This window comes from Heteronotia binoei, chromosome 9, assembly GCF_032191835.1.
Source record: "Heteronotia binoei isolate CCM8104 ecotype False Entrance Well chromosome 9, APGP_CSIRO_Hbin_v1, whole genome shotgun sequence".
NCBI lineage: Eukaryota > Metazoa > Chordata > Lepidosauria > Squamata > Gekkonidae > Heteronotia > Heteronotia binoei.
In genome coordinates, this window is record NC_083231.1 from 96,243,413 (window position 1) to 96,463,260 (window position 219,848).

Consider the following 219,848-nt stretch of genomic DNA (forward strand, 5'->3'; position numbering starts at 1 on the left):
GAAAGAGTATAAGATTACATTTCTGAATATCTCCCCCAATAAATATTGAGATCTAAAAAAGTTTGGCTAATGCTATAAGAAATATGGCAGGAAAAGTTAAACTCTGCTGATGATAACTGTAAAATTCTCATGGTTTTGAGGAGGTATCTGGGATTCAATGGTGCCCATGTTTGTACTTCATGAGATTACGATGGCGTAACAGATTACAGATATTATTATTTTGATTTATTTACCGATGTTTGCTTACATGGAACACATTCAAGCATTTGGTTAGCCTGTTGTCTATATTGTCCTAGCAAGAGGTAAGAAGAATTCTCTATAATTCTTTACCTAAACTGTGTAAAAACTCTTCAGATCTTTTGGTTGTAGGCAGCACAGGTGACTAACATTCTGACTGATTACATGGACACTGGGTTATGTAATCACTGGCTCAGTAGTCACCTGTGTTCAGCTAAGAGCATCCCCAAGCAAACTACCAGGCTGGGGAAATAAGTGTGCCAGTACAACACGGTTAAACACAGGCACCTGCAGGTCAATTCTGGCCAAATAGTTTAAGTGCTATGTTTTTAAAATAACATTCATTCCATGCGTCTTAAATTGAAAAGATAGAATGTTTATACTTTATATATAGTTCAGGGGAGTATAGAAACAACAGAAGACTTTTTCAGTCTAGTTTTGTCAGAATGCTATATAACATTTACTCATTCATATAAGTTAGCAATTCTTTAAAAGTGTTTAAGAACAAAGGCAACATGGATACATTTCCCTGGTAGCCTCAGCGTAAAATAAAATAAAAAATGAACACTGTCCAATTAATCTTGTCCTGTCTACTGCTGCACATATTCTTCTGGGTCAAGTTTACATCCATCATCCATATAAAACACACAACACATGTAATATGGTTGCCTAGAATATGAACAAGGTCACAGAAATAATGATAATTGTTTCCTACATCAAGGGTGTCCAAACTGCAGCTCAGGAATCACATGTGGCTCTTTCACACATATTGTGTAACTCTTGAAGCCCCCAACACCCCATCAGGCAGCTTGGAGAAGACATTTCTCTCTTTAAAGCCAAGCCAGCTGGTGGGTGATGCATTTAAATGCATTTAAAGTTACTTTCTTTCCACCCCTTCCCCTCACACATCTATTTTCCTTCCTTCCTTCTGGCTCTCAAATATTTGATGTTCATGTCTTGCAGCTCTCAAACATCTGCCATTTATTTTATGTGGCTCTTACGTTAAGCAAGCTTGGCTGCCCTGGTCTATATAGAAAGATCAATCCCTCACTGGGTGGATAAACAAGATTTTCAGAAGAAATATTACATTATATACTCTTTCCTTTCTCTTTAAGATAAAACTCAGAAAAACAATGCATTCTGTGACAATGTAATTTTCCATTCCCTGGAGAAACCAAGGGCTGGAAATAAGATACAGCAGTACATATAAACAGCTCCTGTCAGGTAAGCAAGCAACACATCTATTCAAAAGACATGCCCACATCATTAACAATTTTATAACAAAGGCAACCATCACTAAGACCATATTAGGGAAGAAATAGTTTATTCATTGTGCAAGAATGCAGTATGATTTTTGCATCTAAGGCAGCTGAAATTATTTCTTTCCCACCATTCCCTTTTGCATTGGTTACCAAAAGTAGTATTAAATTGTGCACAAAGTAGATACAAATATGTGTAAGTTCAAGACTCCCCCCCACCCCCATCCTTTACAGTACTATACTATCGGCTATATTTTAGAAGTAGCTGAGTTGCATGTTCTTCTGGGACACTTAAAAAAAGCTCTTTTCCACATGGCCAAATATCTCATTAGTTGCAGTGCAGAAGCTGAGTCACTTTTTCTGCATCACTTACAAAACAACACAATGCAAAAAAAGGCAACATTTTCTATACCGTGGATTTTAAAAGAATCAGTTTTATGCGGCAATCTCTCAAAATCCAGAATTACTTCTATCACAGATCCTCATATCTATGTACAATGGTTTCAGGTTGTAAAGTTCTTGAAAAGTATGATACATACTAATTACATTATCCATTGTAGAACTCTCTTTTCTTTGTCCTGAGAAGAAGCAACAAACTCAGGTCTAGTTTTGTGATGTCCTTATTTAGGAATAATATTACCCATTTGTGACACTTAAAAGCACATTCAGATTATGCTACAAAATTGCATGACTGAAATAACATTTTCTTTTGTAAAAATGCAAGTGATCACAAAGGCATGCTATCAATAAAAAGCAATCTGACTCACTCTTTCTGATATTACTAACGTATATCACCCTAAATGCTCCCAGTTCTATTGCTCAGAAGGTCAATAGCCTGATTTTCCCTCATCCTATCTTTGCTTCACTACCATTTAAGAAGTCTACATAAATACTTTAGTAAGCCTATTGTGAACCAACACCTGATTGCTGTCCTTTCCTGTCATTATGATTGATTTAGGAACATTTAGTGTTTCAGATGTTCACTGAGTGGGCATGTTTCTTGCATAGGGGTTTGTCTTTCTTTGAGAAGAAAGTTTGACCCTCCAAACTCTCGCAGCATATCTGAAATGACACAAAAAAATCATTTAAGTTTCTCATTCTCATTAACATTCTCGTGTTAAGATACATTAAATTAATCTGACCTAGGGTTACCAACTTCAAAGTGGACACTGGCCTGGACCTCTACTGGGAGTCGGAACTCATCTCAAGACTACAGAGGATCATTTCTATGGAGAAAATGGCAGCTTTGGCAGACTCTATGTGGCATCACAGTCCTGCTGAGCTCCCTCCTGAAGCAACACTGCCACATCTCCAAAAATTTCCCAAGTCAGAGCTTGCAACCCTATAATACAGATTCTATGTGCTTTTGACTAACTGGACTCCTTTTTTGTTTGTAACTGTGATAGAAGACGACGACTGCGGATTTATACCCCACCCTTCTCTCTGAATCAGAGACTCAGAGCAGCTTACAATCTCCTATATCTTCTCCTCCCACAAAAGACACCCTGTGAAGTGGGTGGGGCTGAGAGGGCTCTCACAGCAGCTGCCCTTTCAAGGACAACTCCTGTGATAACTATGGTTAACCCAAGGACATTCCAGCAGCTGCAAGCAGGAGTGGGGAATCAAACCCGGTTCTCCCAGATAAGAGTCCGCCCACTTAACCATTACACCAAAATCTTGGTCTTAAAAGTGCCACTGGACTCTAACTTTATTCTATATCTCAATCTGATAGGACAAAGGCAAAGACAATTAAAGCATTGTATCATGGTCGGGGTGACTTCAGATATTCATCTCCAGTGGCAATAGAGGGAGTATGAGTGACTCGTCTGTCTACTTTACTTGTACAAAGAGACTAAGCAGGAGATGGGGATATCTCATCCGTATAAGGCAGAATAAACGTCATATGACATGTGGGATATACACCCCCACCCTTTCCACTGGACTTGGAAGAAGTGGCTTCAGAAATCCACCTAAAATAACTGCAGCTTCCTGGCTCTCAAAGGTTAGGAGGTACTGGCAGGAAGATTAATAATATTTTGAGAAGCTGGGAAAGAAGCAGTGCAGAGAAAGAAAACAGCACAATTGGTTTTCTGTGCCAACCTAGAAGACTTTTGCCACCTGCCCCAGACAAACTGGCCAATTCAAACTCCATTTGGTTGTGTCAGCAGCAACAACCTCAGCAAAGAAGGCTATGATTGACTGGATTTCACTTTCCTGTGTTTCTGCTTCAACTAGGTTACAAACTTCTGGTGTTTAGCAAGCATGTGTACTCTTCCCAGGGGGCACAAACATGACTGATTAAAGTATGTTAGAGAATACACTGCCATGGTCCATGCCAAGTAAATCTTCAAAGGAGCCAAACAATCTTACAATAGAGAGTGGCTGGCCAAACACCTGCAAAAAATTCTCTCTTGTGAGTGCCATGCCAATTCAAGGGCATTTCATCGCAACTCCCATCTTACTCAGGTTAGCACAAGCACTGCTGCCATGGATATGCCCTTTAAAAAAAGGCTTAATATACTTTTTATACTTACTGAGCACACAAAGCAAGTGTCATGCCAGGTGTGGCCCACGGCTTCAAGGAACCTGTCTCCAGCTTCAATGGGGAATTCACAGCCATGGCACATGGTACCAAAGAGGGCATAATAATCTAAACAACACAGATGTGGGTGATTAGCAAATGGATTTTACATGGAAAACAGAAAAATTCCCCAAGGCAGAAAAATTTCATCATTCAGCATATAACGAGAACATGGCAGAGATGAGCCATTGTCAAGATGCACCATGTGGGGCTGGATCCAGCTAGCTTTGTCACTCAACCTCGTCCCAACTGCTCATCTCTACTACAGCTCCTCTCCTCCACTGCTTTTATGCATTCAGGTCCCATTATCCCAAGCACTTTAGGTAGTAAAAAAGAACCCCTCTTTCCTTTTTCACCAATTGGATCCAACGCAAGATTAATGGTGTGATAATAAATCCTATCACCTCCATGCACCATACATGCCCCAAACTCCTCCACAATATGGCCTCCCAAATTTTTCAGTTAGCCTGTCCCTCATTTTCTATTTACAACTACAGGCTGCTAATGTTACAAGTTATTTCGTCTGATCCATCTAACAGGTTATGTACACTGATGATGTCTCATGTGAGGAACTGGCTATATTCATCTGTCACAAACCTGCCGTGTTACCATGGTTACATTTTTCCTTTCTGCTCACCTTATGCAGGGAGCACAATTGCAGGCTTCTTGTTTCTGAATGTTTTCAACACTCCCTTTGCGCTGTGATGTTTAAATAAAGGCATCTGGGCAAACTAATGTTTCAGGTTTTACCCTGAGACTAAGTTTGGATTTACAATGTTGGTTTGCTAAGAGGAAACAAACTGCAATTTCATCATGTTGGCCTCATGACAAATTGGAGGTTGACTAAGGATGTTCGAAACCAGGAAGCTTTCAATTTCAGCCCTAGACTGTCTGGCACCCTAGGCAAGGCTAACTTCTGGCACCCTCCCCCCCAACACTGATAACATCACTGAATTACATGGGGGTCCCCTATCTGGTGCCCCAGAAGGCTGGCACCCTAGGCAATTGCCTAGTTTACCCAATGGCAGGGCCAGCCCAGGGGAAGGAAAGACTAGAAACATATTTTTACCAGCTGAATGAGATCTGGACAAAGAATCTGTTTCAGTACATTAGCTTTCGTGCAAGCCCAAGGGCAAAACACCTCTAAACTCTTAGCCCATGGCTTGTCTCCTGTGGCTTTCTGTGAACCAGGCTGGCAAATTCAGCAGTAGCCAAGCATATGGTATATTATACTATTCGTTTTTTTTCTGTCCATTTAAATGGTATTTTTGCACTTAATAAGCTGCTTTGGATTCCCACTGGGAAGAACTAATGGAAAATGCTTAAAATAAAAGCATAGTCCATGCATAATGGAATGAGAGGAGAAGGAGGCAACATATAGAAGACCGTATTTGTTCATCATAAACAGCAGTTTGTTGCAACGTCTGACTGTAGTCATCAAGTTGGTGTCATCTTGTGAGAGCCTAGAGTTAGCCATGCATTTAATGGAAGCAACTCTCACCTATTTTATTACATATTTACTTCATTTATATTTCACCTTAGTCTCCAATTGAGGCCCAAGCTATTTACAACATTCTCCTCATCTCCCAACAACCTTATAAGGTAAAGAAGGCTGAAAATGTGTGACTAGTCCAAGGTCACCTATCAAGCTTCCATGGCAGAGTGGTGGATTTGAATCTGGGTCTACCAAATCCTAGTCCAGCATGCTAACTACTACAGACAACCATGGCTCTATGTATCTACATATCAATCATAAGTAATCCCACCTGCTCATATTCCTTCTACTATAGATTCTCTTCAAGAAAGTAAGTAAGCTGATTTAATAACACCTTATTCTACTGGGAGAATTCTGCTCAATGCAGTCCGTTATCTTAAATGCACATAAACATACAACGCTTCCTTACACTGAATGATAAAATTGCCTACTTTGATTAGCTGTGGCTCTGTGGGGGTCTCAGATAGAGGTACTTCATATAACTTATTACCTGATGATGCCAGGGATTGAACCTAGGACATTCCATGTGAAATGCAGATTCTGTGCTATTGAGCCCTGTCCCCTTGAATCTTCAGCGGTAGGTTACAGCAAAGTCTATCTTTACAATGTATTATATACTTACCCACTTCCACATGCAATGCTCTGTATAAACTTGAAGGATTATCTATGCAGAGGTGGGAAATGTAGCCACTGGCATTTGTGAGCCAGAGGGTGAAACCAGACAAGACATCATCCCTGAGCTTGACCAGGGAATGGGTTTATTTTTATTTATTTATTTGGTTTGATTTGTACCCCGCCCTCCCTGCCGAAGCAGGGTTGAAATTTCTGTAGAACTGGGGAACTCTTTGCAAAAGCCCAATTTTGGTCAGGTCTACAGCAACATGAGATGAAGAAGAGGCTCCTTCCTCTCCCACCCATGCCATTTTCCCAACCCATCTTGTCTAGTTTGGTCCTTAGTGTTAAAATTCTGAACATGATCACTCTTACTTTTCCTGCTGGAAATATTCACTCATGGTTTGCTTTTCTGATACAGGGAATTAAGGGTGACCAGTTCTTTGTACCAAACTGGCTGACACTGAATACTGTTACATTTAAATGACATGACAACCCCAGTCTAAAAGAGGATTATATTTTTGGTGGCACAACTTGTGGAGATATGTAGCTCATGAAGAAACAACTATGTATGCATACCAAACAGCTCCCAATTCTTTGCCATACCTTCCACAACAACATAGAATTTCCCTAAACCTTCAAGTGTACCTTTCTTTCCAAGCTACTGACTCAGTCCAGCATTCATAGAATTGGAAGGGATCTCCAGGGCCCCATCATGTGGAAGCTGCTTCCCGACTCAAAGACATTACCAAGCTTTGTGCATTAAGTCTGGTATTGCACAGTTTTCCCCAAAACATGTTTGTTTTAAATATAACAAAAGCCCTCCCCTCTCCATTTCATAGTATCGAATTGAAAATGGGTGTGTGCCTATTTAACTTGGCTGCCATTTACAGCTTCAATAAGTTTACAAGCTTTCCTACAGGAGACAGAAAACAGTAGCTGAGGCAGACAGAAAAGCTTCTGTTTTCTTTCCCTTTCAGCCCCAGACAACACAGTTAAAGAGATTTTTCTCTGCATTAACCATGGTAACAGCAGCCTGAAGTACACTGTGCATAAAAATTTACAAGAGACAGATCAGTGATGTGCTGTTCTCATATCCAGAGACCTAACTTGCAACATCTGACTCCACAAAAACTACCTGAAATTCAACTGAATAAAAACCTGAATGCTTTAGCAAGGGAAAGTCTACTGCTTATCTACTGTGTAGTTTCGTCACTGCTGCCATGCTGGATCACAAAGTTTATCCTCCCTTTGTATTAACTATGAACATTTAACTATTGCCATATCTCTAGAGTTACACAGCAGTGTGCTATCTCGAATCCAAAAGGTTGGCCCCATTGGCTTATCTATAAAGTTCCCTAGATAATTTGCCTTTATTTTTAATTCACATAAGAAAAATCACAGACTTAATGCTGCTGACTTGCACAACTAAGAAAAACACTGGATTGCATACAGAGATCATATATTCCTCTGCTGATGCTTCTTGCTCCACTCCCCACTCTCCCAGAATACTTTGATTTTCCAGAACAAGAACATTAAATTTACAGAAGGTGGCAAAACAAACAAAGCTGGTGCTTCTCTGTGTTAACAATCACATGCTTTGGGCCTCCTCCAAAATGGAAGCTTAGAGATACTTCTCCTGCTCCCTTCAGGTTTGAGCTAAATAATACCCTGCCCCATCATATTTGTTCTACTGTGTTTATTTGCCTGACATTTGCCATTATAATGAAACTATATACTAAAAGCAGAGTGCCTCTGCCACCCATGGACTTCTTACAAACAATCCTATAATAAAAAAACAGAAGTTGTAAAACGTTACAGAAACTTTTTATTTCAAATTTCTGCACTGTTTATAATAAAGCGTGTATGCACATGGAATATGAAGAGACTAATGCGAACCAGAACGCAAAGAATAATAAATAAAACTATTCCCTCTTAAAAGTAAACCCTGAAAAAATCATTTACATTTTGGATTTGCCAAATAATGTTTAATGTTTCTAAAGTTTTGGCTGAACTATTCACCTCACTAATCAAACACTTGGCTAATTAACTGCTTTTGGCATATTTGGATGTGGAGATAACAATGAAGAATATTGATTTGTTCAAAAATAATTATGAGAAGCTATGGCGTAAAATGGATGAAGATATGTTAAAGTGGAATAAACTTAATTTGTCACTGTTGGGTAGAATAGCCACAATTAAAATGAATATTCTACGAAGAATAATGTATTTAGGGTTTGTAGAATCTTTCGGGCTCAAGTGCCGTGTTCTACTGGAGAAAGTTTTCCTTCCAGACGTTTCGTTCTCAGAGAACGAAACGTCTGGAAGGAAAACTTTCTCCAGTAGAACATGGCACTTGAGCCCGAAAGATTCTACAAACCCTAATGATGTTACCAGCCGTGAAAACCTGAAATCTTTGATAATAATGTATTTGTTTCAAACTATTCCGATTGTGAAAGTCAGTAAACAATTTAATAGATGGCAAAGAAAAATTTCGGAGTTTGTGTGGGTGGGGAAGAAACCAAGAATTAAAATGAAAATTTTAACAGATGCAAAAGAGAGAGACGGATTTCAATTACCAGACTTAAAATTATATCATGAAGCAGTTTGCTTAGTATAAATAAAAGAATGGATAATGTTGTTAAACAAAAAACTCTTAGCATTGGAAGGTCATGGAAATAAATTTGGCTGGCATGCTTATATGTATTATGGGAGAAAAAAGATAGACGGCTTATTAAAAATACAAAGTGGCAAAATAGAATTGAAAACTGCTGAAGAGCTGAATAATAAATATGATTGGTTTCAAATGCAACAAATAAAGAGCTTGGTGGAGAATGACATTAAAACTGAAGGAATAAGAAAAGAGCAAACAGAAATGGAAAAAAGTTCTGCTTGGAGACAACGGAAAATTAATTTCAAAATTATATAAATTATTTTTAAAATGGTCTACGGAAGATGAAGTAGTGAAATCTCAAATGATTAAGTGGGCAATTAATGTAAATAAAGAAATACAGATGGAAACTTGGGAATATTTGTAGAAGAACTCTATGAAGTTTTTGACGTGTCATAGTATTAAAGATAACTGTTTTAAAATGATGTATAGATGGTATATGACTCCTAAGAAATTGGCAAAGATGAATAATAAGATGCCAGACAGATGCTGGAAATGTAAAAAACATGAAGGTTCTTTCTTAGAAAAAAGTTATGACATGGAGTGAAATGGACAAATTAACAAGAATTTTAAGAGACTATGATTTAGAAGTTTTTAAGTTTTTATTATTCATCAATAAAGATGAATAATAAGATGCCAGACAGATGCTGGAAATGTAAAAAACATAAGGTTCTTTCTACCATATGTGGTGGACTTGTGAAAGAGCAAAAAAGTATTGGCAGATGATTCAGCAAGAAATTTCTAGGATCTTGGGATATGAATTTAAGAAAGTTGCGGAGACTTTTCTGTTGGGATTACAAATGGGAAAATTTCCAAAAGAAGATAGAACTATAATTTGGTACTTGCTTTCAGCTGCTAGGACATTATATGTGCAGTTGTGGAAGAAAAAAAAATACCAGAGAAATGGGATTGGATTGTAAAAGTTATGACATGGAGTGAAATGGACAAATTAACAAGAATTTTAAGAGACTATGATTTAGAAGTTTTTAAGATGGAGTGGAAAAAGTTCAGAAGATATGTAGAAAAAGAGTGGAAAATAAAAGGACATTGGATAATTTTTGATAATTATTAAGTCTTAGAAAAAAGAATATTGATTGTTGTTTTTATTAGTTAAGGGTACCTTTAAACACTAGTACTTTAAGTAAATAACACCGGTGGGGGTCAAGTAACGGGGGGAGGGGTGGGTAGAAAGTAATATATGGGATAGATAAAAGAAGTTATTAATGATGCAAGAAATATAATTTGTTACCATATGTTACCAAATAAAATTGTTTTAACCAACTAATCAAACACTTGGCTAATTAACTGCTTTTGACACAATTTAAAATGAAAATTTCAATAAAAAGAAAGTTTCACTCATGCAACAACTGCACAAAAAAGACTAGATCTAGCATTCTGGAACAGTAGGATTGTTGGTCTTTCCCTTGTTTTCCTCCCCCAGCAGTTCTGAGTCTAAGGAAGCTGACTCTAAATTCTAGGGGTCATGGGACACATATGGACTAAGAGCCACGCATTCAGGGAGGCTACACAGAGAAGTGGAGGGGAGTGGGGGGGGGAGCTCCCTTTTGTATCACTGCCATTCTGCTGATGGAGGGGAAAGGAGACCTGATTTCTGCCCTGACACCAGCAGCCAGCTGTCCCAGGATTGTTAGGCAGAGGGGAACAAGGAAAACACCTGCAATCAGCAGGATCTTTCACTGACAGATTGCTTGATTCAGTCTAAAAATAAGTGACCTCTGTAGCAAGCTGTCTTCTGCACTACCAGAATGGGAACGTCTAGTTAACTTAACTGGGGAAGTTCCATTCTCCATATCCTCAAGATGCTGCCAACAGGATGGGATATCAATTTATAAACCAAATAGCAATAAAAACCAAAATTGAGGTCAGCAGAAACTCAAGTGAGATTAAAAAAAACCCAAACTAAGATTTTAAAAAAGAATCAACATCTTTCATTCCTCTGCTTTTACATCAATTTCGTGGGCTTTTATACCTAGGCTGTGAGCCACACCAGATGTTGGTATCAGGTAAAGTGACAAAACTTCTTTGCATTTTTGAAAGGTGTTTTGTTTTCATGTGGAAACCTAATCTGATTGGTAGATTAAGCTTTCTATGATGTCCTCAAGATGGCTCAAGTCAAATTCTCCTACCTTTTCTAATTTATCTATAACTCATGAGCCAAGTGACCAAATTTTAAAGCACTGTTCATAAGTTGATAAATTCCTCTACAAATAAGTACTGCCAATAATGCCTTTATCAATTACCATTTTCATGATAAAAAGGCAAAATCAAAGAAAGTCAATTTTTTCACATTTTATGTTTACAAAATACAGCGCTTTTACCTAATTTAGATAGTCACCTGAAGTATATTAGACAGCTGTAGCTTATTCTTTTGCCTTTCCAATGAGACACATCATTCATTTTGATATAGTATCAGTTACCTGATACTAATATGTCAATTTTTTGCTCTTGGCCTATGGACTAACCTGCTTATGTGATTATGGTAACACTTACCAGTCTCACAGTAGGGATCACCATCTTCCAAATGGAAAACATTGTTCCGAATGGGCTTGTGACAAGCCACACACAAAAAACAGGAAACATGCCAGGTTTGTTTCAAGGCATTTATTACTTCCTGGTGGAGAAGAGGAGAGGGTGAGAAAACACCGGTTATCATAGGATTCTGACAAGTGATTGTTCATTAAGAAACCTGCTTTACATTAACAAAGAAAACCTCTGCAATTAAAAACAGCTGTGTTGAAGATGCAAGTTGTGACCGTTAAACCTGTTCAGTTCTGAGAACTTTGCTCTACAGACTAAAATTCAGAAGAACCCTGTATTTCCGGGTGCTGGAGTATCTAAAAATTCAGCAGGAAAAGGAAAGGAAAGGTCCCTTGTGCAAACAAGTTACCCATTAATTTGCTTTTTTTTTTTTTTGTACAAAGCTGGCCTAGCTACTCAGCATCTGGGGCTTGGCCCTAGGAATTCCCATATGTTCTGTCAACCCTAGTAGAAGATTACCACCTGGAGTTCTTCAGTATCTGGGGACTTAATACTGAATGAGTTACTACTTAAGATATGCTGCAGATATAACAAGGGGAGCTGAATTTGCAATGGCCTCTTTGCGGTTATTTGGGCACTGTATTCCTTCCTAACAGTACAAAACAGTGTAAAAGGCTTTTAGCACCTGTTTTGAGTTTTACTCTCCACTTTTCATGCTGCACTACTGCTCAGCAAATAATTCTTTAAACAGGCAGTTAATTATACTCATAAATCAGATAAATCAGTCAATAAATATGTTTTTTTTAAAAAAAATCCTACCATTCAGTGTTTATCTAAGTACAGTAAATCCTCACCATTCATATGGGACCAAAATGAATGATGAAACCTGTGAATACTGGGAGGCAAGATTCTGCTGCCTCCTAGTCACTAAACACCCAAATTTCCTACAAAATGTAATTATGTAATGATGGTGTAGTACTACAGCCTAGAGCAGGGGTGGCCAATGGTAGCTCTCCAGACGTTTTTTGCATACAACTCCCATCAGCCCCAGCCATTGGCCATCCTGGCTGGGACTGATGGGAGTTGTAGGCAAAAAACACCTGGAGAGCTACCACTGGCCACCCCTGGTCTAGAGATTATACCATGTGATTAGACCACAAACTGTAAGCACATGACACCTTAATCAGGAATCCATGAATGGTGAGGGTCTACTGTAGCTGCCTTAAATCAGGAAGAAAGGTGTGGTATCAATGTTTTAATGAAATAAATAAAAATAGTCCTTAGTAATATTAATGGCTGCCAATCTGTTTTGGAAAAAAAACAGTGCAAACCTATTTGGGATGCATTTGAATCTTTGGAAACAAAACAGAACCGGTGATCAAGTTAATGTCCGATTGTCACAGTCAAACATCTCTCTCTCTCTCCCTCTCCCCCTCCCTCCCCCCCCTCTCTATTGGATTTGTATGCCACCCATCCCACCAAAGCAGGCTCAGAACGGGTAACAACAGAATAAAATACAATATATTAGTAAAACAGTAATATAAAAGATAAAAATTTCTCAGTATAAAAGTGTGTATATGACAATATAGAACAAAGATGGCGATAGCTCCTTAGTCTGCTCATCAATATATGGGATCTAATTCAGTTCAATTTACATCATTAGTGAGCAGTTAAAAGGCATCTCTGGGCTAATTTTGGCAGGAGGGGCCAATCTATCAAGTGTCCATGGCCTTAGCTAAAAGCCTGGCAGAAGAGCTCCATCTTAAAGGTCCTGCAGAACTGTAGTAGGTCCTACAGGGCCCTGATCTCTATGGGGAGCTCATTCCACCAGGTTGGGGCCAGAGTCAAGAAGGCCCTGGCCCTTGTAGAGGCCAAATGGACTTCTTATGGGCTGGGGACTACCAGCCAACCTTGATCAGTCAACCTTAAGGCCGTTCGTGGGACATATGGGGAGAGGCAGTCCCACATGTGTGTTGGTACCTGGCCATAAAGAGCTTTAAAGGTAAGAACCAAACCTTGAACCTGATTCAGAACTCTATTGGCAGCCAGTGCAGTTCACTGATTCCACTTAATTGTGTCTGATAGATTGGGTTTGCTTCTAAGACCTTGGGACTCTGTGCAAGTCTGAGAGGACCTTTAGGATTTGGAAGACCTAGTGGGGGGCATGCAAGGGTCGGGGATTCCAATCATTAATGGACATGGGAGATATAGCGGTGGGACAAGACTTAGGCTGAGAAGGAGATGGAGATGTGAGTATGCTCCGCCCTCTTCTTGTCTTTGTCCCACCCCGAGGAATGTAGGTTGTGGGGTTAGGGCAAAGTACCCTTCTCCGATATTGGTGCTGAGTAATGCCAGGTCCACAAATATCTTGTGGAGCAAAATATGGACCTGGCCTGTGTGACTGAAACCTGGGGGAGGAAGGGTCAAACTGTCATCTTGAACCAACTTGCCCTACCTGGGTTCTTAGTCCTCCACCAATCCCAGACATTAGGGAAGGGTGTATGGCAATTATCATCTGGGAGTCTTTCTCCCTTAGGACACTGCCCCCAAAATTGCCAGCCTTGATTGTGTAGACCTAGTGTTAGAGGTGAAGGAGAGCATGGCTATCTGGCTGGTGTACCAACCACCTAATGCACCACCAGATACCCTGGTGGGTCTGGTGGAGGCTGCCTCTGCCTAGGCATTGGGAGTACCCATGTTGATGAGGTGAACTCCTCTCAGACTAAGGACCTAATGTTATCCATGCAGCATTGGGGCTCTCCCAGTTTGTAGTAGCCCCCATACACAAAGCAGACCACACACTGGATCTTATTTTTGGGATGGGAACAGAAGTAGATACACACTGATGTAGTACCATGGTCTGACCACTATGCCCTTAAGGCTCAGATGGGTATTCCCAACCCGCCCTCATCTAAGCGGTGAGTGAATTTATGCTTGCCCATGGAGACTGATGGATCCAGATGGATTCCGGAATGCTCTGCAGGACCCGACACCCCCTGGAGATTCTCTCAATGAGCTGGTGGAAGACTGGAATAGTCAGCTTTCTGAAGCCATTGATGCAATCACTCCCCCAGCACCTTCTCCATCCCCACTCCAAATTGGCTTCATGGTACACCCCAGTGGTATGGAAGATGAAGCGGGAACTGTGACAGCTAGAATGGAGGTGGCAGAATGCTCATGACAAGGCAACAAGAGCATCCTATAGGTCGTTTATGCACACCTATGACATGGCAATGAAGGATGCAAAGAAGAACTATTATGTGGCTGTCATTGCATAAGCAAGTTCCTGCCCAGCAAACAAAACACTGAATTGGATATAGAATGTGAGGTTTTGTGAGCTACTTCCCTGACAAAGTCTTGTTGCTTCGCTGAAATCTTCTCAACTGCAATGACCCAACATATGTTTAAACAAACTAAAGGCTCTAGCATTAGATATTCTGAAACCTTAATTCAAAAACCTTTAGCAGTTTGCAGACTTAAGACATCAGTAAACTGGTTTGTCTTATGGTTTCTCAAGGCTCCCTTTTGTTTTTTCTTACCCCAAGTATCTTCCTCTGACATCGAGCACATTCAGGGGCGAAAAACTTTTCATAGCACCCTTCACAGTAAAGTACTCCTTTCTCCTCCACGAAGCCAATGTATGCCATGGAGGTTTTACAGTGGGCACAGTTAAATTCCTCTGGGTGCCAAGATTTCCCCAAAGCCACCAGAAAAGGTCCTCTGTTTTAAAATAAAAAGAAAGTTACCAAATGCTACAGAATGCAAAGTGGGAAAATATTAAAGGGATTCACTGCCACTAGCAGACATTTCCACTTTACTAGGGTGCTGTATGTACTTAATTGAAAACAAATTGGCTATTAAACAATACATAGAGAAAATGTTATAAAATGCAATGGGATTTAATTTTTAAAAATTAAGATTTGAAATTCTAAGTTAGCCTACTTTGATATGATTGTCTGAATCCCTGTTTCTCACAAAACCAATTTGCAAGTGGTGAGTCTGCTGAAGAAATTAAACACTGAAGATATGAGAGCATCATGTTGTACAGCAGGCAGCAAAGACAAGTCACTACAAGAAGATAAAATCAAAACCAATCTGAGAATGCAAGTTATTAAACACTCAGGAGTGAGGCAACCTATGCTGGAAACAAACTGCATTCAAAAACAAATACAGAATGGTCACATGCATATAATGTTAAGCCTCACCCTGAAGTAGATTTAACAAAGTTGTTCATAAAATTGAAACATTTTATTTTATTTTTCAGAACACAGAAAAAATTAACAGATCAAAAGCACATATATAACCAAAAATGCTGCAGTTTCTGATTCCAGTCAAAGACCTGCATGCCTAGTGGAGCATTCTTGGAACAGTTTGCTATGGTAGATAAATTTGTTTTTAGTGAATTTCAGCATCAACTTTATTTACAAGATTAGCTCTACCAAATTTAACGGGATGCTATTAAAATACAAGCCAGATCTGGCAAATCGAATGCAAATCTGATAAAGTAAAAATGACTGGAATCCTGCCCCCCCAATGGTACAATTGGCATCAGTCTGTGTCTGAACCTTTGACCAAGTCTTTAAAATGCAAGGGAGAGTATTATTTTTGAGATTCTTTCCTGCAACTTTAAAGAAATCAGTGCACTGAGACATCCTCCACCACTGTTGGTTATCTATAACACATCAAACACTAACCTGATATCACTTTGACCTCTATGCCAGCACCATTTTTATCAATGCTCTCTCAGTTATGCAGAGATCAAATGAGAGTTCTTATGTATAAAGTACTCACTACTCACTGACTACACCAGGGGTGTCAAGCATGCGGCCCATGGGCCACATCCATCCCACAGAGCACTTAAATATGGCACCTGAGCAACTTCCTTCTCTTGCTTGCTTACCCAGGGCTGCTCCTGCAGCTGCACAGTAGCTGGCTTTTCCTCAGCTCCCTCAGAGGTTCTTTGCTTCCTGCCTCTTGTCTCCCTTCCCCCTCCCTAAGTATCTCTCTCTCACAAACAAACACACATGCAGAGAGCTCCGTGGTTGCTCCCTGCTTGAGAAAAACAAAGACAAGCCTCTCTCTGTCACACATGTGTACACACACACAGAGCTTCTGGTTCCTTTTCCACAGCTGTTCCTCTTCTTTTTTTTGGTGGGGGTGGGGAGGAGAAAGAAAACAGCTTGAAGACCTACAATGTTTTATTTCCGGTATAAGCTTTTGTGTGCCAGCACACTTCTTCTTCTTTGGAGGGATGGGTGGGTTTTCTTTCTTCTTCTTTTAAAAGTGGGGGGGGGGGGGTCGCTAAAGTGATCGAATTTGATTCTGCTTTGAGGAATTTGATTCTGCTTTGAGGCTTCCATTTTTAACCCCTCTCCCCAATCCAACTGGGGAGAGCTCTGATTGAATGGACTAGGAAGCTTTCAGTTGCTGGCCTTTATAGCAGTTGTTGGCCCAGAGAGGGGAGGTGGATGAATGTGCAGAGAATCTATAAATCTCCCCTTGTACATTTTGCTCTGTAGTCCTCATCAAGAGGGCAAAACATAGAAGCATCTGGTTCTTCCCTTGCCCGCCCACCTCTCTCTTCCCTCTGCTGCATTTCTGAGCACGGGTGTTCACCTGAAACCTCCCTGGGCCATGGCTCCCATCTGCCCACTCTCCTTTGTTACAGGCTTTGGGAACATGCCACAAAATAAATCAGAGAGGATTAATGAATGGCTTTTACAAGGCTTTCAGTGTTTGTGAATTTACTGATGTAAAAAAAAGAAAGTGGGGGGAGTGGAGGAGAGAGAGAGAAATTCCCCCTTATCCGTTTCTTGCTCTTCAGCCATGCAACTTTCCCATTCACTTTGCACCTACTGAATTCTGTGCAACTGGAATAATGTTTTGAACAGGTCGTGGTTGGGGGGGGGGGAGTAAGATGTGTGTGTGTGGTTTGATTGGGGAGGGGGATAGGAAGCTTTTCCCCCTGGAGATTGCATTGCCTACAGTTAGAAATGCTGATTTTCCTTTGCTGGTGAAGTTACAATATCATGGAGGCAGTTTGGAGGAGTCTGAATTGCTTTCGCTTTGCAAGCCACAATATTTCATTTTGTGGGGTGGGAACAAGCTGGAGGAAGGAGGCTGTCCCCCCCACCCCTCAGCAGAGGAGCCAGAGTGTAAAAAGCTACAACTTTGGAGGAGAAAGTGGTAACTATAGAGTGGTGCTGATGGTAGAGAGAAAACTATTTATTATTGGAAGCATCACTCAACAATAGTTCCCCCCTAAATCTCACCTTCCACACAACTCTGTGCAAGTGTTCTCTTGCTCAATATCTATAAGTTTCTTAATGTAAATCCAGAAATAGGATGAGATGAAATAAACAAGCCATTTTTCACATATGATGCTCATATTTGAAAAATGGAAAATTAATTCTTAAATGGACATGTATCAAGTTTTGAATGACTGAAAGCCAAGAAAAGCTCTTTTTAAACATGCTTGTGCTAGGTTTCAACAAAAGGAAATCAGGTAGATATGCATTTGGTTGAGTGCAGGGGAATGAAATTCTCTCCTACTTCCTTCTCTGAAAAAAAAAAAAGGTAAAGGTAGTCCCCTGTGCAAGCACCAGTCGTTTTCGACTCTGGGGTGACGTTGCTTTCACAACGTTTTCACGGCAGACTTTTTATGGGGTGTTTTGCCATTCTCTGTATCAATACTTAATTCTTGTGGTGCCTTCTTACACACCCAGGGAAATGCCTATTGCCACTTTGGGGTCAGGAAACAATTTTCTCCAGGCCAGTTTAGCCAGGGATCCTGGAAGGTTTTTGCCATCTTCTGGGCATGGAGCAGGGGTCACTGGGGACGGAGGAGGGAAAGGTATTGGTGAATTTCCTGTATTGTGCAAGGGATTGGACTAGATGACCCTGGAGGTCAATTCCAACTCGATGATTCTCTGGCACCTCCTATCTCATTACCAATGCTGGTCTCTTCACTCCTACTACCCTTCTGCGTATCACACCCTGTCTAATCATGCTGCTATTGCCATTCAGCATCTGAAATCACCTTTATCAAGTTTATATCTCATGACCTGGCCGGACAAAGTGACATATATGTCAGATCCAGCCCTTGTAACAACTGAGTTTGGCACCTCTGGGCTACATAAGCACTGCTCTTTACACACTGAAGCACGCATATGACTGAAAAGTCTAGCAGTAGAACTGACCCCAAATATCCATTGATGACTACAGTTAACTATTGGTATGCCAAACATGGTCTAACAAGTCAACTTGCAATTTCCTTCTGATCCTAAGCTAGTTTACTCAGATGAAAGTCCAGCTGATGAATTTTTCTAGTTGCTGTCCCCAAGGAAACTGAGAGCTGTATCGGTCAGTTCTTAATTTTTTTTCAAGGCATCAGTACACATACCAGAGGTACTGAACACCACATGGGTAAAAGCAGTAGTCAGCTCTAGGTCTCAGATGTAAGAAAATGCTTTAAACACAGTGGTAAACCAGCTGAACTGTCGTGAATATTAGATATTGGAAGAAAAGTAATTTTCTTCTATGCTGGAACATCAATACTGCTTTTAAGCGGCTAGTCTCAAAATGTCAAAAACTGTAAAATGGCACAAAACCAAATGTAACAGATAAAAAGATACCTCACTGAAAATTGTAACAGGTAGTGTAAAAATATTTCCTCTTCCCATTTTTTTACTACCCATGTGTATCACCACAAAGCAGTGGACACGTCTTGAATTCTGGACTCATTTTTTAAAGGAGCAAAGTGGAAGTCTAAAAAGAAAGGCTAAGTCTCTCTTCTACATTCCTTTGTGTTTCCCACTTCCTCTGGCAGTTCAATTTTACTTCAATAATTTTGCTAGCATTGATACCGTGTGTGCATGTGTGTGTGGGAGAGAGAGATTTCCTTTTCCAGTAAAGTTTTCAACTTAGTAAAAAGATCACCTTGGGCACATAAGCCACATAAAAATTAATAATGATGCTTGGAATAAAATTATGAATTTCAAAATGACAGTCAGTTTAGTTATAAGAGTCCTTGAATGCTGGCAATTTACCCTGCAACAAATATCTCTGAGACATTTTATATACCAAGACACAAACTGCATCTTTGATGTGTTTGTCCAATGAAAAATGTATATAATGAGTTCCACAAAAATATGACAAAGCCCTTAGATGATAAACCTGTCAATAATACAGAATATAAATTTAAAAAGTTAGAAGATGGCTTCTTGTAATTTTTTTTTGTGGGGGGGGGGCTTACGTGTCATGGTTATTTTATGCCTTAGTGTAAAGTAACCAAGTCTACTATGCAGTTTGACTGCAAAACAGGTGTGCTGTGGAATGTCACTTGATCCGGCTCTTACCTTTTCATAGGTAATTCTGCCTCAAAGGGCATGAACTGTAATTATGCTAAAACCTCAACCCCTAAGGCTATCACAAGCCTTCAAAACCACTGTAGTGCAAGAGTATAAGGAGAACATGATATATTGATTAAAGTACTGTCAGGTAACTTTGACACACATCCTTATCATTTGATGTTCGCAGCTATCTTCCATTTCCTATATAAAGCAATGGGATAATGTATGATTGACCGCAATTACCCATCATTTGGAGATTACCAGAATCAATTACAGCCTGTTGATCCTCCTAAATCTTTCTGCAACTTTGATACAACTGATCATAAAGTGCTGGTGATTGCTGTAGACCCCTTTAGTAATTTGTGGGTTCCACTTCTTCCTGGTAGGGAGTCCTTAGCTACTGGTTAGATCAGTTGCTCATCGTTCCCATACAGTCTTCTCAGTGGAGTCATGCAGAACTCCAACCTGTATTTTTATAAAGTGTAGTAGCTGCTTATATATTTAGTATACACTGCTTTCCTCCTCAGTGAGAACACAAAATGCCTTGCAACATTGTTATCCCATCTTTCATTTTATCCTAATTACCATACAATGAAGAAGCTTAGGCTGAAAGACCTTCTGATCTGCTTACTTCATGTATCATTCACCTTCCTCATTGAGAATAAAGCCAGAGATCACTCACTGAGCTTCCGCAGCATACTGGGGATTTAAAAACTGGACTTCCCAGATCATAGTCCAAAGTCTCATCACTGGACCACACTAGCTTTTCGTCAGTGGCTTACAGCTATGCTTCCTACTCATCCACAGTCTTTCAGTTTTAATGCTTACTAAATCTAGATGAAGAACAAACTGACTGAAATTGACTCCAGACAGACTGAGGTAATGATGGTCAGGAGACCTAGTGACCTGCAGACCTGCCATTGACAGGGTAAATTACAGTAGTAACTCTTTCACTTACTTGACCCAGTTAAATTGCAGTAATCCTTTTTGTCAACCCATTATATCTATGTGGTTATGCCTGAAAATGTTGTTGTAATCTTCAGAACAGGGGAGCCTGGTTTCTAACAAGCCAGCATATGTGCATTTTATTTCTTGATATGTTGTACTGTTTTTTCAGAGTTTTGATTTCTAAAGCAGTATTTGTTACAGCCAGGGCTTTTTTTGTAGCAGGAACTCAGCACTGCTTGTTATTTCTAATTTGTCACACATATATAAATATACATACACGTAAGAAAGATACAAATTAGTTGTCCTTAACACAGGCAGAATTCTATAAACACTGATTACAGTCCATCTCAGGGACAGATGAGTAATTAGTAGAGCAGCTACTTATATCATATATAACACAAGGCAAATACAGGAGGGGGGAAAGTACCAACCTAATTACTTGATTGCAATGGGCACACATTGGCGTTCGCTTTCCTGCTGGAATGTGCTCTGCTCTTTGAACAAAAGAATCGTCATCTGTTAGTGGAGAAGGCATGGTGGATTTTTCACTTGGCACAGTTGCTCCAGGCTTGGTACTGTTGTTTGGGCTATAACCACTTCCAGATGCTTTAAAATACAATGCAAAGAAAACTTAGAAACTGTGCCTTCAATGATAAACACTATTAACATTAACAAGGTTGTCAAGACATAAAATGAGTTCTACAGTATTTTGATACATTGTATGTCCCCGTAGTGTTTTGATAACATTAATATCTATGATTATCACTGCAAACTAGATTATTCCAACATGGGGAATGTCAAACCTTTGTGGCTACTGAGCAACTCCGTAACAGCACTTCAGCTTGCTCTGAGATGCTATTCAAACTGGGCACGATGATTGTTCAATTGCAAATATACATGTTTAGGGAGAATGAATGAGAATGTCAAGGAATGTTGCTGTTTCATCAACTGTAAAGATTTCTTAGAAGAACAGAGCGGACTGGATTCAAAAAGTATTACAATCACCACAAAGAAATTTGAACTGCCAACTATAAAATAACCCATTATTTTAGGTCAACCGAAGATTCATTACTGAGGTAAATGGGATTCAGATGACATCTACAGTTATTACTGTTCCAGGTCTAATATTAGCAACTGCAAGCTAGTGTAAGATTACTTATGGTCTTGCTATTGCCACATCTACCATCTCTAAAAGACAAACCTTTAAAACACTTTGTTTGACAGAAACTGTGTTCATAAATCATTTCAACACCGGTGTTGCATGACTCAGTAGCAAAACATCAAAATATAATATAAATGTACACTTTGATCAAATAAACCTGAGGTGAATGATAAGCTCCTTTCTCACACATTTGCAGAAGCAGTGTAAACAGAAACCTATAAACTCCAGCAGACAAAAGCTCTCATGGAACATGCCAGGGCGTGTCCTATATTAAAAAAAATGGATGCTTCCTTCCTTTTGTTAGCCATTAGCAAAAATTAAGTAGAACAGAAGAGGCAGGTATGGCACTTGAAAATTGCTTAAATTCAGTATGAACTTTACAAATTTCTTTTCTTATTGATGCTAGATCAGTTGTCTTTTATTTTGAATTGCTATAATTATCTACCGCCAATGTAGTATAATGGTTAGAATGTCAGACTAGGAATTGGAGCACTGAGTTCAAATCATCATCATGCCATGAATTTCACTTTCTTTCAGCCTAACCTATCAAACCCAGTTGGAATAAAACAGGGAGGAAAGCCACACACAACACCTCAGTGGAAACGCAGGATAAAACTACACAGATGATACCTCTAAAGAAGCTGTTACATACATTTGGGGCATTTAAGATGCTATTCTTCCTGAGGGGAAACTGAGGATATAAGATTTTTTTTTGCAGGTCAGGCTTTGATCATTATTAGCTTGGTTTTTCGAAAAGGGAAAATTATGATTTGATTTCTAACCTGCCCTCCTTGCAAGGGGACTTAGGGTGGGTTACAACATAAGAAACTATAACAATAACCACATTTAAAATTTTGAAGCATTAAAATCATAACAATAAAGATGGCATTCTGTTTGAGTTCTGTTTCAGATTCTATTGCACATGGCCTGATCCATGAGTTCCCAAATGTTATGACTCCCTGCCAACAACAGCTGGAGAGCAGTTTGGCAGCCAGTTTGAGCAGGAGGAGCCTACAGTATTGAATGTCTACTGCCTCAACTAAAAGCCTGGCAGAACAGCTCCATTTTGCAGGCCCTGTGGAATCGTAAAAGATTTTGCAGGGCCCTGATCTCTAGTAGGAGCTCATTCCACCAGGTTGGGGCCAGAGTAAAAAATGCCCTGGCCCTAGCTGAAGCTAGATGGATGTCTTTCAGGCCGAGAATTACCAGTAGATATTGATTGGTCAATTGTAGGGGGAGAGGTGGTCCCTGGTCACTCAAGGTCTTAAAGGTAATTACTGTCCATCAGAGTTCAAATAAATTTGAACTCCTAATGGGTTAAGGATAGGGATGCTGTGAATTTCTTGGTGATTTTATTTGACAGCTGAACTTACCTGTTCAGTTCTTATGGTCAGACTTGTGAGCTATTCTGGGATGTGTTTAGATTGTATTGAACAACCTGCTGCTGAACTGAGTCATAGCTGATTAGGAGATCAGCTGAGAGCTGTGTTCTGATTCATCACCATCCAGTAAAATAGTTACACAGTGAAGTTGCCAAAGGGAGTGGAGTAAGTCTCATTTCTCATCACCCACCTCACCTCCATTTAAAAGACCCAAATACTGAACAAAAACTGGCCCGGGCTTTACTTTATTCGAGGTTTGGATAGTTCGGTTTGAAAGTCGCAATGTTCGGACCAGGAAGTCTCTGAATTTTCTGCCCGGTTCGGAACCTCTTGTGCACTCTTGGCAAAGAAACTCACCCATGGAGCTTTGTGCTGAAAAGTAGGTACCAATAGTGACAGTCTGAAGTTGACAGGCAAGTCTGATTTCCAATGACAGACATTGATCTGACTTCCTCAGGATGTGGGGCGGAGTATATAATCACTGTAGGTGCATTCCTATCTTCTGTTTGCATCTGTTTTTTGCAAGTCTTGTTCTTCTTGCGCATGAAAGAATATCTTTTGGTGGACTGGGGTGGGGAATTACTGGGGTGGGTGGAGAAACCTGTTGAATCTCCTGGCCTCTATACAAACTGTCAGAGTAAAAGCATCACCTCTCTTTTTTTTCTCCTTTCCTTGCATTCAGAGCTACATATCTCTCTCTCCCCCCCCCCGCCTTTTTCTTTGCTGTGAGGAGTGAAAAACATGGATAGTTTTTTCTTTTAAAACATGTTTTTGATTTGATTTGGGGGTGGACTGTTCACTTTTGTGGGTTCTAAAAACTGCCCTTTCTCTGCATGTTGGCTGTGGGGTCCCCTTTCTGCTTCTCCAAAAAGCACCCCGTTTCTTCCTGCGTTGCTTGAGTCCCTGCCTGGGGGGGTATCCTCTCTCCTCTCCCACTCAGGCACCCAAACTGCCTACAGATTTCTGGGGGGCTTGACTAATTGCCCTCTTCCCTGGCTGTGGGGTCCCCTTTCTGCTCCTCCAAAAAGCACCTCGTTTCTTCCTGCATTGCTTGAGTCTCTGCCTGGGGAGTTTCCTCTCTCTTCTTCCACTCAGGCACCCAAACTATCTACAGATTTTTGGGGGGCTTGGCTAACTGCCCTTTTCCCTGGCTGTGGGGTACCCTTTCTACTCCTCCAAAAAAGCATCCTTTCTCCTTTGCCACATATTCCCACACATTCCCTTAGATAGCCCACCAGTGCCCCCTCCCACAGCTGTGTAGTGAGTTCCAGTTGCCAGGCTTGGTTGTCCCTGTCACCTTCCCAGGTAGGATGGAAGTCTTGGCCCCAATCAGTTATCATGTCAGCAGGGCTGGGTGGCTGGTCCCTGGAAGACACAGCCACCTGCAGCCATGTGGGTGGTCCCTGGGGAGGTACTCTGGGAGTCTGATGCCTGTAGCTTAACCAGGTTCACAGTGTAGTGTCTCAAAATGGCGCAGGACAACTCCCCCAAAAACAGTTTCCTGGAGACACCTTGCTTGGTGGTCTGCTACTTGGATCCCCCCAAATCTGACATGCATGTGACATGTGGGCCATGTGGAGGGTCACCTAAGGGAGGAATTGTGTGTGTTGAAGGCCTCTAGCTCACCCAGGGCAGTTTTTGTCACTCCTGAACCAGCAGAGGTGACATCCCTTTGAAAAGTATTGCACTGAATAACCTTTTTTAGGGGACTGTAACTCAGCCCCCCAAGTCCAATGGTGGGTACAATGAAGAGAGTGATCTGGAGACAACCTGCCATTTTGGAGCCTCGAAGCCCTGTGTGGGACTTTTTAAAAACCAGACCAGTTCATGAACTGATTCGTGAACCAAGCTGTGGTTTGGTTTGCAAACTGGTCTGGAAACCGGTCCAGTTCTGTTCATGAACCGAACCAGCATTTTCTGGTCTATGCCCATCCCTAGTATTTAGGAAAAAGATGAAGTATTTCATAAATTCAATCAGCAGAGTTATCCCAGGTTGTTACTTTGATCAGCAAAAAAGTACAGACTAGAGTTCAAAGGTAAAAAAGAATAAGCATCCAAGATCAACAAATATGCAGGAAGAAAGGACAGAAAGAACTGGAATATGAAACACTGACAGACAGTTTCAAATGAAATATAGCTACAAAATTAAAAGCATACAAGAAAATTTCAATTTTATCACAAACATACCTAAAGGGCACACACAGTAAAAAGAATTTAAACATTAAAATTTCTGTATAAGGCACGACTGAAGGTTTTATTTAGCTATTTCATTTATTGACTCCATTTATCCCCTGCCTTTCTCCTCCAATGAAGACCCAAAGTGGCTTATATCATTCTCCTTTCCTCCTTTTTAGCCTCACGAGAATCACGCCAGGTAGGTTAGGTTGAGAGTATGTGATTGGCCCCAAATCCTCCAACAATCTTTCATGGCAAGTTTCCAGAAATTTTAAAGTGCAAGAGGAAAGAAAAATTTTGGGAGGAAAATTCTTATCGGAGTTAAAATTTACTATGTTTGAACTTTTAACAAATATGTTCCTACAAAATCACAATCACAGCAGGTCATGATGTTATGAACTCTCTTATCAATTAATAAAATTAATTCATAGTAACCAGAATACAATACATAACCAGAACTTAAAATTAATAATAATAATACTTTTTATTTATATCCCGCCCTCCCCACCAAAGCAGGCTCAGGGCAGCTCACAACATTTTAGTTCAATACAGCACGATACAATATAATACAATACAATAAAATCACATAATTCAATAAATACTTCATTATAAAACCATTGCTTAAAACAACATTCCAATTAAAATTGACAGTTATGGCGCTAAACTACAGGTTTTTAATAAATTGATGGCAGAATACAACAGCAGCAAATCTATCATTAGCTCAGCATTCAGCGAAGGCCATCTTAAAAAGAGTGGTCTTGCAGGCCCCGTGGAATTGGTCAATTGTAATATCTTTATAAAATATAAATGTATAGTTGCCTTAACTGTACTAAAATAACTACCAATATAGCAGGGGTGGCCAACGGTAGCTCTCCAGATGTTTTTTGCCTACAACTCCCATCAGCCCCAGCCATTGGCCATGCTGGCTGGGGCTGATGGGAGCTGTAGGCAAAAAAATATCTGGAGAGCTACCGTTGGCCACCCCTGCAATATAGTGTTAAACAGGGAACAGGAAGTGCTACACTAGGTATCTCTTGGTTTTTGCCAGTTAGACAAACAGTGTGGGGGGGGAATGGAAAGAAGAAACCATCAACACAATGGCAAATCAGAGAAAATATTTATGAGTTGCCTTCCCCTATCATCTGTAAAGGAAGAAACACTGCAAAAATCTGCAGAGGGTAACAGTGGGAAGTACAGGTATACCCATCACAAACAGTATTGTCTACTGTGCATCTGTTTTTTAAAAGCTTAGAACTGCTGTACGAACAGCTGAAGTACTGTGAATGCTTCATTCTTCACAGAAGTGAGAACCGGAGTTGTGGATTTAACAAATAAACTTATTTTATTTGTTAAATCCACAAAAAACTATTTACCGACTCCTGTTTTTCCCATCCTACTAAATAGGTACATTCAACCACACACATGTCTAAGTAACTATAAGGTTTGACAAAATTATGGAAACAGGGTTAATTTGTAAATGAGGCTAACATGCTTTTGAAACCATTCCAGTCTCTAAGGCAGGTGTCCAGTGGCTCCCTGAACCCCAGGGAAAACTTGCTGCCCTTTACCAGTTTCTATGATACACAGATCAAAAATGGGGTTGATGACAGTAAGGCTTTATAAGCAGAATATAAATCTAGAAAGAATGTAAATATGAAAAAATGACATCTACATACCTTTGGGGTTTTTTGCCATAAACAAGAGATTACTGCTGTTCCTTTTACATTATAAACGCCTATCAAGTATTCCAAATAAAAGTGTGAGGGAGGGTTTAGTCAAAATAAACTTGATTTTTTTGAAAATTGTATTTCTCAGTCCTGCCTTGCAGTTTGCTTTTTAATTTGCAGTTGCCAGCTACCAGGAACACTGTTAGATATTCATTCGAGATTGCTAAGCAAATGTTGAAAGCATATTTGATTATCTTTTATAGCTCTAACAATGGTTCAAATCCATTTGCCGAGTGTTTTCACAACGTGTTTTTATACCATTAAAAATATCCTTGAACATAATTGGTTTTTTCCCTCACAGTAGAAAAACTTGGTAATACACTATAAATTCAATGTGAAATCAAATTCAATGCGTGATCTCTGACTGGATGGGATCACCCAGTCAAAGAGGAAAATAAAACAGCACCCAGGAGACAAAAATAAATAAACAAATCAAGACAGCAGCATATAAAAACAGCAATCACACCAAGAGGGCCCCCAAATGTTAATATTTTCATATTCAGAATAATTTTCAGGAAATATGTATTCCTCCTCTCCAAATAATTTCTGTATAAAACCTGATAATATTTGGTGCAGTCTTAAGTTTTTAATACCTTGTAGCACTACTAACAATACAATATGTTCAAACAGTACTCTGCACAAGCAAGGTAGAAAATTCTGCTATGAAGGCCAAGCTAGGTCTTACTTGATATTCTTTTGTCCATAGCAACAAATGCAACAGGCTGAACAGTTTAAAGTTCACTTAAACATAATATCATGTAACGTCTATAAATAATAAAGGTACTTCAATGTGTGGAAGTGCCAAAATTTCATCTTGAAGCACTGTAATGTGGTGATTTATATAACACTAACTGCTATACAATAAATGGAGACCATGGAGGTTCTCAGGGACAGTTACAACTTAATGCATTTTAATACAATAACAAACTCCTTCAGCTCTTTATATCCAGCCCTTAGAATTACAGGAGAAATCTATCAGAACACAAATCCTAAATAAAAAATAATTATGCTAAACACATGAGATATTTTAGTCTTAGTGATATCCCTCTAAAAAGCATGGGCTTATGAAAGCAACAGAGAGGGGGAGACGATTGGCTTCAACAGCCACATTTTTTTTATTCTATTGAATTTGTGGAATACAATTAAAGCTTTAAATCCTCCCATGATGAAAGGCAGAACAGAAAGGATTATGCTGTTATCATTTCTTAAAATGACTGAGAAAGCTAGAATGTGCACCATGAAAAATCAGAACAGGTGCATTAGAGGCCCAGTTACAACTTGAGAGGGTCAGTTTCCTGCTGTAGTGGCTTGCCTTTCATCTCTAAAGAACCCAGATTAAATGGGCTGTGAAGTTTTTTAATTAAAATGAACATTCTGGGTTGGCTTGGGTCAGGTCATCATCTCATCTCCAGAACCATGCTCTATGCAAATTTTTGGTGAATATTATGGAATTTCACTCTCTTCTTCCCCACACACTTTTAAAAGGTGAGAATAGTCTGGGGCAGGAGTCATCACTAGGTAATCTATCATTAAATACAGCTGCACATACTCTACATCCCCATACTCTGGTTCATTTTCATGATGTGGACTTATTTGATGTTGGAATTTTCAGTGGAACAGAGAATGCACTGAAGGTTTTCATGCTAAAAGACGGAATTATCAAATGGCATTTCGAGCTCAAGACAAGCTAATTCATTGATGGAACAGGCGATGTTCACTGACAGCTGTCTAAAGAATAGGTGATAAGGCACAATAGTGCTTCTTGCCTGCCCCTATAAATATGTGAACCAAATATAAACATTATCTAAAGCATTTTTCCATCCTTAATGTCACTTGGGCCTATCAGTATCCCAGTCATGTTAGGGAACCTTATGATAAGCACAGCAGGTGGGCATGTTTCTGACAAAGTTCAGGGTCAAGGTATTAACTAGCAATGTCACTGAAGTTCATAATTCCTTGGGGTATGGAATTATGAACACTGGCAACTCAAAATGCTCGTGTTCAATATGAGGCAAATATTATGGCCCTGTGTGTTTCTCCACCAACTCAACTACTATTGTAATGATGGCAAGGACTGAGCTAGATCTGCCTTAGCCTCCTCTCCACTCATTCCAGGCATCTGAAACATTGCTATAGCATGATTCCAACAGACCTGAAATAGATAATTTTACAGGACTCCTGACAGATATATTGATGACATCAGGCACCTTGGGGAAACTATATTTCCCACAATCACAAATGCTGCCCAATCATTCCACATTCTAGAGAGACAGGAGGTGGTGGGGAGATGTCTGCCTTCCACTATTAGTGGAAGCTGCAGAAAGGAAAGAGCTTTGGGGCATGGAAATTCTAAGGACACTTAGAATCTGGGGGCGGGGGGCGGGCGGTGGTTTGGTTTTTCCTGAGCATTTCTGGAATGGGGCCAGCAATTATAAGTAATTCTGGGAAACCTCCAAGCATTCTCTCTTTTCCTATGAATTCTAAATTTGCTTGTAAATGCTGAGCCTGGGGGGCATTTCTCCAATAACTAAATCTCTACATGATCTGGACTGGTCGTCTGAAGTCCCTCACAATATATGGTGCAGTGGTTCAAGTGTCAGAATCCCACTGTTGCCATGGAAGTTTGCTGGGTGATCTTGGGTCATTCACAGACTCTCAGCCTAACCCTCCTCACAGGGTTGTTGTGAAGATCAAACAGAGGAGAGGAGAATGATGTAAGCCACTTTCAGTTCCCATTGGGGAGAAAAGCAGGATATAAATAAAATAAATAATAAATATGATTCCTCATTCTTCCCTTGTTAAACCTTTGATCTTACTGTGAAGACATTTACAAAAAGGAAAGACTGGTGGCTATAAACCTAACTTTCCTTATAGTGATATTTTCCTTCAGGAATTCCTGTCCTAAAGAAGCCCATGAGACCATTTCTAAACAGCTCTTTTTTTAAAATAAAAAACTAAACTAGGAAAGACCTCCTGATCTGCTAGGCTTTTGCAACCGTGGGTTTTCAAGACACCATTATGCAAATTATGAGAATTATTTCCCACAGCCATATATCAATGGAGAAAGAACCCAAGTCTATTCATATTCAGCAAAGGACACAGTTACTTTTTAAAAGAGGGATTATAGATGGCACTTCATGGGGAGACAATTTTCTGCTCTTTCAGGATACGAACCCACTACACAAGCAACAGGGACAGCATTAAGCAATCTGTAGATTTTTCTAGACAGGTTATAGAAACTTGATTAAGAAAAACAAGAGACTGGCACAGGTATGGGGTTCCTCCAGGTGAGATCTATGGAATGACAGAAGGGAGTTTCCATTGGAAGCTTTGCTTATTTTGTATTCACCTACCCACCTACCACCTACTTGTATCTTCTTTTCCATCACACATACCCATGTTGTTCAGTGTGCCCCACAAGAGGTCTTGCGCTAATGGACCCATCTTTGTCTCCTTCCCCTGCCCCTTTCTCATCAAAGCACTGTTGCAACACCTGAGCTGATTTTGAACTGCCAGCACCTAGTCTAATCATAGCCATCCATGAGAAGTTGGTGTCAAATGCTACTTTTCTGATCAGATAGCACCTCTTCTGCAGAAGTATATGTTTCACTGGAGAATCATGCCCATTAACTAATCAAGCCTTAACAGCTTTTCACTATTACCCCTTTGCCATGGGGTGAGCAGGGATAATGTCAGCTTTACTTTCTGATAGCAGTCTGAATGCTACCTATTTGCATACATTTCCATCTATTACAAATGCTGAGTACATCTGTATCTAATGCAGCTATTTCTTACAAGCAGGATTAATCATTCATCAATATAAACATCAAACTTTTACATCATTCTTTGTAGAAAGAGATTCAAAATTTCATTCTTATTGTTGGCTGTCTCTAAGCATATGCATATAAAGGAGCAAATCCTCCCCTATTTCTGCATCATGTGGAATTGTTGCTATCAGTGTTATCAATCCATTTTTATCCTAGCCTTCCCTCAAGGAGTTTATGGTGACATAGTTAGTTCTGCAACTCAACCACTGCCATTTTGTACTAACAATCCCCTTGCTTGCTTAGAAAGAGTGCATCTGGTTCAAGGTCATCCAGTGAAATTCACATGCCCATTCGGACCTGGGTCACACAAGTCAAGACCCAGTCTAACTCACAGACTACAAAACTACATTGGTGCTTGGAAGTTTCCACTTTGTTGACTTCTCACCAGTACCAATGAGTTTCAGCCAATCCCCAATACAAAGGTGTAAAGCCAGGAAAAAGGTGTCAAGATCAAGCATAATCCTGTACAAATATATTTTGCCTAAGCAGAAACAATAGAAGGCTCACAAAGAAGCACGCTCTCCAGGTACCCGTCCATCAGGCCACTAATTAGAACGTCTCAGAAATTTACCAGAGTACAATTAATACAAAAAGGATCTTGGCACACTAGAAGCCAAACCTTGGAAAGAACTAAAAGCCTCCATAAGTATAACCCACTAAGAGAATTTTCATTCACGACTGATCCAATTCTGAGTGGGTGAAATTTTCCACCACAAATCCCAGCTCATTTAAGTAGTAAGACTCCCTCCAAACATTGCTTATTTGAAAATTTTCTTAGGAAACTATTACTTTCTCTTAGTCACCTGGAGTCAACTGTGAGCATACATACATATGTATATATGAAGCTGGTTTATACTGAATCAGACTATTGGTCCATCTGGGACTGTATTGTCTACTCTGACTAGAAGCAGGTCTTCAGATCCTCAGGTACAGGTCTTTCACATCAGCTATTATCTGATCCTTTAGATGGAGATACCAGGGATCGAACCTGAGACCTTCTGCACACCAAGCAGTTGCTCTACCGCTCAGCCACATTCTCCAAGAAGAGAATTGTTTTTGCTTTGCAACTTGAGTTTCTGACCTTATATCTGAAGCCAGAATTTTACCCTCAAAGTCTGCTTTGGTTGCACAAGACAACTTCTGCCTTGTGAATTGCTAAGTACCTGACCTTAGCCACACTGTATATATGCTTTTGAACTCAGACTTCACTGCTTCCTCATTTGAGTTTATTGGGATCCCTGGCTGAGATCAGACAAATGCCTGCAACAACTATGGACCAGTACCTGTAGGTCCCTGCTTTATCTTTTCATCCTTCAGTCTTTGAGTGACTCATGCAGCACATGGGTGTCTGAAATATCTGTATTTCAACAACGGGACTTCAGTGTTGAAGTATTATTTCTGTCATGACTGCCTGAATGTCCTACTCCATAAACACTCTCTGATGTCACCATATTCAGGCCTCAGTGCTTCTTCCAAACCTGCATTAGGAGCTTTGCCACTTGTCAGCAATGCTTTTATAACTCTCTCTCTCTCTCTCTCTCTCTCTCTGTCATTTGTTGCCCAGATGGGTGCATTGTTTAGCTGCATTCTGAACCTTAAGATAGTAACTTCAGAGTGAGGGGGAGTAATAAAGTAGCATTCTTATATTTGAGCTACACTAGAGTGAATTTGGCCCAAAGTTGGCCACATTGAATACCACATGTGAACAGGTACACATGTTCCTCCTAACTACATACTGGAACATGATGGAATTTTGTTGTAGTAACTGATTTAACATATTATTGTATGGTTCACAAATCACATTTTGCAGTTTGTTTTGGTTTGTGCCAAACCACAAACTGAACCATGAACCAATACAAACTGGGAGGTTGGTTCATGAAATGAACTGGTTCATATTGGTTCATGATCCTGCTTTCTGCTCCCCACCACATTTTTGGGGAGCAGAAAGCAGAGGTTTAAATGGTTCCAAGCTATTGAATTCCCTGCTTTCTGCTTTCCACTAACTGCCACAAACTGCCTTAAAATTCACTGAAGTTCATGGTAGCTTTTCACTTTGAGAACTTCAGTTCACAAACCATGATCCACCAAAATTTGTCATGAACTTTAGTTCGTGAACTGGTTTGTGTCCAACCCTACTGTGGTCCGTATGCAATGCCAACTCATGATTTAGTACTACAAGGGCTCACACACTTCTGTTATTTATATAGCTATAATTAGACAACTTGGTTGTGATAGTAAGCAAATAGGTTTACTACTGATGAGATGATTATTCAGGATGGTGAAAAACCAAGGCCAACTGTGAAAAGCTCCAGGAGGACCTTCACAAAATGGATGAGTGAACAACAATGTGGGAAATGAAGTTCAAATTAAGTGTAAGGTAATGCACACTGGAACAAAATAACGCTGCTGAACTTGCTGAAAGTGAGAGGGAAAGCACCCTTGGGGTCATAGTGAATAGCTCAATGAAAATGTCAATGCACTGAGCTGCAGCAGCGAAAAAGATAGACGATATGATGGGGATTTGGAAAGGAAATAAAAATTAAACAACCAATACTATAAAGTTCCTGTATACGGTGTGTCCTCATTTGAATACAGCCTGCAGTTCTGGTCAGTGTATCTCAAAAAGAACACTGCAAAGCTGGAAAAAATACAAAAGGCAATCAGGAGCTGCAGAACCTTTCTTATGAGAAAAGGCAGAAGAATCTGAGACTTTACAATTTAGAAAAGAGATGACAAGGGGGGGGACATGATAAAATTATGCATGCAGAAGAAGAAAAAAATCCTTCCAAAATGCTAGAACGTGGCCAGGTCAGACAAAAGGATATATGTCTTTATTCAGAGAGTGATTAAAATTTGGAATTTGCTGCCAGATAATGTAGCAATTACCACATAGCTTTAAAAAGGGATTAGACAGATTCATGCAGGATAGATCTATCAGCAGCTATTAATGACTAAAGGAAACTTTCACATTCAGAGGCAGAAAATCTCAGAATACCAGTGCCAGGAGGCAACATCAGGGGAAGGTCTTGGCTTTGATGTCCTGTTGTTGTCCCTCCAAAGGAACTAGTTGGCTACTGTGCGAGAGAGTCTGCTACATTGGTTGGATCATTGGTCTGATCCAGCAGGACTCTTCCTATGTTCTTAGACTATGAAAGGAAAAACCGTGATCTGTGGCCTGCTGCCATTTTGTAGCAGTGAGCTCCCACTTTTAATGGCACTTCATGGGCCCAATTCTGGTTGAGTCAACCGTGGCATGGGTCCAGTCTTCTCCTGTGTACTGCTTTCTCAATCTCAAACATTGCTGAAGGGACCTATGGCCAAATACTGTCCCTGGGGGCTTTTAAAAGCAGTTTCCTAATAGGAACTTACTACTATGAGATGATAGCACACCACTGGCACAGATGCAGGATAGTGTCTCATTTAGGTTGGCTAAGAACTCAGCACCACCACTTTTAAGGCTGCAGGAGGTTCTGCCTTTAGCTGCCATGCCATTTCTCCTCAGTGAGAACACCGAGTAAAGGCTCTCTTTAAAAAGTGGAGGCAGGCAGTGTTCCCTCTAAGCTGAGTTAGCGTGAGCTAGCTCACACCTTTTTAGCTTCCAGCTCACACATTTTTGTTTTAGCTCAGGAAGGAGGACTGCAGAGCAATAACTCACAACTTTAATGCCAGAAGCTCACAAATTAGAATTTTTGCTCATAAGACTCTGAATCTTAGGGGGAACATTGCCCAGACTGTGTTTCACTTGGGGGGTCCATAGTTTGGTGTTGTAGTTGAACCATTCCCAAATGGGCATCTCTGGTGATAGAAAGTCTGAAGAAGAGGTCCCCAAACACTTTCAAAAAGATAGCATTATCAACTTTATTGCCATGATGAACAGTCACTGTTGTCATCTTGAATACAACTATGGCTTGCATTGACATGGGCCATGGAGCACCTCTTGTACTTCACTGCCATTGTTCACAGAATTCTCTCTATCCAGGGTGGGAATGTCATTATGAGAAAGAGTGAAGACATACTTCAGTTACCTGATGAACATGGGCCATGGCTCTGGTCTACAACTGCTTACATAACGGTCAATTTGCTCATTTTACTGATACTGAAACCTTTATTAGGCATTTGTTCATAAGTAACAGGAAGCAGGAGACAATACAATTATATTACAATTTAAAACTATAAATATTGAAATTTAGTGTAAAATCAAGGATGTGAACGTGATCTGGCTGCAACATCTGTCACCCCACTGATCGCCAGGATTGATTCGGCTGAGATTGCTGGCTAGGCGGTTGTCCCCTACCCTCACCATTCCATGTGCGTCCCTCCTGAAGCTGCGCACTCAATGGAAGAGGACGACCATCCCAGATAAAAGGAGTGTACCATTCTTCAGTCTGCCATTCTTCAGTCTACGATAGCTACTCATTTTAAACTATCACAAAATTCCATTCATTTTTCCTGCAAGAATTAGTATGACAACTTTTCTGGAATTTAATTCCTAATCATATCATATGTGACAATGTCATGGTCATACAGATTTACACCCACGATAATGCTGAATAAAAATAGCTGCCACATCATATAGAAATTTGCCACATCTAACCATTCAATAAGTAGCGGAATACTTTTTAAAAGGGAAAAATAGAACCTTCACTACAAGAAGTTGAAAGTTGGTTTTCCTCTTAAGACACGTGTTAATTTTGGTAGAATGCTTTCAAAACAAACACTGTATAATAAATAAAAGACTGAAAAGAGGAATAACTTCACAATGACACACACACTCTGCCTCCCTCTCTCTTTTGTGAGACAGTTGAGTATTTTTAGCCTATTTTAATTTATAGCCACCTACTTTTAAAAAACCCCCAAAATATTTTTACTTGCACTGTGATTTCAAAAGGTTAATATTTCACATTACACGTAAATACCCCGGCTTAAACAGTTGACATTTATGAATAGCTTTGCTGTGGTTTCACAATAGACTCTGCTTGGCTACAGTGGAATTCACATTAGTTAACTTGTGAGCACTTCTGGTATGCTGTCCTGTGACAGAAAAACAATTTGGAATTATTAATACCAGAACATCCATCCATCAGAATCAAACTTCTTTAGTGCTGCTATTGAACCCACAAGTTACACAATACCTGTTAGCGAGGAGGAAAAAAGCCTTCACTTAAATTTGCATCCTGCTCTATTCTGAAGTTTCATTACAGGCAATGCAGTTGAAAATTAAGTATAAATCAGTACTGCACTTCATTTTAGCACCCGGGAACAAAATGGGTTGCAAAACAGAAGCCACATTTCACAAATACACTGTTCTATTCCCTTTTCAAGATTTTCTAAGGTTACCAGGCAGTGCTTGGTAACTGGTGGGAGGGTGTGGGGAGTATCCTGGGAGAAAAGTTAAAAAGAAAAATAAGGCATTGTCTACATACAGGAAATACTTATCATAGAGATTCTAGCAATTCCTAGAGCTATCCAGGACTGACAAGTGGTAGCTCTAGGAATGACCAGAAACTCTATGTAGATAATTTACTGTAAGTAGACGATGCCTTATTTTCTTTTCAGTTTTTCTCCTGCCAAGGCTGGACAACATGACCTGGGGCAGGAAATTCCCCATCCCCACCAGGGGCCCCCAGCCATAAGAGTTTCCTAACCCGAGTGAAGATGGTCTGACATAGAACACGCTATAATGTGGATTGATTGAATAATCAATATTTTATTTCTTTGAAATATTAGCCCCCAGGGCTTTTTTTGTAGCAGGAACTCCTTTGCATATTAGGCTACACTCCCCACCCCCGCCCGATGCAGCCAATCCTCCAAGAGCTTAAAGTAGGCCCTGTACTAAGAGCCTTGTAAGTTCTTGGAGGATTGGTTACCTCAGGGGGGTGCAGCCTAATATGCAAAGGAGTTCCTGCTACAAAAAAAGCCCTGTTAGCCCCTCTTATTCCTTATGGAGCTCAAGGTGGTTTACAATAAACTAAACATATGCTGACCTCTATTGATCACAATTTTACCCCATCTTAACTCCAAGGTCCTCAGATCAGTATACACAGTTTTCCATTCCTCATTGTATTTTTACAGCAAACGTCTGAGTGAGTTTGACTGGCCTGCAGTCTGCCATTGACCTTCATAACAGACTGGGATTTGAACCAGGTTTCCCAGATTTCAGTTCTAATCTCTAACCTCTGTACTACACCAGTCTCAAGAGCATTTGCACTTTTTAAAAGAGTCAGCATCCCTTCAATATACCTCAAAGAAGTGATCAATCTGAATCTGTAAGTAACACTTGTGCATTGTCAAGTCAAAATCAACTTACGGTGCCACTCCAGGACCATGGAGTTTTCAAGGCAAGAGATGAACGGAGCTGACTGCCACTGCACAGCAACACAAGTTTTCCTTGGTGGTCCACCAACCAAGTACTAAACATGGCCAACTCTGGCTAGCTTCCAAGCTCTCACAAGATCAAGCTAGTAAGGGCTATTAAGGCTGATCAATCTAATCTGCATTTAAGTAACCTGAGACAGAAATATGAACCAGGACTAAATAGGTAGGCCATAATAGTACTGTTTTCACAACAAATCTGCATTTAGCCCATATAATCAACAATTTAACGTGATTTGCTTGGGCTGTCTGCTCTGCAGTCTCGCTAAGGCTGTGAATTTATCAGATTTAGCAAGCTAAGCGGGGCCATGTTCACTGAAGTTTACGGATGAACCATCTCCAAGAAAAACTTTAATGTGCTTTAGGAAGTGGTAATTCTGTAGGTGGTGCTCTTACTTATGAATCAGTTCTGAACCACAAGTTCTACATGCTGTGGGTGGCTGCACAAGCTATCTTTTGTCTAAAGTGTCAGGGTGATGCCATGACATCATGTGACTGGACCAGAATTCTAATGTACACGGGTCACAATCTGCAAGATGGAAACTGCAGGGCTTATTTGCACCAGGAGGGAAACCACTGATTTTTAACCGTGACTTCGCTGTGTGTAGGTAAACTACAGTCATACTTTTGTGGCCAGAAATAACACTAACAATAATCAGCACTGGTATAAATCTTGAGAACTGAAGCATTTCATATAGATTAGTTTACTGCAAATCAGTCACAGCAGTTTAGATAAGTAGAAAACAATTTAGCTTAAAGTAAGTGGTTTTTCTACTGGTATCACAAGAGCTTATCTTTTGTCAATCTGAATTTTCATTATTTAACCTGAAATTGCAGAAAATGAGCACACAGACTTGCTTGTTCAGGTTTGGCTCACCTTTTAAATTTCCACATTGATAATTTCCTGAATTTTAAAATAGGATTTAAAAGGTGACTCAGAAGTTTAGGAGTAAATCCAAATATACCGTTTGTGGAGTTTTGAAGTACAGGGAAGCAGATTTCACAAAGACAAAGCTGAAGGTCTGCAGAATGGAACCAGGAAGCAGGACAAGAATCTGAATGCAAACATATGTCTGGAATCAGCTTTGTGGCTCTTTGTTTAGTTCTGAAACGCTTGGCTTACTTTGATCCAAGCAGTGACCCACTAAGCAGTTTCCACTGGCACAGAAGGGTGGTTGTTTTTAATTCAGTCTCAGACTGGCTGTAAACTGTCTTGCCACCTTAGGGACAAAACAGGATAGGCGTAACTACTCCCCTGCAGCTGCTGTGAGGTTGCAGGGAACCTAGACCCAACTCATTAAAAACTCACATATGTAGTTTGGCCCTTAGCACATGTCTTCTCTTCTACGAAAACACAGGATGATGACCAACTATACCCGTGCCACACAGGTATCAGCAACACACTAGAATTTCAGGCTTTAGGACTGTGCCTTGCTTACAAAATTGCAACAGCTGTACATTTCTCGGCATCCTTCAGCTTATTTTGTGGCCCTCTGGACAACTCTAGGTCAGCCACACAGCCAAACCTACCTCACCTGGCTGTTGCAAGAGTACAATGGAGAAAGAAAGGATGTCATAACCCAGTTTACTTCACCATTGGTGAGAAACCAGGGTATGAATAAAGTAAATAAACAAACACATCTTGCCATTAAACTCAAAACCACATTGTTACTCTCAGAATAAAACCACATTTTTCATTAAAAAGATAAGTCACCATATATAATTTCTTTTTGCATTTAAGCATCTCCTCACCCCATCCAGCCTTGTATGGTCCACAGGACGGATCCAGCCCCTGCAGGGGTCCAATCAGGCTCACGAGCAGACCTCCAATCAGGTCTGCTGCTTCCTACTTCCTGTGCCCCCTTCCTGTTTCCAGCATCAAAGCTGGCTTTGCCAGTCTCTCCTTTTTCCTGCTTCACAGAGGAAAGAAAGCCAAGCCTCTCTTCCTTTGAATGCCCGAGGACTCCTCCCCCTACTCTGGGGATGGACGGGGAAGGAAAGAGCTAGAGAGAGAGACCCTTAGCACTTTTAAGAAGATCAGCAACATTTTATTCCTGCACACTTTTTCAGTAAGAGAGTGGGGAGGAAGGAGGGAAAGAAAGAGAGCATGCCAGAGAAAAAGAGAGAGGCCCATACCACTTTTAAGAAGACCAACAACAACATTTTATTCCAAGTATAAGCTTTTGTGTGCCTGCTTCAGAGGGGGGGAAGGGGGGGAAGGGGGGGGAAGGGAGGGGGAAGGAAGGAAAGAAAGCCAGAGACACCATGCCAGACAGAGACAGACAGAGGGAGAGGAGTCCCCTGACACTTAGAGAGATCCCCCTTTCCAAGATATGGGGATGGGGGAAGAAGCCTAAGTGCACAGCTTGCATTCTTTATTAGCAGATGGGAGCAAGAGTCCAGTAGCCCCTTAATGACTAACAAAATTTGTGGGAAGGGCATGAACTTCTTCAGATACAGCTAGACTAGAGTGTGAATCCACCTCTCCTTATGTTTTGGAGAGTGAAGTGATTTCAGCTACCAAATGACAGCAGGCATTGGTAATGAGAGAAGAAACCTAGGTCTCAGTTCAGTCCAGCTTCATTATCAATTGCAATTCATCAGCCTCTCTAATTTCCCTTTGAAATTCAGCAACTGAATGTCCTGGAAGGTTTAAATGTCCCCCCCACCACCACTGGTTTTTGAATGCTGTGGCTTCTAATAGTGTAGAAAGAGTAAGAGTCCAGTAGCACCTTAAAGACTAACAAAATTTGTGATAGGGTATGTGCCTCCGTGAGTCACTGCTCACTTGTTCTGGCTTATTTACATTCATATTTCCATTTATTTTTTGCCTCCTTTTGGACTGAATCCTTCTATACCAAACCTAGGTTTCCTGTCTCTTTACCAGTGCTTTTATCTCCACACCTGCTCCCCTTTTCCTATAACACCTAATCCATTCACACCTGATATTGCCATTTGGTATCTGAAATAATCTGTATAAAGTTTATATATCTGGTATCTCATGGCATACATGGCCCAGTCCAACGAAGTGGCATTTATGTCAGATCCAGCCCTCGTAACAACTGAGTTTGACATTTTGTTGGCTGATCTAGCCTGATCTGGTCAGCTCTCAAAAGCTAAACATGGTCAGCCCTGGTTAATATTTGGAAGAGAACCACTAAGGAAGTGCAGGCAAGGATAAACCACCTCTGTTTATCTCCTGCCTTGAAAACCCTACAGAGTCGCCATAAGTCAGATGTGACTTTTCAGCACTTTCCACAACCACCACAACCACCACTAACAAGGCACCTATGCCACATATGGGAAAGCCTGCTTGTGTACAGCCAGATTCCCACACTGACCACAAGACCTCTAGAGCAAGGTCAACACAATGATATTTTTTTGTAGAGAACCAAAACAAGGAAGGCAATGTATAAATGCCAACCAGCATACAATAGTTACCTTCACAACTTTATATGAGCAAGAAAGTAGTAAAATGAACTTCTCTAATGCTGTTTTCAAAATACCTAGCAACCTCTGGGAGATCACATAAAACCTTACAAAACCCAGCACTTTACAGCTACCACACAAAACATCCTGAAGGTTTAATATTAAAGGGCATTTTTGTTAGATTTAGTTTACTTGAAAAAAGCACACAGAACTCAAAACACAAGCTTTGGTTTAGAACAACCCTAACTTCGTCTGCCACATTTTTCCTGCATTAAGAAAAACGCTGGCTGAATAGGGCAGAGAAGTGATGATTTATCGCCATCTTGAGGATACTTTGAAGTTTCACAACTCCAAAGCCTGACGACGTATTCATTTTATTAAACCATTTTGTAATTCAAGAATATACTATAGAGACATTATTTTTTAAAAATAACACATTAACACCATATGTTCTCTCTTATTTTGGAATGAATTAGATTTCATTTTCTAGCTTGTAAGCACATTTCTCAAAGGTATGAAGTCCCTTTATAGCATGGGTGAAAATATTGCTTTACAACTTGAACCCTGCCAGAAGCAGGTAAGAAAAGATCATTTTGCTTTTGTGAGAAAGCTGGAAGTTACAACTATTGTTTATTTAGAAGCTTGGGATTATTCCTTATTAAAAGGCAACTCTTAGTAAATGGAAAATTTCCAAACAGGCCATAGCTAAGGCACTACTATACATCGCAAAATTAGTAGGTTTTTTAGATGCGTTCTGATAAGACATCCCTGCAACACAGAATTATGGGTACTGATGATAGAAAAGAGCAAGAATTCAATAGCACCTTAAAGACTAACAAAATCAGTGACAGGGTATGAGTTTTCATGAGTCACTGTTCACTTCTTCAGATACAGGTAGAATGTGTGGCCATAATGTCCTTATATCTTGAAGAGTGGAATGATTTCAGATGCCAAATGACAATAGCAGACATGTGCAGAGGTGGAATTCTATCAGGAGCACTTTAGCATATTAAGCCACACATCCTTGATATAGCCAATCTCTAAGAGCTTGCAAGGCTCTTTTTTGTAAGCTCATGGAGGATTGGCTACATCATGAGGGTATGGCCTCCTGCTAGAATTCCACCCTGATTATGCGGGTGATGTGCAGAGTAGTAGTAGGCATGGAGAAATCAGCACTAATGAGATAGAAAGCCTAGATCTCAATTCAGTCCAGGAGGATGCACTGTTTTGAGCTTCATTATCAACTGCAATTCAGCAGTCTCTCTAATGAAAGTCTTCCTTTGAAATTCCTTTGTAAGAGAATGGCTACTCTTAGGTCAGCAACTGAACATCCTGGAAGGTTAAAAATTTCCTCCACTGGTCTTTGAATGTTGTGGTTTCAAATGTCAGATTTATGTCCATTTATTCTTTGTCATAGAGACTGTTTGTCCAAAGCAGAGGATGGAGCAGCAGTGCTGACAGTATTGACAGAATCCCTGGGGAAACTACGTATGTTCTATGGCTTGCTCTTGTGTTCTAAGGCATAGGATAGGGCCACCACTTTCTTTTAAGACTGCTGTAGATATGGCTTCAGGGACTGTACGTACGTTACATTAAATTGCTAAAATGAGACACAACCAGATGTGAATTTGTATTTAAAGCTGAATACTGTTCCTCAGCCTGCTACACATGTACTCCTAATTTACTGCACAGCACAAGAAGTTAAGGAAGATAGGTTAAGCTAGTGAAATACAGCCTTGTGCACAAAAAAAAGCTTTTGAAATATATAAGCCTAACTTAACAAATTTTTAAAGACCTTGTGGTATATATTCTCTAGAACAGACACCTCATGATCAGTTTTTCATTCATAGTGGAAGTTATGGAAGGAGGATGAAATGAGTTCTACATTATGAATTGTACTAATCATTTGTCCAGAACTTCTTTAAAAATTTAGCTTTTAAAATATATTTAAATATTAAATGGCAGGGCAATCTTTTCACATACAATCTAATACAACTGATAGACGACACAGCAACACATTCTTTGTCAATAACATTGGAAGCATACAAAATCCCAGTAAGACAACGTGCGTTTATGAACAAAACAGACATAAAATTACTATGGCAGACTGACAATGTATAGGTCTGAGAAGAAAACCTTTAGAAAAACTTTAATTAAGAACTGAACTTCCCTATTAAAGAAAAGTATGACAGACCCAGATGTGGAGCTCTGGCTAGAGAAACTGGACATTATGGAATATAGTAACCGGTTTTATTAACAGCTAGTTCACACAAGTAGCGGGAGCATATAAGCATGAGGGGTGAAGAAGTTAGCCTCTTCTTCACAGTCTCTGCCCAAAAACTGACCTTTACCATGAACTGAAACCAACATATGTAGACACCTCATGTTGCTTTTCCACCTCTTTCAACAATGGCCCCATTTCATACCAAAGATTATATATGCTTTGGGAGAAGTCCCTCCTGTATACAATATACAAATGAACTACTATCTAAGGCAGTATGTGAATGAGGTACAAGAGAAGAATACAGGTTCATTTATAATTTGGCAATCTATTATTCTTATTTTTTTCTATATGGATATATTGGATTGGCAATTTCTGCCCTGACACAAACAGAGAAAGAACCCTGTGGCAAGAGTATAATTTTTATTAGCTATATGCTGAAAGAATTGTTATTTGCTCCATGTTGGTACTAGGAGCATGCTTTTTGTGCTTTATTAAAATTAATAAGCTATTTTTAAACTATGCAGTAAAAGACATGTCATTTACATTATTTACAGACAACTTTTCTCACCAAGACTCAAGACATGTGAGCAAAATAAGGCAACCAACACACAAGTTTGTAAATGAACAAAATAAAGCAGTTGGTGTATTTACCTGGTTGATTGGAAGACTGCCAGCCTGAGGTTTTGACTGCATACTGAGGTCCTGTTGCCTTGAAGCCTGGAGCAGATGCAGTATTGGCAGAAACTGGTCTATTTGCACCATTTTCTGGGCTTTCTGGCATGTTTCGTACTGTGGTTGCGGCATAAGTGGTGAGCTGTGGCTGCTCCAGAGAGTCACTATTCAGAAACAAAACATTATCTATTACTATACCAAAACAATGGTAAGAGGAAGTTAGATGAAAACACTTGTAAATTTGCAGCAGGAATTTGGCAGACATTACTAAATTATATTCTTAAATACTAGGGTTCCAAACTTCAGTAGATTTGGGGTTGGAACCTGGGGAAGGTAAAGTTTTAGGAGAGGAGGGACCTCAAAGAGTTATAATGTCACTCACTCACTCAAAGCAGCCCTTTCCCCCAAGCGAACTGATCTCTGCAGTCTGGAGATCAGTTAAAATTATGGGAGGTCTCCAGGCCTTACCTGGAAGTTGGCAACCTCATCAAATACTGACTTCTCATTGCTAGGTACACACTGTGAGCCACACCTTAAGGCTCAGCTTAAACATACAGCAAAACAAGATAGTCCTATGGACTGCACCAGTTCAAACTGCAAGGAGGGCCAAATGTATATTCTTTAACATTAAAAAAATTCACATCAGGAAAAAATATAACTTAACTCTTCACATGCTGTGCTAGTTATAACCCATCACTCACCACCTGAAGTAAGTATATTTACTTACTTGGATTCAAGCAGACTATACAGAATGAATCAACACAGTTGATGGATGGGACACTCAAACAATGCAATAGGATTATGGTTGCAGAACCAACCAGAAATCCAAAAATAGCACTGAATCAAAGTGTAAGTATTAACATGACAGACTAAATGATGCAAAATTCTACAGTAGGATCCTAATTTTATCAAGCGTCCCTAATAATTTTTCCAAGCAACTTTGTGAATAATTTAGTATAGCAGAGTTTACCTTCTCACTACTATCTTCTGCATGTGTAGACCAGGTATAAATCTTACACAGGGAAGGTAAGCATATTGGATTGCTTTACATCTGCATTATACCTCAAGGTGCATGTTTAATCTTCCTCTATAGTTGCTCCCACACAGATCCAGTAATCATCTGCTCATATTGTTAGAGCTGATGAAGATACACCCGCACATCCCACAGACTTGCAAACAACGGCGCACCACACACACACAAAGATCATAGGTTGATTTAAGAATAAAATAAACTCTCTCAGAATTTAACTCTTGTAAACCATCTAATTTTAGTATAACACTCTATAAAAAGAGGCAAAGTAATGAGCTACAAGTCCTGAAGAAAGGAAATCACAATTTGCAGTCCAGCCAACAGACGAAAAGTATCCTACCAAATTCAGATTTTTTAACAAACTACACAGCCTCACTAAAAGACTGATGCTTCTGCTGCCAGAGTGCTTCTGCTGCCCTTTCTTCTGCAAGTCAACCAAATCCTGAGTTTGCTCATTTCCAGAAGCAATATAAAACTTCAACAAAAATCAAGAAAGTCTTTAGTGGCTGGGAATATCAATAATCTTATATTTTAAAATAGCTCCCATTGGGTAGTGTTGGGCCACCACTGTTTCATGTATCTTTAAGACCCTTATTTTGGTTCAGAAGAAGAAGATATTGGATTTATATCTTGCCCTCCACTCCGAAGAGTCTCAGAACGGCTCACAATCTCTTTTACCTTCCTCCCCCACAACAGACACCCTGTGAGGTGGGTGGGGCTGATGAGGGCTCTCACAGTAGCTGCCCTTTCAAGGACAACCTCTGCCAGAGCTATGGCTGACCCAAGGCCATGCTAGCAGAGGCAAGTGGAGGAGTGGGGAATCAAACCTGGTTCTCCCAGATAAGAGTCCGCACACTTAACCACTACACCAAACTGGCTCAGTTATGAAATAAATCAAGCAATGTACCTGACACTACAGGTGCCTTCCTCACCAGGACCTCTCTGTCCCACCCTCTTACATGAATGAGGTGAATGCCACAGGGCAGGGCAGGGCAAGGTGCAGAACTAACTTACTTATGACAGACAGAACATATTTGTAGAAAACTGATCATAGTAATATATAGTGTTGAAATGAACTATGGATGCTGTACAAAATGAAGGAAATAAGGCTGAAGCCTAGCTGAAAAGTGGGCTTCAGATGAAACTCTTGATTTATGACTCACTCAAAAACCTACCGAGCTTAGCAAGAGGATCTCTCTGTCAACATTTTTGCGGCAGGCCTCACACACCAGTAATATTGGAAATTGCTTTCATAAGATTTATTTCACCAAACTTTTCCTCAGGCTGCACTCCCCTCTGGGTTTTCTTCCTATAGTGATCTTAATATCAACACTCAAGTAATCATGGAAATGCTGTTGATATGCGAGGTGCCAACTTAAAAAGCACCAACTTCGATAGCAGTCAGCTTTCTAACATAATTCCATGCATAAGTCAGAGACTGATTAATGGGTCAGTGTTTGGGGGGAAGAAAATCCCACAATAATATTGAGAAACAGCAACACAGAGTTTCTCATCTGTCAAGCTCATTTAACACATCCAGCAAAGAAAAGAGAGAATGAGTCCCATGACAACTGGAGATATTCTTCAAAGGAGTTAGCTCTCCCACCTTGAAAAGGAATTCAAGAGAAACGAACTAACAAGGAATTTCTCTTTCCCACTGCCTTTAAGGCCTGTTGGTGTTTGATAAGGCTTTCCCGGAAATGATATACAGGAGCTGTCTTAGCTATGGAGACCCCAAGCTGTGGGGAGGCCCCACTGGGCCTGAAGCCTTCCCTGTAGCTGTCCTTTCTGCTGCTACTATGGTGCCACAACTCCAAGCAGTTAAGGGATTGAGCAGAAGCTGAAGCCTCACTTGCTCCTTCCCCAACCAGTGGCCATTGATGCCAGCTGCTGTCCTTACTGTGACTCTATAAAACCAGGGAGAAAAATTGGCTGGGGATTGGTGCAGCTGCTGTCTGCCCCTGCACCGTCCAGCTGGTTCTCCACAGGAGAGAGAAAGGAAGCACAAAGAATGGCAGGAAGTAAGGATTCTGCAGCTTCCCTTGCCTGTTCTCATGCCAGTGCTGTACCAGCTGGGCATGTGTCAATTCCTGCCACTGCTCCATGATCCAGGCTGTAGGAGAGGGCTGCCCAGGAGCTGCAGGTATTTGTCAGGGCCAGATAGGTCAGGATTGGCACTTCTCCCTCATTCTGGTTGGCCTGCCCATGAAGGATCTTTCTTCTCCCCTCTCCCCTTAAAGAGGCAGGCCAGTGGGTGGGGACCCATCCCAGATGTTTGCCTAGCCCTGAAATCACTAAAACTACCCCAGATATGATTCCCCAGATTCATTTCATTGAGACAGCAGTCAAACTTTTTTTTGGAAAAAAAAAGCAGTCACGTGTTTGAATGATGTACAAACTTGCTCCTTATGAAGATATAGCAGACGTTCTCAGCTTTCATTTTCTTAATTCTATCTAGAAAATAGGTTTAAAACTTAACATAGCTAGGCTGCAATCACTAGTGACTGATATAACTAAGATTTATTTTAATAAAAGGGATCAATGAAAGGGGGACTACATTTCACAGACAGGAGGGAAACAATGGGTAGTGGTGTGCATTAGAGTCTACCCAAACCAAAAATATACCTGAAAAAAAATGTGAGCAGTAGTTTTCAGGAGAACCAACCCCCTGAAAAATCCTGGATGTATTTGGGAATTACTGGCAAACCCAAACAACAGATGAAGGGCTGGAGGAGATTGCTTCTGCCACTCAGCTGTTTTGGGGCTTACTTCTGCAGTCCCTTTAAACAGGGGGTGCTTAAAGGACTGCAGAAGACAGCCCACAAAACAGTCAAGGGGGAACACTCTCCCTGCCAGCTCAGCTGGGGCTCTTTGGGGCTGATCGACTAAACTGCTGAGAAGAGCCCCCGGGGAGTTTGCAGGAGAATTTTCCATGCAGGATTGGCTGCTTGGTGGGCTCTACTGGGCAGTCCGGTTAAAACAGGGCTGCATAGCAGATACTATGGGGAGAACTCTCCCCACGAGACTGGATGTCTGGCAGGCTCTGTTAGGCAGTCCAGGAGAGCCCCAGCAGAGCTTGTGGAAAGAGTTCTCCCCCAAGACCAGCTGCTTTGCGAGCTGTTTTCAGCAGTCTAGTTTAAAGAGACAACCCAAAAGAGCTCCTGTTGAGCCACTTCTCAACTGTTTGTTGTAGCTTTCCTGTTGTCTTTTTCCCCCTCTGTATTTTTCAGTTTGGGTCTACTGAACCCCCTCAAAAAAAATCCCAGATCTGAATACTTTACTGGAATTTGGATCTGGGATTTTTTTTTTTTTTGAATCCCAATTTTTTTAGGGGGCTCAACAGACCCGAACTAAAAAACACTGCGGAAAAAAATGTACATCCATAGCAATGAGAAAGCTTCAACCACTTGGACCATCTTGCTCCATCTCAGTTGTCCTATCCCCTCCCTTCTTATATATATTCCCTGGTATGCTCTCTCAGTCTCTCACTTTCTTTCATGCAATATCCCTTGGGATCTCCTGCAGACATGCCTTTCTGGCACCAGCTCTTGTTCTTCCACATTCTTCTCTCTCTGCTCCCTGAAGGCAAAACTAAACACAACAGAGCAGCCATTCTGCTTGGTCATTATCTGTCTTATTCAGACATAAAGTGGACTGGACAAGATGAGGTAAGTTGAATATTTTATTTCCACTCTTTTCTCAGGCCAGTTCACTTTAAGTATTGGAAGTAAGTGGGCATGGTAGAGAAGCCCCTGAAGAACAGACCATACAGAAGCAAGGCAGGGAAAGGGAAGGAACCCAGTTTTGCTTATCTGTGCTGCCTTCCAAAGTAAAAATCAGATGTCACCTGGTGGTGAAAGTGCTGTCAAGTCACAGCTGGCCCATAAGATTTTTAAAGCAAGAGACATTCAGAGGCAGTTTGCCATTACCTGCCTTGGAGGTGCCCCATCCAAATACTTAGTTTCTGCGATTTGATGAGATCAGGCCAGCCTGGACTATCCTACTTCTGTCTTATGTGCACATGGGGCAACATACTAACATGACAGCCCACATCATCAAGCTTGTCCTTAAATACAGTGCTTTGCTTTCCATCAGTAAGAATTAATGGTAGCCATTCACTTATTTATTTTATATATTTTTCCACCGCTCAACTACATTGCTGCCCCAAAAAAATTATGGTCCAGATCCATAAATATACAATACAAACAGCAACAAAGGCAATTGCTGCTTTAAAAAAAACAACCTTGGAATATTAGAGTTTTGCATTTAAACAAAATATATTCTTTGCCTTAAGCTGAAATTAATCACTGGTTGATGCACTGGAAATATAGAAGAGGAGATTCCAGAAAGGTGACTTTGCCCTCATTCTAAACACAACAGTTTCATTTTGGTCCTCTACTGCTGCATCTTCTGCTGCTGCCACTCTTTCTCGCCTGTATGGCAGCCCTGAAGAAAATACCCTTCCCTGATATTTCACAGGAGCATGGATGCTGCTGCTTCTCTCAAGCCAAGCAAATAGCTAATGTTCTAATCATTCTTCCTGACAACAGCCAAGGGACTTTAAGGATGACTAAAGTAGAATATGGTTTGGATCCTGCAAAGGAATTTCGTAAACATAAATTTCATAAATAGAGACTGTTGCAATTCCCCACTCCTGCTACATACTCCTGGATTCCCCTTTATGCGGCTCCTTCAGTATCCCAGGAACAGCATTTCTAGGTGCACTTTGGGCTCCAGTGTGAGGGGGTGGAAATTGCAGAACAGCTCCAGGTTTTCCTCAATGACACATCTGCTGGAGACACCTTTCAGACCAGTTTCAGGCCAGACAGGCTTTAAGCTAATTATCTCCATATTCTTAAGACATCTGGAAGCAGAAGAAGGTCAGAGGATGTGCTCTGGATTGGCTTAAGTCTTTCCTTAGGGATCAAATTCAGAAGGTTGCTATGGGAAATTAGTTGACATCAGTGTGGGATATGTCTTGTAGGGTTCTATAAGCTATTTAGCATTTTAGGAGAACTCATTAATGGCTTTGCCTAGATTACTGTTATAAACTGTACTTGGGCCTGCTCTCAAAAACAATCTGGAAACTACAGCTGGTACAGAATGCCACAGCTTGATTATTATTGGGAATTAAAGCATATTATACTTGTTCTCCAATTATCAGTCAGTCCCTGTGTTCAATTCAAGGCTTCTCAATCACCTTCTCTCTTAATATGCCCCCATGGTGCCAGCCGTGCTCATCTGAGGTAAGTCTCCTGATGATTTGCTGCTACCCATTAGATGGGTAAGATCAGCAGCTGCCCGTTCTGCAGTGTTCTCTGCTGTGGCTCCCACTTTGCGGACAGCTTGCCTGAGAGGGTTTCTATTCTGCAACATGTGCAAATGGTATTTTTCATTATTACAAAGGGAATAGGGATGCAGGAAAATGGAACTGCTGAAGAGAATGCTTTTACAAAGGGAAAAGGGCTGTCATTTATGGCACTGTTTGCTGTATGCTGTTCTTGTTTTCATGGCATGGTTTTCTAACTTTGTAATCCAAAATTGCAAACTGTAATTTTCTTTATTTGCTTCATAGTATGCCTTTCTCACTGAGACTGAAGGCAGATTACAAAATTTAGCAATGTAATAGGAGCAGTATAAGGCATGCAATAAACACCATGTTAGCTTTGGTACAACCAGACAAAAGATGAGATGTACTAATTTTCTCATTGAAGAATAGGTGTTTTTAACTGATGAAGTTAGCAAGATTAGATATCTCTGACTTGCCTCCACCCAGACAATGGAAATGATATTCTCATCTCATTTCAATGTGCAGCAGAACATCATACTGATAATGTGTCTGAAATCTGATATTTTATCCGGTTGACTTCTATGGTTACAATATGACAGTATTTCACAAGCAATCTTAAGGTTCTGAAACCTATTTCAAGTCCACCGAGACCAAATCAGACTCAAGTGCAAAAGAATCTCATCTGAATTTACAAAATTTGTCGTGACTAATAAATTAGCTGTAGTGACCAATAAAGAAAGAAACAGAGTAAGAAAGCCACTTCGAGTAAAGTCACTATGATAAACAAAAAAAGAATGGAAAGCACTTGCTAAAACCATTTTCTGTAAATCAGATAAGGACAAACTGCTTGAAGGTAATACATTTTGTTACTCTTCTTTTACCTAAATTTATATTCCTGTAGAACTAAATAAAACTAGTTACGAAATAAATTTGTATTCCTGAAGAACAAGGAAATCTATCTTGTGGCTTTTAAAGGAAAGAGATAACTGCTGTAATCTAGTCAGTCCCTTTGTGAGGGAAATTGACTACGCAGCTGATTTTTCAGTCAAGAAAAATTGTACTTTAACACACAAGCAGGTTTACCTCCTTGTACTGCTTTGTAAGGCAAGTAAGGATGTATATGGTCACTGAATACGAAAATCTAAAATCAACACAAAGCTTTTTGGAGCAGGCAGAGTGGAGCAGCCACTCTCAACACAGGCTCCAGCAACTGTTAAGGTCAGGTACATGCTGGTGTCCTAAGGTTACAAAACGGGTGTACTGTTTGCTATTCTAACTTTGAAAAGCAAACCCAAGGAAGCATCAGAGAATTCTTTGTTTGCATGCCTTACCTCTTCAATTTATCTGCAAGGTACCCAAATCCTGGACCCATTAGGGACCTATTTTGCGGTTGCTTTTGGGAACTGGTTTTGATACAAAGTGCCTGTATAATGGTTTTCAGAATAATGAAAACCAATAAGAAAAACAGTCATCTTTTGCTAAGTCTAGCACTTAACTCTTATCTTGACATAATATTCAAGTATTATTTAAAGCCTGTTTTACATCACACTGAGATTTATAAAAGGAAATAAAGCAAAATAATATCCTGTTACAGTCATGAGAGAATTTGGGCTCTTGTTATATTAACAATATCAATTTTTCTTCCAATCCCCTTTTACATATTTTTTGTCCCATGATGTTGGAAATTAAAGTACTTGACTGCCAAATAACAATGAAAAATAATGCAAATACAGGCCTGCAATCTGGATAAGGTTGGAAGGCACATAATACAGCTTAATTAGGGTCTGAGCAGTACATGAATGGACCACATTCTGGGAACCCAACATATACCTCCTTAACAGAAGAATGATGGGACATAACTTTTAAAAATAAATCAAATTTCAAACAGATCTCTATAAAGTACCGCAAAGTACACTCTCTAGACCTCTTCATGAGGAAAGTGTTATGTAGCAAATATTTCATCACGCTTCCCCTCTGTCTCTTACATACTTTCATCTATCTGGCATCTGAAGAAGTGTGTGCACAAATGAAAGCTTATACCCAGAATTTAATTTTGTTGGTCTTAACGGCACCACTGGACTCAAACTTCGTTCTTATTTTTATTTTTACTTTTATTTATTTTTACTTTTTATTTATTTATTAAAACATTTATATCTTCCCTTTTCTGAAATTGTCTTTGCTAGGCTCACAATTGTTTTTGCTGTGTTTTTCACTGATGTGATTCTGTGTGTTTGCATCACATCACAGTCACCAGTTATGAAGATGCCACCAAATTACTGAAGATCATATTGAGTGTTTGCTGAGCCATTCATTGGAGTTAGTGCAAAAGCACACTCAAACAGCACTGGGTACAAACAAGCTGCCATGTCCTCTACTGGAAATTCTGAAAGTGATGCAGCAGTCATTTCAAGGAGCTTTCCTCTCTCTGGTGAGACAGACTGGTTGACTAAACAACCTTGGCCATCAGGATTTTCCTTAGACATGTCCTGTGGATCACCCACAGCATAACTTAGGGATGTTGGATTGCAATATGACGTTTTGTCACAGGCAGGTGACATTAATTTACAGTCTTGACATCAGCAATGTATATAGCCTTTTTTTTGATGTGGGCAAACTTTATCTTCACCCAAAGAATAATTAACATGTGGAATTCACTGCTGCAGAAAATGGTAGCAACTATAAGCACAAACAGCTTTAAGAGGAGACCGGAGAAACAAAGCTCTCTATTAGTCACAATGTATAAATGAAACACTATGTCTGGAGCAGTGATACTCTGTATTCTTGGTGCTTAGGGGGCAACAGTGGGAGGGCTTCTGGAGTTCTCCTCCCAGTGGTGGACCTCCTGATGGCACCCGGGTTTTAGCCACTGTGTGACACAGAGTATTTGACTGGGTGGGCCACTGATTTAACATGGCCTCTGTTATGTTCTTAACTGCCATTTATAATAATCCTGGTGAGGAAGGTTCTATAAACAGAAAATTAAGACTGCGAGACATAGACTGATTTTGTATTTGGAATTGTTCCGAGTGAAGAGCCCTTTTGATCTCGGCGCTTCTCTCCATTTTCGCACAAGTTGCCCCGGAGCTGCGAGTTGGCACGTCGTTCTCCCACAGCGAGCAGAAACCGCTTGGAAGAGGATCCTGGTTGCTGCAGAAGAGTGCTACACCAACTCGCAGTTCCGGGGCAACTTGTGCGAAAACGGAGAGAAGCCCTGGGAGCAAAAGGGCTTTTCACTTGGAACAAGCCTCGTGCGAAATCGGTCATAGTGTTTCCCAATGTCACATAGACATTCCTGACTAGGATGTGAACTCATGCCAGTTCCAGTTTACTGGTCTTATCAGTTGCTAGATGGTAAACAGTTGCTAAGCAACTGAATCCTACTATGGCCTTTTGAATCTTACATTATTAGGGAGAAATCAATGTGGGATATGGAACTGAGAAGTGTACAGGGAAGGAAGAGGAAAACAGTAATTCAGAGAGACCTATACATTTTATTTTGTCACAGAAAAAAACAGAAAAGCATGTTGTTGGGGAAGGATCTTTGCTTCATATGACTGCTTTGAAACAACTTCATAAATGTCCTGCCACAAACATCAGACCTACTGATTCAACTGACAGTGCCCCTTCAAATAGCGTTGTGCCTTTGATAAGCAGGAGCTGCAGATTTTGTGTAAAAATTGGTCAACATACCTATTTCCACTGTGTACATGGAACATTACCAAATATTGAAAAAAACTGAGGAGGGTCTATTACACAGTTGTGTGTCAACTCCGTGGTGCTGCTGAACGACATTTATCTTTCTTTAGGTTTAGATGACCTACCCTATAGGAGTAGTTAAATTACTGACACCCATCAGCTTTTTCTTTGTCAACTTTTAATTTTATTTACCACATTGCCCTCAAGACTTCCCTGTTATTAAGTTTTCTGTTCAAATGTAAATTGCTTCAAGTAAAGGCCCTGTAAAGTGGGCTTAAATATTTTAGTGAATGAAATAAACTAATCACATTGCTTCTTGCGTTATTTGGCCAAGTGTCCCACCCCCACAATTTTAAGACTTTTTTTCCCCATCAAGTTGCAGCTGACTCTTTCTTTGAAAACCCAGCAGATTTTCAAAGAAAGAGATGTTCAGAGGGGATTTGTCATTGCCTGCCTCTGCACAGCACCTCTGGTATTCCTTGGGGGTCTCCCATCCGAATACTAACCAGAGTTGACCCTGCTTAGCTTTTGAGATCTTGCGAGACTGGGCTAACCTGGGCTATCCAGGTCAGGACATTTCAAGACCTACTCTCCAAAAAGCTTAGAATTAAACTTTTGCAGTAGGGAGAAGGTGTGCAGCATGAAGCTTGACTGAGAGTAATGATAACTTTAAGGCCAAACCAAAGAACGGATACCAGGTACTCCATGCCAGCAGGAAGCAGCAATGTAAGTTTTCCATCTAAAAGTTTTCACCTGAAAAACATTAAATCCAACTTTGCAACTGCCCAGCTTTCCTAATATTTTATTGACAATGGCATCCATTGTCATTGGAAAAGTTTCCTCCCCATCTCTGGCAGAAAGGCCACTACATCTGAAGGGGAACAGAGAAGCTTTTCCTTCATTTTACTGAACAAAACACAGTTCTGAAAAGTACAGATGGTAATGTAGTCCAAGGATGCTGCTTGCGGTGCTTATACTTCAGGTATTTGTGTTGTTTAAGATGTAGCATCTTTAAAATATTTTAAAAGTTACTGTGTTCTATAAAAGTAGTAATAATACAAACTTGTATTCCACAGAGGCAGGATCAGCCCACAACATATCTGTGATTTCATAGTGTTTGCAGACAAAAGAGAAATATTTGAAAATAGCACACACACACACAACAGCATCATAAAGAATGCCTGGTGCCAGAGACACAAAAAAAAGTCAGAAAAGAGAATTTTTTAAGAGAAATTCCTTTCTTTCCACCCATGATCCTGTTCTTTAAAGAAAGCTCAGATCTTCCCAGTGTTGAGCACAACAATAAATGTTTATGTTGCTACTTAGCCTGGCAGTGGCTCTCCGGGGTCTCAGGCAGAGGTCTTTCACATCACCTATTGCCAGGTCTTTTCACTGAAGATGCCGGGGACTGAACCTGGAATCTTCTGAATACCAAACAGATGTTCTACCATTGAACCACAGTCCCTCCCATTTGATTCTAACAAGGCATTCATTAAAGATTTCAGGTTTTCATGGATGGTAACATCGTTAGGGTTTGTAGAATCTTTCGGCCTCAAGTGCCGTGTTCTACTGGAGAAAGTTTTTCTTCCAGACGTTTCGTTCTCAGCTGGGGAGAACATCCTCAGTGGCGTTGCAGCCGGAGCAGGCGCTCTGACCTTCTTGGCTGCTGTGTATTGAGTGAGGCCAGGGCTGCTGGAGAGCTGCTATTTCTAGGCTGGAGGGGGTGTGGTGAAAGGGCAATAGGTTTGTGGATGTGCCCATTGTTTGGTGGGGCTTCCTGGAAGGGTAGTGATAAGGAAACTGTAGCTGAACATGCACTTCAAGAAGGAGACCACATCATCCACTTTGAAAGAACTGAAGTCCTTTCTATGGCCTCACATTATCATACCTGCCTGAACAGAGAAGCTATTGAGATTTACAAACACCAGCACAACTTTATCAGAAAGGAAGAAGGCATTTTCATTCACCAATCTTGGTATCCAGCTCTGCAAAACACCCTACAGTCTATAAATTGCAGAAATTCATAGAACAACCAGCATATTCCACAGAACCATCAGCATAGTCAACAACCATCTTCCTTATCTTCACACCCCTTCCAACCCTCCCAGCAATTAACACAGAACAATGGTCACATTCAACAGCCAGTTTCCTTATCACTGCCCTTCCAAGAAGCCCCACCAAACAATGGGCACATCCACAAACCTATTGCCCTTTCACCACACCCCCTCCAGCCTAGAAATAGCAGCTCTCCAGCAACCGTGGCCTCACTCAATGCACAGCAGCCAAGAAGGTCAGAGTGCCTGCTCCGGCTACAACGCCACTGAGGATGTTCTCCGCAGCCGAGAACGAAACGTCTGGAAGAAAAACTTTCTCCAGTAGAACACGGCACTTGAGCTCGAAAGATTCTACAAACCCTAACAAGGCATTCATTATTTCAAATTGATTTCAGAAGCATCATGCCTTATTTCTCTCTCTGCCTCACCAACTTCCCCCACCAAATCTGCTAAAAACCAGCCACCTATTGCTTATAGTTTATGAAGCCCCTCCCTAAAAATATATCTTATATGCTGATAGAGTGAGCAGGCAATGTCATAAGACTAAAGCCAGCCTCTTGTCTGCTCACCTGACACAGGTCACTAACGACATTTCTCCTTCCCCAACAGCAGTACTCTTTTAGGTGAGTGTCCTGAGGTTTCTGAGGAAGAACAGCACATAACTATAGCATGCAAGTGAGAAACTGTGGTCATCAGGTTTTTACAGCCAAACTACAGCATGCTGACCCAATACAGTCTCCCTAGAAGACATGCTTTCCATACTGGGACACAAACCTAGAAATGAGCATTCCTTTTCTCACTAAAGGAAATCTGAACTTAGCTCCCTTTACCAAGGACCACCATGGATTACAGTTACATGTGCCAATGCTAGCCAATATTAAGTTGCCTTGTAACTATGTTGTACAAACCCTGTTTCCATCCTAGTTTATTTTTTAAAAAAAGACTCTTCCAGTTTTCTTGGTGTACACCAGGGGTGGCCAAACTGTGGCTCGGGAGCCACACCTGGCTTTTTCACACATATTGTGTGGCTCTTGAAGCCCCCACCCCATCAGCTGACCTGAAAAAGGTATTTCTCTTTAAATCACTTCTGCAAGCCAAGCCAGCTGGCAGCTTGGAGAATGCATTTAAAGTTAAAGTTGCTTTCTTTCCACCTTTCTTTTCCCCATCTATTTGCCTTCCTTCTTTTCTTGCGGCTCTCAAACATCTGATGTTTGTGTCTTGCGGTTCTCAAACATCTGACATTCATGTCTTGTGGCTCTCAAACATCTGATGTTTATTCTATGTAGCTCTTACATTAAGCAAGTTTGGCCACCCCTGGTGTACACTGATAAAATTCAGAAAGTAGGAGTGGACAAAACCTGGGACGAGATTGCTCTTGTGACCCTAAATACTCCAGCTCGATTTAGAGATACATCACAGGCAAAGGAGTCCATGACAGTAGCTGGTGACAGAAGCATGCCAAAGGGTGCATAACCCCTGAATTTATACTGGTGCTGCCATGGGACCCATCATTTAAACAAGAAAGGCCGTGGCTCAGTGGTAGAGCATCTGCTTGTAATGCAGAAAGTCCCAGGCTCAATCCATGGCATCTCCAGTTTAAAAGGCCAATTGGTAGGTGATGTGAAAGAGCTCTGCTTGAGACCCTGCTGCCAATCTGAGTAGGCAACATTGACCTTTGATGGACCAATGGTCTAATTCAATATAAGGCAGCTTCAATATAAGGCAACCTGGAAAGAATCTGACTGCTTTTAAGCTGGCTGTTGATAAAATACAAAATCCTATTATTTTGTACTCTCATAATACTTCCTCATCTGCCTATGATTTTTGAAACTGCTTTCTTTCCAACCTTCTGTGCACCTCACTATTGTGAAAGACATATGGCAGTACTTTAAAATATTACAACATTGGCAGGACAACTAAGACTCGGGGAGGAGGGCAAGGAGACGATTTCACAAAAAAGGGGGTGGTGGTGACATCATTATCCAGGTGTGGGGCAAGACTTTAGCGAACATTTTAAAAAGTTAACTTATGATAAAGCAAAACAACCTCCCTTCCTAGGTAGCCACATTTGGGTATTCTGAATTATGTCTGCTCCTGAGACACATTAATAGCAAAACCACCCACGCATGACTAGCTAGAGGAAACTACCTTGCTAGACACAATAAATGAGCCAGTTGCATCAAAACCATCAGCACACAGACGTCTGGTTTGTCAGTTAAATAAAGTGTCCAAGGAAAGTTGGGTATAATGTTACCATAGTTGTGGTCAGGAAGTATGACACAGAACAAAACGTCCCACCAAGCACTTTATGGAGTAGCTGGCATGTGTGCGTAAAAATCATTTTATTTGCTGCCCCATTTTCCACAAGTAACTGAGCTTCACAGGGCTGAATGAATGAATATTTGAAGAATAAAAGCTTTCTGTTCTAATAACACGCCTTTAGAACATGTGGTTTTCTCATTGATGAAGTTGTTGCCAATACCTAATTCAAAGTTATTGATTCCGCTTCTGGTCATACTTTCCCACCTTGAAGTTAACCAAAAGGTCACAAATCTCTATAAACAATGGTAGGAAACTGGTTCAGTGTGATACGCCAAATCAGAAACGCAGCACAAACTCACTAGTTGTCTGCATATTTTAATTAATAAAAATTGCATACTGCAATAACAGCAGCAGTGAGTAGACCTGAGTCATTCTAACAAAATGCTTCGGCTGAAATTGCTGCCTTCAAATACTAACCACACTCTTAATGGTCTTGGATCAGTAGGTGTGTGGGGGGTGGGGAAGAAGAGGGAGCAAATGTGAGAAAACTATTTGAACTTTTGAAACAAAAGTTCAAAAAGTTTTTTGATACCTCTGGAACTTTGGGAGCCACTATTACAATGACAGGGCCATGCAGATACTTTGAACTAGGCTTCTCATAATTTCTACAAGATCCGTAAGATACAAAGGGTAGCTACATATACGCTGCCAATGCTTTCTTTCTCTATGGCATTAGATGTCCCTCCATATACAGAATGCAATCTGGTTTACAATTAAGGGCTCTCCAAGTTGTAAATTTTTGGTACACTAGATTGATTCATTTTGCACAGTAGGTATTTTCCAGACACACAGACTCTTTCCTCCAACTAGTTTCCTCAACCTTCAAGGTAGAACATATTATTTGCAGCCCCCCATTTTATTATTTGCAAATGCCCTCTTATTCTCCTATTGCACATACCAATTAGGATTATGTGGTTGCTTTTAAGTAATGGGAAGCATTATCTGTGACAGTGGGGGCAAGCATCTTTCTCCTCAACCTATCTGCTGAACACGAGATTTTTTAAAAAATGTCCTTCCTTATAGGCTGGACTCACAAAAGTTTGTATTACAGCTATTTCAAAAATCTATCCCTCTCACACAGCAAAGCATCTTTGCTTTACAAAAAAAGGTTCAATTCAAATGGAACACTCTCCCTTACCAACTCTGGAGTACATATCTTTCCCTTGGTTATTTGGGTTTGCAATAGTGACAAACAGAAATCCTCATGCAGCACAATTATTCCCTATTTCCATTCAGTGGGCACAGGATTCAATACAAAAAGTGTGTCAGTTGGGAAGTGTTTTTCTGCTTTTAATGGCCAGAAAACTATATCTACTGAGTGAATGAAATTCAACAGTGCAAGGGTTGTTTAATGCAAGACAGGCAATATAACCAAACCATGTACAAACAGTGAAGCCATGTGTTTTTATGCTTAGTGTTCTATCACACTCTTACTACCTCTTATTTCTTTGCATGTCCAAAGCACTTGTTGATTTCCTTGATGGTCTTATACTTTCTAGAGGTGGTAGTTTAATAATAGGAGTAATAAGAAGGGCATCCAAAAGCGACCGATAGGTGCTATCGTCCGAGAGTCTAGTGGATGTTTAGAAAGACTTTATAAGAAAACCAGTTATCAAAACAATGTTCAAAAGTTGACTACAGGTATGAGAAGGCTGAACTTAGTAATTGTGAAATTAAATAATGAACAGAGGATTGGATCCAACCAGCTTTTTGTTCAGTTTCTCCCTGTTCTCATGCTTACAACAGCATGACATTTGTGTGTGCATACCGCATAGTATTTGTGTGTGCAGTTCCCATGCTCCCCATCATAGTAATGTTGGGTGGACAACAGGGCAGGGGTTTTTTTTCAACAATAGAACTGCTGGCTGTATCCAACCCAGTGGCATAAAGAGTTATTTAAATAATGATGTAAAGCAAGATACTGTGGTTCTGAAACCATAACAAAACTCAGTCTGCGTGTCTTGTGTATTAATTTGATCTTATTTCCTGTGTTGTTACAGCTTATCCTTTATTTGTGTTTCTGAAAAACGACTGTTAGTATAACATGTATTTACAATTGAGCTTTTTCTTTATGAGATTCATAGGTGGTCAGCTGGATGTGTACCTGGACCGTACTGCAACAGCAGCATAAACAGAAGCAGCAGCAGTATTTCTAACTTGTGATAATGCTACCTTTGGAGGTGAAGTAGACGGGATGGGTACAAATGTTGAAACACTTCCCAGTGGATTTTCCCATGGCATTTTCCTAGCAGAGGAGCTTTATTTCAAACAAAAGAGAAATGCCAAGAAAATGAGAGAACAGAGAGAATTAGAAGAAGCATCACGCATACAAGGAATTTCAAACATTATGACAAAACTGGACACAGCCAAACATGCAGTTACAGTAGTCATTCCCGTATGGATGTCTTCAAAACTTGGAACACTGTTTTTAATAGTGGGAAAATGTACTACTTATATTTTGCCCATACTATGTTTAGGTTCGGGTCAGGGTCTTTACACTTATTCAGAACTAAGTCCCATTAATTTAACAAAAGTTGCTACCAAGTGAATGTGTTTAACATTGCAACCACAGAGTCAGCCCAGAATTGCCCTTCAAACCCAGCTACAAAAGGGGAGGAGGACTCCAAACAGTGTATCATACATCAGTATGGAGCTCCTTTTGATCTTGGGCTGGAAAATAGCACAACGGAGTGCATCTGTATATAATGTATACTGAGGGACAATAACTATTAATGGCCTGAACAAATCTAGCATGAAGTAGGCAGAAAGGTCTGACGGCTTGTGGTCCTTTCCAAGATTGAATTTATAGGTTTCCCCATCTGCTTCCTCATAAAAATATATTACGACATCTGAAGAGATTTTGGTCATCCACACAGGACCAGAATATTAGATCCAAATTCCATTTTCTTAAATAAGCTAGAAAACTGTTTTAAAAGTTTGAATCAGCACAGCACTATTCTCTAAGAAGCATATTTAAAATCTAACACAAATACTGTAAGATGTCATGTTCATTTCTGTTTGGCATGAAAGAGTACCTCTTGAATTATTATCCTGGCAGACAGCATCAAATTTAAGAAATAAAATAACACATCAGAATTGTTTTTAAAGTGGGTGCCCTTTATAACAAAAACCCAGTAATCAAGAAAAGAGACATAAAAAGTTATTTTGAGGAAGGCTAGTAACTAATAGGAAGCTGTTAGCTTAAATATATTTTTAGAACTATCCAGGAGGAAACACGAGAGCAGGTGTGGCAAGATCACTATTACTGGCTAACCTTCAGCTTCAAAAAGCTCTTATGACCAATATATTTGACTAAGAACTTATTGCCACTATAAAAGGCACCCCTATTTAAATGTCTGTTTTCATCAGAGGAAACATGTTCTGAAAAGGCCATCATTCACTTTTGGAACTTAATGATGGACAGAATTACAACTAATCTTTTTGATGGCAGCATTCAAGCGTAAAGGTACATACGGGTTGCTGAAGTCTGAATAGGTTTGTGTACCTGCCAGAATGTGGGAGCATGCACCCAGATTCCATAATCTGGGTTGTTAAAGTAGATTCCACTGTTGCCATGGAGTGTCCAGGTGGTTCAGAGGTCTGAGTTGCTACAGTGTTGGACTTAAGCAGGCTTCTTTTTTCTTCAGATATGTTTGCCAGCAACCCAACAGGAGCTGGGGCACAGGATTCCAGAGAACCAGTTTTTATCCTACTTGATTCAACAAGAACCATTAGATATCCCACACAGACAAATAATGCTAACTGGATTTTTTTTTTTTAAATTACCTAATACATTGTTGAAAATAGTTGCCTAGAGTACTCATGGTATAGATAGTGATTATGATTGCAACCGTCCAGATTTCCCCTTCGGATCAGGAAGTGTGTACCTAACCATTTATCACTGTTGTTCTCTCAACTTCTGATTTTACACACACTTCTACAACTGCTCCTCACAACCATCCTTAAACTTGGCTGAGGGTGAGCGCAGTACGATCTATACTGGGAGTGGGTCATCTGATATATCAGATTCCTTAATAGAGAATGATCGTTGAGCAAAGGAAAAAAAGTGAGTGCTATAATACACTCCAGTGTGGTATAAATATTTTTCTTAGGCTGTGTATACTTGTCACTGGACTTGAAATACCAGTTTTCCTGTACCAAATTAGACATCAGCAGCATTCATTGTCAAGTATGAAGCAGTGTCATTGAGGACTAGGGACTGGATCCAGACTTTACTGCCAAATTTCTGCTGCTTCCCCCTCCCTGTTGCAGGTTCCTTCTCCTGTCTCCCAGGAACAACATTTTATGAAGATCAGTGGGCTGCAATGGGAAGAGGGAAGCAAGAAAGCTCCATTCTGGAAAATTACAGGCCATTTTAATGCATCCTAAATAACGCACTTTCAACCCACTTTCAACGCATTTTAGAGACTGCAAGTGCATTTGCATTTTCACACAGTAAAACTGCTGCAAAGTGCACTTTAAGCGGATTGATTCTGCGTTATTAAGCTAGTGGGTGACATCACCCTTGAACTGGTTCCAACTCTTCAGTCTGTTTATATTGGTTCTCTATCACCTGTATTCCAGTACTGAATGTGCAAGCACAAATGCAGACAAACGAGAGCTTTCCCTATCTCCTGCTACTTGCAGTTGCTACAGAACTTACATACCTAATACTGTCACTGAGTACTGCTGCCACCTTGTGGAATAGACTGGAGCATAAGTGAAAGCTGGTTTCTCAAATAAAAGAACTGGCCATGACTGATTTACATTGCCAGGCTACCAGTTAACTTCTAGCCAGTTAAAAGGCTCAGGGTGAATTAAAAAAAGAAAAAGAAAAGAAAAGGCTTATTTCTAGCTCACCTAATAGCACACTTTAACAAAATCACAACAGAAGTGTGATCTGAAAATGGAAGCTCCTTTTAGTGGAACCCAGTGGCTTTTTCATGACCATGGAAATAATTTACAAGAGGTGCTGTGAAATATCCATGTGTGAGTCACATTGTGCTTCTGGGAAGGTGAAATATTTCTATTCTATCCTTGCACTAGACCCAAAATGATATATCAGGCTCAGTATTGCCAGAGACCCACTTTCATGAATGGTACTCAAAGGAGGAAAAGCTATACCAAGTAAGAGAAAGATCTAGGTGGGCAGCCGTGTTGGTCTGAAGCAACAGAACAAAGTTGGAGTCCGATACCACCTTTAAGACCAATGAGGTTTTATTCAGATAAAGTGTGCATGCACATGAAAACTTACATTCTGAATAAAACTTTGTTGTTCTTAAAGGTCCTATTGAACTCCAACTTTGTTCTAGGCAAGAGAAAGTAAGAAGGGACAAAGACAGGGCTTTTTTTCTGGGGGAACTTAGCAGAACAGAATTTCAGAACCTCTTTGTGGAAACAAAATTTTCAAAAAATATTTAAAAGTTCATGAGGGACACCTGTGTGTTTCTCCTTCATTTCCTTCTTGAGAGTTCCAGTACTGCTTTTTCCAGAAAAAAAGCCCTGGGAAAGAACTGGACAGAAGGATCAAGGAAAAGGCCTACAGTTATCAACCTCTTCCACTCAATTTTTGCTACTTTAAGACAGCTAATAATAAATTCCTACACTGCAACATATGTTATAAAGAATCTGTGACTAATATGGAGCAAAAAGAAGAAGAGGCTACCTATTGTAAGTAGGTGCCATTTTAGACACAGTGGCTACTTGACTATCGATATTTAAAATATGAATCGAAGCAGGCGGATGAGGTGCGCACTTGGGTAATGCTTCCAGTGGATTGCTGAGAAAAAGATTTCTAGAGAATAAGAGCAATTGTAAAGTGAGAATTGGTAACATAAAGGTTACAAGAAGAGAAATACGTTGAACATCTTTCACAATATTAAAGTATTTGAATCACGTTGAGATCAACGCTGTGCATCCGAAATCTTTTGTAATGCTTTCATTTAAACTGTTAACTGTTACAGGCAACACCGGAGGATAACATCTCTTTGAAGGTTAACATCCCTGGACATCTGGCATTCTGGACCAAGTTTTCATTTAATTACGTATTTATAGTCCACCTTTCTCACTTGGACTTCAAGATGAACCTTCCATATGGCTTTTGCTGCATGAGCACTTCTTCGTAAATCCAAAATTAATATAATATTTGGTAAAGTAAATAATACCAGCAACAGATGAACCAGTGATGGACTTTGCATGTGCAGAAAGTACTGGGAATACCAGTAGCGTATATATTTTAGGTTTTTCCATACCCAAATACTCAAGTATGGCACCAAATCCCTTTTAAATAGAACACTATTTCTATAGACACTGCTGGATATTAGTAACTAAGGAAGCATGCTGCTCCAAAATGGGAAGCGAGCTTAGTTGAAAGAGTTCCAGTTTGTCCTCAACACCTTTCAAGTCAACTGTGTACTTGAGACACTGCTGGGATGCAATATCTTCTGTGCAATCCGAAGAGAAGTCAGGAGAATGTAACTCTGCTGAGGACTGCGCTGCTAATTTATTGCCACTGAGCAATTGGTAGCTATAAAGGATATTTGACATATCACGTCTATATTAATTGACATCGGCCTCAATGGAACTTATTTCTTCATGTGATTTTTGCCATCATGCAAGAGTAATAATAAACTGAGGAAATTTCTAAATTATTTCTAAAATAATTGTGGATAATGGATTACCACTTCTAAATGGGTAATGGTGTCTCTACATTCCTGGTTGCTATCACTAATTCATACATAAAATTGTAAAGTGTACAGAATATAGATTTGGCAATTGCCTCTCAACACAGTCCTCCAAGGAGAGAAAAACTTTCTCAGAACTGTTTGTTTTTCCTTTCCACAGAACAAGAATACGCAGTGCAAAATGGCATGGACTCAGTAATAATAATTATCATATGGCATTGTGTGTGGTATAGCCAGATCTGAAGATTTTAAGTCTTTTTGGTGCACTAGACATTTAATTAAGCACTGTTGCTCCTATTTGCTTGTGTTTCAGAATTATCCGTATGAATAAATTGTAACCAGTTTTGCCCTTAAAGAAAGTAGCAGTAAAGCAAAGAGTGAGTCAAATCAATATACAAAAGCTTAGAACTAACAACAAATTACCTCTTGCAAGATGAAGAAGGAAGATGAGATCCACAAAACTGGGCAGAAGAAACAGTGGCAAGAGATGGCTCTCTTATCATGGCAGTAGCTGACCTTGCTTCTGTCCTGATAGATGCCCATTTGTTAAATCCCGCCCCCCCCCAAAAAACAAGAGAATAAATCAAGATTTGCTTTATAAACATAACATGCAACTTATGTTATATTTGTGCACAAAACTGGGACATGTGGTGTAATACTGTAGTGATTTGCTTCTTCTACTAACATCTACAAAAAATGCAACTTATGTTATATTTGTGCACAAAACTGGGACACGTGGTGTAATACTGTAGTGATTTGCTACTTCTACTAGCTTTTCTAATAACAATTTGATGTGTTCAAAAACTGAGTAGACAACTCTAAACCTTCTGATGGAAGAGATATTGCTAGACTTAAATTTCTGAAAGCACCTTTGAAATATTAGAAAAATATCAGGAGGAAAAGTGCAAGAATTAGATCTTGTCATAACTCAGTACATAGGTAATTTTTTTTCAGGACTAAACATATAGCGTTTAGATATATTTAAAGGGATTAATATTGTATAGCTTCAGTCCCCAATAGCATACCAACCCAAGCTTGGTTTAGAAGTTTGGGTGAGTCAAATTCATACTGGATCATAGAATCACAGAGTTGGAAAGGGCCATACAGGTCATCTAGTCCAACCCCCTGCTCAATGCAGGATCAAACTAAAACATCCTGACAACTGTTTGTCCAGCCGCTGCTTAAAGACTGCTAGTGAGGGGGAGCTCACCACCTCCCTAGGTAGCTGATTCCTCCAGCCCCCACTCCTATGCGTGCAATAGCATTTGTGTGCTACACTGCTATTTGTGCAATAGCATTTGTGTGCTACACTGGTCTCCTGGTACTATTCCCTACTCTACCGGTTGCAACCCTCTACTCCTCACAACTCGTGTGTGTGTGTGAGGGGGGGGGGCTGCTCTCACAGGAGGGCTACAAGACCACATAGTAACATGTAGTAGAGTGACTAGATTGCTCCTGTGATATTTTTGTTCCTTATTTGGAAAAAATATAACAGTGGAGTTTTAGTGACATAGACAGTCTAACAATAAGCAGTATGATTAACTGGTACAAGTTATCACAAAGGAAATACTTATTTTTTCAAATGCAATGCAAGTATCACTAGTGACTTGTTTTTAATGTTCTAAAAAGGTTGACAAAGAACATGCACAAATGAGTGTTCATAATGAAGTTTTAATCATGCAACAAGGAAGGAAGCAGACCTATCAGCTGGTAACACTACAGTTGGCTGTTCCAATACAGCAGAGATTTCACCGGTTTGGGTAGCTACTGAATGGGAATGCAGAGACTCCAGTCCATTTGTTAGATCTGTAAGTCTGCTTTGGACATAATGATAATACAGAACACATACAGTTTATGCTACCAGACACATAATTCTAAGGCTGGATAATATTTAGGATTAAATTTTCATGGAAGCTGATAGCCTGAAGGCACTAAATGATACTACAAAAACGTGCTTAAATTGCAGTAATGAAGTATAGCTATTTGAATAATATGAAGGGGGGTTTTTTAGAGAAACTTAGCTCTAGGTCAGATAGATGAATTTTAAATATGCAAAGAGATATTTTTATATAGCACCCAGGAAGACAGAGATGATTATTATTTTATATTAGCATATTTTGACATTTAAAGATTCAACATCAGCAATGATGGCAAAATTGCCACTACAAAAGGAAAAAACTACATATTCATGCCTAGGTGAATTAATTTTTCTCCATTTTATTCATGCATGCTAGTTAAGATGCTGCTTTGTTAAATCTTGGAGCTGCCTCTTATTTTCTAAACTCCAAGTTTTAACACCCAACTCAAAAGTACCTTTTTAGCTATTCAGATGTCTATTTTCAGTACATCATCAACAGCATCCTAGTCATATTTATTTCTGCATTTAAAAATACATTCCTCACTGTGTTGTTTACATTGTACCCAAATTAAAACTACTCCATGACTCCATCCCAATCCTATGCAGTTAGAGAAGTTTAATTTTTATTTTACTGCAAACCAAAAGTGATAATAAATGGATGTACTAATATTTTTTGCTTTTCATGTGGCTGAAACTCAGCTTTCTTTCAAATCTGATGAAGAATTCTGCATAACCCATGTAAAATGAGTGTCAGCAGAGCACCTTTTTCACATTACTTGTTTTAAAAACCAACTCTAAGGCTTGTATAATGAAAGGCTGAGAGACTAATGCAGCTCCTTTTCTGACTATTTGCAACCCTGCCAGGACATTTCATAAATCCACTGGTTCCAACCCACATGGACACTTATGAAGCTGCCTTATGCTGAATCAGACCCTTGGTCTAGATCCTATTTGATGGAGATGCTGGGGATTGAACCTGGGACCTTCTGCATGCCAAGCAGAAGCTTTACAACTGAAACACAGCTCCTCTTAGGCTTTTCTAATAGCCTTTTGTGGGAAACGACAAGCCTTTCCACGTTCATAAAAAAGGCCGGTGTGGAAGACAGAAAGACTAAATGGATATGTCAGAGGTGGACAGTGAAGTTTGAGCCAGACATTTCACCACTGCAACCAGTCATCTTTGCTGTGTGTCATCTACACAAAAATAAAATCTGCATCAGACCAATATTTCCAATTCAAAACTAACATACTATCTAATGGATAACAGATGAGATTGAAAGAATCTGTGGGCTATTATAAAATGTTTAGCCCTTCTAGCAGAAGGGAAGAACACATCCAGGTGAGCTGAATGCTATTTTTGTCAGGAAAAAAAATCTTTCCTTTCTTGGTCAACACAAAACATTATAAACCTGGAAGCAATTGAGTAATTCCTTCAAAGCAATCAGAACAGCTTCAAGAGCAGATCTTAGCAGGGTCAAGTATGCATGACACACTGTCCTGTCCAATGCAACAGATCAAAGCAAAATGAAAATCAATAGTAATTTATATAGGAATTTGGGAGGGGGTGATGGGAACACAGAGAGAATAAGAGGGGATAGCTTAAAATGAGTTCTATAGATTGCACAGAAGAAGGTGTAGTACGGGATGGAAAGCGGAGAAAAAATTAACAAGAGTGAAAAAGAGCAACCACTATGAGATGCAGAGAGAGAAAGACAATTAACAGTGGGGTAACATAAAATGCTAAGTTGCAATTTTAACAAAAGTGTATTTCTGAAATTAACAAACCAATGTGAATTTCTGTAGTATAAAGGAGTTGAGCTTGCATGATCTGTACTGTATGGTATTCTAAAAATCCACCAGAAGACTCCAAAACACAGTCTTCATATGTAAAGATTTTTTCACCATTGTTGTGAATAAATAAGTTATCTCAATAAACTGTGTTTGAAAATATTTATAATAGGAATAGGACAAACTGCAGAAAAAATTAGCTCTGAACTCTGCAGCACAATCATGTTTTCGTGTTGTGCAGCTTCTGTTCATTATTACAGGCTTTTAACTGGAGATATATTTCTCACTGAATACTAATAACTCAGGGCATGTGTCAGAAATCCATTCCATGCCTTATGGAAATTTTAAAAAAAGCATATAACATTCCTTTACATTTTAAATTTACCCAGTTGGGGTTAAGCTTTCACTAATGAATAGATTACTGCAAATAAAAGCTTGTACGAAATTAATAGCAAAACCCAAATCCATCATAACACCATAGAGAAACATATTTTACATGGAACTAGATTCAACCAGCCTTTCCACTCAATCTCAGCCAATATTCTTCCTTTTTTATAGTCCCTGCCTCATATAACTTTTGTCCATGCAGGTCACATGATCAACAATATAGCCTATTTGGTAGTAAAAGGGGACTCCTCTCCTCTCCTTTTCACTAGTGGCAAAGCTGGTTATATCCCCATATCTACACAAACAACAGTAGGATATGATGTTCTTTGTTCAAGAAAAATGTACTGTAAATATTTTGTCAAGAGCCATAATATCACACAATGAAATATTTAGTTAAACCCTTCAATAAGTAAACTAGTTAAAAGTTTAAAACTATAGTTTTAAAAAGTAAATTTAACCAACTCAGTGTCATTTCTGAACACTTATTGAAGATTACTGTCCATGATATCATGCACATGCATTAAGAGATAACTTTTATGATATGATAACTTATTGTGTTTAAACAAATGAATAAATCCAGTAAAATGGATTTTGCAGGAAAAAGCTTGTGGATTGTGAAAAGCTGAAACTGAGTTTTATCACAGCCCAAATACAGGTGTGTTAAAGAACTTATGGTGTTTCTTTTAAAAATATCCTCTGTGTTATGAGGAAATTCTACAACATCTTAGCTGTTTTTCTGCCTGGCCTAGTACTTTTGTACACACGTGGCTGTTAGTGTCACAAAAGTGAACCGTTACCTCAGGTCTCCATTTTCTGTTTGACTTCCCCTAGAGATAAGATCAGCAAACAGTGAACTATAAATATTGTTGAAGAACTATATTTCCATAGAGGAAAAGGCATAGAGGGTGGGAAGGTGGCATGGTACAGCTCAGTCTCATCAGATCTCAGAAGCTAAGCAGGATAAGTACTTGAATGGGGGAGTACCAAGGAAGACTCTGCAGAGGAAGGCAATGGCAAACCACCTCTGCTTCTTGCAGGATCATATGAACATATGAAGCTGCCTTATACTGAATCAGACCCTCAGTCCATCAAAGTCAGTATTGTCTTCTCAGACTGGCAGCGGCTCTCCAGGGTCTCAAGCTGAGGTTTTTCACACCTATTTGCCTGGACCCTTTTTTGGAGATGCCAGGGATTGAACCTGGGACCTTCTGCTTCCCAAGCAGATGCTCTACCACTGAGCCACCGTCCCTCCCCTAAGATCACCATAAGATGGCAGTGATTTGGCAGCACTTTACACAAAGAGCATAGAAGAAAACTGTCAAACCAAGGGACAGTTCAAGTCAATACTTTATTTCATTTATAACATATTTAGATATAAACAAAATCATTTTCCTGCAATAAGAAAAGCTAAAATTTGATTTGGATATTTTTTTTAAAAAAAAATGTGTGTGAATGCCAATGTTTCTCAGTGGAATTGGCCGAAGCAGATTGTTTTGAAAACAGAGGTGTGAGACATGTTATTTCATAGCTATCCTAGCAAGAGCACATACATAGAAAATCTATATTTTTAAAAAAAAAAACTTTAAAGAAAGAGGCACTCAAAATGCTAACTTAAAGACAACATTTATTAAATATTCCTCAGGCCTCACAAAGCATAAATTAATTAATGTGTTGCTATTATACATTATATTACAGAATAATGTGCATTAACATTATTGTAACTAATAGTTAAGTCAAAAATAAAAGCATCCACCCTGTGATAAAGAAAACTTCATATTATGTTCATTTGTTGTTTTACGTGGCCCCATTCAGATATTCAGGCTTGGGATTGAAAACAACCTCTCACATATACTGAAATGAAACAGAGCCATATTATGCTTACATTGCTTTTAAAAAAACCCTTTATCTCGAACCAAAAGAAAACACCTTCTTCTCTTTTTTATTTTTAAAACATTTACATTCCACTCCAGAATACATCCAGTGAAATTATAATAATTTCAAATAAAGCTGTGTAGGAAACCATGTTCCCCCTTCCATGTGGGTCTACAATCTCTCTTTCCCACTGTCAAAGCAAAGCATTTTTGCAGTCTGTTTTCTCGAGTTCAAATAGTGGACAAGTTCTGCAGCCACAAACCACTCTTATTGCCAGAAAAGCCTTTATTGTTCTCCAAGCTACTTATGAATATTCTAAGCCACTTCTGTGTTGGGTGTCTATTTTAGGTACCTATTTAATATAACAGAACATGTTCATCTCATTCTTTACATATCAGTAGGAAATTGTTAGAAAAAGAAGAGTATAGAAAAGGCTAGAGTGTTTCTCTTTGTTAAAAGCTAGCATTTCCCCCCAATCCTTTGCAAAGCTTTTGGAAGAGAGAGAAAAAGGAAGAAGAAGAAAAAGGGCACGTGCTTTATTTTGGAACTTGGCAAGTCACTGAACATTAAGGACACGTGCTGAGACTCCATGGTGCCAGTCACGTAATTTTGTGTATCTGGGGCCTACGACGTGGAGGGGAACCTTTTCCCTGTGGAAAAAGAAGACAGATAAGAAAGGAAAGAGATCTGCAGTTCAACCACCCCCTGTATGCAACACATGCAGAAGTCATGCACTCTTTGCAAGTCCTTTTTTATAGCCTACCATCCTTATCCTCCAGTGCAAAACTCATATGTTTCTTTTGTAACAAGCAGAGATCTAGCTGGGTTGGATTACATCATAGAGTGTATCTATCTTATTTTTATACTTCATGCAAACAGACTGCTAAAACAGAAGAAATGGGGAGCACTGAACAGAATAACGCAAACATGCAAAATATGCCAATTCTTAACGGAAGAACATGTAAAACTATAAGAAATGAATGTTAAACAACTTCAGCACTCTATGAGGACTTGAAAACCACAACTGGCAATACGTTTATGATGAAGCGCAAGTAGAAAAATAGGACCATATCTCTATCCCGTAAATAGCTCTGTGATTACCATTTCTGCTTTCCTAGAGATTCTTTATTATTTGATTTATTTGCTATTGCTCCCCCACCCTCCAGTGTCTACAGCCAAAGGTCACTGATCATTCACGCTACAGTTTGAATTTTCTATAAGCCTTCTGGCCATCCTTTGTCTCTCACAAGGTTTCTGTATGTTGGGAAGCACAGAAGAAATGCAGAATGCTTCCAGCCCTCATGGCTGTGAAAATGTATTTGAAAGCATGTGGACAATCCTCAGAAACCTCAGAAGCCAGAGAACTTTCTGAAAGGGTTTTTTCATGTCCTTGCCACTACCATGTTCAGAAACATGGGTATTATGTAAAATTTTTAAAAATTATGAACCTTGCTTAGGTAATATGATATATGCTTACAACAAAATTTAACTTTTCTTGTTGAAATTTCAGTATTTTTAGCACCAAGTAAGCCCAGTCCACATAAATATTTAACATGTAAATAAAATATTCACATCATCATCCTTGCCAGCAGTTCTAGCACAAACATTCCTGAAAGCAGAATATTAGCCTTCACAATGTTATATTAGCACAATGCTCAAAAAACCTATTATCTGCAGTACCAGGCTGCAGAAAATCTGATTAATATAAAGACTAGAGATGGACCAACCCATTATATCTGATTCAACATTCATCTGATAAGCATGCTCATAGGCTGGATAGCTAATGCATTCTCAAACAGAACTAATTCCAAAGGAGCAAGATGTTCAGGCTACAATTCACTCCCAGTGACAATCAGAGCAACAAGATTTAGAGGCCTCTATACAGCTTGTGCTGAAACTATCCCCTCACTATCATCATGCCATATTAGAGGTTGGAGTGGACATGGCCCTTCCAGGGAACAAGGCCTCCAGGTTTTATAAAAGCTTTGGATTCTCTGTGCATATATGATAGGCTGGCCAAACTTGCTTAACATAGGAGCCGCAGAGAATAAATGTCAGATGTTGGAAGGGAGGAAAGGAGGGAGAGGTGGAAAGAGAGCAACTTTAAAAGCATTTTCCAAGTTGCTGGTTGGCTTGGAAAAATGTTTTAAAGAGACAAATGCCTTCTCCAAGTCAGCTGATGAGGCAGTGGGGACTTCGAGAGCCATACAGTATGTGCGAAAGAGCCACATGTGGCTCCTGAGCCACAGTTTGGTCACCCCTGGGTTGGATCTTGTTAAAAAAAAAGCCCACATGCACAATTCTCCCCTTATTGTTGCTTTTGGGGGTTCCTGTTCCTAGCAGTAGCATTTTAGGGGGCATTTGGGGCTGCTTGAAAGGGGCAGTTGCATTTCAGTACAAGGAATTTAGGCAGGATCCAATCCGATATGTTCACAGAAGACTGCCTTCTTAGCAAATCAAGTTATTTTCCAAAAGCAACCTCTGCACTGTGGTCCCTAATGATGCACTCATATCACTTTTTGGGAATATAGCCAAGACTTGAGTGCTTCCACAGAAGTGCAAACAATCAAACTTTCATTCTTATTCCTATACACTCAGTTTGTGGAGAAAACCTGAAGACAAATGGGGAGTTCTACCTGGCTGGCTGGCTAGGGATTTAATTAGTGAATGGTGAAATAGTTTTCCCCACAGCTGAGATCTATTTTCTTTCTCATTTCTGTGCTTCCATGAAGGAGCAGGTTCACAGCTTAGGGGTGCTCCCAGATCCTTGCCCAATAGTTGGGAGGCTCAGGGCTTCTCTATGGCATGCAGTATCTTTAGTCAGCTTCAGTTGATATGTCACCTATGGTCATTCCTCAAGAAGCATGACCTGTCCGTGGTAAATCATACTCTGATTATTACATTAGATTACTGTATGCGGGCCGCATCTGGAAACTGTCCTGAAGCTTCAGTTGGTCCAAAATGCAGCAGCCAGGGGTGTGATACAGAAATCATATTGCCCCAGAGTTGAAAGCCCATCTGTTTTTAGGCACAGTTCAAAGTTCTGATTCTTGCAGCTGAAACCCTAAACGGTTGGGACCAGATTGATGTAGTGGTGAACTCAAATCTGGAAAACCGGGTTTGATTCCTCACTCCTCAACATGCAGCCATCTGGGTGACCTTGGGCAAGCCACAGTTCTCTCAGAGCAGTTCTTTCAAGAGTAGTTTTCTCAGAGCTCTCTCAGCCCCACCTACCTCACAGAATGTCTGTTGAGAGGAGAGGAAGGGGAGGATATTGTAAGCCACTCTGAGACTTCGAGTGAAGGGCAGGGTATAAATCCAACTCTTCTTCCACTTGAAGGACTGCCATGCTGTCCAGTCCATTGGCTAAGAGCTTCCTCACATACAAATTTCTGTTCCCATGCCTTCATAAATGAGGCAAGTGCCAATCAGAGAAGGCTTTTTCAACAGCACTTCACCTATGGAATGCCATTTCCTTTGAGATTCTCCTGGTGCCTACCCTACTCCTTTTTAAAGGTAGCAATTCAAAGCATTTCTTTTTTCCCCCCAGGCTTTTAATTAAGAGGTTAATCTCTTTAAATTGCTTTGCAGTCTGCTTCTAGGTTGAAAACTGTTTTTTATAAGACTTGTTTTTGAGCTGCTAAATTCTTTGATCTTTATATGCTCTGGCTAGGTTTTTAATTGTTAACTTCTGAGATGTGTTGAAGTTTTTATTACATTTGCAACCCACCTTCAGCAGGTTCTCTGATGCAGGCATTTTCTAAGTAAATAAAATAAACCTACATACCAAAAGCTGGCCATTTTATAGAGCTATGCCTCAACCAAAAGGAGAAGTCTACAATGCAAATAAGCAGCCAAGAACAAGGCATAAAGTATTTCTCACAAACGAGCACTGTTAATTTCACATTATCAGATGAAAACAGAAACATGCAGCATATAAAAAAATTAAATTTCAGATCTTTCACTCACTTTGCCTTTTTTGCATTCTCAGATTCTGGTTCTTTCACTGCAAAGAAATGAGCCACATTAGCTAAGTTCCATGAAACCATTATATAACTTCTAAAAAATTTCTCCAGTGATTTAAAGAAACATCATAAATTTTTAATATTTATGAAAGGGATGAATATCAACTATCTAATAAAATTTCCTGCAATACCCTATTTTCAACAATCCTACCAGATGCACAACCAACCTTTTTTGCTTTATGGGCTGCTAATTTCATTGCTGAACCACTCTCATCACCAGGAAAATTTTCCCCTGTATCTTGATTGAGAACCCATTAATTAAAAGCCATTTGTCTAACAACTTACTAATGATTATGAACTGCTCTGCCTCTTTTCTAACCACCTTTTTAATTTCCAAGAACTTTTTACAGTTATCCATGATCAGGCTACTTTCAAAGCTGGAGAAATGCCTTAAATCACATTCATTATTAGATATAGGTGGGCCATGCCATAATCCGGATTCTCAACAATCAGTTCTGTACTCTAGTTTTTGCATCGTTTTAGTGACAGAGACAAAAACACAGATGTGAGGTTACCAGTTCTGCTGTGTTTGCTGGACAGCGATTCTGAACTACTGAAAAAGTTAACTTAGTAAGGAAAAAGCCATGCATTTTGGATGTTTTAACACCCAGGCTGTATTTTTCTTTTAAGAATAAAGCCATTCCAAGTATTCTCCTATTAAACTCAGCACCACAAATCTCTAACTTTAACAATAAATTCAAGGCAAAAAGAAGTCTAATGCATTTAATTCCATTCCTCTTCTAAAAAGTGAAGAGGAGTATGCATGGCTCTCCCCTCCCTCACTTTACTCCCAAAATCAACCTAAGTAAGACAGAGTTACTTGTGTCTCATGGAGTTTCATGCCTGAGTGGGGACTGGAATCCAAGTCATACATATGAACATATGAAGCTGCCTTATACTGAATCAGACACTTGGTCCATCAAAGTCAGTATTGTCTTCTCAGACTGGCAGCGGCTCTCCAGGGTCTCAAGCTGAGGTTTTTCACACCTATTTGCCTGGACCCTTTTTTGGAGATGCCGGGGATTGAACCTGGGACTTTCTGCTTCCCAAGCAGATGCTCTACTACTGAGCCACCATCTCTCCCCTTCCACCGTCCCTTCCAAATCCTAAACCGTCCCTTCCAAATCCTAAACTTTTCAAACAGGGATGTTTGAAAAGTTTAAGTAAAAACAGTATTTTAAAAAATACATAAATGCATCAGTTGTACAATTCTGTCCAAATATCTACTCACTAGATTCGGTGCCAGTGACCTGTGCGAGGATTCGGAAGGAACGTGACTGGGTAGTTCCTGTCCTCGGGCGCCAGTCCTCAGTATCCTCAATCAATCGTTTCTTGCTGTGGTTGCTGTGAGTGGGCGGATGGTAAAATTCCGTATTTCTGTATACAATATGCTTCCGTGGTGGACTAGTTCGAAGGAGAAGAGATAAAACCAAAAGCAAGATAAGTAGTATTCAAAAAGTAAGTTTTACATTTTATTACACTGAATTAAGGCTTAGACAAAAACAAATGATACATATGTTCAGAATTAGTGCAAGGTACTCAAGATTCAATCTTGTCTTCCTTAAGATATTTATAGGCCAAACATTTATCACACTAATTATGTATACCTTACCAATAAATTTAACCCCAGGACATGTGTCCAGAGCAATGACAAAGGTATGTCTCATTCAGTGGGGCAAAAAATAGCTCCCCAAAGGCATTTTTGGTTGGAAAATAGTGGGAAGGAACTGCTTTTCTGGTGCTCTGCACTCGTAATCCAAATCAGGCCTCTGTGTACCTAAGAATTACTTTAAAATCACTGGGAACTCTAAATAATGAATTCCCAGTGCACTTCTGTTTTGGCACCATGTCCTGATTTTAGCCTCTCAATCCAAGTGACGTGTAAAGACACCTGGTACTGACCTTGAATAGTAATAAGTAATGTTCCTTCTTCCAGATACAAAACTGATCATTCAGAGCACCTCTAGTACTTGCTGAGCTCCTTGTTATGCTTGCATTTAAGAATAAGAAGATTCTCATCTATATACACTCCTGACTTCCACCAGCCCTGCATAATCTCTAGACTTCCTTCCCTATTTCTCTTTACCAATAATTTCTGCAAACACATGAAGACGTGGATACCTTCTCTTCTTCTACAGGCAAATAAAGATTCTTTACAAATTAAGAGCTAACCTAGGGCATGGGTGTCAAACTCATAAATGTGACCTTTTTGGGCTGGGCCATGTGTGTCATAAAATGTGATGCCAGGTAGCAGAGATAAACTTTATAAAAGACACAGACATACACAATTAACAATTTAAAAAAAACACACAAAATAAAACATGATTAACATTAGCACTCATTGGTCTTAAAGGTGCTTTATTTGTATCTCTCCCATGGGATCCAGAGAGCTCTGGCTCTTTCCTCCCTTCCCCAGGGGACAAGGAGGGGGAGGAGCCTCAGCCAAGGAAGAGAGGCTTGGCTCAGTAGCTCTGCTGTGTGATTGAGAGAGCCTGGCAAAGCAAGCTATTCCTCTCCCCTTCCTCCCCAAGGGAGGAGCCTCAGCCAATGGAGAAAACAGACACTTTGCACTGTAGCTCCTTTGCGAATGAGCAAACTTGCCATAGCTAGGTATGATGCAAAGGAAGCAAGAGAGAGAGAGAGAAGAAAGCAGACAACAGCCAGTTGCTCAGGGATCTGATAGGAGCCATCTAGGGGTCCAGTTCGGTTCCCAGGCCACACATTTGACACCCCTGACATAGTGTATGAGTTCCCCATACCAAAGCCACTTTATAGAACTTCATAGACAAAGAAAGATACAATTGTAGCAATTACCGCTTAGGTGGGTTTTTCCTTTTACATATTTTAAAGGTTAAGGAAGCAGAAGAGAGAGTCCAGAATAAGCAGAAGGAAAGAAAGAGAAAACAAGTCAGAATGAGGAGCAGAGACCACTTGCACGTCAACACATCTGTATTAAGTACTATACATATGATGTTTGCTTAAACCAGTGGTACATAGTTCATGGCTTATGGAGAGCCTCACAGTTAGCAAAAATCAAAAAAGCTGCATGACTACTATATGCCATGTGCACTATCCTACTGAACACACAGATGCATTAAGATAAAACTATTAAAACATATAGCTGTAACCCTGGCTGTACCCACATAATTTTCTGGGCCTTTTCCCTCTGTCTCTACCATGGAGCCTGCAGCTTACCCATACTCTAGTCCCTCAGGTGGAGGATGCTTTAAGATGACAACAATATGTCACAGCAACAAGCCTTACCAAGCAATGGCCTTCCCACTTTCTTGGAACAACAGGGTGGTGCCACACTGGGGAATGATGTCCCAAAGAGCGGCAGGTGTCCTATCAAAGAACCACATGTGGCTGCTGAGCCTCTGAATGGCCGTTTTCCCACTCACGTTTTACTGGCGCCACGACCATCCTGACGCCGGCGAATCTGCCTGGATTTCGCAACAGAAGCGCCGGCGCTCCCAGAAGCGCCGGCGCTTTCCGTCGCTAAGCCAGCGCAAACGTTTTCCTGCATCTTTGCGATTTCCGTTTGCGCTGGCTTAGCGACGGAAGTAGCCGGCGCTTCTGGGAGCGCCGGAGCTTCTGATGCGAAATCCAGGCAGATTCGCCGGCGTCAGGATGGTCGTGGCGCCAGTAAAACGTGAGTGGGAAAACGGCCAATGAGTACCACTTGTTTAAATGTTTCTATTTTTACTCTGTCTTTCTATATCAAGAATTTCAAGGGACACTATGAGTAAGTTAATATTTTAATGAGCATGAGAACATTTTTTAGCAAGGAAATATTTAGTGCCTTGTTCATCAAATACTGTCCACCTTGACCTCATTCCAGATAAATTCAATGGAAGAGCCAAACAGTGTAGCAGGACTTCATTTCTCATGAATTAATTTGATTAATTGATTAGGATTGCCCAAAATTTTTTTCTATTGATCAATTGGTTTATTGTTAGCACAGGGCGGGGGGGATCTTTAGTTTTGGTCTATGAGGATACTTTTCCTGCATATGGAATTGGCTTATTAATTGATTAGTGTGTAATTATACTGACATTAATTAGTAGTTTTTACTGGAAGTATAGGATTAGGGGTGGGGGGGTGGAGGTTGGTTCCAACTGCAGGGTGGGGAGCTGTGCTTCTACATCTGGTCTGAGGCTGAGCCTTTCTACATCTGGTCTGAGGCGGAAACCAGTGGGGGATGACCGGCCTGGGGATTCCAGTACTCCTGGGGAGGGGAAGGTATGACGGTGGGAACCGACATCGATAAAAGGGAAGGAGGCTGAGACATGGTGGTGCTTGGCCTCTTTCCAGTATTTGTCCCATCTCGACAGTGACAAGTAGTGGGGTCAGGCTGAATTACTCGCCTCCGTCATTTGTGTTATGCAACGCCAGGTCCATAAACAATAAGACCACAGTCCTCTGAGAGTTTTTGCTCGAGCAGGACATGGACCTGGCTTGCGTGACTGAGACCTGGGTGCGAGACGGAAAGACTGCTGCTCTCTCCCAAATGGCTCCCCTGGGATACTCAGTCTTTCACCAATCACGGACCAGTGGGCGGGGGGGAGGGGTGGCCCTATTCATACAAGAGGCTTAATCCTTTTGGGCCCTCCCGGCCCCAGAGATCAATGGTATTGAATGTGCCGGTCTGGCGTGGGATGTTGGGAAGGGGTTGGCGATACGGCTGGTGTACTGTCCGCCTAACGCATCAGCCGGCGCCTTACCATCCCTGATGGAGGCCGTAGCAGGCTGGGCATTGGAGGACCCAAGGCTTGTGATCCTGGGTGACTTCAATGTCCATGCTGATGATGCGGCCTCCAGTCAGGCAATGGACCTAGTGTCATCCATGGTGACACCGAGGCTCTCCCAATTTGTTACTTTGCCCACTCACCAGGTGGGGCACATGTTAGATTTGATCTTTGCGGCTGGGGTTTTGGTGGATGATATTACTGCTGAAGCGATGCCATGGTCAGACCACTTTGCCCATAAGGCTTGTGTGGATGTCCCACCCCAAGCCCGTTTAGGTGGCAAGCTTATTTTGGCTCGCTCGTGGAGTCTGATGGATCCGGAGTGGTTCCAAATGGCCCTGCGGGATCCCTGGCCCCCTGGCGATTCTCTCAATGACCTGGTGGAGTCTTGGCAAGGCCGGCTCGCCAGAGCCATCGATGAGATCGCACCTCGGCGCCCTCGTGTTAAGCTAGCTCTGTGGTATACTCTGGAACTGCGGCAGCTGAAAAGAGGGCTCAGACGGTTAGAGAGGCAATGGCGGCGTGCTCAAGATGAAGTGACCAGAACATCTTATAGAGAGTTTATGAGGTCCTATGAGATGGCAGCCAAAGCCACAAAGAAGACTTAATTTGCGGCAAAAATTGTGTCTGCAAATTCGCGCCCGGCACAATTATTTAGGACAATTCAGAATCTTACAAGACTGCCGCAAGGCAGGTCACATGCTAGGGAATTGGAGAGCGAAATTTTTTGCAGATAAGATCTCGTCGCTCCGCCACGACCTTCCCGCCACATTGGAAACAGTATGCGAACTCGAGGCCCCGTGCCTGTCTTCTGGACCAGTTCTGGAGTGCTTCGACATGCTCAGCCTGGAGGAAGTTGACAGAATCCTCTCCACTGTACACCCAACAACTTGTGATCTGGACCCATGCCCCTCCTGACTAATTAAAGCTTGACAGAGGGAGCTTAGATGTTCTATACGGGACATCATAAATAGATCCCTCTCGGAGGGTCTTTTTCCAACGCCTCTTAAAGAGGCTGTGATCTGCCCACTCCTGAAAAAAGCTACATCAGATCCAGCCTAATTGGAACATTATCAGCCGGTCTTGAATTTACCCTTTTTGGGTAAAATTATTGAGAAGGCAGTAGCGTTACAGTTACAGAGTTTTCTGGATGACGCTTCCATTTTAGATCCCCACCAGTCTGGTTTTCATCCAGGTCATGGGACGGAGACAGTGCTGGTCACCCTGGTGAATGACCTCCAACGGCATCTGGATCAAAGCAGCTCGGCAGTGCTGATGCTGTTAGACCTGTCGGCTTCATTCGATATGGTCGACCATCAGTTACTGACCCACCGTCTAGCCGACACAGGAATTGGCCTTGCAGTGGCTTTCCTCTTTCCTTGATGATCAGGGACAAAGGGTGGTGATTGGGGGTGAGCTGTTCTGGAGGCAGCCACTTAATTGTGGGGTGCCACAGGGGGTGGTGCTCTCCCAGATATTATTCAACATCTACATGCACCCTCTTGCCCAGATTGCCTGGAGGTATGGGTTGGGTTGCCACCAGTATGCTGATGACACCCAACTCTATCTACTGATGGACGGCCAGCCTGTGTCCCAGAAAATCTGGACCTGGCGTTGCAAGCTGTGGCAGGATGGCTCAGGCTGAGTAGGTTGAAGTTGAATCCAGTAAAAACAAAGGTCTTTTGCCTGAGTCGCGGCAGTCTGGGCAGAGAAATTCCCCTACCAACATTTGATGGTACGTTGTTGAAAACAGCGCACAAGGTCAAGAGCTTGGGGGTGCTACTGGAGCCTACCCTGTCAATGGAGGCCCAGATAGCAGCCACTGCTAAATCCGCTTTTTTTCATCTTAGGCGGGCGAGGCAGTTGGTCCCCTTCCTGGAGTGCAGTGACCTTGGCAACAGTGATCCACACAACAGTCACCTCGAGGCTGGACTACTGTAATGCCATCTACATGGGGCTGCCCTGTGCCGAACCTGGAAACTACAGCTAGTGCAGAACACAGTGGCCAGGCTGTTATTGGGACTCCCTAGATGGGAGCACATACAGCTGGGGCTCTGGGAACTGCACTGGTTGCCAATAGTGTACCGGATTCATTACAAGGTGCTGGTTATCACTTTTAAAGCCCTATATGGCCGAGGACCTGCTTACCTTAGGAACCGTCTCTCCCCATATATTCCCCAGAGGGTACTGCGATCTGGTTCTCAAAATCTATTGGTAATCCCCAGGCCGAGGAAGGCCAAGTTGAAAGTCACCAGAAAAAGGGCCTTCTTGATTGTAGCCCCCCACTGGTGGAACCAATTGCCAGAGGAGGTGCGGGTCTTGTGGAGCCTTGCCCAGTTCCGCAGGGCCTGCAAGACCACTCTTTTTCAGCTGGCCATTACTTAAGAAGGAATTTACTGTAGAAGGAATATCATCGCCGCAGAAAAAGTGTAAGATGTGTAACATCAAGATTTTAGCACCAAATCAACTTAGATGGTTGTAATGTATGATTTATAATATTTGATTTATAATGTATGATTTATAATATGTATGTATGATTTATAATATGCATTGTTTTAATTGTTGAAGCTTTTATGTTGTGAGCCGCCCTGAGCCTGCTTTGGCGGGGAGGGCAGGATATAAATTTATTATTATTATTATTATTATTATTATTATTATTATTATTATTATTATTATTATTATTATTATTATTATTATTATTTCTTTTCCTGAGAAGTGACCCTTTATGCCATCAGTTTCCTCCATTTGCATGCCATTGCAGGGTTATGTGTATGCAGAGGTGGCTAATTAATGATAGGTCCATCAATGGCTACTAGCCACGATGAGCAAAGGGAATTATATTTAGAGGGAGCAAACCACTAAATATCAATGCCAGGAAGCAGCATCAGGGGCAGACCTTGTGCTCTATGCCCTGCTTGTTAGCCCCCCCGGGGCAACCAGTGGTCATTTTGTGAAACAGAATGCCAGACTACATTGGCCACTTGAGGGGTTGTTTTGTAGAAAAACAGGTGGTGGAGCTCATTAGCATATGCCATCGCCCCCACCCTGCCAAAAGCAACCCAATGCAAGAAAGGAGAGCCCTGGGCAAACAAGGTCTGATTGGGCTGGCTAGAGATCCAGCCAGCCCAAGCAGGCCTTGCTTGCCTGGGGCTGTCCTGGGCTGCCCCCCCCCCCAGTCAAAAGGCCAGCAAGCCACCCACCACCCAAACTACATAAAAAGTGGAGAAAGGATAGCGTGGGCTTCTCCAGGGGTTAATGAGAGCTGCTGAGGGTGTGGCAAAGCCCCTGGTGGTTGGCTGGCTGCCCGCTTTCCTAATCCAGTTATTGTTATGCAGCTGTACTCAACGACAAGGAACCCTTAGAAAGGTTCAGGAGCTGCACTACTGTGAGCTCCTGTTGAATCTGAGGCCTGGCCTCTTGTCTAATACAGCAAGGCTCTTTTTATTGTCTTATGTGTTTTAATGGCTTCTCTTCTGGAACCCAGTGATTCTTTTCTTACAATCTCAAATTGTCTTGAATGCCTATACATTCTGAAATTGAATGAAATTTAAAATCTGTGTTTTGTAACCCAGAGTATGTTCTCAAATATATTTACCAACTAAATTCAATAAAACATATCCAGTGTAAGATACCAGCTAGGAACCATAATTCTTGTTCACCTGGGATATGAGAAAACAGTCTTCCAGGAGCACCCAGTTCAACATAAATTTAATGCACAATGCAATTCTCAAACAAAAGTGTTATTATGGAGGATATGGTATTATTTTTGTGAGGCAATGGTTACTTAAATATTAAAAGACAAGCTATATTGGTGAAGTACTTACACTTCATCAGGGTTACTGGAGATGAAAGGACAACAAAAACACAGACAATGGAGGCAGATTCCAGTATGAAGTACAAGTATGAAATGAAGCAACAAGATAAAGTTAATAGAAAATTGGGAAGTTAAAGTTGTATAGAAAGATGTCAAAAACATTTTTAATAGCAGTCTTATTAAATTATGAAAACAACATATTAGGGTTGGTTTATGCATGCCAGAAAATGAGAGAGGGTGTAATGAAGAATATAATGAAATGCACCAACTTTGGCTTACAGGAAATGAATTCCATCTCTGAATGATCCTTCACATCAAAGCATGGAGAATGCTTCTATCTCTTTCCTTTCTGAGCTGGTTTTCTGTTTGAACACAGCCTTGTTTACACAAAGATGTTCCACAATCCTCTACTTGCAATGGTACAGTTTAGTCTACCAGCTGATTCCCACCTCAACAAATCAGGTCTGAGACCTTCTCTGTACATTCAACTTGCTCTGATTTCCTTGGGAGTTGACCTAAAAGCACTGGAATCAGTTTGGGCAAAGGTTCATTCACATATCAGCCCTCTCTGTTCATTCTTCTGCATGTCATCAATAATGAGGATTTTCCAGGGGGCTGTCATCATCAGTGTCATCACAACCCCCCTATTTTTAAAGACCCTAAAATATTGATATTAGTGGTGTAGTAACAGTAGTTTAAGCAGGTCCTCTGAATTTGGAGCTTTCATTAGAGAAAAAAGTCTCTAGCCTCTTCCCTCACAAAGATATAAGGGAAAAGGCAGATCTCCAAGAAGCTAGGACTAGAGACTTCCTTTCAAAAAAAATAAAAAAATGAGAATTCAGAGAACCTGCTTAAACTATCATTATAAGACTATATTGCTGTAGTGATATTTTAGCACTATTTTTTTTTTAAACAAAAACCTGAAACCACCCATCTTCATTGTCAGGGTGAAGAGAGGCAGTGCTTTTGATGATGATGACAGGTCATTCATTGTAAAGTGGGCTGGTAGTTGGTGGGAAAAAGAAAGCTGACAGAAACATTACATACAAGGAAAAAAGCTGATTCAAAATTAGTTTCCCGAAAAAGCTCACAGCAGGAGGATTTTGAAAGAACTAGGGGAAAAAACGGGGAATAACCAAGAACAAAACCACCCTAAATCAAAAATTAAGGGCACAAAAAAGTATGTGGAAATTAGGGGAAAACCCAAAGTGGTATGAGGCCAGAACTGACAGGAAAAACACACAGAAAAATCCTTAGCTAAGAAAGAACATATCTTTGGCTTTGTAAATACAGAATAATTTCTTTTTGAAGGATATTTCCAGCATTACCCAGTCCGGTAGCAAGATGGTGCCACAGGCAAACTTAAAGTTACAGCACTATTGCCTGTTTCAAAAATAGTTTTATTTACTAATGTGTTTAGTTCACTCAAAGTAGCTACAACATGAACAAGGGGTTGCAGGAAGGAGGGGGGGGGAGTGTTCCCATGCCGAAATTAATTTATAATTACTTTTACATAAATAGAAACCTGTCTACAATTGTGACATATTTAGTAACACTCATCTCCTAATGAAAACCGTTTCCACAGTTACAACCATTAGACTTTTTTAAAAAGTCTAAATTGTTCTCATTAGATGTTAACACAATAGTACTGCATATCACTCCTGTTACCTTTTCCATTTGCTGCTCATAAAAACCACTCAGATATGAAATAACAGGAATACTACTATACTTAATATGATGCAACACACACCATACCAGTGAAACTGCAAACACTTCAGATTATGCTTTTTAAAAAGCCAGAGAAGTCTTGCGAAATTAAAAATGTGCAAAGAGTCATACATGCAATTATTCAAAAGCATAAAAGCTTAACTCCACTCAAAAGCCATTGATACTAACTTTGTCACTGTCGTTTCCTGCAAAGGAAAAGAGTATTTAATGTGTTTGTTGTGAAGGACTTTTACTGGTCTACCACAATGTGACAGAGGATCATCGAAATCCAAGCACCATTTCGGCTTTTAATTTGAAATACACTGGAACCTTATAAGAAAATTTTCACACAGAAGCTGAGTCAGAAGAGTCTTAGAGTTCCGTTCTATGTAAAACGACTTGCATGCACAAGCAGATAAAACCATTTTAAAAACCCTCAATCCTGAACACAGCCACTTAAAAAGCAAACAAGCAGCCACTTTAAGCCCACGTTACAAGGCTTGGATATGGTCAGTCGAGACTAGCATTTCTCCTGGCTATTTCCTGATGCTCTCTCTACCCCTCTGAGGGTAAGACATGGTTTACCTCTTTGTGCCCATGCCTTAGACTCACATACTTCCCCCATCCCACCCCAAACCTGAATTTTCCCCCAGCTCCATTATACCCTATTGGGACCATTATAGTCAGCTCCAGCTGCTTTGCCAGATCCTGGGCTGGCTCCTCTCACACCTTGAATTAAACCGAGCTGCAAGAGGAACCAGCCAGTCCTAGCTGAGGTGGTACGGAGCTGTCAGCTCTGCACCACATCGGTTGGGGCTGGCTCGCAGTATAGCTGATACATCCAAATAAAAGCCGAAAAATCAGCTTTTGGGGGCTCAGTTATATTGGTAGCCAAATACAGATCTCTGATTTATACTTGGCTTAAATAATACCCAAAAAACATTGACAAGGTTTTTTCGGATATTTTTTCAGATTTGTGCTGGACACACTCCTAATACGTAAAAGCAGCCAAACTAAAGCTTGTGCAAGCTATAGCTAAGCCTAGAAACAAAAACTTCAGCGAGAGAGGGTAGAAAAAGGACGAGCATGCTTGCGAGCACAGAGCACATTCCTGATCCTCCATGCTATGTAGCATTGGGAACATTATGTATGAACTGATCCTGTGTGTGTGTGTCATGTTTCTTCATTGTAAGGCAAGTTCGTGTTGTGTGGGAGGGGATGGAATCTCTGGCTGAGCTCCAGACTAGAGATAGCTGAAGCTTACACTCACCACTTGCACCAATGCAGAAAAACGTGGATAACTATAACCAAAATGGATTGGGGGGGGGCAGAAATGAACTCGAAGTCCTACTAATGAACACAGCTGAGCACACCTAACTTACTTATAAACCCACTGTACCTCTGGAGCATTTAAATCTCATTGAGGTGTATCCAAACATTCTCCAAGGAACAAGCCTTCCTCCAGTCAAAGGGAAGCAGTCCTCCAAGGGAAGACTGTAGGCCAAGCTTTAGTGTTAGGAAGACTTCAAACTTTAAAATGTCAAATAAAACGTTCACAAACGTAATATTGAATTGATATGTGATTTTAGACAAGCCATATGGTGGGAAGAGCCACTTTGTGGGAAGGGCGGGATATAAATTATAAATTATAGAATAAATAAATCGATACAGTTATTGTAAGTTAATCAATGCAGCTATTGTATTTCAGTGGCATATGTGCCTAATTGATACAGCTATTTTAAGTTATATTTCAGTGGTGTATGTGAAGCAATCTGAATACTTAGCAAACAATACACCTAAATTGATACTCAACTACAAGGATCTCTTTGCATATTTTGGCCTGAAATGCATATATGTTTTTAAGCTCTGAGTTAGGAACATCATGTTTAAATATAATGAATAAAAGGAAGTTGGTTTATGTATACAAAGGTGGTACTGCTTTCTCTCATTTTACATTTTCAGAACTTGGCCTGGTCTACACCTACAGTGGAATAATAAGACAGAATTCTTTAGTGACTTTTCAAAAGGCAGGTGCAGAAAGCTCCACTGCTAATGCTCTCCATGTAAATCTGCCCCCAAAAGCTCGAGGCATGAAAGTCACAGCAGACCTCCCCAGGATGCCCCTCTATTTGCTGTCTAAGTTGAGCAGAAATTGGCATTGGGGGAGGGGATATATCCTAGGGTCCAATGTGCAAAAGGGGAAGGAATCTATCAAACAACAACACCCCCCCAAAAAAGCTAGAGGCATGAAAGTCGCAGCATACCTCACTGGGATGCCCTCCCCCACCTGCCCTCCAAGTTGCATGCAGATTGGTATTTGGGGAGGGAGGAAAGACATTAGGGTCCAATGTGCAAAAGGTGAAGGAGTCTGTCAAACTACATCATCACCAGTAGTCTGCAATTAATGCCTCAGCACCGGGTTGTCTGGCCCACAGACTGTTCCCACAGACCGCCTGGAAAAAACTGTAGTCCATGGGCAGTCCACTGAAAAATGCGATCGCACAGACTATACAAACTGTCCATGACACACACACACACAGGCTGTCACATATTTTGGTCTGTATTTTGGTTCATGCCCATCCCTAGTGCTGCCTATTCTGCTACTTCCTCATCACCTCATTCTAACCCTATTGCATCTGTAGGCCAGGCTTGAGTGCACACATTTCCCTGGGATTAGTTTCCAGTTTCTTCAAGCAGTTATGCCAGTACTAAGCTCTTGGGGGACAAAAGCAAGCACTATTGATTGCTTCTGCATAATCTCAAAGTACACTGTATGTATAGATGAGATGTGTTCCTTCGCATCAGTAAACAGATTGTGTTACTGAGGTCTAAATATATTTGTAAAAAGGGCAGTGTGCTGTGCCTTGCTGTTTAATCAGCACTATATCCTCATGTCTAAGCAAATTCTTGTCACACTAATAATTGCTTGAGCATCATTTGAAACCATAATATTTTCAGTACAGCTAAGCCTAACAAGTCTACAGTCCTTTTTATTCTGCCAGATAACATCATTGAATATATTCAAATAGACACAAGGTTTCCGGATGGGTTTGACAAACCATAAAATTACAGTGATCTGAATATCCAAACTGCACCAGTATTTCTGGAATTCTTCTGCTACACATAACCTAACTCACCAATTTTTGCAATATAGCACTGCATCTAAAGAAATCTAAAAGTGGAACAAAGAGGAAAAATAGTTTGATCATCCCAGTTTAGTATCTTAAGAGTTATTTAATCTTGTCGCAATATTTATAACATGGACTTGGAACTTAGTATAGCATAGGAGCTAAAAGTGTGCCAGGTCATTCCTTGGGTTTTGGTTATGGATCCCATGGTGTGGAATGGCCTGTCTGAGGAGGTCAAAAAGAGTCCCATACCTCTGTCATTTCACAGAATGTGTCAAGTGGAATTGTTCAGGAGGGCATTTTTATAAAGAGAATGAGACTTGTAATAAAATTGGAAATGTAAAGGGAAGATGCTGCAACAAAGGGAAAGAGGACTGTAGTTCACGGTACTGTATTGTAAGCATTTCTTGATGTTATTGCATTGTTTTCAGAAAACCAGTTCTTGCCTCTCTCATGTTATGCCTTTACACTGCTCCTATTGAATTGTTTTCTAATTTGTAATCCTATCATAAAGTTTATTACATTGTCCCTATCGTTTTGCTAAATTTTTTATTCTGCCTTGAGCCTCAGAAAGAAAGATAAGACTATAAATAAAGCAGGAAAATAAAATTTAGAAATCTGAGTTCAAACATTAACACAGGAAACTGCCTTGTACTGAATAAAACCATGGGTCCACCAGAATTAGTACTGTCTGTTCACACTGGAATAAACCTATTACTTGATTCTTTCCTCTTTTTTTAACTGGAGATGCCAAGAATTTAATCTGGCACCTTCTGCATGTCAAGCAGATGTTCTACCACTGATCCACACCCCCACCCCACAGGAACAAAGCCATTAGATGGTTCAGGAATGCTCCTATATCCAGCCTCTGCACCCTATAATGTAAAGTCAGAATCTGCAGCTATATTTGATTGGCAGAAAAGATATTGTGGTTTGAACAAGGAAATTAAGGCTTGGAAGGGGAGAGGATCATCTCAGTCTGGGCAATGAAAATTAATTTTAGTTGCTATAAATTGTGTTCTTTTTGAATTTAAATGACTAGAGCTTTATAGTAAATCTGTGGCTTTACAACTGCAAAAGCCAGCTTTCCTGGAAGGCCACAAAGGGTTGCGAAAGGTTTATTTATAAGTCCATCTATTTGCTTCAAGTTGTCAGGAACCACTTCATCCCATTTTAGTGCACTGCTGACTATCGTCTGTTCCTGAGAACAGTAGCAATTGCTAGGCCATCTGTGCACCAAGAGCTGCATTGTAGAAAATCTATTAAAAGTAAATTTGTTGTCAGAAAGCAAGTTTTTCCTACATGCTAAGGCCAATTATAAATTCCCAATTATAAATTAACTCAGGGTTATAATTCTAGTGAGTTTCGTTAGCTTGATTTGATTTGGGTAAATACGCACAAATTGTGTTTTATATTTTATTCTAGATATATCCATTTTCTATCCCTGTTTACCTGTAAAAAACTTTATGTTAGTACTTAGTCTATTCATTTATGTCTAGGTGAGCCTCATATTATTTACATGCAGTAGATTTTGAGTAAGAAGACTCCTAATTCAGAAAAACCAAACACAGTAAACAATCCCTCCATATCCTGCTGAAAATTACCCAGTGAAAGCACATGGTGTATATACCCTCAAGTGTGCAGATTTTAAGATTTTTGACAAAGTCAAATTGCCTAGCTTGAACGTAAGATGTCTTTATATTAAAACTGCTCACTCTAACAATACTTAAGCCAACTCAATCTTATAACCCATCTGCTATATAAAACAAAAGAACTTTATTCAGCATATTGATTTTTTACGAAGAAGAAGAAGAAGAAGAAGAAGATGATGATGATGATGATGATGATGATGATGATGATGATGATGATATTGGATTTATATCCCGCCCTCCACTCCGAAGAGTCTCAGAGCGGCTCACAATCTCCTTTACCTTCCTCCCCCACAACAGACACCCTGTGAGGTGGGTGGGGCTGGAGAGGGCTCTCACAGCAGCTGCCCTTTCAAGGACAACCTCTGCCAGAGCTATGGCTGACCCAAGGCCATTCCAGCAGGTGCAAGTGGAGGAGTGGGGAATCAAACCCGGCTCTCCCAGATAAGAGTCCGCACACTTAACCACTACACCAAACCGGCTAGAATATTATCAGCTGCAATTTTGATGTGGATATGCAACTTCTCAATTGCATTTATGTCTGCAGGGCCAGCTGGTGGGATTTTTGTTCTCTCTTACAGGTAAGTCTCCCTGCTAGTTCCAGTGGGTATCTTCCTTTCCCTGATTAGTAAACCCTTTGGCAACAAAATATCCATAAGTGGCTCAGATCTTTGCCTGGCCAGTCAATCTGCAACTGCCCTACTGCCTGGCGCTTTGCAATCCCCATTCCCCCTGTCTATTTTCTCCTTCCTCAGTTTCACTGGACTGATCCCAGGACTGTGACCTTAGTTTTCTGCCTGTGGTTCTCTCTGGTAATGATTACCATAATTGAATGCTTCTTAGCGCCTTACCCTGTCTTGCACAGAACATGTCCTTGGCTATTTCCCTTCTTTTCCATATTTCACTAAAACCTTTGATGATTACAGGGTATATGTTTATTCTAAAGCCACGATCCTGCAAAGACACTTGAGGACTTCTATTAAAGTACATCTGATGAATTTGAACTGACAAAATTATTTTAAACATATACATTTGACCAGCGGTGGAATTCTAGCAGGAGCTCCTTTGCGTATTAGGCTACACACCCCTGACATAGCCAATCTTCCAAGAGCTTACAAAAAAGACCCTTGTAAGCTCTTGGAGGATTGGCTACATCAGGGGTGTGTGACCTAATATGCAAAGAAACTCCTGCTAGAATTCCACCCCTACATCTGACTATACATACATACACACATATATAAAACTTGATGTATATTTATTTACTTTATTTATATCCCACTTTTCTCCCCATTGGGGGACTCAAAGCAGCTTACACTGTTCTTCTCTCCTCTATTTTATCCTCACAACAATCCTATGAGGTAGGTTAGGCTGAGAGTGTATGACTGGCCCCTGGTCACCCAGCAAACTTCCATGGAAGAGTGGGAATTCAAACCCTAATCCAAGTACAATGGAGTTCCCTTCAATGAACATAGTTTAAATGAAGTATAAGCTAGTTTAATTATGATTTTACAGAACAAGCTCTCCATCTCGTCTCTCCTTTCCTCAGCATGAGATGTTAAAACCCTCTCAGTATGTAAACTACGCACAGTCAAGATTATTTCCTATTTCAGTATCCTATTACAGGCTAAGCAATCTTTCACAATTCTAGAGGAATCTTTAAGAAAACATTTTCCATTGTGGGGTACCCGATTCTTTTCTTCAAAATTTACACCACTCACACCATAGTACAAACACATGTAATAGCTTGGGTCTTCAGACAATGAACGAATAAGTCTCTCTATGAAGTTCATAACAAATGATCATGGGATTTCCCCCCTACTTCAACAATTACACATAACACTGAACATAACTTGTCCAAAAAAGGGCATAACTGCACTAAACATAAACCGCTTTAATAGTCATTCTTCTCTAAAACAGTCCTGGGAATGGTAGCTTTGTGAGTGATCATAAAGCTGTCTCAAAAAATTCTCAGCAATGTCTCCAAACTATTTTCCTCCAGATTCTTGGGGGGAGAACCTGACAGAAAGCCAACAATTCTATTATGCAGATATGCCCAAATGGTTTCTGCAGGTTTCAGCAATACAGTGAAACTGGGTATTTCATTCTCAAACTAACAAGACTGATCAATAAAAACACAATAACCCTCACAGCAAGAAGAAGCAGCAGCGGCGTGCCCTGAAGCCACCTACCCATTTTGCTGTGCACTGTCAACCTGGTTCTCCTTGAATCCTCTTCGCTGCCCCTCTGCCACCTCCTGGGCATTTTCGTTGGCAGAGGTGTTCAAGGATGCATTGTATGTGGGCTGCCATGGGACATTAACTGCAGGTTTATCAGCGCTCAGCACAGGTGAACGCTGGTCAGCATTAGATTTGGCATTAGCGTGCAGTCCCGAGGCAGAGAAAGGGGGAGACGTGAAAGTAGCCGGTGGAGGGGAAGCACGTGATGAAAAACTCGCATGGGCTGGAGTGAAGGCGGATGTTGGTGATGGGATGGAAGTGACCTTGGATGATGACACAGCCCCGAATGGCCTTGGGGCCTTATTGAAGGCTGTATTGGCTGTGGATAAAACTCTGGGTGCAACTGCAGATGCAATGGGCACAGGTTTAACTAGTTCCGTAGGCTCTACCTATGTGAAATAAAAACACACAAAAATACACCAAAAAAATGCCACACATGAAAACAGCATGCAAAATATCAAAGCAACACTGCCATCTGTTAAGCTGGATGACAGTGATGGGCTACAGGAACATAGCTTGACCCATAAAGCAGCAGCAGCAGTACCATATTGCAGAAACTGCATGCATTTCTGAGGAGAAATACTTGGACATGCATATGCTGGGAATCCTTACATTGTGTTTCACACTTGTTCAGTAAGGTTTGAGGGTGAGGAGGGAAATAAGAGACTCACCAAGCGCTAAGGCCAGATAGAATTAATAAAGGGACAAATGCCCTTAATAATAATAATAAGAGTTGGACTTATACCCCGCTCTTCACTCAAGAGTCTCAGAGCAGCTTACAACCTCCTTTCCTTCCTCTCCCCTGTGAGGTAGATGCTGATAGAGCTCTGAGAGAACTGCTCTTAAGAGAACAGCTCTGAGAGAACTGTGACTGACTCAAGGTCACCCAGCTGGCTGCATGGGAAGAAATGGAGAAACAAACCCAGTTCTCCAGATAAAAGTCTGACACTCTTAACCACTAAACCAAACTGGCTTTTACTTAAATTCTGGTCTGGATCCAAACAACTGGCATCAACTGTTGTTTTTGCTTTTGGAACTAGTTTCCTCACTTTTTTTTGTTAGGTGAATTTCAAAAACAGCTTGTAATATGCCAATATGGGGTTTTGCTGTTCAAAAGGGAAGCAGTAAAAAGTTCTACTGGACATGCCTAAATTAGGTTTTTAGGACTCAGTGTTCATTTATAATACAAAACATGCCTGAATGGTGGTCATTCCTAGTGGTCAGCTCTGTTTTGCACTTAAAAATGAAAAATCAATTTTAAAAAAACCCCATAAATCTGAAACAGAAACATGAAGCTTCCATAATTCTTTCTTGGTTTTTCTCACTCTCTTTGTTAAGAGGTCATAAGATTTAGCTTTAAGACAGTTTATTGAAATTTGATGCCAAGCAAAACGTGCATCAATATGTCCCAACTGCTGGGGTCAGACACATTTGGGTAGCATATCCACCTGAAGATGTTATGCTCTCTGCCTCTGCAGATGTTCCTGAGTCATATCTGTGGTCCACAAATTTCTGCATATTGAGTTTTTGTTTTTCATTGATGTAAGCTGCTTTGAGTCGCATTGTTTGGGACAGAAGTGGGATATGAGTATTTTAAACAGTACATAATTTGAACTCTGGCTTCACATCTAAGGTCCCACATACCTTGGAGACTGCAGCCTCCCTTATGTCCAGCCATGACTTCAAAGATGCCCTCTTGTTTGAACTAAGCTTCCCGTAACAGGGACACACAGAAAGTTCTGTGGCCTATCCCAAAATTATTATTTTCTTTCCCTGAGCACCAGTGGAAATGTCTGCATGGAATAACTGGATTTTGGAAGCTAGATAAAGAGGAAATAGATAGGACACAGCTTGATTGCAGCAACTATTTCATAGATGTTCTCCTGTTACATCGTTACCTAATCTTGGTTTCTTACATTGTCCTGTAATGCTAGGGGATAGCATGATGCATCAATCAGGACATAAGAAAGGAGACAGATTCAGGCATGTGGAAATCAAGCCAAGTAGGATTTCCTAGATCAAGACAAACATCTGGATATGCTAAATTTAGGGAGGAAAATAGTAGGTTGCACTGGAAGAGCTCTTTGAATAGCAACACATGTCAGGAGAAGAATTCAAGGTACATAAAAACATTAATTAGCCACAAATACATTCCTTTGAATTTAAAGAAGAAACTTACAAGTTGCACAGGAATAGGATCAGGTTTTGGTGCTGCGGGTGCTCTGAAAGAAAAAAAAGAATAGGTGAATTCACTACTGTGCTCCCTAACTTGAAATACCTCTGTACATTATAATGTAGTTCAGGGGTGTTGAACATGCAGTTCAGGGTCCGAATCAGGCCCCCTGGAGGGCTCCTATTAGGCTCCCGAGCAATTGGCTGTCTTCTGCTTCCTTCTCCCTATATCATGCTTCCTTCTGCATAACAGCTTGCTTTGCAAGGCTTGCTCAATTGCACAGGAGCTACAGAGCAAAACCTCTGTTTCCTCCATTGGTTGAGGCTACCCCCTTAGAAAGGAAGGAGTGAGGAATAGCTTGCTTTGCCAGGCTCTCTCAATTTATTTATTTATTTATTTGTAATTTATATCCCGCCCTTCCCACTAGGTGGCTCAGGGCAGCTTACAACATATTAAAACTAACATAAAATATAAAATTAAGCATAAAAAGTTAACATTTCATAATTTATATAGTTAAAATCTAGACATTTGTTATATATAATTGCACAGCAGAGCTACTGAGCCAAGCCTCTCTTCCTTTTATTGGAACACAGCAGTAGACAAGTGGCACCTTTAAGACCAACTAAGTTTTATTCAGAATGTAAGCTTTTGTACGTTCTAATGTAAGCTTACATTCTGAACAAAACTTAGTTGGTCTTAAAGGTGCACTTGTCTACTGCTTTGTTCTACTGCTTCAGACCAACATGGCTGCCCACTTGGATCTTCCTTTTATTGACTGAGGCTCCTCCCCCGCCAAGTCCCCTGGGGAAGGAAGTGCCAGTGCTTCCTTTGCCCAGGATCCCATGAGAGAAATACAAAGAAAGCATCTTTAAAACCAGTGAGTGGTAAAGTTTTTAAATATATATATTTGTGTTCGTCTGTGTTCTTTATATAATTTCTATCTTTGCTACCTAATCTTAAATAGGTACACATATGGCCCGGCCTGGCATGGTTCAGTCCAACTCAACATGGCCTGGTCCAACAAGGTCTCACTTATGTCAGATCTGGCCCTTATAACAAATGAGTTCAATACCCCTGTATAAAGCCCCAAATCAGTCAGATGCATGCAGTTCTAGGTCCCTTACATATAAATGGGCACTTAACTTCCTTATTCAAACCTATTTTGTTGATGGCAGAAAAGGAACCGAGGGTGAGCGGCGCTGCTGCGTGGGAGCATGTGGCTGCGGACAGGGACAAGCTTTCGGCTCCTATGCACAGCATCACCAGGAGGCTAAAAGTTGTATCAGCAGGTCTGTGTGTGTGCAGTCCCCATATGGGACTGCCCAGAAGAAGAAGAAGAAGATGATGATATTGGATTTATATCCCACCCAACACTCCGAATCTCAGAGCGGCTCACAATCTCCTTTATCTTCCTCCCCACAACAGACATACTGTGAGGTGGGTGGGGCTGGAGAGGGCTCTCACAGCAGCTGCCCTTTCAAGGACAACCTCTGCCAGAGCTGGGGCTGACCCAAGGCTATTCTAGCAGGTGCAAGTGGAGAAGTGGGGAATCAAACCCAGTTATCCCAGACAAGAGTCTCCACACTTAACCACTACACCAAACTGGCTCTCAACGATGATCAACGATGAACCCCTGGTTTTCCTGTTCTTGGTCCAAGTCCTCCCCCACTTAAATAATGATAGGGTCTAGACCCCAAGTTCTCCCCGCCCCATCATAGAATCCTGTACAGAGGCATTCCAACAACCATTGATACTGGAAACCCCCCTGTACTCAAGCGCTATGCTAATAGATAACTGGATCATCTCCCAAGAGTGATTTAAGTGGAAGCTATTTATATGAGGAAAATGTCAGGGAAGCTATTTATAAAAATGTGTGTTCCTTCTCCCCCTCACAATTATAAATTAGTAAATTACAAAGAGGACTGTATGAAACAAATTATACCCACATGTTTGCTCGGCTTCTTACAACTTTTCTTCCTATTTATAATGTGGAAAAGCAAGCAAGCAAGATTTTTGTGGTTCTGCAGCTACAACACTAAACTGTGCCAAAATAATGAACAATGTAATCAGCACCAAAATTAAAAAGCTTCACTATCCTTTTGTTAATTTTTTTTTTAACAGACTCAGCCTCTTACAAATACTTGTTACATTTTTCTCTGAATACATTTTACGGTTAGGAAACAGCTATTTGCCCGGAGACTCTTGAAATGTTCTAACTACTATTAGTGAAACTCAGACTATTGAGTAAAATTACACATAAACACTTATAAAAACAAAGTGTGGCCTTCAAAATAGCAAAGGGAAAATTGCTGTGGTTGTGAAAAGCGAAGGGGGAAAACATGGTCATTGTGCTACATAAAACAGACCTTTGGAACTATACCATATGTATATGTATGCTAGTACAGATTCAAATGAATAATCAACCCACAGACCCCAATCACATTTACTGCCACTGCTGTAAGAACTATTTCCCCACAACAGCATTCAATACTGTTTTGATAAGAACTGAAATAGATAAATAAGTGAGAGGGGCTACTTACATGGACCCTTCCCACCTAATCATTGCCCTGACACCTGTTACAATAATGAAAGTGGCAAGGGGAGCTGTTGTTAGGGTTGCCAGCCCCCAAGGTGAGAATGGGGAATCTCCTGATTTCATAAGCTCCTGCCCCACCACTGGCCAGCTTATTGGCATGGAGAAGCCCCACCCATAACAGCCACAACTCAGTGTGACATCCCTGATGTGATGACATTACACAGAAGTAACGTTATCATATCAAGGACATTGCACAATGACGCTTAGGTATTTTGGGCAAAATATATACAAAGGGGTAAGAAAAGTATAATCAGAGACCTATAGAACCATGTCAACATGCTACTCTAAAAGTATAACTAAAAATCCACATACTTGCAATTTTCGCTCCTTCATTCACCTATTTATCAAAGATACTATAAATTGGTATGTGTAGTCAATACAATAAATAAATCCTAAGGGTTAATTATTTGTGAGTATCTTGCAATAAATGAATACATTCATACTAAAAAAAGTCCATCATAATTCTTGAACCGACTATCCAGACAAAAAAATGAACAATTCACATAAGAAATAAAGTATCTTCATTTCATATAATCTTCTAATAAATGGACTGCAATCAACATTTTAGTGTTCTTTCTCTCTACACCAAGTTTGGACATAAGTGCTCTGTAGTCTTATCTACTTAACTGCTCTATATTGTAGATACTACACAATTAATTCTATATTTCTTGCTGATGGACTCAATCCTCATTTCACAGAATTCAAGACCCAAAGAAAGGAGAAGATGGAGAAATGAAACGAAGTGGCCAGGTGCTTAGGGACAGAAGAGCTGCTAAGCTGACTGCATCAAGGAAGCAGCAGGAAAGGGAAAGTGGACTACATTGCAGCAGGACATCAAAAAGGCCTGAGACTGTCTGGTTTCCAAGATAGAATTCTGGGTCAAAGAGTAACATGTTTACAATTAGGGTTGCCAATTCTGAGTTGGGAAATTCCTGGAGATTTGCGAGTGGAGTTGGCTGGGGGGAAGGGACTTCAGTGGTGTATAATTATGTAGGATAAGGGAGTTCAGTAGGGTATGTATGTAAGTATATGTCCCCTGCAGAGCATTACATGCAAATGATCAAAATCTGCTGGTGGTCCCTGGCCCAAAGAGCAACCGACTGTCTTTTCTGGCCCTGGCTTCAGCCTAGTGGAACACTCTTTCAGGAAAGATCAGGGCCCTGTGCGATCTGGAACAACTTCAAAGGGCCTGTTTGTGGATCTATGGTTGAGGCAGTATTGGGTTCCTAGCCAACAGGTGACAGCTAGTTTTGGCTTCTCCCCTTTTCTTCCTTCTTCAGACTCTTTAAATGTCCCTTGGTATGAGTTTCGCACTGTTTTAAATTGTAGAGTGGTTGTTTTAATGATTTAATTGTTATTTATTAATTCTATTTAACTGTATATTTAATTTTAAAAGGTTTTTAATTGCATATTTATAAATTTCTGTCACTCGTTCTGAGCCGGTTTCAGGGACAGCGGGTTATAAATCAAATAAGAAAAAGAAATATAATACCATAGATATAGACTGCACTCTTTGAAACTGACATTCCATACCCCCTCCCCCCCGAAAAGTGCTATTTGCAGTCTAGAAAAGTAATTCCAGGAGCTGTCCAGGCCCACCAGAACAGACCACTGAAAACCGGAGGGGGAAATTGTCTGTGAAACTTTTGAGGCACAGGACTTGCCTCTGCTTCAACTGCAAGATCCAAAATATTCTTGTCTTCCTGTTTGTGCGCATCCTCAAAGCAGCTGGTTGGCCACTATGTGAACAGAATGTTAGACAAGATGGGCCTTGGGTCTGATCCAGCATGACTCTTAGGGTCTCTTATTGCTGAGAAGCTGGATTGTACAGCTTGATTTGAAGAAACCAACCATTGTGAAAAACGGGAGGTGGGTTGGTTCCAGTAAACCCTTACTAGAACAAAATACATTACAAGTTTTGTTGATGTAATGACATTGGGCTTCACCACCCCTCCCTCCACCATGGCAGTGAAAACATCTTTTTTGAAGTGGCACAAATGTTACCCACAGCTGAAAGTAGTTGGTGTGTCAAATAACAGGCTTTCAAAGACATCACTCACAGATGGGCCATAGCCCAGCGACAATGGCTTTAAAACTTAAGCTGTTTGTAATGTTTACATACAGAATCCATCAATTTATAGCAAGATAAATCTTCATATTTCCTCATATGTGCTTTCCCCAGACAATACATTTCCCCCACTTCAACAGACAACTAACTGGCTTTTGGTAAAACTAAGCAGAAAATAATTACTGAACTTTGGCTGATGTGGCAATTGGCCAACCAAAATGCTATTTATTTATTTATTTTACATTAGAGACAGACTCAAAAGATTTTTCCACCATTTGGTTGAATGGTCAAAGCTGACATTTTAAAACATTGGAGAGAGCTGCCAACTGTCAGAAGTTTCCCACAAACTATGAAAAGTCAACGATTTTCAAGACACGCTTTCTTTAAAATATCTCAATTCCTATGTGACAGCCCTATTAGAAAGAAAGATTTAAGAATGTGTGCAGCATTAATCAACAAAGATACCATCTTGCTTCTCTGCTTTGAGCTCCATTATTCCTTGTGTCACTAATGATTCTACGGACAGCAGCTAACTAGTTGCAAAAATTGGGGTTACAATCAAAAGCAAATCCTGGCAACAAAATGACACAACTATGTGGGGAGTGCAGGGGAGGGGAAACTAATAAATGCATGACTAATAGGAAGCTGATCACAAGCAGATGTTTCATTAGAAAAGGTGCAACAAGAACATGCGCCAGAACTAATCCAAGACTGGTGACAGTTTTATTCCAGTAAATGAACACTTATTCCAGTGTAAATAGTACATTAAAATGATTTTATTCTGTGTGCCAAAAGCAGCAGATGATAAATATCTGTATGCCACAAAAATGAAAGATTCTTAACTCAGGCACTAAACAGGGTAGTTGCAGTTATTAATTTTATTTTAATAAGTACAATAAGTTCTCAATGGAAACCTAGAAAACTAATAGCTTAAGTACCAAGCATGTAGTGGAATGACTACTTATTTAGACAGCCCTTTTAATGTGGTAAATGAAAATGCTGGTTCACAGCTATTAAATGGAAGCCAGCATTAACTTTTCAGCAAAATAATGAAGTTTCCTAGCACTTGGAAAGAAATGCCTCCCAGAGCTTTTAATTACAGCAGTTTAAAGATGTTTGGGCATACAATGCCCTGTCTTTCCAAGGATAATTAAGTACAGCTGATTTCTGCTTCTTCTTAGCTAATGAAACAATTTTCTTTACCCCCACATTTGTTCTGCAGCAAATAAATTTCTTCTAATTAGTCTACACGAAGTGGTTGTGGAATCAGATTCAAGGCAAAACAAAACAGGTAAGTTTACTTTTACCCCCTCCAGGGGCTGGCTAACCTTAGTAGCCACACACCAAAAAAATTCTAAATAAAAGAGACACCCCTGCCTACCAAAAGACAGGTCAGAAAGTGATTGTTTTAGGTCAGATTTTAAAATAACCTAGCCTTCTTTGCCTCTTTCACACCCTAAAATTATTTTTGGAAAATCCTTGTAATCTGCTCTGTGCTTGTTCTTACTAAGCATAAAGGACACTTATCCTAATTAATTTTGCCATTGCCAACAGTCTATATTACCTCAATCGTCTGACAAATACTTCAACTGTCCTTTGTAATTCTAATAGTTTTAATTATTGTTTTAGCACATTTAAGGATATTTAATCTGGGTGACAGTGTTGTGCCTTGATAGTGTAGCACCCTGATCTAGATAGCGCAGTTAGTCTGATCTAGTCAGATCTCAGAAGTTAAACAAGGCTGACTCCAGTTAGTATTTGGATGGGTAATCCCCAAGAAATTCCAGGATCACTCACAATACAGAGGAAGGCAATGGCAAACCATCTCTGAACATCTCTTGCCTTGAAAACCCTATACATAAGTCAGTTGCAACTTCATGGCATTTGACACACACATGACAGTATGGTGATGATTAGAGCATTGGTTTAGGATCTGGGAGACCCAGTTTTGAATGCCCACTCAGGAGGAGGAGGAGTTGGTTTTATATCCCACTCTTCACTACCCAAAGGACTCAGAGCAGCTTATAATCGTCTTTCCTTCCTCTCCCCACAACAGACACTTTATGAGGTAGGTGGGGTTGAGAGAGCTCTGAGAGAACTAACAAGTGACCCCAGGTCACCCCACTGGCTGCATGTGGAGGCGTGGAGAATCAACCTCGGTTCTCCAGATTATAGTGCACCACTTTTAACCACTACACCAAACTGCACAAAAGCTTGCAGGATGATTTTAGGCTAGTCACATACACACTGCATCACCTACCTCACAGGATTGTTACAAGGATAAAATGGAGAAGAGAAAAACGTACACTGCTTTGGGTCCCCAATGAGGAGAAACGCAGTGTATAAATAAAGTAGATAAATAAATATTGTATTTTTGAATGTATCATAAAACTGTGTGTGTTAAGGCATCTGGGTCCAACAGCTAGCAGTTATAAATACATGAAACCACTTTATATTATAAATATCATAACATAAGAGGAACCCTGCTGGATCAAACCAGTGGTACATCTAGTCCAGCATCCTGTCTCACAAGGTAGCCAACCAGTTCCTCTGATGCAACAACAGGGCACTGAAGTCTAGGCTTTCCCCTTATGTTGCCTCCTGGCTCTGGGATTCAAAGGATATGAGGTTCTTCTCAGTCACCATGACTAGTAGCCATTGACAGACTTATCATCCATTAATCTAATCCTCTTTTAATATACACTGGGTTATCACGGTCAATATTGTTTATGCTGACCAGCAGCAACATTGCCTGGACACACAAAGTTCAGAGTTCCAAGCTCTGAACACCCACCAATACTGTGTTTCCAAGCAGTCAGCTGGTATTCCATGATCCAGACTGTCTATACCACTCTTCACTGACCATTTTAAAAGACTAGCCTAGATTAGTGACAAAGGGGCATTTCACATGAAAATATCCCTACACTGAGATCACTTCTATACTATACACTTCTATACTATAGTATACTATACTATACTAGATGAACTATTTGTATAACATGATATACGACAGTCAATTAAATGTATATTTTGCCTCAGCAACACTAATTGTTGCATCCTGCAGCATTTATACCCTACTAAAGACAAAGTAAGAGTCAAGTGCATCTTTAAGACCAACAAAACTTTTATTCAGAATGTAAGCTTTTGTGTGCTCTAAGCACACTTCATCAGACAAGGAATCAGGTACAGTGCCTATCTGAGGGACCGTCTCTCCCCATACGAGCCCCAAAGAGCACTGAGGTCAGCAGGGAAGAACAAGCTGACTATCCCTGGGCCAAAGGAGGCAAAATTGCAGAACACCCACACACAGGCCTTCTCTGTTGCAGCTCCGTGCCTGTGGAACCAGCTCCCCGAAGAGGTGCGGGCTCTGCAGAATCTAGACCAATTCCGCAGAGCCTGCAAGACCATCCTCTTTAGGCAGGCCTTCGCAGGCTGCTGACAAAGGATGGCCGAACTGATGACCCACCAAAATGACTCTATTCAGTGACCTTTGCCATTATGCAATAGACAGAATAGCGCCAGGAACATCATTGTTGCTGTTAAATTATGTAAATTGGAATGATTTTTAGGATACTGTCAATCTTAAACTATTGTATAACTTTTAGTGTTGTTTTAAAATTAATGTATAATTTTTATCTGAATATGTTGTTAGCCGCCCTGAGCCTGCCTAGGCGGGGAGGGCGGGATATAAATAAAATTTATTATTATTATTTATTAGTGAGGAGGGCTATATATAGCTGGTAGGCAGTGGTTTAGAATGCAAAATGGAACAATGGAGCATGCGAAAGCTTACGTTCTGAATAAAACTTTGTTGGTCTTAAAGGTGAAGCTGACTCCTATTTTGATCTACTGCTTCGGACCAACAATGCTGCCCACTTGGATCTACCTACTAAAGACAGTATTTGCAGTGTCTTCCAAAGGCAAGGCGTTTTCCTCACTCAAAACATATAATATGAAGATATTTCTGTTAAACAACCTACATTCGCATTAGAGCAGGGATCCCCAACCCCCAATCTGTGGCCTGTTAGCAACCGGGCTGTGGATCGAGGTAAAGGCACCACACATTCCCTTTCACCCGTCCAGGACCCAGGCAGACAAAAGAGGTAGCACAGCTTAACTCCAAGGCTGCCTCCCCTCACAGGGCATCTTTAAATGAGAGGGAGAGGCAGATTGGCCACTTCTGCTGCCTGGACACCTAGATATATATGTTGAAGTAGCACAGGAGACAGCAGCGGCATTTCTTTCTCTACCAATGGCTATATTTGCAGTTTTCCTGCATTTCTACTGTTACGTTTTATAAGTACCTTCATGAGAACAATTTTTACAGTGTCATAAATAATGCAAACATCGTATCTTATTAATGCTGTGAAACAAGTTTAGGTTTATTAAGAAAGTACCAAATGTGTTTGGATTTGACTCCACTCCAGCTTCAATATTTGTAGACACTTTACATCTGTGGGACTACAACTAGATGTGAATCTGATATCCCAGCCTGCCCCATTCTTTCATATGTTCTTCTTCCACTTGCAGAAAAAGTCTCAGCAGAAGAATGAGTTAAGGAGATTTCTACCAGTTCCCTTTCCCTCTGCATGCAGACCTCTACTCTTCATTGTTCAAAGGTCATTTCTAACAAAGAGAAATTAGTTACAGTGAGCACAGAAGCTTACTGTGAGAAGAGAGAGATAGTCAACATCCTTTCCATGCATTTGTTCTGTTCGCAGTACTTTGGATTCAAGCCACAGTCTCATAGGACAATTAAATTCAGTTTTAGCATATGCCTCATGTTTTATCTGCATTAATCTAGACATTATAGAGTGAATTTTTTAAAAAGCAACTCTTTCCCCCTCCCACAAATGCCCTTTTAGGACTAAATAGCATGTAGTGCCACGAACACTGATCCTCTATAAACAGGAGCTAAGAACATTCCAGTTTAATAGCTATTTACACTTGGATTATACCAGAAAGAGAATGACTAACTGAAGTCAAATAACCTCTCTGAGATCCATTTAAGGACAACTTTTCTTTAGCAGAACATCCCTGTCTATAGACTAATGGATTCCTGAAAGCTAGCAAGGAAAACCTCTGTCATCTGTGGTTGTATGGTCCAGTGTAAAGTAACATGTGTGATCACAGATATTCAGTGTAAAAACTTGGAAAGCTAGACAAAAGCTTAATGAAGAAATTTAAGACACCACACAGTAAACTGTAATGAAAACTTGTACATCAATTATACAATAGCAGTCTCCTTGAATATTTCAGCATGATCAGATGCTAGATGGTTAATTTGACCAGACAATGACCAACTCTAAGAGTAAAAGCTCATATACCACCAATGTTTCCTCTAAGCTGCAGAGTCTTGTGAGCAAAAATTCTACTTTGTGAGATATTGGCATTAAAGTTGTGAGCTACTGCATAAATCAGTGTGCTCTGGGGTCATCCTTCCTGAGCTAAGACAAAAATGTGTGAGCAGGAGACTAAAAATCTGTGAGCTAGTTTATGCTAACTCAGGTTAGAGGGAACACTGTATACCACTATCTGCATACCCAAGCAAGAATGCTTTGTTCTCTACCTCTGCATCCATTCTTTTCTCTATTTAACATGTGTAGACTGGGGAGAGGGGAGACATAATATAGAATCTTTGGCCTTAAAGCTGCCAAAAACATTATTTCTACTGAATTGTTGACTTTAACAACAGTGGTGTTGTGGGTATCTTGGTTTGACAAGCGGTGATCAATACCCACTTCCCACTTTCTTTGGAATGCTAACTAATCTTGCAAAGGATGGAGACTAGAAGGGCACACAGACTTTCAGCAAATAAAGAGAATGCGGGTTACAATAATGCAAATTTCAGAAGTGCACTCATATTTTTAGGGACATGGTTGTTCTTTTCACTGAAACTAATCCCTTCCATTTTCAGACATGTTCCTAACCTAGTTAACATGTCTCTTGCAAAGATTATGTTACTGACTCCAGGGAAACATGCCAACACATTCCCTCAGGCGGTATGCATGAGAAAACTTATATGGAGATATCTCCTGTCTTGCCTTCCTTTATTATTCTTGCCAGTTCCCATATACAAATTGACACTGCTATTTAGATCTTATTAAAGACTGATCAGTGAGAATTGCTCATAATATGACAAGCAATTCCTGTGCTATTTGACACTATGATATAAAAACACCACCTCTTGGGTCTCAGGACAATCTTTCAGACTCCACCAAGCCATAATATAGGAGTCTAAAACCTCTGCATTTAATATACAATACTGATACAAGAAACCATAAACATGAGTTAGAGCTGAATGAAAGGCATTTATGAGGCAAAGTTCTTAAGTAAGGGGACCCCAACATAGTGCCTATGGGTGCCTGCCAAGTGCTTTCAGAAAGTGGCTGGGGCAAGATGGGGTTTTTCCTGCAAGGCTTCTGATTGGCTTTGCAGATGCTTAAACATTTGCTTTGGCAACAGCTGCCACCACAGGACAAGTCACTATGTGACTGGAGGTCAGTTATGACAGCCATTTTGTGATTGGCTACACCACCTGAAGCAGCCATTTTTGTGGCAGCCATTTTGTGACTGCAGTCACCTCACTAGATCAAAATTCCAATAGATCAAAATTTCAATAGTGCCTGCAGGCTTGAAAATGTTGGGGACTTCTGTTTGAAGAGTATGAAAAAATGCCTGTTCAAAAGCACTCCTGTTCACTAAAAGATTTTACCTACCAGCAATGTTTAAGTTTTACATGTGGGTTCAACTGCATGTCAAAAAGCATCAATTTTCTATATGGTACAACCATATAAGAATATAATAGTGCCATGCAGCTTCCCACATATTGTAATTTCCTCTCAGAGAAAATAAGTGCAGGGACAGATAGCACTACGTTATTGAAAGCCTTTTCTTAAGGCAGGGTGAGAAACCACACCCATAGCAGACCTATGAAAAAGTTTGCTTCAAGCTCCCTAGCTTTGTTAAGGCTGCAATTCATTTCTACTGTAAATGCAGGAAGGTTTGAACTGTCAACTGAGGGCTCTACTCTAATCCTGCTGTGTGAGGACATCTTAGCTCAACAACAGTAACAAATTCTTCCACTGCAGTGGCTAGATCGGGAAACCAACATCTTTGTCATGGAAACTCACTGGGCAATCATTAGCCAATTATTCTTGCTTTCATCCTAGCCCACATTTCATTCTAGCTCCACATTGCTGTGGAGATAAAACGGAGGAGGAGAATACAGTGTTGTACACTGCTAGTATGGAACTATCTCTTAATGTTTTAGGAAAGTCTCTAGAGCTATCATGGTCCATCAGATCCCATAATGTTTGAGGTACTTCATTATCTGATCAAGACAGTCTCTGGACATGTATGTTTAACACTTACCACCTGAAGTTAGTTTAAAAAAACACACAAACTAATCATAGTTATGGTAAGGTGACCTTTTATGCTGGTTCAGGTAGAACAGCACTTGTTTACAGTGATTGTATAAAATCACAAACTAAAAGATATTTCAATTAGGCTTGCAGTATACTATTTTATAGCTCGATAATGAACCTTCCCTCTAACTGCAATACACAGTGTGGTACCAAGCAGCTATTTTAAAGAGTGACAACAAAACTAAATGTCACCAGAGAACATGCCATTGCCCAAAGCATCTGTATTATTTTAAGAAGTTATGATAAATGCTGGCCAAACAAACATTGTTTCCTTTTGTCATCTTCTCCACAGCCAAATGGACAAAGCTTAAAATAAATGTACAAGGACAAAAGCTTCATGTTTAAAGTGTCTCAGAGCATAACCCTATGCCAACTAAACAGCTATATCATGCAAGCGAGGTTGTATATTGAGTTGGAAGTCTGAAGTGATGAGTAATCTCTCCTAAGCAAGAGCAAATCGGACAGAGGGAGAATATGACCAGATTTTGCACTGGCCAATATGTCTGCATACAATTCCTCTATTCCAATCAATCAAGTCAGTTAGCAATGGCACTCCAATATTGCACAGAGCTCTTTCCTCTCCATATATGTATCCAAAACCTTCGTATTCATAACCAGTAATATGCAGGGCTCCAGACCGTTAGGAAAGTTCATTACACATATATGGTGTGGTCATAGAAAAGGAACCGGGGAGAAATAGTCAAAGTTTGTCAGAGTTGACAGGTTTTTTTCTCTTAAACTCAGAGACTTTGAAACCTGTATCTTCTTTAAAAATGGAGCCAAAATGTCTTCTTAAAAAATGGAGCCCAAAATGATCATATATCTGCATAAATAAATTTAAATAGCTTTGGGCGAGCTGTTGACCACAGATTGAATAGAATTCTTCAAGAGAGGCATGTATCAAATACCTAGAATAAGGATTAGGGCTATTACGGCAAGCTTGACTAATTGCATAAACTGCTTTAATACTTAAACTGTGCTCCTCTTAGGAGTAAAAAAAAATGTCTCTGTGGCAGACAGCACACATTAGGAAACATCTTTCAACTGAAAAGTAATCTAGATTAATTAGGCTAATTCTGCTAAAGGGAACTTTGAACCTACTGGATGTAGAACAGTAAGATCTCTGTCAAACTAGATCCTCAGATTACATCATTAGTAAATGGTTCTAAAATGCCTAACTCAATGGGAAGGTTTCCCCCACACTAGACATTTACAGCACCAGAGCTGCCAACTTGCATCTGACAAAGTACACTCTGACTCGCAAAACCTTGTAATGGAATAAATTTGTTTAGTCTAATATTGGGTGGGCTCAAAACCAAACCCAACCCAAAGTTCAGACTGTGGTGCATGCCACTTCCAGGTGGTGTCAGTTTGGGCAGGCTGGTTCAGTTCAGGCAGCCTTTGCTCAGGGAGTTGGTTTGGAGGTTCAATTCAAAAACCCTGAACCAAGCTTTCCTGTCTGTGCCCATCCCTATTCTAAAGTGCCACTAACATAAATTTATTTCAGTGCATTCTAAATCCTCTTTATATTTGCACAGTGCAAGTCAGATGGACTTTGCCCATCAGCACAAAACCATTTTCCCCAACAGAAAATGCCAACAAGACCTTCTGATGACAATTCCTGGATAACAGAATAATCTAGCCAACAGTGATTTGTAGGAACATAACAGAAGGAAAATAGACACACTTATGTTGCACATCTCGGGTACTTGCATGTAAACTCTCTCCCCTCTTCACACTACATTTCCCAGACAGCCTTCTCCTGGCTGTGCCATCTCCACAGACTGTCCATATAGCAAAAGATAGGTCACCAGCGTTCTTTTGTAGGTGAAGAGGATGCCTTTAGTCAATGCATTTGGAAAGGCATGTAAAATGCTTTTATTCTAGAGGGTTATCTGGTGGAACGTTAACGGTTTTGGCAGATCCATCAACTAAACATTGTAAAGTGTTATTATATCTGTTATCTTGTTTTTGGGCTATTATGTTTGTGTCCTTATTTCTTTGTTAGCCACTTTGAGTCTGAGTGGGTATAAATATTCCAAATCAAACCGTTAATGATTGCAAGAAGTGCTGAGGACATCTGGCATCAAATCACTCAAAAACTGTACAGCAAATCAAGAACAGTATTCTTAGGTGGGCAACAGCTCGGAGAGAGTGAGCAAATCCATGAAAGAGAGTCAGAGAAGGGGATCTCTAGAACTCAGTCTGGCAGCAGCATCCAATATTCCCATTCCATTCCAAACCCCACCACCAACACGATGATGCAGAAATTTAATGGCTCTTGAAATGATGATCCCCAGGTCCCACCTGGAGCCTGGTACCCCCACAGACAGACTTAGGGTACAGTTTACAATGCCCTGGACTACCCTCAATTTACCAGGCTTATCCACTAGAGACAATAGCAAGAGAAGGGAGAGGGAGAGTGTCAGCAGGCAACAGAAGTTTTTGGCTACAAACAAAATTAACTGAGCAGAACAGTAGCACCAGTGTGTGACTGGGTGGGAGGCGAGGTTAAGGGCTTGCCAGCAAGAGAGGGAAGGCACAACAGAACAATAGATTGGCTTTTGGGCAGCTTTGGAGGCGGGACTTTCCTCCTTGCTGGGGCAAGGCTACTTTCCCAGCTACAACAGGAAGTGTGAGATGCTTGGATCTTTTTTTTTTTTTTTACTAAATATATTTTCTGTACTTTGTTTACTGTCTCTGAGCAGCTCGTCCCCATGCCACTCTATTCGGATGGCCCAGTTTACACTTATGTAAAACTCAGGAGTATCCTCACACAGCAGGCAGGAACACACGCACCTCCCAGCCGCACATTGGGGGAAGCCTTCTCCCACTGCCCTGCTTCCCACCCCCACCCCTCGCTCTGTGCTGCAGAGTCTGTTGAGGCCATGGGGATGAGCCATGCTGCCTGCCCAAGCCTGTAGCCAAGAGGTGGGAGGAAAGGGCTTTATGGGAGAGGTGCCTCAGGCGGCAGCAGCAGTTTGGCCACCGGCGCAATTCCCTTCCCTTTCTAAGTTCCTTCTGAGTTGTTGTTGCTGCCTCCTCCCTCCCCCCCTTCTGCCACTCAAAATTCCCACCAGAGGGGCAGCTGCTGAGGCAGCCTCCAGTACAATTCCCTTCCCTTCCTAAATTCCTTCCGAGTCTTGTCCTCACTGCAGCTGCCTCCTCCCCTCCCTCTGCCACTCAAATTGCGTGTCAGAGGGGTAGCTGAGGCAGCCTCTGGCACAATTCTTTTCTCTTCTCTTTGCTCCTGCTGCCTCCTCCCTCCCCCGCCGCCACTCAAATTGCGCACCCAGCATGATTAGATTCCCTTCCTTTCTTGTTGCTTTTGCCATCCACGGCTGCCTCCCTCCTCCATATCACACACCAGAGGGACGGCTGAGGCAGCAATTTAAAGGACCTGTGATCAGCTGATTGGCAGGGCCTTAAGGGGAGGGAAGCCAACAATTGCTTCTGCCGTTCTTCCCGCATGTGATTGAAATCGCGGAGAGTCAGGGGGCAAGTCAGGAGGCCAGGTAGGGCTGAAAAGTTAGGAGACCTCACAAATAAGTCAGGGGGCTGTGCCCCTGGAGGCCCCCTCGTGGCTACGGGCCTGTGGGTGAGAGAGAGAGAGATGTATAATCTGTGGGCCGTTTTGTTTAAAGATGAAGACAGGCCGCAGATTATAAATAAAAAATGTTTTATTCAAAGGACTTTGAAAAATGTTTCATCATCTATCCACAAATTCATTTGCAAAAGAAGGGGGGAAGCAGTGTGTCAAAGTTGCAAGGCTACCTCCATAATATTGGAAGCTGAAATCTGGCACACGTACAAGCCAAGGCATCCTGATAATCAGCAACTCCATAAATATATGCCACATCTCAGATGATTCAGTATTGCATGTTTTGGAAATCTGGAAGAACTCTGACAGATGTTGGGCTGCAGCCCACCAGTTTTTGACCATCAAAAAGGCTATGCTGGGGGATCATGGAACCCGCATGGAGTAAAGTCCCATGAGATCAGAACACCAATGAAGAACAGAGATAGGCAAGATTAAGTGGAAAACCTGGTAGGGTACAATGTATTAATAAGATTTACATCTGACCTTTTGGTGCATGTAATGTCAAAACCAGCCTTCAGAATGCAATCTAACAGGAATTTCAGTTCCCTGGAGGAAGCAAAACAATAAAGCTTGCCAGCTCAGCAGCAGGAACAACTAATGCCGAGCTCACCAATTAGCTTGCCTATATTAAAGGAAGTAAATGCATCCTAACACAGGAGAGCTTCCACAAAGAGTCTGCATTAATTTAAAAATTAATGCAATTGGTTACAGTGTAGCATTAGTTTCTCTAGTACATATTACTGCTCCAGAATAGTGGGGATATTTCAAAATTTGAATTAGCTTTCTATTAAAATTTAGTACCAATTCAAGTTTATAGATGTTAAGATTGCTCCATGCGCATTACAAAATAACTATGCTGTTGACATGTTAAGCAGTTATTTTGAAGAGCTGTGGGGTGCAACCCTAATAGTGCTTTCCTAGGAGAAAGCCCCAATGAATAAGATAGAACTTATTTCTCAGTGGATCTGCTTAGGATTGCTCTTGGTGATATTTGTATGTTCTCTAGTTAAACACCTGACTAAGTGGTAGCAGTTCATTCTGAGTACAAGAGCATAAGTCCTTGGACTGATATCGGCAAAGTAATGCCTTTTCTAAGAGAAATCTAATATCCAAGGGATCCCAGGAAAAGGACTTCGAAAAAAAACATAACATTTCCCTGTGACTAATCTGTCTTATACTATAATTTAACATCTGAAATTCAATGGTGAGGTTACTCCACATGAAAAAGGCAACCAATAGTGATCCAGTGGCACAGAGTGGTAAAGCTGCAGTACTGCATTCCTAAGCTCTGCTCATGTCCTGAGTTCGATCCCGGAAGCTGGGTTCAGGTAGCCGGCTCCAGGTTGACTCAGCCTTCCATCCTTTCGAGCTTGGTAAAATGCGTATCCAGCTTGCTGGGGGGAAAGTGTAGATGACTGGGAAGGGCAATGGCAAACCATTCCATAAAAAAGTCTGCTATGAAAACGTTATGATGCGACGTCACCCCAGTCGGAAACGACTGGTACTTGCACAGGGGACTACCTTTTATATATACATATATATAACCTGACTTTAAAAGTGCAACTGAGAAATGTATATATAGAGTATATATTGGAGAGTTAACCCTCACAACAAAAGAATGTACCTGAAAACATATTTTCCACAACCCGCAGCAGCATTATTAGGCAGCTGACCATGAGCTGTCTGTTCCAAGAATGGAAACTATCTTTTAAATGTTATCTCATCCTTTCAAGTTGTTCAGGATGGCATACATGGTTCTGCTCTCTCCGTGTTATCTTTGCAGGCATGCTGTGAAGATTGGACTTAAAGAGAGCCTGGGCCCAGGTCACTCAGTGAGATGACTAAGGGTGCTTTCACAAGGCGACTGTTTGCAAGTAGATTTTGCTGTTCTTACACAGTAAATATCCAGTTGCAAACCGCATTATTTAGTGTGTGTAAACACATCCATTGAATAGATTTGGAAGTAGGTTGATTTGTTTTAATTTTGGTTGCTAGTGCACCATAGATGGCCAACATAAGTATATGAAAGATTTAGCAGGCTTGGCTTAGTAATTAGCTGCTTACAGTCCAACACACAGTGAGTTCATGCCAGGAGAGGGGTGCTGAATCATTCTGGTGGAAACTGGTGCTCAAGATGTAAGCAATGCCATAGCGTGCTTAAAGAATGCAAGGCCAATGTGATTTAAGGGGAGGCCAATGTGATTTGCTGTCCACTACCTCAACCAAAGGTCTGGTGGAATAGCTCCATTTTACAGAATTGCACAGATCCCGCAGGGCCTCAATCTTGATTGGCAGCATATTCCACTAGGCCAGGGTCAGGGCTGAAAAAGCCTTGGCCTTGGTCAAGGCAAGGCAGACATTTTTCAGGCCAAGGACTACTACGTGATGTTGGTCTGAAGAGCATAAGACTCTTTGGGGCACATATGGAGAGAGATGGACTCACAAATATGTTGGTCCTTGACTTTAAAGCTGATTTGGTATTCAACTGGCAACCAATGCAGCACTGGCTAAATGTGCACCCAAACAGACATCCCGGTCAGCAGAGTGGGGGGTTCAACCGGGCCTTCGGGACAATGTGATCTGACCACGGTGCTGCCTCCATGGCAATCAGCTCCACCTCTATCCCCATCCCCAAAATAATACCCAGCATGTGGCCTGCTTGATGTGTGGGAGCTGAAACAAATTGGGAGAGTCCCAGCGCTAGGACTAAGTCACTGGCTTGCAAGGAAGTGGCATTGTCAGCTTGGACACTGAAGTCCCCCAAGACTAAAAGCCTGGGGTGCTCCAGAGCCAAGCCTGATACCACCTCCAGCAGGCCCTGCATGGTATCTGCTGGTGCATTAGGTGGTCGGTAGCCAAACTCTCCTCAGCCAGATAGCCAAACTCTCCTCAGCATTCCCCACTAGGCCCACACATTCAATGGCAGCAATTTTTGGTGCAAGAAGAGCCCTGAAGGAGAAAGACTCCCAGATGTGCAATGCCCACCCCAATCCATTAGTCTGGGACTGATGAAGGACTGAGAAACCAGGGGAGGTTAAGGGAGACAGTATCGCCCTCCATGCTCAGATCTGTCATTCACGTCAGGTCTACATTTTGAGATGCAAGATTAATCCTGCAGAATCGAGGTCTTATTAACAGACCCAGCATTGCACAACATCTCTGTTGGAGAAGGGTAACCTTTCCTAACCCCACTACCAGAATCCCTCAGAATGAGGCGAAGGTAAAAAAGAGACTGAGAATAGCCATATTTCTGTCTCCTTCCTTCCCCCCCCACCACATTTACCATGCTCCCAATCACTGGAATCCCCAACATTATTATGGCCCCCTCTATTAAACCTTCCTGCCCACATCTAATCCTGCCTAGCATTTACAAATAACAGTACAGTGAGCAAAACCCTCACTAATACAGCAGTTCATTAATACCTAAGAACCAACCAGGGAATTACAATGTAATTAAGAGCTAACAAGAATTTTAAAAATTTCCCTTCTTGCCCCCATCCCTCCCTTCTTACTCCTACCCACTCCTCCAGTAATAAATTAAATTTAAATGAAAACTAACCTGAAACTAAATTTAAATGAAAACTGGAAGGTTTTATAAGAAACAGATAAAAGATTTTCTTTGCCCTCTACCTGGGTTGGATCCAGACAGGGGTTTTTTCCCACTCAAATTGATCCAATTCCCTACCTTACTGTAGGCTCAGTTCCACATGACTTCTTTCTATTTGGTTCCTAACATAGCCTTTTTGAACGGTCCTTCCTTTGTCACCAGCAGAAAAGCTGGCTGAATCCAAACCTTGGTTTTCTCCTCAGTTAACATTAGAAAAAACTAATAAACACACTGGTCCTCTGAGGAAAAACAGCAACACACCCTTTTTAAGGTGGGAACACTTACTTTAAGTGGAAATAGTTTACATAATCGGAAAGCCTGCAGATAAGCCTTCAAAACAGTGCAGTCTCTTTCTGTACTTTTCACCATTATCTTGCTAACACTTTAAAACTGAAAAGGGAGGAGTGGGTAAAGAGAGATAATAAAAGCTTTATGACAGCAGCAACTCCACTTCAGCTGCTGTAACTCTTTCAAAAAGCAAATTCCAGCTAACTGAACGTCAGTCATCTGGGACATAAAGACAGCTACTGTATTAGGATGTCAGGTGAATAGGTCTTTACGTCACTCCAGCCAGTCTGGTGGCTAAATAGGGGAACCAAGTGACTTTGGCTAATCCGGCATTCCACAGTTCCTGGAGAAGACATACTTTCACTTCATAATAGGAAGTAGTCTCGCCTGCCAGTGAAAGAAAACTGGGACATTGCTGCATGGTTGCCATGGGTCAGTTTCATTTCAACAGGACTCCACAAGGCTGTTACATACTGAGAGTTTTGTTTAGAGACAGTGGCTTGGCATTTTGCAAATAGGAATGACTTGTGCAGTCAATGGCTGCACTAGCAAGGTTAAGTAGGTGTTGAATAACTCAATTGTGAAGCGCTTGGCATAAAAACATCGAGTTTCTTAATGGATATCTGTTAACAGTCAGATATCTTGAAATCATATACAATAAAACAAATTAACTAAAGTGAGCTGCAGGTAGTTTGTCTGCAGAATCAATAATTCAAATCTATGAAATGTGACTGAAAATATTTAGGGTCTTAAAATGATGCCTGTTAGCACAACATCTTGATTTTGTTATATATCCACCCCTATTACTGAGAACTCTAATGTTGCTTCATGATTAAATCTTCTGTCTCGGCTCACCCTCCTCCTGCCTCTTTCCCATATTCTTTTAATTGGTGGTTTTGCGGTGTGAACCTGGGAGAGATTTTCATCATGTAGAGCAGGTGCTCTTACTATGTATCGTATGTGAGTTAAGGCACTTGAGTATATGGTAGAGATGCCTTAATTTGTGGGACCACTATTTGACCAGTTTGCTACCTGTTACTTTTAGTTTAAAGTAGTTGTAATTGCTAATTTTTTTTAATGGGATATTGGTCTAAAATATGCTGGAGTCAGTGGTACCTTAAAGACTAAAAAAAAATTATTCCAGCATAAACTTTTGTAGAATAGAGCCCACATTTTCAGATGCAAAGTGGGCAAAGTTAACGCTGGCACAATCTTGCAGGGTTTTTACAGTTTTACTAGATTCTTGTTTGTTTTTGATGCAATGGATGAGCCCTCTGGAATTACTGTCTGAGAATAATAATCCTGATATAAACAGATAAATGAAAATACCTGTAAATAAAAATGAATGAACTACTTATGAAAGCTGCTGTAGATGGAAACTACTCAGATTACTTTATTAAAATTCTCATGGTTCTTGTTTTGAACGTTTGTGTTTCTATTTAAAGAGAAAATTTGTTTTCATAAGAGTCATCTTTAAAAGGAAGCTAAAATGGAGGGAGAATAATGAAGATAAGAATGTGGCTGTCAAACTTGTTTATGTCTGGCTGCAGAGTTTCTTTTCCATATTAGACATTATTAACTTTTTAAAAGCTTGTTTTGTAGACAAAAATTTAAGAGGTCAAGTGTCTTTCTTAAATAAGAATCCTGTAGAAGAGTGAATCAGTGACCTCTGACCTTAAAGAACAAATTCCTCTCTTGTTTTTCCTCTATCCTTTTATGACTTCAATTCCTGTTTTCTAGAGGAAGTGTTCCACTTCATTGCTACCCTGAATATTTCCTTTTGTCTACTATTCAGTTTCATTGATTTATAAGTTCCTATAAGTAAGAATGTAACAAATCTTTTTGGAGTTATTCCAAAGTACTGGATCTTTCTAGTACTTTTACCCCACTGACTATTATTACCCTGTTGAATTGCCTAAGTCTAGTAAACCTCAGCCACGAAAATGACATCCTATGTAAGACAGTACCTTCCAAAATTGTGGCTTGTTAAGAAATAAAATTGTGAAATTTCACACTTCCAAAAGTGATAGAACAAAGTTTGAGAGAATAAAACTTTGTTGTTCGTCAAGGTGCCACTGGACTCAAACTTTGTTCTACTTCAGACCAACATGACTACCTTTTCAAAAGAGGTGTACAAGTTATTCAGCTAAAATTCTGATGTAGTGGCTTCCAAATTTATGCCTTGCAGATTTGGTTCTTGGATGTTTGCCAACTTTGTTCACTGAACTTCAACTGTTATCTTGCACCTGCTGAAACTGTGCCCAAGAATACAACAAATACCTGTGTCTGTATCTTGCAAGAGAGAGTGCTACTGGCTGAGTTAAGCTGAGTTTCAGGGATGTATCTGTACTCTGTACTACCACTGAGCTATATTCTGGGAACCATAAAAAGCTTCAAAAGAAATCCGGGTTACCAGGAGCATGACTCCTAAACTTACTGAAGCTGAACAGAAAGATAAATTTGAGCAAATGTACACAGTCCATTTATCCAGATGGACACAACAAGAAGTAGAAGTATTGGTATAAATGGAAAAGAAAATATTCAGGTTTGCAGTGTTTTAGCGGACTTAGTGGATAGAGCCCCGTGGCGCAGAGTGGTAAAGCTGCAGTACTGCAGTCCTAAACTCTGCTCACGACCTGAGTTCGATCCTGGTGGAAGCTGGGTTCAGGTAGCCAGCTTGAGGTTAACTCAGCCTTCCATTCTTCCATGGTCAGTAAAATGAGTACCCAGCTTGCTGGGGGCAAAGTGTAGATGACTAGGGAAAGCAGTGGCAAACCACCTGGTTAAAAAAGTCTGCCGTGAAAATGTCATGATGTGATGTCACCCCAGAGTCGGAAATGACTGGTGCTTGCACAGACTACCTTTACCTTAATGGACTGGAAATTCATAGTCTACTATTTGGGATGCATTTGACATCTAATGCTTGGGTTATGTACACGTTTCCCAGTAATGGATTGGATATTTCCTTTCAGATAATTGTACATGAAATTTGTTTGCAGACAGGTGATCAGCACTGTGTGTTGTGCCAGTCACCACTCTGAAACTATTAGATGATTGAAGTTTTACCCTTCTGTTGGTTGTCCCTGATTGACTGTAGAGGAACATGATGTCATAGGCCTTCCTGCTCCTGTCTTGTCTCTGTGGTGGGGTCTTAAGCTCTGCACACTTTTTAAAAACATTTAAAATTCTTCCCCCAGATCCACCTTTTCCTTAGGTATACTATCTGGTCTCTGCTGCCAACAGGGGAATGGTTTGGGGATCTGCAATGGGGTCATAATTATGTGTACTCTCCCCATCCTTTCTCCATATGACTATCTTTGAACAACCATGAAGTAAGTGTGAGTGTGTGTGTGTGAGTGAGTGAGTATGGGAGTGAAAAAGCTAATACCCCCCTCCCTCTCTATGTCAATTGTCCTTTATGCACTATCTAGTACAGGGGTCCAAAACTTTGAGCCTGCGGGCATCTTTGGAATTCTGACACAGTGTGGTAGGCACAACCCTTCCTGGACTCATCAGAATTTGGGGTTAAATTTTTTTTCACAAGACAACTCTTGACGAGTTCCTTCACAAGTATAGAAGTTTTGTCTGTGTAGGAGTGAGAGAACCATTATTAGTTTATAAGGGCAATTGGCAGCCTAGTGCAAATGGTAAAATTTGGCTTCCTAGGTCATCCATCACCATGAAATGTAGCCCTCTTTCTAGAGGGAACTTAGGAATCTTATTCCTCCCCCTGCTTCCAACAGGTAAAGTCTCTGTTATTCTAAAAGCATATTTGTCTTTTCCCAGCATATAGAGGGGGAAAGAATTCATGCTTCCCTGTGAGTGAACTGCACCTTTAAAATATCACAGTTGACCTTTCTGGGTGACCAGGAGAATGCAGCAATTTATGGACAACTAATGCAACTTGTAGATAGATCCAAGCGGGTAGCCATGTTGGTCTGAAGTAGGTGAACAAAGCAGGAGTCAAGTTGCACCTTTAAGACCAACCAATTTTTATTTAGAACGTAAGCTTTCGTGTGCTCTTAAGCACACTTCGTCAAACGAGGAATCCAGCACAGTGAGCAAAGCCATACATAGTTGAGCAGAGCCATACTGGTAGGCAGTGGCCCAGAATGCAACATGGTACAGATTTAAGAACCAATGACAGTGAAGTAAAATTATCTGGTAGGCAGTGATTTAGAATGTAAAATGGTACAATGACAGAATAGTAAAATTAACAAATTGAGCAAACCTTTGATCTGAGTAGCATGAGCATGCTTGTGTATATGACTGGGTTAGAATTCTGAAAAACTAAAATTTGGATATTCCAATTTGTCCTGTTCCTTGAACTTTTATTTTTTATGAAACAAATTAATTAATTAATTTATTATTACTTTCAATTTATATCCCGCCCTCTCCGCAAGCGGACTCAGGGCGGCTTACAACATCATAAAATACAATCAATCCAATAAAACATATAAAACCATAATTTATGTATATCAGCTTTAAAACCATTCTATGGCGCTATTTCAGTACTGTATAGGCAGTATTAAATTCTCGACTGTGATCGCCAGCATTCTGTAAGATGTCCGGTGGCAGCCCTTTTTCAAACTGCAAAAGCCTGTTTAAACAATTCGGTCTTACAGGCCCTGCGGAACGCAGACAAATCCCGCAGGGCCCTTATGGCTTCTGGAAGGGTGTTCCAAAGTTCTGGTGCTGCCACCGAAAAAGCCCTGGATCTCGTTACACACAGCCTGGCTTCTTTTGGGCCAGGGGCAGACAGCAGATTTTTTGTCCCTGATCACAGTGCTCTCTGGGGGATATATGGGGAAAGGCGGTCCCGTAGATAGGCAGGTCCCTGACCATAAAGGGCTTTGAAGGTTAATACCAACACCTTGAAGCGAACTTGGAACACAACAGGCAACCAGTGCAGCTCCCTCAGCACTGGCTGAATGTGCTCTTTTTAATCAAAATTAACACTTTGATCTTGTATTTGAAAGTGTGCCCCATTGTACTTGAAATAATTTGTTTTGTAGATGATGTCCTTATGGTTTGATAAATTACAGATTTCTACCACTGTATTTCTTTTAAAGGGTTCTCTTTCATTGTATAATTTGCAATGATGAATAGGTAGGGGTTTTTTTGTAGTTGTTCATGAACAGGATATATGTACATCAGGACTCAATGAGCCATTTTTGTTTTCATTTATTCAGTAAAAAAACCCACTATGAACACTATGTTAACTACAACTGGCTCACTTTCTTTTTTTGAAGATCAATTTGTCTTGCGTGCTAGCTGGCATCTTAGTTTTTCTGATATTGTGACTGAAGTTTATGCCAGTTAGCTCCCTGACTGAATACAGTCTTGGAGAAATTTCTGTGCTTCAGCATGCCTTTAAGATTAAAAAAACATAGTTGTTCCAGTGGGCTTTAACACTTCTCATTTCTGGCAAATACTGTGTTATTTTATACTAAGAATGTAAAACCTCAAGATATGCAGTGAGATATGTGGACTTAAAACATCTAGACCCTATAGTTATGATCAAAAGCAGATGGTTCAATAAAAATTAAAGAGGAAGAAAGGTGGGGAAATTGGCAATTTGGGTGGGGTAGGATTTGGTAACAAATTGTCATGTGCAAAGCAATATGGAATCTTGGATGACAAAACTGCTAAATTTTGAAACTGTAATTTACCAGAATATGGAATTACAGAACATTCTGTGTCCTTTGTGAAGATACTAATAAAAAGTAAATGCGCATAGAAAAGCTAGAAGAATATTAAAATACAGTGTTATAATTTCACTGGGAACTACCATGATTCCCAATTTTTTCATGCTATGTTTTTCCCTTTTCTTACTAATAAAATCTGGCCAGCCCTCTTGATTTTGAAATATCAATGGTTTTGCTTTCTCAACAGTCAGCACCAGATTCTGATTTTCTGACTGTCGTTAATGCAATCCTTAGACTGATGATGGAACTTTCTTCCAGAAGTTCCATCTTCAGCCTATGGGTTGGGAACTCTAAGTGGGCTGAGGAGCAGTAGGGTAGTGACGTTTTGCAGCCAAAGGGAGGGTTCCTTTATACTTCTGTCCTTTGAGTTATTTAATTTGGTATGCCCTCTGGTGCTTGACTTCTTTCTTGTCTCATGGTATGGTGCCCACTGGGGCTGGCTTTTATATCAGTGAGGTTGGTCTCTCTTCCTTGACTGTGACTTGACTGTGATGTCATGAGTTGTTGACTTACTGAGTCCCACACTGCTGCCTAGAGGCTAGAAATCCACTCTAGTGGATAATCTTCCAACCTTTGGAGTAGGAACTTTTTAACTTTCTGCTGCTGACTGTTGAGAAACCTTAATGGGCCAAGGTGTAGCACAGGCCACCATTTGTCTGTCTTCTTCACTACTTAATTATCTGTTGCTCTAGCAGATTGGACACTTTATTTTAGAAAGTAAATCTCTGTTCTGATTTTTACACATTTATTAACCTCATTCATTTAGCATTCATGAGTCTCAAAATATTCCTGAAAGTCTGTTTTGCATTTGAAAATAGGAAATAGTCTTGGTCAAATTGCTTTATTGCACTTAACACAATTGAATGTGCCAGTGGTGTGATATCTTATCAAGATGCCTTCTATTGAATGAGATTGTTTTAAATTTTCAGGTGGTAATGATGCTTTTAGGTTCCCAGGTGGTGACAATTTCATATTGTTTTTATGGGTGGCCTTTGAACACAAGCAGAGCTCCACTGATAACAGGCATTTCACCCTGAGTCTTTCCAGTCTTAGTCCACTTTTCTAAGCACAGCATCACACCATACTGGCTCTACACCCAAGAGCTCTCTTGGCATTGCTGTATTGCACTCATGACAATCTCTGACTGAGACAAAATATAGGGTCCAGAGAGGTTGCAGCATGATGAGCAAAAAGAGAGAAAGAGGGACAAAGATCATAGGAATCTGAAAACCCCTGGGCCTGTTTACAAAGTACCACATCACAATTTAATGTTACATCTGAGCCAAGTCTGACAGTCTACGTTTTGTAAGGTAGAAAAAAAAATCAGGAAAAAGATGACTAAACAGTGAAATTAGTTAAAAAGGAAGCAGGGAAGGCCAGAAAGCAGCACTTCTAACTAGGGACTAATTGATAGGGCCTGCTCAGAGAAAGGGACAGAGGTCTGACCATCATAAAGGGAAGCGTGCATACCAGCTCTTCTTTACGCCTAACAGGAAACATAAATTATTATGAATGAAGCATGCTGTATATCATACCTCTGGAGCTAAAGCTTATATTTTCAAATGGGACTGTTGTCCAAATGCTCTAGTTTGACTTTGTCATCAGAAAAGTTTTGAAAGAGACTATTGGGAAATTAAGCTGTGATATGCACAAATGTAAATGTGTATCCCCTCCCCCCACCCTCCGGAAGTTCTCTGAGACCATTTCAAAGACTTGACTCTTTGGGAATGGAATCTACAGCTTGACAGAAAAAGCCACAGGAAAACCCCAGGCTGTGCACACATGTTTAAATATGAATAAGGTAAGCTAACTCCATTGTGTTGTAACGGCCACCCCCCCCCCCGCCCCCAAAATCTCCTTTGAGTGGCCATGAGAAAACAATTATCTAGACAGAATGGGGAAAACGAAGCTACAGTCTTGTAACCAGCAGGTAAACACTGAAAAGAAAAAAGTTCCTGGAATAATTGCTCAGACAAAAGTCCTAGAATATTTAAGCAGCTTCAACTATTTTTGAATATTTAAATGGAGCATGCTTAAAAATGCTGAAATGATAACACCAATATTAATGCCATTGCAGCAACTTTATAACCTCCATCAATGGGAGAGGATGAATAATCGATTTGACAGGGGACAGATCTCAAGCAGGCATTAAACAGAAAGGGCTAAGCAACACTTGTCTCACCCAGCCCTACTTTTCCATTCAAACCAGATGTGTTCTGCATTTATTTCAGAAGTGTTTTACGCTGCTTCTCCAGAATCCTCCTTGAGTCAGCTTACAAGTACAAAAATACAATAAAATCACCATAAATTATCAATACAAAAACAGCTGTATTACCGAAGCCTTGGATACTCACTATCAGGGGTCCTTCTCCCCTGAGGAATGGAGAACATCTTGCGGATGTTTCCACCACTCTGTCAGGCAGGCAGGAACTAAATCTCTTCCTCTTCCTGTCTGACATGGGATTCATCCGTTCCTCAGTTCAGGTGACTCCAAAAAGCAGTAAATGTTTTAACCCTTATCCTACATGTAACATAACTTAGACAATAAGGAGAGATATGTGATTGAGGCAGAAGATAGATGTGAGTGAGGCAGAAGGAGAGGAGGGGACTGCAGCATATCTTTACAATGATTTTTGGTAGGGCCAAAGTGTTCTCTATTCCTTAGAGAAGAAGGACCCCTGATGGTGGGTATCCAAGGGTTATTCTCCCTCTGAAGTGGAAGATGTCTTGTGGGATCTTCAATAGCAGTATCCTTAAACCATGGGTGGGTTATTGTCCTCATCCAGTACGAGGAGTTGAAATATCCTCCTGCCAAAGGCAGCATGTGCTGAATCACACAGGCTCAATTTGTACTCTCTCACCAATGTAGAAAAAGATTACCATGTTGCCGCTTTGCATACTTCCTCCACAGATGCATGTTTCATGAAGGTTGCATTTGTAGCAGTGCTCCTTAATGAATGTGCAGTTATTCTGGATGGTGCATCTAATTTGAGAGATGTGTAAGTGTTGATCCAAGATCACTGCAGATGGTGACTGTAGCCATGAAATTAAAAGACATTTGCTCCTTGGGAGGACAGTTATGGTGAACCTAGGCAGTATAATAAAAAGTAGCAACATCACCCTGCCAACAAAAGTCCATATAGTCAAAGTGATGGTATTCCCAGTAGTAATGTATGCCAGTGAGAGTTGGACCATAAGGAAGGCCGAGTGCAAAAGAATAGATGCTTCGAGCTGTGGTGCTCGAAGGGTTCAAGGGACTTGAGAGTCCCTTGGACTGCAAGAAGATCAAACCAGTCAGTTCTAAGGGAAATCAACCCTGACTGTTCCCTGGAAGGTCAGATGCTGAAGCTGAATCGCAAATACTTTGGCCACCAAATGAGAAGAGAGCACTCACTGAAGAAGACTCTGATGCTGGGAAAGACAGAAGGCAAAAGATGAGATGGCTGGACAGCACTACTGATGTAACTAACACAAATTTGAGCAGACTTTGGAGGATGGTGGAAGACAGAAGGGCCTGGCATGACTTGTTCCATAGGGTCGCAAAGAGCTGGACTCGACTGTGTGACTGAACAACAAAGTGTTGATAATGCATGCTTCAAGTGTAGCACTAATGGCCACTGTTGACATTTTCCTACCAAAGAAATGTTTAAGAATAAGGAGTGTTTTCCTGCTGCTTTCATTTCTTGCTATGTAGTCCTTGAGTGTCCTGCAAATGTCTAACATACACCACAGTTTCTTTTTGGGGTGTTTAGAATCCAAGCAGAATGATGGATGGCAGATCTATTGTGGTCTATGAAATTTGGAATTGACCTTAGGTAGAAAGGAAGAGTCTATTCTGAGCACCACCTCATCTTTATAGAAAATGCACAATTCTGATTTAATAAACAGGGCACCCAACTCTGAAACTCTTCTATCTGATGTCACCACTATAAGGAATGTTGTCTTCATTCTCAGCCATTGTAAGGATATCTCCCTGACTGGTTCAAATGGTTGTCTTGTTAACACTCAGAGAAGCATGTGTGGCTTCCACATTGGAAGCCTATACAATCTGCAGTGGATTTTTTAGTGTTGCTCCTCAGAGGAAACTGTGAATATGAATTGAACAGTGTATGTTAAAGGACTGAAGCATGCCCAAAATAAGTTCGGGGGGGGGGGATCAAACAACACTGAGCAAATGTGCTACAGAGTCATAGGAAGCTTTGGTTGCATTGAAGATGCTCACACACATATTCATTAACTTAACAGATTAATTAACAGATTAAACAGAGAGCCAGTTTGGTGTAGTGGTTAAGTGTGCGGACTCTTATCTGGGAGAACCAGGTTTGATTCCCCACTCCTCCACTTGCAGCTGCTGGAATGGCCTTGGGTCAGCTGTAGCTCTGGCAGAGGTTGTCCTTGAAAGGGCAGCTGCTGTGAGAGCCCTCTCCAGCCCCACCCACCTCACAGGGTGTCTGTTGTGGGGGAGGAAGGTAAAGGAGATGGTGAGCCGCTCTGAGACTCTTCGGAGTGGAGGGCGGTATATAAATCCAATATCTTCTTCTTCTTCTTCTTAATTCAGGTGGGTAGCCATGTAGGTGAGCCAGTTTGGTGTAGTGGTTAAGTGTGTGGACGCTTATCTGAGAGAACCAGGTTTGATTCCCCACTCCTCTTGCACCTGCTGGAATGGCCTTGGGTCAGCCATAGCTCTTGCAGGAGTTGTCCTTGAACAGGCAGCTGCTGTGAGAGTCCTCTCAGCCCCACCCACCTCACAGGGTGTCTGTTGTGGTGGGAGAAGGTATAGGAGATTGTAAGCCGCTCTGAGTCTCTGATTCAGAGAGAAGGGCGGGGTATAAATCTGCAATTCTTCTTCTGAAGCAGCAGAACAAAGTTTGAGCCCAGTGGCACCTTTAAGATCAAACAAAGTTTTATTCTGGATGCGCTGGATATAGCAGTAATGATTAAAAATAAATGCTAATAATGAAACATCAAGAAGACATAGAAGTTGCTGAAAGCATTGGTCAGTATGCCTCAATGCTTCAAGTGATATTTGTAGCAGAACAAAATGTTAAAAATGGCAAACATGAAGTTTTTAAATAGGTTAAGTACTGGAATATCTTTGAAAAACAGAAGAAGCAGCCTACTGGTAGTATGATTTAATTAAAACCTAATTACACTTTCTCTTCCTGTAAAGCTTTCAGGCAGTTATTGCCACAATTTTTTCAACTAGTTTTACAAATCAGAACATAACAGGAGTGTTTCCCCCCAGATCTTCATGCAGGTTTCTTAAGGTCATCTCCCAGTTAGAGACCTCCCACTTTAAAATAGATTTTTATAGCACATAATTATTTCTGAGTTAAATATGTAAAAGACAGAATCAGTGTGGTACAGTAATTAGGTCAGCTCATGAAGCTCATTGTGTGATCTTAGGCCTAGCATTGTCAAAACTTATTGTGGAGATAAAAAGCAGGAGGGAAGAACAATGGATGCTGCCCTGAATTCTTTGGAGAAAGTACAGAGTAAAAATAGTTCTTACACGTCACAAAAAAATAACTATTGCCTGTATTAGTTCACTATTTCTCCTAAACAAAATGTAAACATTCTGAATACATCACTATAACCAGAAAATCATTTAAAACCATAATTTTGAAAGACTGGAAATATTACTGTGGGATGACCTACAGTTCCATGAGCACATTGCTTTAACCACAGGTTGACATTCAATTTCTGGCAACTCCACTAGTGCTAACCACAAACCGTAGCTTATAAATAATGGCCATTATTATAAAGACTCAGAATTAAGTTTGTGGCAGATCATTCTAGAAATGGAGCACTGAATTTGCATGAGGAGGGGGAGAGGTTGGGGCATGCTCAAGTCTACTGCCCATTCTCAACCCTCAAGACCATGAGTTAGTTACTTGAGTCATGCCATTATGTTGTGTCCATATTTCTTCCGTTACAGTAACTACAGCAGAAGAACATGTCTTTTGTTATCAGTTGAACATGAGAGGGCGTTATAAATAAATGCATCAGCCAACAGTGCTGCATCTTCTTATTTTTAATTAGCTAGCTGCCCTTACTACTATGTTTAAGACTTACTTTTCAAAAGTTTAGTACACACCCTAACTGTGCTGTGCTATTAACCACAGTAGTAGGAAAATATTTCCTAGGCACCGGTTCTGAGAGAACTCTGTCTAAAGCTTCCGGATCAAAAGAGGATTAGAAACAGATGGGAGAATATGGGATTGGAAGCTGGCACAAGATAGCCTGCACTCCTAGACAATGCTAAGATGCCAGGCCTGGAACCAGAGGACAATTTATTTGATCTCTGCTTGCTTAATCCTGTGATAAGCTGCCTCTGCCTCCAGCTGTCAGGTAGCAGACACAAGTGACTCACATCCTGTATGGGGGCTCACACACTGACTCATTCGCTATCAGCAGAACACTCCAATGATCTTCCATACCAGGCACTAGTAACAGCTAAGAACCAGAACTTCTGATTTTTTTCTCTATAAACTGTTAGAAGTACATGGCAAGTCTTTAAACAAACAAACTTTTCCTAGAAAATGTATTCCTCTAAGAAATCACATTAGTAATTTATGGGGGGGGGGGAGGAAGGTAAAATACTTCTCTCTTGGCAGGCTTACTCTCATTATCTCTTAAGACCAAATGAATAATGGGCATAGAGCAGGAACATTATGAAAGAACCATATTTACAAAAGAAGTAACTTATCTCAATAATATGCTTGCAACAGGCGTTGGAAAGTGCTGCCAAGCTGCAGCCAGTTTATGGTGACACCGTAGGGTTTTCCAGATAAGAGACATTCAGAGGTGGTTTGCCATTGCCTGCCTCTGCATCATGATGACCCTGGTATTCCTCAATGCTCTCCCATCTAAGTACTAAAGAGGGCTGACCCTTGCTTAGCTTTCAAAATATGAGAAGATCAAACTAACCTGGGCTATCCAGGTCAGGTACCAGGTGTTAAGACAGATACTAGAGACAGCATACACTGCCACTGTCTATTTTTAGCTACCAGCAGGTCTAAGGAAAAGCCACAATGTTTAAGGCAGACCTTAGCCAGGTTGGTTAATAGCTGTTTGTGTGGTTATGCCAATCAATTATTCTGTTACACTTAAAGCAGCTGCCCTCCTGGTGTTCCATGGGCTTCTTCTCTGGGACTGTCTACAGGTGTCCTAGCCTCCTGTCAACTGAGCACCTTCCTCCTCCTTCACTGGCTCTCCTTTTATCCCTCTCTCCAATCCAAGCTCCTCCCCCCTCCTGATTTCCCCCATCCAATCCACTTGTGCCAAAACCTATTTCTTTCCTCTTCTCTCATTCCTTATACCTAGCCCTTCCCTCTATTATCCTCTGCACCTGGCCTAACCTCTGTCTCACAAGGATAGCTTATCCCCACCTGGATCCCCTGAGCTGGAGGAAGCTGCTGTGCTCTAATTGCAGTTAAACTCCTGGGTATGAGGCCTCCTCTGTTCCAGAGTCCAAGAGCCCAGGCATGTCTGATCTCAAGGTAATATACTCTGGCCCCTGCAGGAACCATGTGGCAGATGTAACACGTAATTTGGTCTTCAGAATCTATTGTGGAAGCGTTTGCTTAGAACTCCATTGACACTGCAAGACCCTTCTAGTGAAAATATTCTCGTATCGTGATGTGAGATGGCTAGGCTGGGCAATATGTGATGTCATGGTAATCTGAGTACTGTTGAGTTGTCTGTTTTAAAAATGTTTTTATTGTATTTTATTGTTTTATTATATGTCGCACTCCGCCCTAAGCCCTATGAGGAAAGGTCAAAATAGAAATTTACTGAATAAATAAATAAATAAATAAATTCGAGTTTTTATATCTGTGGCAGTATGCCTTGAGAAAATAGCAGTGCAGGAGCATTCTTTAGGCAGGTTATGTTTGACAACACACTGGGGAAATGAATGCTTGACCAATTTGGTAAACCAATAAATGAACTGATGGTTTCCCTTGAATTACTGAACTCTCATTACCAACACATCCCATCAGAAAAATGTTTAAAAAGCATTAAGGAAAAAAGTATTTTTCTCAAAGACAGAATTATATTTTTTTTCTAAAATTGTACCTTTGGAGGTTCATAGTCAGCTTGCCCGAGCAGGTCTTGATCTTGTTTTGGGCTTCCAGATGAGTCATGCCCTCTGCACTTACACCGTCAATACTAAGAACCACATCACCTATTCCCACGTTTGCATTGGCAGCTTTGCCTCCTTCACTCAACTGCAAGATTACAAAGGTAAAAGATTAAGCATTAGTCATTTCAATTACCTTACAAGAACAAGCAAACAGAAAAAGTATTTTGGCACGGTAAAGATAAAAAAAATTAATGTGGACTAACTTTAGTGAGCTAGGACCCACTTTTTGATATACATAAAATTGAAGCCCATTTGACAAAGTGAGCCCTGGCTCAGGAAAGCTTGCACCAGAACAAATTTGTTAGTCTTTGCTGTGTTATGAATGTATTATTTTGGCTGCAGGAGACTCACACAACCATCTTTCTGGTGTGTCTGTCAAGAGCACTATCCCTAGAGTTAACAGCACCTGGCAAGGTTTCAAGGTTACGATTCTTCCCAAAGGACTTGTGACTTCACTGGAGAACGGCAGCCACACTAGTGCATGCTGGAATTCACAGATCCAGCTCCATGCTAATATTGGGGCAGGATGTGTGTGCCTGATACATGCCAAGGCTGGCTCTCAGCACACACAGTGCAACAACTCAACCCTCAAGTAGCTTTATCTCACATTGGGCCATAGGGGGGGAAATCATGTTTTGAGAAAAGGAGGAAGAAGAGATTTGATTTATACCTCACCCTTCACTCAGAGTCTCAGAGCAGCTTACAATCTCCTTCCCCTTCCCCACCCCCATAACAGACATGCTGTGAGGTAGGTGAGGTTGAAAGAACTCTTTCAAGAACTACTCTTGAGAGAGCAGCTCTTTCACGAACTGTGACTGACCCAAGATCACTCAGCAGGAGTTTCTGAACAACTATTTTCTTCATTCTCAGATTATTAATCTAATTCTTTTACTTATATTAACATGTATCCAATGCTTCAATGAATGGAAATGTTTATCAGCTTTCCCTGCCTCCAACAGCATTCTCCAAGAGGCCATCACTGACGTCTGATGGATCCTCCGGAATTCCCAATGTGGTCTAGAGAGTGTGTCAGCAGAAGTTGTCTTGAGACAGAACTCAAGCTTGGGGAGCTCCTTTTTGCTCATGGAAGAATGACAGAACACAATTCGAATCCAGTAGCACCTTAAAGACCAACAAAATTTGGGGGGGGGGGGTATAAGCTTTTGAGAATGAAAGTTCTCTGTCTGTTTATGTAGATTTCTATTCTATCCTCCCCACAAGCAAGCTCAGGGTGGATCACGACCACAGTATAAGACAATAAAGACAATCCAATAATTTAAGCAATTAAAACACTATAGGTTTTAAAATACAGGTAGCACTGTCAATAAGTAGTGTCACAAAGGCTGGAGCTGCTGGGTCTATAAGGTCTCCTCAGTCTGAGCTGCCTGATGATGGAAATTCAGCAGGGGAGGCCAACTTTCTTGAATGCCTGCCACCTCATTCAAAGGCCTGGAGAAGGAAGCTTTGAGTATCAAAAACTTATATTCTAAAAATCATGTTGGTTTTTCAAGATACTACTGGACTCCTCTACTGCAGGGCTATATGGCTACCCTCTGAAACTAATTCCTACCAAGTCCTTCTTGGTGCAGTGGCTAAGTGGGGAGAGCAGGGGATGCTTGGATTAGAAGAAACTGATTTTAAAAAACCCAGCCAGTTTGGTGTAGTGGTTAAGCAGGGGACTCTTGATTGCCCACTTCTCCACATGCACCTGCTGATGTGACCTTGGGTCAGCCACAAGTTCTCTCAAGGCTGTTCTGCTCAAGAGCAGTTCTGGGAAAGTTCTCTCAGCCCCACCTACCTCACAAAGTGTCTGTTATGAGGAGGGGAAGGGGAATGAGACTGTAAGCTGCTCTGAGACCCCTTTGGGTAGTAAAGCCAGTTTCGTGTAGTGGTTAAGTGTGCGGACTCTTATCTGGGAGAACCGGGTTTGATTCCCCACTCCTCCACTTGCATCTACTAGCATGGCTTTGGGTCAGCCATAGCTCTGGCAGAGGTTGTCCTTGAAAGGGCAGCTGCTGTGAGAGCCCTCTCCAGCCCCACCCACCTCACAGGGTGACTGTTGTGGGGGAGGAAGGTAAAGGAGATTGTGACCCGCTCTGAGACTCTTCGGAGTGGAGGGCGGGATATAAATCCAATATCTTCTTCATCTATCTTCTTAAAGGGTGGGGTACAAATCCAATCTCTTCTCTTCTCTTTCTACTCAGTTCACTGAAAAACTGTACTCACTCAATGCAGACAAAAATCTACAACTATGTATAAATTTTGCCTGTATCACATTCTTAAATTTTCTATTAACAGAAAAGCAGGAGTTAGAACTACAGACAGGGTGTGAAAATAAAAACCTGAGGTTTCCCCATGATGTAGAACACCAGACAGTCTGAAAAACTCATCAAAAGACAGTGAGACGACAGTATTAAATCGCATCAACTTGTCACACTAGCACAGTGCTCTTCCCTCCTTACTCTTATGCTTCTAGAGAGGCTTTGGAATCATCAAAGCATTGCTCTCGTAGCACAGAAATGCCAAAAGCGTTTTAAAGCCGATTAAACACTTTAAACATTATTACAATTCTGTATACCAAGCATTTAAATTGTTTAGACAGAAGCCACTAAAATAGGAATGCTATTGAACCCCGGAAATTTACCAACAGGAAGCAAAAACCAGGTTCACACACCTCTGTGAACCACAGCTTCCTTACATGACTTTACATAGAAATATTAGACATGTACAGACCTGGACCAAAAAATAAAAAAGCCAGTTCTGAATAAGGGCAGTGTCTCTTGCCTAAAGATTTTTTAAAGCATACTAAAATGATTATTCAACCACAAATGAATGGATGGCATCACCTTTGAGAATACATATAAAATTGTAAAAGAATATAGAGATGGAAAGAACAGGTTTTCCTTTCCACTCAGCCTGCCAAAATGGGATTATTTTCTACTGTTAAGGTCTTGAATGCTTCTGTTCTGTCTAGTTTCAAGAGCCTCACAGCATGGGCTTCCAAAGCTTTCCCTAAAATTTATTACACTGCCACTACATAGACCTCACTGTTGAGAAATTAATTATCCCTGCCCCATTCACATAGAGAGCATTCAGACTTTAAAGAGGAAAAAAAAAACCCTTTCCATTGCACACATTTCCATCCATTACATCTAGTTATTAACCCATAATTCACATTCCTGCAATAAGTTATTCATAGTACCTTGGGTTTCTATTCTTACCTAATATATTTTAAATTCATCTTTGAATTTAGTACAGTTATATATTTATTAGCATTTCTTTATATAGACTTGTAATAATTAAACCACTTCTCTTTCATATTCATCTTCATGGAAGGAAGCACATTTGAACTGGGGATGCACGAACACCCATCAGTTTGGCTTGTACCCTGTTTGCCAGTTTCAGAAACCCCCCCTTTTTTTTACAACCATTCCAATTAATTGACCTGTTTTTGAGTGTTCAACAGGCTGTTTCCCTAAATTCCTTACTACCCACACAGCATAGTGTAACTGCTTTTTTGTGCATGCTACACCGGCCCCATCAAGGTCTGTTATCTCCCAATCTTTGTTTCATAACTGCTGTGCTCAGCAAGCAATCGTTTAAACAGACACTTAAATCACTCAAGAATCAGACATTACCAAATACTAGGTAACAATACCTCAGTTTTTGGCTAAGTAGTCTTCAGTCTCTAACCGCAGCACCATCCTTTCACATGGTGCAGTTGGGGGAGAATCTGATGCAAACTGGTTTGGCGGGCATTTGCAGCTGCTTGGCACAAACTGAAGAGACCAAGTGATCGGCTCACATTTGACTGCTACCTTTGAACATAGTCAACCATCAAGCACGTTTTGCAGAGAAATCTGCATCAACTATTAGAAGATGTCTGTGCATAACAGGATATGATGACATTTCAGAGACAATGTAAAGAAGAATTATTTTGGCATGCTTTCAGTTCATAGTATCTCCTTGTTGTGAAGTATAGCTGGCTTGTGGGACAGAATCTCACTGTCTCAGACTATGGGTCCCAGTCAAGAGCTCTCTTCAAGTGATAGTAGTGTAAGGATCCACTGACGATAAGATCTGTTGAGCAGTATCATTGGCTAAGATTTATGTGTCTTGTGATGACTCCAGCATTTTAGGTCGATGATGCAAGGTTTCTTGCAGGTGTCCTGTTAATTTCCTTCAGAAACTATTCTGCTTGCCAAGACAGCAATTTTCAGTAAAAAAAACCCTCCCAAACAAATATATTAAAAGAAAGGATGGCACTTTAAGAAATATTTTCCCAATGTAATGAAAGGAACAGATTGTTCAGGACTAGTGGTCTCTCTTCTTCCCTTGAGAAAAGTTTAGATTTCCTTCTGCTGAAGTCCTTCCTGATCATAATCTTAAGCAATATAAAGTATGGTGCAAATAACATTGAAGGCAAACAACATTGAGGGCAAGAATGGCAAGGAGGGATGTTCAAAGTATGTTCTTCCTTTTTTTTTTTTTAACAGAAAAAGCTGTTCAATAGTGGAATCAGCTACCTTGGGAAGTAATGAGCTCCCCCTCACTGGCAGTCTTTAAGCAGCAGCCAAACTAACTTAATGCAAGAGCCACATAAAATAAACACCAGACATTTGAGAGCTTCAAGGTATGAAAATCAGATGTTTGAAAGCAAAAGAAGGAAAGCAAATAGATGGGAGGAAGGAGAGGAGGAAAGAAAGCAACTTTAAATGCATTCTGCAAGCTGCTGGATGGTTTGGCTTGGGAAAGTGATTCAAAGAGAGAAATGCTTTTCCAAGTCAGCCAATGGGATGGGGGGGGCCTTCAAGAGCCACACAATATGTGTGAAAGAGCCACATGTTGCTCCTGAGCCACAGTTTGGCCACCCCTGCTCTAGGCTAATCCTGCATTGAGCGGGGGGGGGGGGGGGGTTGGACTAGATGACCTGTATGGCCCCTTCTATGATTCTATTACAGTATTTCATGTTACTTGCAGGAGATCTTACAGTTTTAGGGATGGGATTAGAAGGAAGTGGGTGGGAAGACAGCAAGGGTGGAGGGGTGAGTGAATGCCAAGGGTTGGGGGAAATGGTGGAGTGCCAAGGGTGTTGGGGTAGTTGTGGGTGGGCGGTAGTTTGAAGGGAGTTGGGGGTGAAAAGTTGGGGGGGAGACACCAAGGGTGAGGGGAGTGAATGCTTTCACTTGAGTGAGTGGGAAAGAAGAAATACAGCAAGGGTTGGGGGTACTCATCCGGAGCCTCTTTCTAGAGCCTGTTGTATTTTTCTCCACAATGGGCCTTATTTCTAGTTTATTACATTTTTGCATCTATTTTAATTGGTACAATTGATGTACCTGTTTTAACTGATGCGACTGTTCACTGATGTAAACTGCTTTGAGCTCTTAGCAAAAGAGAAGCAGTATAAAAATAAATGTATTTTTTTTAAATCCTTAACCTGAACGGCTACTTAAAAAAAAATCAAACTAATGCCACAGAGTCCTTGGGTTGAGAAGGAAAGCAAGTTAACTGAAGGCCCATATTGCCAAGCCGAATCATTTCAAGACAGACCTGTGTGCGTGTGTGTGTACGCGCACAATACTGCATGTTTGTTTATTTACTGTATTTCTAGCCTGCCTTTCTCATTGAGACTCAAAGCGGATTACACAGTGTAAATTGACAGCAATCTATATGAATAGACAGCTGCCTTTCCTACCAATCACCATGAAGAATGAGAAAGAAATGTGTGGTGAATGGAGAAACAATTTGCAGCCTCTTCTTACTAACAGTAAATTCTTCTATTTGTTTCATATCATATGTGAGATGTGGACCCAAAGTGAATCTTTGTAGGAGGGTCCATAGTGGTTCTTCTCACTGCTTTAAGTATCCAAAAGTATCCTGCCTTAAGTATCCAAAAGTCAACGTTTCTATTTCAAAATCATCTTTAGCACTGACATCATTGCTATAATGCCCATTTTCAGCCTAATACTAGTTATTGGTAGGTACCTCCTCCCTCATAGATGAGCCTACCAGAGAAGATACATGTGTGACACCAAAGATTTTTAAGATGTGACCATATCGGTCACAGGAGGACTGTACAGGAAGACTGTAGAGTCTGCATTAGGGGGAGGTGTGGGCAGATGATGCAAGAAGATATCCCACTCACACCCAGCAACTGCAAATACTTAACACACCAGAAACATCAGCTGTGCCAATGAAGGAAGCTGAACTAGAGTATACTCCATTCTCTAGTCCTGAAGGCTAATGTAGCTAATATTTAAATCAGTCTAGCTAAAGGAAAACCAATGCAAGCATTTAATGCAGGAGTGGGGAACCTTTTTTCTGCCGAGGGCCATATGGATATTTATAACATCATTCACAGGCCATAAAAAATTATCAACTTAAAAAACAGTGCTCCGCCAAGGGAGAATGATTCAGGCCAGCAAAATTAATGCAAATAATTGTTTTTCTATTTGAAGTCATGTGGGGAGAGCCTAATTTGGCGCGCGCGCGCGCGCACACACACACACACCTGGCCCATCTCCCTAGGCAAATGCATAAGCCCAGGGCTTTTTTGTAGAAAAAGCCCAGCAGGAACTCAGTAGCATATTAGACCACATCCCCTAATATTAGCATATTAGGTCACACACTAATTAGCATATTAGGCCACACCATCTGGGATACTCAAGTGCAAACTGAACTGTGACAGTAACTTTTCCAGGCCCTGCAGCAATTCTGGCCAGCCAGCCAGGTCCCAGGGAGGCTGTCGCACAGTACATCTGGGCCCTGTGATCCCTGCCCGGCCCTGGGGAGGCTGCTGCACAGCATGGCTGGGCCCCACGATCCTCGCTGGCCAGGCAGGCCCCAGGGAAGCTGCCACATGGCTCGGTTCGGCCCAGTAATCCCCGAGGGCCACACCAAGTGACCTCGAGGGCTGTATATGGCCCTCAAGGTGGAGGTTCCCCACCCCTGATTTAATGAAAGCAAAGTATTGGCATGAAGGCAGTCCATTACTGAAGTTAAAACTCGCTTCGTTTTGATGGAATATTGTACACAAAATCTGTAGTTAAATTACAAAAACTGCACAAATAACATGTTTGCTATTTTTTTTTAATTACACCCTATCAATAGAAGGGTTCAGGTTTACTAACGTGACCTTTCATGCATCGGTGTTAAGAAGATAAATTTTCTAGTTAAGATCACAGTACTATAAGTGTATCTTCTTACCCAGCCAAGAAATTAGAATGCAAGAAGGGTATTTTGAAATTGGCATACCATGGCATGGCATGTATCTGATGACATTACAGTACAAGCTAATGTCATGTACATTTTCATGCTAGATTCTTGAACAGCACTCAATATAACACACTGACACAATCATGAACTGCTGAATGCCAAAACCAACAGCATTCAATTCTGCAACACCTTCCAGCAAGTAAGGAAGCCAACTGATTTTCCAAAAAAATCTGTCCACCTGTGATTTACTGAGCATCACTAAAGTCTAAAATTATTTGACCGTTTTAGTCTGAGGAGTCAATCAGTTTTGATTGTTTAAGTTGTTTGTTACCACTCACTTTGACTCTCAGATTTCTGAGAGAAAGGGAGGCTAATAGGTATTTCAAAATAAACAAAATTGATAGGTTGATCTTCAATATGTCTCAAATTGATTGGAACCTGTTGTTTGGCATGGGATATAAATTCCATTCACAGAACAGAATAAAACTACATTACATATTAAACTATCATTTTATTTTAGTTGAATCTTGTATTCTGTCATGTATAGGATTGGAGAAGTATTCTTTAAAGAAACATTACCTCCATTTCAAGGTCTTCCCAAGTAATATGTTTTTCAGGCATTGCTCCTTCTAGGAAACACCAGCAATTAGTTTATTTAAAAAATTATATACTGCCTTTCCTACCATCAGTCAGGGCAGCTTACAAATGAATGTAAGCCAAACTCATGCAAGCATATGAAATCACTATTAACAAGACTTAAAATGCCCCTATGTACAACTCCACTACAAACACCCACCTGCATAAAAATCGCTTTGATTTATTTCAATTGCCCTCAAAAGACTCCATCAGTGAGGCTTAGGCTTCCCAACCCTCCCGCCCTGGCGGGGGACCCCAGGATTTCCAGCCCCTTCCCCCGCTCCCCCCCAAAAAACGGAAGCAGGGGGAGGGGGGAAACGGCGCCAAGGAGCATGGCGAGCTGCCCCATCTCGGAGCGGGCGACACCACTGCGCGGCTGCCACCTCTTCTCCACTTCATAGCTGCTCCTCCGAGATGGGCTCAGGCTGAGCCCATCTCGGAGGAGCAGCTAAGATGAAGCAGAGAAGAGGCGGCAGCAGCACAGCAGCATCGCCCGCTCTGCCTCTGAGGTAAAATCAGAGAAGGGGAGGGTGGAGGCAGCCAGGAGCATGGCGAGCCGTGAATCTGGGTCCTTCTAGGACGCGGACTTGCGGCTCGCCATGCTCCTGGCCTGCCTCCACCCTTTCCTTCTCTGATTTCACCTCAGAGGCAGAGCGGAGCGGGCGACACCACTGCGCTGCTGCCGCCTTTTCTCCGCTTCATCTTAGCTGCTCCTCCGAGATGGGCTCAGCCTGAGCCCATCTCGGAGGAGCAGCCACGGTGAAGTGGAGAAGAACCCCCCCCCCACATGCACTTGGCAGGCGCATCCACTCCCTCCCTGGGCTGCAGAAAGGCTGTTGTGCCAGACTTTGAATTCTGAGCTCCCTTTCCATTCTGCACGAGCCCAGGCATCTCCGCTGCCCGCCCCCATCTCCTTAGCCTCCCTCTCCTTCCTCAAAAGGCACCCTTGGTCCTCCCTTTCTCTCTGCCCCATTCCACAGGTCTGCCCCTCCTTGCTGAATTCAGCAGCAGTAAAGAAACACAAGGCTTCCCCCTCCCACACCAGGTCCCACTCAAGAAATATCTGGGAACTTTGAGGGTGGAGCCAGGAGACTTTGGGGGTGGAGCCAGAAGCAAGGGTGTGGCAAGCTGAAGAGTTCTGGCCATCATATTTAAAGGGGACCACACAGTAAAGCTGCAGTACTGCAGCTGGAGCCCTCTGCTCACAACCTGAGTTCGATCCCAGCGGAAGCTGGTTCAGGTAGCCGGTTCCAGTTTGACTCAGCCTTCCATCCTTCTGAGGTCAGTAAAATGTGTCCCCAGCTTGCTGGGGGGAAAGAAATCAGAGAAGGGTGGAGGGAAGGAAGGCATTTAAAAAGTTGTGAGGTCCCCTTAATTGTGATGGACAGAACTCCCTTTGGAGTTCAATTGTGCTTGTCACACCCTTGCTCCTAGCTCCACCCCAGTGTCTCCTGGCTCCACCCCCAAAGTCCCCAGATATTTCTGGAATTGGACTTGGCAACCCTAGTGAGGCTTCACAACGCCTTTGGAACTATCAGAGAAGGAACCCTCCTGTCTCTGCTGGGAGACTCTTCTATAAAACAGGTGCTCAATCACACACTCAAATTGTGGCAGAACTCATGGACTTCAGCTACAGGACAATTGCAAAAAGGTTCCAGGAAGGTCAAAGCTGGTTTATATACAGAATTAAACTTTGAAGATAGGTCCAGGTGGGCAGCCATGTTGGTCAGAAGCAGTAGAACAAATGTTGAGTCCAGTGGCACCTTTAAGACCCAACAAAAGTTTATTCATGAAGCAGTATGCTTATTTGCTGTTCATCTATGTATAAGTGTTTCCCTACACACACCGGGAGGGTTAACTTCCATTTCAATGTATTTGTGGAAGTGTGCTTGCGCATGAAAGCTCATACCTTGAAAGTTGATACCTTTTGTTGATCTTAAAGATGCCACTGGATTCAAACTTTGTTCCCAGGCTCATGTCATGACAGATTTTTTAAAATATATATAACTTGAAAGAGGCCCTGACCTGGATGGCCCAGGCTACCCTGACAGCCTCAGATCTCAAAAGCTAAGCAGCATCAATCCTGGCTATTTGGATGAAAGACCACCAAGGAGTACCAGGGTTGCTATGCAGAGGCAGGCCATGGCAAACCACCTGTGAATGTCTCTTGCCTTGAAAGCCCTACAGGGTCCTCATGAGTCAGAGACACTTTCCATCACCAGAACATATGTTATCTACTTTTTGAGGTGACCTCAAATATGAAGCTGGGAGTGGGGGTGGAAAGTAAGCATCTAGCCTTGGTGCAAAAAGGGACAGGCCTTCCATCTTTAAACAAAGACAAAAGTGCGCAGTGAGAACAGAGTCATGATGCATTATGTATTTCTGCAATACAGAGAATTATAGTCTAAGCATAAATCTCATAAACTGCCTAACTGAAGAGGAACATACTTTGTACTGTAAATTAAGCCTATTAGACATTGTCAATAATAAACTATTCTGAGGGGGAAAACAAACTGAATTCAGCCCACCTAAAAAAAAAAATGTGGTGCCACAAATCAACATGTTTTCCAACATCCAGAACCTGTTTCAATGCACCTTGCCATGAGGCAGATTTTTAGCAAACCCCCCCCCCCCCAAGTTTGCATATTTAATAACTTGCAAATGTAATCATTCTGTTTGGTGGAAACGTCATTAGATCATCTTTCTGCAAAGAGTGTGGTGCTCTCTCTCTCTTTCCAGTGCTGTTTATTTATTTTACATATAACTAATTTGTACCCTGCCTTTCTCCCCATTGGTGACCCAGTGAGGCTTACCCCATTCTCCTCTCCTCTATTTTATCCTCACAAAAGGTAGGTTAGGCTGTAAGTGTGTGAATGATCCAAGATCACCCAGCAAGCTTCCACAGTATGAGTGGGGATTAGAACCCTTGTTTCCCAGGTACTAGTCCAACATTCTTAACCACAACACTGGCTTTCATTAACAATGCCTCCCTGTGTTTTCTGAAAATATTAAACGAATCATATTTTTAACCCAAATGTGTTACACTGCATGGAAGGGGGAAAAAACCTGATTCACATCATAGCTGCTTTTTATTTGTAACAACAAAATCTTTAGGCAGTTAAAGATACAATTTGGAAACACCTGCACTAAAGTTAGTAAACAGTGTTCCAAAACCAAAAAGTATTCTGCTACAAAAATTACAACAATTTCATTCAAGAACATCAATAAAGGGTTTTAGTTCAATTTCACTGGCGTTGATCATGTGCCGACTAATCAAATCACTCAACATTACATTACTAAAAAAAAAGATATTCAGATGTTTGAACACAGATTACAATGAAATTATCACCATAACAACTAGTTTGTTTTCTATTTTAAAGAGATAAATTATTCTAGACTGACTAAATTTAAATTTTAAACATGTCCATGTCCAGTCAATATTCTGTGTATTAAGGAAATATTTATAGATTAATTTTAAAACCATAGACACCGTCCAGCTTGAACAAACACCAAAAACTTACTGTGTAAGAGCAAAAGGACAGGTTTCTTACCTGTAACTGGTGATCTTCGAGTGGTCATCTGTGCAATCACACATATGGGGGTATTCCTCCAGAATGGCCCTGACCTCGGAGAGTTCAAAGCAATCTTGATCGTAGATCTGGCGCGCCTCCCCCTCGTCCTGGGGCGGAGCCACCGTTTGCGCATGCGCGGACGAGGGGGGAGGCGTCTAGCCACTCAGTTTCTTCCCGCCACCGGACAGGTGGAAGACGTGCTAGGTGAGTGTCCAGCAGCGGGGAAGGCTGGGTGGGTCTGTGTGATTGCACAGATGACCACTCGAAGATCACCAGTTACAGGTAAGAAACCTGTCCATCTTCTTCGTGGTCTCTGTGCATTCACACATATGGGTGATTAGCGAGCTATCCCTTCGGAGGCAGGTGCTGGATCTGTAAAAAGTATGCAAGGTTAGACCAGAATGTAATGAGAGTGGTACTTACGGTGGTCAGTCGAAGATGGAGCGAAGTACAGCCTGTCCGAAGGAGGCATCACGCCGGGCACGAACGTCAAGAGCGTAGTGCGAGGCGAAGGTAGACGTGGAGGACCAGACCGCTGCATCGCAGATGTCCTCTATAGGGATGCCCTTCGTGAAAGCTGACGAGGTGGCGACGGCTCTAGTAGAATGAGCTCGTATGTGTTGCGGGACTGGTTGTTTCGCCAGTTGGTAGCAGAGTTCTATGGTGGCAACGAGCCACTTAGAGAGCCTCTGAGTAGATATTTTGCTGCCCTTATTATGGGTAGCGTAAGTGACAAAGAGTCTCGGATCCTTACGGAATTCTCGAGTTCTGTCTATGTAGAAAGCTAGCGCTCTGCGCGCGTCCAAGTTGTGGAGAGCCCTCTGGCCTGCGTCCGAGGGGTGCTGGAAAAAGGCTGGTATGGTTGACTGTTTCCCTAGGTGGAATGGAGAGACGACCTTCGGTAGGAAGGTCGGGTCGGGGCGAAGGACCACCCTGTTATTGTGAAAGATTGTGTAGGGTGGGTCCGCCCTCAGGGCACAGATGTCGCTAGCCCTCTTGCCTGTGGTGAGAGCCGTGAGTAGTGCTGTTTTCCACGATAGCAGGTGTAGTGGAATAGATGCCATGGGCTCAAAGGGTGGTTTCATGAGCTGGCTGAGCACTAGAGAGAGGCTCCAGGTTGGAAGGATTTGTCTGACAGGAGGGTGTAGGCGAATGATGCCCTTGAGGAAGGCCTTCGTGGCATGATGAGAGAAGACTGTTGTTCCCCCGATGTGGGGGTGGAAGGCAGAGATAGCTGCGAGGTGTACCTTCAGGGAGGAGTATGAGAGGCCTGTTCTTGAGAGTGCTAAGGTATAAGTTAATACCTGAGAGATGGTAGCGCAGTTAGGGTCAAAGTTGTGTTGAGAGGCGTAGTGGGTGAAGCGCTTCCATTTTAGTAGATAGGCTTTCCTAGTGGATGGTTTTCTAGAGTTCAGTAGGACTTGGCGAACGTCCGGGGGAAAGTCTAAAAACTGATTCTCCAGGCCGTCAATTTGAGGGATGCCGGGTTGTGGTGTAGGACCTTCCCGTCTTGTTGGGAGAGGAGGTCCTGTGCTTGTGGTAGGATTAGGAATGTCCTGTTGGACAGAGACAGGAGGGTGGTGAACCAGGGTTGGCGTGGCCACCATGGGGTTATGAGGATGCAGTTCGTGCGGTCTGTTTGGATTTTCTGCAGGACCCTTGTGATGAGTGGGATGGGGGGAAACAGGTAGTGTAGTTTTCCCTTCCAGGTTTGGAGGAATGCATCCCCTCTGGAGAGCTGGGATGGTGGACCTCTCATGTAGAAGTGGGTGCACTGGGCATTTGATGGTGAGGCAAATACATCTATGCTCGGGGTTCCGAAGGTTTTGAAGATTTGTTGGATGTATTGAGCGCTGATAGACCACTCGTGGTTGTTGGTCGAGTGGCGGCTCAGGGCATCCGCCTGGGTATTCTCGGTCCCTGGTAGGTGAACGGCCGTGAGGAAGATGCCCTGGGTGATGCTCCAATGCCACAATGCCAGGGCCCTCTTGCAGAGTCTGATGGAGGCGGTGCCTCCCTGTCTGTTGATGTAGAAGACCGTGGCGATGTTGTCGGAAGTGACCTGGACGTGCTGATTCCGTAGCGATGGGAGAAAGGATCTCAGCGCTTTGTGTACTGCAAGGAGCTCTAGGCAGTTGATGTGGAGGGACCGCTCGTAGTCCGACCATTGGCCTTGGACTGTGAGGGTTCCTAAGTGGGCTCCCCATCCCCACCTGGAGGCGTCCGTGGTGACGATCACTGAGGGGGGGGCTTGTTTGAAGGGCATGCCCGTGCGGAGGTGATGTTCCATCGTCCACCATTTGAGGGATGTTACGATGTGCGATGGGAGGGTCAAGAGTGTAGATTGGTGCTGTGTGTGAGGATGAAAGGTCCTGACAAACCACATCTGCAGGGGTCGCATGTGAAGTTTTGCGAAGCATAGGACTGCGGTGGTTGCTGCCATTAGGCCTAGCATCCTTTGAAACGTTAGGGCTGTCTGGGAGCGCTGGGCAATGATGGTGTTGGCCAGAGATTGTATGCTGAGTACTCTGTCGTGCGGTAGAGAGGCTGTTTGGGAGATTGTGGAGATGTCTGCTCCTATGAACTGAATTCTCTGAGTGGGGGTTAGTTTGGATTTTGATAAGTTGACCTGGAGGCCGAGTGTGGCCAAGAGGGAGAGGGTAGTGGAGACGTCCAGTTGGAGTTGTTCCCTTGAATGGGCGACGATCAGCCAGTCGTCTATATATGGGTATATCGATATGCTCTGTTGTCGTAATGATGCGGCAACCACTGCCATGCATTTGGTGAAGACTCTCGGGGCCGTCGATAGGCCGAATGGGAGAGAGCGGAACTGGAAGTGTTGTTCCCCGACGGCGAATCTGAGAAATCTTCTGTGATGGTGGTTGATTGTGATGTGGAAGTAGGCGTCCTGTAGATCTATGGATGCCATCCATGAGCGTTCTGGGATAAGCGGAAGGATTGCCTGGAGTGTGATCATACGGAATTTCTTGTAGGTGATGTGGAGGTTTAGTTTGCGAAGGTCGAGGATCGGGCGGAGACCTCCGTCCCTTTTCGGCACCAGGAAGTAGCGGGAATAGAACCCGGTGCGATGGTATTGGGGTGGGACTGGTTCTATCGCGTTCTTGTCTAGCAGGGACGCGATTTCTGTCTGTAGCGGTGCGGACGATGGGGTGGTAAGAAATCTGTGATGTTTCGGGGTGGATGTGAATTCTATTAGGTATCCTCTCTGTATGATGGTGAGGACCCAAGCGTCCGATGTTATGTTTCTCCAGGCGGAGTAAAACTGTTGTAGACGGGTGTGGGGGTTTGGCTGAAGGAGGGAAACTGGACGTCTCGTGGCAGGGTGGTCAAAGAGACGGTTTTGAGGTAGCTGCGGTCTTTTTGGAAGTTTGCGTGCGTGGTCTGTATTGAGATGACAGCTTGGACTGGGGGGTTTTCCGTCTCCATGAGGTTTGCTGTCTGGGGGACTTGGTACCCTTATGGTAGGTGGGCTTCCAGTTCCTCTGCCTGTTGAACTGGGGTTGGTGTTGGGAGACCCCCAAGCGTTTCGCCCGTTTCCTGCCGTCATCGACTGATGTGAGGATGTCGTCTGTGGCTGCGTTAAACAGTCCAAGGCCGTCGAAGGGTAAGTCCTCAATCTTATATTTAATGTCTGGTTGGAGTGACGAGGACCTAAGCCACGCATGTCTGCGTAAGGCTATAGCTGAGGCCAAGGCTTTGGAGGAGCACTGTGCAGCATGGCGAGCTGTGTTAATCTGCTGCTTGCTCAGTCTTGCTAATTCCTGTAGGGCGTTAGAGGCTGGTTTTTGTGATTCCTCGGGTAAGGAGGGTATCAGGGTGTTGAGATAGGTGGTTAGGTTGTATGCATATGCTGAGAAGCATGCCGTGTAGTTTTGTATCTTTGTTGCAGCTGTAGTGAGCGAGTATATCTTTCGCCCTATAGTATCGAGCTTCTTGCCCTCTCTTTCCGGGGGTACCGGGTGTCTCGTCTGTTTCGATTTCGAGGAGGAGTGAACTATTATGGAGTTGGGAGCCGGGTGGGTGAACAAGAACTTTGCATCCGGTGCGTGGATCTTGTAAAGGGCTTCGACTCTTTTGGAGGTTGGAGGTACCGATGCCGGCTTGTCCCAGGCTTCCTTGAGTGTCTCGAGGAGGACGGGAAGCATAGGGAGAGAGGAGCTTGCTGGGAGGTCTGAATGTACGAGGTCAAAGACGACGTCCGAGACCCTGGGTGCGTCTGTGTTAAGCTTCAGGTTCAGCGAGTTCGCCATATTGGAGACTAAGTCAAGGTAGGATTTCGGACCCTCTGATGGAGACAGGTCCGCCGGTTTAGCTATATCGGAAGCCGGGGATTGTAGGTCCGACCCCGAGGAGCGGTCGGATTCGGAGAGTTCGGCTTCGGAGTCGTCGTCGGATTCGTGCTGTAGGTCTGGTTGGGTTTCTACAGGTGGCAGCTGTTTGTTTGTCGCAGTGTGTATGGAGCCCGGTGGTGAGGGCAGTTTCGGCTCGAGGTCGAGGCGACTGCGTTGGTCATGGAGCTGAGCGAGTGTGTCGTAGTCGAGGTGGTGTGTGCGCGGGGACGCTTCGTAGTGTCGGGTTCGATCGTGTCTGTCCGCGCGGTCTCGGTACCGAGGGGAGTCATGGTAGCTGTGGTAGTGGCGCCCTCTCGAATCCGAGCGGTAGCGGTCGTGCGAGGGGGATCGTCGGTGCCCTCGTCGGGTCCGGGGAGAGCGAGATCTAGATCTCGACGGGGAGTAGTAGGAGTATCTCTCTCTACGGCTGTGGGAACGGTGACTGCGGCGGCTGCGGGAACGTTGGCGGCTGTCCCTACGGCGGCTACGGGAACGTTGCCTACGGTGGCTGCGGGAGCGTCGGCGACTGCGTGAGCGTTGGCGGCTGTGAGCTCTTGGTGTGGGTTGCCGTGGTAAAAGGACTCTCGGAGTTGAAGGTTCCCTGGTCAGGGATTGGGCTTCCAGCGGCTTAGAGAGATCTACGAAGGCGCGGGGGTCGAGTGGTTGGTGGCTCTTTGCAGGGGAGTGGACCTCGAGTATTTGGTCGGGTGGAGAGGTCGTGATTGACGGCGACTTGGAGGAGATGCGCACAATCTCCAATGGTGTGATGTTCGGCGTCGGCGTCGATTTCACTGTTGGTGTCTTTGGAGCCGAGGCGGAACTCGTGGTCGGGTTCGATGTCGATCTTACTGCGGTCGAGCTCGTGGCCGGGTTCGAGCTCGTGGGTTGCCCAGATTGGTCGGAGGGTCGATGCGCAGACTTGGTTTTCTTTATGCTGGCGGTGCTCGTCGGATCCACGTGGGCGGACTCGGAGCGGTGACGCTTCTTGGTGCCGTCCGACTTTGTGGTATGTTTGCCGGACTTAGGCTTGCAGGGACCTTGAGCCACGGAAGCTGCCGGCTGCGCCGTTCCCACGTGGAGTGGGGAAGATGGCGGAGGCTGGTGTTGCGCGCCATGCGGTCGGAGGGAGGCTTCCATTAGATGGCTCCGGAGTCTCGCGGCGCGATTCTTGCGGGCCTGTTTGCCGAACTGGCTACAGTGGACGCAGGAATCTGTGCGGTGGGTCTCCCCGAGGCAGAAAAGGCAGAGGGAGTGCCCGTCAGACGATGGGATCTTGGCAGAGCAGCGCGTGCAGCGTTTGAAAGTGACCTTGTCCCTTCCTTCCATCCGCTCCCGGGGGGGGGGGTGAGGGAGAAAGTCCGAAAGATAGTGAGGAGGGGTTTTTTTTTTATATACGATACCAGGTGAAGATGAAAGACTGAAGTAGGTTTGAAGAAAGAAGTAGTTTGCTGAAGATTGCAATGAGGAAGTTGGAGATCAACGAGGTAGGTGCGATCGGATCAGCGGTAAGGAAGAAACTGAGTGGCTAGACGCCTCCCCCCTCGTCCGCGCATGCGCAAACGGTGGCTCCGCCCCAGGACGAGGGGGAGGCGCGCCAGATCTACGATCAAGATTGCTTTGAACTCTCCGAGGTCAGGGCCATTCTGGAGGAATACCCCCATATGTGTGAATGCACAGAGACCACGAAGAAGATCATAAAGTTGGTTGGTTAACAAACCTGGATTAAAAGAGGCACCTGGGGTGGGATCCAGCCATATTACTCAGTCTCTCCCAATCAGTTCTTGACCTTATTACACATCCTCTGCCATGTGGGTTTTGTTTATGGAAGCCCCCCCCCCCCATTATCCTCAGGACAGCCTTTGTTGGTGGTCAAAGGGCCCCTCCTCCCTTTTTTTAAACAGTGGGAAACTAGCTGGATTGCAATGATATTGCATGAAATCCCCCACACACCTCAAGCCAAGTTATCAGCAACAGCAAACACTTTTTAAAAGCCTCAGTGTGAGGCACATTCAGATAGTGTAAATGCATTTCACACCAAAATGTCTAGGATAAAGGAAAACAAAACATTGCTCCCAAAAGACTTAGTGTGAAATGCATTTGCACTATCTATGATTAAGATACTAGGAATATCTACACTATAAAAAAAATGTCAAAGAAATAAACCACTCACACTCACAAACCTGAATAAGCTGGGTCTTCAATCAGAGAACTTGGGATACTTCTTTTCCTTCCTATTTATTCAAGAAGAACTTTACTGGTACACATGGAGAAGGAAACAGAGAGCACCAGAACCCACAGGCTCATTTGTCACCTTGCTGGATATAACATACAGAGGCACTCCCAATAAGCAGCAACTGGCTAATCTTGCCACTTTGTCAGTGAACCATTCCAATTCACATATCTACCATGCATTCAGGAAAAAGTTACACACATCAACCAAAAGGAGGAAGCAGCAACAGCAGCAAATCTGACACCACCTCATACCATACTGTCTCTGGCACAAAATTTAAAGATTGCCAGAAGCAATAGTGCCAACAATGATTATCCCCAGATTTCTTTTTTTCTAAAAATGACCTTTAGCTGCCTTGCTGTAGCAGGGCAGGGATTTTAAAGTGCAGAAAGCATTTTAGGTGTATATTTTTTTAGCTATATATACACATAGGTATAAATTCCATATACCAGGAATTTATGGCACACCTAGTCTGGCAGTGTGTGTACTGCAGCACAGTCTGAGGGTTACATATGCCTTCCTTCCATATCCAGGATTGCTACCCAGGCCATGTAATAAAAGGTTTATGTCTTATTTGAAATTAAAGTTAAAACCTAAAAAGGAATGCCTTTTATTACATCTTCAGCACCACAAAGCTTTTTGTCATTGCTGCTCACCAGATAACAGATGTACCAGATAAAACAGTTAGGTTCAAGTCCAGTAGCACCTTATAGATCAACAAGACTTCCAGGGTATAAACTGTAGAGAGTCATACACAAGTAGATACAGAGATCTGAGTCCCTATGGAACAGCTGGGTTTAAATCCAGCTGTTCTACTGCAGACCAACACAGCTATTCTCTAAAACCAGATAGTAGGAATTTGTATAAAAACAAAAGATCTCTCCTGCTAATATTAAAAAACAATTAGTGTTCCATAAAAACTACAAATTCAACTGAAGCCCCTAAAGAAGGAACCAAATAAAAACCAAATATAAAGATTTTTCTTTTCTTTTTTTGGAATTTTGAATACACCACTTTTAGAGCAATAAAAACCAAAAGTACTGTCTTGAGGTTTTGGAAGGAATGCTTTAACAGCAATTGAGTTATAAAAGCACTATTTAATAGGAAGGTTTTCTCCTCTTATTTGAACTGACAATTGAGACGCCCAGCAGAAATGAGCAGCAAAAGCTCATTTCCATATTTTCCAATACCTTTGCCCAAAACCAAAAGGTTCCAAATTCTCTAGCAACATATATCACTAGAATGTTAAACTCCGCTTTTAAACTAATTTTCACAATTATGATTTTTTTTTTTGCACAGTGTTATCATTTCTGTACAAGTCAGCTACTTAGTATAAAGGATATATTCACAATCATAGCGTGCCATTCTGGGAATTACCGTAAGTGTTGGGAAGCTTTTGATTTACATTCTCTCTTGCTCTGCTTGGAAAATCACTTTCACATTTGCAACAAACCATAAATTGTCATTCTATCACAATCTATGATTTCTTCTATTGCTTGCAAACCACAGCTTAAGCTCAACTGGAATCTTGGTTTGGAAGAAAACCATATTTTGCTGTTTAGATGACACAACAAACTAGAGTTTGTTGCAAATGTGGAAGTGACTGATTAGTGAAATTACATGGATGTGAGAACTTAAGCTCCAAAGTCCATTCCACTAACAAGCCATGGTCTGCTACATCACATCTGAATGGCCATGAATAATTGGGAGGACAAAAGACTGCACTTCTGCATGCGCATACATGGATAAGATACATTGTGTTCTCTTGTAGTGAGGAAAAAAATATGCCAATCCGATTTTCTATTTTCCAACTCTTTCAACTTTGTCCTTTGAATAAGAATAATCACATATTTCACATTTTTGTTACAAGAAGGCTGCTACTTTATGCCATGGAGGGTATGGAGATAATTGCATGTTCCACCTTAATGCCATCCTAGATAAAACTAGTACCCATCCTTCTGCTCACAAGTCCCTTGGTAGCCTGTGGCAAGAAGTCATGTCAAGGCAACTGATTTATGTACAGAATAGTCTATGTGCTATGTAACTATGGGCCTTTTCACACTTACTGGTGGAAACCAGAAGGGAGTCGGTATTGTGCTGCCTTGCAGTAATCCGAGACAGGGATGGGAGTTTTCAGACACATTTTTTTTTCCCAGTAGGGTTCCGTGATTGAAGCAAGCCATATCACACTGTTCCCCTTTTATCTCGCTTCCACCAGCGCCAGCTGTTTTCGCCTGCCGGCACGCGATCTCCGGCTTATTTTTTTTTTAACGTCGGGTAAAGATCGCTATAGCGCTATAGCAACGTATCACAACAGCATCACCATAGGGATGCCTGGATTCCATTAAGATGCCAGAGATCGCCTCTGCTGAAACTTGGTAACTTATCTCAATGGAGCCTAGCCATCTCTATGGTGGTGCTGTTGTGATACGTCGCTATAGTGCTATAGCGATCTTAGCCCGACATTTAAAAAAAAAAAAGGCAGAGATCACGTGCCGGCTGGCGAAAAAGGGTGCAAAAACTGCTCCCGGATTAGATACTGGACATTTCACACAGCGCCCCATAGCAATTTCAACCCGGAAGGAGGGGTTGAAAACTGGAAGAAGCTGCTCTTTGTTAGTAACGACTCAGGCATGCCTCACTACCAGGACAGCCACGGGACTCTGTGAAAAGGTGACAGTATTCCTGTAGCAGCCAGTTACTGAGTCGGGTCTGTCTGAAATGCCGGCAGAAACCCGTTACTGTTCAGTAACTGACCAGCTTCCATACTGGAATACATAGGCTGTGTGAAAAAGTTCTATAATCCATGAGTATAGACCACTTATAGGTAGATCACTAAAATATTTTGCATGTGAAATTGCTCTAAACATGTATCAAACATGCATTTGTGTTGCTCCTTAAAGATTAATTTATTGTGCCATCAGCTCTATTCAGAATTCAATGAGACACATACAGAGAAAATTGCATGTTAATCCTGGAGCCTATTGCTATTTGATGTGGGAATCAGAACAGTTCAAAATATTTTTGGACACCCAACAGCTCTTTTATACATGTCCCCATTACAAAAAGTTTAATAATGCCTCTTGATTTCTCTTGTTGATCTACTGTACACCAGTCTGCTTGCACTAATTTGTTTCTGCACAAAGCATGAATGCCCAGGAAAAAGTGCTGCTTGAAGGGAGGAGATGCAGAACACTGAATTAAGAAGATGGCAGACACACAAGCTGTCTCAGAACCTTACAGGCACTGTCATCAGCAGTAAAGGAACTGATAAACAAAGATATTAGGAAGATTCTAATGTAAAACAGACTGGGAGAAATGACTAATCTGAACAAGACAGTATCTTAAAATCCAATAGCACATAGCCACAGAAATCTGAAGTGCTTATTTTCATTATATAATTGAGTCTTTTATATGGGCCCTATGATGCACCACCATCTTTCCCTCCCTCAGAGGCATGATTTCCCCTCAGTTTCTCTTTCCCTTTACTGACTGAGCCACCTTAGTAATGTGTTTTCTTCTTTGCTGAAGAACTCCTGTCACAGTATGATATTTGGACTGCTGGCTCAGCCCAGAACCCGAGGGAAGGATCAGGAGCCCTCTTTAACTTAAACAACTTAAATGGCACTTGAGGAATTTTGAAATTAAAAAAAAAAAACAAAATATTTTATTTAACATTGAGAGAGAAGATTAGATGAAATCTGGGGTAAAATTTCTGAGGTAACTCAATGTAGCTAACTTTGAGGTAAAATCAGTACATGCATAGACTTTAGTTCTTATGTTTCAGGCTAATGAGAGTTTAAGGCTTCAACTATTCACAGTTACTCAAAACCTTTATGTTCCAGGTTTTTTCACCATTCTGTGAAGCTTTTGGTTTTTAAAAGGCTGATACATTCTTTCCAGTACCCAAAAGCACCAATACTCTTTAGTTTTTAATGTTCTAAAGGAAGTTTTTAAGCACAGCAGACCAATGATCTCTGTAGTCTTGGCAACTCCCTCTTTTACTGGCTCTGTGAAGAATTAACCCTTTTCAGTTCTTTATCTGTATACATGGCACTTTGAAGCTTTTAAAAGTGCAGTCTGTCAAAGGCCCATTTCTCCTGCAGGTGGAAGCCTCTGGCTTTCTACCATACTAACTGGACGCTTTGCAAGACCTAGTGTAATTCTCAGCATAGTACCGAGAGATTGCTAAAGATTTTGTAGGGAATGGTTCTCTTCTGTCAAACAATACACATCTCCCAGTTCCTGAAGAGCAATGCGAACTAGGGAGGAGGAATGAATTTTAAATTTGTTTAGATGTGACCATGGAAACCTTACTTATAATCCCCACCTCATGTACACGCCCTATAACATCACCACTGATTCATGCAACCTGGGTGTGGTGTTCCAGGATTACAACTCTAGGAACAACACTCAACTTTTGCAGCAAAGCTCCACACACACTGAACTTATTTATCACACATTCGTGAATATGGGTTTTTAATAATGGCATAACCTCAGATATAGCTTTCAAAGACACATGCAAAGTGCAGGTAAATTCAAAGTTTTCAAGCTTGTTCATGGTATTCCATAAAATTCACTGCCTGCAAGAAAACTGAAGACTAACATATCTTGCATAAAGAAAAGAAGAAAACTTCAAAGAATAACAAGCCAGGTCTACTTATAATCTAGGCTTTAAAAAAATGTGCTAAACTAACAAAACTCTATGAACTATGCAAGGTACATTTGTATCTAATGTATAATCTATTCTTCTTTGTTAGTACTGAGCAGGTAAAAGAAGCTAAGCAAAGCACTGAACCTTTTATGATAAGAGCAATCTTTACAGTCTTTATAATAATAGTTCTTATTATTAGTAACCATCATAAAAGGAACCCTATTCACTCACTTCTGTTTTATATTTTTACCTCACACTTCACTTCAAGAAGCAGAAAGCAGCCAACATGGGTCTAATTTCAACAACCCTCTACAATCTACTTCACAGCGATCTGTGGATGGTTCTCCTGTATGTGGAAGCTTATCTGCAACCATTATATGGGCTAGGACTTCTTTTTTAGTGAAAGCCAAATTTCCCACTCCCCCAATTCTTCAGTGGGTTTTTTTTTTTTAATCACTGAATACATTCAGCCTTCAGCATTTCTTTGACAGTATTGTTTTTCTTTCAATCTCCTAATGAGTATGCCATAAATAATAAACTGCAAAAAGGGGGGGGGTTGTTTTTTGTTTTGCTTATATAGATATTTCATAAGCATGTTTTTGGGAAACATAAGGAACAAAGCTTCCTTTGAAAGAATGCTTTTCATGCTCTGTATACATTACAATTAAAGCTTCACTGGGCTTTGTCTGGATAGGTCACAAGGAGGACACGCACGGTGGCTTCATTTCAGTGGCAGCAGAAGAAAATTGCACAATTGATGTTTTGTTCTCCAATGGTGTAGGCTCTTAATATTTCATCACCTACATGAAAAATGTCTCTCTATAGGGACAAAGTTCAAACATGCGCTGCTGGTTCAGGAACTTTTGAATTTTGCAATTTATCAGCCTGGTCCTTGATTTTTTTGGGGGGGGGGAGTTTGAGTGTTCTCACTCATACCACCTTTCTTCCAGTCTTTTCAAAAGCTACTCTGTGACAGAACTTCAGCAAAAGGTTTTCAACACACATGCCAATTGCAACAAGAGCTAGTCTCCAAATCCAGCTTGGTCAGACTCCTATTGCCTCTGTTTCCTCACCAGCCAGATCATTCACAAGACAAGAAGCTTTGCTTCAAGGAATATGTTCCCTGAAGCAAATCACAAACAAAACAATCCAATGTTAAGCAAAATTATAAGTTTAGCTACCAGTATTCGTTTTCTTCCACCAGGACCTTTGGTGAACAGGCAGGACAAACTGCCACTGATATGTAACAACCTTCAGATTTCTTCAGATTTCTCAAGATGGACCTCCAAGGTGAAATTCACAAGCTTCAAAAATACATTGGCCAATCAGCAAACACTGAAAATGGTTAATGTGCAGGTTCAACTTGTTAAACCAACTGGAGAAAGTAGTGAAGGAAGAAGAGAAGGGGAGATAAAGGTAACACAGGGTAGAGGCCACTATCTGGTCTACAGACAAGCACAAAAAGAGAGGTGTTGGAAGTGGGAAGAAATTTGCATTCCCCTGCATGCTTCCTCACAATTCAGAAGCGTTTGGAAATAAATGAATAATTCCTTTCCAACTGTATAAAACTGTGCACAAATTTATCACACTGGAAACAAAATAGAAAGATCAACATGGTAGGAGCAACCCAGACTGGACACTTATCAGTTTGAGTCCCAGATTGGTCAAAAAGTGGAGAGGGAGAAGATGTAGCATTGGTGTTGCTGGAAGACTCTCTGTTCCATTGTCAGAAATACTGGCTCTTGGATATTATTTTATTATTTATTAAACTTGATTGTGCCAGGCTCTGGGCGATGTACACATTGTGCCAGGCTCATCCCAGACTCTGGGTGATGTACAACATACATTAAAACAATATTTTAGTTTAAAAAAGCACAACAGATTAATTAAAATAATAAGATCTCAGATGGCGCTCTATGAATTTTTCTGCATTCCTGACTGCCAAAGCATCATGCAGGGGTGGGGAGGAAAACTTGCAAAGCAACTGGGGAGGAAGTAGGATATAACCCTTCAGCATGGACATTAGGCAAGTTCACTGATTCGTTCTGGAGCAAAACATCAATTTATGGAAGAGTAGCCACAGAGTAGATCAAAAATAACTTTATTCATACACATTGGTAAACCACTATGAAATCATAAAATGCTGGACAGAAATATGCACTTGCTAACTAAATCAGATCAGACAGAAATCCCATCCAGAGACCAATGAGGCTAAAACCCACTTTCTTTATCTATGCATCAGCATTTCTCAGAATTTCAGGGCTAATTTATTTTACTTGAAGTCACCACAAGCAGATTTTTCTTGCATGCTAGCACTGTGAATTCAAGTTAGAATCAAAAGACAACCACTGTGATATAGCAAATATAATACTAGATTTGGACCAAGGAGAAGAAGAAGATGATGATATTGGATTTATATCCCGCCCTCCACTCCGAAGAGTCTCAGAGCGGCTCACAATCTCCTTTACCTTCCTCCCCCACAACAGACACCCTGTGAGGTGGGTGGGGCTGGAGAGGGCTCTCACAGCAGCTGCCCTTTCAAGGACAATCTCTGCCAGAGCTCTGGCTGACCCAAGGCCATTCCAGCAGGTGCAAGTGGAGGAGTGGGGAATCAAACCCGGTTCTCCCAGATAAGAGTCCGCGCACTTAACCACTACACCAAACAAGATTATAATCCCTTACCCAGTCATGAAGCTCAGCATAATGGCTGGGTGGCTTTGATGAGTGTGCGCATGCACACACGCACAGCGTGGTAATGAGGGGGTCTGGTTCAGAAGTTTCAGTGTGTGTGTGGAACACAGTCCCATGGATTGAAATTGGAAACACCAAAGTAAAGATGTCTGAAGTTCAATTTCTGGTATTCACAAGGAAAAAAGAAAGTTCTCCCTCTTCACAGTTAGTGCAAGGAGAATACAATTAAAACAAATGCTTAAGCTCTTTCAAAACAGACAAGAGAAAATATTGGAAAGTGACTGGTGGAGAGAGCCAGTTTGATGTAGTGGTTAAGTATGTGGACTCTTATCTGGGAGAACCGGGTTTGATTCCCCACTCCTCCACTTGCACCTGCTAGCACGGCCTTGGGTCAGCCATAGCTCTGGCAGAGGTTGTCCTTGAAAGGGCAGCTGCTGTGAGAGCCCTCTTGGCCCCACCCACCTTACAGGGTGTCTGTTGTGGGGGAGGAAGATAAAGGAGATTGTGAACCGCTCTGAGACTCTGAGATTCAGAGTGGAGGGCGGGATATAAATCTAATATCATCATCATCAATATGGTAACTATGGTAAACCAAAGAGAACAATCAGGCACTCGCCCTAATAAGATATTTATTATTCTACTTCCAAAATAGAGAGGAGGACACCTATGCAAGGGGCAGATTAACATGAAAACAACCATGTAGTGTTTTAAATTGCAAAGAGTAGAATTCCTGACATGGTCATTGCTAACATTCAAGGTAAAGTATCCAATCTCTTAAAAATATTCAAATAGATACATATTATTCAAGGAAAATTAAAAGAGGATTTAAACAACACATTTAAAGACAAAAGTTTATTTACAGAAAGTATTCAGCAATATCCTAGTATCCATGTGTGGAAGGCACATGGAGTTTCCCCACATTCTCCTTCCCTGCAACCCTACAGCAATGAGGGTCAGTGGGCAGGAGGGGATGAAAACAATCCCTTTCCTCAGTGAAGCTCTGCTTGTGGAAGAGGAAGCAGGACCAATTACACTGTGTCCACCTCACATCAGAAGCCCCCCCACTCCCAACTTGCATGGCTGTTTCTCTGTATAATCCTATGATCACTCCAAGGGTCAAATAAACTACAAAAGAACAGTGAACAAAACATGGTTTCTCTAGAACAGGGGTGTCGAACTCAGAGGGCCAAATCTGACACAAATGTGACCTTCTCGGACCAGGCCTTGCGCGTCATAATGCCAGGTAGTGAAGGCATAAACTTTATGAAGGACATAGACAACTAAAGATTTTTTTTTAAAAAAACTTTAAATAAAATATACTCAGAATATTAACACTCTCGTAGTATCTTATTTAACAGGAAGGAAGCAAGAGAGAGGGAGAAGGAAGCAGACCTGCTTGAAGGTCTGATAGGAGCCCTCTGAGAGCCTGATTCAGCCCCCAGGCTGCATGTTTGACACCACTGCTCTAGAATCTAAATCCTGAATGTTTCACCAGAATCTAAATCCTTACTGCTCAACCAGTTCACTAGAAAGCTTGTAAGATGTTATAGGTCTTCCACTTTCAGACCTATCAAAATTTTCCTATGCCCAATCAAACAGGATTTTGGACTCCTGGAGGAGCACCATCAATCTGTTGTTCCCTTGCTGATGTGTGCCTTGGCTGTAGTACTGACTCTGTGCACTAGTACATACTTGGTCCTCAAAAGGTTCCGGAAGGCAAACAGTGCTAGTGTGATTCCAGTGTGTTCATACTCTTCATTATCAGAGTTTATTGCATAGATCCTACGGTTGAAGGCAGCTCCTCCTGTCTCAAACCCAAGCCTGACACAGATGGTGAGGAAGAAGGAGAGAACTCATTTGACTAGCTCTTGAATGTTCCTGATGCTAGCTAGTGTCTCTAAGGTGTTGGTATCCTTATGGACAAAATCAGCACAGCTACCACTTGACCAGGTACTCTTAGCCATGGAAAAGCCAACATGATTCCTGGTTGCATACACATGGGGTTGGGGAAAGCCCAGACCAGACTAAAGGCCTGCATTCTCCAATCTGTGGGCTGAAAAAAAGGCAGGAAAACCTAAGCAGCTGCCTTACTGGAATTTTCCAGACTGTTGAACCCACTGGCAAAGGCCTCAGAGAGCTTGAGGGAGAGGAAACTGCTTTGCTGTGCTGCCACCCTGCTTGGATTGGCCCCTTGTTCACATTGGAGATCCTTATCCCACTGCCCCATATTTCTCAGGGGCATGTATCTCACTTTCAGCTTCAATCCTCTCACTCACTGTAGCCTGGAAGCCTCTGAGTCTCTGGGGCAGGCCATACACTGCAATCTCCTCATGGTTACTTGGGCCACAGTAGAGCTCTACTGGGATATTCCATCACAGTTGGGGGCTGGCTGTGGAGCAACCTGTCAAGTCTGCCAGCACCAACAATGGCCTGTGCCACTGAAGATGCATCTGCCATTGCCCAGTCTCTGATGCCCAGGACTGGATCTACATGTTTTTTGAGGGGGGGGGCAAAATTAAAAAATTACACCCCCTTTTGGGCCATTCTGTCTTGTGGTCCCATATAATACAATGGACTCCATATCCAATTTGGCGCCTCCCTTCCATCGGTGCCCGGGGCAAGCACCCCCCTCTGCCCCCCCCCCCCGCCCATCCGGCCCTGCTGATGCCTGAAGCCTCAGGTGGGAGAGGTCTGTCGGGCCCGGCCCTGATCATTATAAGATAGCTTAGTTTACCAAAGTACTATAAGTAGAGCTGCCTGGAGGAACTTTGCCACAGTTTCAGTAACTGTACTTTCATGAAGTGTTTGTCTGATGCAGTTTAGATTCTCCTTGGCCAATAAAGGAAGCCACGGCCTTCAGTCTGCAAACCTTAGAAGGCTATTAAGATGTTTTGGAGATCATTAACACATAGGGTCGCCATAAATCAGACGTGACTTGACTGAGCATAACACACTAACACACACACAGACTTATGCAGTCCTGTCCTGCTTTGGGGGATTCTATGGTACAGACTTCTCAGTAAACAATTACTTAGACCCAGGTAACATTGCAATTTGAAGAGCTTTATAGTACTCCATGCCTCATGTGACTGTAATGACTTTAAAAAAAACAACTAAGCCCATAAATTTTCCACTTGTAAAACTATGCATTGTTCACAGCTCAACAAAGATTTAAATCAAGATGTGATATTCCCAAATCCAACATCCATAGGGGGAGAAGAAACCCAGAAAAGTGTCTCTACATTTTTGCTTCAAAATACAAAATGGTATATGTAACTAATTCAGATTATTTTGCAAAGACCACCTAAAATTTGAAGAACATATTCACTTATAAAGAAAGTGACATATTAAGATTGAGACACTTTAGAATCCCTTTTAGTTAAGAGCCTGAAATTTATTTTTAAAAATGAAAAGTATGAGAAAAGAGCACAAGATTATCTATAAGGAGGAAATTACTAAAAACAGGATTACAGGCTAGTAATATGCAGTAGTTTAGAAGTTTTTATTCAGTCAACATTCAAAGTGACTAATATGTCCTGGACTTGCTTTTGGTCTTTATGTTCCTTTCTGTGTCATGAACAAACCACAATAACTTCAGTTCTCATAGACACCTCCCCTTCACTCCCACTCTCTATCAAAATCAGCTTCAAAGAGACTTTTAAGGATACAGCTGCAATTTAAGAACTTCAAAGCAATGTTTTGAGTACAACTCCTTTGCTTGCAGATACTGAGCAGACCATTCATTAAAAACAGTAGTAAACCACAGGAGCAAAGGGGCAGAGGGAACAAAAATAAGATACAGCAGAAAGACTGGCTAGTCTCAAAGGAAGCTATTCTCTTAGAAAGGGTGGGGCCTTTTCATTTTTTTTTTAAACAATACAACAAAATACAGGAAAGGAAATTAACTGGGGTTCCCCATTAGGAAACAGGATCTTCAGCCAGGCTTCTCAAAATGCAAACTGGCCTGCTTAGGATGAAGCAAATAATTAGCACCACCTCTTATTCAGAACGTAAGCTTTCTTATCTACCTGCTGAAGCCTGCAAAGCTTACGTTCTGAATAAAACTTGGTTGGTCTTAAAGGTGCACCTTGACTCCTGCTTTGTTCAACTACTTCAGACCAACATGGCTGCCCACTTGGATCTAGCACCACTTCTGGGAGAGAAGCAGCAAGGTACAGTCCAGTCTCATCAAATCTTGGAAGCTGAACAGCATTGGTAGCTGCAGGGGAGACTGTCAAGGAAGCCTCTGCAGAGGAAGGCAATGGCCAACCACTTCTGCTGCTCATTAGCCTGGAAAGCCTCTTGCTGTATAAAACAGTGTTCAAAGGTATTGCATTAAATCAGCTGTGATGAGCACTTCGCACACATCACAATTTCCTCCATAATTCATTTATTGCAATACTCTGCACACCTTTGAACAGTTGCAGAAGTTCCAGCTAGCTCAAAATGCTTTAACAAGGCTGTTGACAAGATGCAAATCTGTGGGACTCACTGTCATGCCCACCAACGGATCTTAAAAGGATTAGCCAAATTCGCTGAGAATAGGGCCATCAATGGTTGTTACATATAGTGGCTAAATGCCACCTCCATTATCAGAGACAGAATACCTATGAAAACCAGGTGCAGGGGAAGGAGTTTGGCTCTACATCTTGCTTTTAGGCTCGCCAAGACATCCACAGCAGTCAAGCATTTGATTACCACAGCGGCCTAAGGAAGTCATTAATCCCTTGAACTGGAACATTACAATGCATTTAAGGCTAAAGGGTAGGGATGAACTTCCTTCCCTCCCAGATCTGAAGCTACAGCAGGACTTCTTCGGCAGAGCTGCTAGACTGTGCCTTGACTCAGTTGTAGGTCTTTCCAGTCATCATCTCAAAATCCTGGCTAGGAGAATACCCCTGCAGTTGCTTTTCAAGAAGTTTTGTTTCTGAAATCTTTTACAGAAGGCCTTCTACCGCATTGTTTTAGAGAGTTAGAAAGTGTGTGTGCGCTGTTCATCCTCAGCAGTGCTTGATTTATTTATTTATTTTAGTCCATCTTTCTGTTTGGCGAGCAGCTGCTGGACAGTCCTTCATCTGCTTCACTGCACCTGAGTGGTAAATTGCCTTGGGGGAAGAGGCAGGCTATATAAGCATATGAGTTAATTTAAAATATCGCGGCTGTACAGTGCTAGCGAGCAGAGATCTCTGTCAGGCAAGGGAGCAAAGTAACTGCTCGATTTTAGAATTTAGATATATATCGCAGACAGTCACACTGTGGAATAAAATTAGTCCAGAGGCACCTTTAAGACCAATGAAGTCTTATTCATGGTATGAGCTTTTGTGTGAAGAAGTGTGTGTGCACAGCTTGAATAAAACTTAGTTGGTCTTAAAGATGCCACTGGTCTCTAATTTTATTCTATTGCTTCAGGCCAACATGGCCACCCCACTGGACACACACTGTGGTTTCTGAACAAGACTCAGATTTTATTATTAGAATAGCATATCTGCCTCCCATGCTTGCTTTACAAGCAACACAATGGGAGCCAGGGCTGGTATGTGGAAGTTGGTGAGGTGCCTTCTCCCACTGCTCCACTGCTCTCAGCTTTACTGGTCGCAGACCCAGGAAGCTGAGAGTGGCGGAACTGTGCCCCAGTTTGTGCTCTCCTCCAAGTTCAGCTTGCTAGCTGGGCTTGGAGGAGAGCTGTGTCACTCTGAAGCTGCTTCCCCTGCAAGGAGAGACAGCCTCAGAGCAAGGCAAGCAGTCCCGTGGCCCCATTCCCACACCTGGCAGCTGGGTGGGGGAAGGAGGAGGCACAGCATTGCTCTGAAGCTGCCTCCCTGGCAAAGAGAGACAGCCTCAGAGCAAGGCATGGCAGACCCGCGGCCCTTTCTCCCAACCGGGAGCCAGGCATATGAAAGGAACTGTAGCCTTGCTCAAATCCCCCATGGGGGGCGCAGCTGTGCAGGCAGCCTGGGGTGGCAAAAACCCCAGCGCTGCCCCTGGTGGCAGCTAGTTGAAAGCGGATTATTTTAATACTAATTCTAAGGGAAGGGCAATTTGGGAAAGGGGGTATTTTCAATAACTGATAAGCATTTATAGCAGCTAAGGGGGGGGGGAGCTCTGAGGTATCTGCCTTCTGAACTAAAGAATATCCAGTCCCCAACCCTGGTTTCTCCTAGAGTTTCTTTAAACCCCAGCTGCCCACAATCAAACTGAGGGACAGAAGCTTTGAATATAGGATTGGTAGCATATACTATGCACTCCCTAAAACAGAGATGTCATACATATGAAACTGCCTTATACTGAAGCAGACCTTCAGTCCATCAAAGTCAGCATTGTCTACTCAGACTGGCAGTGGCTCTCCAGGGTCTCAAGGAGAGTTTTTTCATGCCTACTTGCCTGGACCCTTTTTTGGAGATGCCGTGGATTGAACCTGGGACCTTCTGCTTACCAAGCAGATGCTCTACCACTGAGTCACCGTCCCTCCCATGGGCTGCATCAGGCCCACCCAGTCCTCTAATCCATTCCATGGGTAGAATGTACCCCCCCCATGATCCCCCCAATTAAAGATTTACTGCCAATTCAATCACACACCCTGTTGGGGTCAGCAGTTGGTGGCTCCATGAAACCCTACGTAGCTTTTCCCAGTGGTCTGATCAGCTGCTTCTCTCTGCCTCATGTATTTACAAAAGTTCTGGCTATTCTGAGCTGCCTCTATAGACAGCAGTGGGCAGGGCTGCCTCTGAGAGCAGGAAGCAGTGGATGGGGTTGCCATGGAATGGATTTTCCATTAAGGTCTCTAAGCCCTATCCATCTGGGCATTCCATGTTCACCTTGTAGCTTTGCTTCCTGCCGAAGCCTGCAAAGACAAGGCAGAAAAGGCAAGGAACTGAAGGAGCAGGGAACTTCTTCAGCCTAGGAACTTCAAACAGTGAGGACAGGAGGGGAAGGAGTGGGGAGAAAAGAGCCCTGGGGACCTGATTAAAGCCCAAGGTGGGCTGCTTCAGACCCACGGGCCAGACATTTGACACCCCTGATTTATAGTTTTAGTTGCTATATTTAAGTGCAGGGAGAAATGTCTGGGACCAACTACAGTTAAAATATAGAGTTTTAGAAACTCAAGGAACTCCAGTTTTGCAGAGAAATATTAGTTTTACCACCCACTCCTCCTAATGTGGGGCTCCAATGGAATAGCTATTATCTTTGTGTTTGTGTCTTTTATAAAGTTTATATCTCTGCTAGTTGGTATTACATTTTATGACACACATGGCCCGGCCTGACAAAGTCCAATTTATGTCAGATCCGGCCCTCATAACAAATGAGTTTGACACCCCTGCCCTAAAGGTTTATTGTTTTGAAACCTGCTAGACCAAGGAAGTGCAAGTGAGAGCTAAACAGAGATGACTTTTCCTTGGACATCTCATTTGATGGACAAAACAGATGGAAATGAGCAACAAGACTTACTTAACAGAAAATAAAGTAGTTAATAGAGTAAATATTATGTGTTGATGTCTTCAACATATACAGTAAAACTGGCACTCAAGTAATGTAAATAAACTCTGAGGAGAGATTTGATTCCCCTTTCTCTGGGCAGGGTACCTTCAGCAGATTCAAGACTGCTCTTTTCTCACAGAGCACCTTAACACAGAGCCTACACACACCAGTTGGGAATAGCCTGCACTTAACAGGATTTCTTTCTTCCCTAAACTGACCTCAAACCCTACCTAAAAGCCAAATAAAAGCCTGACTAAATTGACACTCCTATCCAGAGCCATGAAATCCCTACCCAGAAGTGGGAAAATATTACATCACCCTGGTTAAAGCAAAAGCTTGCTCATTCCCTCCCATCCAGGTGAGTTCCATGAGCTCTGACTGACTATCACTTGAATTTGCATGAGGCCAAAATAACAAGGATTGGTTCACAGACCTAGAGGAGAGGTGGGAATTGTGATTGCCACAGTATCCACCAGTAACTGTTTTAACAATTCCTGTCTAATGCAAAGGTTGAATTGAAATGCTCTTTGTGGACCTCTATAACCACTCCAGAAACATTCTGGTTCAAGCTTCCCTTTAAAAGTTTAAAGGTTAAAAGGTTTTAAAAGGTTAAGTGTAAAAAGCATGTATACCCGTATGTCACTTACATTAGAGCAATGGCAGACTATATCGGATTCCCCTCTCTATAATACGTACTCCCTAAATCTAAAACTACAAAACTATAAACTCTTCTCAAGGTAGTATCTAACACCCAAAAAGCTCTTTTTGTCTCACATAAAATTCACTCCTGAGTGCTGGAAAGGATGTAAAACTTATTATAAATAAAACTTATTATTAAGCAGGAAGGTTCTTTTTTACACTGTTGGTGGCTGTGCCCGGGAATAAATAATTTTTGGAAAGAAATTATACAAACTGTAAACAGCATTGTAGAGGGTAATATTCCTCTTACCCCGGAATCAATCCTTTTGAATTATTGGCCAAATTTAAAAGGGAGGGACGGTGGCTCAGTGGTAGAGCATCTGCTTGGTAAGCAGAAGGTCCCAGGTTCAATCCCCGGCATCTCCAACTAAAAAGGGTCCAGGCAAAGAGGTGTGAAAAACCTCAGCTTAAGACCCTGGAGAGCCGCTGCCAGTTTGAGTAGACAATACTGACTTTAGGGTTTGTAGAATCTTTCGGGATCAAGTGCCGTGTTCTGGAAGGAAAGTTTTCCTTCCAGACGTTTCGTTCTCAGCTGCGGGGAACATCCTCAGTGGCGTTGCAGCCGGAGCAGGCGCTCAGACCTTCTTGGCTGCCGTGCATTGAGTGGGGCCAGGGCTGCTGGAGAGCTGCTATTTGTAGGCTGGAGGGGGTGTGATGAAAGGGCAATTGGTTTGTGGATGTGCCCATTGTTTGGTGGGGCTTCCTGGAAGGGTAGTGATAAGGAAACTGGCTGTTGAATGTGACCATTGTTCTGTGTTAATTGCTGGGAAGGATGGAAGGGGTTTGAAGATAAGGAAGATGGTTGTTGACTCTGCTGATTGTTCTGTGGAATTTGCTGACAAATACTGACTTTGATGGACCAAGGGTCTGATTCAGTATAAGGCAGCTTCATATGTTCAAAACTTTCCTCAGTAAAAAAAGAATTGGCAACTCTATTTCTGGCGGCTAAACTTCTGATAGCCTGACAATGGAAGCAAGATGTGTTTCCTACAAAGTAACAATGGATGTCTAAGGTATGGGAAATAGCGGCGTTCGATAAGTTAGCCAGACAGATACAGGTAAATGATTTACCACATAAAGAAAACAATTTTATTGAAAAATGGTTCCCCTTTTTTAATTACATCAATTTAGAAGAAGAGTATGAAAAGTGTATCCCAAAAAATTACATAAACTTCTCTTATTATTGATGCTGTTTTATATAGTATTGTATAGTAATGGATAATATATTTGACCTCCTAAGTGTAAGTGTAAAATTATGAATCGATAGAAGTCTGTAAGAGTGCTATTATTAATACTGTTTCATTTATATTATTTTAATTAGTTTATTTTGTTCGATGTTTGTTGACATTTATAGAAAAATTAATAAAAATTTAAGTTTTTTAAAATAGCATGTATACCCTTGAACAACTAGCTAACTTCCTCATCCCAAGAGTCAAAATTCAGAGCTTAACAAACCAAGGACTACTGAAATTCTCTTTTTTCTTTACAATAACTGTTCAGCCAATTAAAATGCAAGTTCAGCCTCCAGGGCTACAAGTCAAGAATCCTACTTTTTCACTCTTTTGGTGTAAAGTTAAAAACTTCTGTACCTACCAAGTAGAAAGATTCTCTTTCAATAAATACCATACAAGAAAGGCTAAATGTTAATGCTCCAGGGAGAGCTGAAGAGAGTTATTTAGAGCCCTGGCACACTACATTGGTATGTCACTTTTATACATTGCCATGCATATTAAATTTCAGTTCAGCTACACCGTGAATCTTTAGATTCATCTCTTAAACTCCCAGAGTTCACAGACTCCATAGCAAAAAGTTACAACACCTTTTTCCCCCTCAAAGAACTATATGGAGTTTTACTAAATACTTTTGCTTCACCCCAAAGTGTATATTAGTTCTTTGTACGCTTACTTGAACAATGCATTTTGGAAGAAAGAGGAAACATTGTGTGGAAATAAAGTGAACATTGCTCAAAGTCGAAGAAACTGTAAGTGACAGTCACTTGCATTGTATCTGTCTCCTGTGCACTATTTGAAGATGTAGTTTCCTCTGGACAATTTTTTTGAAATGTTGTTCTTCAGGGAACAGTCCTGCTCACCTTTACAGACCTTTAAATGAGTTTTAAATAACTGTTTTCTAGCAGCATCAATTCCTACTACTGTGCCTGATGAACAGTGCTAAGAAGGAAAACAAGAGATAAACAGTAGCAAATTCAGATTCCACATACTACTGATTACATTCCTAGGCAAACTTTGAACCTAGATTCCAAAGCAGTTTACATCAGGGTCACATAGATCATACACGAACGCTACTGGAACTGGGGACAAAGTGTTCCACAGTAACCCAACAGTGTATACCTAACATGAGCTTGGAGAGTTAAAGCAACCCCTATCTATAAACTGCCACAACATCCTCTGCACATTTCTACACTTGATGGCACTATCAAGGGAATCTACAGCAAAAGGAGATATACTTTTATATGAGAGCCAGTTTGGTGTAGTGGGTAAGTGCACTGACTCTTATCTGGGAGAACCGGGTTTGATTCCCCACTCCTCCACTTGCAGCTGCTGGAATGGCCTTGCGTTAGTCATAGCTCTCAAGAGCTGTCCTTGAAAGGGAAGCTTCTGGGAGAACTCTCTCAGTCTCACCTACCTCACAGGGTGTCTGTTGTGTGTGTGTTGGGGGGGGGGGAAAGATAAAGGAGATTGTAAGCCATTCTAAGACTCTGAGATTCAGAGTATAAGGCGGGGTATAAATCCAATATCATCTCCTACTTCTCTTAATAAGTCAAACTATCATCATTCTCTGCGATGTTCAAAATATGTACAATTAAAACAAATGCTTAAGATCTTTCAAAACAGACAAGAGAAAATATTAGAAAGAGACTGGTGGAGAGAGTCAGTTTGGTGTGGTGGTTAAGTGCATGGACTCTTATCTGGGAGAACTGGGTTTGATTCCCCACTCCTCCACTTGCACCTGCTGGAATGGCCTTGGGTTAGCCATAGCTCTGGCAGAGGTTGTCCTTGAAAGGGCAGCTGCTATGAGAGCCCACTCCAGCCCCTCCCACCTCACAGGGTGTCTGTTATGGAGGGAGAAGATATAGGAGATTGTAAACTGCTTTGAGACTGATTCAGAGAGAATGGTGGGGTGTAAATCTGCAATTCTTTTTCTTGGTGTTTCACCTGCAATATGAAAGCCACTAATATTATATACAACACAGATTACTATATAGCAGTACTAAAGAATTTGACACTTTGCAAACAGGCACAAAGATTATGTTCAATGTTCTTCAATGTTCACGCCGATGACGCGGCCTCCAGTCAGGCGATGGACCTGGTGTCATCCATGGTGACACTGGGACTCTCCCAAGTTGTCACAAGGCCCACTCATCAGGCGGGGCACATGTTAGACCTGGTCTTCGCGGCAGGAGTTTTAGTGAACGATATTACTGCCAGAGCAGTGCCATGGTCGGATAACTATGCCCTTAAGGCTCGTGTGGGTGTGCCACCCCAAACCTGTTTAGGCGGAGAGCATATTTTAGCTCGCCCGCGGAGCCTGATGGACCTGGAACGGTTCCTGACGGCCCTGCGGGATCCCGGGCCCCCTGGCGATTCTTTGGATGGTCTGGTGGAGTCCTGGAATGATAGACTCTCCAGAGCTATCGAAGAAATCGCACCTAGACGTGCTCTGCGCTCCCGTTTGAAGTCGACGCCCTGGTATAACCAGGGGTTGCGACAACTAAAACGGGAACTCAGACGACTAGAGAGGCAATGGCGGCGTACTCAAGACGAAGTGACTCGAACACCTTATAGAGAGATTATGAAGTCCTATGAGGTGGCAATCAAAACCGCAAAGAGAACATACTTTGCGGCTGAGATTGCGTCCGCAACATCGCGCCCGGCACAACTATTTAATATAATTCGGAGTCTAACAACACTGCCGCAGGGCAGACCAAATTGTAAAGAATTGGAGATTGGCTGTGAGGCTTTTGCGAATTTCTTTGCGGACAAGATCGCGTCGCTCCACCTTGACCTCCCTGCCACATTGGAGGCAGTTAGCGAAACCGAGGCTCCGGGCCTGTCTTCGGATTATGTTCTGGATGGTTTCAGCCCTCTCAGCCTGGAGGAAGTTGACAGGATCCTCTTATCTGCTCGCCCAACAACCTGTAAATTGGACCCGTGCCCCTCCTGGCTTATTAAATCCTGCCAGAGGGAGCTTAGATATCCTGTACGGGATATCATAAATAGATCCCTCACGGAAGGGCAATTTCCAACACAGCTTAAAGAGGCGGTGGTCCGTCCCCCCTTGAAAAAAACATCATTAGACCCGGCCCAATTGGCACATTATTGGCCGGTCTCGAATTTGCCCTTTTTGGGCAAACTTATCGAGAGGGCAGTGGCGATGCAGCTACAGACTTTCCTGGATGACGCTTCCGTCCTTGATCCCCTTCAGTCCGGCTTCCGCCCGGGCCATGGGACGGAGACGGTGCTGGTCGCCCTAGTAGATGACCTGCAATGGCATCTGGATCGGGGCAGCTCAGCGGTACTGATGCTGTTGGACCTATCGGCGGCGTTTGATACGGTCGACCATTGGCTGCTGGCGGGGATTCAGGGGTTAGCCTTGCAATGGCTTTCCTCTTTCCTTGAAGGTCGGGGACAGAGGGTCGCTATTGGGGATGAGCTGTCCCGCAGGCACACGCTTGATTGCGGGGTGCCTCAGGGTGCGGTTCTTTCCCCGATGTTATTTAACATCTATATGCGTCCCCTCGCCCAGATTGCCCGAAGGTATGGGCTGGGTTGTCACCAGTATGCTGATGACACCCAGCTTTATCTGCTTATGGACGGCCAGCCGGCCAGGCTAAATCCGGCGAAGACAGAGGTCCTTTGCTTGGGCCGTCGGGGTCCGGGAAGGGAAATACCCCTTCCGGTTTTTGACGGTGCGCCGCTGATTGCGACGCATAGAGTCAGGAGCCTGGGGGTACTTCTGGAGCCTTCCTTAACAATGGAGGCCCAGATAGCAGCCACTGCCAAGTCCGCATACTTCCATCTTAGGCGGGCAAGGCAGCTGGCTCCCTTCCTGGGGCGCGACGATCTAGCAACGGTGATCCATGCTACGGTCACCTCGAGGTTGGACTACTGCAATGCCCTCTACATGGGGCTGCCCCTGTGCCGAACCCGGAAATTGCAGCTGGTGCAGAACGCCACCGCCCGGTTGTTATTGGGGCTCCCAAGGTGGGAGCACATTCAGCCGGGACTTCGGGCTCTGCACTGGCTGCCAATATCCTACTGAGTTCAGTACAAGGTGCTGGTTATTACCTTTAAAGCCCTATATGGCCTAGGACCTGCCTACCTGAGGGACCGTCTCTTCCCATATGTTCCCCAGCGAGCACTGAGATCGGGAACTCAAAACCTCCTGGTTGTCCCCGGGCCAAAAGAAGCCCGTTTGAAAGCTACAAGGGACAGGGCCTTCTCCATAATGGCTCCATCTTGGTGGAACCAGCTGCCAGAAGAGGTAAGGGCCCTGCGGGACCTTACCCAATTCCGCAGGGCCTGTAAGACAGCCCTCTTCCGGCTGGCCCACAACTGACTGGCACCGAGTACTGAACACTGAACATCGAATTTGAATTGAGCGTAATTTAAGACCGCTGAATGATTTTAATGTTTTATGTATATAACAAATGTTTAGATTTTTAACTATAAATTATGTAATGTTAATTTTAATGCTTAATTTTATATTTTATGTTAGTTTTACATGTTGAAAGCCGCCCTGAGCCACCTAGTGGGAAGGGTGGGATATAAATCTCAGATAAATAAATAAATAAATAAATAAAAGTATAGGTCCCTATACTGAGCTGTTTGTTCAGAATAAATTATACAGCTCCTCACAACATATGAAAGCCCTCACACTAAGAATTTTCTGAATGGACTGAAACCTTAAATGCTTAATTTACAAACAGTGTTATTGTGAACAAAAGCAGAAGCTTGGATAAACAATGAAGTACCTTCTTCAACCTCTCTTTAAGTACAAATAAGCTGCTACACATAATGATTCCTCTCATGTCATTCAACAATTCTATAATTACCCACTGCTTCATTATAGGTTTGCTTTTACACATGCATCTAATGAATACCACATAAAAAAACATCTTTCCATGCATGTAAAGAAACAAGATTTCTTGAATGCATGAAGCTGTCTTAAACTGACCAGTCGTCTGTCATGGTCAGCAAGATATACTCAGACAGGATCCCAGCCTGTGGTCTTTCACACAGCCAACTACTTGATCCTGTTAACTGGAAATCCCAGGGATTGAACATGAGATCATCTACACACAAAGCAGATGCTGTACCACTGAGCCACAGCCCATCACTCCCTAAGGTTTTTGCTCCTTTTTGCACCCAAACAGGAGAAAACGTTTTGGAAGGACTACATGATATTGTCCCTGTACCACAGAACCCTCAAATTGGCAGGAAACTCTGAGGTCATCTAGTTCAACCCCTTGCACAATGCAGGAACTTCACAAATATCTCCCCCACACATCCCCAATGACCCCTGCTCCATGCCTAGGAGATGGCAAAAACTTCCAGGACCCCTTGGCCTGGAAAAAACTTGCTGACTGACCATCCACTTTCCAGACTGTCACCTGTTTTGCCGTGATCTGCACCTGGTTTGATATGTTGAAAAGATTACAGTCAATGTGCTCTAGTACACCACATAGATAGGTAGGCATTTTTCGATGTCTCGCCCATGGTGCTGTCATTGCTCACTTCCCCACACCAAACGGCTTTCCCCCAAAGCAAATGCTTCTTGCAAGTAGGAGGGGAAAACAGCAATGAATGATGCCTTCCATCACATACTGAATCACTTTGTGTAAATAACAGACATGGAAAAATAATCTTGGTTTACAACTGCAGGGAGAGAGTTCATGGGAACTGCCTGGAGTTAGTGTATGGATGGATGGATCACTGCAATAAAGTTATGTGGAGCATATTATTTTGGCACAAGGGCACAAATGTACAGTATAGGAATGAAATGCTGAAAAATACAGGGAAGGTTTAAAACTCCTTCCAGGCTACCAAACAAGCAAAGAGACATGTCTCTTGGCAACTTTCAACAAATAAGCTAGTTGCTAGTTTGCTCAGTTGTGCAGCAGCATGATAGCTATAAGACTATGTAAGACCAATCTATTAAATGCTGAAAATAGCTATAAAATGACTTTGTGGTATTTAATGAAAAATACAACATATGTTAAACAAATAAATGTTACTGACAAAAAAAGTACCTTAAAAAGTAGCATCCAAGTATCTGTTGCTTGGCAGTTTGTGTATAGCTACAGGAGCAAGGAAAACACTATACACATATATCTGTTTCTATTTTCAGGTTCCTATTGTGTATTTTTTGCTTTCACTTAACATTTCATGTTTTAATACTTATGATGTGTTTCACCTCTAATTGTTTTCTAGAGTTCTACAAGCCAAATTCTATTGTATTGGATGCTCCATTCTGTTGCTTGCATTGATTTATTTTGTGTAATCTGCCTTGAAACCCAGTGAGAATGGCAGACTATAAACAATGTAAAACAAACAAACAAACAAACTTTTTAATCAAAAAATATCACAGGCTTGCATGCAGAGAGACTAATATCCCAGTACCTTCACACTCCCAAAGACCGTAATAAATTTCACAAGCTTTTGCACTGATAATTCACATAGGGATGACAAGCTCCCACTGGGGGCAGAGATGCCCCTGGTTTGGGGGGCCCCAATCCACCGGTATGGAATGGGTCACTGGGGGGATCCCCACCCCCAAAGAGCTCCATCATCGTGTGAGACACCTGGCATGATGACATCACTCAGAAGTGACATCATTGTGCTGGGCATATTGCACATGGCATGCTCTAGTATTTGGGTTAAAAACTCTATGGTACCATGGAGTTTTTAACTCGAATCCTAGAGCATCCCTGGTGTGATGTGTCCAGCACAATGACATCACTTCTGGCTGATGTCATCACACTGGGCATGTTACATGACAAAGGAGCTCTTTGGGGGTGGGGATCCAGTAGGACTTGGTAACCTTAAATTCACATATTACATTCTTACTGAAGTCATTTACAGTGTTAATTTTTTCAGCCAGCAGTCCAAGGTTAAAGGCATAATAAAAGCCACACATGACCCGGCATGCGGAGAAGAAATAATCTCCATGAAGGAATCCACAGAGCCCTCTCAGCTTTCCTTTAATTGTTACTTACACCTTTTGGCACAGAAGAATGCATTTGATTTAAGAAGACCGTAAGCAATCAAAGGTAGAAAAGAACGCCAACACATTCCCTGTACAAGATGCTACAACTTCTCTCTCTCTTTCTCTAGCACATACAACATACAGAGTAACAACAAACTGCCATTATGTGACAACCAGTAGCAAAAAGGTTACCCTGGAAGCCATATCTGAAGCAAGGGAATGTGGTTGGAACATCCATGAGGGGAGCAGAGTTCCATTTCTCTAATAGCAAGTCAGATACAAGGACACAAAGAAAGGACCTCAAGTAATCATTTCTTATATATATATTGTTCTCTTTGCTTCTTCCCATGCTGTGGCCATGGGAAAGTGAAAGCAGTTAGCAGAGGGAAGCTTAACCCTGTTTGTTTTTCTGACCAAGGTCAAATTCTAACACAAGAAATTATTTTAGTGAGTTTTTCTGTGCATCTGCTCTTTCAGAAAGCATTTTATCTTCAGCTGGATTGTGGAAAGCTGACTTTATCAGATCAACAGCTGCCATTATTGTGAACTCAAAATTAAGATAATATTTCTTTCTTTGGGAAGCAGAGGAATTTTAAAGTTCATTTTAAAAATATGAACTTAAGATTAATTTGGAGGGAATGGGGGGGTGTATCTCCTATATGAGTGTAAAACAGCACACTGAACATAAAATCCACTTAGAACAACCCATTTTGAAAGCACAGCCTCAATTCCTGGGGGTTATTCCAAAATTTCAATACGCAGCACAAATCCTAAATTCCACTTGGAAGACTAACCCGATCTGACTTCTGATTTATAAAACAAAAATTATTCTAGGGCTTTCTCAAAGGCCTACAAGGGTTGCAAACTTTTCTCAGCCATGTTTTATTAATAATTTTAATGCAATTTTCAGTGTTTCAGATGTTCAGCTTCAGTCCAGTTCTTCAGAGAAAGAAGACTGAATTGATTCACAAGGCTAAGCCAAATGGCAGAACTCTAAAAGAAAATACCTGCCTGCAGCAGAGCAACCTGAGCTGGATGGCTCAAGGCAGCCCTATCTCAGAAGCTAAGCAGGCTCAGCCCCAGTTAGTACAACCACCACGAAAGTCCGGGTTGCTGTGTAGAGTCAAGCAACGACAAACTACCTCTTAGGGTTGTCAATCGCCAGCTGGGGACAGGGGATCCCCTGGTTTGGAGGCCCTTCCCCCAGTTCAGGGTCATCAGAAAGCTGGGGGGGGGGAGGAGGGAGGGAAATGTCTGCTGGGCACTCCATTATTCCCTATGGAGACAATCCCCATAGGGCAGGGGTGGCCAACGGTAGCTCTCCAGATTTTTTTTGCCCACAACTCCCATCAGCCCCAGTCAGCATGGCCAATAGCTGGGGCTGACGGGAGTTGTAGGCAAAAAACATCTGGAGAGCTACCGTTGGCCACCCCTGCCATAGGGCATAATGGAAAAGTGATCCACAGGTATCTGAGGCTCTTGGGGGGGGGCTGTTTTTTGAGGTAGAGGCACCAAATTTTCAGCATAGCATTCAGAGCCTCTCCTTAAAACACCCTCCAAGTTTTAAAAGGACTGGACTAGGGGGTCCAATTCTATGAGCCCCAAAAGAAAGTGCCCCTATCCTTCATTATTTCCGATGCAGGGAAGGCATTTAAAAGGCATGCAGTCCCTTTAAATGTGATGGCCAGAATTCCCTTTGAAGTTCAGTTATGCTTGTCACAACCTTGCTTCTGACTCTACTGCCAATGTCTCCTGGCTCCACCCCCCAAAGTCTCCAGCTATTTCTTGAATTGGACTTGGCAACCCTACTACCTCTGTTTGTCTCTTGCCTTGAAAACCCTGAAGGGTCGCCAAAGTCAGCTGCAACTTGACAGCATTTTTCATCACCATAGCGGAACATTTTGCAATATTTTCAGCACAAAGTCTGTTAATGTGTCTGCTTTCCACTCTTATAAGAGAGTGTTCTTGGCAACACGTTATTGAAACCAGTACAAATAAAAAATTCCCCCCACTAAGTTATCTGGGTAACCACTTCTGCCTATGTTATAAAACTTGGCTTTATATCTTTGTATGCAAAGGCTGTAGCTCATAGTTTTTCTTTGCAAGCGCTAGATATTAGGCTAGTTAATTGAAGAGACTGCATTCAGCAGCTGAACATTCTCTGTCTCTTGCACCAGCTTTACAAATGCATTCACAAAAGCTAATAGCTCAAACTATTTTTGATTAGTTAGTTCACTGGCCATTTCTGGCACACTGTTGGCCTTGAAGAAAGAACAAGCCATTTTCCGATTTACAGATTGCTTCTGTGCCTTGCTTTTTGAAGGTTCTCCAGGGAAGTGGGTATGGTCATGCAGGGGAGCCAGGGAAGTGGGTATGGTCGTGCCTGTCTTGAACTGTACAGAGTCAAGGGCCAAAAATATACCCATCTGAGGCAGAACCATGTACCCCAAACATATTTCAAGTAAAGCAGGGTGTGATTTATGGAACTTAATATTGCCTTCTACTCAGGGGTCATTTTGTAGGAAAATAGATTGTGGAGCTCATTAGCATAACTCATTAGCATATGCTGCCCCCCCCCAGCCAAAAGAAACCCAATGGAAGAAAGGAGAGCCCCGAGTGAGCGAGGCCTGCTTGGGCTGGCTAGAGATCCAGCCAGCCCAAGCAGGCCTTGCTCGCCTGGGACTCTCCTGGGCTGCCCCTCGCAGTCAAAAGGTCAGCATGTCCCATCTGCCCAAAATCACATAAGAAGCAGAAAAAGGGTGGTGTGGTCTTCTCCAGGGATTAATGAGGGCTGCTGGAGATATGGCAAAACCCTTGGTGGCTGGCTGCTCTCCTAATCCAGGGATTGTTATGCAGCTGCACCTACTACTGTTCAGTGAACAAGGTAGGTGGGGAGGAGGAGGGGGAACCCTCAGAAAGGTTCAGGAGCTGCACTCCTGTGAGCTCCTGCTGAATCTGAGGCCTGCTTCTACTCACTATTTACCCTGTTGTAGATTTTCCAGACTAGCCTGATCACATCAGATCTTGAAAGCTAAGCAGGTTAGTACTTGGAGGGGAGACTGCCAAGGAAGTCCAAGGTTGTTACATAGCAGCAGGCAACAGCAAACCACCCCAGAATATATCTTGCCTTGAAATCCTATTGGGTCACCTTAAGTCAGCTATGATGTGACAGCACTTTCCAACCACCACTACCAAACCCACTATTCTCACCCTTGCAGTCGATGTCCTACAGTCATCCTTTCAGTCAAACTGCACCCAATAATGAAGTTTGCCCTAATTGTTGAAAAGAATCTGAAAGGGGAGTTCTGCAGGGAAAGGCTGCAAGCAGATGAGTCAGCATCCCCATCCATTCTTTCCTCTAGAGCAGTGATCTTCAATGCTCACCATAGTGCTCACCAATTTGTTTCTTTGGTGTCCATTTGTTTCTTTCCCAAAGCAAAGAGTAATTCTTGGCTTTCCTTCATTTCACTGGAGCAGGCAGTGCTTCAGAAGAAGCCAGATAGCATCATTTATGAGTCTGTGGAGAGCACCCATTCAGTGATCCTCCATTATATCTTGTAAATAGAGAAGTGGCACAGAATTTGCCAAACCTCCCCCACCCCCCAACAGTGTGTGATTGCCTCCAGTATTCCACAGCAATAATGACACTCCCTATTCTCAAAATTCCAGATGCACCTGCAAACTCAATGAGAAAAATACTTTTAGTCTAAAAGTTTTAGAGTTTCACATGTACGGACTCAGACACACCGCACACTAGAAAGTGGCAAACCAGCTTTTAAGGATACTGGTCTTCCACCATCAGATAAGCTAGAGTACAATTTGAATGGAAGCATCACCAGTAATAAATCAAGGAACAAACTAGCTTTAAAGACCTATCTAGCCAAGCAAAAAAAATAAAATAAAAAAAAATTCCACAAACTACATGTTATTATCATTATTTGCCCTGAAATTCCGAAGTCTTCAATAGAGTTACCAACTAATCACTGGCAACTGTTGGGAGTTCAAAAGGTGGGGATGTGTGAAACAGGCATTTATCACTTTCAGCACAAACCCAGAAGTGACATCAGTGAGATGTTTAAGATTCCACTAAAGGTCTCTGGTTGTTACCACAGCATCTTGGTAGAAACTTTAAAAAGCATTGTGCCAGTGTGCTTGACATAATTTCCAAGTTTTTGCTGAACCGACATCACAGCAGTGAAGCAATATTTATTTCAACTCTGGGCTCCAGAGTGAGATATAGGGTCACCCTACTCACCAGAAATATACTTGAAGATGCAGTCATCAAAAGGACTCAAAATACAACTGCATGAAAAGCACAAATCCATTAAGAAAGCTTAAAACACAGAAGGACATCCATGTACCTGAACGTTTTCTAAAAGCCACAGTGCACAAATATATGCTGTACCAATAAGATCACATATTCATAAGATTGTAATTAGTCTGCACGTGCTCCCAAATAAACATGAGCACAGATTTCTTGATGGCACAATTAATTAACAGTGCAACCCTGAGCAGTTACACCGTTCTAAGTCCATTGAAGTCAATGAGTTTGTAAGCATGTTAACTCTACTTAGGATTAGCCTGCTAATGCCAGAACCAAATATTTATGGAAATGGCCATTCATGACACAAAAGTGGATACTTGGCTGATAAAAAAGAGAGGGGTCCCTGCTCGGGATGATGCAACTTGCATGTTCAAAAGCCATGAGGGCTGTCGTAAGGGTAATATAAATGGCTGAGGGTAAGCTAAAAAGCTGACTGGATCCCTCCCAAAGTCTGTTCATGATGTGCAGTTATTTAATTCTACATAGAGTCATAGAGCTGACCTAAGTTTTCACTGGGTACTTACAGCAGCAGCAGTTTCTCCAGGTCAGGTATCAGTAGAGAGTTCATGACACTCAATCTCACAGCCATCAGCATTTTATTCAAAAGTTCAAAGTGAGAGAGGGAATACTCTTATGGGGGAAACTGGACGGTGTAAAAGGCCAGAGATATTGGAAGATCTTATTCCTCTTCACACAAAAAAGTGAACTTGTTGATTTGGAAGTTTGGATTTTAAGATCCTTTTAAAAATAGTTCTGTTCACAGAACACAAGATACAAAATTACATTTTGTTATAACATACAGAATTTATTATTCATTTGGACACACAGAATCCTCACTAGAAACATATTCCTATTTACCTATACTGGTGTTTACCTAGTGTTTTCCATTTACCTGCACTACCGTTTACCACTAGTGTTGTGTCTATGGTTGCCAACCTTCAGGTAGGTCCTGGAGATGTTCCAGAATTAGATTTCTGGACTGCAGAGATCAGTTCCTCTGGAGGAAGTGGCATCTTTGGAGAGTGAACTCCATAGCACCACATCCTCACTGAACATTATCTCCTTCCAAAACTCCACCCTCTCCAGGAACATCCTAAGCCATAATTGTTAACCCTGACTGTATCATGGACAGTGTAAACACATACAGAGCAATTAAACCATCAATTACAAAGCAATTTCTCCCTTGGCAAGTTATAGTTTAAGACATAACCATTGAAGAAGGAAATGAAGAAGAGGAGTTGGATTTTATATCCTGCTTTTCTCTACCCTAAGGAATCTCAAAGTGGCTTACAATTATCTTCTCTTCCTCCCCCCCAAACAGGCACCCTTGTGGGATAGATAAGGCTAAGAGAGTTCTGAGAACTGTGACTGGGCCAACGTCACCCAACAGGATTTACATGGAGGAGGAACGGGAATATCAAACCCTGTTCTCCAGAACACACATCACCGCTCTTAACCACTACACCATGATGGATTTTGAAGGCTTTTCTTTCCAGAAAGAAACTCCAATCCAAAGAGGAAATAACCAGTCCTCTTCAAAATATACGCCTTCCAAAGATGCTTCATCCCCCCACCAAAAATGCAAACTATTATTATTTTTCTCTCAAACTCAGCTGAGTGTCTGTTTTACAAAATACCAAAAAAGGAAATCTGGCAGACTGGTAAATAACCAGAAGGCACTTAATGGGAATTCAGAAGTAAATACCACAGAAGAGGAGAAAATACTTTCAAGTCCACTAAGCAGTCCCCTACTTTGACAGGGTTGGAAACAATTAACACATACAAAGGTATTTTACCACCATTATTATCCTATTCAGACTTTTAATCTCCACCATAGATACTGTGATCACAAAATATAATTTATACTGCATTAAACTGAAAGGCAAAGAAAGCCATAAAATACAAGGAACCTATGGAATTATTGGAACTGAAATACTTTTTCAGGTATTAATGAAGCAGTTTGTAATTCACAATATCTGCCCCTTGGGCCTTTCATAATGCCACTGAGCACACAGAGGATGAACTGCTAGGTCAGCCTCAAGCATGCAAACTGATGGGTACATTGTCCATCCTTCATGTTAAAGTGAAAATGTGATCTGGGGTACTTATCCTTCTGTGATGCCCAGCTATTCAAGACCAACAAGCCCTGCATTTTACAAGTAAAATTTTATTCTATTAGTAAAACATTAGCAAAAAAGAACCTACCAACGGGAGGGAGGAAACCATAACAATTCCACAGACTGCCTTAGCAGCCCATAAAAGAAGAAAGCCAAAACACAGTTTCTACTAACCAGCTAGAAGGAAGCAGAGTCAACCCCAGCAAACCTTCAGTGGCCATGTTCATCAGTATTAGGTCATCCACAGCCTCTTCTTGTTTTGTGGGAGGAAGTCACAATGAAGTCTGAACTGCGTGCTGGTTTTCAGTACTGCAGGGATTCCCAGCCTGCCACATCCCTAATAGGGACCCCCAAGGCAGCTAACAATGCAAAAATGATACACAAACAAAAGAGGGGGGAGAGCTTTCAAGTGAAAGTCTCTCTTCTCCCCCTCTGCTCAGGAGATCTTCTTCCAAGCTTCATGGTACAAGACTGAAGTCAAGAATCAAAGACCAAGAACTCTTTGGTTCTTGCTCTAGTTCTTCAGATCAAGCCATAGGCTTGTGCCTCTGGAGCAGCCCATGCTTTAAAAGGTAAGACAGGTGGAGGGCAGATGTTCATTTACAAGGTCTTACAACAGCTGGCTGATCTTCCATTACCCTCTCCACTCCAGAAGACATGATCATAAAGCCAATAAGCAAGAGCTGACCCAGGCCTAATTATAGCAGGTAAAAGTATATTCATGATATGCTTAGCAGTGGACAGTAGTTTACCAACTGGCAGCCACAATCAAGGAGAAATGATGCAACTATGAACCCAGATTTCCTTTCAGCAAAGGGATATCAGGATTTTTTCTAGCAAGGGACAGATGCCAACAGTCTACTTGTTCAAAGAAGGATGACAATGTGTTGCAGAATTAGAGGTGCTGTGGGATGGAAATAAATGAAGTGGTCATACTTTGTAAATACATAGTTAGAAGAACTAAATGGCAAAGGGTGCTATAATGGTCAGCAAACCTCATGGTTTCTTGACCATTTCTGAAATCTGAAGTTGCAGGAAAACTCTTAGCAAGAAAAGAAATGTAACAGTCATAATAATGAGAGTGTTATCTCCCGAATTTTACTAACAAAAAATATTCTTAGGCTATCTAAGTCAGGGGTCTCCCAGCATGGAACTCATGGGCACCATGACACCCACTTACACCTATCCTGGTGCCCAGCAAGGCTTCTGATTGGCTGTACATTTTTTTAAACCCATTTCTTTGGCAGAAGCTACCATCATAGAATCTTCACTGTGTGAATGCAGGTAAGCTGCAGCAGCTATTTTATGGCTGGCTCCCTTTCCTGTGGCAGCTGTTTTGTGGTGGCCATTGTGTGGCTGTGCCCACCACACTGTGTCAGGATTTAAAATGTGCCTGAAGGCACATTTGCAGTTTGGGGATTCCTGACTGAAGCTATTATTTCTCAAATATCAACTACCATTTTCTATCCAAAGGTCCATAAATTTTATTCTGCTCCCAGAATCCATCTTTCCCATCTCTGCTTTCCAAACGCAATCCCCTTTGCTCCTGCAGAAATATTTCTTGGGGGGGGGGGGAGGAATGCTCAGGAACAACAATGAGTTCAATATACTAGTTAGCAGTTGGAAGGAGAAACTGACAAAAGTTGCCAATGAATGAATGGAAATACCTCACAGAACAGAGATCTAGGAATATAATCCTATATCAACTTGGCTGTCATGGCTTCTTAGCAATCTCCCATAAGACTGTCTTACCGGTTTGAAACACAACATATACTGTACCTACTATAAATGACTAACAGCCTATGGATTTTGTGTACATTGTGGAAAAGCTGCCAAACACATGACAGAAAATGGGAAAGACCAATTCCCTCATCTGTATCTTACAGAGAACAAAGAAGCTATGTAAGCCAAGAAAACATATGTTTAAGAGATATTTGGTTTGCATGTAGAGTGTTTGTTTTAGCACTTAGCCATAACATGCATGGAGCGTTATGTAATACTAGTCATGGACACTTGCAAAGCTAAATCCACATTCATGGATGATCTAGAAAATGAGAACCAGGGCAGGCACAAGATGTGTATAAGATGTAATATTACTCATGACAGTGAAGCTTAACACTGCTGGTGACACTTTACAGAGATCCCAAAGCAGAGATTGCAATAAAACAGCAAATTAAGTACATATTGCTTAACTTTGAGGAGGAAGATTCCCAAAGACAGTTTTCCAAATTCTGCTTCTTTATTACACTAAGAAAAATATTTCCAGCTGGCCCAGGATGTCACTATGGATGGTCTCCAAAACTTTTTAGTGAATTGGGATGTAAATGTTATAAAAATAACATTCAACAAACCTAAAGGGGGCGGGCAGTGGTCAGTCTCCTGCATGTGAAAATCAGTTTACTTGCTTTTATGGTACAGAAGTTCATAACACTGCTTTTTGACATGAGTATGGAACAGTACTTAAGTGGCTAGACACAGGTATCATGAATACAGACAGAAGAAAACTGGCTTGGTTGGAGAAGGAAATATTTTGTATAATGCAAGTGATAGTGGTGACTTGGATACCTCAGGCTAGCCTGATCTCATCAGATCTCAGAAGCTAAGCTGGGTTGGCTAGTATTTGGATGGGAGACCACCAAGGAACATAAAGGTCATGACACAAAGGCAGGCAATGGCAAACCACCTCTGAAAGTCTCTTGCCTTCAAAACCCTACTGGGTTGCCATAAATCAGCTGTGACTTGATGGCAAAAGAAAAAAGTGTTGCTGGGCTCTACTATTCACTGAAGAAATTCTGACTGTGTAGCACTATGATAAAATGTTTTTTTATCACATTAAAGTCCAATGTTTCTGTGTCATTATTCACATCATAATCACTACAGAGAACAGTACCATCACAGTCATCAAGGAGAGTATCTGTTGAGTTTGTACATCCAATGGATTAAATCAGGGCTATTTTTGTAGGAAAAGCCCAGTAGGATCTCATTTGCATATTAGGCCACACCCCTAATATCACCATTGTTCACACAGGGCTTTTTGTAGAAAAAGCTCAGCAGGGATTCATTTGCATATTAGGCCAAACCCCTTGATGCCAAGCCAGCCGGAACAGCGTTCCTGCTCAAAAAAACCACCCTGGGCTAAATTCCAATGCCCTACATATGGAAAAAGTTCCAATTGTACCAAAAAGCTGCAGTGAAGTCTTTCCCAAAGTTTGACAATGATGGGTGACACTGCTCCCAAATTTCCTCAGATCCTGAACATCATTACAAAGCACCAGTCATAAATAAAGTCGACAATAGTTCAAACACTTTTGTTGCTGGTGTAGCTTCTCCTAGCATCAGCACACGTGTGACCCAAACACAATTAGAAGTCAATTATAGGCTCAATACATCATCCTGAGACACGCACAGAGTTAGATTTGTGCCTAGAATAAAAATTCCCAAGACATCAATAAAGTCAATATGTGGCAAACTTAACACACACAATCTTTGGTCTCCAGAACAAATTTGTATCTTACTGCATGAACCCATTTGGGGCCTTACAGATGACAAGTCTGCTACATTCCTAAAGTTCAGAAGCCAACTATGAATAAAATTTTATTTGGTCAAGGAAACACCAATTTTCCCACTATTTTAAGCAAACAAAAGATAACTTTCTGTCAAGCATTTCCTTATACGGACAGTAGGATAACTCTGAAGCTTGTTCTTTCAAGGAGGACGGAAAAAAATAAAACCCCATATATATCCTGGCACTCTACCAAGCAAAACAAACAAACCTTTCAACGCTACATCTCTTCTCACAATGCATTTACAGATAACTATCAGCAAATGAATAATGAGAAAAGTAATTTCACTAAAAATAGCAGGGGGGGAAATGGCGGGACACTGACAAGAGCAGTCAGCCCTCGGGGCTCAAAATGAGAGAAAGAAAACAAGACTCATTCTTCTCTGTTTACATTAACCAGAATATTCTCTCATACAGACCTTGCTCAAAGGCTTATTCAGAATATTTCACAACTAGCCATCTGGTGGAGGTGGTTGTGGGTGTGTTTTTTTGGAGTTTTGTTTTGTTTTTAAACAGAAACCTGTCACTTTGAAATGGATAAATGGAAGTGTGTTATATAAGTGGTTGGAAACAATCATTTAGGATCTCATGCTATGTTTTGTACTCTTGCACATATAACAAAATGCACAGTAGGAAGATGCACTGAAGTAATTGTTCCTGCCCTGAAGACAGATGGAAATTGTGATCAAGAACTGCAACTACTATTATTTGATTAATTCATACCCCATCCTACCCCACAAGTGGGCTCAGGGTGGCAAACAACATAAAACCATCGGAGAATAAAAACAATAAACCAATAGATGGCAGCAACAGATGATTACAAAAAGTGCTCAAGGCTAAATGGATATCCCTCGGGCCAGCAGCCACCAGGAGATGCTAGTCCGGGACTCATATTGGGAGAGAAAGTCCCACAGGTACAATGGTCCCATGCTGCATAGGGCTTTAAAGGTAAAATCCATGACCTTGAACCAGATCCAGCATTCAAACGACAGCCAGTCCAGTCAGCACAGCACCAGTTGAATGCGCGCCCACACAGGCATTACTGCATAGCAATAATTGCACAAGTACAGCTTATACTATACATGTTGCAAACAGCTACAGAGAATGCAAGGCAAAATGAAGTTCAAGAACCAGCTGTTATCTACAAATTCTGTGCTCCCCACTCCAACTGATTTTGGAAAGACAGAGGAAGAAATATGCCTCATTTATTGTCTCCCTCCCTCTTTCCAAAGCCAGTTCCTCATCTTCTGTCTAGCATGACTCTTCTAGTGATCAAAGGAGAGATTTATGAGGTTTGTAAAGACATATCAACTGGTTATCATGACAAGAAAAATTGAGACAACTGTTCATTTAAAAGTGATACCTCTAACATACACCCATAATCCTCCAATTTTCAAGCTGTGAATAGAGGCTAAAGTTTCAGTCCTAAAAAGGGTTAACACTCTTTTGAATACAATGAGTTTATAAGGGTGTAACTCTGTTTAGGACTGCATTACAAAAGACCTGCCCAAAGCAACTACTCTAGTTTCAAACTCAATTCTATCAATTGCTTCACATTTTAAAATTCAAGTAACTTTCACATACAACTCTTCGCAAAAATACATTGAAGTGCAATATCATGTTTTTTCTATTTGCAATATAACCTGCGGGGTTTTAGAATCCTACAACCTGCCAAAAAGAGTTGCTATGTCAACAAAACTAACTGTATATTTTCTTATATAGAACAGAACACCGTTTACTTTCATTGGGGTGGGTGGGTGATATTTTTGAAAAAAAAATTATTTCTTCTAAAACTCCTAAAATTGCCAGCCACTTGTTGGGAACCAGAATTCAATTCATTCTGGAATGTGAGCTGGCCATCGAACTAGCAACTAATTTATCTGCACAAGTTCTCCATACGTAGGTGTTTAACAAAGAAAAATCAGGGGATGAGACTTACTATTAAAGCTGAAAGAAAACCAACAGCCAAGACAAATCTTTTTATCTTTCAGTACCTTTAGAAGAAAAAGGGAATTTGGTCTATTCAACTATCAATTACTGTTTTCTCTACAGCTCTAATAATGATCACATTTGCTTTTCTTTTATACCAAAATCTGACCTGGGCAGCCCTATTCTTCTCCTCCCACCTCACCTCTGTTCACTATTTCCTCCCTTGCCTCTATGAACTCTTCTACTCTTCTGATGTACTAGTTCATCCATGCCAAAGGGTAGATGCTAGGAGTACTATCCAGCAAGGCTGGAATCCAGAGAAATTATGCACAAAAAGAAATATGTGCAGGCAGAATGTTAGTGGTCTCCAGTTGAGCAGATACTAATGCTAAAGATGCAGACCACTTTCTGATTAACACAATACTGAGAAAAGATGTGCTGTTTGTGGGAATGACTGTAACATCATGGATGAGGATTTAACAACTGTTGTACTGGATGTGTAAGTTATGTGAGTGACATGGCACATAGCATAAATACTATGCGTATCTGAAAGAGCAATAGGTCCAAGGTCACCCAGTGAGCTTGAGGGCACAACAGGGATTTGAATGCAGGTTTCCCAGATCCTTCTCCAACCCTCTTAACCATTACGCTGGCTCATAATGTACAAAAAAACCTGACAAAAATTAAGTGGGATTAAAAAATGATAATATTATAAAATGTAGTGATTTTGACATGCACACAAAACTTCACACACCCAGGGGCTTCCAGTTCCCCTGCAGGAGACCCAGAACTCAGCACAGCTCTGTAACATGCCCTAACTCACAGTGGAAGAGAGAGGGAGCAGAGGAGATGGTCTTACTTCACTGTGACATCCTTCTTGCCTTTGACATCAAGTATTGCTAAACAGTGACCGCAAGGGAGGTGGAGAAGGGGAACAGCCCTGCAAGCATTCAAACAATTCAGATCCTCTACTTGGATAGAGTGAATATTTCACGTTTGTTTTTAGAGCCCAATCATTAAAGCTGGAAAGGTTCAGTGGTCAGAGCACTGCAGCAGGCCTCCAGACTCAAAACTCACACATGTCTTGAAACTGAGTTGCCCCTACCTCCCCCCCATGTAGTCTCACACCCATCACACAAAGCTGTTGTTGCAATGCAATGGGGGAAGGAAATTTACTCAATAAGTAAGTAACCAAGAACAATACTACTCACAATTCCAGATTCATACCAGATGAATTTAGTCTTCATAGTTATGTATCTGTCTCCCACCAAGTCTCAGCATGTGCAATTAAGTTCTCATGCCCAGCACCAGCAATCCAAATGGCAAGACATGGAAAAACACCAAAATCTCAACTGATGTTCACAGAAAGTGACCAAATGTCAGGGACAGAGGAGATAAATTTAAGGAATTTTGGTATCAACTTATAAAGCTAAAGGTAGTCCCCTGTGCAAGTCATTTCAGACTCTGGGGTGACGCCACAGCATGATGTTTTCACAGCAGACTTTTTTACCGACCTTGGAAGGATGGAAGGCTGAGTCAACTTTGAGCCGGCTACCTGAACCCAGCTTCCACCAGGATCAAACGCAGGTCGTGAGCTGAGAGCTTGGACTGCAGTACTGCAGCTTTACCACTCTGCACCATGGGGCTACATCAACTTATATGCTCCCTTATATTTGAGTCACAGGCATACCTGTGGTATCTGGCAAGGAGCACTTTGACTCTGGAAAGCTCATTCCTGAAAATGTTGATCTCTAAGGTACTATTAGGCTCAAATCTAACCAGGCATATCTGCAATATATCATATAAGACCCTGACCTCATGGTCACTATGCTCCTTACCTCTTAATTTCTTTACTCATCTCCCAAATCCTAAACTTGCTCCATCCTTATCTTTTCCATCACACTACATTTTCTCAGGGGTCTCTCAGACCCATCATAATCTAGCCTCTTTCTGACCCCAGAATTAAGCTTGAAAAACCCCCCAGAAAACTCGCTATGGCAACCACAAGGAAAGAACTTGCACATATTTCCATAAAGTTACATAACATGCAATTAGCATAGATCAAAGTCTCTTTGCTGCTTTACTGACTTCAAAAGCAATGCTCCATTCATTTGAGCTTATTTCATCCTAAACATAAAAACCTAAAATCATGATGTGTAAGGTCCCTATTCTACATGATATGTCCTTGTAAAACACTCTTGTTAAAAATAAGCCCATTAGAAACTAATTTTCTATTTGGTAACTATTTCAAAATTGCTGTTCCAGAGAGTTTTAAACTTGTCAGTGCCATGATGCCAGCAGCCAATACAAAGGACTATAAAAATAACTCAGAGCCTAGAATGAATTGCATGCATGACTGCCCCAAACCCAGGAAGGTCAAAACAGACAGGAGGACCTTTGGAAAGGGCATGTAAACAGCTCTGCTCCTTTGTTTGCTATTTCTTTATCAGGGTTTAATTAGCTAGCACATCTTATACTGGGAAGAGAAGAATGTGGAGTTGAACACACTGTTCTGATGTACCAGCAACACAAGATACTGCCCTTCTATTATCAGAGAATGATGCGCATACCAGAATGAAGTACACTAATTGAAGACTAAAAACATGCCATACAAAGCAAAAATACTATGCAGCAAATCCCATCTAAGCAGGGCCGAGAATGACAAGCAGACATTCATGTGTGTGTTATTTTAATTTTGTAAGCAACATTGAAATCAGTTTTAAATAAAACTGTAACCCACTTACAGCATGCGCTGTAATGGTATTAAGGAGAGCTACCATGGCTACAGGAAATGATTGGCACCTAGAGTGTCCCACATTCAACCCCTATCTCTCTTCAAATCTCTCAGGTTACAAAGTCTTGTGGAAGACCTTTGTCTGCTCAAAATCCTGAAGAAGTGAAGCAAGCTAGTCAAATGCAAGCTAGGTGGGCCAGTATATTTACATTACATTGATAATGGGAGAAAATGAATCATATTCATTTCAGAGAGGTTTTGCACAGAAAAAGGTTCCCAATGATTGGTTTTCAAAACTAGGCTTTTAAAAGGAAGTGTATATGACCCATAGTACTATAGGAAAGTGCTAAGGGAATCTCTTTCAGGAAAGGATTGTTGGCACAGAAAGTTATGGGGAAAAGTCTGAATGATTCAGCCCTTCATTTACTCTAAAACCTTTGCTTTGGGCTACTAAGAACAATATTTCCCCCCTAGCTTCAGTACCAGAGACTTAAAAAAACTTCATTTAAATATTTCAAACAATGCATATGAGTTGGTACAAAGACCCTAACAGAGTAAAATATAAAATATTAAATAGATTTGCTCATCCTTCTGAATCATTTTGGGTAAATAAAAACCCAGTCCTAGCAAAACAAAACAGATATCCCAAAGATATTGGCAACAACAGGGAAACTACACAGGGCAGATTTACATTTACTGCAAAGTAGAAATACATCTTTCCTTTCCTAGCTGTTTACATCTGTCATGCATAAATCTCATTATATATAATTTTTTAAAATATGAAAGTTTCCTTGAAGACGTTACCTATAATAAGATTGTAACATTCTTCTAACTACTCCAAAGAAGCAACTCACAGAAGATATATTAAGACCTCAATAAAAACCTGATTGATCTAGCATGTCTCACTGTGCCTCAAGTATCTTTCAAAAGCAGACTGATACTTTTACTACTGTTGAATGATCCAATGATGCTTTACCACTGCTGACTGACTCAATGTTTTGTCTTTTTAAACTGTTCTTTGTTCTCTTTTCTCCCCATTTCCTTTGTTTGTGATGCCCTAATATCCTACAGTGTCAGGAAGCATCTTTATGCTGTCTGACACCACCAGGCATATTACAGGGCCTTCTTAATCTAGCCCTTCTGTGATCCACACACTTAACAAGAAATGCACTGGAACAGGAAATTATTCTCTAGGTCCAAGGTCACCAGGCCGTCTTCCCACAAGGCACATCCATTTTGCCTTATCCCAGGTAATGCAGTAATCCCTAATCGGGAATAATTTTTCCCAGAGGGCTAGCATGAGAAGGGACACAGCCATTGCTGGGGAGCAGACACTGCCACACCTTTTGAGAGTTAGATTCCTCTCAGGAACTAACACACTATATAGTAGCATGGTTCAGACATGAAACTAAACTATGGTGTTTGTGTACAAACTAGGCAATTGCCTTAGAACACAGGTCTTCTGGGATGCCGAATTGGGTGCCCCCCACATGACTTGGTGACATTATCAGTGCGGGTGGGGGGGCAGAAGTTAGCCTTGCCTAGGGTGCCAGACAATCTAGGGCTGGCCCTATTTGTGTACCTTCCTTCACAACTTTAGAGAAGGATGAATTCATCATATCCATCTTGGTGCAATTTATAATTTGTCATTATACCCAAACCCAGAAACTTTGGTTTTCCTTGCAAACCAGTATCAAACCATAATCTGACATCTTGCACAGCAGCTGAAGACATTAAACCAGCTCACAATTTGAGAGAAGGACAGCATAAGTGCAGTGCTCCTTCACAAAGTGAAAAAAAAAATCTCTATTTGACAGTATGTCTGAACTATGTCAAGGATTATTACAGTCTGCTGTACTCAATCACACTCTGGCTCAGGTTCTCACCTGCATAAAACATCTTGTCAAACTATACAACTAGCTATTCTAATTTTTGAAATGTTTATAACTTAAATGTTCTGCTGTCTTAAAAACTGAAGCTTTAAAAATGCCCCACCAAATCAAAATGAAAACTCTGTTCTTTTTCTTATAAACAAGCTGAATATCCAAATTGCTTATGACAGAATAAATTTCTCTGCATTCAACAAGTAGATCGTGTTACAGAATTTCTATTTCTCTCTCCGGCTTCACATAACAATTATATATCAGACTTTTGCATAAAGATTGAAAGGCAAACATACTTACCCGTGAGATAGTTAGGGGCATATTGAAGTCTTTGCCCCCTTGAAGTCTGAAACCCCAAGGGGCTGGACCCACCAAAGAAACACTGTAGTTATTCATGATGATGATCAAGATCTAATTCCAGATAGTGAATGTCTGTAAGAGAGGTTTAAAGATTAAAGAATACTGAAAGTATAAATACTTAAGGAACATTCACAAATGTCATAGCAACTTTTCTTCTCATGGGGACCCAAAGTGCCTTACGTTGTTCTCCCTTCTCCCATTTTGTCTTCCTAACCACCAACCCCTCCATAAGAGTGACTAGCTCAGGTTCAGCCAGTAAGCTTCCAAGGCAGAACAAGAATTCAAACCTTAGTCTCCAGATCCTAGTCTGATTCTCTAACCACCACACTGTCTATGTCGCAGTGGTAAAGATCAAGTCCGTGTTCATATGTTAAACTTATATTCCTCAAGTTACTTGATTGGAAACTGCTTCACACTTCTAGATGGGCCAAGCTCTGGTCTGGAAAAAAACCTGGCTGGATCTGCTGCTTTGGAGTTCTGCTGGTCTTCCCCCTAGGCAGATGGTGTTTGTCCTATTACCACTTTTTGTCAGATTGAGCTGATCCTTTGAACTGTGCCTCTGTGTGAAGGTCAGTTATTTGGCTACCATGCACGCCTTGTTAATCCCTTGTTCAGATTACTACAATGCACTGGGGGAACTGTTTTTGAACACTTTTTCCAGAAGCTGTCCTTAGTGTATAATTGATGGTTATTGAGACCATTTTAAGCAGTGACAGAAAAGCCAGTACTGTTGCTAATTAACTTCTGGCACAACTCAAGAGTAATGGATTTGACCTTCAAAACTCTGGAATCGAGAGTACCTTTTGTAATACTACTTCCCTACTGAATGTCTTCCTCACTGGATGTAAGAAGCAGCTATCAATAGTTGGGCACGGAGGTCTAACATTTCTACACCTATCCTGAAGTCAGAAGCCATGTAAATATTTTGGGTGGTCTCAAGTGAAAGGTTCAACATGGATTTTTTTTTGGCTTGGGCTAATGCTGCTGGTTACAACTTTTTAAATATCTTTCTAGCCCAATATGAAACTCCATTTTTCTGAACCAGTTTGGTTCAGGAGGTGGAGAAAAATACAATGGGCTCTAGAAAGAGGCAGTGGGTGAGTGCCCCCTCACCCTTGTTGTCTTCCCATCCACCCAAGTGAAGGCATTCATTCCCACCCCCATCTCAAGGGGAACTGATCTCTGCCATCTGGAGAGCAGTTATAATTCTAAGTGATTTCCAGCCCTCACCTAGAGATTAGCAACAGGAGTTCCCAGAAGCAAATTGATGATTTGGGGGTGGAATCTATGGCACAATACCTGTCTGAGGTCCCACCCCTCCTCAAACCCACTTTATCCAGGCTCCAGTCCTCAAATGTCCAGGAATTTGCCAACCTGGAGTTGGCATCTATGAAGTCACACTGGCTGTCATTGGGGGGCTGCTGATGAACAGGAGCAAGCAGCCAGGTCTAGTTAAATCATGCCAGTCAGGTGGCATCAAGTCATCCAGAGGGTGCTGCCAGGGCTAGGATAGCCAACCTCCTGGTGGAGGCTGAAGATTTCTTGGGATCACAACTCCAGACAACAGAGCTCTGTCCCTATCCTGGAGAAAATAACTGCTTTATAGGGTGGACTTTAAAGCATTATATTCAGTCAAGGCCTCTCCCCTCCCCAAACTCTGGCTTCCTTATACTCCACAAAAAAATATCCAGGAATTCCCCACAAACTTGGAGCTGGCAGCTGTAGTCAGGAGTGAGCCCAAGGAGTTCTGCCTCAAAGGGCAAAATAGGCCTTGAAAAGGCCTCCTCCTTCACCTTGTCAGGAGTAAACCCCTGGTACTGCAAGGTAAGTTTTGTGCAGAGTGGCAGCAAGTTCTCAGTGTCTCATGCAGAGTTTTTAAGGACATGGCCAGGATTGATCTTGTGAGGTTCTGCATGGCAAGCAGATGCTGTATCGCTGAGCCACAGCCCCTGCTGTTGTCATCCCTCTAGACTTGTTAACAACCTGCCAGTGTCAGTTGCAGAGAATGTGAAGGTATTTTCTCTCTATAGCAAGAGGGGAATTGTAAAGGATGAAGGTTATTTGAGGTATTAATGGGATTTTGTGCAAAAGCTGGCAATATTGTGTGTCCCCCCCCCCACCTGCACAGTATCCTGGCTGTGCAATGCATTGTCGAAAGCAGCGCACACACACACCCTCCACGGTCTCTCTCCATCCCCAAGACACAGTCCCTGACTGTGTCATGCAACATTAAGCATTTCTCAACAGAGGCCAACTCTCTTCCTCCTCGGCACAAAATCCTTGTTCAACAATCCAGCACAGTAGTGACCCCTCCTCCCCCACCTGGCTGACACAGGCATTAGTGGCTCCAGCAGTTGCTGTGTGCCTTGGTAGAGGTTGAGGCAGTGAGTTGTTGGGATGCATCAGGAGAGCCCTTTTGGAAGTGTTGTGTGCTGTCGAGGGGTTGGAAGAAGGCTTTCATGGCGGCAGCTGAGGCTGTGTGAGAGGTGGATGTACAGAAGCCAGGCTATGAGCACAGCCTTGGAAGGGTAGAGAAGGGTAATTAGTGCTGCCTGAACTTGCGAGGCATTCCAGGGTGAGCAGCAGCCTGGAGGGCTGTTTTGTGAGCCTTGCTGGGGGAGTCAGAGTGGTGTTGGCGGTGGAGGTCCAATGACATTGTGGAGTGTGCAGCAGAGCAGCAGGGCCCCTTGTGAAGTTTGCTAGGGGCATTTGTGTGAGAGAGGAGCTGGGCACTGTTGTTGGCCATGTGTGTAGGCCATTTAGGGGTTGGTCGAGGTACTTGCTGCACTGGACGATGTTTGTGAGGGTGCTGTAGCCACTCTGAGGGCTTAAGGCTGTTGGTGGGGGGGCTACACACTGTTGTTGACTGTCATAGCCAAATAGGTATTAGCAGCCTGGAGGCAGTTCAGGAGGACACAGGACAGTGGGAGCCATTTCTGAGAGCTTATGAGGGAGAATAGCCACCAAAGTGCCTGCGATGTGTGCTTATCAGAGGCAAGAGTTTCAGCAGTTGTTTCCAACATTCCAGGGCTGATGTGGGTGGGGGTCGGGGAGTGAGCTACAGATGTGCAGAGGTGCGGAGTTACAGGTGAGAGGTCAACAGTTGTTGGAGCTCAGGTTTCAACCAATGGGAGAGCTCTATTTTGCCAATACCACTATGGTTTTATTACTGATATAGTCTGCTTCCATAGAGCAGAAAGGGAGCTCCATGGTTGGCTCCCAGAGCTGCCAATTAAGCTATGAACAACTGCTTTGGGTATATCTAGGGCTCTCCACAGGTCCACCCCCAGCACTGCCTAGGAATTGATTGAATCAAAGGCTGTCTGGAGAACAAACTGCAAAAAAATGAGTAACTTAAAGCTGCCATAGTTTGTTTTTGGGTTCAGGAATGATATGACCAAACAAACCAGTCCAAAATGAACCACTAATCAGCCTGGTTCGTGCTCAAACTGTGGTTCTTTTTTTGTTTGTGCCTAGCCCTACTAGCTACCAACAGCAGACCCATGGCCTCTTTTTATCTGCTATGGAGTTAGTTGTTAGTGAGATCTTCTTGCTGTCCCAAGCCTGTAACAGGTCCTTTTTTCTTTTCTTTTTGTTAATTTCTATTTTCAGGCTGTCTATACTTTATGCATTTTTTATTTTTAATATATGGTATGTATCAAATGATGGTTTGTATGACACACTAAAGCAAATTAAGTAGCCATAAGTGCCCAGGAAAAGTAATCTCAAATGAGTGGGACTGGCAGTGGTTAAAAAAACCATATATTCTCAAAATTTTATTACATAGCAGCAAACCAACATGCGTTGGCAAGTCTGTGTTGACAGGGGGCTTCAGCAATCGTGGCTCCTTAACAAATTTATCTTTATGATAATTGTTCTGAACACACATTTCCTGTTGCATTCACGCTTCATATTTTTATGTGGGTCATGAAACAGCTTATATGTACCCATTAAAAACAGTTTCAGAGAGTAGCTATATTCTGCAGTAGAAGAACTCAATTCAAGTCCAGTAGTATCTTTAGAGACCAAGATTTCTGAAGAATAAGCTTTCAAGAGACAAATATTTAGTGGCATTTTCTAATGCAACTCATGAAGGAAGGATCCTTGCCTTGAAAATTGGATGGAAGCTATTAAACAAGGTCCACATACTTTTGTAAGTGATGTAACTGTAGATTGCCCCGCTATTTAATTAGTATCCTAAACTCAAGCTATACCACCTATGAAGATACTACTCAAATGTTCTTATACAAGCACACTCAATTTATATATATATGGTACAGTGCTAAGCAGTCATGCATATTTAATCATTGGCTTCCTTGGCAATGAAAATATAATTACATTTCTGCTCTTATTTGAAATATAAATATTGATTTACATTTCTAATGCTAGCTTAATATTAGGACATTAACTTATGGCACCATTGAAACCCCATCCTATTAAATAACCATGTACAAGAATACTTTTTTGGGCGGGGGCATGAAGAAAGATTGAGTACTCTGGATTTAGTAAAATTTGCCCTGTGTGCATTCTAGGGCAAGAAGAATTCCCATAAACAAAATGCAATTAGTTAATGCAATCCAAGATTTCTTCTTGGAATATTTACCTAAGACACACAAAATGGCAATTTTTTGGTCACTAAAATTATGTAATGTAAGCCAACGATCTGCAAGAGAAATGTTTCTGCATGAAATCTAAGACATTTTAAGAAGTGAAATATATTTTCCATTTTTAATACTTTACTGGGGGAGAGGAGATTGGTCTGTGTAAAAGATTACTGTTTCAGTGTCACCTTAGATAAGATATTGTAATATTGCCTAAGTAGAAACTGGCTTCTATTTTTATATATTTGGAAAGACTGAGGCTATGCAAACTGTAAAATGAAACCAAAGCATGCTATGGAAAGATCCTGAAGTTAGTTAATATTTAAGGTGGAACCAAGCAAATGAGTTTGCATTTAAATTTCTGGTGGTTGAAAACATGAGTCCTACACCTGTGAACCAGATCTGCAGCCAACACTTGCAGCAAAGCTACAATAGCACAGCAAGCATTAGTGATTTAGAATTCTCAAAGCTAAAATAAAATTGGGTTTCCTAATACAGCATTTAAAGCACTGGTCTCAAGTTATATTGTAGTAAGGCTTCCTGAAAGTGGAGGGGAGAGAACCCAATGGTCTCAAAGTTCAAGATTTCCATATGAAAATTCTGCTTCCCACCTGTTCCACCCAACACATTTGATCCATTAAGCATCATAGCAGCTGTCCTAATGGAGCTCTTCTATGTGAACTCTCATGAGGAATAAATGTTGGGGAGGTGGGAAGCTGCTTCTGGAAGAACTTCCATTTCACTGATTGCCACATGGCCAAGCCAGAAAGACATCAGTCACAGCACTTCAGTCTCCATGAACTAGTGCTCACAACCAGGCAAGAGATGCCAGGCTCCCAAGTTTGAAAGCTACTGCATTGAAGTTCTACATACCAACACAATTTAAGGCTGTAATGTTTTGTAGATTCCATAATATGGATTACCGTTTGGACTAACGTAGGGTATTCTGGATTGAGTCACAGAATACAAGGACTTTTGTGTTGCCATCTGTATCTGTGCTTGGAATCTGGAATCTTTTTTCCCCCTTTAGCTTTGGAGATGCTCATTTTGACAATCTGTTTCTTAAGTAAATCCTGGCCAGGCTTAGATTTGAGAGATGCATGGGTCAAAAGGAACATCTCATTGACTAAATCACGGTTATAGTTTAACTACACATGCTTGGAAGAAAATAAATGGAAAGCGTTACCATGGAATTAAGTGTCCATGGACAGTTTGTTTAAAAGAGCAGTTAAGAATCCAGTATCATTTTCAGTATGCACTTTAGACAAAATTTGATACAGTGCTCTCATTATGACTCTCTTTCTGCTACTTAGAAATTCTAAAACAGTAACCACAAATTTGCACATACAATATTGAATGCCTGAAGGCTCTGTTGTACTTTTTTAAAAGCTAAAACAAAATCCACACAGATTTCTCACTTCCCTGCTAGAAAGGATCTGATGTATACCCTACCCTAGGAATCAACCTGAAAACAGAGAAATCAAGGGACTTAGAGGAACTTAATTACTTGATCACACAGCTACACAATACTTAAAAAAAATTACTTTAAATTGCTGCACATTTAACCCAAAAGCTCAGGTGCATCCAACTGAAAACCTTCTGCAATAGTTAGATAAGGAAGTGTGCAGTAATCTGAAGCCAGTGCAATTTTGAACTGAGTTCTATATGTTCCTGCAAGCTAATTATGGGGCAGGAAAGACTTCCCTAAAAGGCAAACTACGCTCGACTAAGCAGATTTTCTACCCTTTTGTACTTTTACTTTTTGTCATCTACCTAGTTGCAAAAGGCCCAGCAAGAAGGAGGAAACAGAGCCACCAAGCAATCCCACACCGTTCACTCTGCCCCGCCTAGCTGTTTTGAACTTCCCCAGTTACACACTTTCCCCTTTATTCTGTTTGCGACTAAACATTTCCACAAACAGCAATTCTACTACCTTCCCCGCCCCGAGAAAACCTCCACCAATGCTCAGCACCCAGTATAGCTTAGTTAGGGCACCTATTAAAAAGTTCACTCCCAACTTGCCATCTTCCTCCTGCTCCTTTCTCAGAAGTCTTTAAAACTGGGGGGGGGGGGGGGGGGGGGGGACGACACCCAGAGCTTTGGGACAATTCCAGAATTCGGATTAGGCAGCCTATTCTTTTAAAGCCACGGCAAAAAAAAAAAAAGAGTAGATGATTCACGGCATAAATTAAGGAGAGATTTGGGTCTGCTTGCGAGGACTTCCAATGCAAATTGAACCAATGCTTTGAGGCTAATTCCCCCCCCCCCCCACACACACACACACTCTCTCTCTCTCTGCCCCCCCCCCCTTCTCAGCCCCAGAATAAGCAGGGCTCCCGTTCCCTCCTCCAAATCCTCCCGCCCTTGAACCCTACGCAGAATTTCGCCGGCGCCCCTGGGGACTAGAGGAGCATGCGCCTTTCCTGCAAGGTGCTGCTGCCCGGCATGTCTGTGGCTCTCTTTGCCCGGCGTGCCAGGTGTCTCCCCCCTCCCCCCACACCCTTTGGACTCGCCAAGCGCCTTTTCGCGCAGCCCTGAGAGATAGAGAGGGTGGCTCCTTGCCCTACTCCCCGTGACCCGGCGCTCGTCCTCTTTCCCCCTTTGCCCCGGCGCTTCTTCTCTGGCTCCTGACCCGGTGCCCCTCAGCTCACCTCCGAACCGACTTGGCTGCCCAAGAGACGCGCCGCTCTGAGCGCACACAGCAGTAAGGACGCGCTCCCGCTAGCTGGCGTGCCTGTGAGAGAGAAGGCAGACTCCTAGCCGAAGGTCTCGGTCGGCTGGCTCTTGTTTGCACTTCCGCCCCCTTTTCTCTTCGCTCCTCCCCTCTCCAGGACGACGACGCGCTCTCCTGCGGGGAGAGGAGGGAAGCGCCCAGGCGCGCACCGCGTGGGACTGCGAGAGGGAAGTGCCGCCGTCTGCACCGACGGAGCCAAGGGTCAGGAACGTGACAGCCCGGGGCTCTCTTGGCTTACTCAGAACTTCTGAGTAAGGAAGCCCCACTGCGGGTTCCCCTGGGAAAAATGACGCTGGGTGGCCAGGCTCGTTTGGTGCAGCCACAGAAGCTTGATGCTTCTTAAAAACTAAATTTATTCTGGGTAAATACTGTAATAGATATGTTAGCTGATATGGGAATATTCCAAAAAGTTGTGTCAGGGCCCTTCCCATGAAGTTTGCTGTTTTCTTGAAATATTGTCCAACCTCTCCCCCCCCACACACACACTTTTTAAACTAAACATCTGCTCAGGTGCAGAGTTTTATTGAGAACTCGGCAGCTTTGCAAGAATTCAATTAGAATATTGGACTAGGTTCTCGGAATATTGGACCAGGCTCAAATCCCCACTCTGCCATGGAAGCTTGCAATGCTGGGTGACTGACCCTGGACCAGGAATGCTCCACCTAACCTACTTCACAGGGTCGTTGTGAGGATAAAAGGGAGGGAAGGAGAATAATGTGACCTGCTTTGGATCCCCACTGAACTCATAAATGAAGTAAATAAATATACAAATGAATAAATAAAAGTTTTCAGGAGCTAGAGCTTATATCTTAAATTCATTAAAGTTCTGACCACAGGCCCGTAGCCAGAAAAGTTCTGGTGGAGGGGCTCCAGAGGAAAAAAAATCGGTGGGGCTGCAAGAGCAGCAGCAGAGAGATCGGATGGGGGCAGGAGCGGCTCTAGGGTGAATAGCGCCCTAGTCAGGGGGTTGCAGGTGACTCCCTTGAAAGAGAGAGATGCTGTCAGGGGGTTGGGGAGGGAGGGAGAAAAAAAGCATGCTCACTCGTGCTTGCGCTTGGGAAAGGGAGGGGGACCAGCGGCACAAGCATCTCCTCATTTAACTGCCGCCGGCGGAGGAACGACCCAAGTGACAACTGAGAAGGCAGTTCTTTCCCTCAGCGAGCTCATCTGGGCAAGGTCCCTTCAAGCCGGGGTCCCTCCTCACCCTCTCTCCAGCACCTGCCCACCGCCATGCTCTGCTCCCCCGCTCCCCGCCCCCCGCAACTAAAACTAAGCCCTGCTGCCGGCTCCTTGCAGCCTGTGCCTGCGTGTTTTGTTAAGAGAGTCTCCTAACAAAACACTGCAGGCGCGGGCTGCAAGAAGAAGCTGGCAACAGAGCTTAGTTTTAGTCTGTGGCCCCGTGAGCCCCATGGCACAGAGTGTTAAAGCTGCAATACTGCAGTCCTAAGCTCTGCTCATGACCTGAGTTCAATCCCTGGTGAATGCTGGGTTTTCAGGTTGACTCAGCCTTCCATCCTTCCGGGAGGGGGGGAGAGGGTGTAGATGACTGGGGAAGGCAATGGCAAACAACCCCGTAAAAAGTCTGCCGTGAAAACGTTGTGAAAGCAACGTCGCCCCAGAGTCGGAAACGACTGGTGCTTGCACAGGGGATCTTTCCTTTCCTAGGCAAATGCCTAGTTTGCCTAATGGACAGTCCGGCCCTGATTGGGATCTGCAGCCTTCATCCCCAAAGACATAGATTTAGCTTGGGAAAGCAGGCAGGAGACCTGTTGGTATCCAGTTTGACTTACAGAGTTTGTTTCTAGTTTTTAGCACCAGTAAATTTCTCAGATGTAAAGACCCAACAAGAGCCCTACATGCAGTTTTCTAGCAGCCTCGCCTGTTTCCTGTGCCTTCAGCAATAACTTCTGGACCAGCACAAGACATTTTGGCAGTCCAGCAATTCACCTCTCATGCTGCCTTGTCTTGCCTCCAAAACAAGCCCCGGGGTCAGCACATCTTGTTCTGTGCTGCCCTGCTGGGATTGAACTCTGTGGGATTTGTGTATCAGTAAAACTGCTTAGATTCTTTGCTGCACATGTCAAAAAGTATATTAAAAGTAGGTGGGTTTTCCTGACCCTGAGCTGACTCAAAGCAGATGCCTTTATTGACAGAGGAAGGATCTGTCCTGTTACACTGTATGTGGGGTGGTAACATTCTTTGGGAAGGTTAAAAGATCCAAGAGGCAAGGTAGCTTCAGTGTCATAGTTTCCCTGTGCAGTGTTAGACCATTAAACACATGTATGGCTTTGTGGGGCAGGCTGTGGCTCAGCAGCAGAGCATCTGCTTGGATCCCTGGTTCAGTCCTCAGCACTTCCAGGTCATATGGTCAGGGGTGATATGAAAGACCGCTGCCTTGAAGAACTGCTGTTAGAGTACATAAGAACATAACAGAAGCCATTTAGATCAGGCCAATGGCCCATCCGGTCGAACACTCTGTGTCACACAGTGACCAAAACCCAGGTGCCATCAGGATTTCTACTAGTAGGGCCAGAACTCTAGAAGCCCTACCACTGTTGCCCCCCAGGTACTAAGAATACAAACCACCATTGTCCCAGACATAGTGTTCCATCAGTACCTTGTGGCTAATAGCCACTGATGGACCTCTGCTTTGTATGGTCATCCAATCCCCTCTTGAAGCTGTCTATGCTAGTAGTCACCACCACTTCTTGTGGCAGTGATAAACAATACTGATCTCGATAGACCGAGGGTATGATTCAATATAAGGTGGCTTCATATGCCTTATGCTGCATCAGGCCACTAGCTTATCAAGGAAGGTTAGTATTATCTGCTCTGATTGGCAGCAGCTCTCCAAGGTCTCAGTGAGAGGTCTTTTGGACACCCTGACACTGGAGATGCTAGAGGCTGAACATGGAATCTTCTTCATGCAAAGCTGATGCATTCACACAATTGTCATACATGTATGTTTGTGCACATATGTTTATGTAAGTACGTTAAAGTTTCATTACTTCAGTGGCTTGCCTTAATCACAGTCTGCTTGTCACAGGGTTCACGTGGCAAATGTGAGAAGAAAGAAAAACAACCCTTTTGTAAATAGACCCAACTTTATGTTAAACAACTGTCTAGCACTGAGCTATGTGCTAGGGATGGAGTGACTGTATCATTTACAGAGGTTGTCCTGTATATTGCTGTATATTACTGTTTGCCTGGTTACATGTTCTATTGAACACAAAGAAATTGTTATTAACATGGCGTGTTTTTCAAGCACCTCCCCCTTTATGACATATTTTAGGTACGGGCCTGGTTTGGGACCTGCAGGTTGAAGTCTTGTTTGATTGTAATTCTAAAAAAAAAAAACCTTCTGTTCCTAGCAAGTCAGGTCATGTCAGCCTTTTACTACCACCCATAATGATGAATGCACTGGCTGAATGAATGGAATGTGTTGTCTTTTGAACCAGTCCATTGTAAGCATACTACTTCTGCACTTCAGACCATGCTAGTTTACCACTAGTGCCATCACCATGAGTATCTATGCCTAGCAAGGACCACCACATGCCTAGGATGTTCTGTGCAGTTTGCATTGCTTCTCACATGTACAGTGTGTGGAACAAGATACTTGCCTTCTCCTTGGTGGACTCTTCCACTTTCAGGCAAAGCCTAGTCAGGAGTGCAAAAACCAGCTGGGCATGCTTTATTTAGAGGTGATTCATACATCCAAATCATTGCTTCATGAGCAGTTACATCACTCAGAACTGCCATTTTCTTCACAATCTGCATTCCTCCCAGATTGAGTCCACATTGCCATTTCTCTTATGTCGCATCTGCATCAACATGTGAAAATGGTGAAAATAGCCAGAGAAAATAGTTTGTGTGGCGGCGGGGGAGGTATTTTTATTTATTTAAAATATTTGTTTCTCGCTTTTCTCCCAATCAATAGGACTCAAAGGAGCTCACATACTTTACAATATCACACTGGTAGAAGGGATAAATAGAAGGAAGAAAGCTACAGCCCTTGCTCATGGGCTACGAAAGGCATGACAAAAGAGCTCTGCTTCACAGAGCCTCTGAAACCAGCATACGTTTGGGGCCTGCCTTGTGTCATCAGCAGGGCTTTTTTTGAGCAGAAACACACAGGAATGCAATTCTGGCAGGCTTGGTGTTGGGATGTGTGGCCTAATATGCAAATGAGTTCCTGCTAGGCTTTTTCTACAAAAAAGCCCTGTGTGAAACAATGATAACATCAGGGGTGTGGCCTAATATGCAAAAGCATTCCTGCTGGGCTTTTTCTATTTAAAAAGTCTTGGTCATCAGGAAGCTCATTCACACACACAAGGACACATGAAGTGGCCTTATACAGAATCAGACCATTTTTTCTACTCAGACTGCCAGCAGCTCTCCAATGTTTCAGGGGGAGGTCTTTCATAGGGGATGTGGCTCAGAGTTAGAGTCTCTGCTTTGCATGCCGAAGGTTTCAGGTTCAATCTCTGGCACCTCCAGTTAAAAAGATCAGACAGCAGGTGATGTGAAAGACCCTGGAAGGCAGCTGTCAGTCTGAGTAGACAATACTGACCTTGATGGACCAGTGGTCAGATTCTGTCTTAAGCATTTCTGTGTGTGTTTCTATATACCACTTGATTCTTTTTTTCAACTGGAGGTGTTGGGGATTGAACCTGGGACCTTCTGTATGCCAATCAGATGCTCTACCTCTGAGTCACAGCAACATCTCACCACAACACAGGTTTCGCTAGAGAGAAAGCAAGAGCCCGAGCAGCAGCTGTTCTTAGTGACCTAAGTCAGGGGACTATCAAGAATGTCTGTTATTGATAGGTGGGGCTCCCTTGACGACACAAATTATTTCCCCATTCCCACTTTTTGTCAGTGGAACAGAGGACGGAGCTATACCATAGCAAATAGAGATGATGCTCCATCCACATTTGCCATAGCAACTTGAGGGAGCCGATGTGAGGTAGTGGTTAAAGTGTCAGACTGATTGCTGGGAGACAATTTGCTGGGGAAAACTTGTCCCTGTCACACACTCTCAGCCCAACCTACCTCGCGGGGTTGTTGTGAGGATAAAATGGAAAACAAAATGACATGTGCTGCTTTGGAGCCCCATTGCAGGGAAAGGCAGGGTAGAGATGAAATAAAATAAATGAATGTGGAGGCAAGGATTTTACCAGGAAATACATGCTAAGTTTATTCTCCCTCTGGTCGGGAAGTTTCCAGACTGTTCTGACTCTGAGCTTTTAAGGCAGCTTCGCATGGGCATTAATGTGCAGACTACAGCTTCTTGCGCAAGTTTTTTTGCTGCTGCCTGCAAAGTTCACAAGGATATGTTATGTAATACTTCAGTTTCTTAAAATTACTCATCTAACTTGTTACTGTCTATTTTAATTTGTTTTTATATCCCATTTAACTGATAGACCACTTTTAAAATTCCCAGCAGTGTGTATAAGGATCTGTGCTAGTCGTAGGCCATAAGAAATAAATTGAATTGATTTATTAAAGCAAGGAGAAATCAGTAAAATCAAATGATGCATGGTAGGGCACAAGTTAACATTCCCATTACCATCTGTTCTTACTGACAACATACATATGCATGTACAGACACACACATACACACACACCAGCTATTTTACTCATCTTGGAACTCATGTGCTGAAAAAAATGGCCTGTGAGAATAAATGAAGTAAGTAAGTGGGGTACAAAAAGTGCAACAAGGCTCTTCCCTCCCACTCACCAATTTTCTCTAGCAAATACCTACCCAGCCCCCTCCATTAGAGGAGAGATGGTTTTAGAAGCCTCCTGTTTGCCCTGTGAATATCCTTAGTGCTCCATCCTTTATTATCCACTGAGGAAAACTATTAATTTAGCACGTGTGCCTGTATTTGATTCTTAGGGCATTATCTGTCATCACTTGGTTGCCAATTCTTCATCCTTATATTTCCATGACTCTATACCACCCATGAAGCAGGGATTAGATATTCCTTCAAACCCCCTAGCTCCCTTCATGGATTGATACTGTGTTAGTGGAAAGAAATCTGCAATTAACATGCACATGTATATAAAATGCAGTAAGTGTTTCATAGATGGTTTCCTGATAAAATTAACTCTCCATTTTGGCTACACATACTTCCCATTTCTTTGGCGACTTACACAAACAAATATACTTTCTTCTTGCATAGTCACAGCCCCCCCCCTCCGCCCCCAAAGAAAATCCTGGCTATAGGGCTAATAGTCCTCAGTGTGAAGAGTACAAGGTCAAGATATCATTTGCTTTGGAACAGAGGAATTAGAATGGTTTGATAATTGTTGGCAGGGATGTGGCCCATATTCCAGCCTACCCGTAGTACATAAGATTTATTTTAGTCTGTGACTCAACAATGTTAAAGAACAACAAAAGGTGCAATCCAGCCAATATTATAGTGGGAAAATAAAGCATGTCTCCCTTTAGTTTAGTTTATTTACAAACTGCCTTTCAATTCAAACAAAAGGCCTCAAGGTACTTTACAATACAAGAAAAATCAATGAAAAGCCAGTAAAATACAATAAAAATCAGCAAAAATAGTTTTAAAAATACATTTCACAGTAATGCCTCTCCCTCCGCTGCACCATCTCTTCTGGGTCTAATTCAATAAGTCTCTTGAAACCTTAGCTTAGAAATTCTTAGATGGTTTTAGCTTCCCAAGATTTACAGGGTTTTATATTTAAAGCAGAGTTGGGAAAAAGGATAAGTATTAAAAAGGCTGTGAGGAGGAAGGACAAGTGTAAAAGCCATCTCCTCCAAGTGGATATCAGATACTCAGCACTGCATTGGGATAGTCTTGGAAGAGAAATTAATGTTTTGTTATTACTAATGACATTCATGAAGACTGAGCAATAGATTTATTCTGTGAGGCTCAAAATCTTGGCCTGACTAGACTGTTGTTCTCAACAAGGCCCTATGTGTGAAAAGAAAGTATACCAATCAATCATCCTTTTTCTAAAACTAAAGCCAAGTGCCTTTGTTTAATTCCACTGCCTTGACAACAGGGAGTGGGGTGTATACAGAGAATATGCATTATTTCTAAAGGGCAGATGCAAATCGTCCGGTTAAGGAGGAATAGTTTTGTAGGACATGTTCCTGAACACTATGCACAAATGCGTATGCCATGCTTGTAAATCAAGATCTAAATCTAGTTGATGAAAAAAAATATATATCTGCTATATATAAATAACAGGGTGTGGGAGGGTGAGTGTGGGGGTGGGTGGGTATAAAGTGCAGTCAAATCACAACCAATTTGTGGAAACCCTACAGGGTTTCCAGTTCAAGTGATTATGCAAGTGAAATTAGTCATTGCCTTCCTCCACAAAGTCTTCCTTGGTGGTCTCCCATCCAAGTACCAATCTTGCTTAGCTTCCAAGATCTGATGAGATCAGGCTATACTGCACCATGCTACATCCTGATAGTTGCATAGTGTTCCCTATTCTTTACATAATGTGTAATCCCCTGGAAGAAAGAAATTAACAAGATACAGCAGGAAAACAATTGGACTTGGCAATCAGCAAATACCACAGTTTAAAACAAAACAGTCAACAGCTATAATAAATGCCTTGCACTGGCTTCTGGTTGAAGTCTGCCAGTAATATAAAGCTATTAGTATTGTTAATTATTTTTTGAGTGATTGTCAGCAAGGAAGAAGCCTTTCAGTTTTAGATTTAAGGCTCTCTCCAGTCATTATCTTATTCCAAGTCTCATCTTGCCTGGTACTTCTACTGCCATGTTGTGCCAGGGGGCAAACACCTGGGAAATGAACACATGTGTGTTGCTAGAGGGGCTTGCTGGAGGTAAGAACAGCATGCATGAAACCCTTCTTGTTCATTCCCCTTCAGTACAGCTCCCCTGCTAGGCTCAGAGCTGCTGCTGATACACTTCAATACACTTGACTACAGGACTAGGATCCCAGGTTCAAATCCCCACTTTGCAATGGAAGCTTGCCAGGTGATCTTGGATCAGTCTCATACTCTGAGTCTTACCTACCTCACAGGGTTGTTGTGAGAATAAAATGGAGGTGGTATTGGAAGCCACTTTGTGTTCCCATTGGAATAAAAACTGGAGTACATGGTTGCAGCTACTTTTTGTTTGGCTAACTTCTTGCTAATAGCTTAGTTGATGTTTTCCTCAATGGGAGCTAATAAGCAGAGATCTTTTCCTGAATGGACAGTATAACTACAAGCTGAGTCTGAAACTAGTGTTCTGCGGAGTCTCTGTGGAGAAAAAGAAAGCAGCTGCACTTTGCATTTTGGGCAGAGAGCCAGACAGAGAACACAGAGAGGTTTGAACTGGAGTTGGCTAAAACATTTGCTGTTTCCATAATTCTGACGGAGGATCAATGGTCATGCTGCTCGCTTTAGGAGTCCATTTACTTCCCTTTGTGAATAAACAGATATTACAAAGGCACCCTAACCTTATTCTACTCATTTAGACGCTGCAATAGACTCAGTAGGCTCATTCTGAGCCAGAAAAAAAACCCTCTGAGGATCAGGATACTTTCTACTTTTTTGGAAAACACATAGAAACAGTAGTAAGCAACAAGATGGGTATCAGGGATGCCAGCCTCCAGGTGGGACCTGGGGATCCTCCAGAATTACAGCTGATCTCTAAACTGCAGTGATCAGCTTCCCTGAAGAAAATTATACTTTGGAGGGTGGCTTCTGAGGCACTGGTGCCCCACTGAGGTCCTTGTCCTCCACAGGTGTTAGCCTCAAATATCTAGGAGTTTCCTAGTCTGGATTAGGCAATCCTATTTCCTCATCTTCCAATGGTGGCCTGGAGGATATGGCAACCCTCGTTGTAGGGAAGATCTGGCAATGTACTGCGTCCTAATCTGGGTTGTCATACTCTGCTCTCTACCACCAGTGCTTGGCTGGTGAGAGCTCTATATGCTCCTTGGGCCTCAGAATGGGAGGGAAGAGGGTTTCAATAGTGCCTCCTCCTCAACTGAGAACTCCTTGGGATTAAATAGCCCAGGCCTTGGTCCTTTGGTTCCTCCTCCCCCCCTTTACAGCTGGAGCCATTCATGTCCTCCCAATGCCCTCCTCCCTCTTGGCTCAGGATAGAACTCCTAGGGATTTGGGGTCACTTCTGCCCCATTCAGCCCCTTATTAAACTGAGGGGGCAGGACCACCTCATTTCCGTCTTCCCCACAAACAGCAGCACCAGTGATAGCCCCAGTGTTATTGCTGCCAGCTTGATCCAGGCTGTTTGTGCTTGTGAGCATCCCAAGTTGTGGGTCCCCTCTTTGAGGCTCAGCTGAGTGTTGAGGAAGCAAAGGCTAAAGGAATAGGTCAGCCAGGCCTCCAGAAACTGGTCAGAAGCAGAACACAAAGTGAAGCATATAATCCCTTCTCTCCCTTTCATCTTATCCACTTTCTTTTACCAGCATACACAAGAGTCCAAGGCTGAGACACCCAGAGCAGTGCATGGCAAGTCTCAGGGGGGAAACTGCAGGAAATATTTAAGAAGAGAAGATATGTGAATTTGTCTTTAAGCCAATTGTGAGTATGGAAGGCCTTTGTTGACCCACTAGGTACAGGGCTGAGGGATGCCAGACTCCACGTGAACCTGGGGATCCCCTGGAATTACAGCTCATCTCCAGACTGCAGAGATCAGTTCCTCTGGAGCAAATGGATGCTTTGGAGAGTGGACTGTGTGGCATTGTACTCTGGTGAGGTTCCTCCATCCCCAAATTTCCAGGGGTTTCCCAGCCTCTGGCAACCCTGCCTCCCCATCTCCTGCTAGTTGCTAGCTAGGACCTGGCAACCCTAATACAGGCAGGGCTTTTTTGTGTGTGTGGCAATGCTCACCAATACTGAATGCTGGCACCTCAGGGAGGAGGGGGACTCTCCCAAGTCCTGAGGATGGAATTGGTGGAGATCAGGCTACCTTATATATAAGTACCAGCACCTTTTATAAGCACTGAGATAGATGAGCAGGGCACTAGCTGTTAATTGTCCATAGCCATAAGAATGAAATGTTCTGGGTTGACGATCTTTTCTTCTTTCCCCTGAAACAGTTTCAGTACTCATGGCTATTGAACCCACTGGCATGAGAGATATGAGAAGGGCCAAAATCTCTATTCCCACAGTAAATAAAAGTCTAACAGATGGGGGGATCTGGAAAGAGAAACTGAGAATGTTTTATGTGAAATGCTTAACATTGTTGGGCTGCTTCAACACCCCAGTCTCAAACAGAATGTAAACACTTAGATTAGATCGGTTTTCTCAGCTAGATGGTTAATCAAAATACTCATTGCCTTGATAGCCTAAGTACCATGTTTATAGTAAAATTTGTCTGTACACTGACAGCAGGAAAATGAAACCTGACCAGAACAAACCAAACCAATAATTCTAGCCCAGAGAAAGTAAATGGAGCAAATAGACTGAAAAGCTGGGACTGAAATAGAACCTGGTATCCCTTAAGACTCCCAACAGAAAGGAAGTACGCATCCAGGATGTCTGAATACCCGTTATGCAAAAAAAAAAAAGAGAAGTCTTTCTGTTCTTGGACTTCACAAAACGTAATGATACAAATCATCCTCTAGAAACAACTGAGTTGACTTCCATCCTGTTGAAGCAGTCAGAATAGTTGCAAGCACACAGCCTATCAAATGACATATAGAGATCCAAGTAAAATGAGATTCGACAGCCATTTCCATCAGTATCTTCAGGAGCAGGTAATCTGAAAGTCTTGACAGAAGCAGCGTGCAAGGAATTCCCCTCTTCCTCTTGCTGAGGAGATGTTTCCCCTAAAAAAACATTAGGCTAGATCCAGTCAGTGTTTGCACTGGTGAAAATAGGTCCAACCAACATGTTTTATGTTCTCTTTCTAAAACACTGCAAATCGCATTGCTGAACTGATACTGGAAACAAACCCAGAATGCCAGTTCAATACAGACAAGTTTCGCCACACAAGGCCTTGCAAGGAAGGTACATGGTCTCCTAGCCCCCACCAGTGGCCAGGGGAGACCTGGCAACCCTTAAGCATTAAAAGCTACTGTGAGAGACAAGAGGCTGTTTGTCCACCCTGCTGTGACATTATGGCTGCTCGACTAATCACTGAGAATTTATCACCGACACAATAGGGCTATTTCTTTTAGAGAAAATGGCAGCAGCAGCAATAAATGCAATTTGATTCACACGAAGCTCTGACGTGTTGGGCTCCTGGTTGGTACCTTTATATGTTGGGAATGACCCCTATTTATTTATTCATTTATTCATTCGATTTATATCCCATCCTCCCCACAAGCATGTTCAGGACGGGTCACCACCAACGTTACCGCTAAGCTTGAGAACTATAATGCCTATACATTGTGTTGGCATTTTGCGGGAGAAGTAATTGAGCAGCGGTTCTAATTAAAAATGAAAGGTGACCGGAAAAAGAGATTTCCTCTTGAAACATGTGGAATATTTAACCTGAGTGTATGTCGTCACACCTTTTATGTTTTCATACAAGCCTATGAGTATTTTTAAGGCTGGACTTTGACTAATTCCTTGTAAACCAGAGACTGTGAGAACCTTCAGGTGGTAAAGAAAGAACTTAGCTGTGGGGCAGAGAGACTGTTGTATTGATTGATTGCATGTATGCATGTACTGATTTAATAGTGTGAAGAAGTGAATATATTTGAGTCTTAAATTAACTTCACGCATGTTGTTGTGATCTAGTACACAGTGTTTCTGTGTCAGTTTTTGCTAAATCTTCAGTTTGGGGGCAGGGAACCCCCTGGTTTGGAGGCCCTCCCCCTCATTTCAAAGTTATTAGAAAGCGGTGGGGGCGGAGGGAAATGTCTGCTGGGCACCAGTTCCCATAGGGTATTATAGAGACTCAATCTGTGGGTATTGGGGCTCTGGGGGGCTGTTTTTTGAGATATCAGCACCGAATTTTCAGCATAGTATGTGTGCCTCACCTTAAAACACCAGCCAAGTTTCAAAATGATTGGACCAAGGGGTCCAGTTCTATGAGCCCCAAAATAAGATGCCCCTATCCTTCGTTATTTCCAAATGGAGGGAAGGCATTTAAAAGATGCATGGTCCCTTTAAATGTGATGGCCAGAACTCCCTTTGGAGTTCAATCATGCTTGTCATAACCTTGTTTCTGGCTCCACCCCCACAGTCACCAGGTATTTATTGAGTTGAACTTGGCAATCCTATTCCCCACTGTGACTGAGCAGTCCCAAATAGAATGCTCACATTTGTGGTTTTGATAGTCTGTCTCACCCTGTCATACAGAATATAATTTGACTTTAGCCCAGCCCAGGAACTTAATGGAGAAAACAGGAGTCCTCTCATTTTACCCTTTGAAATGGCACTTGAAATGTTAAAATATGCAAACAGAAATCCTACATTTATTTAACAGGTAGGGGATGAATAGGTGTAGTCAGGGGTTGGAAAAGCTGCGGTAAAACTTGTTGGTATTTCAAATTACACTTCTTTTTACAGGCAAAATAGTGATCTTGTTTGCATATATTCTAGGCTCTTGACATTGAGAGATGTTTTACTTAGTATTTTAGCTACAGCAACAATGTTTTTTTAGATAGTTTCCTATGACAGTGCAGGTTTCCTGGAGTGGATATCTTTCTTTGACGACCTAACTTGCTGCTTTCTTGAAACTACAGTTTATTTCTGTCTCCTGAGTTGTCTAAAACCATTTCCCTTCACATCAGATCTGGAGTCCTCCTCTGAGCCAAACCCTCAGAGAAACGGAGCAGGAATAATCATCTTCTCCACAGAAGATATAACCCTGTTTGTTTTGGCTTGAAAGGGAGTTTCAGCATATTACCCAGTCACTCTCACCAAATCACCATCCCAGTTCTGGTGTCTGTGTGTAATATGAACTTCAGCTTAGGCTGACACTTAGACTCTGAATTAGGTTAATAAATACTTCCTCAGGAAAGGAATATTACAGTTAAGGTGAAGGAGTGTTTTCCCTTCACTCTCAGGTGACCTGTCTGACTTTTCCTGCCAGACTTACTGACTCCAAACTCTGTCAGAAACTGACTACCTTCACAATGGTTCCAACTGACAGAACCTCCAGAATGGAATGAACTGAACTGAATTCGGCTGATCATATAGTTTTTCTCAGCTGGCACTGGCCAATCAGAAACGAGGAGCAGGCCATCACTCAAGCTCTTCATTCCAGTGGAGTGTTAACCTCACATATCTCTAATTCTGCTGCACTAGAAACCTGGTTTTTAAGTGCAGTCAAACACAAAAGACCACCAAGAAAGACTCTGCAGAGCAAACCATTTCTACTGCTCCCTTGCCTTGAAAGCCTCTTGCTGGTGTCACCATAAGTCAGCTGTCATTTTACAGCACTTTATACACACACACACATGGGAAATCACTGCCCCAATCTGGCATTTTAAAACTGTCATCCATGTTTTACAGTTGCCCTTATTTTGGTTCCAGTTTCCCCTTCCCTTATATATAAAATTAAAAACATGAATGGTGAAGAATGCATGTCAACCCATGCATAGGGGCATTCATGCATATGCATGAACACTAAGTAGTAAATTATTTGCTAGCAGGCTCCGGCAAGGATCTTTGGAGAGAGAAGAAGGTTGTTAGAAGCACACATGCATCCTGGTTTTCATTTATGAAACGAACGTGCAGAGTTGGGCTGAGGGTATTTCCAAGATATTAAAAACTTGTATTCAAATTGGCAAAATACTGGAACTTCCTGCAGTGTAGTTATTATGTCTCAAATTCACTGCAGAACTGGTCGTGCTCCTCTGATTGATTACCGCTCGCTTTCTCACAGAAATTGCCAGATCCTGATTCCAAATCTCACTATTGTTAGCTACAGGTGTTACCATTGGCAAGAAAATGCACGCATCATGCGTAAGATTATTGTTTCCATAGCTAATCTACAGCAATGGAAACATTCAGGGATATGGCCAGAAATATAGCCAGTAAAAATATTTAGCTATCAGGTGCTTGGGGGAAAATCAAAAGTATGCCTTACTGCATCAGAAGAGGAAGTACAACATAGAAGATACTTGTTTTGGGTCAGGTAGGCCTGAATACTGGTCATGAACTCCACTTGCACAAGTCATAGTGAAACCCTTAAACAAAATGTGGTCTTTAAGAGTGTTGTACTAGTATCTGGAAGACCCAGGTTCGAATTCCCACTCATGCCAGGGAAACAAGTGTGAGTATCTGGTGGCAAATCAGACCGATTTTCTGGAGCTGAAATGCACAGGGTGCTATTGAACGCTTTGCGGGGGCTGCATATTAAGCCCTTGGTTGGAGCAAATAATGCTTCTCATACCATTTCAGCTGGGGAAAGCCACCCGGGGTGGGGAGAGCCCCTCCTGCCCATTATCTGAATCAGGTCCCTGCTGTACTTCTACATAAAATTGTCACAGGAAACTCACAGCTTCAGTTCTGTTGGAAACTCATGTTTCATAATAGCATGTAATTGGGCTCTTAGCAGAACAGAGTTATTGGCTGATAAAAGCATATATATCAGCCCCAGAGGAGGAGGACACAGTTCCAGCAGAGGTGGTTGTCCAGACAAAGAACAAGATCAAGCCAGTAAATTAATGTGCAACAAAGATCCGCCTGCAGCTGTTAAATTTTGATGATGCCTGTTTTTTCCCCACCCTTCCTCTTGACTTTGGGAGATCTTAATGTGGGTTTCAGAGCTGGAAAGTCTAACCGGGGGTCCTGGTTCTTTCACTCACTGGCTCTCTGAAAGAGCTTCCTCCTGGATATTCCTTCTGGGAGACCAGCTTCCCTTTTCCCCTCAGGTTTGGCAGATATTGTAGGAGGAATGTCATCCTCTGAGGAGATTGCAATCCGCTCTACCACTGGCTCTGAGTAAGTCCTGACAGATCTACAGCCCCACCCCATTATCATTATTTTATCTTGCTCTATCCCACCCCAATTGAAAATCTTAGCTGTCACACATGATATGACAAAGTAGCTGTCAGTAATGTGCTCTTAGGAAAATGTAGAAAATAACTGAAACCTGCACGCAGAGAAAGGCAACCTAGAAGCCCAACGAACAAATAAACTTAATAGAGTTTGAAAACAAAAATAAGGACGTAGTAAGATGAGTCTGCATAACTAGGAAAAAAAAAACCAGAACCGCTTGAAACTGTTACTCTTTCATCAGTTAATTGAAGCTGCAACTGGGTTCATAAAACCATAATGCTAGCATGGACCTGCTTTCTATAATAAAAAGGTAAAGGTAGTCCCCTGTGCAAGACCAGTCGTTTCTGACTCTGGGGTGACGTTGCATGATGACATTTTCACGGCAGACTTTTTACTGGGTGGTTTGCCATTGCCTTCCCCAGTCATCTACACTTTCCCCCCAGCAAGCTGGGTACTCATTTGACCGACCTCGGAAGGATGGAATGCTGAGTCAACCTCAAGCTGGCTACCTGAAACCCAGCTTCCGCCGGGTGATACCAGGCAATATTCTGGAGTCCCATATGCAACAGCAAGGATGCATGTTCTAGATCAAAACTGAACCATGGTGTTACAAACCACCAGTTTGGTGATATCAGGTATCTACTTCAGCACTTCATAGGCAAAAGTCTTTTCTTGGTTCAGATATAAACTCAGTTACAATGTGTAGACTCCCTAATATTAAATGAGACAGAACTGGGTTATGAGATCTCTTCTGGTGGATTATGTTATTTCCCTCCCACGTCTTTTTCCCTCTTTTCCCTGAATCCCACATCTGCCTCTCCTTGGTTAGACTCTCTGTAGAGAGTAACTTCTTGGTTACACTCTCTAAAGAGACTTTAGTTTAGGCTATGGTGCTTATAAATATTGCTCAAACATATGCACAGTGTTCAGGAGGAAATGGCCACAGGAACTGGGAATGGCAGATGTTAAGTCTGGGGAACGATGAAGGGCTATCACTTCACTCAGCCAACACCCACAAGGACCAGTGAGTGCTAGGGAGTGGTGAAGACTGCCAAATTAGAAGCAGGGCCTGGAATATCACTTTTATTTATTTTCTGCTTGGTGTTCCTGAAAAAACAACTTTGCCAAATCATTCATGCCAGAATATGTAGAACAAAGCTGAAATGGGATCTTCTAGACCCATTTCTATCCAATTTCTTTCCTTGTTTTGGGATAGAAGTTGCTTTGGTCATTATGACAGATGGCCTTCACTTAGATAAGAGGCAGAGAAAGTACTACTCTGCTGATTCTCCTGGATTTCTTGATGACTTTTCATACATTAAAAAAAATTATTTAAAATTTTCATTAACATTAATTTGTACAATTGATAATTGTATCCTTTTGGACCAATTGGTCCACATGTGGATCAGAGGCACCATGTGGTTGTTATTCTTCTGACAGCCTGATCAGTTCCAGAAAGTGAAGCTTAGAATGGACTGGGAGGTCAGAACCATGTGACTTTCTCAAACCAGGCCAGGCAGCAGTGGTGCTACCTATCCAGGCCAATTGGTGGCTGTAGAATTCACCCAGTCACCTGTAGGTGACTCTGATGCTGGATGACAGATAAGAACATAAGAAGAGCCCTCCCAGATCAGGCCAATAGACCACCTAGTCCATCATCCTGTCTCACACAGTGGCCAACCAGTTCCTCTGAACAGCCAACAACTGGGCATAGAGGCTAAGACCTTTCCCTGACGTTGCCTCCTGGCTCTGGAATTGGAGAATTAGTGCCTCTGAATGCAGAGGTTCCCCTCAGTTGTTATAGCTAGTAGCCATTGACACTTATCTCCCATGAATCAATCTAATCCTCTTTTAAAGCTGTTGATTCCTCTGGCAGTGAATTCTTATATGTGGCATGAAACTTTAGGGTTCAGTCCTATTCTCCATGGGATTCAACACGTACATGAAACTGCTAGCAGAACTCATCCTGGAGGGGATAGGCCACCAATCTCTGCCTAGCTTGAATACCAAGACTCACAAAAGCATGGCACATTGAATCACAGAGCTGGTTAATTTTTCTTTAAGGACTGAAGTGACCCAAGTAAAATTCAAGCAAGCTGTTTCTTGGCAACTTCTGGGGGGAAACTTAATTGAATCCAGATACCTAGGACATCTGTGGGACAGTTGTCAATATTTATTTTCTGGGCATGTTGTTTATGCAGTGGTGGAATTTCAGTTTCAGCCACTTCTGGGAGAGACAAATTATCTGGACTCATTTCAAGGTTTGGAGGCCCTCCCCCCACTTCAGGGTCATCAGAAAGCAGGGGGGTGGGACTCCATTATGCTCTATACCCCCCTGGGCACTCAATTATATTCTATGGAGACGGATTCCCAGAGGGTATGATGGAGAATTGATCTGTGGATATCTGGGCCTTTGGGGGCTGACTTTTGAGATAGAGGCACTACATTTTCAGCATTGCATCCAATGCCTCTCCTCAAAACATGCTCCAAGTTTCAAAAAGATTGGACCAGGGGATCCAATTTGATGAGCCCCCAAAGAAGGTGCCCCATCCTTCATTATTTCCAAATGGAGGGAAAGCATTTCAAAGATGTTCAGTCCCTTTAAATATGATTGCCAGAACTCCCTTCGGAGTTCAGTTGTGTTTGTCACACCCTTGCTCCTGCCTCCACCCCCATAGTCCCCAGATATTTACTGAGTGAGACTTTGCAATCCTATAAGAAGAAGACTTGGTTCCTCTTTTCTATACCTTAAGGAGTCTCAAATAAGCTTACAAACACCTTCCCTTCCTCTCCCCACAACAGGCACATTGTGAGATAGGTGGGATTGAGAGAGTTCTGAGAGAACTGTGATTGACCCAAGGTCACCCAGCAGACTTCATGTGGAGGAGGGGGGGGAATCAAACCTGGTTCTCCAGACTAAGGTCCACTGATCTTAATCACTACTACATCATGCTAGCTCCTGCTTTCAATGGCAAATCAGTTGAAGTCAGTATCTAAGCCTTCTTTAAAGTGGTGTGACCAGAAAAAGGGCCTTTTTAAATGTTGGCCCCTCAGCAGCAGAACCTAATTCTCACAAAGATTCATCTGGCACCTAGTTTTTTAATGTTTAGGTGCCAATTGAAATTGTATTTGTCCTTCGGGTTTTTGTTTGTTAATATAGTTGTGGTCTAAAGATGGTCCTTTCTGAGAATCCTTTAGTTTTAATATTATTTTTAAAAAGATGTCCGTTAAATATGTTCTCTGTACTTTTATATTGTTATTGTGTCCTGCAGTTTCATTAACAGTATTGGGCCTGTGTTTTTTAGCATATATTAGTAGTTTTATTGTAAGTTTCTTCAAGCATAGTTTATGGGAAAGCAGCATACAAATTAACCTAAAAAAAGGAATGGATAAGTTTCCCTGAAACTGGTAGCAATAATCTGGAGTGGGTTAGTTCAGTTTTACAGCCTGAGATTTTTGGGGATTTCATTGGGACGTATTTGTCCCTCATGTACTTTTGCAGTACCACCCTAAGCAAGAGTTACACCTTTCTGCATTTAATTGACTTGTTGGAAGAGTGTAACGCTACTTACTGTTGGTACTGTAAAGCTCTTAACTGGCATGGCCTCCTCAGTAGCAGTTAGTCTGATGTAGCTTGATACCCCCAGCTGTGTTTCTTTATGTGCATCTATCTGAGGAACATTTGTCATCCCTCTCTTAGTCTACTGGATGCCTGCACAAAAACAATCTGAGGCCTGCTGCGCCCAGTTAAATTATAGGACTTTTTAAAGACCTGTTTGTTTGTTCCGTGAAGCTAGGTAGCTAATTCAAGAAGCATGGGAGTTATGGCATTACCTGTTTTCAATGTGAAATCAGCCAACCTGATAGCAGGAATGATGTCACTGTTTTCTGATTTGATAAAAGACTGGCCCAGTGATCTCTGGAATGAGAAACATGCTAATAGACTTCTATGGAGGAGGGTGGTGTGTTCTATTAATACACCCAGTACTTGAGTTCCATGGAGCATACTGGCTCTTCTGCTGACACATTACTTTCTCCTTTCATGCTACAGAAAAAGAATAATTTTTTTCAAAGGACACACAGCATAGCAAGTAATAGCTTGTTTCCAGGGTTTGTATAGAAGTATGACTATAGCAGCTGTTCCTGGTTCACCAAGAATTTCTAAAATATCATTGCATAAAAAGGAGATTAAAGCTTAAATTGTCGGGTTTTTCTCTCTCCAAACAATTGGAGTTTATTCCCCATTGTCCTTGGTTTGGGTACCAGCATCTTACTTTTCTGCTGTGATTGATTCAACAGAACACATCAAGTGGTGAGACAAAGGGATGCCAGCCTTCAGGGTATTTAAAAAAAAAACTTGAGTCTTCAGGTGGGGCCTGGAGATCTCTCAGAATTACAACTGATTTCAAGATGATATATATTAGTTCCCATGAGTAAAACTGGCTGCTTTGGAGCATGGACTCTGTGGCAGTATACCCCACTAAGTTCCCTCTCAAACCCTGCTCTCCATGAGATTCACAACCTTCAAATTCTCCAGGAATTTCCCAACCCAGAGCTGGAAACTCCTTTAGGACAAATGAAGTAAGTCTTTGACAATTGTCTAGCAATCTCTGAGCTATATAGTACTCAGTTCTCTGGTCTGCTGAATTGTTAGATTGATAATCTTTAATGTGGGACTTACTGAGCCACAAAAAAGTGACAGGAAATGACATGACAGGAAGAAGAGGAGCCAGGTCCCCCTGGTGGGGGGTAGGGTTGCCAGATCCAGGTTGGGAAACACCTAGAGATTTGAGGATGGAGCTGGGGAGGACAAGGGCCTTGGTGGGGTATATTGCCATATAGCCCATTCTCCAAAGCCTTCATTTTCTCCAGAGAAACTGAATTCTATAGTCTGGAGATGAGCTGTAATTCTGGGGGATCCCGAGGTCCTACCTGGAGGCTGGCATTCATATGACTTTGCAAGTGTCCAAGCTAGGACTACAGGCAGCAGGCCACAGAAGTCAGGGACAAGAAACATAAGCTGAACACTAAAAGGCACTATACCATAATGAAGAACAAGCCAAGAAATTCTTTCTTCCTCTGAGTAACCTCATCTCACTATACTGTTGCTCCTTTGAGCATTCATGTAAAGAGAGGCAAGTGGCATGCACACTAGCAGCAGGTCTTTCAGCAAATCAACAACCACAAAAACTGTCGCTCTATATGGGCTTGCGATTCAGCAAGTGGGGCCTCATAACTCTCTGGGCCCCAACCCATAGAGTAAACACCACTGTGTCAAAAAATTGCTAGGCAGCTACCAAGTATTTTCTCCAGCAGTAATTCTAAGGACACTTTTCTAGGAGGGAACACTGTTGAATAAAATGGGACTTACCTTTAGGATTACTCCCTCCATTCTTTTTTTCCCTCCATTTTTTTCTCCAGCTTCATTGAGAGAAACTGACTTGATACTTCAGTGAACATCTTGCCATGTGCTGAGTTGAGTTAACAGAGGCATGAGAAGTTGATTGAATTTCCTCCAAAGAACCTTAGTTAACAGGTGGGAAAGACCTCTGATGCTGAGATCCTGCCAGAATTAACCTAGATAGACTGCTGCATTTGATGAAATGTTATGTAAGGAAATGCCCCTAATTCCCAGTACATCGTAGTCACCCATCTGGTTGCCAGAGTGCCTGGAGACAGAGCTCTCACACATCTGCCAGAAAGACGTGGGTTTGCCTACCAGACGGGAAAGGACTTATGAGTACTAACATCCACAACTCTAAAACAGCGCTCGATGTCTCTGGAAGACCGGCAAGGAGAACAGATGGTTTCCAGTCGCTTCGGGCGAATGCCATCTCTGTCTTGGAGCGGAAGAAAGTGCGCCGTTAGGAGCTATCCAGGCCATGCAGTTTTCAGCCTTGACCATAGAATTCACTTTGGGAGGTTAACACCAGTTATCTTCCAGCAGTGCCAAGACTCCATTTCAGCACAATGGGAAGCACACGTACACAGCAGATGTTACCCACACATGGAGCCTTCAACCTTATCCAAGCGTGGACCCTGCCAGACCGCCTAAGCCTTTGTCCAACGGAACTCAAGACAAAGACTGGTGGCAAGAAGAACACTAAAGAAGAGGAAGACCATCTTCAGCCAGAGCCAAGTTCCTTTGTGCAAACTTGGTGTTACCTAGGTAGCAATTTGGCCATCTATTGTCACCTTTTTAGATAAGTATAATAATCTTAAGCACCCCTCCACCCAGTAATTTCTCCCATTCTTCTCCCCAACTGTCAGTCTGAAGCCTCCCCCTTGACCCATGGTTACCTGTACAGCCAATCAGGTAACCCGGGCCCAAGCTTGTTCATTGGTCAGTTATGGGTACCCAATTAGGTGCCACCAATCAACTTGCTATTGGCCACTTCAGAAGTCCAGCCCTTATGGTCACTGCAGAGCCTCCCCTTTCTTCTCCCCTGTACCTCCCATCCCTTGAGGGTCTAAGGTATCTATTTAACCTCTAACCCAACTCCACTCAGGTGTGCATCTAGCAGTACCCTAGTCCCGCTGTCTAGATCCATCCCCAATTCCTGATCAGTTTTGGGTCCATTTCCCCCGCCTTCTATCGTCGCCATTGGAGCCTTCTTGATCACTACGATTGGTAATTATCACCCTGTTTGTCTTCCCATGTGTTGTCTCTCTCTCTCTATTTTTCTTAGGACTGTATGTATGATTTTATGAGTATTTTACCTTGTATGCAAACCTATATTTTCTGGAATAAATTTTAATTTTTTACTTAATTAGAGTCCCTAATATTCTTAAGCATTAATTTCTGGATGTGGAATCCTGTATACACAGGTAAAAGATCCTGATTAAGCCAGGTGCCCACCTGACAATTCCCCAACCTCGTTTTGAGGGCATTTTGGCTTACAGTTAGGATACCTGTAGATAGAACTTGCCAGCATTTTTCTCTACAAATGTTTCTCCAGCAATCATCAGGTTCATTCTGAGGACCTCAAACCTCAGGTGGACATGGAAGCTATACTTAATTGCCAAATTCAGATGTTAAAAGCTGAGGTAAAACAGTCCTCCTGTGGGACTGCACAGTTATAGCCATGTGGAATTTACTGTTTTGAATTCTCTTCCATGTTAAAAATGTGCCACACATTCAAATTGACAACTTCAGAAAATGATAGCTTTAAAGTCTTCTTTTGAGGTGGTTCAGTTTCAAAACTGGACTTAATTTTCACAGAGGCACTTTTAAATAAACACTCAGTACCTTAAACCACAGATTTCTGCTTCAGCTTAACAAATGAATATTTGTGTTGTCCCTCACATCCCCAATGTCATGTTCCTACGTCATGACAGTCTGTGTTAAATTAGCCCTAAATAACCACTGCATTTGTGTAAAATTAACACAAAGTGCCCCAACTGTGATATTGCTGAAATAAGGCCTAGGAGGCAGGGGCTTGATTTTGAAAAACATTTTTATAGACTGCATCTCTTTCTTTTTACACAATTCAGCATGGTTATTATCAAGAGCAAAACAACTTGGTTGGAAAACACTGGTAGCCTAAGGGAAAGAATGTGCCTGAAAGATCTGGCAAACAGTGAATAGTCCACAACCCTCACCCCCAGCTCATTTGTTCATGAAAGGTCTGAGGTAAATGCTGTTTGATGGCAAAAAGTCTCTTGTTTCATGTCAAGATTCAAGATGACACCATTCATGTAATTACAATATGTAACACTGGAAATGAGGTACAAAATGGGAAAAGTCACTAATAAAAGTCAGCCTCTGGCCAGAAATATTTTAAATATTTGCTGCAATGTTTGACAGAAGAAAACGGATGAGATACGTGTATATCATGAACAAATAGTAAAATAATATGACAGTGAGCCAATATAATAAGGGAACCACTTCCATGGGTTGCCTGTGATGCAAATCTTTCGATGAATATGTCCTTCTAGAATACAAATCTTTTGAAGACTCCAGTGACAGCCAAAACACTAGACAATCTAGTGGGAACCTCCATTTTAAAAACAGAGTCTTTACCTCAAACACACACATACACAAGAATAAAAAAAGCTACCCCATTATGTCTCAGCAATGCTACAATTTTTCAGGGGAATGTTATTTATCAGATGTTAAGTCAACAACATAGTGTATTTCATTCAAGGGAGAGACACCAAAGCAAACATTTCTCCTGAAACATCTGATGCACACTTTCCCTCAAAAGCAGGCCTCTATAGGCCGGAATATATATGTATCTGTCAGTCAGTAAATTGTCCTTGTATAGCTTTGTTGCTTTGCAACAAAATCCCAGCTCACAAAGGAAAGGCAAAGTGGTGTTTAGCTAAGAGTGTTAAATTAGGACTAGAGAAGTTCAAATCCCTGCTCAGTTATGGTACGTGCTTGAGCCAGTCACATAGACACATTCCCTCTTAGCTTAGACCACTTTGATCTCCTTAGTAGATGAGTTAAAAAGTGATAGATAAGTCCCAAAATTTAAGAACGGGAACACCAACAACCCCCTAGAGTTGCCAGGTCTGTGTTGGAAAATACCTGGAGACTCTGGGGGTGGAGCTGGGAGAGGGTGGGGTTTGGGGAGGGGCCTCAGCATGATACAATGCCATAGAGTCCACCCTTCAAAGCAGCCATTTTCTTCAGGGGAGCTATCTCTGCCAGCTGGAAATCAGTTGTAAAAGCAGGTGATCTCTAGGCCCCACCTGGAGGCTGGCAAGCCTACCCACACATCACATCAGTATCATGTAGAGCCAGAATCCTGAATGCAGCCATGGCTAGTGGCAAAGTATCAGTTTTGCATGCATGCCCAGGTCCCAAGTTCAGTGCCTGATGTATCTAGTTAAAAGGATCAGATTGTTGGTGATGTGAGATTTCTGCCTAAGACCCTATGGAGCCACAGATTCAAGAATAGATAACACTTCCCATCTACCTGCTAAAAACTTACAGCTCAGGACTGAATCAGATGGAAGCTGTCATCTTGCCCAGATTTAAGATTGTCATCAGAACTTCTCTGTGTCCAGTTTAGATGTTTTTTCTAACATTCCTGCACAACATAAAGATACAGGTGAGCACTTAACAAATACGTAATACATCATTGTAACGAGGGCTTCTTCTTTGTAGAAAAAGCCCAGCAGGAACTCATTTGCATATTAGGCCATACCCCTGATGCCAAGTCAGTCAGAACTGTGTTCCTGCTAAAAAAAAGAGCCCTAATTCTAACACAGAAAATGTAAACTATGAAGGTGAATAAGACCTGTTTTAGATTGTGAACAGCTTTTAGGCACACATTCAGCATAACAAGCCTCTTGAACCTCCTGATTCATCTTGTCTCATTTTCCTAGAGAATTGTGCTGTCAGGGCAGAATATATATACTTGGCACATTTTATCCAGAAGAGGTTCACAAAAATTTGTGCGTAAAGCTTGTACATCCAGAGAAGATCCTTCTCTTGACATGGCCCATTTGAATTAGGCAACTGTTAAAAATATGGCTAATGTTTTGATTAATTGCTCTCATGCAGGATGATAACAAAGCACCTGCCAGCGTGGAAGAGTTCATCCAAGAGTATATAGAGTCTTGGGGAACTGGGGAATTCCTTAAGAACTTCCATCATTGCCACCTGTACATCATGGGCTGGCCAGTAGGTTTTATTAATGTGTATCAACCCTGACCTAGGGGGAAGTTTACTGAGACTGAGAGAGCATTTATTAAGTCCTTGCATTATCTGTTGAGGTCGTGAGTGAATATTTAAAGGGAATGTGTCAGTGATTTGATTTTATGACCAGACTAATCACTACTTGCGTGCTCCAGCAAACTGAGTTTGCAGCTGGTAACCATTTTCAGACAGGCCTCCAGAGGAGGCCAATTGAATCAATCACTAAGAAGGAGTGAATGACTCCATATGTCTCTGCTAAAGTCATGCAACGCTTTACATAGAGATGCATTAAACTTTCTACAAGCTTAAACACACACATACACAGAAACAAGCAAGCCAGGGGCTTCTGATTGCCATTGGTAGGGGAGGGAGGAAGAGGGAGCACTTCCCCTTTTTTCAGCGGCTTGTTTTTCTCCTTTGCATTGCCTCTCAAAGTGTTCCCCCTGTCTCTTTTATGCAGAGAAAAGCAGCTTTAGGAGACCATGGATCTCCTGAATGCATAGTTTGTCTTCTAATGTATTAGCTTTGCAGATGGTTTACCTCCCCTTCCCATGCCTCCTGCTGTGAATTCCAGTGTAATAGGGGCAATTGGTAAACTGGACTATATTTAATAGTGGAATATTATGTAACTATACCAGAATCATACAAATTAGGACTGCAAATCTTTTATGTCTTTCACGCCACAGTTTATTGTAGAATACAAAATAGATTTTTATCATGTGAGTTTGTAACATTTAAAAACATTGTAAACCACCTTGGACAAAGACAGGAGAAAAATATTTTAATAAACAAAATGGAAGCATTAATTGAAATAAGATTTGGGTAGCTCTATTTTCACATTCAGTACTATTTGTTGTGATGCCACGCTATTGCTTTAGATGGCTGGGATCTGTTATGCCATATATTAAAGAAGAGCTTCATCTGTGTTTCACAGAAACCTGTGGGATCTGTGTGTACAATTTAACAATGGTTAAATTGACAGATGACAACCTTGCAATGCATGCAGGCTTTTGGAAACAGTGAAGGCATTAACTGCAAACAAAACAGAAGATATGCCCTTCCCTTGCTGACCTTTCCCCATGTGGTGCTTAACTGGAACTCTAGATTGTCTCCACCAACATAAAAGGGTTATTTGAAAACATGAGTAATAAAGGAGTAACATTGCTCCAGGATTATAAGATTTTGAGGACAATCCTGATGCTGAATAGAGATCCTGTGGGGAAGGTCACTCAAGAATAGCTTCATCGTGAACTGTATTATTTATTTACCTTACAAATGTAATGGAGGCTTTGTTAACTTGGAAAGAATTTTTAGAATGATTGGCATACTATATCTGGAGCCCTAAGTCTCCCAACCCCTCCTCCTTCCATATCCATTTGATTCCACCATTATCTTTTTAAATCCTTGCCTTCTTCTGCAGAGATGTCTCACTACATACTACCCCCAGTTCACAGCAATGTGACCTTGTCCGCAGTCTAATTGCAGTCCTCTGCTTTATCATGCTTACACCCAGTTTAGATTTTCTAACCCTCCATTCAAAATATAGCCAAAGAGGAAATGACATCTGATCCACTGTCCCCATGGTGACATTCACTGCTTCCCGGTATTCTTTTGTATTAACAAAATATCCAAAGCAAGTGTGTAATGAATTGTTTACAAAATGCTAGGTAGTCTACTGAGGTCTTTGAGCCAGGACAAAACAAACAGGAATATCATTTAGAGCAGGGGAAAGACACCACCACAGAGTCTCGATTGACAAA

The 219,848-nt window shown here is 41.9% G+C and overlaps 1 protein-coding gene across 3 annotated transcripts; it reads right to left on the reverse strand.

Moving 5' to 3' along the window:
• Nucleotides 1–1,544: 1,544 nt before the first annotated feature.
• PDLIM5 (PDZ and LIM domain 5) lies at nt 1,545–193,694 on the reverse strand. Of its 3 annotated transcripts, XM_060247047.1 has the most exons (15): nt 193,441–193,633; nt 186,129–186,260; nt 127,459–127,610; nt 94,091–94,133; nt 91,864–92,300; nt 83,201–83,215; nt 77,443–77,460; nt 75,860–76,032; nt 74,573–74,609; nt 43,603–43,787; nt 21,085–21,259; nt 14,894–15,074; nt 11,367–11,487; nt 4,031–4,146; nt 1,545–2,558 (listed from the first exon to the last, which is right to left on the reverse strand). In XM_060247047.1, exons 2-15 carry the CDS (start codon nt 186,222–186,224, stop codon nt 2,469–2,471), a joined length of 1,839 nt encoding a protein of 612 aa, XP_060103030.1. In that variant the 5' UTR covers nt 186,225–186,260; nt 193,441–193,633; the 3' UTR covers nt 1,545–2,468. The 3 variants fall into 3 exon arrangements, with proteins under 3 accessions (XP_060103030.1, XP_060103031.1, XP_060103032.1); XM_060247048.1 differs by lacking the exons at nt 77,443–77,460; nt 83,201–83,215 and having other exon boundaries at nt 193,441–193,694; XM_060247049.1 differs by lacking the exons at nt 1,545–2,558; nt 4,031–4,146; nt 11,367–11,487; ... (3 more) ...; nt 77,443–77,460; nt 83,201–83,215 and adding an exon at nt 70,339–71,253.
• Between the last annotated feature and the right edge of the window lie 26,154 nt (nt 193,695–219,848).

Coding starts and splice junctions, on each gene's coding strand:
- PDLIM5 (XM_060247047.1), bottom strand. CDS start 186,224: ATGAATAACTACAGTGTTTCTTTGGTGGGTCCAGCCCCTTGGGGTTTC. Junction 94,134..127,458: donor CTGACTATGAACCTCCAAAG/GTACAATTTTAG, acceptor TTTTTCTTTCAG/AGCACCCGCAGCACCAAAAC. Junction 21,260..43,602: donor GCAGTCTTCCAATCAACCAG/GTAAATACACCA, acceptor TGTATTTTAAAG/CATCTGGAAGTGGTTATAGC.